Genomic DNA, 288,358 nt, shown 5'->3' with positions numbered 1-288,358 from the left:
GTGGCTTCCTGTGCAGCCCTCCCTTTCTCCCAGAGCTTACAGATCCAGCAAGGCTTGGAGATGCCCTTTATCTTTCCTCTGTCTTGTTTCGTGCAAATCATTTCTCTTCTTTTGTACTCCCTGCCACGGATACATTTTTCTTTACTGAGTCCCAATGTCAAATAGAGTCCTTTCTGATAGCACAACTTAACACTCTAGTATATTTTGACTTAGTCTTTCTCTCTTTATTTTTTTTTATGATAGTAAAGGTCTTGTGTACCCCTAGAAAACTATTAGTTTTCTTTTGCTGCATAACATATTACCACAACTTTAGCAGCTTCCTCTGCTCTGAGTCTCATGAGGCCCAAATTAAGGTGTTGGCAGGACAGGGCTCTTAACTGGAGGCCCTGGGGAAGAATCGCTTTCACGCTCATTCAGGTTCTTGGCAGAACACTGCTCCTTGCAAATGTACGATGTAGGACCGAGGCCCCCATCTTCTTTCTGGCTGTCAACTGGGGTCCCTCTCAGCTCCTGGGGGCTGCTCTCAGGTCCTTCCATATCTCTTAGTATCAGAGGGGCTCCCTTGCATCCAATGCCTCTTTACATCTCTCTGACTTTGGCTTCTCTTACTAGCAGGAGAAAACTCTGCCTTTATGTGGCTCATGTGATTAGGTTAGTCCCATCCTCATAATCCCCTATCTTAAGGTCAACTGATTAGGAGCCTGAATTCCATCTGCAAAATTACTTCTGCTATGTACATAATGTGACATGATAATGAAAGTAACACCTGGGAGCAGAAGTCACAGGAGCCATCTAGAAGTCAGCCTGCCCCGGCTCCCAACAAAAACTTCCAAGCTGATGTTTTCTTCTTATGAGTGAGAATGAGACCTAAAGGGCTCAACACTGAAGGAGAAAAACTAGTACCTAAGAGAAGAGATTGCTGATTGATGAAGCTCACTTCCAGATCGTGCTTTCATCTGAACAGGTGAGAATGACTGATAGAAGCTGACAGGACTTTCAGACAACACAGTGAAGTCATGCCGTGAAGACCAAGAGTAGCTGGACAAAGTGGGGGAGAGGGTGGAGAATAAGAGTAGGAAAAAATTGTGTGTCTGTAAATATTTCGTTCTTTAAACAATACTGAGAAAAGAGCAATTGTCAAACATTTGAGATGTATGTTTTCAACTGATTTCAACTCATTACTCTAAGGAGCAAGGCCAGATGTTTAAAGGGATCACTACATTATGTGGACTCGGATGAATCATACCATTTGTCATGGTAACATGAATGAGGGGATCCACAGTGAGTGTTAATATGCTCAAAATAATACTCTCTTTTTTTCCATATATACTTTACATATACTTGAATGTTTAAAAGCAATGGAGAAAATTAAACAAAGACTAGATGATTGTTTATTTCTCTCTTTCAAAGTAACAATTATAAAATTATAAAAGAAAGAAAAATAAGAGGCAGTGTGATATATAGAATATTCACTGGAATCTGGAAAACATGATTTATAGTCCTTCTTTTTTCATTAACTGGCAACATGACCTTGGACAAATATTATACTTTCCCTAAAACATTAGCCTCCGATATTTAAAATAAGGATATGTGACTTATCAATGTCTTAGAGCACTTTCACCTTCAAGTCATAGTCAAAGAGTGTACCCTTGGTGTAATGAAACACTGCAGACACATTCACTAGTTTTCACTATTTGGAAGCACTTTCTAAAAGCTCCAGGGATTCTTTTGTATCGCCCAATCTCATTTAACGGATGGTAAACAATCCACTTGATTCGATCCCCTCTCAGTGTTTACAAACTCACTTTCCTGACTGAAGAAGGTTCATTGCTTTTGTCTGAGCGCAATCATTCCTCAGCTTTTCATTCTAATAGACCCACACATAGGCAGCTAATTGAACTATTTTATTGCCTTAATTTCTGTCACAGGACTGCTGTTTAAATGACTACACTAATTGATTAAGCACTCTGCACGCACACAGTGTTTTCATATCTTAAATTTTTATATACCCAATCTACTGCACTCTATAGTTGAGGCCAAAGCTGGGAGGAAGAAGATTCTAATTTCATGACTTTCTTTTAGAGCAGTGAATACTGACAATTTTCCAGATTTTACTGATTCTTTCTGCAGAATTCAAATATATTTCCATCACCTGTTGTTTTATTAAGTAGAAAATTCATCAAAATCCTCCGTTCTATTGGCCATTGTCTTACTAGTCCTTACTCAAAAAGAAAAAAGAATCTAGACACAGGAATAATGGATTGGAAGAATTAACATAGTTAAAATGTCTATACATCCTAATCAGATCCAATGCAATTCCTATCAAAGTCCCAATGACATTTTTCATGGAAGTAGAATAAAGAATCCTAAAATATATATGGAACAACAGAAGACTCCACATAGCTAAAGCAACCCTGAGAGAAAAGAACAAAGCTGGAGGCGTCACAATCTCTGACTTCAAAATATACTACAAAGCTATAATAATCAAAACAGCATGGTACTGGCACAAAAACAGACACACAGATCAATGGAACAGAATCAACAGCCCAGAAATAAACCCACGCATCTACAGACAGCTAATTTTCAACAAACAAGCCAAGAACATACAATGCAGAAAGTCTCTTCAATAAATGGTGTTGGGAAAACTGGACAGCCACATGCAAAAAAATGAAAGTAGACCATTATCTTACACCATACACAAAAATCAACTCAAAATGGATTAAAGACTTGAATGACAGATCTGAAACCATAAAACTCCTAGAAGAAAACATAGGCAGTACACTCTTTGACATCGGTCTCAGCAGCATCTTTTTGAATACCATGTCTACTCAGGCAAGGGAAACAAAAGAAAAAATAAACAAATGGGACTACATCAAACTAAAAAGCTTCTGCACAGCAAAGGAAGCCATCAACAAAATGAAAAGACAATCTAACAATTAGGAGAAGATATTTGCAAATCATATATCTGCAAATCATATATCCAAAATATATCAAGAACTCATACAACTCAACAACGAAAGACCTAATTAAAAAATGGGCAGAGGATCTGAACATTTTCCCAGAGATACACAGATGGCCAACAGGCACATGAAAAGATGTTCAATCTCACTAATCATCAGGGAAATGCAAATCAAAATGACAATGAGGTATCACCTCACACCCATCAGAATGGCTATAAGTAACAAGACAAGAAGTAACAAATGTTGGAGAGGACGTGGAGAAAAGGAACCCTCATACACTGCTGGTAGGAATGTAAACTGGTGCAGCCACTATGGAAAAGAGTATGGAGATTTGTCAAAAATTAATAGAACTACCATAAGATCCAGCTATTCCACTTCTGGGTATTTATCCAAAGAACGTGAAAGCCTGAATGTGTAAAGATATTTGTACTTCTGTGTTCACTGCAGCATTATTCACAATGACCAAGACTTGGAAACAACCTAAGTGCCCATCGATGGGTGAATGGATAAAGAAGATGTGGTATATATATATACAATGGAATACTACTCAGCTATAAACAAGATGAAATTGTGCCATTTGCTACAACATGGCTGGACCTTGAGGGCAGTATGCTAAGCAAAATAAGTCAGAGGGAGAAAGCCAAATACTGTATAATTTCACTCATGGAAGATAAAAAACAACAATAAGACCAAACAAACACGTAGATACAGAGATTAGATCGGTGGTTACCAGAGGGGAAGGGGGAGGGAGGAGGGCAAAAGAGGTGACAGGGCACATGTGTACAGTGACAGATGGCAACTAGACTTGGGTGGTGAACATGATGTAGTCTACACAGAAACTGAAATAAAATGATATACACTCAAAATTTATATAATGTTTTAAATCAATGTTACCTCAGTAAAATAAAGAAAAGAATCTAGGCACAGGACACCACGAAGGCAGAGCAAGTTCTTAGAATGTGCATGGCATAGAAGAGGAAAAATATGGCTTTACTGGGTTACAATGGCTTTTCACCATATTTCCCATATAAGTCGAACTTCATTTTCATTAATTTTTTGGATGAGTATTGGTAGAGGTACAGTGGCAGAAAATATTTGGCTTGTGGTTAAAAAATTCACAAAATGCCATGTTAAAATACGTTTTCCTCTTTTCAGTACCGGTACTTAGAAGGCTGATACTTTTTTTTTCTATGTATATTCCTAGAAAACACATCCCTAGACCCTTTGTATGAGTTTGTGTGTATCTAAAATTATATATATGTACATACAAGTATATATATGTACATACATGAACTATCCATATCTGATTGTATATATATGCACACAACATACAGATCTTAATATATAAATATACAACCTTCTGAACTAAATCATAAATTGATGTGACAAACTCTTAACTCACCACAACAGGATCAGAAGAAAATGAAAATACTTAGCAGTTAAGAGTCCCTGGTAACACTAAGTGAGCCTTTCATCTAGAAATATTCATTGAGCTTCTATAAAGTGAGGCAGCAATAGATGAAGGAATAGAAAAATAAAAGTTCTTTCTGTTTTAGTTCAAATTGTCTCTCCATGAGATTATCATACTCTTAAAAGAGTTGCTGAAAACAATTAAACAATTACAATTACAATTTGGGTAGGCTTCTACAAAATTTTGCTAACGCTGGTCCATTTGTTACATGAGGAAAAATAATCCCTCTCTGATTATGCCACTTTAGTCTTGTTTCTTTGGGGTATTATCCATTCTAGTCTATTCAAAGCAGTCTTCACTGAAAATCTCCTTCCATATTGACCACATGTTGCTAGAGGTCACAGGAAAATCTTCCTCTCCATCTGTTTCCTTTTTCTTACTTTCTCCATCATTGTGGTTTGACAGACCTGGTTCATCTTATCCTTCTCAATTTTTCTTGTCCCTTGAAGCAAATTTATCAACAGTGCCTACCAATTCTACCTCTATAAGATTTTTCCAATTCATAGTTTCACTATCAGATGCACTATCCTACTTTTTGCCTTTATCATTTCTAGCAATGACTAGGAAAAACATCTCCAGTCTCTCCTACAATATTGTACATAAATGTAACTATTGTATAGCTGAGAACTCCATTATGAAACACTAACTCCCTTTCAGCTTCTTTTACTGTTGTTACTCCTCTTTTTTGTTGTTCTTGTTGTTTCTTAACATCTTTATTGAAATATAATTGATATACAAAAAACTGCACATATTTAATGTATACAGTTTGACGAGTTTGCACGTGGATACCTGTATATGCATACAGTCACAAAACCGGCACCAGTGACTAAGCTCTCTGCTCTCAAGGAGATTACGATTTCCTTTGAAAAATAAGTCCTGCTCACTTGAACACCAACACGTTAAAACTGGAAGAATTCCAGAAAGACTCAGCCATCTCTCGGTTGAAATTAGCAATCTTGGCCCCCATGCAAGAACTCACTGAGGTCCCCAGGATATAATGACAGCTTATTTCTGCCTCCCTGAGCAGGATACACAAACAAGGGGAAGAGATCTCTTGTCTTCAATGCTGGAATCAGAGGATCCGAAACTCAGAATATTGGTGACTCGTCCGCCCATTTGTCTGGTTCCTGAAATAGCTAATTTTGACCAATGGCTTCTCGGCAAATCTGTCTTCTCATGGTGACTGTCCTATGCATTTCCAGCTGGGACAGTGGCCCTCCATCACTGTCAGTCTCCAACCCAGTTTAAGATAGTTGTATCTAGGGTTACCATATACTGGACGATTCAAGTCTGGACATGTTTTGAGCATAAAGAGTTTATACTTAGACATTGCTCTGGAACAAAGGGCAAAACTTGAGCCTGTCCTGGACAAACACTTAGCCAGCTTATCTATTACCCTTTCTGATCTACTCAAGACCTCTGTTTGTCACAGACAGAAAATGATAAAGTAAAGTTTTGTCTAGGTTAGTTGTGGTGTGGGGGAAATATTGTCTTGATAAAGAGGCTATGGCAGCAAGCGAAGGCTGGAGTCATTAAGAAAGGTGTCTCAGGGAAGAAATGAGCTCTCAGAAGGAATGCAGAGTAAGCAATGTTCTCTGTTCCTCTAATTAATGCAATGTACTGCTGTTGTCTGATTAATCTTTTCACTCAAGGCATGCTTTGTCTGGGCCATATCCCTTGTCTGTTAATCACGCCAAGCTGTGTCCTTCACAAAACAGGCTCAAAGGCCCCGGCTTGCTCGCCAAAGTCAGACTTTTACCTGACTCTTAATAAAGGATTCCTACATTCTAGAGATAAACACTGAAATGTCTATGGAAGAAATAATGTGAGTGTGGAGTTAGCTACAAGATTGGCCATGAGTGGATATGTTTCAAAGCTGAGTAACACGAAGTTAACTAGGCTATTATACTATGTTCTTAACTTTGGTATTTGTTTAAAATTTTTCACAATAAAATTTTTAAAATGTAAAAACATGCTTTTTACTAGCCTCTGTATCTCCTATACCCAAATTCAATCATGTCTTCATGTCTTGAGTCAGCCTATTTGAACCTGTCTTGCTTGATGATTTTCATGTCCACTTGCAAGCTCTTTATAAAACAATGTGTTATCCAATCATTTCACAATTGCACACTGATTATCTATCCTGGGTTAGTCACTGTTGTAAGTATTGTGTCTAGAATAACTAATTCAACATGATCCTGCCCTCAAACAGCTAATAGTTGAGCACGTGCCCACAGGCATGCAGGTGTGTATACTAGTAGACATCTAAGTGTGACCAGGCATCAGTGTGCTTTGCTGGTAGCTAACAACAAGAGTATGTGGTCCATTGTAACTGGGGGTGGAGCTGGGCATCAGAACTCAGTGGAGAGGAGGTAACATTTGAGTAAGTGGACATCTGGTTAAATCACTCTCGGTAGATAGAGATTCAGGAGGAGCAATCCAAGAGATGAAATAGCCTTGTACATTAAATATCAACTACAATCAAATAAAAGTGTTACGTGACCAGAGAAATGTAGTTTATTTCATACTTTATGTATTGACAATGATCACTGTACCTAATAAAAAGAGCACTAAGAAAACCAAAGAATTATCCTGGACACAATGGAATCATATGACATTTGCAATATCTCAAAACAAAGCTAATTCTAAAGTTCTTTTTCTGCTTAAATTTTTCATTATACAAATTTTGTTAAAGTCCTGCTCCTCCTTTCTTAATATGCAAGGCCTACTTGCCCTAATTTTGGGGAAGAGATATTTTGTATTGCAATAACACTGCCTACTTCTCTGTGAAAATCCCGAGTGAATATTAACTACAAACAGTGATGGAAAGTTTTATTCCCAGATGCTCCATTATTTTCTAACTGTACCCAAATCATGGTGCACCATAATATACAAAGTACACTGAACAGATGCCAGCACCCTGCTGCAGCTGTTGGAAGCTGCCAGAGTCAAGAATGAATCTCAGTGTTTCATGCTGGTAATCGATATGCTATGAAATCTCTGATGGTTCAATTCCTTTAAAGAAAAACAAAATCACCTCTAGGATTTAATTGGCTGTGATTTGATTATATTTACACAGCATGGGAAGGAGGAGATATATATTTCCTCTAGATTATTAAAAAATAAAGTCTACGGGGCCGGCCCCATGGCTGAGTGGTTAGGTTCATGTGCTCCGCTTCAGCAGCCTGGGGTTAGTGGGTTCAGATCCTGGGCGTGGACCTACACACCTACACACTGCTCATCAAGCCATGCTGTGGCAGCATCCCACATAGAAGAACAAGAATGACTTACAACTACGATACAACTATGTACTGGGGCTTTGGGGAGAAAGAAAAAAAAGAGGACGATTGGCAACAGTGGGCCAGCCCCATGGCCGAGTGGTTAAGTTCACACGCTCCACTTCAGTGGCCCAGGGCTTCGCTGGTTCAGATCCTGGGCGCAGACCTAGTACCACTCATTAAGCCATGCTGAGGTGGTGTCCCACATAGCAGAACCAGAAGGACCTACAACTAGAATATACAACTATGTACTGGGGGCCTTCAAGGAGAAGAAGAAGAAAAAAAAGAAGATTGGCAACAGATGTTAACTCAGGGCCAATCTTCCCTACCAAAAAGCATTAAAAAAATTTTTTTTAAATAACATCTAATTTTCCAAACACTTTGGAAGCATTTCTTCTCATAACACAATGGTGCTTTCCTTTAAATAACACCATCTTCTGGGAGTCTACTTTTAATTTATTGAAAACTTCTTTATTATTTCTAATAAAAGACAACACAGAAGTATAAAACACATTAAAACAAATGTCTGTGTACATGTCACCAAGAATTAACAATATCACAGTCACTTTTGTTTTGGACTCTTAAAAAGAGCATAAAACAGGCATAGTGGTTAAGTTCACGCACTCCACTTTGGCAGCCCAGGGTTTTCAGGTTCAGATCCCAGGAGCGGACCTATACATGGCTCATCAAGCCATGCTGTGGTGGCGTCCCACATACAAAATAGAGGAAGACTGGTACTAATGTTAGCTCAGGGACAATCTTCCTCACCAAAAAAGAAAAAAGCATAAAACATTTCACGTAAAGATGAAGTCATCCATGACAACATCCCATGTCCTACTACTTTATCTCTGTCTCTTTCTCCAGTTGGTACTACCATGAAGAACTGAATGCATAACCAGTCTCTTCTTTTAAGTAAAGTTCTCTTAAACAACTATCTCTATATACAATACAATCTTACAAGCATCTTCAATGTTCATAAATGGTAGAGAACGTATATTCTCCTACAACTTGCATTTTATCTCTTTACATTATGTTTTTGATATCTTTTCACATATATAGTGAATTCCTTTTAAATGTTATATTATATCACATACTATAGATATATCCCAAATTTACCATTTATCTATTAATAGATACTGAGTTTTTCCTGTTTTTCTCCCTACAAAAAAGTGAAAAATTAAACAGAGGATTTCCTTATACAAATCTCTTTGAGTTCTCTTAAATATTCCAATTTTTGTCAAATAAAATGTAATGATACATGTATTTGATTTTTATATGTGTGTGTATACAAACTATTTTTGTCATTCATTTACTTTTGACTTTTTTTCACCAGTTTAGTTATTTTGAGGCTACATTATCTGGTACACACAAAATTAGCATTGTGGCATTTTCTCATGCAGTTTTAGAAAATAATTTTACATACATAACCATTCCATCAGTACACTTTTTCATTTCCCATGTTATGATGTCATTAATTTTTTCCCTCTCTTTTAAATAAAAAATTAGTTAAATACGGGCCGGCTCCGTGGCCCAGGGTTCGGATCCTAGGCACGGACATGGCACTGCTCGTCAGGCCATGTTGAGGCGGCGTCCCACATCCCACAACTAGAAGGACATGCAACTAAGATGTACAACCGTGTACGTGGGGGGGGGGGGGGGGTTGGGGAGATAAAGCATAAAAAAAAAAAAAGATTGGCAACAGTTGTTAGCCCAGGTGCCAATCTTTAAAAAAAAAAAAATTAGTTAAATAAATTAACCAACGAAGTTTACTAAATTATTTGATTGCTGTTCAAAATTAACACATATCAAAAGTGAGTTAGAACAAAGTTTCTCTACTGGGAAGAAGTAAGATGTTTAAAGGGTTCCAATGTTATAAATTTGTCCCTCTGCTTCTACCCTAATACATTGTGCAAAAGCTTCATTTAATCTGTTCTTAAATTTTATTTATTTTTTATATATGACTCTCCATTGTCATATTCATAGACAACTGCCATGTCTTCTAACAATAAAAGTAATAATCATCAACATAAAAATTATACCAATACTCACCATTACACTAAGAGACAGTACCATTTCTTGAATACTTAACAGCAGGAAAGGGTTTTGTGTAAATTTTCTTACTTTAGTGTCACCACATTATGATCAGAGGACTCATTTCCTCATTTTACAGAAGAGGGAAATGAGATCCAAGAGCTTATACAGGTGACTCATCCAGGAAGTGATTTGAGTCACAACAGCCAAAGAATCTACAACTCTGGACCTGAGTCATTGCTTCCTCGCCACTGTGTACCCACAGTGTCTGTGTCTTGGACACAGCAAGTATACAAAGATTTTTAAGCCAATGAATAACATGGTTTACAAGGACAACAAAATTCTAATTACTAGGGTGCTTTTCTTGTCCCATGTGGGTAAGAGCTTAGGAACAAATGACTGGGAACCAATGAAAAACATATTAAAAGTTGCAACATTATAACAAAAATGAGAAGATTCTTTATGAACTCATTTTCTATGAGAATTTTGCAAATTTCCAAGGGCCAAGTATATTTATCTTGTATCTTGACTTTGGTGCTTAATGGGAATAAAATTATTTCCATGAGCACTTAGGTAATTTTGTAAATCGAGTGTGTGGTTAATGGAGAGTGAATTCCCTAAATTAGTGTTTTCATGACTTGCCTGATGCTAAGAAGCACTTGGGGAACTTGTGAAAAGTACTGATTCTTAGGTATCAACCATGGGAACACTACAGCAAGTATAAAGGGAATTAGTCCCCAGGCTTGCTTAGTATATCAGTCAGCTAATTGGTGTTAGCTCAGGACAAGCAGAGAGAGAAACACACAAAAAACTGTTGTCAGATTAGTCTAAGGTCCCTGAGTTAGCTTTCACCAAAAACACAAAGAGAAGATAGAAACAGACATTTGCCCATCCATGAGTTGCATTTGCAATTTAGCAAACTTCCAAGGACCAAATATATTAATTTTGTAACTTGACTTTAGTGCTTCATAGGAGAAAAAAAATCTCCCCTGGTGTATAGGCCATTTTGTACAATTTCATATGTCCATCCACATCCTGGCTTGAAGTGTGCCAGCCAAAAAATGTATGTGATACCTTTCTAAGCTGGAGGATGATAAAAAGTTTCAACTGCCAAAGACGCACCTTTAAGACAACCTGCTTTTGTACAGACAAGCAAAGTCAACTTCTTTATTCGACAAACCTAATGCCATTTGATTAGAGAAAAATTGTCAAAGTAGAAGATGTTTAACGTGTGCCAGACTGATGCCCTTCTTGCAGTCTCCGCATCTGATCCCTTGCCCCAACCAGGTACAGTTTATCAATAGATTTCTCAGTTTGAAGGTCCAAAGCCACCTTTATGAAATCTACCCCACCCAGTAAACTGCTCATGCACTATTTTGTCCTTTCCAAATACTGGAAAACTTGTGCGGAAACCCTAGAACAGTTTCACCTTAAGCTATTTATTCAGGACACAGTAGCGTATCCATTTTAGATGAATTGATTCAATTGCTGATGCATGGATTCAGCAACATTTGCTGGGCTCACACACGCCAGGTAATTATAAGAGTGTGTGTGTGTTTGAGAGGGCGGACTTTTGGTTTTCTTTAGATTAGCACAACTTTCTCATACACCTGTCTTTCGCCTTGTAGGAGAAGGGAACTGAACTTTGTACGGGATAGTTAGCATCACAGCTCGCCTGCCTCCTCAGTGCCGCCTCTTCCTGATCTGTTGTGTAGTTGCCCCCTCTGCTCTGCATGAAGGTCAATAACAACAAGAACAATAATAACAAACAAACAAAAAACCAAACAAATAAACAGACCACCAAAAAAGAAAATCTTCCCTGAGATTTTGTGTATAAAGCCTGACAAGCTGACCCCCAGCAGGAACAGGCAGAAAATTGAGTAGCCAGAGAAGCACTAAGCAGAAATTTTGTTGAAAGAGGTCTTGGTTCTGAAAGATGCCAAGGCATCAGCAGCAAACATAAATTCTCCCATGGGAAAGTACCCTCAACGCAAGCCTCATAGAAATTCCACAGAGACAGATCCAAATGAAAACAAATTACAATAAAAAAATCATAACACATATGATTTTCCCTCACCATGTGTGATACACATTAGAATCAAAGAGTAGGCTATAATCTCTAAAGATAGCAGACATTAAAATTGTCAATGTAGAATATAAAATAAATATATATTACATATTTTTTTTCAAAAAGAAAAGAGAGCCAGCCCTGCGGGCCTAGCAGCTCAGTTTGGTGTGGAAGCACACCACTCATCTAGTAGCCATGCTGTGGTGGCAGCTCACACAGAAGAACCAGAAGAACTTACAGCTATACACAACTATGTACACGGGTTTTGAGGGGGAGAAAGAGAAACCAAAAAAAAGGGAGGAAGATTGGCACAGATGTTAGCTTAGGGAAAATCTTCCCCTGCAAAAAGAAAGAAAGAAAGAAAGAAAGAAAGAAAGAAAGAAAAAGAAAGAAAGAAAGAAATTAACAACGTGACTAAGGATTAAGATAACATAAAAATGGCCAGGCAGAGTTCTGAAAGACTACTAAGCAGAAATTTTTAAATGGAGAGAAAAAATTAAAATTTTAAAAATCAATGGAAGAATTATTGTAGGCAGATTAAGATAGCTGAAGTGAATTATAATATATATGTGTAGAAATAATGCAGAATGGACAACAGAGAGGTAAAGAAGTAGAAAAATTAAATAGAAGTTTTAGATTTAACTGATTAAATGACAAGGTCTAAAATATATTTAAATGGAATACAAGGAGATTTTTTTTAAATGCAGAAGAGGCAATATTAAAAGAAAATTGTTGAGAACTTTCAAGGTTTGATAAAGACATAAACATTCAGAATCAAAAACATCAGCCAATCTCAAGCAGGATAATTAACAACAAAATTGCATCACATGGCTAGTCAAACTGATAATATCAAAGGCAATGAGACAGAAGTTTTAAGCATAAAAAGAATATATTAGGAAAAAAATTATTAAAGATTTTTGAGCTAAGAACTCAAACCAGGCAGTTAAAGAAATAGAATAAACTCAAAGAAATTACTCAAAAAAGTACAAGGATGGTAATTATAAAGATAGCACAAACTAATGAAACAGAAAACAGAGAAATAAAAGAGTAGAACAGAGCTAAATACTGAATCTTTTAAAGGAAAGGTAAGATTGATAGCCATCTGGAAAGCTGACCCAGCAAAAAAGAAAAAAATGAAGCACACATAATTGATGCTAGAAACGAACTGGGGAAGATAATGTTATGCCAAAAATTTCAAAATTTAAATTATACACATTCCTTTAAAAACATTAAGGCAAACTCAAAAAGAAATTGAAATCCTGAATAATATGATATACATTAAGCAAAAATAGTATAATCACGTTTCTGCAATTGTGTGTGTGTTCTATTTCACCGAAAAGGCATATCACAGTGTGACCAGAGATTGCCAGACTTCTTTGCAAACTTTCCTGTAAAGAACCAGATAAATATTTTAGGCTCTGTGGGCCAAAGAATCTCTTTCACAACTCCACTCTGCTGTTGTATCACAAATGCCCTCATAGACTGCTGCCCATGAGTGCCCGTGGCTGTCTTTCGATAAAACTTTATTTACAAAACAGGCAGTGGGCCAGATTCAGCCCAGAGGCTATAGTTTGCCAACCCCCAGTATAGGGGGAGGGGCATATAATGAGAATAATAGTCTCACAGTTCTGATAATGCTTTTCTGCTAATAGGAGAAAATGACTGCATTACAATGAATTAATATTTTATCCCCCCATGGTACTTTCTGGAACACAACACATTCAACCAAAAAAAATATCAGACCAGGACAATTTTTATTTTTTGAAAGTAGTTATGTGCTCCAAACTTGAGTAAGGCCAGCTCTGATTTTTATCGTCTCTTGTCCCCATGTTATACTTCGCAGACTCCATTAAAGAATGCACAATGAGCTCATGGATCAAACTGGCTTGAATTATAAGCTACCTGGGGAATGTCATGTCCCTTTAACACAAAGGTTTTGTAAACCTAGGAGGCATTCCTAAGAGGCAGCAGCTCTGATTAGACTCTGGCATTGACGAGCCCTGCTGGAAATGCGGCAGCAGCTTGTTACGCAGGAGTGGACCTCGCCTTCCAGCGCCTGTAACAATCCTCCTCGGATCTCTGAGCCCTCTTTTTCCATTGGCTGCTTACTGCAATGAGAAATAAAAGGTAGACGCCTTCTTGTCACAAAGAAGCTGTTTGCAAGGCCTGAACTCAGAGTTCAGGGCATAAAGATTAAAAAAGCATCCCCAACCTCCCCAAATCAGCCTTGAAGAGATTAATTTAGCAGAACCCTTGAGCCCCTCTGGAGAAGAAACATTTAAGGTCATGTTGCTCTCCTGGATACCTTTACGAACAGCAGGGGTATCAGGCACGTGAGGAAAAGCACGACTCACTGCTCAACAAATGTGAAACATAACACCACCACAAGGCGAAACAGGGCTCGTATTGATTGAGAAAAATAATTTCTGAAACCACAGTGATTTCATTTATGTTTAGGGCTGCATTTGGGGCATGGATTTTCCTGAAAAAAAAAAAAGAGAGTGATGCCATCTTTTATATAACTCTTAGGCTTGCCTCTACTCAGGTTAGTTTTCCCAATTGCTCCTTAACAAATAAAATATATTTATGTAAAGAAAACACAGGGAAAACAATGACAAAATCTGGACTGCTTTCTGGATGCATAAATTTATGAAATGTGCACTATAATTCCTTAATAATTGTGGATAATATTTTAGTAACCTCTGCTATGAGCTTTGCACAAAGTTAATACTCACTAAATAATTGTTGGATCCATGAACAACTTTCCTGCTGACACTCATATATGACTGTGCCTCTGTCACTGAGGATATGTCTTAACCCATACTGCATCTTCAGAAATGCCACAGATAGCTGGTGGATACATACAGACATTATAGACAGATAGATACGTAAATAAGTAGATACGTGATAGATTGATAGATACATACATACATAGATGATTGATAGATATATAGGAATGAAGTAAATGAGCATTTATTTACTGAACACTGCTAAATCTCAAAGCCTCCATGTATAATCTATTTTTCAGTTGTCCAGATGAAGAAATTGAAGCTCACAGAAGTTAAACTAGGATCACACAGCTAGACAGGAGGCGAGTCATGTCCCTAAGCCTTCACTCTGCTTGACTCATAGGCCTGTTTCCTACAAGAGTGGGGTTACAAGTTATCAGAGTCTTATAGGTATACTTAGTGGAGGTAGTTTAGGAGTGCGGATTCCTTCTATATTAAAATTGCTACCACAATACACACACACACACACGCACACACATGTATGATACATAGCAGGAGGGGCATATAATGAGAACAATGACACATACATAATTGTGAGTATCATATATATTACGTGTGTGTGTTTGTATGTACATATATATATATAGGAAAAAAGTAAATACATATATATATATATATATATATATACTTTTTTTTTTGCAAAGAATTCCTTCATTCCACATAAAGTCGATATCAGATACCCTCAAAATTCAAGAGTAATCAGGAATAGAAAAGGTCTTTACCTGGACTAGCACAGAAAGAACCTTCTTCCAAAATTTTAATAGGCTGCAGAATGGCATTTTAGATTTTTAAAAAATAAATATACATTTATTTTGAATTTATATTTTCAGGACAGGCTCAAAAGAAGCCCTAATGTGCACATATTGTGCAGGCAAGGGATACAGAGTGACTGGTTTGGAGTTCCGGGTACCCGGGCACTTGCCCCACTTCATCCCTGACGAATTTAAATCAGGTGCTTCCCAGGTTGGGGGAGCCTCATGACCTTGCCCAAACATCCCTCTCTTTGTGCCCATCCTCGTCTGGCTGGGACAGGCCTCTTCAACTTGCCATTACACCTCAAAGCCCAGCCCACAGGCATGTGGTGGAGGTGACTTTTTCTGATGTTTTCTCAAGCAATTACCTTTCTGTGCCAAGATAGGAATGTTCTTTGGCTACTTTCCCAGACTTTTCAAGGAGTTACTTCTGTGTATGCATATGGTGGTTAACAAGTATGGTAAGAATAAATACAACATGCTCTTTCATGAGTTTGCACAGTCTACGTACATTGTTCTGATCAACCAGCTTTAGCTGCTACTTTAAAAGGTAACCTAATTTGTTCTTTCAATTGGCCTTTCATTTAGGGAGATGTGGTTTTGAGCATTTGCAATTAGCCCTAAATTTCATGTCAGTTCCTTGTATAAGAGAAAGCAATTTCTTGGCCAAAGGGCAACTCTCCTAAGACATTCTAAGCCTTATTATGGTTAGTGTTCTTATTATTTGTCTCTCAGTCCCATAGAAATGCAAACTCTTCATGAAGGTACAGAGGTCATCCCTTAGGGTCAAATGTCTGGGTCACATTAAACTGATGTTTTCCAACATTACTGGAGATCTGAGGAGCTATGAAGGAAACTAACCACATGGCACTTACTATTATTGTTTAAGAAACAAACCTATTTTTTTCTCTTCATGATAAAAACTTGTATGTTCAAAAGCACACAGACATATATATCTTCTGACAAGCTCTTTGCCTCCATGCTTTAGTATGTTTTGATGTTAAAAGCTCTAATATCCATTAAGAATGCATCGTCAGAGCGCTGTGAATCCACTCCTTAAACTTCTTCTTCAGATATAACAACTACGGTTTTCTCTTGCTGCTGCTCATAACACCCCCACCCAGTAAGAGAGGCATGTGGCAGGAAGAGCTGGAGCTGGAAAGAGAGGAGAAACTTAAAATGGGATGACACCATGAACAGCCCTGCAACATATTTGTTGGAATGATGGGAAAATACATTCGACCTATAAAGTGTTTCCTCTAATCTAAAAGGAAAGGTACTCTATGTCCTCCATCTTCCTTATCTAGACCTCCTCTTCCACCTTCCAACAGGGCATATTCCCTAGTAGCAGCAGGTAGCTCGAGTACGTAACTTTGCACACATGCATAGCAGGTCTCCTTAAGTTCTGTACCACGTGTTTTTGTACAGATGCTAAAAGGAATATAACAGAGCTATGGAAATGCAGTGAGAGAAAAGTCTGAACTTCAGGGTCCGAACAGCAGTGGAGACTGATAATTCTCAGAGATGATTATATTGACCTGAAATAACAAAGGGACACATATAATGATCATGATGGGTCTCGGATAAACATAGATCCCAGAAAAGGGTTTGACAACACAGAGGAGTAGACTGATAAAAGAGGATGGTACTGTCGCTTCTCTCCCACCTTTTTCTTCCACTGATATTTACCAAAGGCCTGCTCTGCGCTGGACACAGGGTTAAGAACTGAAATGCAGCAGTGACCAAACCAGCCCTCATACAGCTTAGTGTATGGCACATCATAAGTAGAATAGTCCCCACCTCAAACCTCACTGAGACCTTCCTAAATTCCTTAATAAAAGTAAATTCTCAAATGTGAACACAAGAATCACACTGTTTTTGCTGTCCGTAAGCCGTGTGCAGACATGCACATGTACGCTCATTAGAAACTGTGTTTTACTGTGCTCACCCAATACCTATTCTACAGTCCAAAGGATAGGATAACTCTTGAGATCACTAAGGAGAAATTCTACACCAGGAGGATCCAGCTGACAGCTGCTGCTGAGATGCAGATGGCAAGAAGGCGACCTAAAGGAGGTGCCCACCAGGCTTCCCTCCTCTTTGAAGAAGCAAACGTGAAGTCAGCCTCTCACGATCCAAGAGGATATTTGTCTCCCCATGTCTGTCATTGTGCTCACTGAGTAACCTAACCTTCCTTTTTCTGTATTTACAGAAACTCGCCTTGCTACTGGATAAGTGCCTTTTCTAAGTTTCTACTATCAAATAACACAAGCTTTTGGTACAGAAGAGACAGTCAATAAATAAGAATTGTGGATGAATTAAATATTTAGATATATGTATACCTCGTTTGAATTAAGATTGTGACCAAATCAAAACAATTTAAAGGCCCAATTGTAACAGCTTATGAAGCCTGTTGGAAAAGGGCCAGCGATTTAGATTCTCAGGCATTGTGTCCAGTCAGTTGTGCGCTGGTGATAAGAGGTAACCAGGGATGGTGTTCTCAGCCGTCTACCTGTAGTCATGCATTCAATGAAGAGCCAGGCCACAGATCTTCCAGTCAACACTCTGATCAATCCCAGCAATATCTTTCTCTTCTGGCTCTGAAGCTTAGTGAAGACAGCATTCATCAAATGATGGCTTTACTTTCACAGCATCATAGAATTTTAGCTCTGAAAGTGATGTTGTGGATCATCTTCTCAAGCTAATTATTTTATAGATGAAAAGAATGAGGACCCAGAAGATAAACGAAATCCTCAGTTTTTATATTCCTTTAGTGGTGAAGCAAAAAGTAAAGCAAGCGTGTATGTCTTCAGGTGCCTGATTCTTTTTCTGCTAAATTTTGGATCATCTTCAGCTTTTATTTGTTTTCATTTGAATTCAATTCATGGGCTTTTAAATTTTTTTCTTAGTCTAGGCTTATGAACATATTATATTCCCACCTAGGTTTGAAGCAAGTTGACAGTAAACTTTATGCATTACAGATCTGTGAAATAAATACACTATTTGCAAAGTCAACATTAAGGTTGCTACGGTAACTAAAATAAGCCAAAAATGTGATTTGGCCTCAACTAAATAAGACAACTAAGTGATTTGGTCATTCTTTTCCATTTAACTAGTGTTGTTGACACACAACATACATGCTTAAGAGCTAAAAATATTTAAAAACATGGGCTTAGCTAATCTTTGCTACATCTGCCCTCTTCCTCATCAAGTTTCTGAAAATGATGAAGTACTTCTTTTGTCCTCTAAATGGAGGAACATTCCACAAAAATAGTGGATGGGATGATGCTCCAAAACACCCTCAAATCCTGCCCATTTCCAACCTAACTCCATAGCATTCGACAGTATCTATTAAGAATTGCACCTCTCCGTAGCAAAACTAACTGCATTGCAATACTCTCGCATGCCACTGGGAAAAAATAGGGCCCTTGCATGCATGGAGTGAGTTCTGCCCACTTTAAGTAGACATTCACATAATGCATACCTTTTTTAAGGAATTTTTTTTTTTTTTTAAGATTGGCCATCTGAGCTAACATCAATTGCCAATTTTTTTTTTTATTTCTTCTTCTTCTCCCCAAAGCCCCCAGTACATAGTTATATATTCTAGTTATAGGTCCTTCTGGTTGTGCTATGTGGGATGCGGCCTCAGCACGGCTGGATGAGCAGTGCTAGGTCCGTAGCCAGGATGTGAACCGGCAAAATTCCGAAGCGGAGCATAGTTAACCACTAGGCCACGGAGCTGGCTCCTGCATACATTTTTAAATGGTGCCATTTTTCTAGCTCTTGCAGGTATTACTGTTGAAGAATATTAAGTTCTGTGCACAGGGAATACCATGAAAGTTCCCAGGAAGAGGGTACTTTTTTTAAAGCAAAAACATATTTCTGCAAAAATTATAATTTCCTGTCTTTAGAAAAAACTTCATCTTCCTTTTTAAAAAATAATGCCATAAGAACGGGACATTCCATAGGGCCAGCATTACGTTCCTGTATGAGTATGTCGCCCTCTGCTAGGCTGTTAGAAAACAGAGAGAAACTATTTCTCTAGAAGTCTATTCAGTTTTTCCATACAGGCCTTGTTCTCTGTCTTCGCATCTGCTCAGATCACCCCCTTTAAGGGAAAAGCAAAACCCAAAAGACTGACGCCACACTGCTTCTTCAAGCTGTGATGCAAGTTTTCTGCATTTTCGTTCTGTGCCTATTGCTTCTCTATCCACACCTTCCCTCTTCAGGCGCCTGCAATGTAATTTCTCTCTCTCATCTCCTGACACCGTGTTCCTGGAGTTAGGAGTTGCCTCCTTTGCTGAAATCCAGTTGCCTGTTATTGCCCATCACTGCAGACCCCTCGTCCACATTGAACTCCGCTGGCATCCACTCCCACTCTCTCCTGGCACCGACCCATTGGTCATATCACACCACTGCTGACCCCGCATCATGCCCCCATCCCCTCGCTGTCTTTCACTTTCGGCAACCTACTCCTTAATGCTGAGCTTATCCAAGGTTCCAGTTTGGTATTCTCTCTAGTTCCCTATATTCATCCTTTTCAGAAATAAATCCCCTCTCTTCTTCCATCGCAACCTCCTGATATCAAATCCCATCTAAATATCTGCAGACCTCATCCCTCATCTGTGCTCTGTTCTTATATTCTTGGTGCCAACAGCCTGCTCGATTATTTCTTTATCATCTTGAGCTCATTGATTATCTTTATCACATTGAACCATGCTTTCCCCCAAGATGTGTTTCTTCTTTCCAACTTTCTTGCAGGTCACACCACAATTCTGCTACATTGCTAGAAAACAGAATGCATGCCTATCTTTGACGGTTCTGTTTCCTTTAACTTCTGTTAGCACAAAGTTGCTGCATGCCTATTAATATAAGGCAATACGCAAGATTCTTTTGGAATACTCTTTTGGTGTGTTCCTTCCTCTGTTGATCTAAACAGCCGATCCTTTTCACCTTAGTCTATATGTTGTTGCTCCACCTCAACCACTCACAGAAAGCTTTAAACAGCACTTGCTTCATTTCTTCTTATGTGAAGCCCCATGCCCCTGCCTGTCTTTCAAGTCCTTTAATAATTTCCCCATAATCCTCTTGATGTACCCTCCATTCTAATTACAGCTTTCTCCCAATTATAACACAAATCCTTCATTTTTATTGTGTGTGTGGTGTGGGGGGGGGGTGTTGCTTCATTGATATCTTCTTTCTTATAAAGTTGGTCTTTGATGTAAAGGGATTTCCTGCCTAACATGCTTGTCCTCATAACACCTGCCCTTAAAAATCTCTCTCCCTCCAGAAGTTATGTAAATATTCCAAAGCCCCCTTTTAAGTTCTACCATCATAGGGGAGTCTTCGTGGATTATGAGTGACCTCCTCTGCTCCTATTGCATTCCTATGGCTCTCCCCATCACACTGCTTGCCTCCCCGATATCCACCCTCTCCTTCTTCTTTATTATCAGAACATATGTTGAGGATGACAGAGTACCCAATGAAAATATTCATTATCCCAGATTCCCTTGCCCCTAGGGGTAGCCATGGGAAAAAGAAGGTAGACTCGCTGCTGCATGCTTTTGCTCCTGAGTCTTTCCATTTCTTCCCACCAACACCTTAGACCTAAGCTTGGAGCTGCAGGAGCCATCATGCAAGAATTCCAAATTCAGAGAAGTAAAATTCCCAGGGTCCAAGTCCTCAAGTCATTGATCTGCAAAGCAGTCCTGGGCTACCAATATACAGAGTTCTTGTTATGTGAGAAAAAAAATTAAATAAAGCCTACTCCTTTACATCATTACGGCTTCATTCTGCTGTCACTCACAGCTGGTATACTACACATTCTGGTGCTGCAAAACGATTGTGCATTGTTACCAATTTCACGCATTTTTTATATTGTATCCCCAATTGTATTATAAGGACGTATCAAAAGTAAGAAGAAACTAAATAAACCTAATTTTTCTAGACTCAAGTGGCTATTTTCTTTAGACTCATTTTCATCCATCAACTCTAGAGCTTGTTTTTCTAAATGTGTTAGCTCTCCAACATCTAAGAGTTCAGAAGCTAATGAATGACTTCTATGAATAATGAGAGTCATTAAATTAAGCATCTCCCTTAGGCTAACTATAGAAATGGCAAACTTTGGCCACATTATGTGGAAAAATTGCCGATTTAACCATTATATATCACTATCAAACACTGAAGCTTAAATATTCTGGACATTTTTGGCAATACAGTTAAGCTTACTCATTTCAATCCATCTTGCATTATGTTCTTTTCCTGGAGGACATGGTTCTGTGCCCTCTCTCACTCTACCTTTAGACAAGGAACCATGCTCACTGGGTGTCAAATTAGAGCAAGTATCATATTAGGTGCAGGCTCCAACCTAATTGTTTGTGGATGAGATTGTTGTTTCCTAGACAGGCTGTGACATAACCCCTTTCTTCTCAATGCAGCTTCCTAAGGAGAGTGTCACAGCAAATGAGATAGCAACAGAGAGTTTTAGGAAGCTCGCCATCGGCAAACTCAGGATAGAACAGAAGGAGGGCCTCAGGGCTCTTTGCTCTTATCATGTACAATGGTTTCCTCTCAACAGTCAGGAATTGCTGAGTGTAACAGACGAATACTTGGGGAGGGATGAAAGACATCCCTATAGGGCCTCAAACCTCTGAAATGTAATCCTTTTGTCATCTTTCCAAGGAGAGCTCTTTGATGGTGAGTGTCATCAGTCCTCTTTAAATGGAACCTTTAATCCATCTAGCTCAGCCCGTGGAATCTGCCTGTTTACTGATCCCTGTGTGATAAGGGCCATCAAAAAAAGAGTACTGTTCATGCAGGACCTTATGAGGAAGCATGGCTTGGCCACACACCTGTCACCAGGAGTCTCTGCTAGGATGGTACCTGCTGAGCAGTGGGCTCCTGGCTCAACGGGGGCAGCAGCCCATGTCAGGCCTCAGTCAATGGCTTCATAACCATCCAGGCAACTTTTTAGGCTCAACAGGAGAAAGCCAATAAATGAGAGAATAAGGTCATGCATTCACCTACTGGACTCTGAAAACAAGAGAAACTCACACACACACACAAACACACACACAACAATGAGAAACGTTCTGGTCTCTGCCTCTGAATACCATCAGCCTAGTTTTAAATGACACAGTTAGAATTATCATTAGCCACAGAGCCTGTACAATGTAAATAACGTCAATTGCATTGTATATATTTACCTTTTTCAAATAAGGTTAAACTTGATTAAAACTGCCCAGGATAATAATGTAAAAAATGAAGAAAGATATCTGTGTTCAAATCATCAGGTTCTATTTGCAGAAAGAGGGGTGAAAACTTAAAACCCAAGTTATGACTCACAATTATAAATGAAAAATAAAAATAACAAAAATGTAGAGTTCCTAATTAATATTGGATTAATTAACTAGGTAGTAATTAAGTAGCTATTACTCATCCTGACAAATAATTTAGTAGCCCCACAATTCCCCAGCGCTCCAATGGGCTGTAACAAATCGCATGGTGCACAGGTGGCTGTGCATGGCAGAGACAAATCCCCAACACAAGCAGCGAGATTCCTTTCGTCCCCTCATGGAGAGTTCCCACCTGGGGACATCAGAGCCACAGTTTGCTTTGTTCTTAAAGTGTAAGGCACTGAAACTCTGATTAACAGAGGTCCTTTCATGTTTTCATAATGCATCCCATTTGGTCTTTGGTCCTGTCTAAACCTGCCTGAGACTCAGTTTTTCAGCTTTCACAAGGGACTTCTAGAGTGCTTAGGGGGCTAATGTCCAATAGCCATTTTCATAGCAGATATTCAAATATTAAATGACAAACTTCCTCCACTATGCACACACCATGTATGAACTCTAGGTCATTTAAAAAAATTGAGTATATTTACAAGACATAAATAAATGTGGGGTCTATACATTTAAGCAGGAGATTAAAGTCGATCTTTTTCTCAGACTACGTTAGCTACATCAGTCCTTATTTAATTCAAATTTGGTTTCCAGTGATTCTACTGTTCTCTAAGTATTTTTTGATGGCTGCCATACTTTGGGTGGTCAACTTTCTTGTCAAACAGACATCCTTTGTAAATGTTAATGATAGCCATACCTCAATATTGAGGGAAGACAGGAAAGCATGGAAGCTTGATACAAGACCTCCTAGTCTAGCATTTGGATTGTTGAGTTCTCTACAGAAAACAAATTAAAAAGAAAACCCCAAACTTCAGAAGACAAAACACCAGACTTCACAAGTATTTCAAGCAGTTGAGAAGCCTGTCTCTTTGAGGATGTATACCACTTGGAGAAGGAGGGAGGAGGATGAAGGAGACGGGGAGGGGGAAAGGGATATTATTCACAGCCCGTCTTCCTCCTTAACTGCCTTAGAGCTAATTCATTTAAGAAATACAAAATTTCACAACATATTGCACAAAGTTCTCTCTAGATTCCTTTTTCTATTTCCAGCTTAATAGCATGAGCATCATTTTTAAACCTTCACATAAATCTTGAAAGACTTGATGTGGTTTCCCATAATTGCCAAAGTTTCATCAATTTTGTCTTAATCTTCTAAATAATTCTTTAAGATATTTTACTTTTCCCTAATCCATTATTTTGCCTTAAACATAAATTATTTTTTAAAACTTTGTTTTAAAACTAGCCACTTATGTACCTCTAATTCATTTTTTTCTGCATGAAATAGAATTTTAATATATTAGAAATCCCATTATTTCTTTCAAAAGTTTACTTTTATAAAATGATATTTAACCTGGGAAATTCTGGGAGGAGCAAAGACTTCTGGGAACAATTACTACAAGGGCTTTTAAAAGTCTCAAGTTCTAAGACATGATCCTTAATCTGAGATGTATTTGAATTTTGCCCCAAATTTTAGTAACAGAATCTCTACATGCCCATAAAACTTCCCATCAAAGACACTGCATTTCCTGGCCTCCCTTGCAAATGGATGTGGCTGTGTGGTTAAGTTCTGGCCAAGGAGCAGCAGCAGTGTTACTTCTGGATAGCAGCCCTTGAGGGTTAGAAGGAATGGGCTCCCTCCCTCTTTCTCCTGCCATTCTGCTTTCTGGAATGTGTATGTGAAAGTTAGAGCTCCAGCAGCCATCTTAGTGCATGAGGCATGATGGAGTGGTGGGCAGAAGGAAGCCTGTGTCTTTGATGACTCTGTTAGGCAACCATATCATCCTCATACGGCCTCCACCAGCCTTTATGTGAGTTAAGAGGAATTTTTATTTTTTCAAGCTGCTACTACTTGTGTCTAACTATTACATAATGCTAAATGATACAGAAGCGTGGGGACTCAAACATGGGTCCACCCAGGAGGTTTCTCAGAAAAATCAAGCCCTGTTCTCATGACCCCTTCAGGCATGGATCACTCCTCCTGGTGTTCATAGCTTGAAGAACGCAGGACTCCATGCCTTTTCTGTGCTGGGCATAGGAATCTTCTGTGGGATTCTCTAAGGTTCTATGCATTCTGCTATTTCCCTTGGGATTTGTCAATGAAGCAGGGTTCCTATCTTTAAGATTTCCTGAAAAGGGGTGTGGTAAGGTTGCCAGGTAAATTATAGGACTCTCAGTTAAATTTGAATTTCAGATAAACACTGGGAAAGAAACTGTTGATTTGTCACATGGGCTTCCAGCTTCCATCAGCTGCCAAAACATGGTGGTTGCTGGAATAAAAATGAAGCAGGAAGCAGGAAAACTATAAAATAAGACCAATAACCCCACAAACAAGGCATTTGGGGGCTATTGAGTGTAAAGGCAAACAGTCCTTTGCAGCCCAACCTACCTTGAGGACGACCTCTGTATTGGAGGCTTAAAGAGAACTAAAGGTTCCCAGTGCTGATGTTGGATCGTTGACCACATAAATTAAAGTCTGTAGATTCTATTGCAGAGAAAGGGATGGGCAATATATTTTGTAAGTAATTTTTTCCTGTAAAAATGGATGAGCATGCTTTAAAAATACACAAAGTTTGGGGCCAGCCAGTGGCACAGTGGTTAAGTTTGTGTGCTCCACTTCGTCGGCCTGGGGTTCGCGGGTTTGGATCCTGGGGGCAGACTTAATGCTGTGATGGCATCCCCCATACAAAACAGAGGAAGACTGGCACAGATATTAGCTCATCGACAATCTTCCACAGGCAAAAAGAGGAAGATTGGCAACAGAGGTTAACTCAGTGCCAATCTTCGTCACAAAAAAATAGAGAAAATACACACGATTTAAAAGGCTTCTGTTTTCGATAAAGTTTACACATATAGAAAGCCTCAGTCATTCTCCTATGATGCTGAATAAACTAGGATGGCCAAAGATGTTTGTCTTTTTTCTTTTTTTAAATTGCAGCATAAATTGTCTTCTAAAGATCAAATGTTTTAATATGCTTTCCCAGGTACCTAATTTAATTACAAGAAAAACATGGTATTTACATGTTTCCATTTGTACATTGCAGGGATATTTTCATCTTAAAAACTTGAAGTAACTTTATTTGGAAAAGAATCTAGCCATTTACCTCAGTGAAATGGAACAAAAATGGTTTTGAGCAGTGGCTCAGAAAGAGGAGGGATGCTCAAGCTCCTTCTAAATCGCCTCGTATTAATCAAGAATTCACATGTCATGACGTGGTTGCCTTCTATCAGTTTGCTCTCCCCAAGAACAGCAGCTGGTGAATGTTTGTAGAGCTGGTGCGAAGTTTCTTATGTTACCCACACATTTAAACAGCAACAGATCTGACTTGCAGATTCCTCTCCATTTGACTCCAAAGTCACAGACAGTATCATTTTGTTCTCACTCAAATAGCCCCTGGCACAGCAGTCCTTATATGTACTTCTTATTTTAGGAAATTAAATTCCCATAATTTCATCAGATGAAAATGATTTCCTCCCTACTGCATTCTTAGTCGAGTAAAACCTCACCATAGATGCTTTTGTTGTTCCGGTTGTTGGGGGTAAAACCAAAGTATCAGAAATTGTAAAAACATGCAATGCACAATTGTCAGAAATACAAGGATGTACAGTCAGGAATAGGAATAAGAACTTTCCCCTAAAGTTTCATTGGTATCTAATGGATGCTTTTAAAGTTGATGGCCTCTTGACTGTGATTGTTATAATCCAATTAATACAATTCTTCATTACTCACCCAAAACCAAAGACAGATTTGAAAACAAAACAAAGAGGGAACATCCATAAAAGACACTTCTGATGACCTACAAAGGTTTGTGCCAAAACTAACATCACTCACATGCTGAATTCTCTACTTGAAACATATTCTGGCAGAATCTCCCGTGCTAGTGCTCATAAAAATGAATAGCAACACTTTTCAAGATTCTTAAATCTCAGAAATGCCTTTTATTGAGTGTGACCATGCTGCCTTATTAGATAGAGGCTGGTTTATATTACAGACACTCGGGGCCTTTGGTGTTGAAGTTCCTTCGCTGAACCAAATTCTTCTAGTCTGTCCATGGGAAGAAGTTATTCCTTATCATTTTACCAAATCCTTTAGTTCACCTCAGTGTTATATAGTAGATTACCTGTGTGCTGTTGCCTTTGATGACTTCTGACAGTGGTAAAAAGTTATATTCTCAAATGATTGCTTATGTGCAAGGTACCTCTCAAAAGGATGGTGAAAGAAAGGAATTGTTTTCGCCAAATCTGCTCTGTTCCTGGGTTCAGTTATTCAACGAGTATTTCTCTGAGAGAAAAATATACTTGAAGTTTTCTCCAAATAATCATCTCAAAAATTATCTGAATCAATTCTGTTCATGAGTTAGGATAGTAAGAATTTCAGGTAACAAGAATTTGGGTATTTAAATACAACTTATGTACTCTGTTTAGCTCATATATATTTGTTATACTCATTGTGATGTCCTCCAATTCTTCCATTAAACTTTGCATACGTATCGACCAGGGCAGACATCAGAATGTAATGCACAGTGTGAAGCAGATAATGTCACAGCTCATTCTTTTTCAACAAACTGTTTAACTCTGGTTATTTATACTGAGTCTACTCAGCATTCTTTTATTCAGTTATATACAAGTAAAGATGGCTTAGGAAGGAAAGATTTAAGTTTTGTTATGTAGAAGCTCTAGTTAACCCCACAAAACAATGCAAATTGAGTCCTAAGGATTGAACTCAGAGTTCAGAAGATGAAGGAAAGTATGATGGGAAGGAACGAGGAACGGGGGTAGGAGGCTCTGCAGGGTGGGCTTCAGAGGAGGGGCCCTCAGAGATTTGGTGAAGCCAAAATGCACACCGGTGTCAGAGCTTGGACTGGGCTGGGTAGATGAGCTGAGGACCATGGTTAGCCGGATCATGGTTAGCTAAGCCCAGATGGTGCAACTGACTGACTCACAGCAAACGGTCTCAGTTTCACGCCCAGGCTGTTTACTTGCTGGTTCTGACCAGTTTTCAGAGAAGCTGTTGTCCTACACATACCGTCCCTTCTTCAGGGTCCTGACTCTTGCTATCTTGCAATTACTCCATCACCCCCTTTCCTCAGCTCAATGTTCCATAGATTCTCATTTCCACTAATCCCAGGATGTATCAAAGAACATAAATTATAAAGAAGGGACACTGAATGGAAAGGAAGCAAAGAGGAGAGAGAAAAAAGCACAGGAAAAGACAGAGAAGGAAGGGTAGGAGGAGGAAGGAAGGTTTTTCAAGTATTCGAGAAGTATTGCATGTGCTCATATTTCCCATGGACAGACTAGAAGAATTTGGTTCAGCAAAGGAACTTCAACACCAAAGGCCCCGAGTGTCTGTAATATAAACCAGCCTCTATCTAATAAGGCAGCATGGTCACACTCAATAACTCACACTCATATTGTGGGGCAGGGGAGAGAGAATGGACTCAAAATTTAAAAGCAGGGGCTGGCCTGGTGGCATAGTAGTTAAGTTTGCATGCTCCGCTTCAGTGGCCCTGGGTTTGCGGGTTCAGATCCTGGGAGCAGACCTACACACAGCTCATCAAGCCACGCTGTGGTGGCATACCATATACAAAGTAGAGGAAGACTGGCACAGATGTTAGCTCAGTGACAATTTTCCTCAAGCAAAAAGAGCAAGATTGGCAACATATATTAGCTTAGGGCTAATCTTCCTCACCAAAACAAAATTTAAAAATAATAAAAAAATTTAAAAGCAAAGAAATACGATGGAAAGTGCTCACCATTCAGGGTCTGGAAATCCCACATTCACTTCCCTAGCACATCAAAATTCCCACCTTTTCAAAAAAGTACATGTGCATGCACAAGACTCACACCCCCAGGTGATAGAACTTTTCAGAAATTTCTTTAGGAACCCCCAAGCTATAAAACTTTCCAGAAATTCCTTTGGGATCCATAGAAGAGACAAGTTCTAGATCTTAAAAGTAAACATATTTCATTTGCAAGCAGATTTAAACAAGGCAGAGGAGGTGATGCTGTGAGCACCCACCCATTTTGCCTCCTGAACTTTACTGCTGCAAAACTAGATTGCCAGATGCTAGTACCTGAATTTCCTTGCCTGGGGGCTCGCTCTTGAAGTCAGAGCCCACTTTATCTGTCTGAACCTGCTGAGGAACTGACAATCCAGAAGCAGCTCTCAGTGAGTGGCAGAGTGGAGTCTGGTATAAATGCTCCAGCTCCCTTTGCCCTCAGGTTGTGCTACCGCACAAAGGACATGATCTGCTCACTGCGAGACAGAAGCCAATTGTCAAGAGGCAAGATGGTGACGGAGAAAGGGCATTTTATCACAGCTTGTTAGCAAGGGTGAAGATGGCTGACTAATGTCTGAAAGAGCCATCTTAAGGGGGCACAGAATCTTGAAGCAGTTATATAGGCCAGTGGGTTATAGGAGAGGGGGTTAGGAATGTTGACCCTCTGGTGTTACAGACTGGGAGTCACTACACCAGATCTTTCAGTTGTCATCAATGATGGCTATCAGCATAGACTCTCTGTCCAGGGGTCATCACAGTCCTAAGGAACTCAATAGAATGATGTTATCATCTTATCACAGCTAGGAGGTACATGCACAAGCAGAGGTCATAAAATCTACAGAGCAGGTGGATCTCCTGGAGAGTGCATATCCAGCTGGGTTGGTTATCAGGGGTCATTTAAAGTTACTATATGGTTTCTTTTCTACAATATGGCTTCCCTTATGTCAACCTTGTGTTGAGCCAGTATCCGCAGGATAACTCTGTGGTATATTCCACTCTCCCTTCCAGAATTCCCAGTGGAGTTTAAGCTCCATTCACCCAAAGGGGTAACCTGCATAATAACAAATACCCTATTGGCTGCCCTCCTTCCGTTGTCTCAGCTCCCACTCCCCTACCACTGCTCCCCTGGACCGCCCTCCTGAACTACTTGCACAGGAATCCTTGTCTCAGGCGTTGCTTCTGGGGGATCACAAACTCAAAGAGGAAGTCACTCTAAAGAAGATAATGTATGCATTTGAAAAGAAGGGGATTTCTTTCAGAAAACAAAAGGTATATGACAATGCAGATCTGGGAATCTGAGAATAAAGATTTCTTTGTTAGCTAAGATTTTTTAGTAGAATATATGACTTAAAGTTCTGATGATTATGGAGGGAATGATTTTCTCATTATCAAAATGTGTGTGTGTGTGTGTGTTTCCCCAACAAGATCCACAATGATACACAGATAGAAGCCTGTATTAGTAAATAAGAATTAAAAGTGACACAGCCAGGAAAGAGTAGAAAGCTCTGTAGAGAGCACAGAAGTCAGATCCTTGGAGACAGAGAGGCAACTTTACTTTTTCTTCTCATTACTTTGGAAACCGGAAAAAAGGAGGGAGGAAATAAAAAGGACAATGGCTGGTTTTCTAGGAGGTGACAGAGAATAAAGGCTTTTGTTTCTTTAGGGACTGAATTAAGCCCATGAAGACTGAAAAATGTATTTGGTGGAAGGGTGCAAGTGCTGCAAATCGGAAATAGAAGATGGAGAAAAATACTGTCAGAGATGAAATGCACCAGACAATGAAAATGTTTACATTCAGGCCGTTGCAAAGGGAAGAGCACCCAGCTGTGAGGATCAGAGTGTCTCCTCAAGGCTCTTCTAGGGAGGGGTAAACAAGTTCCAGAGGGGCTGATGAACAGCTAGGGTTGGTTTGCAAGCACAAGTCTCAATCAATTAGCTGAACTGGAAATATTTCTCTATAGTTAGTTAGTTCCCAGGGACAAATTGTTCTCATCTCAGCTAATCACTCATGAGATAAAGAATGGAAAGTTGGAGGGTCTGTGTCTGCACTTGTCAACAGGTTCAGGCCATAGTGGAAAGGTCAGTGTGTATCCTTGTCACAGGCAAACAAGGGAGTCATCCACAGTCTTACGGGTGTCATGAGAAAGCCTGGACAGTAAATCTCATGCACGTTATATGAGGAAGGCTGGTTCTTTGAGGTAAGCCATGTTCTAGGACACAAACCAAGAGTTGAACTCTGAGGGTATCTAGTTCAAAGGATTCCAAGAGATCAGTTGATGAAAAGTTTTCAATAAAGCAGCACCACTGCATAATTCTTGAAAGCCAAGATGCCAAAGCTCTTGGCGATGCTGTCCACAGTCTTCGTTAAGGGCATGCACGACCTGAGCATTGTACGAGACTATCTTGGTGGCCAGAGAATGGCTTGTCCAGGAAAAATCCAAGCCCATGCATGGTCTGCTGCAGGGATGAATCCTTCAAAGTTTCTATCAAGTTTCTGGCTTTAGCTCACAGAACTTCTCCAGATCCTGGGAGAAAAGGTCACCTACAATGCAATATCGAGTCCCAATAAAGACCTTGACAGTCAAGTTTTAGTTCTCAGTGACTCAAAGTCAGGCAGAGGGGAGGAAAAAAATGGAAATGTTAGCTTAGCGGGCTGTAGCCAGATACTGAAGGAAACTGGAAGGATTGAAGATTTGGTTATGGTTGACATTTGTGTGAGGTAACAGGACAGGTTTAAAGGAAGGGGTATACCTCAACTGCTGTGTTTCTGACTCCAGAAATCTGGTAAAAAGATTTTAGTTTACTGAGAAAGGGAATAGAGGAAGGGGTAGCGGGTGGCAGATGAGATTACTACTTCACATGGAGAGAACAAACAGAAGTAACATGAACTAGACCATTTGAGGCTTTTTCCCAGGAGATCTGCCTGACACACAGGTTCCATCAGCATACAGGTGGGAGGTAGCTGAAGTCACTCATGGGAGTAGACGAGATTATTTGCAGAGAGTATCTGGTGTGAGAACAGGGGCCTCAGAGGAGCCAAACACTGAAGGTGCCAATTTAGGAAACAGACTAAGAAAGGAGAATAGAAGTGGGTAGTGAGGACCAGAAGGAGGTGCGATAAGATCAAGACTACCAAGGATACGACATAAGGAGCCACTCGGAATATTCTCAGGTTGCAGATAGAAGTGGCTTTGCAATGGGTCGAGGAGTAAATGATTACAGGCTAGTAATCATTGAGCCAAAACACTATGGTAAACACCTCACGTAGATCAAATCATTTAACTAAGAGATACCATCATCCCTATTTTAGTAAACAAAGAAGCTGGAGTAGAGCTGTTCTCGACAAACTACACGCCCAATAGGCACCAAACCCATAGGTCTGTGCGACACTGAAAACCATGTGTTTAAGCACCACCACACACTGTCGTTTGTAAGAAACGAAAAATAGAGGTAGTAGACGCTTAAATTGCTTTCTAGAAGCTTGGCAGAGAGGGGAATGATAATAATAGCTAGAACTTATTGGATGTGTGCATGGGTAGACACAGTTCTACCTGCTTACAACTGTCCACTAATTTAATCTTCACAACCACCCAATGAGATAGATGCCATCATCTTCAGGAAGAGTGAGCTGAGTCAGAAGAGAACCTACAAGGTAGAGGATGTATGTTTGACTTTTGTTAAATTGGTAGTGACTTAGGGATGTCATTAGAGAAAAGAGCAGAGAATGGATTAGAAGCATAGGGAGAGCTGGCAAATTTGATACAATGGCTGTACATGATAAGAAGCAACAATTCAAATCAAGAAATTCAAGAATGCAAGCCTGGGAGAAAACATCTGAGGAAGGATTAAAGGGGAAAAGTACAGAATTCTTAATGTTCTAGGAGATTACTATAGATTATCTTTACTGACAACCTCCACATGGAGAAGGGAAAGAAGAAGCCCAAGGAAGCACAAGTGGACTTGACTGGAATGAAGAACAAGAAAATAAATGAAACAATGCAACCTGAAGACTGGTCGGAAGGAAGTTAGTCTGATTCCCTAATTCCTTGGGATCCTACAACCCCAGGGAGAGGTTCACACTATCCTGAGTTAGGGAGATTCTTTGGGATTACCCAGATGGGCCCAGTGTAATCACAAGGGTCCTTTTAGAGGAAGGCAGGAAGGTCAGAGTCAGAGGAGGAGATGAGAGGAAGGAAGCAGAGGCCAGAATAATGCGGAGCCATAAGCCAAGGAATGCAAGTAGCCTTTAGAAGCTGGAAAAGACAAGAAAACAGATTCAGCTCTGGAGCCTCCAGAAGTAAGAGCCCTTCTGACACATTGATTTTAGCCAGAATATTCTGGGGATGCAGAGGATGGGAAAGTCTGCCTTCAACGTCAGTATAACCCTGCAAACCACTCTCCCTCTTCCTCACGTCGTTGGCAGAGGTCTGATTCTTTTGCCCCAGGTGAGCTGGGCTGAGATTTGTCTTGCTAGCATTTTTAGTTTATACATTTGAAGAACTAATGTTTTTCAGAGTAGTCATTTTATGGATATGTAAAAATTTGTTCCCAAGCAACGTCAGTCCTCGAACTCATGGTGACGAAATACTGTTAATTTCTTTTGATAGATATTTAACTGGCTCCAAAAAATAACTGCTGATTAACAGACCAATGTTATAGTTCACGTCGACATGTGGGAAAAGGTAGCTGGGTGGGCCATGGATTCCTTCCTTGACTTAGTCCTTTTGACAGTATTTTTGGTCACTCAGACGATGATATGGATGTTCCCAAGGACACAAGGACATAATTTGGAAAGAAAAGTCGATGAGTTAGAAAAGAGAATCTGGATCTCGACAGTTTGGAATAAGCTGTTAAGACCAACATGATTTATTTTTAACGTGAGGGCACAAATATTATATCAATATTAACAGAAACTCAAAAAGAATAATAAAAAGGATAAAGAAGTCTACCCCAAATCTTGCAACCCAGTAATATTTTAAATATTTTTGACTTGATTTTCATAAATGTTATTTTACTCATAGATAGATATTATTTTAACATAATGGTGAAATATATGAAGTCTTGAATTTATAATTTTAAAAAAATTCATAAATATTAGATATGGGAAGGTAGTATGTAAAATTACTTTAAAAAGTTGCATAGCTAGAAGTTAAATATAAATCAAGAGTGTAATTATTGTCTCAAAAGCCAATGTAGTTCTGACTTCATTAAGAGAACTAAGAAAAATAAATGAATAAATAATAGCTCCAATCCACTTCATCTCTTTAGAGAACCCTGAGGGTGTTTGTTCTCAGTACTGAGCAGTCTGACATGGGTTTGTTCTTAGTACTGAGCAATCTGACATAAGCAATCAGTCTGGTGAGATGTTTCAAAGGGTGAACCTAACGATGAGAGCATGGAACCCTCCATTGGGAAAGAGAGCTGGGAAAATGGAGCAAAGAGCTAGAGTGGAGACACAATATTTGAGATAACAACCCTCAAATATCAGAAGTTGTTTCATTTAGAAAACTTTAAAAACCATTCAGTGTTGCTGGGAAGGACTGCCCAAGAAACAAGGCAGAGGCGCTTCAGAGAGATCTTTTGTTTCAGAGCAAGTAGGAATTTTAAATCTCTTCAAAGATGGTTGTCTCAGAAGGTGGCGAGTTCCTCATTCTTTAAAAAGTCTTTGCAGGGTTTTTGGTGAGAGTATCTATGAACTGAGTAGACGGTTGCATTGGAAAACCTAACCCCTTTTCCAATATCACATTCTATAATCTTTAGCCCCATGAGACCCAAATTTCCAAAAGTTGAATTTTTGTGTTGTTCTCCTTCCCCCTTCCCTCTACCCTCCCACTTTACTCTGTGAAACATGAGTATCATGGCTTAATGGAGCAAGAGAACCCGTGACTTTCCTCCTTCAGAAATTCCATAACTTGTTGCTATACCTCTTTGAAAGTATAGAAACTGGAGTATGTAACTCTACTTTTACAATGCAAACATCTCTCTCTCTTCCACAGCACATGGACATTTAATCAAGTGATGAAAAAGAGATGTATTAAAGGACAGTAGAATTTTGTTTCAAATTTTGGCAAAACACAAGAGTATTTCCCAACTAAATGAAGGGGAAAGCATTTGGCAAATCCAATATTTTCTGACTTTTATTTAAGACTTACTTTTCTATTCGACTTGGCTCTGCTGTAACCTATTGAAGCCAAGAACAATTAGAACACAAAGAGAGTTTTGAAAATATTTGAACTTAATTCACAAAGTTACAGGAAAGCGAACGTTATAGACTTAGAAGCCAAACTATGAGTAAGACCTAAAATATATACCATAAAATGATTCCCTTGAAATCTCCTGCTATAATGATGGCCATAAAAATTCCAAATTTCATGAAGCCAAATGCAATACTAGACACCTGACAAGAGGCACCCTGTTAAACACACCATGATTTTTATTTCTGTAATGTAGAGGTAGGAAATGTCAGCATTGAATATTTAGAACATTCAAAAATTAGTTTACTTCAAAAAACATTTAAATGGATATTTACCCAATCTGACAAATTTTTCTCTTTTTCCTTCATGCATTAATTGAAGATGTTCCCACCCGATAATGGCATAGGATAGCACAGAGCCAAATGGGCATTACTCAAGATACTCGGGTGGACATCCAAGAAACGGGAGAGGGGGAGATTAGAATCTAGGTAAATGGGGAGTAGTATCGTTGGCCTTTAAAAGAGCTGTTCCTTATGTCCTGAGGATCATATGACAGCAACCCAAGACATTAAACCACTACAGAGTGTGTCTCTAAGGTAAAGATGGAGACGGTTTTTGGCAAACACACTGACTTTTTTTTTTTTTATTGAGTTGATAGGTTACAATCTTGTGTGATTTCAGTTGTACATTAATGTTTGTCATTCGTGTTGTAGGTGCACCACTTCACCCTTTGTGTCCACCCCCCACCCCACCTTTCCCCTGGTAGCCACTCTGTTCTCTTTGTCCACATTTTTAAACTCCTCATATGAGTGGAGTCATACAGAGATTATCCTTCTCTATCTGGCTTATTTCACTTAACATAATTCCCTCAAGGTCCATCCATGTTGTTGCAAATGGGATGATTTTGTTGTTTTGCAGCTGAGTAGTGTTCCATTGTATATATATACCACATCTTCTTTATCCATTCATCTGTTGATGGGCACTTACGTTGCTTCCATGTCTTGGCTATTGTAAATAATGCTGCAATGAACATTGGGGTGCATAGGACTTTTGGAATTGCTGACTTCAAGCTCTTTGGATAGATACCCAGTAGTGGAATGGCTGGATCGTATGGTAGTTCTATTTTTAATTTTTTGAGGGATCTCCATACTGCTTTCCATAGTGGCTGCACCAGTTTGCATTCCCACCAACAGTGTACAAGGGTTCCATTCTCTCCACAACCTCTCCAACATTTGTTACTATTAGATTTAGATATTTTTCTCATTCTAATGGGTGTAAGGTGATATCTCAGTGTAGTTTTGATTTGCATTTCCCTGATGATCAGCGACGATGAGCATCTTTTCATGTGCCTATTAGCCATCTGTATATCTTCTTTGGAGAAATGTCTGTTCATGTCTCCAGCCCATTTTTTGATCGGGTTGTTTGATTTTTTTGTTGTTGAGTTGTGAGAGTTCATTATATATTATGGATATTAAGCCTTTGTCAGATATATGACTTGCAAATATTTTTTCCCAGTTAGTGGGTTGTTTTTTTGTTTCAATCCTGTTTTCATTTGCCTTGAAGAAGCCCTTTAGTCTGATGACGTCCCATTTGTTTATTCTGTCGATTGTTTCCCTTCTCTGAGAAGACATGGTGTCCACAAAGGTCTTTTTAATACTGATGTCAAAGAGAAACACTGACTTTATCCACCAAATTCATCCACATCCTTCTAAGCAGGCACTGTGAAGACTTTACTTATTTAATAATGCTGCCCTTCCCTCAATCATTTTTGGATTCTCTCCTCTGTTACAGTGTCCTTGTATCTGAACTACATTTTTTAGAATATTATTGGTGGTGCATCTTTCATCTTTTATGGTAGTTTTGACTTTAAGATGCAGCCAACAATCATTCTGGGCAAAGAAAGGCTGGTAGATATGGTCAACTAAGGTGATAGTTAATTCAGTTTTCAATATAAAAAAATCATGAAATGTTTTCCTGAAATAACACTGAGAGCAACCACAAGATAGTTTCTGAAATTACAATTTGAATAAGTTCATAAACTCAGCCCAAACACCCCTGCAAATACCTATCAAAATCAGGAAACTGTTTCCTAACCACCAGTCTGAGAACTAATGCTGCTGAACAAGAAATTTTTACAAATCCATAAATGCTTCATGCTGAAAACCTAATTTTCTAAAATGGATTAATTTACTGAATGACTAGATTAGGATTTATTTGCTACTGTATTTGGCAGATACAGGCAGTCCTGTATCTCTTCTAAAGGCTTCAGAAGGGACAGAAATACATGATAGGCATAAGTTTTTAATCTTAAAAAGATAATTTTCAATTAAGATCTCAATCTGTTAAATTAATGAACTATCAATGGGATGAATGATGAATTTCAATCATTTTACTAGAGCTCTGACTCACTACAAGGATTGAATTATCTTTGTTCTCCATACAATTTCTCTGTAGCTCTCAGCACTTTTTTCCCCATAGCTCCCCATTCTGTGCTTTCCCTCTCCTACCTGCTACTTTGCCATCTCAACTTTATAAAAAACAAGCTTTTCTTTCCCACTTGCTTGAGGAGAGGGCTGTATCAGTCCCCTTCAAATGCTAAACACCTCATTACTCCCGTCACATGTTTGGCTTGCACTGAAACCTGTCTGGTCTTTCTGTGCATCTCCCACTTGTCAGCTATGGACCATTAACACATCACTCCAACAGTTACTTAGGGGCCTCCAGCTTCCCTGGGTCAGACACCTCCCAGGTGCTCCGCCTAGCAGTGAAAGTTGTCAGAGGAAGACATAAGAAAGAATCATTTTACGCCTTTTCCAGTTATCATCCAGTCAGCTCCACACTTAAGCAAGTGAGTGGATTAACCCTTGCCATCCTCATATTTTAGGAAGATTTAGTAAATGCCTCTTTGTGGAATTACACAATGAGTCTCAAAATTCTACTGAGGAAATCTTTATGATATATGGAAACTCCTCTGAGGGACCAGTTTTAAAACAATTGATCTAAAAATAGTATGTCTTGCTTTTCTTTCTATTTTCAGAATCTAACACAATCCGGGAACTCTGCTATAATCAAATGTGCTCTCTCTACTGAAAATTTTAATTAATTAAAGAAAGAAAGAAGGATGGATGGATGGATAGATCAATCAATGAAGACCTGGGTGGCTGTAGTTCTCTTCATTTGTTGTTGAGACTTGACATGAAGAACTGAGATTCTGCATTTTATTTGCAAGTTACTTTTTAAACTCACTTAATTTTATTAAAAATATATTTTTTTCCAAAAAAATTGCCTAGCTTGAGTTTAACTAGTTCAGTGAAGTTGTCAAAAATTGATTATCTCTAAGGCTAGTGGTCACCTCAACCTCCTACTGCAAACATGTTTTGAAATCTTAAGTGAACAAGAAAAGTTTTCTGAAGCAAATGTCTATCAATAATCAATAAATTCTAGACTTCAGGTTACAAGTCAATGATCTTTGGAACTACCAAAAAAAACTTGTAATGTTATAGAGAAGATGCCTGCTCTGTTATCCAGACTTTCAACTTGTGATGATGAAATTCAGAATGAAGGTATATGTATCTTTAGTTTTTAACAACACTGTGTAACTATGTATTGACCTTCACCATGATGGTCTGACAAAATGTAGTTACCATCTCAAAGCACAAGTGTATGCATATTCCCTTTTCTTTTCAGGGTTTTCTAATAACTGCTGCTTAAAGCCCATAGCTACTGCTTTGGCTACAAATTTAAACCAAAGATGGATTTAAATTTGCTTTTAACTTTTTTTTCTGAGGTTTGCTGAGGAAGATTTGTCCTGAGCTAACACATCTGTTCCCAATCTTCCTCTCTTTTGTATGTGAGCCACCATCACAGCGTGGCTGCCGATGAGTGGTTGTAGGTCTGTGCCCAGGAACCTAACCCATTCTGCCGAAGTAGAAAGTGCCGAACTTAACCACTAGGCCACCAGGGCCGACCCAATTTCTTTTAATTCTAAGATAAATTTTAAAAAGTAAAAAAGAGAACAATGTGGGGCTTATAATGTTCTAGGATCACTCCTACCCTAATAATCACTAGTTCCGGCCAGTAAATATCTTTAAAGCAGGGCTCACATGTGATCAAGTTTTGAATCTTCCACAGTGCCCAGCACTCTCCTATACCTATAGTAGGAGCTCAAAAGTTCTTCATTCATTAGTACAGAAGTGAATCTTGTTCCTACCTCTGTTTTCAGATAGGACCATAAATAATTCATCCTGCCATCAGCTTCTGGATCAGCCTTACATTAACCTGCATTTGGCAAATACTATATAGAGAGTGTGATTTGAGTTACAATTCACAGTCTCTGACTTCATAGGTCTTTGAGATTAAAGATAAGGGCATTCTTTAAAAAAATGGATAACGTAATAAAGTGGTAGATGATAAATACCAATAAGCTGTGCAGATTATAGCATTGTAGAGCTAAAGAATTCAGAGCTATGGGCATAATGTCGGAAACAAAGGCTTGATTGGTAGTAGGACAAACCATCCCAAGGAGGGCCAAAGTAGAGAGGTGGGACACAATGCAGTCTATTTCCACTCATAGCAGAAGTGAATAACCAGGAAGCCACACAACATCAGGGATGTCAGCTGGTGGTTTAATTGATGACACCTGCAAGCTGACAGCGCCTGGCTTCAAAACAGCACGCAGTAGATTTCCTGGCATAACTGGGTCATTTTGGGGGTCAGAGTTCAGGACTAGGATAAGGCAAGTCCTTACTCCCTCAGAAATGAAGATGCTACTGGGACATAGCCATGGACACTAAGCGGTGACTTGGTGGCCAGTGGCAAGCACAGCCCAGTTCTGGATCAGAAGTGTGAACTCAAAGTGGGAGATCTGGGTTCCACTCCCACTCTCACCACATCCCTGTCTACCTCTCCATCATCTCCTACTCTAATCCACATGTGTATTTAGTTAGCTGTAGAGCAGGCATTTTAGTCCTAGAAGCTGTTACTTCATAGGGTTTTTCCTGACAACTTGAGAGTCCCTTCCACCTATATGCTCACAAAACATAATATAGGTTCTAAATATTAAATGCAATGTCCTTTGTGAGCTCTTCCCATACTGCCCTCAACGCTCCAACACTCTGTCCCTGGTGCCTTCTTAAATCCTCATTGGTAAGGCTTGGTGGTGTCACCCCAGCTCCATCAATGTCCTGAAGAACTGGAAGTCTGCATGTCCTGCTCAAGCATGTATTCAACTATCCACTGGATTTATCTAAGCTCTTGTCTTATGTATTTGCACCTACCCACCAGATTTATCCAAAGAAATGTCCTGCTATGCCCCAAACTGAGGATATCCCCAAATTAAAATCATCAACTTCCCCTGTGTGATATCCTTCTCTCCCTCTCTTCCTAGCCACTCAAATCAAAACCTTGGCTATCTCGCTTCCCTCTCCTGAAACCTCACCTCCAGTTGGTAAACAGGCCCATATACTTTCTTTAACATGTGCCTTCATCATCCATTGGTTCCAATCCTACTGTTATGCTAGCTCTTGTATGGAAAATCTCCTTCCTGGATGGTGGCAGCAGAGTCCTACACATCATATCTCCCCTCACACCCTACATTTTTCCACACTGCCAATAGAGGGGTTTTCTAAATCACAACCCTGACACGGAACTCCCCAACTTCATCTCTTGCATAGCTCCCCAGGGTCTACTTAATAGCATACAAAACACGGCATTCAGAGCCCTCTATTGTCTGTCCCTACCAGGTTCTACAGCGTCCTCTCTTGCAATGGACACTTACTCATTGATGCTGGTGACAAACTGATGACTTCCATTTGCCCAAAGTCACAATTGTGTCCTGTCTCCATGCCATTGTTCTTATTGTTATCTGTACCAAAACTACCTGTTTCCTTGCTGCCTGGAATACCCTTACCCAGTTCAAACATAACCTGTTAAGACACAGTTCAAATTTCCTAAGCATCTCCTCAAGCGCCACATAGAAGTGACCTCTCCATTCTTTGCAACTTCTGGAGGTCAGAGGCCACGCCTAGCACATGCAGTGTCAGGCCCGCGTAGACACTCAAGAGATGTTTGAACACATAGTGTAAACGAAATTTTGCATAACCGTGAGTCAAATGATAAGGTGTACATTGCTCTTCCATAGTCAAATCCTTCTAAGACCTAAGTGAATATGTTGGACTTTAAACGTAAAGCCAATCAAACAGAACTACCAGAAATACATAAACAAGTGTTCCTAAGAAAGTTGCAATATTATCTGACATAATTCCTATACCAGATAGATCATTAACTGCACAGTGTTAATCCTGGGAGCTTTACATAAAGAAGAACTATTTCTAATTTTACTAAGAATAACTGTTCCACAGCCATGTGATATTTTTAAGTAAATATTTTAGTTATTGTAAACAAGAACAAAATTACAAACCCAATTAAAATTGTATTACCTTTCAATAACTTTACAGAAAACTTTTGAATTAAAGATTCATTCTGTTCAGTTAAATTTAAAAGCCTAGATATTTATACAAGAAAATGATCCTACATAATATCTATTCAAATTCCCTCCTCCAGATTATTTTTCCAAAAATAAAAAACGCGTGTGCCAAAGAAATTAAAGAGAATTTCTGGTGGGCACAATTTCAACAACAGAATTGGGATTTAAATCTGATTTGAAACCTAGTTTAATACTTCTTGTCTACTTGTCTATGTTATAAACAAAACCAACTACTATTAAAACAACAAAATTGCGGTATTCCTTGCTTCCAAGCACAAGCACACATTCATTCAAAAAATAGTTAATGTGTGCCTCATATGTTAGACAAAATTCAGGGATGAAGGAGGTGAGATATAGAGAAAGTGCACTGGAGTTGGAGTGGAGAACATGAGTTATAGGACTCGCACAGCCACTTCCCAATTATTTGATTTAACCCGTCTGCACGATATTTCCTCCATGTTCAAATTATAATTGTAATGCACTGTGGTTGTTTGAAGAATCAAATGAAGTGATACAGCATATTAAATAAAATGTAAACTATGTATACAAATGCAAGGTATTATATACATGCTAGGAAAAACTAAGAGTTACCTGGCATCTTGATCTGTCATAATCTCTTACTGGAATCTCAAACATCTTCAGATATTAGCCAAGACTCTCACATGAGAGTTTTCGGGTTGCTCAAAATTGGCAAAGTCAGATCCAATTGACAAATATATTATACTGATTTTTGTTTTAAATATCTGAAGGAAGGAATTCTAGCTGTCTTTACGTCTTCAAGACCAATTCATGGCACCTGTTTAAACAAGAACAGGAGAAAAAGTTGCTAAAGCTAATAGTTTAGGTAAGGATCTTCACTGCCTGGGGATGTTATGAATTATTAATTGGTGCACTGTGGGAAGCCAGAAAACAGGAAATTGCCATTCTATAATGCTATGCTATATAAATCAGCCCAAACCCATGGATTTTGACAATTGTACTGAGATCTAAATGTGGATCTATTTCTAATCAGCTTTTTATTTTTTCTTAAACTCAAGTGTCTATGTTTGTTTTAAACAGTTCCTGAGGGACCAGCCCCGTGGCTGAGTGGTTAAGTTCACGCGCTCTGCTTTGGCAGCCCTGGGTTTCACCGGTTCGGATCCTGGACATGGACATGGCACCATGCTGAGGTGGCATCCCACATAGCACAACCAGGAGGACCTACAACTAGAATATACAACTGTGTACTGGGGGACTTTGGGGAAAAGAAGAAGAAGGAAAAAAAAGATTGGCAATAGATGCTAGCTCAGGTACCAATCTTAAAAAAACATAAAGAATAAAAAGTTTCTGAGTTCTTATAATTAGCAATGACTATATGAATATTTTGGAAAACAATCCAGCCCACATTGTGGGTAAAACACACCCAAAGGCATACAATGTCTTCACAATTAAGTAGAAAACAATAAAGTGATAACGTCCTCTTAGAGTAACAAAAGAAGTCATAAAGTGCATTTATGGTATGCTACATCTCTATACATAATGCACTGATATGCCTTGTAAAAGCAGCATGAGAGTATTCCACTACGAGACTTGCTTTCTCTCCTAGTTTGGCTGTAGCTATTCTTCACTTCAGAGGACAACTCTTCATATTTGATCATTGTCAATTGTCCACAAACTAGACAACACAGAAAGCTGAAACATCAACTTCTAGTTCTATTCTTTTTTTAAAAAAGTGAGGGGCTGGCCCCATGGCCTAGTGGTTAAGTTCGGTGCACTGTGTTTCAGCAGCCCAGGTTTGGTTCCCAGGCATAGACCTATATCATTCGTTGGCAGCCATGCTGTGGTGGTGACCCACATACAAAATAGAAGAGGATTGGCACAGATGTTAGCTCAAGGTGAATCTTCCTCAAGCAAAAAGAGGAAGATTGACAACAGATGCTAGCTCAGGGTCAATCTTCCTCAGCTAAAAAATTTTTAAAAAATAAAAAAGTAAAGTGAAAGAAAATAGTCTTATGATACATATAAACTGCATAATATTTATACATTCCAAAATAACTAAATAAAATAAATATAGCTTGTGTCAATCCAACAGCTATTTTTACAACCTAAGCTGATAATAATTAGATAATAATATAATGATAATAATTAGACTCAGGCCTCCATCTTAGCAGTTACCCAAAACAAATTTTGGACTCTCTTGCACTTTCCCAACTTGAACCTGGGGGAATTGGTGAATGTCAGAAATGATAAAATAAACGATGAGCTATAGAAGGTTGAATTAAGTCTGGAACAAACTGAATCTTGAAAGCATAGTAAGTAATCAAGTAAGAAAATTAGCTTTGAAAAGCTTCGGGACCATGAAAAGAACTATGCAATGTAAAATTATCTCAAGACAATACTACTTATATTGAAGAGGGTTTCTGAAACTTGAAACGATTAACATTTGGGATAATTTTTTGCTACAAGGAACTGTCTAGCAACATCCATGGCCTAGACCAGATACCATCAGCATGCCCCCTGGGGGTAAGTTTAGAACCAGTGATAGACAAGTATGCCAGTGGTGGTTAAAATATCTCTCAAGTCAAACAAAATATTAAGAAGTTTATCCATTACAGTTTACTCATACATGTATGCACTTATTTTCACTTTTTGTTGAGCAGTTGCTGGAAAAGATAGTGATCAATAGCACTTTAATGAACAATAACTGAATCCACAGACCTCCCATAAGCCCTTTAGCCTTATATCCGTAGTGACATGTGGGGTGGAAAGGAAAGGATGATGTGAGGAAACTGGAGGGAAACATGCCCAGGACACGGTTCTGAGGGAATGAGAGGGAAAACAGAGAGGAAAGTTGAAATGAATCCTACTGGGGTTGCAGAAGCACTCTGGGTACAGGGAGAAGAAGGGAGTCTGTGGTTGTCACATACCAACATTAATTTCCTTAGTTAGGAGAATGGCAGCCATCATCAAGTTCCTCGTTAACGTAGCAACGAAGAGAACTCTAGGTCAGCCTGGGTAGAGTGAGTGTGTGATTGCAGAGAATGCTGGATTCCCCTTGACAGTGACAGCCTGGTTGCTTGAATGCTCTGAGGGCCAAAGGGCAGGAGAAATCAGAACACAGCAAGGTGAGAACTGGCATGCTTGTCTTGGGACTTTCCTGAGATGCTGAAGCTGTGGATCATGAAGTCATGAGACAGTTCTGAATACGGCGCCATATGGCTCCAGGAGAACCCAGGTGGAGTGTGGATCATTTATTCACTCAAGTTAAAACAAGAAAGACTGATGGAATTTAAAGGATTCGTTGCATCTATCTTGCAGGGCGTACCACTGTAAAATCTAGAAAAGACAAGTACAGACTAAAAAGTAAGAGAAAAAAATCTAAGAAAGGCACTGCCTAAAAAAGAATTAATTCATGAAAGAACGAATGAATGCATTGTTGGATTCAGTGGGAGATAAGCATCAAAAAAATAATGACAAAATAGCCTATAATCTATCAAATAAAATAGCAATCTGAGTCCATGTTGAGATAAATAAATAAATAGCAAAAGAAAGCTCTTCCTTACAGTATAATGTCAACTGAGGAAAGTAGAAGAAATGATGGAAATAGGACATCACTATTTGGCAACCATCATCGTAATAATTGATTCATTCAAGAAATATCAATGGATAATAAAACTAGTGGGTGCAAATTTAATGAGGAACAGAAGAATATTTACATTGTCTCAAAATACCTCAGCACAAAATACTTACTGATTACAATGGAAAAACCTCAAAGCCTCCTCCTTAATCACAAGGTTAAAAATCACAAGTAATGAGACAAACCCAGCTCCAGAAGATACAAGGGGAAGAACAGAGCATCGTGTTGGTGGTATTCCTGCTAAACATGCATAACCCAAATCTACTCATGAGGAAACACAAGACAAATTCTCACCGAGGCCCAGTAGACAAAGTAACTGGCATTTAACTTTCAAAAATATCAAGGTCACAAAAGTTAAAGAAAGGCTGAGGGACTATTTCAGATTCAAAGAGACTACGGAAATATGAAGACTAAATGCGATGCATGCTTCTATACTGAATCTTTTTGCTATAAGAACATTATTAGGACAACTGGCAAAACTTGAATGGGGTCTGTGGTTGTCATGTGCCAACATTAATTTCCTGATTTTTATGGCTGTACTGTGATTATATAGGGGAATGCCCTTCTTTGTAGGAAATACACACATAAGTTATCATGTCAACAGCTGGCTTCAAATGGTTTAGAAAAAATAAAAGTTCTTGGAATTTTTTTACAACTATGCATAAGTTTAAGATGATTTTGAAATAAAAAATAGAAAGCACTATACACAGATTAAATTTCTTTCAAACCAATGGGAACTTTAAAGGTCTCCAAAAAATTAGTTTTGAATAATTAGAAATATTTTGCTAACACATTGGTGAGAATACACATTCTCAGTCACTAGGAATAACATGGGAAATAAGTAAAGCTTTACTTCTGCAGAATAAAAATACTTGGTATTCAAAGACCCTGGATTTCCTAAGGAATATGAATGAAGAAATATTATTTTAGAGTAAAAATACCTTTGATTTTTTTTAATTGAATGTTTTTTAAAAGCCAAGGATAGCTATATTGCAGGTACCATTATCTTCTTTAAAAATATTTTTCACAGCTAGGCTGTTCTATCTGATTAAGCTGATGTTTTAAATTGATGTGTGTATGTATGGAACACATATTATTCCAGTCCAAATAGTTTTACATTAATGATTGTTGCACACCTTGACCACAAAATCCCGAGGCACATTAATTTTGAGTGCCTAGTGAGGTAGAGTTCAAACAGTCCAGATGGCTATCTGTAGTAACACCTGGAGGGGTTTTTAATTGAGCAGCAAAAGTTATATTAGAGTGACTGGTCTATCCATAGCTTCTATCCATTGGTATGCTAGAATCCACCAAGTCTCCCACACTAAGGGGCTTAGTGACAAGCCTTGGTACAAGGAGGACATTAATCCAGCTCAGTGGTGCTCAACTGGGGGTGATTTTGTCCTCCAGGGGACATTAGGAAATATCTGGAGACATTTTGTTTATCACACTGGGGTGTGAGCGTTACTGGCATCTAGTGGGTGAGGCCAGGGATGCTGTTAAACATCCTACAGTACACAGGACAATGCCCCCATCACAGAGAATTACCCAGCTCTGAACATCCATAGTGCAGAAGCTAAGAACCATTGACTGAGGTTCTCATGCAAACCACTCCCTTTGAGAGAAGGGACTTAGTATGGTTTGGTCCCACTGGGATACCCACAAAGAGACTGGATCAGAAGTAGATTCCAAGAGACTCAAAGGGGAATAGGGAATGATTTTAACAAATCAGAATACTGCAGAGGTATTCTAAAAGGATATTAGTTTTGATAATCCTTTCAAAAATCATGTTTTTATAATTATTGAAAATTAATTTTCTACAGTGCACACAGTAATTGACAACATGATCTTTTGGACACTGAATGCAAATGATGCCGTAGCCTCATAGTCTTCAGTCTACAGAGTGATGCAGATCTCAAAGGAAGATAGAAAGAAGTTTCTCAGGTTGTGACCATATCATGCACTTCATGAACCAGAGGTCATGTGCTACTGAGCAAGAATTACTCTGGATACAAAGGCACAGAGAGAGATTTGAAAAGAAGACACAGTGAAATTAGGCAGAAAACACTGATGGGCATTTTCTGAAGAGCTGTGGAAGTGTAAGCTGTGACAACAAATCTTGAGGACAGGAGACTTGGCTGCACTCCTGTCTACACATCAGCTAAGATTTCTGGGCAAACAATAATTTCTTGGATATTGTTATTATTGCAAGATGGTTCCCTTTTGACAGTTTTTAAGAAAAGCACACGTGCTGCATATTCTTTTCTCTTTTTAAAGATTTTATTTTTCCTTTTTCTCCCCAAAGCCCCCCAGTACACAGTTGTGTATTTTTAGTTGTGGGTCCTTCTAGTTGTGGCATGTGGGATGCCGCCTCAGCATGGCCTGATGAGCGGTGCCATGTCTGCACCCAGGATTCAAACCGGCAAAACCCTGGGCCACCAAAGCGGAGCGCGCGCACTTAACCACTCGGCTATGGGGCCGGCCCCCTGCATATTCTGATGTAGGGGTAGGACAATCAGTAAAATGAATTCATTATTTATTTGTCAATAAATAGGATTTTAATAGTTTATTAATTTTCCCATTTTCAGGCAACCCCAGCTCTATTTACTTGATCCAAAATAATGAATTATGCTGCCTTTGATTTCTATCTTAAATTTGTGTGAAATAAGTTTTTAACACATAGAGTACTTTTAAAATTCATTTATTTCTTATAATACTATCATTCCTACATTAAACATCATAACCTATGTATCAAAGTTCAAAGTCTCTAACTTGGACATACTGTTCTCCTGAAACAAATTCAATCTCAGATATTTCAGCGGAATCATTAATTGTATTTCAGATCATGGAGAACCACAAGGGTTACAGCCAAACTCAAAGACTCAATGCAGGTTTAAGGCAGGAAATTTTGGACCAGAGATTCAAGACCTGGTTGAGAAGGGTTGAGAGGAAAAGAAGTGGTGGAGAAGAAGAATCTTCCAGGAAAACTGACTTTAAGTAGACTGCACATCTGAAATTCAGCTTATGAATAAGAAGTTGCAAGACACTTAGAAAAGTCAGATGGCCCAGGGAAGGTGGGCAGTTCTAGCCCAACCAGGACTATGCCTTGTCATGTGTTACCTGTGTTTGTTTATTAAGGTGTCCACTCATTCGTCCATTTACCATTCATTTAACAGTTATTTATTGAAGCACCTGTGGGAGAGTTCTTGCAGAAAAGAATAGCTGGCTCTTAGTCTCTGACTCACCTTTTTCCTACTTTGCAAAATACCAATAGCAGCTACTATTCATTGAATGCTTACAAGTGCCAGAGAGCATGCTAGTAACCACAGGATGTGGATATTACTACTTCTTATTCACATACATAGAAACAAGGCTGGGAAAGGAACGTGCCCAAAGGCACAGAGCTATCGGAGAATGTAGCCAGGCTTGGAAATGTGACTCCTGTGATTTCTTCCCACTGAAATACCTTTGAGAAAAAGAAAGACAAAATCTCTCTAACTACCACTGAAAGCCATCTGACCACCCCTGTTCTCAGGACAGGCGAGAACCTCTACTCGCAATAAAGATGATGGAGCTGAGTAAGAAAAAACAGTAAGGAGTTACCCAAAGCCAAATCGAGGTATGTGGTTACCATGGATAATCTAATAATTTGGGATATTTATAACATACATCCCCTAAATATCTATATCTGTGCACTATTTATTAAATGGAGGAGGAGGATAAATATTCTTGATACAAATAACTATAGACATATTATTCTGTGTTTGATGTAAGAAATGTATTTCAGGCATGCAACATAACATCTTAACTTCTTTGGTAGAGTCATATTAGGTGAAGTTACCCACTCACCCTCATTAAGGATAGAGTTTAGCCTCTGCGGATAGAATTACAAAGTCTGTTTCTAGTTTATCACACTGTCCCATGTATTATTAATTTGCAGAATTTCAGATGATTGAAACAGAATATTTCAGTTGACTGTCAACTGCCTCAGAGTTTGAAGGTCAGCCAGAAGTCTCTGTTTAATAGGAGTCTTTTTTTAATAGAAGGAGTGTTTCTTTTTTGGTGTCTCCACTTGGAAGACACTGTATCTACTTGATGGAAGTAACCAGTTACACTTTTCCAGTCACTTAAGAGGCTATGTGTAAAAACAGGAATTAACTGACTAATTTAATCCAATGGTGGTGTTTTGCTTAGAGGCTGGTATCCTGGAGAGTTACCTGGCTGGTCTTCAGCTTAATTCAATTCTGGGAATTCTTGTACATGAGCCATAAATCAAAGGACCTTGCTGAGCCACTGCATTATCTGTAGTTCCTGGAGTCAACTCCAGTTATTCAGCCAGGTCAAAATGCTGGGAGGAAGCAGGCTGTGTAGTGCCCTGTGCCGATCGAAGCCCCTCGCCCTTCCCCAGTCCTTCTGCATCCACGGGGATTGTGACACAGAAACACAAGGCAGAACTCACGATGCAAAAAAGTGAGTTATAGAGAGAGAGGTCAAACTTTAGAAACCCTCTCAGGATAGCGGGGATATGACAAGTATATAAAATCTCTCCAAAAAGAAGGAAGGTGAAGAAAAGACAGGGCTGAGGTGGGAATTGTGGAATTTCTTGAGTTGGAATTTAGAATGGTGTGGAGATTGTAAGGCTCATTTCATGCAGAAAACGATCATGAGACCCACACCTCCACCTATCCCCCAAAAACATGTGTGTTCTAAAGATGACAGACCCCACTTCCATTAAAAAACAAAAAAACTTTCAGTCAGAACTAGTCAAAAAAAATTAAGTGCATCAAAAGAACAAAGTCAGACTCGTTCAAACTCCCCCACCATATTAAGTACCAAAAACACCTGAGCCAAGGTAATAAGCTCTTGAGGAAAAAAGCTCATGATCCAAGAATTTTCTGCCTATCTAACTTGTCATTCAGGGAATGGGAACAACCAAAAGATGATCTCAGGACACACAAGGGATCAGGGAGTATATCATCCATGGAAAGTATGTTACACTAACCATAGTGGTAAAAAACCTGACATCAAGAACATAAAAGTTGAAGATGAAAGCAGTTGTGGCAAGTAGAAAAACTTGTAACAAAACCCACAAATGTTACTTATAGAGTTATAAAACTTACTAAAAGTGTACAAATAGTTCTTGAAAATCAATGTAAAATATAATTTAATAAGAATTCAGATGCAAAATTTTACAGAATGAAAACGATAACTAGAATTGGGAAGAGTGAAAAAATATAAGGACATTGAAAAATAAAATTTTGTTAATTATGATGATGACTGAAGACAACTGGATTAAAGTGTATTCTTTAAACTATAAAGGCAATCTTCAGTAGAAAGATCACAAGAACTATACATCTTCTAGAATTCTATACAAAGATGAAGAACAACAAAAAAATACAGTACATATGGGGGAATGCGGACATAAACACAGACAGACACACAACAAGGAACCATAATAATGAAAAAAAATACGTGCAAAAAGATGATAGAATTAAGATTGCACATATAGGCTACCAGAATAGGCTTTAAAGTTCCTAACTCCGTACTATTTAAAAGTCACAGATAAGAAAGGTGACTCTAAAATAAATATATAGATATTGAGAATTTCTTATCTTACCTAACAGGCAAATAAAGGTAAATCTAATAATTACAATACAATGATAATAATAGAATAAATAGTTACTATGAAAAAATCTCAAGAATGTGATGAACACATTAAAAAAGAACTATAAATTGTAACAAAAAAATTGGGAAAAGTAAATATTTGAAAATACCCTTGAAATTTTTCACAAAAAGGTAACACAGGACATGTACCATCATACATTAAGGGTACTATAAAGATGCAATCATTATAATAATGTATTTACACCAACTCATATGAATAGTTTAAATTTAGTATCAATAGATAAAAAATATTGTTGTGGAGGATCCAAATTTAAGCATTCCATTCAAGATAATGAGCTAAGGAAGACTATATTATTCATTGATATTTCTTGAAAAATACATTTTTTAGCTCATGGATAGAACAAATTCATTTTGAGATAGTTGAGAAATTAAATATAAAAGATTTTGGAGAACTAGATGAAAATGAGTGGATATTTACCCGACGTGCAATACACAATGATTTTTTTTTTTGAGGAAGACTGGCCCTGAGCTAACATCCATGCCCATCTTCCTCTACTTTATACATGGGACGCCTACCACAGCATGGCTTTTTGCCAAGTGGTGCATGTCCGCACCCGGGATCCAAACCGGCAAACCCTGAGCCCCTGAGAAGTGGAACATGCGAACTTAACTGCTGTGCCACCGGGCCAGCCCCACAATGATCTTTATAAACAGAAAAGAAACAAAATAATTTAAAATTTTGACTATATATAAATTTAATTTTTTTGCATTTTAACAAACACATGGAAAAAGGAGAATTACTCATTAAATATATGGAAAAACAATTGCAATACGTGTAGTGGAAAGGATGAAGGGATGTTGTTATGAAATGAATGCTTGTGACCCCCCCAAATCCAATGTGATGATATTAGGAGGTGGGGCCTTTGGGGTAATTAGCTTTAGATAAGGTCATGAGAGTGAAGCACCAATGAGGGGATTAGCGTCCTTTCAAGAAGGACACCAGTGCTCTCTCTCTCTCTCTACCATGTGATGACACAGGGAGAAGGTGGCCACCTGAAAGCCAGGAAGAGAGCCCTCTCCAAGAACCTGACCATGCTGGCAGCTTGATCTAGGACTTCCAGCTTCCAGAACTGTGGGAAATAAATTTCTGGTTTTTACACCATCCAGTCTGTGGTGTTTTGCTATAGCAGTCCAAGCTGACTAAGACAGATGTTAAAACATCTTTAATAAGCAAAGAATATTCAAAAATCACTATGGAAATGTTATAAAACTTTGTAGTCCCCAAAAGGTATCAATATCTATTTAAAATATTTTAATCTCAATATTACTAATCAAAATAATGAGCTATTTCTCATCCACCAAATTCAATAAGTACTAATAAAATGGGAAATAAGCAGTGTGTGTGAGGGATCATGGAAATAAAGCCATGCATATTCTATTGTTAGGACTTTAATGAGGCTTTTGTTGGTATAATGTTCCTGAGTTGAAACTGGCAGTAGACATTAAACATTACTCCATGGGGGGAAAAGGGGGATTAATAACCCAGAGCTACCAGAGTCAAGAGAGAAAGAGAATTGTGCAATCAATGGTGCCAGGACAACTGGTTAGCAATTTGGGTAAAATAAAAAGATTTAGAGTTTTATATCTTATCAAACACTAATTTCAATCCTGATTGATTTAGAGAATTTAAACTATGAAACTTCAAGAAGAAAACACAGCTGAGTGTTTTATCTTCTCAAGGTGAATAATTTCTAAACTTTCAAGTAGTGGAGGAAAAGACTCATTTCCTATTATAATGATATATATAATAATTATAAACATCATTATAAATATATATAATTATATATTATATAAATTTAATTATAAGTTTTTTAGAAATTTATAAAGGTTATCTTAATCCTTCAAGAATTAGCTTCTTTAGCAACATTACTAGCCATGTTTCTTACAAACTTAAATCCCATTCTTAAACTTTTGGATCAGTAGTCTTCTCCTATGTCGATATCCATGTATTTTCACTCAAACTAGGATGTAAACTCCTCCTAAGTAGGAACTGCTGTAGTCACTTTGTCTACTCCACAGGACACAGCTTTGTAACTAACAGATGAGTTTTATTTGGGTTTAGAAAAAACCCTATATATTTATTTTTAATTTATGTTCAACATCTTGCTAACAGTCCATCTCAGAGTGACTCCATTCCTATGCTTTCCTGGAATCTCCTTGGCCTTAATAAGTAGAACCTCCTTTCTACACTTATTTAGGGATTTTTTTTTAAAGCCTAAACTGTACTGCTTTTTCTAGAGCTTCACTAAAAATTTTTCACTTTCCCTATCCTACACTTCCTCCCAAGTCCTGCATGCCTTCCTATCACTGATCCTCTTCTCTTTACCATGCTCCTCTTTACCAGAAATACTTCATCATTGGACCTTTTCAACTCTCCTGAGATCAGTTTCACAGGTAGCTTAGTCTACCCACATATACTATTATAAACATTATAGGAGACAATGCCTATTGCAATATAAAGCATAAATAAAGACAAGCTAACTTATAATAAATTATCTCTTCAAATATGTAAATAAATGCTTGGGCACAGTGACAACAGAATGCAGAATGAGGCTGTTATATGCTTGCTTCTATTCATGAAGAACAACCTTAGATATAAGAGAAGACATTGATCAACTGAATAATACTTTTTTTAAAAAAATTTATATTTTGAAAACAGATAAGCATATCTGTGCACAGTCTTAGATCTATCATAAATACATAAATATCACATACAGCCTGATCCATGAGTATCTACCAATACCTTAGATAGCAAGGGACATTGTCAAAAGTGATGTGATTTTTTTCAAGCTGTGAACAATTCTTAGTGATTTTCTGAACAAAACAAAGTAAAATTATTTCTTCAAGCTATCTGTTGGTTGCATTCCTTGAATACTCAGTACATATTAAAACCAGAAAAAGAACACCTTGGATTGCTATGTGTAATGAAGTTAGTGTTTAACTTTGGAGAATAATATACAAATTTCTCCTGTGGGTCATTCCAAAGTTGCATGTGACATAGGGTGCTTTTCTACCAAGCAGAACCTTCCCATGCATTATGGTGCCCGTAGAATCCTCCCTACAATTGTGACAACAAAAACATGCTCCCTCCCAATTTCAAAAATACCCCATAGGAAGGAGTGACAGCCCATTTGAAAAACCATTGATTCTCCTTCCACTCTTTACAGGTGTCTCTCTTAGCATCAACTTTGAATACTATTTCAGAATTTTGCTATCTGCTCTGGTCTTTCTTTCTCATTTATTGGTACCATTTTGAAACACAACTTGTTCACATTCTTAGCTTCCCCCTCCTCATATAAGTCATTCATCTACACCTGTGTTTACCTTTGTATGGATTATTATTTACAAATGAACTCCATTTTTTGTAACACATGTAGCTACATTTCTTAAGCAAGAAATACAGCTGATACTTTTATTAGCCAAGTTAATATCAGTTTAGTTTGAAGGATTTTGGTGGAAAGAATTAAAGGAAATTCAATTGATGAAAACTTAAGAAATGCAAAATGTTAAGCTCACATATTTTGTTTATTTAACATAAAATGACAGCAATAAAGATATCTTAAAAAAAAACTTAAGTGCCATAATACATTATTCAATACTTTTAGATATCAGAATTGCCAGAATATTCAGTCATTATACAGAAACGTTGAACTTAAAGCATTAGTTATTTGTGTTCTACTTGCATAACGCACTTAGCTACTCCTATGAATGAACTTGTTTTTATTCATCCAAGAAATAGGTTGCTGTTGCAGTACTTGCTTGGGGTGATAGTATTGCCAGGATGGAAATTCTGTAATAAAATTCTGATGCTATCAGGGGTGTATTGGATAACTCTAACCCTGGGGTTCAAATGCTCCTAGATAGCTCTAGCCACGTATTATTGCTGTGGCCACGTATAATATTTCAGGGTGGAAAGAATTCATCTACATTCCCACTGGTGTGGTGTTGACAAGACTTCTCAACTTCTCCCACCCTATGAATGAGTCCTAATAGGAGGCTTGGAATGAAGATAAATTCCTCAAGAGTTTAAACTTTATTAGAAATACTTATCTATATGATGACAGATGCCACCCATTCCCCCATACCCCAAATTTTGGCTATACCATGAGCCTTATGGAGAATAATTTGATCTTAGTTTAACTTTGTTTCAGTAAATATTTATTGAGCGCTATCCATTTGCGCAAGGCATTGCGCAAAGGCTCTGGAAATACAAAAATGGACATACAATGATCATGCACATTGCTATGCACAAGAAGCCACTCTGGCCATTACTCATCAGAGTATTTCCACTCCTCTGGCAGAAAGAAATGAGAGCCCCTTCAAATGGAAGCTGGTACTACCTCTGCTGAGTTGCATAAGAAAGAACAGAAGGAATGACTTCTCTCTACTCATGGTCACAGCCACTTTTGATTGGCCCCTTCTGGCAGGTATATCATGATACATCTGAAAAAAAAGAGGCACTGACAATGAATGCAAAATAAAAGTTTTTCAGGTGCCACAAACGAGGCAGCCTGATTAAGAGATTAAAGGGAAAAAAGGAGGTAAAGAAGCGCCTTCTCTCTGTATTTCTAGAGTCACATGTTTTATCACCCAGTAAAAAAGTTAAATACATCAGCTGAAAGTCTTAGGACACGTGGGTCAAGCATGTGGCTGTTCATATACTATCTGGAGCCTAGCAACACTGCCTTTAGCTAAACCCAGGGGCAGTGGTTACAGGTTTGGAAAGAATGAGCTTGAGCCAGTGTCAACAATCTAATCCAATTTGTGCCAGTGAGGAGCATTGGGGTCTCAAATATCACTTAATCTAACCTTCTTGTCAATATTACTTTTCCCACAATGAAGGGCACATGACTTGGGATCACCTCTTCTTTCACAAGCAGCTCCCCTTGTATGCAGCCATGCATCTGAGGTGGCCAAAGAGAAAAGGGTTGAGGAAATGGTAAGTGACCAGGAAAAGAGCAAATATATATACATATATCTCTATATATCTATATCTATATCTCCTGGGCACAGACAGGGAGGGTGACCCAGCTAACTGAGAGCCGTAAACAAAGTCAGAACCATAAGGAGGCCATGAAGCAGAGACCTGAAATGGGATCTCCAGCCCAATGAGAAAGAAGAGGGATGAGCTTCGGGTCAGAGACATCCGACATCCGGGGAAGAAGAGGGGATTCAAAGTGGCACAGAGGAGAGAAGAGTAGGGATAAGCAGATGGCTCTTGGAGAAGAAGGGGTAAAAGCAGTACATCCAACTTTGCTTTGGAAACAAAAATGACTGGTTATATTTATGTCTCTCTAGGTCATAGGAGGGAAGTTTCTAGAAGTGGAAGTGTTATTTGTTGGCTTTCTGAATAAAGCTAATAAAATCTACAGGTATTGGACTCCCAACTTGGATATAAGAGGGGATTCTTTGTCACACTCTAAGAACTGACGCTGAGATACTGTGGGTAGGAGACGATCTGGCAATTTTTCTGAAGCAATTGCCTTAGAAATGTAAATTACTAATAAAGCTATTTTTATTTGTCCCCATGTCTCTGCAATCTATCTCCAGATGAAATATTTCTCTCATGGTCTTTGTTGTACTGAGTTTTGTTGCTCCATATGCCTTGATTATATCATAGGAGAAATTATGTAGCAGCGGAAATAAAAATGCAACTACAAATGGCAAACTCTCCCAGTCTTTGTCACTCAGAATTCATCACTCCATCCTCCTTGTCCACTGGGGACTGCCAACACCTTTATCTCACACATGAGTGTCAGGCCACTGCTCTTACCTCAGCTCCCCATGTCTTGACCGATACCGATACCAACTGCTGAGTCATCTTTCCTTTTTCCTTACCAAAGACGTCCCATGGAATCTCACTATTAAATTACTGTGTTCCAGTCTTTAGGACATAGTCTCTTTTGTTCATAAGTCTAGTTTAGCGGAAACTTATACTCACACCCAGCTAAAGCTGGCATCCTACTCTTACCTACTAACTTTCCATGACACCTTCTGATAGGAAGATAGGAAATGTAGAAAAAAGAAACTCAGAACAAAGTGAAATTCCTTATTCCCTGGAAGCTCTTTCTGTTGCTATCTAGTGGTCTCATATTGTCTCTGGTTTTTCCTCCAGTTTTTATCTTCAGGTTTCTTGTATTTTCTTTTTTTAAATGCTTAACCCTCTGCCAAGGGTTGTGATCTTCGTGTAACAATCAGATTGGCTTATTCTGACTTCCTCGGGTATTTCTTTGATTCGTGGACCGCTTTAACACTCACATAACCCCAAAGATTTCTTCTTGAAGTGAATAAAAGAGCCATTAGGCAACAACTAACTTGAAAAGCATTTCCCAGACATTTTTTCCTCTATTGAGCAAACAATGGAATAATAGCAAGTTTAAAAGGCAAGTAAATGCTCCCAAAATAAATGCTTGCTTTGCCAGAAAATACTTGTAAAGGTATTTCAATAACTGCAATAAAACAAATACTTGCATTCTGGGCAGACAACACATCAGAAATATTTTTGCATTCCTTTCTGAGCACCTGTGGTTGCTCACGCTTCATTTCTGACCCACCCAAGAACTCAGCAGATACTGGCTGAAATTATTTGTTCCCCAACTCCTCCCTACCACATACAGTAAATTTAGTAAAAATATTTCCTCTGCCAAAAAAAGGCGTAGTTAATACACACCCATTTCAAATTGTTTGCAGTTCCTTGCAACTTAATACTCACAGTGACAATCTGATGGAAAAGGATTGAAAAAAGTAGAAAGTTGGCACCACTGAAAAGCATTAGAGCAGGTCTTGATTTGACTGCAACTGCCTCGGGAAAAATATTCCACCTAAATTCTTATCAGGAATGGGTGCTCTGTTGACCAGTCACAAGCACCAAAGCATCATTTTGATGCCTGCAGTTCCAGCGAATTCATCCTTGTATTTGACAAGAAATTCTATCAATGTCTATTCATAGATAACTTTCTTAATTGACATGAAAAAGGATGATTTTTTTGCCCAAACTTTAATGAAATTTAACAAAACAATAAGTGTCATTCCTATAGCATCTCTTTTAATATGTATTATACTGCAAAAATACATCTCTGGAAATACTTAAATTTTAGCCCTAGCTGGTATTCTTTTCTCTTGAAATTTATATTTAAAATCCAATATATTTAATAATGTAAATGTTGAAAATTCTACTTGAATAGAAATCTCAATGATAATCTATAATTACTTCCATAGTTTCCTAATGGAAATTTCTAGAAATTAAATAAAAATTCTATAAATGCTTCAGTAGTTCTCAACCAGAGGCAGTTTTGTTTCTCTACCCTTTGGTTCCCCAGAAAGGGACTTTACAATGTTTGGAGATATTTTTGGATGTCAAGATTTGGAGATGCCACTGGTATCTAGCGCATAGAGTCCAGGGATGCTGCTGAACATCCTACAATGCACAGGAAAGTCCCCGCAACAAACTATGCAGCCCAAATGATAATAGTGCAAAGACTGAGAGACCATGGTTTACTTTGTGCGCATATCTTCTCTTGATAAAGCAAGTTTGAAACCCAAGAAAATACCTTATGGAATATATTTTTTAAATTAAATATTACTTATTCTGAGATTTTTTTACATAAATATGAATAAACTAGATATGGGATAGGAAATAGTCTTCTGGAAAGTAAGATTCTTTGTATTCTTTTGCAAAATGTGGCTTCCCGTTTTCCCAAAGAAACACTTAGGAAGTTCATATTCCAAAGCCATCTCAGTTTGATGAGTTTTCCAGAAAAAAGATTGAAGAGTTAAGTGAAATTTAATCAGAAACATTCAACTTTTGTTCAATTTCTTTTAAAATGCCACATGGATTTCAAAATTAAAGGTGAAATCTACATCACATATAAGTAGCTATTCTATATTCTTGATATTAAGGGTATGTATCAAATATTAAAAGAGGAATTGATGTTTCTCATCTCTAAAACTTTGATAGAACTATTTCATTATAGACTCTAATCCTGGTTGCTTATTGAGCTAGCATCAAGTAAAGATATCACCTTATTCAAAATAAGAGAGTTAGAATTGGAGACCACCTTAATCAAATCATCATTAGTAATGAGACTAATCAAAGTAGTGTGCCCTGTGACAGAACACGACGAGAAGAACAGAATGTCACTTCCGTGCTGCTCCCGGCAAAGATGTGCTGTCTAAATATAATCGTGAGGAAATATCGGATAAACTCAAATTGAGGGGCATTCTATGAAATAATTGGCTTGTAAATTTCAATTGTACCAAGATCAGGAAAGTCAAAGAAACATGATGAACCAGACTAAAGGAGACCAAAGAGACAGGACAACCCATGGCAGTGCATGATAACCACCTCCTCTGGCTATAAAGGACATCATTAGGACAACTGGTTACACTTGAATGGGGTCTGTTCATTAGAAGGCAGTAATATATCACTGTTAACTTTCTGGTTCTGATGTCTGTACGTGTCTATATACACACATGCACACTAAACTAAACTAGCCAGAGTCGGGTCTGAGGCATCAGATCGGTAACTTACCTTCAAGTGTTTCGGGCAAAAAAGAAAGTTCTTTGTACTCTACTCACAACTTTTCTATAAGTTGGTGATTGTTTCAAAACAATATATGTGTAATATTTTATCTCAAAATTACATAAATTTACAAATTATTGTTTCAAAATTTTGTATATATATCTTTAAGTTGGTACCAACTCAACCCCACTGAAGCCACATTACTACAGAAAACTATGTTTAAATTATCCACACCAGAAAGTTTAGAAACTGATATGAAATGTGTTCATTTAAAATTACTCTCATAAGAATATCTTACCCACCATTGAACATGGCAGGTACTTTATAATAGCCAGTAGGTAAAAACAACCCAACTGCCCATCAACTGATGCATGGAATAACGAAATGGGACATATCCACACAATCAGTATTTTTCAGCCATAAAAAGGAATGGACTTCTGATACATGCCATAACATGGATGAACCTTGAAAACATTATGCTAAGTGAAAGAAGCAAGACACGAAAAGGCCACATATATGATTCCATTCATAAGAAATATCCAAAATAGGAAAATCAATACAAACAGAAAGTAGATTAGTGGTTGCTTAGAGCCAGGAGGGAGCTGGGGGCTCTGCAGGTCACAGCTAAAGGATACGAGATTTCTTTTTGAGGTGACGAAAATATTCCAAGAATGACTGTGGTAAAGATTGCACATACCTGTGAATATATTAAAAACCATTGAATTGTACACTTGAAGTGAGTGAGTTTTATGGTGTATGAAATATATCTCAATAAAGCTATTTTTAAATAGAGTCAGGTACTATTTTTCTTCCCTCTTATTCCTAAAAATTTCATCAAGTACATAATGTACTCTATTTATTCATTTGTTCATTTATTCAGCAAATATCTTGCCACTGAATGTCGATGAACTCAAACTTGAGTAAGAACAGACACAGCAAATTGGCTATCAGAGATTCCTTCCTATATCATTATCCATGTGTTTAAAAGTTATGCACACCAAGGTTCACTGATGTGAGCGAGCAAATGAAAAGGGAATTACGTATATGGATTATGCTCACAATCTCTGACATTCACATTCGCATTTAGATCTCTATTTATTGAAGAGGGACAGCTTTGTGTGTTCAACTAAACAACATGTGCCTTTAAATTGTGGTTTAACAATATTTATACATTCTCAGGGTACGAAAGTTTGGAAATCTACTAAGTAGCACTTTGCCTTTATTTTATGCTACGTGTACACAAAAATATTCAGTTGTAGTGGTTATGATATCAAATTGTCACATTCTGCCAAAAACTGTTGTCTATGTCATTCTTTCTTTCACTCTCCCCTTCTTTGTTTCTCTTCCCCCATTTTTTCAGATACTCTAATGAGGATATCAGAAGTATGTTTCTTTGGAATTTGTTTCTTCTTCTCTTATTTTAAGAATGTAGTCTCCAGAAAAATTTGTTTTAGCTTCCTCAAAGGCTACTATGACCAAGTTAGTGTCATTTTTCTCTGAAAGTCTAGGATTTAAACTAGTGGTTCTCTACATCTAGTGTTCAGAGCAGCAGCAACAGCCTCGCCCTGAGGCTTCATAGAAATGCAAATCATTGAGCCCCACCCCAGATCAACTGAATCAGAAACTCTTGGAAGTGGAGTTGAGCAATCTGTGTTTTCATAAGCCCACCAGGTCATCTGATGAACTCTAAGGTTTGAGAAGCAATGTCTTGGATCATTAGTTCTCAAAGTCAAGTGTGTGTAGAAATCACCTGGGAACTTGTTTAAAATGCAGGCTACATCCTGATTCAATAGGTTGTGGTTGGGCTCCAGAAATCTGAGGTTTTAGAAGAGCTCCAGGTGCTTCTAACTTAGGTCATTGCGGGCATGGTGAGCATCTTCATGGTCACTCTCTGATGTATCAGCATTTATGAGAAATGTCACAATGTCACAGCATGGGTTAGGAAATGGGATTCACTGGGGAATGGGGAAAATTCAAAAGCCAAGGGCAGTGAGAGAAGAGAAGCCATTGCTTCCATCCACTCATCATCCTACAGAGAGGTACACATGAGTTAGCATGGCCGGACACAGTGTGGGTCTAAGCTACACATGCTGTCACCTGATCGCTCTCCTTTGTAGGACAAGCATAAGAACAACCGTATCAATGAAGTGACACACAGACTTCTTGGCTGCTTGGTAGTCAGAACTGGGCACCAGCCATTCACAGCTGCTGGGAGCGTGGACACTTTGGAACCCGCTAGGTTCTTACAGCCCCTCCTGGCATGAAGAGCTGAGTTTCTGGCAACTCAGGGAAGGAGCCTCTGGATCCCAAATTGCTCATTGTGCAATCCAGAGAGGGCAGTTACAGCCACGTTGAAAGTTCAGCTCATTGCACCCCAAGTGTCTACAGACTGTACTTGGAGAAGTGTCTTCCTAAACTATTATGCAATCTCTGATCTTTTGCATTTCTTTATTCTGTGGTTTTTTTCCACCTCCTATCCTGGAGGAAAATAAAAAATGTAAGGGTCTTATTTGTGAGATTCTATTTCCTTTCTAACCCTGAACATAGGCTCCCTCCTGCCACATGCTATACATGGTTCTATAAGGGTCTGAATTGAGGCACCACATATACGCTTATTATTCTGAATGTTTTCATTTCTGGGTGAATGAAAGTCTTTTTGTGGTTCCATGAGGAAGTGGTTGAGGAGGATGAGGTACACTTCCCTCTTGTATGTTACCAATGAGGGTGAATGGGTCCTTTGAATAACCTCTGCACAGAAATTGCCTAGTACATGATAGGTGTGGATGTTGAGTGTCTATCTTTATAACCCAAAGGATATTGAGCAAATTGAAAAATTAAAATAGAGCTACTATTGCTAGAGGAATTTTTCTTTCAATATATTTCTTTTTTTGTTGGCTGGGAGAGATTCACTGTAACCTCTGTTGCCAATCTTCCTCTCTTTTTTTTTTCCTTCCCCAATGCCCCAATACATAGCTGTATATTCTAGTTGTAAGTCCTTCTAGTTCTTCTATGAGCCACTGCCACAGCATGGCTACTGACAGACGAGTGGTGTGGTTCTGTGCCTGGGAACTGAATTGAACCTTGGACCGCCTAAGCAGAGCACACTGAAATTTAACCAGTAGGCCATCAGGGCTGGCTCGCTAGAGGACATTTAAAGATATTTTGCAAGAAGTCTTGATGCAATGCAAATAGGAGCTCCAACATTAACTCACACCCAAACAGCAAGCTTCCTTGGCACAGATTGTCTCCATCTCTACAGTAAGTGGAACCTGGAGTCTTATACTGAACTCCCTGTGTAACTTATAGAATCCACTACATATATAGAAAATATATATGTAAATGTTTGAATATTCACTTAACAGCTGTAGAGTTTTACCACAGAACGCAGGTTTTGTTATCATCAGAATATTTTTCCATCATATTTGTAAATCTAGATTTTAAAACAATTCTCTTTAAATTGTCACATAGAGAATTACTTGAAAAAGAAATGAACCTCCCTAACAATTGGAGGCAAGATTCTAATACTCAAAAGAACAAGCCAAGAACAATTATATGCCAACAAATCAGACAACCAAGAAGAAATGGATAAATTCCTAGAAATATACAACCTACTAAGACTAAATCATCTAGAAATAGAAATATTATTCAGCCTTTAAAAAGAAGGAAATCCTGTCATTTGCAACAACATGGATGGACCTTGAGGGCATTATGCTAAGTGAAATAAGACAGACAGGGAAAGACAAATACTACATAGTACCACTTATATGTGAAATCTAAAAAAAAGTTGACCTCAAAGCAACAGATTGTAGAAAAGGGGTTGGCAGGGGCTGGAGGGTGAGGAAATTAGAGAGAATGGTAAAAGGGTACACTCTTTCAGTTATACCATGAATAAGGCCTGAGGATCTAATGTATAACATGGTGACTACGATTGATAACACTGCATTGATAACTGAAATTTGCTAACAGTAGAACTTAAATGGTCTCACCAAAAAAAAAAAAAAGGTAAATATGTGAAGTAATGGATGTGTTAATTAACTCTATGGGGGAATTCTTCCACAATGTAGATGTCTATCAAATGATCTCGCTGGACCCTTTAAATATCTTACAATTTTATTTGTCAATTGTACCTCAAAAAAGCTGAAAAAAAAAAGACGAGCAAATCAAGTGAGAAGCACCCCTTAAAGACACGGTCTTCGCAAGGCTCATGTGGGTATGCTATACATTAAATTCAGAGAGTCTGTATTGTCAAAAGAAATTGCAGAAGAGGGCTAGGAGAGTAAGTGAAATGCACAAACAGCCTAGACACGTGAACAACTTGGGTGATGGATCCTGACTGATGTTACTGCTACAGAGACTTCCACAAAAATGGCAAGAAACCCACCACAGAGGCTTAGGTGCTCAGGGTGGGCACCGAGATGAGGACAGAAGGGGCCTGGGTGAAGCCTTGGGTTGACACAGTTGTAAAAAGGCAACAGAGGGTGGAGCAGAAAACCATCAGATGCCTGATTTTCGGGCTGGTTTGCTGAGGGTGTACATTAACCATCCTTGCACAGACAGAGTGACTTATATATGAGGAAGGAGTGAAAAGAGAGTCAGTAAAATGAAGGGCTCCCCAGTTCTTGGGACCTCAGGATTCTAAGAGCTCATTCCATCTACTTTGGTTGGGTGGGCAAAGTCCTATTTACATTCGAATCCCAACAGAGGAGACTAAAAATGGCAAGCATTCTTTTGCACTTCAAGTGGAAATTCAAGTTAGCAACAATATTCCAACTTCTGGTCTTTCCAAGGGACAGACTCCAAGGTTTCAGGCATAGGATTAAGTTCCTAAATCCTGCGAGGTGCTATAGAGTGAACAATTTGCCAAGGCATTTCCTCTTCTAGCTGACTCAAGAAAAGCCCTGATGCTTTTCAAAAAAGCGCTGGTGTGATTCTGTCAGACCCACAGATGATCAAGGATCAGACATACTTTAGCTGGTTCTTTATCTAGAAACTAAAAATGTAGATACATTCAGGATGATTCAACAAAACTTTTAGCTTATTGGTTTTGTAAAACTAATAAAAATAGTAATAAACGAACTCCAGAAAGCTAAGGCATTATTATTTGGATACATTTTTTAAAAAATGTACTAAACATAAGAATCAGATGTTCAACAGCAGAAGTTCAAACTATATCTATTTTTTTAAATAAAGGACCAAGATCATTTGCTAGTAAATATTACCACGAACAAGCATGTTTGTTGTCACACTATGGAAAATATATTTTTTAAACATTAAATCACAAAGCCTAAGATTAAACTTGCAACAAGAGGGCAAAATCGAGAGGACCAGTGCGTAGTCTGGTCTTCTTTTATTGTAGGACAGTGCCCCCTGCAGGAAGAACTAATGTTCTTCATGTCAGAGTAAAGGTTTTCAGCAATCTTTAACTTTCTTGCTTAGATTTGGTTACTTGGTAAAGTAACACACAGATGAGAAATCTGTTAGGCTACTCCATAGTGAAATCGCAGTGTTAGTAGCACTAATTCAGACAACATACAATGTGCAAAAATAAATCGTTCAATTCTTCTTAAGAATAAAATATCAAACATTAAAACAAAATATTAAATTATTAAAGAAAAATTAAAATACTATAAAAATTTCCACAAAGGGAAGCTGTTTGCCAACCAAGTTTAATAAATAGACACAAATAACCTTTAAAAAAATAAAAAATACAAGCTAAAGTTCACCAGCGTATGCCATTTCTCTTCATTGTGCAATGAGGAAATGAATCCCACAGTCAGAGAACTAATTAAAATATATCACAGCTGGGGCCAGCCCCGTGGCCGAATGGTTAATCCGCTCCCTCTGCTTCAGCAGCCCAGGGTTTCACCAGTTCGAATCCTAGGCGCGGACATGGCACCACTTGTCAAGCCATGCTGAGGTGGCATCCCACATACCACACCTAGAAGGACCCACAACTAAAAATACACAACTATGTACCAGGGGGCTTTGGGAGAAAAAGGAAAAATAAAATCTAAAAAAAATTAAAATATATCAGTGTATTTTTGCATCTATGTTCTTGCTTTAAAATAACACTTTATCTAATCATATGTTTATCAGTGAACTATCATACATTCCATTTATTGTAAACAAAGTAATTCCACAAATCTATTCTTGGTAAGTGTAGTTAAATTCTGAAAAAGCGGGTTTGAGAAAACAGATTGAGGATAAAATAATCACCAGAAACACTTCTTCTGAAAAAAATTATTTTTAGAGACTGTCTGTGCCACAGATTGGGTCCTCTGGAAGCAGACACTGAGATGGGCGCTGGAGGAGGGCATTTGCTATGAATCAATACATGTGGAAAGGAGGAGGAGGAAACAGGACTTGGTGGAGGGGAAGAGCTGAACAGCAATGCAGCCCTGACAAAGCCCGGGCCAACCTCTCAGGAGCTCGAGAGCAAAATGCCTGTTAGAGTTGTCCTGGGTTGGATTAGAATCACTGGGCCATCTAGCTCTACCTTAAGCATTCTTTGGAAGTGGGCCACCCTGGGAAAGATACGCCCCCGGACAAAGGAACTCCCTGCAGCTGAAGCAACTCTGAAGGAACTGCGTCCTGACAACCCTCCCCTAGCTGGGCTGCAAGACCTTCCTGGAAGGGTGTCTGGCTAGCATGTCATGAGGCCACCACAGTGCACCTCTGTTATCCATCCCTATCCAAGGATGGATAACATCCCTATCCGTATCTCTTCTAGGATCCTGGCTTCTCCTCCTGGGGCAAATTTAGTACAGAGAGGTTAACAGGACAAACTGCAGCCACAGCGCTGCATCTCACTCTAGATAGCCCCACCCTCGCTACCATTTCAGCTGACTTGTTGGCTTCCCTGATGGAGGGTACAAGTCCTCATTTCTGAGGGATCTGAGCCCAGACACGATGCTCTTCTAAATGCATACTTGTTGCACCTGTTCGCTCTGCTGAAAGTATGGCACTTGGTTGACACGACTCTTCCTCTCTGCCCTCATTATGTAACTGCATCCCTATCTCTTCTGATGATGAAGGTCAAAATGGTGATTCGTCTTTTTCTTGCCAGTTGGATACAGAGCCTCAAATTTCCAGGCAGCCACTGTAGTTTATAGTTCCATGGGATTCTTTCTTGTTCCCTGGCAAATGTGTACTGCCTTTGGGGACCAGCACCTCTAATCCTGCCAAGCTGAGAGCTGCAGGGACAGGAAGCATCAAGTCCCGCGATGGGTTAGTAGGAGTGATGCTGAGAGGCAACCTTCCTACGTTTACCTCCTGGTTTCAGGACCTATGTAATCTTCTCATTGGAGACTGGTACCCCATTCAGTCTGACTGAATGTGCATCCTACACACTGAAGGATAGCATGCCATCTTCACAGGTGGCCCAACTGCTGCCTAATTTGTCAGCCATTAATTTATCTTGTCCTTTGACATCTGTGTATTGTCCAGTTTCTATCTGATATCTGGTCAGTGCTTACCTTCTTATTCCTGAGCTCGCCTATTCTCAGATTCCTGCCCTGACACTGTTTTCCATTTTTGCTCATAGAATCAGGGCCACTGCAGGAAGTTGTGCAATTCTGCACTGCCCAACACCAGGGGGCGCACTTTATAAAGTATTACTCTCAGAACAGTTCCCTTTCGAGCGGCAGTTTTTTTCAGGACACAGCCAAAAGGCGTCCCTATTGAATAAGAAGAACATCTCCAAGTCTATAACAATAGATCAGAGATGCCTTTTTATATTGAAAGACTGGCGTTTGGAGGGAAGGAAATGAATGTTAGTAATTTTTATTGGAACAAACAGTTATCTGATATTTGACTACTGGAAATGCTACACAATTTTTGTATTATATTTGCATATAACTGAAGAAACCACATTACCTTTAATTATCATTATCTCCATTGCCATCATAAAAAGTCAATATGCCACTAGCGTGAAAAAAACAGTTTTTAAGAAGGTCCATTCTGTGGGAGTGATGAGCACATTTTTTTAAACAGAAAAGGCAGGAAACTGCCTCTCTTTAAGTTTCATAGTTTCTATTTCCTACGCTTTTTCTCTCTGATGGTTTGTAAGGGTCATAAAACCTTTTGAGAAACTTGAAATATTGAGGAGCTTTCCCTGAGAAAAATGTAATTATGGACATGGACAGATAGCTTTCAGTTGTTCATGACCCCCGTAGAGCCCATCCATAGATTTGGGGAGATTCCATGGATTTTAGAATTTGGTAGTGAGAGTGAAATAGGACATACCCTGGATTTGGATTCAAAAGACTTGGTGACGATCCTGGTTCTACCATTATATTAATGGCATTGCCTCATGCGAGGCAACCTCTGAGTGGCATTCTGTCAGCTGCAGTGTGAATGTAATAATATCGTATAATTATATCCTACATAGTGTTTATTGGCATCACATGCGAAGACAAAGGGGGAAACCTCTGCCCAAAGCTCGTAGGTGCTTACCTTTTTTTTTATTGTGGTTATAATAGTTTATAACATTATGAAATTTCAGTTGTACATTCTTATTTGTCAGACACCATATAAATGTGCCCCTTCACCACTTGTGCCTAGCCCTCTCCTTCCTTCCCCCTGGTAACCACTAAACCGTTTGTCTGTGTGTTAATCTTCCACAAATGAGAGAAATCATATGGTGTTTGCCTTTCTCTGTCTGACTTGTTTCACTTAACATAATACCCTCAGGGTTCATCCATGTGGTTGCGACTGGGATGAATTTGTCTTTTTTTATGGCTGAGTAGTATTCCATTGTATATATATTCCACATCTTCTTTATCCAATCATCAATTGATGGGCACTTGGCTTGCTTCCGTATATTGGTTATTGTGAATAATGCTGCAATGAACACAGGGGTGCATAAGTCTCTTTGTATTGTTGATTTCAAGTTCTTTGGATAGATACCCAGTAGTGGGATAGCTGGGTCATATAGTATTTCTATTTTTAATTTTTTGAGAAATCTCCATACTGTTTTCCATAGTGGCTGCACCAGTTTGCATTTCTACCAGCAGTGTATGAGGGTTCCCTTTTCTCCACATCCTCTCCAACATTTGTTATTTTTTGTCTTTGTGATTACAGCCATTCTAATGGGTGTGAGGTAATATCTAAGTATAGTTTTGATTTGCAGCTCCCTGATGATTAGCGATGTTGGGCATCTTTTCAAGTGCCTATTAGCCATCTGTATATCTTCTTTGGAAAAAGGTCTGTTAATATCCTCTGCCCACTTTTTAATTGGGTTGTTTTTTTTTTTTTGTAGTACACTTGTATGAGTTCTTTATGTATTATGGAGATTAACCCCTTGTTGGATATATGATTTGCAAATATTTTCTCCCAGTTGGTGGGTTGTTTTTTCATTTTGATCCTGGTTTCCTTCACCTTCTGGTGCTTACCTTTTTTAACAGATTAATAATAATGCTGTTCACCTTGTACTTATCACAATGATTTTCTACAAATAGCCGTCCTTCTCCAATCTCTTCTATGCTTATTGACCAGACCAATCAATTCTAAAACAGTTATACCTTTCTCATAAAATAAGTGAAGTGTTTGCCTTTAAGATTTTTTCCCCATTAAATTTGGTTATAAAATCCTAATAATATCCACATTGAATTTAGGCACCTATGTCTAAAGGTATGCAGTATGAACTATAAAAAGGCAAAAGTTGCAGATGATAACCCAAGAAGATCTCCACAATTAAAGAGTATCTGGTAGGATGGAGACACCGATGTCTGATGAAATGATGAAGTTTCCTCTGGTATCCACAACTTAGCTATGTTAATTCAATGAACCTATTAACTAATATATATTCTTTAAACTTCTATTAGACTCAAGGTATCATATGGATAACCTATGAGGGTACATTGAAGTTTGAGACACAGACCAGCCCTCAAATATTTTACAATAAGCTTCTTTCCAGAGATGCCCTATGCACACTAAGTCACGATTAGCAATGTGTGGGATGGGGATCAATGAGTTGTGCTAGGGGAGGACTGAGCAGTCAGACTGTTCCCCTACACACACACTTTGGCATGCCCTGAGGAAGCTTCAACTCGTTGTCGGGAGAAAGATTGGAGCCAGAAGCAGGAAAGAAGATGAGTTGGAAAGAGCTGGATGGCATAGAGAATGGGATGAAGGATGGAGAAAGAATGACAGACAGGTGGGTCAAAGGGAGGGTCTCCTGGGCAATTGTCTATTTTACTGATTTATAATTACTAATATGACCCTAAACTTACGGCAGAAATAAAAAGCTATGATTTTGATAGTGAGAAAGGTTGTATTGTTCTGCAGGGGACTGAGGAAAATCAGCCCCATGTGTCTTCAATCACGCCATCACTAATTTACAGCAGTATAACTCTGAACCCTTTCTGGACCATCTTTCTCCAATCTCTATCAAAATAAGATGTCTTTGCATGCCTAGGCCATTGGACTGATGGAAAGGAGATTAATGAAATACTCTTTGGAGGAGTTTAGAGATCTTTGCAAAAATATATGCAGTGTGAAAAAGAAAGAGACAGAGGGATGTTTCACATTAACGTCCAAAATCTGAGAGTACTTTGGACACTGGACTCAGGAGAAAGCACTTCAGGAGTCATTGACTCTTCACCACTAACTGTTTGCCAAAACTTGCTCTACTGAGCAAGTTAATCTGTACCCAGTCTCAAAGCTGCATTTGATTTGCTTTGACATACGACTTTAGAATCAAGGCTCAGCATCCCTAAAGGATCATGTCCTAAAGTTATTCCTCTGATGCACATATAAGAGTTCTATCATAATAAGAAAAGTGACCTATGCTGTACAAAAGAGTTCCAAGTTCCAGATGACTATTACTGTAAGTTATGCAACACTGACAACCACCGCTTTCAGTGAGAGTCACAAATGAAGATCAGGGACACCAGACTATCCTTTCATGAAAATTCTCTAGGGCACCAGAACTCTGAGAGAGTATGGCGGAGACAGTGTCTGATTATGGCAAATAAGAAGGTGGGTTACAGAGTTTGGGATTTTGTTTTAATCTTAAGCAAAAAGCCTTGACAAAATAAAAGAGGTTAAGAACAACTTAGAAAGGAACATTTCGTCTATTGTCTATGCCACAGTCAATTTCACATATTTAATTACCTCACGTCTTTATAATGTGAGTCTATTTGTCACATCACCAATTGAGCATCTACATTTACTACATTTGAAAGGACGTTTTCAAAAAATCCTTGTATTTATTCATCTCTTAATACAGTTTCTAATCGATGGTTCACATATATGTGCAGTCCCTAAAGATGGGGGCAATTGTGGTTCATTCCTTTTCGGCTACAAACAGATGGTTGTCACTAGCTCATAGCTTTGATATCTCTAGAATGGTTTTTGAAAAGCACAAATGTGTTACCTACTGGGAAGACATGCAGGAATGATTTCAATATCCATAACAAGTGTGTTGGTAAAAGGGAGTGAAAAACTGAACACAAATTTCCTTTTCCCTTGCTGTAAACAACGAGTAAGCCCAGAATATTTTCTATAAAAACAGACATTTTATTTAAAAGGCAGTATCATGAATACCATGTTCTCACCCATAAAATATTGCTTCCAATCACGGTTTTGGGGAAGAAAACATTACTTAATAATTTGCATTCAACTTAGTCCTATGCCCTAAAGTTTAAATACATCATCATTTAGAAAATGGCATCTCAAAGGCATGAGGACAGTAGTGGGGTTTTTTAAATATCCATAAATCCTTTTGTGAAAATAGAGAGAGCAACTGAAAATAAAATGGACACTGTACTGGTTTCCCATTGCTGCTGTACCAACTGACCACAAATTTAGTGGTTTAAAACAACATGAGTTTATTATCTTACAGTTCTGGGGATCAGAAGTCCAAAAAGATCTTATGGTCCTAAAAGCAAAGAGGGCTACATTCCTTTATGGAAGCTTTTGGGAAAGTTTTTTTCCCCAGTTTCTTTAAAGTCTGATAATTCTGTTAGAATATATCTTGATTATCATTTTGGGTTGATTTCCTAGTTATTGAGTGTGCTGTTCAGTGTGGAGATTCAAATCATCTTTTATTGCAAGAAAATATTCTTGAATTACAATTATTAGTATTGCTCCATTTTATTGGCATGTGTTTTATTCCTTTAAGATTATATTAAGGGTATGCAATGGCTCGACAATGGTTTCATCTCTTGAAGATGAAATACATAGCAATGGAATGGAGTTAATACTAAAAATCATTAAAATAATACATGAAAAGAAAAATGGATTAATAAATAATAATAGTAATAATAATGTTAATAATAATAACATCTAACAAGTAGCTAAATAAGGTTAAAATCCAAGAAGATCCTTCTTATCTGAGATGATTTGGTGGCCCTCATGTGTTAGGCACAAGGAAGCCCTGAGGGTCAGATGCCTTACGGTGGCGGCCTAAAGAGGAAACTCTTGGCAGTGACCTCCATCTCACGTGTGCTGATTTCATTTTCATCTTAAGCACATATAAGTCATTATTCTAGGGCATGCTCGACATATTTTATCATCACTATTGACACAAGGACATAATCACGGCAGCAGCTTCCCAACTTGAGAACACCCAGCCCAGGACATCTTGTACATGAAGACGTCCAGCTTGAGCTGAGCCACAGAAAACTAATGAGAACGACTGGAGTGGTTTTGATGCATGTCCTATTGCAGTTTTCTCTCTCCAGATGAGCCCACAGGCTATGTCAGATGTTCAATGCTGTACAAGACCTTCTACCTCACTCTTCAGCTCGCTAAGCCAGATGGCAGGGAGATGCTGTCTCTCTATCCCTCTTTCTCATCCACTGGTCAAGTTTAAGCCTCTTGTACCTGGGTACCCAAGGAACTGAGGGCAGGAAAGTGGCCAGGTGTTGACGATCCTCTATCACTCTCTCTCAACTAAGAAGACAGGATGCTTTGGCAAACACCTAGCAGGACAAGAGGTTGCTACAAGTTTGGGAGCATGAGAAAACTGTTATGAATAAGTGGCCCCCCCAAATCACTTTGTGTTCTCCCTGGATACTGGACTTCCACACCTCCTATAAATGCCCCAAGAGGGCCCGGTCACATTGGAAAACTCGGCTAAGCCAGAGTAAGTTTTTAATACATCTTGGGTCTGACAGTTATCTCTCCCCGAAAGACCAAGGGGAGACTCTCTCCCCTTGGTAAGAGCTTCTTCATTTAAGACGATGTAAAAGTATCCGAGAATACAGAGCAGGCCGATGGCAATCCTTTCTTGTGCTGGCTCACTCGTCTTCACTCCAGCTTTCTCCTGCACACATGCTTGGAGAGAGTGTGAGCTCTTGCTGGAGGTCAGCCCTGCTCCTTCTGTCTCTCATTCTTATATCTAAACAGTGTGCTAGAAAGTCTACCACGAGTGCAGTCTTTGCAAATCTCTTCTATCATAAAAGTGATTGGCAATATCATTCTAATTGGAATCCAAATAAAATCAATTACCATTCTCCCCTCCCAACTTTTCACTGTTGAAGACACCGCACACCCTTCATAATAATCCTCAATATATTTGCAATACATGAGATATTGAACTTGTCACCGCACCCGTATGATATCTCTGTTAAAGTGTAGCCATGGATATTTTCATGTGCTTCCTTTGCAGGCTGAGAAAATCAACTTTACCCAATCACACTGGTGTTTACCCGTATGAATCCCTTTGCTCTGGGGGCATGTGCATACTTTGAGATGGTGGATCGATTTCACTCCCCCTCCCCTCCCACCATGAATCTTCCCGGGCTGCCTATGCAATGCTGCCCTGACTCTCAGCCTTTACTACTACTGCTCTTCTCACTCTCTCTGCTTGGCCTCTGCGCATCAGCAGCTCCCTGAGTGATTCCATTTCTCCATATCCTTCTCCCTCAGTAGTCTCCTTGGTGAATGCTGACAGACAGGGCTAAGAGTAAGAGAACCACACAAGTGCTCAGATACCCTTCCTGCCCAGGCCTCGGAGCCTTGGGGAATCAGCTCTACAGCCAAGATGAACAAGGCATGATGCAGAAAGGAGTTTTTCCTCATGCTCTTGCCCAACTTACGGAGGGGTTTCCAGTTCTGAGCTGTAAAAGGATCACTGGGGATGCTGAGCTGAAGGAAGGATATTTTTCTTCTTCTTCTTCTCTCCAGCCTCCTAGTACACAGCTGTATATTCTAGTTGTATCTCCTTCTGGCTGTGCTATGTGGGACACTGCCTCAGCATGGCCTGAGCGGTGCCATGTCAGTGCCCAGGATCCGAACCGGTGAAACCCTAAGGCCGCCGGAGCGGAGCACGGGAACTTAACCACTCGGCCACCGGGCCGACCCTGAAGGAAAGATATTAAAGAATAAAAAAGTCTGCTGGATCCTCATAGACTGATAAGTAACCTAGAAAAAGTAAAGAACTAACTTGTTCCATCCTCTGGTTTTGATCTCTGTAAATGTGCAAAGTTGAAATAGAGAGCTTTTCTTTTGAAGAACAAAGTTGTTCGCCCCAAATTTCAAAATGTTTCCAGAAGAGCTAAGTGTTACAGGTACGTGGGTATGGTGGCAACTGGCCCCACTTTCTATAACTAAACAATCAGCTATCGCCTGATTCCTGTGGGCCAAGCATAGAAGCCAGAGAAAATGTCTACGTTGGCAATATGGAGCGAGTGAAAAGGACGATTTCTGTGCTGCCTTGTTCTTTGGTCAATGTGCAGAACATCTTTACTTCATAGCACCAAAAAAAGCACAATTATAAATGGTAGCTTGACTTCCAAATACAGGTATGTTTAAATCAAACAAATGCAGTTGAATTACTTACTACTTCCATGTGTTTAAATAGATTTTTGCAAACTTACCAGGAACATAACTTCCATCTATAATTTGTATCCAAAGGAACAACAAAATTACAAATTAATTTCTAAGTAGACTACTGGGATCCAGCCTCCTTGTAAGCTAGTTTTTATTAACTTTCTTTGATATATACTTCCCAAATATTTGCAGTATTTCTCCTGTATTCCCCCAGCCCTCCCAAACCCCACAATTCATCAGCTGTTGTGGTGAATGGCCTTTAGGAGATATTTGGTAATTTGGGCTATTTGTCTCCATAACATTACCAAGAACAGCATCCAAATAATGGCAAGTAATTGACTAACACGCATGCAGAGCAGTCTTCCTGGCAGAAAGAGAGCTTTTCAAGGGCTGTTAAAGCACTTGAATGTCTATAGCCCTCTGAATGTTGAACGAAACCAACACATCATGTTTAGAATAATGATGTTCAAAGTCCCTTTAAAGAGGCAGATGAGAGGACCAAAATCTGATTGATTGATCGACTGATCTTGCTGACTGTTATCAAACCTAAACTAAATCCACCCCCAGCTGGGTTCCAATTGAATCAAGTTTCTGAAGCTTCAAAGCTAAGGATGAAACCCTGGACTTCCAGTACTCACTAAAGTCAATTGTACCTGAGAGCCTTTGGGACCAACCAGCTGGCCATCCCCTGGTGACACCTCAACATCAAAACATTGTCCAAATGAGCCCAACTCAGGCCTGCTGTTCTGTGTGCTTGAACTGTTGCTAGGTATATACCTATCTTAATAAAGCTAGGTCATGAGCTAGAAGACACCCAGCAAGAGAAAGGATATTATAATAATATCTAGGTTAGTCATCCAAATCTCCTGGGACCTAGAAATCACCAAATGCCTCTGCATTAGCTTGCTCGGGCTGCCATAACAAAGCACCATAGACTGGGGGGCTTAAAGAATAGAGATGTATCTCTCACAGTTCTAGAAGCTTGAAGTCTGAGATCAAGGTGTGGGCAGAGTTGGTTTCTCCCGAAGCCTCTCTCTGAGGCCTGTAGATTGATGTGGGGCCGGCGAGCCAAAGAGCCGAAAGAAAGATTTCTTGGACTCTCAAGCTCTGGCAGTAGTGTTCTTTTATTTAGAGAATAGTGTGGAATAGCATGGGGACAGGACCCATGGGCAGTAAAGAGTTGCTGCCACTGCTGCATGGGGACAGGACCCATGGGCAGTCAGAGCTGCTGCTGCAATGTGTTGAGGGTTAGGGCTAAATTTATAAGGCATGGGTACGTGACTTACTTTTACTGGAAAAAGAAAAGATGATGTAAAAAGTCATTAAATGGTTTCAGTGCAGATGGGGTCTGGTTATTGTGTGGTCGTATAACTTTAGATATGAATCTGGTCATATAGATCAGCATGTAGGTGAGGATGCCCTGGGCTTCTCTCCCTGGGGCAGCCTTAATCCACACCATAAAATCCATTGGGTCATATAGATCGGCCTGTAGGCCAGGTCACCTTGGGCTTCTCTACCTGGGGCAGGCTTGATCCACATCATAGATGGCTGTCTCCTCCCTGTGTCCTCAGAAGGTTTTCCCTCTGTGTGTGTCTGTGTCCTCCTCTCTTCTTATCAGGACACAGTCAGATTGATTAGAGTCTACCCCAATGACTCCATTTTACCTTAATTACCTCTTTAAAGACCCCATCTCCAAAGATGGTCACATTCTGAGGTACCAGGGGTTGGGGTTTCAGCATATGAATTTTGAGAGGGGACACAGTTCAGGCTATAACAACTTCCCAGAAAAAAAAATATATATTTCAAGAAATTATAATCATTATTTGTGATAGTATAGTCATCTTATTTTCCATAAGGAAGTTAACAAGGCTCACCCCTGTATTATAGTCAGAGTACAGAATATTCCTAATGTGCATTCACGTATTTCACTGAATGTGATACTGGCTCAATACAAAGTTGACATAAGAAAAGCCATGTTGTAGAAAAGAAATCATATTGTAACTTTGAATGACCTGATTAACTAACCCAGCTGGATATGCACACTTAAGGAGATATACGTGTTCTGTAGAGTTTATAGCCCCTTTCAGCTGCAATAAGTTGATAACTTTGTTCTTTTGAGTTCCTTAGGAACATGATGGCCCCCAGGCAGAGAGTCTATGCTGAAAGCCATCATCAATGACAACTGAAAGATGTGGCTATAGGGCATTGCTCCAGTCTCTGATGCACATCTAGTAAAACAAAAGATTATCAGTAACTAAGACCAGATGTCTGCGCCAATCTGGAGATCAGATGGATGCTCCAACCCAGAGACCAGATGCCTTGCCCACCAGGACACCAGCCCCCTATATAACTGGCCTGTAGTCTTTGTTCTGGAAGATGCTTCTTTGGGACATTAGTCAGCCATCTTCTCCCTTGCAAGCAAGCTGTAATAAAACCCCTTCATTCCTACAACCTTGCCTCTTGACTATTGGCATGTCTTGTGGTGAGCAGATGACCCCTCCTTGGGTGGTAACAAATGGAACATTGAAATCTACGCCAGATTTCTTCTTATCCTCCAATTCAATGCAGATTTAAGAAAAATAATCAAACTTCCCTTACATATATTCCAACGTGCCAAAATTTCAACAACATGAAATTCTGTCCCAAATAAGGTGTATTTGAACAAATGAAATCTAGGTAAGTGCTGTCTTTCAAGATATTTTACTATGAAACTTCCTGCCACAAACCCTGTTCTTGACAAATCAATTTACCACCCATGCTATAAGTGTCAGCTCGCTTGAAGAATGAAAGGAAGAAAGAGGAGAGAAAGAGAGAAAATGAGAAAGGAGAAAGTGTCAGTTTTTACATAGTACATTGACAAAGAACACTACTATTTAAAGATTCATAGAAAAATTAGAAAAAAGAGGAAGATAAATATTAATGTTGTCAAAGTTTGTTATAATAGAATGCAAATTTTATCAATACATATTATCAAATATTCTTGTGAGGGAATTTATAAGCATAATGACAATGAAGAAGAGACATACCTATAAAATAATTCCATAGTAGAGGCTCAATGGGAAACATTGAGTTTGGCTCTTTAGTTTCTTTATAATATATTAGAGGTGTCTATAATCTAGCATAACATCCTAATTGGACAAATAATCACCAAGCACCTGTTATTTCCAAAGCAGTGAGGCTAGATTTTGTAGTGACAAAGGGGGTTAAGAAATGGACTATATTTTCAAGGAACTCCCAGTGTCGAAGGGAGATAAATAATAAATAATGATATTGATGTAGTTTAGGAGAAAATGCATGAAATATATTCCTGTTTCTATAACTCAACTCCTATGGGGACTATTTTCTCTTCTTTCCTTCCTCCTGCCCCAACTGTCATCTACTTTCCACCCACTGCCTCTGCTTTGATGTCACCTCATCCCTTGCCACAAACCCTAAAACTCACCACCAGTAGCCACTTCCTGTGCCCCCCATAGGGGGTCCCTATGACCAATTGGGTCCCCTTCTTGCCAGCACAGAGCAGAGGCAGGCTCCTAAGTGGGAAGTCCAGCCCTCCTCCCCACCAAGAATGAAGCTTCCCTCCCCCCATGTTAGTGTGAGGCAATCTCTAAACAGTTCTCTTCCAGACCTTCAGACTGAAAGCAGGGTAAACGCCCCTCTGTGTTTGACTTCCCTTCCCATCAGTCTCTGTGTTGCCCTTTCCCTTTGCAGGTAACTCCAAAGGAGGATCAAGATTTGCTACCGCCCCATTCAAACAGCTACAGTATTTCCTTTTTTGCCTCCTGTACCTACCTAAAGTGTTTTAGGGGACCAGAATCTTCATTTAAGTCAAAAGTCTAGAAACTACAGCCTGAGGAGGAACAAATCCAGCCCATGTCCTGTTTTTTTATGGCCCAAGAGATAAGAATGATTTTTAATGGTCTTAAGAGATAAGAATGACTTCTTTTTTCCTGAGGAAGATTCACCCTGAGCTAACATCAGCTGCCAATGTTCCTCTTTTTTTCACTTGAGGAAGATTAGCCCTCAGCTAACATCTGTGCCAATCTTCCTCTACTTTGCATGTGGGTCACCACCACAGCAAGACCGACAAGTGGTGTAGGTCCATGCCTGGGATCTGAACTCACGAACCTGGGCATACTGAACTCAACCACCATGCCACAGGGCCGGCCCAAGAATGATTTTTAATGGTCTTAAAAAAGGTTTTAAAAAATCTTTATTAATGGTTGAAAAAAAATCAAAAGAAGATTTTGTGCACATGAAAATTACTTAAATTCAAATTTCAGTACTCTAAATAACATTGTATTGGAACAGAGCCGCACTCATTTAAGTCTTGTCTGTGGATACTTTTGCACCACAATGGCTGAGCTGAGTAGTTGCAAAGCCTAAAATATTTACTATCTGAAGCATTACACAAAAAGTTTGCTGATACCTGCCTAAAGTCTTCCCCTCTACTCTCTTGATTCTAGGACTTAGGTAAGACTGACCTTCAGGCTGCCTAGCTTTCCTTTTGATATGTAAAGCTGGCTATAAATCCCCTTTCTCCCTGATAAAGCCTGACTTTCAAAATTGGCTGATTCACTTCAGGTTCTCAAAAAAGAGTGGGCTTTGGGAGAGAGGTGAACAATGACCTCATTATTTCTTCCCCTCTTTTCTGCTTTAGAAATCCTTATCGGCATTTTAGATAACGGATGATTCTACTTCACTGGGGGGGAGGTTATGCTCAAGGGCAAGCAAGAGCACAGGAATATTTTTCAAAAAATATCACCCTCAGCACAAATACAAATTACATCAATGAGGGTAGGGAGTGACACCATCATAAATAGATGAAGGGATGTGAGGAATAAGAGAGATGGGCATAGCTGAGGATTTGAATGAGACTTCTGGGGATGAGGAGGATGCTGGAGAGTAGAGATAGGAGGGAAGGTGACAAAGAAAATAATGGGAGCAAGAGCCTCAAAACCTGGGCTCTCAGGCAGTTCCTCTTTGAGCCTGGTACTTGGAGACAATGAGACACCGGAAATGAGGGAAACACAGCGACCCCTCATAAATTAAATGATTGCAGTCCACACGTATTCTGAAGTAGACTAACCAATGTTGCAATGAATCAAGATACATTTCGTCAATGTGTGACTAAAGGGGATATAATGCATCTTGCAACCAAGATGCTCAGATTTAATTTCCTGGAGGCAGAACGTGAGTGAAACCAAGAAAACAAAGTCAAATTAATTATATCCTGTCTTATGAAAACAAAGAAAAAGATAAAGACGGACAATGAATACAGAGCTCAGGAAAAGGGGGATCAGGGCATTTTACACAGCCTATTCCTATTTCATTTTCCCCACGTGGTTTATATTTTGCTCTTTCCAAGTTAAATGCTTTGTGATTCCTTGTACCTGTAACAGTCTTGTTTATTTTGCTGGCCCCCTCTAATACCTGCTTAATAATATTAAGTATTCAACAAATGTCATTGAAATTCTGAAATATGCAATTCCTAATAAGAAATATGAAAAGAATTAAAAATAAGTCCATAAAAGTCACAATTGTCATGTGACCAAATAAAATAGGAAACCATAGTGAGTATAATTTACCTTAATTTATGGAACAGATGTGTTCCCAAGCTATTGAGCTAAAATAATATGTTAACTGATGTAACATGCCTTGGCAGAATTCCTTTATAGAAATAAATGCAGACTCTTGTAGAATATATTTGAGCACCATAACAAAAAAACACACCAGGATTTAAGTTTAAGAAAATATCACTTTTTTCCTATTAAATATTTAAACATAAGATTTTGATCTTTCTAATTGAACATGGATAATAGTTAAATCAAGTCAGAGAATGTAAAAACTGTATTATGGGGAATGGTATTGTATAGTCAAGAGCACTGTGTTGACAGTAAGGATGGGATTCTAATCACTTGATCTGTCTTGGGTTCAGTTGATGGGGTTCAGGACACACACATCTTGGCATATTGAATATTTCTAGCTGATGGAATTTGAGAAACGGCACGTGCAGGAAGGACTTGCTGATCTTCCCCTGAAGGAGGTCAGAAAACCCTCATGTGTGAGGTGCCCTCCCTACACCAGGAGGAAAGGAACATCTTTACCTCCAAAAATGAAGGCTCACAGAGGAATCTGAATGAAGGGGCCTTGCTAAGTTTCCCCCAGTTTGCTCCACATAGCTCACCTTTGTCCTATCATATCTGTCCATGGCTTCCCAATCTCCATCAAACCCAGCATAAAAACACTCAAATTTAACCATTTCTTCAGGTCTTCGTTTCCTTATGAAGGTTCCTGTGTCACGTAAAACTTATACTAAATAATCCTGTGTACTCTTCTCCTGTTAATCTGCCTTTTGTTACAGGAGTCCCAGCCGAGAACTTAGAAGGGTAGAGGCAAAAGATAGGTTTTCTTTCCTATATCGTACTTGGTCTGCTGAGTAGGGAGTTTGAAGAGGATGATAACTAAAATATCTTCTAGTTTTAGAGTCTATGAAATTATTGTATCTGATTCTTAAAGATTTAATCCAATTTGTTGAGTGGTCACTATGTGCAAAACATCAAGTCATGTGGGCTGGGTTCCAAGAGGAAAGGGTAGAAAGAATTGAAAGAGAAGTCCTAGCCTCAGGAAGCTTCAATGTTCATCACTGGGCAACAACCCAGGTGATGAGAAAATGCTGTTAAATTCTCTAAACAGTGTCCCTAGGTCTTGATCTAATTTAAGTGAATTATGCACTTAAAATGCTTTCTTCAGCTTTTGTCTAGATGATTCTGTCCTTTCTAGTTTACAATATCTCTAGCAATCTGTTTTAATGAAGTCACACAAAGCCATGTAGAAAGCATCACTAAGAAATTTATTCCCAATATTTTTATTTCCATACATTTTATGTTTAAACAATCATATGTCTTGTATTAGTACAGCTCTCTAGTAATCTCCACCAAAACCACCCTCTAGCATTTGCAATGTCTGTCTCCCAATCTTCTTCACGCTGTTTGTGTCACAAAGCTTTTAAATCAAATACTAAGTGAGGCTACACTGTGCTATTCTAACTTGGTCTTATTGATTTGCAGACAATGTATTTCATTCTATTTAACATGTGCCTTCTTTGGGCATTGCATCTTTCTTGGTGGTCACTGGGAAAAATCTCAAAATCACACATTCTTAAGGCTAGCTTGACAGTGTAGAGAAGGATGACAATTCCTCTACCCTCTAGGTCCTTCTGGCTGGTCTAAGAATTAAATTGACATAGACAGAATAATGGGGGAAAATCGAACAAAGTTTAATAACATGTATACATGGGAGAAACCCAGAAAAATTAAGTAACTCACTTGAATGGCCAAGGTTTTTATCTTAAATACCATCTTCAGCTAAAGACAAAGGAGGATGTTGGGGGTGAGGGGGCTCATTTACGGGACATTACCCGAAAAGGACAGTAAACAAGAGTAAGTTTATTATGCAGATTTAAGGCCTTACCTTCTGCATTGATCAGAGCTTCTAGAGATAAGATCATCCTCCCTTCTTCCTGGTACAGAGAGGGAGACATCTTTACAGATGGAGATTTCCCTTACAGATGTAAATGTCTCTTACAAAGGTAACTTCTACTTGGTTTCCAGAGCTTCTCCATGTCTTCAGTTTTTAAAAACAACTAGCCCAAATAATCCTCATGCCAAAGAGAAACATCTTGAGGTGGCAAATTCTGCTCCCCTACAACAAGTAACTCCAATCATAGACAACCCACTTTTCTCTGAATCCCACTTGCATAAGATCTAGCAATGTTCTTCAGCAGGCAGGTTAAGTGATGACGGAATTATTAACTTTATACTTGAAACCGCTTTCAGAAATTAATGACATCCCATTGAACTTTGCCTCTGCTCCTTTTCTGCCATGCACCACAGAAACGACAGTTCTAATTTACTGCACATTGCAAAATTAAATGATTTTGGATCCAGAAATATCACAGTACACGGAGAATATAGAACATGTGTCCTAAATCCCAGTATTTTCTCTTTAAAGATCTCCTTGTCTCATTTATCAAATTATCAATTGAAAAAAAGTTCAAGTAAATACAAATATGGCTAAAATAATACAAATGCATCACATATGTACTCTCATCTCTATGCAATATGTCATGCATTATATTTAGCTTATATTATTTATTTATCTATTTTTTCCTTAGTCCTAACAATAGGAGCAGTTTCTATATTCCAAATGAGAGCAGGGGAAAATCTCCAATGGGAGGAAGTTTCAAGCACTGGTGGAGCTGTTCGTTGTATTCCAAACCTATAGACTGGTGGTTGTAGAGTCGTGGAGATGTTCAATGCATCTTCATAGTTTCCATATTTGTTCCTCATGCACTTTGGATGTTCCTAAGATAGTTCTTAAATTGTATTTGAAACAGAGTAGTTATCAGACTTCAGTGTAGCATTACTGTAAGCAGCGAGTTATACTTCAATTAACAAAACATACTGCATTCTTATAATTAGAATGCCATTATTATTCTGTATAGCTTAACCTTGGCTACTATAAAACATATCATTAGACATTCTAATCTTACCCTACTATCTATCATCATGTGTGCACCATTTTGTATTCAGAAGCTTATATTAGTTAACCACCTCCAACAAGTTATTTTTCCTCTTGGAAAGCGAGAGAAGTGCAAGAGAAAGAGAAGGACTCTATTTTACATGTCTACCATCTGCCTAACCCTGTTAGGTATTTTCCACGCATTATCTCTCACTAGCTCACATTTATGGTTTACCACTCAAGACCTACAGGAAAAAAAACCCACATAAATTCTGCATAATTAAATGTGATTCCTGAGTGGCACACACTTTATCTTCTGAAATTGGCAGCTCAGCTTTGTTCGAGCCATGGACTCCAGTTGTGATTTGTAGGATTCACGCCTTCTGGCTGATCGCCAAGCTTGGAGATCAGCCAAGTGACAAATCTGAAAACCAAGAGTGGGTGTTTGCCAGTGACTTCCTGGAAGGCAAACATCCCAGCTCTGAGCTTAATTCCAACACCACAGGCTTAGGTAAAAGTTCTCCCAAGACTAGAGTGGAGCAGAGAGTCACAGCATTGGATGAAAACTCAAGAAATCATTTCCAGGAAGTCCAAGTTCTAAGGTAGCCCAGGACGCCTGGCAATGCTTTACACTGTGTTTGAGACAAAGACTGTCTTTATTTTTAACATGAAGTGCGTAAACTCCCAGCCAGCAGAATTAGTGTGAAGTTACAGGAACCCAGTCCTCCCAGGATTTCTCATTTTCCTTCCCTGTCTCTGAGCACGTACCAGCAATATGCATGACATGCTTTTCTTACCCACCCTTTTCCGAAAATCCTTTGAGAATAAGAATGGTTGAGGAAGAATATCCTCATCCAGATGAGATTTCTGTTTTATTTTTCCTTTAAGCTTTTTGGTTGAAGACACGACATCTACCCATTGATTTATGGTTCGCCAGCAACCCAGAGCTTTACACCGCATGGAACGGATTCTCTCTGCATATGTATTATTAATTAACTAAGGTTTGCGATAGGACAAACTATCATCAAGTCATATACTGCTTACCTTTGGAATGGGGATATGATGCAGAATGAAGGGAGGAATAGGAGCTGATCAAAGAAAAGCAAGGAGAAGCAATGTCTTAATTCTTCTTTCCCCTTCTCCTCAGTCTCTCGTAAAATACACAAAGTGGTGGAGAGGAGACAAGCCATGTGTGTTCAAATTATCATGGTTGTTTCTCCCTGAGTCTTCTAATAACCCACTCTTTTTCCAGGAGAAAAGACTTTTATAATTTGGGACTATTTCAGCTGTAGGTCAAGAAGTCTTAACTCCCAAAGGGCTTTTATAATGAGGGAAATTATTATTTTGTCTAACAGGAAATGAAACTGCAGCAGCTCAAAGACATCCCTTGTCCTTCATGGCACAAGAGAAGCTACTGCAGCTCTATACGCCACTGAAGACTGGCTCATATCCAGGGGAAGGGGACTATTGCTTTCTAGAAGCTCTTTTTCCCAGAAATAGCTGTTTTATCTCTTATTGAGTTTTTCTTCCAAAAACCTTCACATGTCACCAGGATGGTGGGTGAACCTGGAACATGATTGCCCTTCCAACATTCCCACCAAGTCACTGAATGCTTCCTCCCTTTATTATGAGTGTAACCTTGGGGCCACATCATTCACTTTGGGCATTTGGCTCTTGAAGGTGTCTCAATCCGTCCTTCCCATCCTCTCCCCCCTCCACCCTGCAGTCCACTAGACATGTATCTGTGTGTTGTAATGTTGATACTGTTTGAGGCTTCCTGCCCAGTCCCTGGTGTTATCGGGCTCCCAAATAAATCAGTTCATACAAGTGAAATCAAGGTGGGTGGAGAGGGCAAAGCTTTACTGAGCTTCACCAGAAAGTTCCATGGTATTCTCATTTTGAGTCTCATCAGAACTCCTGCTATACAATATTTTCTAGATATTCTGCATATCATAGGAACTCATTCAATGTGGCTTACCTTGTATTTTTCTAAAACAGAACTCTTCCCCAAATAACCATTTTGTGAATTTCAAAAGAGGTACAAATAGTCAGTGATTCTTTAGGAAACAGCTCAGAAAGTTGGGATAAAACAAGCCAAATGAATGCTAATTTGAGTGCAGTGCCTTTTTATTCCAGGACAAATTTCATCATTTTTAAAGAGTTCTAATCTCCATTATCTGTTAAACCTATGAAAGCCTTAAACATTATTGTCTTGCTATCAAATGGCATATTACAGGAAAAGAAATTACCCTAGTTTTACTACTCAAGGAATTAGAATTACTATTTGAGAAGTACCTAATTTCTTATGAATAAAGTTCTAAAAGAAAAATGTATATATATTGCTATTTAAGGCAAGAACTCTGTACTTTTACGATATCTCTAAATTTGCACTGAACTCTGCAGCTGACCACATTCCTTCACATGTATCTTCACATATATTAGCTATCTGTGCTCTTACAGAAGCAACCCAATGGAAGACATTTGGTTGAAGGTCCTACATGAAAATGAACTTGCTGAGGATGAAGAGTTAAAATGTTCAACCAAGAACCCAAACCCAAGACTTCTAATTCAAAATCTTATGCCCTTCATACAGCATTTTAAATTTTTTACAAAGAATTTCTCTTGTGGAAAATATGTAAGACCAAATTATCTCTGTCACTGTAAAGACTTTTATAATTTTCAGGTTCATAAAATGTTTATTTGAATTAACTACAAAACACGATAGCTAGTTCACTTATATGCTAATGCTAAAAGTACAATGATTTGATGTAATGATTTTGTATTTGATTGTATTTGCAATCTACTTTACAAACAGCTGTCAATTTTTGTCCTTGCTATCCTCCGAGTTTTCAGAAGTCTAGGCTGATATTGTCACGTCTGCCTAACTAAAGATACATGTATAATGCAAGAGAGAGAAAGTCGAGGTGGGTAAGTTGTCAGGGTAGTGTTGAGCGTCATCAAAGCATAAAACACGGAAGTCATGGAGCATTGCTACTTTGGTATTTCAGGATCTGCAACATTTTCTATATTGCCTCAGTGGGACTGGAAGATGGATCATGTTTTTACATGGCTTGAGTAAGAAAGCAGGTTGGATTCAGTGGTTACTTTGAAGTCCTGTCTCAATGGTATGGCCAGGGTCTAAAGGTAAAGGATTGAAATGAAGGAGCTTCTTTTAAATTTCATTCTAGCATCATGCTTGATACTAGAGATTATGATCATCATAATGTAATAAGATTTATGACCAATGACTCAAAACTCCCTGTACACCAATGCTGAAAATGACTTAGGTACTTCTCTTGTATAATTCCCTCATACAAGCCATCTGTTACTTCTGGGTGCTCTTTCTGAAGTATCATGCAGAATGTATCTTAATGTTGTATTTAAGCACATTGACCTGCCCCGCTTGACATTTTCTGGCTCTCTCTTAGCTTCTAACCTGCTCATCATTCTAGGTGACTGGAGTGTAGCTGTTGTGCCAGTTGTCACTGATGAGTGGGAATCCCCACGTTGGACTTTGGGACACTGCACTAAGAATCTTGAACTCAAGAAAGATGGCAAAGGACTCCATTAAAATATAGGTATCATTCATGCATCAGATCATGACTTTGACATGAGCCCTGGTCTTCTTTGATCATAAAGAATATTTAGAAATGAAGCAGTGGTACCTGTATAAACAATAGGAATTTAGGCTGCAGGCTACCCTCCATGAGGCCATTTCCTAAACGAAGTTAGTTCCGTACCCTGGCCCAGTTTGTTCCTATTTCTCCTCCTTTCCCCTGAATTCCAGACACCAAGATCCATGATTGCCTTTCAGCCAAATCCATGTGAATAGTGTCAGCTTCTAGTAGTTGTGGTCACTGGGGCACAGAACCACTTCTCTCAGTCTTGGTCCTTCTTCACCCACCAGCTCTCATCAAATGCCACGTTATGTCCATTCTGTACCCAGAGTGCTCAAACCTTTCTTTACTCTTCATTTCTACCTTCATCATCCTACTTCAGGTGCTTGTAGCAATCCCCAGCCCAGAACCATCTTCCAACATGTCATCTACATGTCCTTTCATTTCCACCTTCACAGAATTCTTGACACCTCAACATAATTAATGTTTTTCAGTTCACCTCTCCCTGTTCCCACCTTCCTCATCCAAGTCATATGTCTCTCCACTGCTCACAAGCACAGTCCAAATGCTTCAACCTGATTTTCTGTGGGTCTCATTTCACCCCACATCCTGCAGACCAATGAGCTCTCCCTCCATGGTGAACAACCGTGATTTTGTGATACAGCATGTCTACAATGATCTCACAGAGAAATGCCAGTTCACCCCCAACTAACAGAAAATAAAACTGCAGTGTGAATCTTGGTAATTACTTGGGTGTTACTTTCTTTTTTGTTATCTGCATTTATGAAAAGTGTTTTTATCAGTGAATACGTATTTTTTTGATAACAAGAAAGTTTGGAAACTGCTGAGGTACGGGCCCACTTACAACTGAGCCTTCCTGTTGACTTCTGCTCTAATTTCTGCTTTCCAATTCAGTTCCTTATTGGGAATAGGGCGTAAACCCCAATTCCAGGCTGGTTGGTTTGGACAGTGACCCATGGGGACTATTCCTGCTCACATTTCTCTCCATCTCCCAGATGGACTCAATTTCTACCTTCTCTTGCCTGAACCTTATGGATTTCCCTAATCTTCAATGGCAACTCCTACCACTGAAGCTACCAAAAAGCCCTGGTTACCTACAGCCACAAAGTCTAGGTCTATACTCTGTCCTGTCCTAGAATTAACTAGAAACGGGTATGATGACAGGGACTTCTCTGGCCTACTACCCTTCTGTTCTTCCTCACTTCTATACAAATCCTACTGTCAACTAAATTAGTTAAATTGCAACTGAACTATACATTACTATCATATATATACATATCTGTTTATACATAAATAGGTATGGATATGTATGTGTATATATGTATATATACCTACATATATAACTATGTATGTATATGTGTGTATATATATACATACATATATATGTATACATGTATACATATACATACATACACACACACACACACACACATATATATATTTCCCACTTGCTTGCTGGGGAAATAATTTTTCAAAGTTGTCTACTTTATTGATTGCCCTTAGAGGAGGATTAGATAAGCAGACGTAGCTTGAAATCAGAGGAAAAAAAATGTGATCAGTGAACTGGTAAAATTTAGAACTACTGCTCTTTGCAGTCAACTATCAATATTTCAAATGCTCACATTTTTGCAATATCTTTGTTAAATGAAGGGCTTTATTCTCCAACCAACATCTATAAAAGTTTGCCAATTTTATTTTTGAAACAAATGTTATGAAAGACCCAAACACAAGAAACTGACTCACAAGGACATGTGTCCCATCAAATAGACAAGAAAATCTTTTTAAGGAAAAAAAAGATGATGCTATGCATGAATGTTTTTTATGAGTTTTTGGAAACACTTAGAAAAAAAATTGGAAACCAATGTTGGGGTGCTGACCAACCGCACCAGTGTCAGACATTCCACAGAATTCCCATGTGGGTGTACACATGCATGATGCAAGAAGGAGATTCAGCATGTTCATCTGATGACTGTGCTCAGTGTGACACAAATCATGGTTTATGAGCTTTCATGGAATGACAACAAGATGCACGCGAAAATGCATGGAGCACATTTGTCACAGAGAAATTACACAAAAGGGGGAAAAGCCATCTGACGGGAAAAAAAGTTGAAAACATATGGCAAAGCAGTATTCTCAAACACAGAATAGAACTATAAATAAATCAGAATGCAGTGGCGAGGTAACAGAACAGATATAAGGCCCCACAGAAGATAGCACTTCCTTGTAAAGAATTCATTATCCTGAAGGAAATTAAATAGAGGTACTTTATTTTAGACAGAAGAATATTTCATAGGAAAATGTCAGTGCCAAAACAAAGATATTAAAAAGGAAACAATGTGAATTAGTGTGCCTACTGTCAGCCATACTTTTCTCTGCGAAGAATTTTTTATTATTTGTATTAAGTACTAAGCTTGTCAAGAACAACAAGATGGGGTGCCAGAATAAATTACTTGGACACAAAAGTCCAGAACAGAGCCTGAGAGGTAGCAAGGTCGCATACAGGTATGAATTCCATGTAAAGATTTGGGGGAGATGTCCATCTGTGAAGACTGGGTTTCGTTTTTATTTTTTTGACCAGGGTCCCCAAACTGCTCTCCGAGTATGACTGAACGGTTAAGTGTATCAAAGGCAGGCATTACAGTCTTCTGCACGGGCTTTAGGCGTGACAGGCACAGGGTGGCGCACTGGCTGTGCTCCTCCCCGTAAAGTGAAGCTGGTTGTGTCCACCCTGAGGGCTGCTGAGAGGGTGCAGTGAATTGCTGGGTGGAAAGCAGCAGGAACGCCTCCTGCTGAGAGGGAGAGCTGCCCTGTCAATATTTGCCTTTCATTTTATCTATCATTGTTCCCTTCTAGAGAAAAATGTATTCAAACAAAAATTCCTAAAGTTTCCTACTGTAGGGAGCATCTTAATGAGCTGTAGAACAAAAACCTCATACCCAGGTGAGCACAGGTCACTAGAAGGCGTCACTTGGAAAAGACAAGAAGAAGGAGAAGGAGTATGGGGAGAAGAAGGAGGAGGAGGAGGAAAATAAGAAGGAGGAGGAGGAGGAAGAGGGGGAGGGGGAAGGGGGAGGAGGAGAAGAGGAGATGGAAAGAAGAGGAAGAAGAAATAAAAATACAATAAAGTAATAATCATAAGCAGCTGAAGTATACATGTGCATACAGTGAAACTGCAGTGAAATAAATTTAAGTAACTAGACATTATTAAACCCTGTTGTTTTTAAGCTACTTTATGTTTTGGTTTCTCTCTCTCTCTTTTTTTTTTTTGGGGGGTGATGAAGATTGGCCCTGAGCTAACATCTGTTGCCAATCTTCCTCTTTTCGCTTGAGGAAGATTGTCCCTGAGCTGACACCTGTGCCAATCTTCCTCTATTTTGTATGTGGGACACCACCACAGCATGATTTGATGAGTGGTGTGTATGTCCACACCTGGGATCTGAACCCATGAACCCCAAGCCCCTGAAGTGGAGAGCACAAACTTAACCACTATGTCACCAGGCCGGCCCTGCTACTTTATGTTTATAAAGCATCTTCAAATGATCTCTTGTGAAATTACAACATGAGATAGCATATTTTACAAGTGAGGGAGCTTTACACTTAAGGGACATGCCCAGGTCACACATCCGATGGAAGGCAAAACTGAGACATCAACTTCAGTCTCAGGAAAGCCAGTCTAGTGTGTTTCCACTAAATCATGCCACTCAGGAACTGCTCAAACCAGAACCCTCCACGGCACTTTAAAATACATGCTTTTTTAAAGAACCATATACCCCCATCCAGTGAAATTCTATCAATGCACACCTAAAGAAAATTACCAGCTCTCTCATTATAGTTTGGGTGAAAGTCCCTAACTCATTTACATGCTCTTGCAAACTCATAAAAATGGGAAAGTTTTTTTTTAGAAATAAGTAATTCAATATTGAAGCAAAAATTATAGATGTTGATGTTTGTGCTTATTGTTCATGAAAGAAAGTCACCTCTTTTCCTTCAAAAGATAGCCCAAGGCTGAACAAGTAGTCAAGTCTTTAAAGTCTGTCTGCAGTTGAAAGGAGATTTCAGTAACTATTTCCTGGCCGAGATGTAGTAGGCACATTACAAGGTATTAGGATACACAGAGGAACAGGATAAAATCCAAAATCTGTATGTAGACAAGCAGTGATATACATAAATATATTGATGTAAATAAGTAGTGATGAACCAGTTGATACATTTTATAATGGAGGATCAAGAAGACAGGAAGGAGGGAGCATCTATGTCTGCCTCAACTAGTAAGGACACAATTTGAGATGCCAACGCAAAGGAAGGGCGACTTTAGCTGGTCTAAAGCACCAGTGGGGGAAATTCTAGGCAAATAAGACAGGGGAGAACGGAGGGCATGCTCAGAGAAGCAAACAGTTTGTGCAAAGGCAGAGAGGTACAAGAAAACTCGCAATCCTTGAAAATGGAGAAGGTAAATTGATTAGGTGCTTGACACATAGGAGGGTGGCAGGTGAAGAGAGATGCTGATAGAGAGTCAAGGAAGGACATAAAAAAAGGGGCTCTTCTTATAAGTGCCCACCAATGGCTATCCTTTTATTATTATATTATTATTACTATCTTTTAATTATTTATTTTAGTTAATTTTTAATTTCTACTTATTTATTTTTATCTTTTAATTTGAAGATCAAAGATCAACATTTACAGAGAGAGAGAGAAAGGAAGAAGGAGGGATGGGGAAAGGCAGAGGGAAAGAGGGAAGGAGAGAGAAAGAATGACAGAGATCTTCTAACAAGATCACCAGATGCTGAATACAAGGTTACTGGGGTTTACAGACAGAGTAACATGGGGCACCTCACCATCACTGATAAAGACTCCACCAAGAGGTGAAGGAGAGACAGGTGTTCCTGATCTCTCTTTGGAAATACAGGTGACTAAACACAATCTGGTCTTACGGCCATGCCAGTGAGATCATTCCACAGGGTACAAGTATCACTGAGAAAGACCCCAGAGAAGCACCAGGCAAAGACGGGTGCCAAGGGAGACACTGATGGAAAAGGAAGTACTTATTGGAATCTGGACACATGGAATCTGATGGAGGGTAAGCTGGGGTGGGGGGCAGGGGTTTCTAGACAAGGAAAATTAGCTGAGCAAAAGCCCTGAGGACAAACTGCTCCTAAGGTGCCCATGACCTACACCAGAAGTGATGAGATGTGGAGTTGATCAATTTTAAGAGAGTGGAGATGTAGCGGAAGGATGCCCTTAGATGCTACGACCTTGCAGTGATGTGACAGTAAGAATCAGAGTCAAACAGGGCTGGGGGAGCAAAGTGGCAGGAAATGCGAATTTGAATAACTTGAGCAAATATCGATTACATCATTATCAAAGTCTTACCACTGCATGAGATCTTGGAGATACAGAGATGGATGCAACCTGAGCCTGTCTTTAAGGAACTTACAGTATAACAGAGATTCATACCAGAAAGCAACCACATTCCATGCATGGAGTGACATCACAGAGCTTAGAATGAGGAAGCCTGGCAGAAGACATCATTTGCGAAGTGGGTGCTGTAGGGTGAGGAGTTAACAAAATGGAAAGAGGAGTGGGAAACAGGCAGTTAAAACCAAGGGAACCACATGTGCAAATAAGGAATTCATGAAAGACCGAGGCCATGGAGGAAGAGTAAATAACTGACTGAAACTCAGGGCACAGGGACAGAAGCACCGGATGCTGCTGCTGAAAATGTGGCCAGAGGCCAAGGCTCATCAGACTCAACTAGAACTGGTAGACAGCAAGTGATGAAAGCAAAGTTCTCAACCAGGAGGCATCATGGTGAATAAAAGTATGGGTGTTCGGATTATACAGCTCTTTGATTCTGACTGTCCAATTACGAGCTGCATAACCTTGGGAGAGTTACTTAACTTCAGCAAACTTCAGGTTCCTGACATCAAAAAAGAGATAAAATGTCCACCAACTCTCACCTAAGCTGTTGGGCAGAGTAAAGGATATCACGATGTCTAGTGTTTAGTGGAATACCTGGCTCAAAGTGAGTGCTTAGTCAATCATTCCTAAAACTATTAAAACTCTACACATTTGGACAAAAAGAGGGAAATATGGGTTCCTGTGTATTCTAGAGCATGAGTTCAAGTTAGAGGCACCTGGCAAGGTGCAGCATCCAAGTAGGTGACCAACCTGTGCCGGCACACAGGAAGGGGCGGGCTCGTAGTTTAAAAGCAACACAAAGGCCAGACGTGCAGTCTGGAAGGCCAGGGCAGGAAGCACATTTCTGGATCCAGGATACAAGGGCTTACAGCCAGTGGCTACAAAGAAACTATGCAGTCGGCCAAGATAGAGAGTACAGAGTGTTTGTCATTTTAAAACAACCAGAGGATTAAATTACATTTAAATACAATAAATTAAGGTTCTAATCTCTAAAAATCATCCATCACGTTACACCAAAATGTGATTATTCTACTTGGTTTTTTTGTTTTTGTTTTTATTAAGACAATTTTTTAGAGCAGTTTTGGGTTCAGAGTAAAACTGAGAGGAAGGTACAGAGATTTCCCATAGACACTCCACTCCCACACATGCACAGCCTCCCCAGTTACCAACCAGAGCGGTACATTTGTTACAATCAATGAATCTACAGTGACACATCTTTATCACCCAGAGTCCATAGTTTACACTAGGGTTCCCTCTTGGTGCTGTACATTCTAGGGGCTCCGGCAAATGTAGAATCACGCGAATCAATCATTATGGTATCATGCAGACTAGCCTCACTGCCCTAAAAATCCTCTGTGCTCCACCTATTCATCCCTCTCTCCCCACAACCCCTGGCAACCACTGATCTTTTTACTATCTCCATAGTTTTGCCTCTTCCAGAATATCATAGAGTTGAAATCATACAGTGTGTACCCTTTTCAGATTAGCTTCTTTCAGCTGGTAATATGCATTTCAGTTTCCCCCATGTATTTCCATGGCTTGATAGTTTGTTACTTTTTAGCACTGAATAATATTCTATAGTCTGGATGTACCATGGTTTATTTATCCATTCACCTACTGAAGGACATCTTGGTTGGCTTCCAGTTTTGGCAATTACGAATGAAGCTGCTACAAACATCTATGAGCAGGTTTTTGTGTAGACATAAATCTTCAACGCCTTTGCACAAATACCAAGCAGCATGATTGCTGGATCGTATGGTGAGAGTATGTTTAATTCTGTAAGAAACCACCAAACTCTCTTCCAAAGTGGCTGATCCATTTTGCATTCCCACCAGTAATGAATGAGAGTTCCCTTTGCTCTACCTTCTCACCAGCATTTGGCACTGTTAGTGTTTTGGATTCCCACCACGCTAACAGTCGTGTAGTGGCATCTCATTGTCGTTTTAATTTGCATGTCCCTGATGACACATGATGTGGAGCATCTTTTCAAATGTTTGTTTACCCTCTATACTCTACTAGTTTTAACGAATGGAGATCCTTGCAGTGTAACAGAGGTTCTGGATGGATATGAAAGGTAAGACACTGTGTTTACAGTCACAAAATTTTGCTTTCCTTACAACTTTGAGGTTAATGGGATTTGAAAGCAGGTGGACCTTCTGCCCAGAGAAGGGCAATAAAATCAGATACCACACCAGAGAGGAGCTGCCACCTGCATGGAGTGAGGGCAGCACCCTGATTTAAAGAGGCTATGATGGTTACTTGACAGTTTGGACAAGGACAAACCAATATAGCCCCAGAGTCACTAAACCCTGCAACAAATTTTATTAAGCTTTATCTGAAATCTTGAACTTAGCAGAGCATACAGGTCTATGAAATACAAAAGAATATTCACGATTATTGTGAGAATCCAGTTTTCTAGGAGAAGGAAGCCACATCTCTACTAGAATCTTACAAAAAGGCTGAAGAAACAAATGAATTCTCAGGTCTTGCACTCACCATAGACTCCATATCAAGCCATTTAAAAAACTGATTCTAACAAGTTCCCCACTGAAGAAAGGTATGCACCATCACTATCGCTAGAGCGGCAGGCAGCTCTCAAAGTGACAGTTCTCAAAATTAACTGAATATACTGATTTCCTCATCATTTTGAAACCTGGAATTGATTGTATCATGGCTATTATAGTATAGATTTTATTGAAAAAAAGTTTTATTCTTGGGAAATGTAATTCAATTGCTTGTGCAAAAGCCAAAATGTATGACTTTTTTTTAATCATCTCAGAAATGTCTGTTTGGAAAATTAGAACTGGACAATGGCAGAACCACCTGAATCTAAAATGCAACATTTTTTTGTGATTAAAAAATATGAAGGACTGAAATACAGAAATAATGGAATAAAGATTATTCAGATGAAATTTATTTTGAAAAACAGAAATATAATCACCTTTATTCAAGTCATATGAAATAGCTACTGCTATTGGTAAATTGTAAAGTGAGTTATTTGCAAGATTTTCTTTACAGGGGGTGGTGGAGACCAGTGGATATCACTCCCCTTCTTCAAGCAGAAAGGCGAAGAAAAGATCTCTGAAGAAATGCGAGGTGGGTTAGTCAATTCTGGACCTTGCCCAGGGCTAATTTCAGGGAGATTTTTCTCTAAAATCTGGTTTTTGAACAGAAATGTAGTTCCAAGTCTCTATTAATTAAAAACAACAATGTTGATGGTTTGGGAGTCAGAGAGCTAGCTGTGTAATGGGGCTCCCAGGAGTCTGAGGTTGCCAAGTGGTTCTTGCATCATATGCTGGCTGGAGATCCAAAAGGAAGCATTTCATTCATCTTGTAAACCGAAAAAACAACAGAGCGAAATACCTCAGTGATGTATGGCTGATACCAAGATTAAAGGGGTTGATTTATCCTTGGAGAAAAATCCCCAAAGTGGTCTGCAAACATTATGAATGGTAAAGGCGTAGAAGCTGGTGTGTTTATACAATGTCCCCAGTCCCCTGATAACCGCATAACTTTATCAATGTGTGCATCATGCTGGTATAGAGATGACACCGCTTTTGATGAGTAAGCAAGGCTGGCGTCTGGGGGCCATCTGGCGCTTTATGGATAGGCACAACTGAACCCAGCCAGGTGGTACAGACTCTTTTGGACCCACACAGGGAAACCAGTAACTGCTTGATATCACAAAAGGCACCTTCCTGTTCAGGAGTCCAACTCTCTATACATACTGCTCTTTTTCTTTACCATGAACGTGACACAGTGACTCAGAAATGGATCCCTTCATAAAAGAAAAACAGAAAGTCTAATGGACTCAGGAAGGCTGAGAGTTCCTATATTTTGGAGTTGACAACTGAACAGCCTCTTTGAAAAGGGCCGTCACTGATGAGGCATTCTAAGTAGGTGACAGTGGCAGTAGCGATTCACTTTCATTTTTTATGCATGCTGTGACTGTCACCCAGATATTGAGCCAGAATTTTCTAGGACTTCTTAAAATCTTTGCAATAGGTCATCCTTGGTTGAGCTCATGATCACGTTATTCCAGAAAGTGCATCCATGAAGCTTTGGCCATTTCCATGTTGAAAGACATTCCACACTGATCTGATTGACTCAAAATGAACTTCGATGAGTATGACTGTTTCAGCATCTGCAGTAGAGTCATTAAAACATATTGATTGGGGCCGGCCCCGTAGCTGAGTGGTTAAGTTCGCACGCTCTGCTTCAGTGGCCCAGGGTTTCACCGGTTCGGATCCTGGGTGTGGACATGGCACCGCTCGTCAGGCCATGCTGAGGTGGTGTCCCACATAGCACAATCGGAGGCACTCACAACTAGAATACAACTGGGGGGCTTTGGGGAGAAGAAGAAAAGGGAAAAAAAAGAGGTCTTTTCATCACAGAAAAATTAGGAAATTCTCTCAGCTTAAGAATCTCATGCAGCATCCTGCTTACTTGCATGGTGTCCAACAGGACTCTAAAGCACTCCCTGAAAGCCCAGAGCGGACACTACACTCAGCTCCTTTGTAGCAGGAAAAGAGCCTCCCAAAGTTCCTCATCAACTGGAAGACAACATAATTTATCACCCAAACCGCAACACCTGAGAGTGAAAGGGGACGGGCTAATCAGATGGGCTACGGAGGAACTGTCCAAGGTAAACACGTGGTTACTCCAATTATCGGAAAGAAGTTTGTTGGTCCAATTCAGTCATTTTTGCCCCGACTACACATTAGTATCATCTTGGGAGAATACACACACACACAAAAGCACATACATAAGCCTATATGCACATACACACATTTACATGGATAAATACAGATGCTTATCTATATATGTATACTTAGATGCCTAACCCCTACTCCAGACCAATTAAATAAAATTTCTGAAAGTGGAGTGAATCTCGGGCATCAAAATTTTTTAAAGCTCCCCCAAGTGATATAAATGTGCATCTGGGTTGAGAAGCACTGAACTGCATAATCTCCAAAGCCTTTTCCAGCTCTCAAATTCTGGGATCATAATTCCTGAGAATAAATTTACAGTACTTGCTATTGTCAGTTATATAAGTGCACACTACTCTCATTTCTAGAACACAAAATCTTTAATGCCAGTAAGATAATAACCAACATTTATGAAGAGTTTACAGTTTACCAAACACTTTCTCAACATCATGGGGATTTTTTCCTCACATTAACCCCATAAGAAAGTCGGGTTGGTTATTATTATTATTGACTTTCCATAGGTGAGGAAATTGAGGCTTAAAAGGTTAAATATATTGTTACAAGTCATATACACAATGAGCACATGGAACAGTCAAGCCCATGTCTTGACTGTAAACTGTAGCAGACAGCAGCAGGTGCATGGGATTCCTACTACATAGGTTTGAACTCCACGTTGATCCTTATTAGCTTGATGAGCTCAGATGAGTTGCTTAACCTCTCTATATATTATCTCCAAAATCAGAACAATACTGATACTTGCTTTGTAGTGTTGTTAAGTATTGCATGAGATTTTACATGGCAGGCCTTAGCACTATACCCAATAAATATTAACATTATTATTATTAATTATTATTACTACTATTACTCTTCTTCTCCTCTTCCCGCTCCCTTTATTACCATAACTACTCCTACGACTAGAATTAATAATAATAATCCCTGTTATAGGCAGAGTAAATGGTCCTTCAAATAGACAAGCTTAATTACAATAAAACCTTTTGAGCTAATCTTTACCCTCTTCCCACACAATCTCCCAAAAAAACAAAGTGAAACATGAATAACCTTCAAATAACACCCCATATGCAACCAGACACCCCAGAAAGGTACTACCATTGAACTCTGGTCCTCCTTGGTCTATACAGTAAACAATCAGACTCTGGGAAGATGCTCAGCTGGATTTAGAAACATGGGTGACTAGCAGCCTTGGGGATGTGCTGCTTGGATCTGCCTTCCAGAAAGAAGTTGTTGGTCAGCTGCAAGGAGTGCAGTTGGCAGGCTGCCTCCAACTGCAGCACCTGAGGATCCGCTGCCGTGTTCAAATTGAGGCCACACTCTTCTTGGGGAAGCTGCCAGCCAGTGGTGGAATATGGTCATCAGCACTACGGTCTGGCCGTTTCTGCCCAATGTACTGCTACTCTATGGGGCAATCTTTGCACTGGAGCTCCCCGTGGACCAGCAATGCAATCTGTGGCTCTTCCCACCTAGTCCTCCTCCGCTCCCCCACCCTTTCACAGATATCAGGTTACACGGTGCTGTGAGGACTTCCCGGCCGGCCGAAAAATAACAGCCCAAAGCACCCTCATACATTTCAAACAACCTTGCCAAGGGCAGTGGGGTTGTACCTACTCAACTGGGAAACAATGAAAAAGATAAATTCTGAGGAAGTGTTTTGTTCCAAAATTCTATTATTTTATGAGTTTCTAAGAGTTTATTGATTTAGAAAGTTCTGTGGAGTTATAAAATTGGCTGACGTCTATCTTTCTAATGGAGTGCCTACAACATGCAGCTTAAGGAAAAAAAGTGATTATGGATCATGTTCTATTCATATCATCTTTGTTTTGCAAATTAAATTTGTTATGCCACATTAGCTCAAAGATATGAATATTTTAATAATGCCAGATCTATAAGTTGCAAGAAAAATGAATTAGAATTTTAAAATGTATTCAGTTTCAAGGAATTGGATTTCTTGAGGGTATATTTTTCATCTAAAGAGAGAAAAGGTATTCTAAATTAAGGTTTTTCTATTTTAACCATTTAATTTCATTCTCATTTTAGTAATTCATATTTTCCAACATATTTAAAACATTAAAAATAATCAAAAGCTTCATGCTAAATGGTAAACTATTTTAAAATATTAGTTTGATCTAGTAATCTGTTTTTAATATTAATATTATTATGGTGACAAATAGTATTCTATGCTCTTTGCATATATTAACTCATTTGGCTTCAGAAACATTTATAATTTTAAGTATAATCATTATCTTCTTGTATATATTAACAAACATCTTATAGATTATTTTGATCTGGTAAATTAAATGTTTTTAATGTTAATAGTGCTATGGTTTAGGATAATAACAATATGATAAACAGTTCTTACGATGTGACAAACAGTATTCTATGCTCCTTACATATATTAATCATTTAGTCTCATACACATTCTATAATTTAGGTGTAGTCATTATCCATAATGTATAGACTAAGGAATTTAGGAACAGAGAGGTTCAGTAACCTTCCCAAAATCACAAATCTATAAGTGGTATAGCCTGGATTTGAACTAGATGGTCTGCATGAACCAGGAAAAACAAATGCTGACTTATCTCAAGCCAAGTCAATTAAACTTCTAGTCTGTGAGTATGTGTATGTATGTAAATGTATCAATGCACATGCAAACTGAGTAATTTTAAATCGGACTGATTGGACTTAAACAAATGTATCTGAAGTTTAAAACCCAAATACATACATACGGTCCTTATCAAAGTACTCACCCTGACTATTCAAGGCACATTTGGTATGATGTGGTAGCCTGGACTCTTGTTCAAATGAGTCTCATATCGCTGACGAGCTCCTGGAAGCAATATAATAAATTAGCTACACAAAAAAATCAGTCTCAGCACCCAGACTTACCTGGTTTTAAACGAGACCTAGAATTTTCCAGTTGTGCATCAACCATTTTGTCAGACCTCTTGTAGTCGATTATCAGCAAGCATTCTTTGAGCACCTACTGCATGCCATTCCCTCTGCTAAATCCTGGGGCTTTTAAAAGGTAATTAGACTCTACTACTCTACTGAACTAGCAGGCATTCACTGTCTTGACTGTAGCCTAGAGAAAAAGAATCCAATTTACATCAAATGTTTATCATTTGCCTCTCTATGGGTTAGTCAATATAATATCCTAAACCTTTGAAGACAATTCCAAAAGAGCTCTCTCCTTTTCCCGACTATGATCTCGTTCCGATTAACACGCTTTCTAAATTCTTCACCCATACCCTGGAGTTCCATTAGCCAGTATTCAGCTTAGAGTCCTGTTGTTTTTACAGAAGACCTGACCCCAGGGACTGGGGAGGGTAGGATCCCATATTACCCTGTGCCACCCTCCATTAAAGGCTTAAGCTCCTGTCTTACAACAGCTTGCATCATCTTTCTCCCTCAGTAGGTGGCAGCCTACCTGTCTCATTCATTATGGCATCCACAGGGCCTGTGAAAATGCTAGCACACAGAGCACTCACCATCAATAGTGCTGGGTGAATACATTCAGAGAAATACAGTCATAGATAATGGAGGCAATTCATAAGCTCTTAACATGACGATGTTGAATAAAATACTTCCAATACCTGAAAGTATGAGTTCTCATAGGTGTGTTTAAAAACAATCTATCATATTACTTTATAGACATCCTTGCTCTTCATGCATTAAATACTTCTACCATTGAGGCCCATGGCATGTCATAATTTATACATTTATTAACACACAAATTCAAGCAGCTTGGTTGTTAAAACTGGTGGGAAGATGTCATTTAGGTGGTGACAAACCCTAGTAAATAATCAAACATCAATATCTAATATAATCTTTGTCCTCTTATCATTCACAAGTGGGCATCATTACGTGCTAAAATGATATTCCTGAGTCTGGGTTATTGATAAGATGTCTGGAAGCAAGATATGCAAAAAGGAGTCCAACGTACATTTAAAAATATTAGGTCATTGACTATATAATCAATTAAGTTATTGGCAGTTACCTGGTTAGGTCCTCTCACCCTGATGGCTTTTTATATAATGCTTTGTATTAAAATTTAGGACAGAAATCTCTAAAAGCAAATTACACATCGTATTTACTTATGTGTATGTGATATATATCATGCACATTAATTTTACATGGGTAGTCAACGTTTTGTTTCTCTAAATTTGTATTTGTTTGTATTCTCTAGATTTTCTATGACGAATATGTGTTTCTTTGGAAATAAGAAAAATATTTTATTTCTTAAAAAACTAAATTCTAACAGAAGAATTTACACTTTTTTGTGAAATAATTATTCCCCTTTAAGTGTGTGCACACATCTACACACATAGTTTTAAAACCTATTTTCACGTCCTAGAGGTTATGCTAGCAGTAGCTCTAATTATGAGAGCTGATGAACAGATAATTATCCTAGTTAACATAGAAATTATCTTATGCTTATTTTTTAAATTTAGTTTTCTTCACTAAAAAAATGAGCTCATAAAGTGGACTTAGTAAAGTAATGGCTATTTACATTTTAAATAAAAATAAACATTAAAAACAGTCTAAACAATCAACAAATGGTGCTGGGAAAACTGGACAGCCACATGCAAAAGATTGAAAATTGACCAGTCTTTTTCACCACACACCAAAATAAACTCAAAATGGATCAAAGACCTAAAGATTAGGCCTGAGACAATAAGTCTTTTGGAAGAGAATATAGGCAGTACACTCTTTGACATCAGTTTCAAAAGAATCTTTTCGGACACTGTAACTCCTCAGTTGAGGGAAACAATAGAAAGAATAAACAAATGGGACTTCATCAGACTAAAGAGCTTCTTCAAGGCAAGGGAAAACAGGATTGAAACAAAAAAACAGCTCACTAATTGGAAAAAAATATTTACAAGCCACTTATCCGACAAAGGGTTAATCTCCATAATATACAAAGAACTCACACTGCTTAACAACAAAAAAACAAACAACCCGATCAAAAAATGGGCAGAGGACATGAACAGACATTTCTCAAAAGAAGATATGAATATGGCCAATAGACACATGAAAAGATGTTCATCATCGCTAATCATCAGGGAAATGCAAATCAAAACTACACTAAGATATCACCTTACACCCGTTAGATTGGCAAAAACATCCAAAACCAAGAGTGACAAATGTTGGAGAGGTTGTGGAGAAAAAGGAACCCTCATACACTGTTGGTGGGAATGCAAACTGGTACAGCCACTATGGAAAACAGTATGGAGATTTCTCAAAAAGTTAAAAATGGAAATACCCTATGACCCAGCCATCCCATTACTGGGTATCTATCCTAAGAACCTGATATCAGAAATCTCAAGAGTCCGTTGCACCCCTATGTTCATCGCAGCATTATTTACAATAGCCAAGACGTGGAACCAGCCTACATGCCCAGAAACTGATGATTGGATAAAGAATATGTGGTATATATACACAATGGAATACTACTCAGCCATAAAAAAAGACAAAATTGGCCCATTCACAACAACGTGGATGGACCTCGAGGGTATTATGTTAAGCGAAATAAGCCAGTCAGAGAAAGACGAACTCTATATGACTCCACTCATAGGTGGAAATTAGTATACTGATAAGGAGATCTGATCGGTGGTTACCAGGGAAAAGGGGGGGTGGGGGGAGGGCACAGAGGGGGAAGTGGTGTACCCACAACATGACTAACAAAAATGTACAACTGAAATCTCACAAGGTTGTAATCTATCATAACATTAATAAAAAAATAAAAATAAAAAAATTAAAAAAAAACAGTCTAAACAAGCAACTATACTCTATACCCATTTGACTTTTATTCAGGACAGAATCTAATTCATCTATCTCTGAAATCAATAAGAATTCCACAGAGTAAAGGTAAAGAAGGAAAGAGAGAGCCAAAAATGACCATCATTAATCTAAGTTATCCTCTCTTAGATGTTTATATATTTAATTTTATATCGAGATTTCGGTCATGACTCAAGTAAGCAACACAAAGCCGTCCTTTCAGTGCAGCACGTGTAGATTCAAGTAGATGATAAAAATTTGATTTGAAAACTTTCCGCTTCTCTCTAGAGGTGATCTGGGAAAAGTAAAATGCAGATAGTGGAGGGTTATCTGGTTTCTAACTGGACTAAGGCCACATGACAGCGAGACCTCCTAGGTTCTCTCAACCCTGGGAATTGGGGCTTCCGGCTGGCAGCATCCTCTGTGATTTGCGATGTCCAGTTCCCATGAGCCAGCAGGGGGCACGCTGGAAATAGTTATAGACAAAAAACATCTCGAAGACGGAGGAAACCTATTTGCGCAGGCAGGTCGGATCCATCTGGCATCAATTTTTGTGGGATTATGCACATCATCTCAGAGGACAGATGACCACTCTTCTGAAAGCCACTCATTAACAAAGGGCAAATATTTCTGAGAATCTGCTGTGCTTAACTGCTATCCTTTTAATTGGGTTCCTTGAATAAAATCAAGGATCAGAAGTTTTCTCAACTGCAAGAGCAGTCAACAAATAACCATGGGGAAATGGATAATGATCACAGTCTCTCAACAGAGTACATACTATAACCAGCCTTTGTTGATTGTTTCCCATAATGCATTTAAGAGTACAGCTCTGAGTGCTGATGAACCTGGGATTCCTTCCTTTGCTCCCTTATTGGCCAGGTCATCAGGGGAAAGTGTCTTAATGTGTGTGAAGCCACTTTCTTTACCTCCTTCAGAGCGTTTATTGTGGAGACTGCGATGAGGAAACAGAACATGACCAGCAAAGACTCTGGCACAGTATGGGCTCAGTAACTGTGACCTGATTATTATTAATTATTGTTCTATAAAAAACATAAGCACAGGACATTTAATCAAGTACAAGAAGTGCAGCAGAAAACTCAGGAGTATTTGTCCAGCCCATGAGCTTCCAGGCCTTGGCACCCACCCCTAGTCATTCATCATTGGTTGGACCAGGAATGGATCCTGATACACATCTGGCCAATCACATCTTTTCCCGACCAGAAATATGGCTTAGGGGGAAAGAGATGCTACATTCTTTGTGCTGTTTGGCTGAACTGAGGGGCTCCCACACTTGGTCACATGCACCTTGAGAATCAGAGAAAGCAGATCTCCTGAGAGGAAAGGGAAATAAGAGATGCTAGATAAGAATCCACAAGACCCAGGAAATCCAAAGCAGAAGCACGGTTTCTGAAGGCTTTCCACCTCCTAGGCCAATCCTCCAGGCTTCCATCCCTACCTGGGTTCTACATTCTAACAATTTTTTTATCCACATACAATGATTTTTGCCTTTTCTCTCAGCAACCAAGGGAGTCTTAACTAAGGCAATGAATCTTAGGAACATACTTTTTTTAAAAAAAGAGTTAATTATTTTTTCATTTTATAAGTAGAATCCAATAATCAAGACATATGATTTCTGCTATGACATTCCAGGCACAGTAGAAAATTTCTTCTCTCCCCTTTTCCTCCAAGATAATATCTGGGTATATGGGAGAATATTTATTTTTTTCTTTCCATTCTTTTCTTTTCTTTGAGGAAGATTAGCTCTGAACTAACATCCACTGCCAATCCTTTTTTTTTTTTTTTTGCTGAGGAAGATTGGCCTTGAGCTAATATCTGTGCCCATCTCTCTCTCTATTTTATATGTGGGACACCTGCCACAGCATGGCTTGATAACTGGTACGTAGGTCTGCACCTGGGATCTGAACCGGTGAACCCTGGGCCACCGACGGGGAGCACATGAACTTAATCGCTGAGCCACGAGGCCGGTCCCAGGGAGAATACTTCTAAGCAGGGCTGGTTTGGTGGGCCCTAGGCTCAGAAGGACCCAACACTTAGTTTAATACTCTGCTGCTGACATCTTGAAATTCGTAATAATTTTATCTTTGAACTTGTGTTTTATAAGTGAAGTTCAAAGGGACACTAACGTATACACAAGAATGAGCAGAGGGGACATATGCAATGTGCATATCTGCTTTTCCTTGCCACCCCTTTCATGTACAGGGTCTGCAATGCCCCATGAGCACAGTATTAGGGTAGACCCGCAATGTGTGTAAGATCAGCTAATCTGAAAGCAAGCACAAGGTAAGTTACATCTAGGACTGAGTCAGCAGGGGCACTGCTAGCTTCAAGAGGACATGTTATCTTGGCCCAACCAGAACTTTCTTCAAATGCAGAAGGAAGGAACGGGTGTAGTAACAAACACAAACAACCAATATAGAACCCTATTACACCCTTTCTTCCTCATGTCACTTCCCTGTATTATCCAACTACTTAAGCTGAAAGTGATGACACGAAGAAAAGCAAAAGATAGAGTAACTCATAGTCCCTTTTCCTTTCAGTCCTTCTGTGTTCATCAGGTAGAGAGTGTTGGTGAAATGTGTGCATATGGAGGAGTGAAATGAATACAGTGGGTTAGTTCTGCACAGCATCCTCACTGTTCTGGTAAAAACAAAACATATATACATGTATGAGCTACAAGTTATGAATTGTGTGATTTGGGGGATTCTAGATCCTAATTAAATGGTCTGATATTTCTCTCCGAAAAGGGCATTATGCAATGTCAACATGAATGGTAAAATTCATGCCAATAATTTAAAATTTTAATTTTTCTTTACTTTGAAAGGCATGAAATAGCAGATAACAAACTCTATGACAAGTTGAGAGAGACAGACCATGGAAGTAAAGAAAAAGCTTTTAGTGGCACTTTCTCCCCCCTGCTTTTTGAACAAGGGTCCTTGCATTTTCCTTTTGCATTCGACCCTGCAGACTGGGTATCCAGCACTGTTCCTGGGACATTGTGGCACAGGTGGAGGTGGGACTTCTGATCAAGTAGCAAACAGGCCCTGTGCTGGTCTCTGTTGGCCTGGCTCGGTTCCTGGACTGGCATTCACTGAGATGTCATCTGGCATTGTGGACTGCCAGGTTTGTTCCTGATGCTAGAGTCCACGGTCCTGGTCTTTTGCCTCGGTTCTCAAATTCTACCAAGACTGCAGGTTCTGTATCCCAATCTCAGGGCGGCCCTGAATCCCACAGTCTCTCTATGACTGCTTGTCAGGCTGTGCAGAATCTTCTAGATCCCCTGATAACCAGCCTGAGGCTTATTTTAGCTCAGCTTCTCTATCTAGGCACCTCCCTCTCCCAAACCTGCATTATGTCTCTACTACCACATTGGCCAAACTGAAAACTTCTCCAGGAATTGTGGTTCTCAACACATTAGAGTCAGCTGGGAGTTTGTTTGTTTGTTTCCTAATATTGATGGCTGAGCTCCATCCCAGATTAATCAAAAGCAGCAGAATTAAGAACCACCGCACTAGGGTATCCGAGCTTCCCAAGGCTATATCTGGGAGAGTGGGCGTGCCCTTATCTCTGCAGGTGTCTACAAGCCCCCTCCCCTCAACCATGAGAAGTGGAAGAATTAGCATGCTGGTTTTCTCTCTGTGTTCCTCCTTCCTCCTCCCGATCCTCAACTGTGCTAGTGGGACGGATGGGTTTTTCTCCTTCGCTTAGGTAGGGACTTTCCCTAAATTACATCCTGAGTTCCCTTCATCCATAGGTAGCCAATCCAAATTAGTAGTCCTCATGCCATCACACCAGCTGATGTGGAGTCCATAGGCCTAGGGGCTGCATCAAAGCTTTGGGCATGAATGGTGTCACCTAGTCTGAACATGTAGAGAGAGAAGGGAAGAGACCCCAAGTCTAAGTCTTGAGAATTCCAATGTTTGATGGCTGGGTAGAGGATAAGCCTCTACAACTCCTGGGAAGGTACAGCTGGACAGGACCATTTCTCGCTTCACTTATCAACGTCTGTATGAAAAAGACTGCTGTAAACATCCTGTGAATGTACATCGACTTTTGACCCTGGCCCTGGGGAGGCAGCATAGGAAAGTGGTCAGGAAATGAATCCTGGCTCTGTGAATGACCAGCTGTGTCATCTCGAGAAAGTTACTTAGCCTCTTTGTGCCTCGTTTAGCCATCCTTAAAACATGAGCGCTGCTGGAGGTACCAACCTCACAGGGTTCTTAGGAATATTAAATGCATTGATATTTCTAAGGTGCTTAGAAGAGGCTAATAGTAAACACCATGCAGATGCATATTAAATAAATAAAAATTTGACTTCATTTCTTCCCTCTAACAATGTGAAATATAAATCAAATAAAAAGCACATACAGAGTTTTTATGCTGCATAAGGTATCACAATGATTTGACATTCTAGCATAGAAAGTAAAAAAAAAAAATGAGGCAAGAACCAAATGTCAGGAAAAATGTGTAAATGAAGGAAACGACCCATGATTTCAACAATTACATGTCAACATCTAACAAAAATAAAGCTTGGGTAGATGTTAAGTATGAGAAAAAATGGGGTCATTGAACTGAAGTGCTTGTCTCTGTTGTTACAAAGGTATCTCTCTTTTAACTTTAAGCAAAATGTTATGTTAGTTTCTTTTCTAACAGAAGGAAAATGACCTTTAACGTCTGCCTATGTTCATAGAATGGTGAGATTAAGTTTAGTTACATTTTAAATGTTATCTTATGAATGCTTCTATACCCTGCAGAATCGGAATTTTTTCTATGATAAAACTAGAAAAACGTGGTCATCTTTGGTGTCAACCTAATTTTCTAAAATTTGGAGTATGTGTACATGAAGATATAGAAAAATTAAATTTCAGAATTACAAAGAGCCCTCTGGAGACTGTTAAACTTACGGTACATTTAGGGTGTGATCCATCTTTATAGTTGCCTTTTAAGTGAGATGTGAATATGCAGCCACTCAAAGGACTATATTGTGACAAGTTTACTTTCTCAAGACAGCACTTCAAAAGCATGCTAAGAGTGGGGTCATGCTCCCCCAAGGTGAGGAGAGAGAGAATAAAATACAGTACTGGAAAGAAAGCTTAGTACTTAAAATGACAACATCAATAGGGATGATTGGCTTCCATGTGGGAACTTAGAATGCAAAACTAATAGTAGGCAGGTGCATCTGGAGATAGGCTTCCGCAAGCAACAGATGCTGTTGGAATGACTTTGAACTTGCCATCTCTTTCACTCACAGAGAATGAATCCTATGTTTTCATTATTGTAAATATATCTGCCTATAGGGACCTAGGACAGTTCATCAGAACTTGGGAATTTTTTTCCCCAGGAAAAATCAAATCAGTACATACATTTCAAAAAATATTGCCCCTTAGTACAATCACATTCTAATAGCCCCTACATTGCTGCTAGTTTTCTGAGAATTCAAGCCATAATAGGAGATCCTGAAACTACAGATGTCTTTTACATGTCAGCCTGGATCCTTTCAAAATTTCACTTTGACTTCCATTTCAGACTTCTGACCCATTTTTCCTGTTCATTTTGTAGTTTTCCAAATAGGGAACACACCTATATAATTTGGGATATTATGTCATTTGTGTCTTAGAAATTTAGTGAACATGTTGCAAAGAATAATTTTGAAAGTTTGTATTAATGGTGTATTTATTTATGGTTTTAAAACAAAATATGAGACACGTTAGTGGACACTCACTAAATGGTGACTATACTCTTTTCCAAAATGCTTTGACGTGAGAGATGATGGAAAGACTCTACAAAATGTTTTTGGTAGAAGGGCATTGTCATTATTGTCACTGCTGTCAAAAACAAACATTTACTAGCATCTATTCTTCTGACCCTACGCATAAGATAAGATTCTTGCTATGACTCTGGGTACCACAGCTTCCTACAGGGAAATTTACCACAGAGAAACCTCTCACCCCTTTACACTGACTTGGTGAGCAAGAGTCTTGTACCATCTCTAACATCCCAAATAGCCCATAGAATGCAAAAAAAACCAGACAAAACTATTGTGAATTTCATGCTGAACGTTTATGCCAAACAATATTTACTGTTCATCTAAACATATCTAATATTACAACTAACTTTTCAATGCACCAAACATCACAGTTGTGTTCTTATTTGTTTGGGGGAATGCTCACCAGATGAATAAGTATTATGCAGTTTTATATATCTAAAGGACTAAAGGAAATTTTCATGTTTTATATAGAGATTGGAACTGCATTTTTGCTTGTTTAATTCAACAAATATTTATCGGATACTGTAGGAGAAATGTTGACTTAGACTGCCAGATCTCTTCCTGGGGAGGCTTCCCAACTAACTCCATCTGGACTTGGCAATGCTTCCATTCATTTTTGTCCATGCCTGCATAACATACACTCATCCCACCATGGGCTCACATCATTGTATCACAATGTGCTGTTCACACTGACGCTTCCAGGGACATGCATGCGATAAAAACAGAACCAGCAGGAGTCTTTTTCTAAGTTTGGGAGGTAGGCAATGAAAGAACTTTTCTACTGATATGCTAAGAGGATGTGGGGCTGCCAGCAGCCTCCAGGGATGTCCTGCCTGAAGAATGAAACTAAGAAGAGAAAATTAGGAAATGGCACAATGGTAGCCTGACAGCACCCATCCTGTGCCTGATCTAGCCATATCTGCCCTACCTCTAAATTTCTCGATTACTTGAACTATCAATTTATTTTTGCTTAAGCCAGTTAGATATTTGAAATAAGCACACTAAAGATTCCCATCTCTTACAGATATTTACTATGCTTGAGCTACCTTCTAGATGCTGGTGAAAACCAAGTACAAGACAGCCCCTGCCCCAAATGAATTCTAAACACAGAAAGTGGAGGCAACCGCATCTCAACGGAAATAAAAGGTCATAAATGCTATCACAATGCCTCATGCATGGTAACCAAGAGGAGGGTGTGCTTAATATTGACAGAAGGTGGTTAAACGTGATCCAAAAGGATATACCGAAGGAGCTGAGTCTGACTTAGGCCTTGAAGAATAAGTAGGGCTTAATAGAAGAGAAAAATGTGAAAGTACATTCTAGCAAGAAAAAACAATGATCTAAAAATGGACAGTTTAACTTAAGATTTTTTTTTAATTTTCCGATGCCTAGTCCAGTCTTTGTCATATATTAGACACTAAATAAGGTTTATTTAAAGAGTGAGCAAAGGCATGAAGACAAATGATTAGATGATTTATTTGGCGTTAAGACCTTGGTCAATGACGCTGATCCCCTTCTATGACATTGCTCCTAACGGAAATTGCCTTCTCTTTACAATAACCTACTTTATGACATAGCTTCCAGGAAAAGGAGTAATCAAAAAGAGTTCCTGCTGTAATTGACAAATGGAGAAAGGGCAGCTTTAATTAATTGCTAGAATTACTTTCCTTTCCAGATGTGACCAAGTTCCCTAAATGCTATAAATAAATACATACATCACATTTATTAAGGACTTTCATCATTTCTTTTTAGTAAAGTTACAAATATCTAAACAGGAACACCAATTATAAATTCTGACGAAAGTGAAGGAATAACAAGGTTCTGAGACTCATGGTGGCCAAATAGCACACCGCTCAGCAGTTAGTAACAGGTTACCATTTCATGAATTCACTTTGAACCAGTGTAGGGAAGGAAGGCTGTGTACAGGCTGGGATTAGGGAGACCTGGGCTGATAATCTCTGCCTCTGTGTGGCTGTGGGAAAATTGTTTTAACTCTAAATTCTCATCTATTGTATCACCCTACCTCTCATCATTGTTGTAAAAGCTTTATGAGACAATGTGTATAAAGGACTGGCATGTAATGGACAGCCAACAAGCAGTAATTATTAATAATAAGATTCCAGTAAATAGGAGTGGATGCAAAAACAAAATAGACCAAAATCCTTACTTTGTGTCCTTGAACTGAGGTGATTAGATAATTGGATGTTTTAGCAATTAGGGTGTTTCTTTTGACAACAGTATCAGTAATGATTAAATCCTGTACTGCAAATTAAAAGAGATTATTTTGGTGAATTTGATGATGCATAAGGCACAAAGCTGACATTCTGTTTATCACTCAACAATATCACTTATTTGACACCGATATTATTTCTGCAATAATCCCCTCCACTGTAAGAAAATTATTTGAAGGATAACAAGGACTATTTCCATCCATCTGTACAATTGTGGACCATGAGCAGCCAGCTCAAGGGCAAAGTTGTTTTACAACAAGGTATACAGGGTGGAGAACACAGATTTTCTTTTATTGGGCTTTTAAAAATATTTAGGACTCCATAATGCATTTGGTACCCCACTCCCACCACCACCCCACAACATCACCACCTGGCTACCAAAGATCTGAACCCCTTTTCTATAAAATATATTTTTTAAGTATGAACATTTTGAAAGCTTATCTGTTCTATCTTACACTTATATAGAATATCAATTGCAAGCACTGTAATTAATTAATTCTAATACAAGAAAAGAAACACTCAAGAAAATCTTTAACATCTCTATTTTTCAGCTCAATGTATAATATTATATTTGGAAACTTTCACATGTTAAAATAAAGCTTATAAATAAATGTTACATTTAAAAGATGTTTCTCTTTAATAGGCATAACTTGATATTTAGTTTCTATGTCATGTTAAGAAGACCTATAGATTATTATGCATTCTCTGATATATCCAATCATAAATAAATACATTTCTTTTTTTTTTTTAAAGATTGGCACCTGAGCTAACAACCATTGACAATCTTTTTTTTTTTTTCCCTGCCTTTTTCTCCCCAAATCCCCCCAGCACATAGTTGTGTATTTTTAGCTGTGGGTCCTCCTAGTTGTGGCATGTGGGACACTGCCTCAACTGAGTGGTGCCATGTCCACGCCCAGGATCCGAACCGGCAAAACCCTGGGCCGTTGAAGCGGAGCGTGTGAACTTAACCACTCAGCCACGGGGCCAGCCCCTATAAATACATTTCTTAAGGATGTCTATTTTGAATTGTTTTCAGACATTATCAGTCTTTTGAGCTATATATATATATGTATATATAACAAATATATATATTACATATATAATTCATATTTTTTAAAGAAATATTCTTCCATTTAGAAAGGATTCACCCAATGTTCCTTACATAGTGGATTCTCTTAGCATATTTCTAATACAGTCATGAGCTGCGTATGATGTTTTGATCAATGATGGACTGCATACACGATGGTGGTCCCGTAAGATCAGTACCATACAGCCTAGGTGTGCGGTAGGCTATACCATCCAGGTTTGTGTAAGTACACTCTACGATGTTCACATAATGACAAAATCACCTAATGAGCATTTCTCAGAACGTGTCCCTGTCGTTAAGCGATGCATGACTACAGAGAGAAATCAGTCAGGTGCAATGGAAAAAGCACTCATATTAGTGAGAACTGTTTTGCTTGCAAGATTTAGAAACTCAGTTCTAACTAGTTTAAGCAAAACAAACAGAAAAGGGTGAATGCAGTGGGGGAGTGAGTCAGGGATGGGTACAGCTACATGCACAGGCTCCAGAAATGCCACCACATGTAGGCCTGCTTCTCCCTCTCTCTCTCTCAGTCCTTACTCCCTCTAAGCTGCCTTCATTTGGGGGCTGGCTCCCTCCCTCTCCACGTAGTGGCGTTCACTGATGACTGCTTGTGCTTTGTCCTTAGAGACTGTGATCCGTGGGAAGGGATGCAGCCTCTTTCTCTACAGGTTCAGATGGATGTTCTGCTCCATCATTGCAACAGAATTCTCAGAATTCTACGGTGGTCTCAAAACAAGGGGATGCTTCAAGGAGGCACAGAGGGCAGGCCAACATGAGTCATTACCTCCATGGCGCTGTGGAAAGGGCGCTGTGCTGTGCTCCAACAGCGAGGCCACATTCCCCTGAAATTTAAAGTGCCTGCGTCTTGTCTTTACAGTTCATCAGGATCAGCAGGCAAGACTCTGGGAGGAGGTGATGGAGATGAGGAGCCAGCAAGCAGGAGGGAGGACGAGGGTGTGGCAGGGGCAATGATGGCATGCTCCAGAGAGGCATTAACACGTGCTAAGAGGCCAAGATTGGGAAGTAAAACCACACTACTTAAAGAGTAGACTGGAGGGGCTGGCCCCGTGGCCGAGTGGTTAAGTTCGCGCGCTCCGCTGCAGGCGGCCCAGTGTTTCGTTAGTTCGAATCCTGGGCGCGGACATGGCACTGCTCATCAGACCACGCTGAGGCAGCGTCCCACATGCCACAACTAGAAGAACCCACAACGAAGAATACACAACTATGTACCGGGGGGGCTTTGGGGAGAAAAAGGAAAAAATAAAATCTTTAAAAAAAAAAAGAGTAGACTGGAAGAGAGATTAGACTCAGAGATTCTGAGATAAGGCCCTGTCCTTGGGGCAGAGGTGTGACAAGTGTCCCTTTTCCTGTACCTTTCTCCTTCTTGATGGGATACATTACAAAACCTTGAGGGAAGAAGCTGGGGACAGGGAAAAGGGCAGCCAGGCTTGGGGACTCTGTTTTTGTGCCAGGTGCTCTTGTAGGTGCCTCCTAGAGCCAAGAGCTTCCCACCCTCTAGCTCAGTGTGCACACCCAGAGCACCTGCGTGTGGCTTTGTACTAGCACAGTATCACCCCTCTGTAACTATACATCAGATGTCTCCCTGCCCACTAGCTTCTACAACTCCGATGAGGAGGAACTGAATCCTTGTCAACTTTATATGCCCTGTTACCAGCACAGTGTTTGTTATACAATAGATGCTTAATAAATGTTTGATAAACGGCTCAATAAACCAGTTCAGAACCAAATTACTAAGCAAAATAGAGAAGCAAAAACAAGCAAATTAATTACTGAAAATTTTTCTTTTTCTTTTTTTTTTCTGCTTTATCTCCCCAAAACCCCCCTTGTACATAGTTGCATATCTTAGTTGCAGGTCCTTCTAGTTGTGGCAAACGAAAATTTTTCTTAAAGGATAATTAAATTACTACATACTCACATCACAAGAATAATTTACCCAAATCCAACACCCCAAACAAATAGTTATTAATCATATACTATGCACCAAGTGTTATGCTTGGCACTGAGATTACAAAGACAAATGTGAATGAATCTGATATTCTTCCTCACCTTTGGGAGCTGAACTTTTTAATTAGTTGCATGTAAATACGATACGAGGTAGAAGGGAGAAAGGAGGAAAGAGATTGAAGTGTGAAGAATTAAATTAAGGAGGCTTTTCAACACTTTCCCATGAGACTTAAATTTGGTGGTATCTCACTTATCGGCAGGTGTGGTAACAATGGATGATCTTACCTTTCCTTTAAGCAAATGATCCCATGGTCTTGGTGTTTATCCAGGCAGCCCGGTGACAAATTTGTCATCCGTCTTCTGAATCAAGCTGCTGGCAGTGCCCAAATACAGGAAACAGTCACTCTGCCACCACCATACCAGATTCTGGCTCATGGACCTTGTCTCTCCTTAAACTTTCAATGCTGCAATACCACTTTAAACCAGACGGCCCCACGATGAGTTAGACCAAAGCTCCACCAACTTTAGTACACATGGCAATCCCTGGGGATTCTGTTAAAATGGAGATTCTGGGGGCCGGCCCGGGTGTAGTGGTTAAGTTTGCATGCTCCAGTTTGGCAGCCCAGGGTTTGCAGGTTCAGATCCCAGGCACAGACCTAGCACAGCTTGTCAAGCCATGCTGTGGCGGTGTCCTACATAAAATAGAGGAAGATTGGCACAGCTCTTAGCTCAGGGCCAATTTCACTCACAAGAAAAAAAAAAAATGGAGATTCTGCTTCAGGAGATCTGATATGAGGCCTGGGATTGTTCTTTCCTAATAAGCTTCCTGGAGGATGCTGTCACAGGGAGCTCACACACTCCCACAGAGTTAGAGGACAGTGGAAGGATGAAAGAATGAAGAGCTTGTCCCTCTCTATTTCCTTGATGTGCACTTCACCTTCCCTTCACTAAATCCTAATGGCAGAAAAGAATTCACAGAGTAATGGAGTTGTGCTGGGCTCAAGCATTCAGTTGTCTTCCAGATCAGCTGTCTCAGAAAGCTATTTATAAGAATGACAAACAACATCTCTTCCTTAGTCATCACATCCAAAGCTCCCACTTGCAGAGTGCTGCCAGCCAGAACCTAGGTGCCTGGCACTCTAAATAGGGAGAAAGAAAAGGCCCAAGGTGAGGGTCATCTGAAGAGCTCCCCCTTCCTCTCTGCTTTGCTTAAGGTAGAGACACTTGCATTTTTCAAATTCTCTTCTGTAGATTCAGTGAGAGTAAATCTGTCCTTAAACAAGGGAACTTGGAGAACCTTCAACCAGGAAATCTGAGAGTTCTCCAGGCTTGCTTTTAGGATTACACAGGGAAGACATTGTTTAAGGGAGAGAAAAAATTGTCTGAGTCCGTTGAATCTGCATGGGGATGTCGGCTGGCTTGGCCACCATTTAGAGCTGCTTCTCAGGTCTGTCCAGAGCCGTGGTGACCAGACGAAACTGTGCCTGTGTGTTCAGGGCCCGCTTTGCAACATGCGCTTTTACAATTCAGTGGCAACTCGGATTTTACCATCCCATGTTGCAGCTGAGTCACCTGGAAAGCTGAGAGATTATGCGACATGCTCAAAGTCACACAGCCTAAGGTTCACTGAGATGAACGGGCCCAAAGCCACAGTCCCGCCATTCCAACAGTACTTATGGAAAAAATCACAGGTGGGTCTTGACAAGCTGCCGGACCACCCAGCCCAGCCCAGCCTTTGGATCCCGCCCTTAGCTACACCTGAACCGCCCCGAGGGTGGGGAAAGAGGAACCACTTCCGGAAACAGACTTGAAAAGGGCTAAGCACTTCCGGTGCGCAACAAATGAAAGTCGTTCAGGGTCAGCGGACTCGCAGGTGAGGACTGGCCCGCAGGCGGCGCTAAAAGGCGCACAGGGACGAAAACGCATCTCTAGGTATCGGAAAACAGCATGACTGGAGTCAAGAAAGTTCTGTCCCTTACCCGCACTCGGGACACCCGGGTCATGCGGCCGAGTGCGCGCCGCCATATTGAGTTCAGCGGTTTAAATAGAGCAGTCGGGGCCGAGAGTACGCCCGCGTTGGCTTGGTGATGTCACACACCCGCGCTGGTAGGCCGGCCCACAACCCCTGCCGCGGGACCTTCCTGGGCGGGCGCCCGGCGAATGGGCGTGGTCTGGCCCTGATAGGTGGGGCCGTGTTGAGTGACAGCCCGGTCCCGCCTTCCGGTTAAGTGGGCGAGGGGGAGGGCGTTCAACACGGAAGTGCCTCAGGCCTGCTTTGGTAGGGCAGAGCGCCGGGCGGGCGGAGCGCCGGGCGGGCGGGCGGTGGGTTTCGGCCCCCCGAGGCCGCCCTCGGGGCGGGACCTCCCGGGGCTGGTGGGGCAGTGACTCGTACCCTGCCGCCGCCAGGCCGCGGGCGGGCACCGGGCCTGCGCGGGCTGGGCCCGCTACTTGGGCACTAAGCGCCCGACCTCGCCCCTCCCTCCGATCTGCAGAAATTAAACCAAAACCGGGGCTCGGCTGCAGGGGCTCAGCTTCCTCCCGCGCAGGGCCCGGCTTCGTGCATCAAACAATGGCTTTAGGTTCCTAGAGTCGAAGCTGGGGTCTATGCTTAATCTGAAGGTCTCGGAATCGGGGTCCCGGAGACTCGGGGAAGCCCTGAGGGCGTCCAAGTGAGCAGCGTTGAGGGGCCAGGAATTCATCCACGTGGTGAAATCCTGCCCACTGAGGCTTGGGCAAACGTTATATATTTGTTGCAAACATCAAGTGGTGCGGATAACGTTTCCTTAAGCCTTCAATTGCCCTTGCCAGTCATGACCTCAGTTTGTGTTGAGAAACTTGGCTATATAATATATTGCATTGTTGGGTAATTGCTTATTGCATTATTGAATAATTGTGGGCATCAGTTTTTTAAAAAATTCTGGATGCTCGCAATGGAAATGTGGGGTGGAGGCGAGCACTTCTGTTTGAAATGTACTGATGCACTTGCAAGGAGCAAAGGTGTCCTTCATTTGGAATTTGCTACAGTCTGTAATGATTTCACCTTTCCACAATAGTAGCCCACCCCCCAAAGGTTTCAAAAGGACAAGAAAAAAGACCAAATGCCTTGCCGAATAGAATTTATCCATCTTTTCTTTTGTCCAGTAATTAAATAATACATTGCATAATCTATATATATATATGGAATGTCACTTTTTTTAGTTAATAAAACTATATTGAGTCAAGGTGAGAGAGGGAAAAAAGTTTCCTTGAAAGGTTTGGGTGTTTAATTAGACTTTAATTGAAAATACTGTGCTTAGAACAGAGAATTATCTATTAGAAGACAGGCTTGGAATGATGATAAGACTACACAGCATGTGGAATACATTATACCAACTTACAGCATTTTTGGGTTTTTGTATGGCCAGTTTTGCAGCTAGAATGAAGCACATCAACTTGTCGTTTGCAGCGTGTGGATTTCTGGGCATTTACCACTTGGGGGCAGCATCTGCACTATGCAGGCATGGCAAAAAGCTCCTGAAGGATGTCAAGGCCTTTGCCGGCGCCTCTGCGGGATCCTTGGTTGCTTCTGTCCTGCTAACAGCACCAGAAAAAATAGAGGTAATTAAGTAGTAACTAGGCTGTGTTCCTCATCGAGAAATTAAGATCAAACAGCAAAGATGAATGTTAGCTCTACTAAGTTAACTGCAGAGAAATAGTCCTTTGCCTGGGAAACAGAAAAGGTGAATGCTTTTCTTTTAAAATTTAATCATTAGGGATCTGTGCTCTGGCTTTGGAAAAGAAGATTATTTTTGGTGACAGGAGACAAAGAAATAAAATGCCTTATTTTACTCTTGAGAGTTTATTTAGTCTTATGATTCCAGCTCTGTTTCTCTCAAGCGAAGGATATTTCTTCCTTATCTGATCATGACAAGAACACAAGGCCTCTTTTCAAGGCCTTGAACATGTGGCCAATGACTCTTTGCTCGCTCCTATTTACAAATAGGTGTATACATTAAAATGTGGGCCCATAATTTCTATCAAGTAGAATGATATTAGAATTTGTTTTTCATTCTCATAGCAAGAAACCCTGAATTCCAGTTTATCCAGATATAATAAAAATAAGCCTTCATTAAGTATTTTATTTAATGCAATTTATGTTTTAAAAATCTGTTTTCTGCTTCTAGACAGTGATCATGCATTTGCTGACTGTGAGAGCTGGCTCCTGTAGGTGGAAAATATATTTGTTAATTACTTACATACTCTAGTACTCTAGTGTCTTTGAACAATAATCAAATAATGATTAACGCATTCATTCCCAAGAGTGAATTTGTCACATTTAAAATTTCAAAACTGCAAAATTTTAACCATCCAAAATCTCGTTCTCAAATCTGCTTATGGAAGAGAAACTGGGTTTGAGCCCAGTTATTCAAAAATCCACTCCTCTTTTCTTCCAGTCTGTGTGGTTGCTTCATAAGGAACTAGAAAAGTGATTAAAAACTTTAGAGCTTGTACAGCGTGAGAACTGGAAATCAGGGAAACTATAAAACAGTGTGAAAACTCCCCCCAAACTAGCAGAATCCTGTGTTTGAGTTGCAAGCTAGCTCCTTCTCAGAAGTTTGTTTCCTTTCAGAAGCAGGAGCTACTAAGGGGCCGTTGACTCCTGTTTGGTGCAGTCTTTCCCTTAGGTGGGAGCAAATCCTGAACTTTGGAGTTGAGTAGACTTGGTTTCGAATCCTCAGCAGACGTAGAAATGTATTAAGTGTGATTTAGAATTAATGTGATTTGGAAATACTATAATACAGCCACTTAACTGAAAACTGTGGTGTTCAGACATTGAATGGTTTACTTGAATTTACACTTGAAATCACCATATTTTCAAGTCAGATTACCCATTCTTATTTATTTTTTCAATAAACTGGAGAGGGTAAGTCTATTGGGTGCTCACATTGGAAGATGGAAAATGATTCTCTGTATTTACCTAGGACATCCACATTTCTCCTTTTTTGAAATAAATTTTCAGCCATTTGACTTGAGGTTATTTCTTTGTAGCATTTGAAATATACCACTCGTAGGATCATTTTGAGTCTTTCTAGCAAACTATTTTCTACCTACTTGAATCCCCGTTAGCTCAGTTCTCGCTCATGGTGTAAGTTTCTCGAACTTTGTGGTGTTGTGACAAATATGGGAGTAATTAATCTAGTTCTGAGCTTATGCATGTATAATTAAGAGGAGCACCTGACGCCGGGTGTATTTTAGGTGGTGGGTGAATTTAGACATTGACATGTTCCGAGCTCAGTGCTGCGGGCCTTTCCTCAGCCCTCACAATTAGCAGGGCATGGCTACACAGAGTTGGGAGCTCAAAGATGAGTAAGGCCATTCCTTAATAAGTTTCCAGTCTGGTCAGAGGTGTGTGTGTGTGTGTAACTAAAATTAATACAAGAAAAGAAGCTCAGTGGGCAGTCTAGCTTAGGAGAAAGAGCACATATTTGGGGGGCGACCCCCTTCTGTCACCTAGAAGCCTACAGTGGCTTCCTTCCTGCCTCCACTCCTGTGGCCTACAAACCACCCACCCGACAGCACTTAGACTGAGTTTACCCAAGCAAATGTCTGATGCTCACCCCCGCACTTCCCCCTCCCACACCCCGGGGGCTCCTTGCTGATTTAGGATGGGGTCGGGATTTCTCAGCCTGCCTCATGGGCTGTGTGACTGAGCGCTCTCATGGCTTGCTGATGATGCCTTTCCAGTCTGTGCTCCTCTCTGGGTAGTCCTCGCTGTTGTCTTTGCCTGTCATCATCTTCCACCTCCATCTCCTGTCCAACTCCTGTTCATATTGTAGGTCTCAGCCCAGATGTCATGTTGGAGCAAATCCTTTGTGACCCCTGAAGTTGGAGGTTGACTCAGTATTATTTCTCGTTGCTTCTGCAATAAATGACCATAAACTTAGTGGCTTCACACAACGCACATTTATTCTCTTACAATTCTGGGGTACTGAGAAGTTCTCAGTGACTAAAATCAAAGTGTCAGCACGTCCATGCTCCCTCTGGAGGCTCTCGGGGAGAATCAGTTTCCTTGCCTTTTCCAGATTCTAGAGGCTGCCTGCATTCCCTGGCTCATGGCACCTTCCTCCATCTTTAAAGGCCTAACTATAGCATTCTAAGGAGGAAGAACTAGTCCTCTACCCTCTAGGTCCTTGGGCTGATCTAAAAATTAAATTCACATGAGACAGAATAACAGGAGAAAATCAAACAAAGTTTAATAGCATGAATACATGGGAGAGACCCAGGAAAACTGAGTAACTCACCAAAATGGTGGAACCCACCACCTTAAACATCTTCAGCAAAGACAAAAGGAGGGTGTTGGGGGTATTGGTTTGGGACTTCAAAGGGGAGGAAGGCAATTTACATGGAGACGGAAAAGCAAATGTCTGGCAAACAAATGTGGATCATGCCTTGCGAAGACAATGAGAGTGGAGAGGACTTTGATTAAAAAGCCCTTGCTAGGTTCCTCCCTGTCTACCACACCTAGTTTATGTTATACTATAGTTATCTATGGTGTTAGCTCCTTCCTGGAACAGGTCTTCTATCTTAAATTCTTTTAGGCAGTTAAGGGACAGGTCAAAGTTTCTTTTAGAGTCTTTTGTCCTTAAAAATAATCAAGCCAAAGGGATACATTTTGGGGTGGCCTATTCTGACCCCCACAGCATCTTCACATTCTCTCTGACTCCACGCTCCCGCCTCCCTTTTTCACTTATAGGTACCCCCGTGATCACATGGGGCCCTGGATAATCCAGGATCATCTCCCCTTCTCAAAATCCTTGACTTGATCATACCTGCAAAGTCCCTTTTGTCATGTAGGGAACGTATTCATGGGTTCTAGGCACTGGAATGTTGGTGTGTTTGGGGGAAGGTGGGGCTTGATTCTGCCTCTCACATGGATGCTCTCCTAGCTCTCTGTGATCTACTCATTGAGGCACTCCTAAGCCCCATGAGGGCAGGAGCTCTTCGTATCTCATTCTTGGCCAAGTCCTAGTGCCCAGCCCAGGGCCTGGTGCTGGGAGGTTGCTGAATGAATTCATTAATAAATGAAAGACAGACCTGGGTTCAAATCCTGCCTCTGACACTGATTTTTGATGAGATATTGGGAAAGACTCTTAATCTCTCCAAGCCTCAGTTTTCTTACCTGTCAAGTGGGTGATCACACCCTTCTTGCGGCGTTATGTGAAGATGAGCTGACAGGGGCCTCATCAGTGGATCCCAGCCCTGGCTGTCCATTAGACCTGCCTGGGGGACTTTTACGAAATACTTGTGCCCAAGACTGATCTCCAGAGACTGATGCAGTGCTTGCAAACAGTGGTCATTATGACTCCTTTCTCTAACGTTGGTGTCGTCATTACTAATCAGCACTGTTGCAGAGCTGCGATTGAAATGTTTCTGAGGGCACAGCATTGGGGTGGGAGAAGAGGTTAATTGAAGAAATCTGTAGAAGAATATGCTAAATTAGAATTAGAACGGAGCCTTCAAGGATTTTCCAAATGTGGGCAATGCCATTTGAAGGGATTTTAAAAGCAAAAATGAGAGTGGAATTGGAAGAACACATAGCTTGCCTGGGGACCAGGAGTGGTGGCTGAGGACCAGGCCAGGTGGGGATTCCTGCACCTGTGGAGTGTGGCATCCAAAGTCTGGCCTTGGGTTTTTAGAGTCCAGGTGGCTTGTGTGATCAGCACAGAGTTCTGGAACCAGAATGAAATTTTTTTGACAAAACATAGGGTCACCTATTCATTTTCTGTTTCAGGAATGTAATGAATTCACCTACAAGTTTGCTGAAGAAGTCCGAAGACAGTCTTTCGGGGCAGTAACACCCGGCTATGATTTCATGGCCCGATTGAGGTACGTATATTGTACATTCCCCCAAAGCACGTGAAGACAGCATGCTGAGGAGACTCTATATAAACTGTGGCAAACTCAGCTCAGCGTTCTCTCTTCTAAAATATTTACAAGGTGTTCAATAATTAAAGGTGAATAATACGGGTCACTTTTTCTTCTTTAGAGGTGGAATGGAGTCGATTCTCCCCCACAACGCTCACGAGCTGGCCCACAACCGACTGCACGTATCCATCACCAACACCAAGACCAGAGAAAATTACTTAGTCTCAAGTTTTTCCTCCAGGGAAGACCTCATTAAGGTAACACGGCCGCATTTCACTTTTGAAGGAGTCAGCTCATGCTGATTTAAATACTTCTCACAAGCAACGAGCATCACCACGTTCCTTTGATCTGGTGTTTCGTATCAAGCACTTATCAAGATGATAAGTGCTCAGTAAACTGTTTGCTGAATGGATCAACCAGCATCCCTCCAAGGCCACCCCAAGCCACGCAGCTCCAGAGGCCTCCCGTGCTTGCTCAGTGTTTTTCTTGTGATGTTCGTGCTGATCTGTGAAGCAGGTCACTGATGCGGTTTAGTGGCAGTAACACTTCCTTAAACTTATGGAGCTAACACTTTGCGGTTCATGTAAGACTTTGTACACATGCCATCTTATTCAGTCCTTCCACAATCCTGCTGGAAATCAGGTAGGACAGGTGTGACCACTGCCCTTTTATTGTTTTTTTAACAGAAGAGACAGATAGAAAGATTTCCTGTGGCATGCCCAAGTGGTACTGATTGCCAGTGGGAACCGACTCTGGAACCCAGCTCTCTTAACTTTTCAATCTCATGTTCCATTTCATTTCTTCCATTTTGTTTTGAGGCCTTTCTATCCAAACACATTTGAAAGTTGGTTGGTTGAGAATTCATTATCCCTGGGAAATACTTGAGCAGAATCACTCGCATATAACAATGCGCTTTCTAAGGTAATACATGACAGATTTGTAAATTGGGAAGGCTGTGCTTTTCTTAGAAAAGCCAGACAATTTTTTCTTTCTTTTTCCTTGTGTAGAAATCATTGCGAGCTTCACGTAATGTGGAGAATGCATGTTTGGATACAGCAGACGGTGGTGGGTTGAAAATGAGTGGTAAAAGTTCCACCTGAATGAGATGATAAATGCATTGATTTTTACTAGTGAATCTTACTGTTCAAATTTCACATTTGAATGATATAATTTGAAATACCTAATGAAATGTTGAACTGACAAGTAAAATTACTTTGTGACTTAAGAGATTAGAATATTTTTACTCAGTGTACTGATTACGCCAGTCTCTCACTTATAAATTAATAGTGTGTGTTAGAAAAAGGCATTTTTCTATAATCTTATGTAGACTTGCAAAATATGAAGGGAGAAGGTGGTCAGTCCATGCCTGAATTGTTACAAATTGTCAATTCCCAATATAGATACATAAGGCTCGCGATGGGATGGAATACCCCTTCTGGTTTGTATGGGAACAAGACTACCTTTCATCGTGTCCTTAAACAAGAGGGGAATTCTCCCCACAGCAGTACCTTCTCATTGAGTCTGCCCTTAGCTACTCCATCTGCAGCGTTGGAGCCCCTGGTGTTTCCTCGCTCCCCTCCTGTTCAGCATACTCTGTATTTTACTGCTTTAATTTATTTAGTTTTTGTTGTCTGCTCTCCTTCACTAGAACGTAAGCACCAAGGGGGCAGAGATTACTCTGTTTTGTCCACTGCTTTAGTGCCAGCACCTGGCACAATGCCAACCCCATCAATATTCGTTCAATCAATGAATACAAAGAATAATTAAATGAAGTCAGGTGGCATCTATTAAAACAAAAGAACAAAGAATCTGGATCCCACACACTCGATAACCTGGACAAAATAATTTAGCTGGTTAGTGGCCCAGCTGGGACTACAGTCCGGGTCTCTAACATTATGCTTGATTACACCGCAGGCTGGATAACATTACCCTCCTCTCAGTTCCTTTTATGTGGAAATGTGGTCAGCTGAAAACGGCCCCCAAATTGTCCACACCCAAATCCCCAGCACCTATGGCTATGCTCCCTTACATGGTAAAAGGAATTTTAGAGATCAGATTTAGGTAAGGGTCTTGGAAAGATGATCCTGGATCATCTGAGTGGACCGACGCTAAGCATGGGAGTCCTTAAAAGTGAAGACCTTTCCCGGATTCCATGCACCGTTGCTGGTTCTGAGATGTAGAGCTCTCCTGTGAGGAGAGCATGGAGGCTTCTAGGAGCCAAGGACTGCTCCCCTCTGACAGCTAGCAAGGCAGAGGGCACACAGTCCTACAGCTGGATGGAACTGAATCCTGCCAATGTCTGAATGAGCAGGAAATGGATTCTCCTCCAGCACCTCCCAAAAGGAAGGCAGCCCTGCCAGCACCCCCGTTTGCCCTGGTGAGACCCGTGCCAGATGCTGACCTCTAGACCACATGGTCATCAATCTATGTTGTTTTAAGCCTCTAAGTTTGTGGTAATTTGTTGTAGCAGCAATAGCAAACTGTTGCAGTAGTAAACATGATTTTTTTCAATTTGCTTTGTTTTTGATAATAACTATTCAGAGATTGGTGTAATTACTTGAGCTCACTGAACAGAAGAGAAATAGTTGACACAAATGTGTAATACCTCGTAAGGAGAATAATTGCATCTTTCCTAGGTTATACAGAAAGCATTTTAAATGTTTAGTAGAATTCTCTAACCTTTTACAGAACGAAAAAAGGAAAGATAGATAGTTGGTTGATAGCAGATGGTGGCTGTTAAAATGTCTGAAATATCTGCCTGGAATACTCATGAAACATTTAGTTCAAAGGAGTAAAACTGGGTGAGAACTAGACCAGGGAAAAGGAAAAGGCGTGGAGGGAAAACGAAAGAAATCCCCCTTCTGGGTAGTGACGTTATCAAGCTTATGTGTTCTGATGAAAGAAGAGGCCAGTGGGAGAACATTGTCTGGGGTGGTATCGTGTGCGGTGGTCGTTCTGACCATCTGGTCGGTGGGGAGGGAGAGAAGAAAGCTGCCTGCCCGTCCTTCCACTTCCCTCCGGTAGAGACGGGGGGTTCCCCAAGCCGAGTAGAAGTGGGCCTGCAATGTGGAACTCGAGTCTCTGGGAGCTTTACATACCTGGCTCTGATCACACAGCCCTGGGTTTACTTTCAACTATCTGGAAATTCTCTAGATGAGAGAAAGAGAAACCAGAGGTAGAGTATGCCAAATAGCAATTGGTAGCCAGTAAGGAATGTGGGAGAGGACTAAATATTGGTGATTTTTATCAACTCATTTATTCTTTTGCATAATAGTTAGATTTTTAAAAAATGCCAGGGTCTTCATTATCCGTTGGCTGACTGCTACCTTGTGTTACAGGTAGGGTGTCTAGGTGCCTGAAAATCCAGCTAGAAACCTGTAGCTTACGTGTGTGTGTGTACTTTAAGTCCTTTTGAAATGCTCTCTTGGATTATTACTTGTTTTGTGTACATCTCCCAGTGTTCATCTCTAGGTCAGTCATTTCCTGACAGTGTCCTCACGGACTACAGTCTTGTGTTGCTTAATGACAAGGATATGTTCTGAGAGCTGCATTGTTAGGAGATTTTGTCATTGTGTGAACATCATAGAGAGTACTTACACAAACCTAGATGGTATAGCCTACTACACACCTAGGCTGTATGGTACTAATGTTATGGGCCCACTGCCATTTATGTAGTCTATTGTTGACTGAATCGTTGTTATGCAGTACGTGGCTGTAATTATGTTTGAGCCCAGTTTTCTCAACCGTGAGCATGTAAAAGTGTGTTTTAAACAGTAAAGCCCTAAATGCATGTTGAATACAGCCAATATGTAATAAATAATGAATGATTAAGATAATAAGCCACACACATTGTTGGTCATCACCCCATTTGAGTCTGTCATGAAACTGTGTGTTCAATCACAACTTCCTTTTCTGCAGACTGAGTAGGATTCACCCTTTCCTACAAATTTTCTTCTTTAAATCCTTTTTCCCCATCTTTGTTCATGAACAATGTGCTAACCTACATCTATAACATCTCAGGAAATGGAATACTACCAAGTTTTGCCACCTGAAGTCATTGGTTTTACACCTCTTCACCACTGGCCTTCTTTTTTAAAAATTTGCATTAGTGTGATGATTCATACTTAAATTGTTTTTAGTGAATGAAAAAATTGTCCTTTCATTTGATAGGTACAATGATAGTTGATTATTTTCTGAGAACCTCTGTTGACCAATGGTGTGGTCCAAAGATTCATTTTATTTGGGATTAGATTTCCATAGTATTCTGAATCTTGTGTCCATGGTGATTTAACTCAGTGCTATGGGCTGAATATTTGTGTGCCCGCAAGATTCAAATGTTGAAATCCTAATCCCCGATGTGATGGTATTAGGAAGTAGAACCTTTAGAAGGTGATTAGGTCACGAGGGCAGAGCCCTCATGAATGAGATTAGTGTCCTTATACAAGAGACACCAGGGAGCTCCCTTACTCCTTCTTCCACGTGAAGACACAGTGAGAAGCGAGTTCTCACCGGGCACTGAATCTACCAGTGCCTTAATCTTGGAATTCTGAGCCTCCAGAACTGTGAGACGTAAATGTCTATTGTTTATAGGCCACCCAGTTTATAGTATTTTGTTATAACCCAAAGGAATAAGACAGGAAATTGGTACTGAGAAGTGGGGCTGCTTCTGTCACAAATACCCGGAAGAGTGGAAGAGGCTTTGGAACTGGGTAGTGGGCTGAGGCTGGAAGTTTTGAGATGCATACTAGAGAAAGCCTGCATTGCCGTGAACAGACCTTTAAAGATGATTCTGGTGAGTCCTCAGAAAGAAAAGAGGAGAGCTGGAGAAACAGCCTCCATCTTCCTGGAGATTGCTAAGTGGTTGTGAGCAGAATGTGGGTAGAAATATGGATGGTAAAGGCCATTCTGATAAGGTCTCAAACGAAAATGAGGAAATGTTATTGGACAACGGAGGAAAGGCCATCCTTGTTATAAAGTGGCAAAGAACTGGCTGAATTGTCTTCAAGCCCTAGTCTTCTGTGGAAGGTAGAACTTGTGAGCAATGAACCTGGATATTTGATGAGGCAATTTCTAAGCAAAGTGTTGAAGGAACGACCTGGTTTCTCTTGACTGCTTACAGTAAAATGCAAGAGGAGAGAAATGACTTCAACATGGGATTGTTCATCAAAAGTGAAGCAGAACTGAAGATGTGGAACATTCTCAGCCTATCCTTGTTGAAAAGAATGAGAGAGCTTCTTCAGAACAGAACAGAAAGGCCGGGTGGAGCGGGGGATGGGACATGGACACAAAACAACCATCTGATGAGGAGATTAATCAGTCTTCAGAACAGAAGCAGGACCATTGTCCAAGATAGTGGAAGAAAGACCTGTAGACACCCCCACTAGGGCAATGCTGGCAGAGCCACGGGGGCGAGGCTACCACTGAGACCCCAGATTGTAGAGCAATCGGCATGAGGTGGTACCAACTCTGGGAAGCTTCTGGCATGAGACCCAGTCACAGAGCTGTGCAGAGCTGGGGCCACTGTAGAGAACTGCCGTGGAGCGGGAACCAGCCACAGAGCTGCTGTAGGGGCAGGGCTGCCCTGCAAAGCTGCAGGGGCAGGACCCCTGCCCCAGGGGCCTGGAGGGCAAAGCCTCAAGCCTAGGAGGATTGTTCTCCAACCTTAGGGTCTGATGGAATTTGCCCCATTGGGTTGCAGAGGACCTGTTGCCCTTTTTTCTTTCCTATTTCTCTCTTTTGGAATGGGAATGTCCATCCTATGCCCGTCCCGCCGTTGTAGTGGGAAGCACATAACATGATTGATTTCACAGGTTCACACCTGGAGAGCACTTTATCTCAGGATGAATGGCACCTTGAGGCTCACCCCTATCTGACCGTGGTGATATTTACATGAGACTTTGGACTTTAAATTTTTGAGTTGATGCTGGAACAAGTTAAGACTTTTTTGGCTATTGGGATGGAATGAATGTATTTTGCATGCAACAAGGACATGGATCTTGGGGAGCAGAGGTTGAATGCTATGGTCTGAATGTTTGTGTCACCCCAAAATTCATGTTAAAATCCTAACCCCCATTGCGGTGGTATTAGGAGGTGTGGCCTTTGGGAGGTGCTTGGGTCATGAGGGTGCAGCCTTCAGGAATGAGATCAGTGCCCTTATAGGAGACCGCGGGGAGCTCCCTGGCCCTTCCGCCATGTGAGGACACAGTGAGAAGACCACTGTCTATGAACCAGGAATCAGACTATTACCAGACACCAAATATGCAGGCACCTTGATCTTCAACTTCCCAGTCTCCAGAACTGTGAGAAATAAATGACTATTGTTTTTTAAGTCACCCAGTTTATGGTATTTTGTTATAGCAGCCTGAGTGGACTAAGAACCTCAGTTTTTTCCATTCTTTATATACCATTATAAGACAGACGTGATCTTCAGGTATTTGTCCAGAATTTATCTGTGCCAACCACTCCCCTCCTCCCCAATAGTGACTGTGCCGAGATAGGGAAACATATGTGATGTCGGCTGCCACCAGCTATGAGATGACCTACAGAGGGGAGAGCCCTTTATATAGTTAAACCAGAGCCCCAGGAGACTCCCTCCTCCAAACAGCTCACCTTTATTTCCCATCAACAGAGATTCATTTTGGATGCCACACCCTTTTTGGGGGTAAGGGGGCACACGTAAAAATGTCCCCACGGAGGATCAAATCCACTGATCATTTATGCCTGCAGGCCAGTTGCTTTGAACAGATCAATGCCAACGTGAGATAGTTTCTGCGAAGGCAGATGGTACTTTGGGGATGGAAAAGCCCAGGCCTTGTGCTGACGAACTGTGGGATCCTTGGCAAGTCTCAACTTGTCAGTACCTTAGTTTCTTCATCCGTAAGATAGAATCCACACTGTCCCAACTACCCCACAAACTGCTACGAAGATCAAGTGAAATAATATGTGCAAAAGGGCTTCGTCAACTCTTGGGTACTTACCAAGGACACCTGCTAACCTTCAGGGGTCCTTGCTCTCCTGAGTCTCATCGCTGCCAACTCTTCATGTTTATCATGGGTGCTTCACGATTCGTTTACTTCTGGGCCTCTCTACACATTATCCCCTGAATGTCCAAATGTATACATTTTGCAAATCAACTCATTCATTTCAAGTGCCAGATTTTATTCTGGGCTATGTTTCTTCAGAACGAAACATGCAATCAGGAAATCCAAGCACATTTTAATAGTAGCCTTCAGGAAAGCATAATTAGGGAGGTAAATCCTTTGTTTAAAAGAAAGTCATGTCACCTCCACAGCTGACCAGAACTGATTTTGAAATTAACTATGCTGCAGAGTGGTGGTGTTCCACCACTTGTCTGAATTAGTACAAATCATTGAATTCTTTGTGTTTAAGACTGATGCACATATATGATCTGAAATGGTCTTTTGTCATACATGAATGCTCTTTGATATGTGTACCAAGGAAAGCTTTCCTGCAGAACCTTGTCCCTCTTGGGAAGAGCCACCCTGTCTCCATTGCTATGATGTCCTAAATTTCCTTGCACTTAGCGAGAATACTCTTACAGCAAGATCTCACATTTAGCCATGGGAAGGTGAAATAAGGACTGAATTTAAGATTGGTCATTATCTTGGGAAGACTTGGGAAGATAAATTTGAATCTGTCTTTGAATTTCAACTACACCAGCAGGTTCTGAATAAACAGCCAGATTCTCATTAAACTCCACAGTAAACTCTAGGCATAAATGAAACTTGTTGAGAATTTATTCTCTAAGGAAGCCCGGCCACATAATTTTGTAAACACCCCTTTTCTATAAAATGTAAAATGCAAAGAGCAGTCAGAACGTGTATTGAATATGCACTTGGCAATGTTTTATACGGTTGCTGCAGGAAGTCACTGACTTTTCTTTTGATCATTGTATATTTAGTAAGAATGAAACAAAAACCAAATCAATGGTTTAAGCTACATGTAAGGCTTAAGGTGCTGGGCCCAGTGATGGAGTCTGAATGGGAGGTCCCTGATTTCTGTCTCAGTGCTCCAAACCATGGTGCTCGTGACACTTGGGATCCGATACTTCTTTGTGGTGGTGGCTGTCCTGCACATTGTGGGATGTTTAGAAGCACCCCTGGCCTCTACTCAATAGATGCCAGTAGGACCACCCCCACACAGAGTGTGAAACAAAACTGTCTCCAGATATTGCTAAATGTCCCCAGGGGGCTAAGACCCCCTGGTTGAGAACCACTGCTCTAGATGTATTGAGATTTATTGGTGAGAGAAGTTTTACTGGGAAAACAATGAGGTCAGACACAGTAAAAGCACATGGTTAGGCATAATATTTTATTAAGTGGCCTTAGAATGTCAGCCTTTGTCTCCTTCCTTAGAAGATCCTATTTGCTTGTAATAAAATGGCAATACGCTGAGTCCAAGTAAGAAAAGCCGCTTAGTTCTTAACTATCAAAAGCAAATTTTCCCACTAAATGTAGTTTGATATACAGATCACCAGCCCATATAAAGGGAGAGAGGCTATGACAGAACAAATACATTGATTTGGAGGAGTGACAGGTATTTTCCAGTTCATTGCACTCTTCATATCATTTAGGAGGATTCTTACTGTTATTATCTGTAGCAAAGTAATTGGATAGCATTTTTCATCCAAACACCTCAAAAGAGTTCTAAACATTAACTTGTGAACTTCACATTATACTTTGACACAGGGGGAAAAAAAGCCACATAATTCTGCTGTAAGGGTAGTGATTTTTTCCCCCCCGCAGGGCACATATGTCTGTGCAGCATAGTGAAATAAATCGTTGTATTTATAGAGCCTCTTTGGTTCTTTAAAGACCTCTAAGTACTGTAATTTCCTGATATGTGCACTATCCACAAATTGTTCCAGTTATTGCTACGGTGCAATGTCGCAGTTTGCCGAATAACTTCATTAAATAGCTGCATTGTGCTTGCAAAACATACCTAGAGTCTGTAATTGTGTTTTTTAAAGGAGTAGCCAATTGATGATAGGGCCAAATTTAGTTCCAGTGCACTCAGACACCATAACTGTAAACAGCCTTTGTCTGAAAAAAACCCAACTGCTGACGTCACCGCTCCCCGAGGGCTGGGAAGGTTGGGCCTGAATGTGCTTGGTTCCCCCCTGTCTGCCCACCGATTTAAGTGATCTTCCACGGATCACCCGAGATCAGGTGATGCTCACTCCTGCTTTGCCTGTTGTGGAACGGGCATGGTTAACGTAACGGCATACTCTTCTGTCATGCTGCGCATTGACCTCTGAGATTTTGAGATGAATGCCTTGCTAGTGGCATGTCTGTTTGACTTTTCTTCTGAAGACTCTTGTGCAAGGGTGTCATTGTGCCTTGGTTTAATGCCGCACTGTCGACATCTTGCAATTCTTAATACCTGTGTTTTCATTTCATTCTGGGCCCACAAATTATGTACCTGGTTCTGGTACTTAGCACCAGCCTGGCACAACAGGCACATGTAACACCTGTCACTTCCTTGCTTCTTTCCTGCTGGAGTCCCCCTGTTGTGCCCTTACACCAATGAATTTGCCACTACCCAAATCTGACGCCCCAGATGCTTCTGGGCCACCCGTCAGGAGCCCGTTACTGTGGGAGCTGTTACAGTCAGGACCTCTCCCATGCACCCAACATGCCACCCACAACATGGAGGAGTCCTTGTTTCTCCCACTGTTGAGAGTGGGGGGAAGCACAGGAGGTCCTCACTCCTACCTCGGGGAAGGGAGAGCCGCCAGCAGGGATGTGTTGGGTATCAGCTCCGTGAAGGAGATGCAGACCCCTCCCTGCAGCGGGCTTTTTGGCCGTGAGGAGCCAGGAGACGTGGTAGAGGAGGAAGCACCGCGTGAGAAAGCTGTGCCAAGTCCCAGGGACATGGCGCAGAAATAAATGGGTTCCAGCTGTGTCCAGTGGCAACCTGAGAGGATTTTTCCTGTAGAAATCATGTTATGCTGGTGACTGGCTCTATCATTTAGTCACAATTCATAACAAATTGGCCTTTGAGAGCTGACCTCAGAAATCATATCTATGAAATAGCTTCTTTGGGGAAGATGCCCTCTTAGTTTTAAATAATTCTAAATGGATGATTTACAAATCAGTTTTTGGGCCACAGTCCATTTCTGAATAATATATGCCAAAAAAAGGAAATCTCATGCAATCTTTGACAACAACCAACCATGGAGTCTTTGCTTCTCGGTTGAAAGAGTATAGCTTAAACATTCAGTATCTAATGCTGTCTCTTTCCAAATAAAGACTAGGGATTTGGAAACTCCACTGCAGAACAAAACATGGGCATGTCAGAAAAGCTCCCGGACCCCGACTTCTTCTGTTGGAAGAAATGGTCATATTTTAAACAGCAATCTTTTTTGACTTTTTAAATGGAAGATGAAGTATAATTGGTGTCTCTCCCTGCCACTGTCTCGTTGTATATCCAGACCATGTCGCTAGCACATAAAATGTGTTGCTCCCTTGGTGACATCCTGGTGACATAAATTCGAACATCCCTGAGCTGCAGGCTAATCTCCTCTGTAATAACCAGAGGAGTTTGTTCCTCGGGAAAATACGAGCACAACTTTAAAACCATTTTTGCAGTGTATGATAGAACATTGTAAATAATTTATTTGCACCCTGTACATACTCCAGAATGTAGACTTACCTGGGCTTTAATTTCATAACACCTTGGTTGTCTATGATTGAAATGCCGATTTCACTCAGGTGAAGTCCACTGAGTCAGAGAACATTGCGTTGTACACATCTCTCTAGGGTCTTTTCAGATATTGAAATGTTATCTTCTGTTTAAGTGTGTCCCATAGTGCACTTGAAATATATGGAACTTACTTAATTTTTCAGAGTAGATTTTTTAATTTTTTTAAAAAATTTAAAATTTTACAGTAAATACTGTATCAAATCTGTCGTGCGAGCGTTAATGCCCATGCTCCTGACTGTGTCTTTCTCTTATCTGTCTAGGTTCTCTTAGCCAGCAGCTTCGTGCCTATTTACGCGGGACTGAATCCAGTGGAATACAGAGGGCAGGTAATGTGGCTCTCACTGAAGAATTACCAGGAGTTCCCGGTTCAATATGTTTCCTTTGAAAGAGCCGATTTTATAATTATTCTGGTGGCTCCTAATCAGTTTATGTAATTTTCTTTTCATATGTAGTTTTGTTTCTGCTCAACAGAAAAAAAATCAAGTATGGGGCCGTGGTACCTTATTGGCAAGGTCTTGCAGTTGACAATGATTGACTGGGAGGCTCCTTTTTTCATCCCGTCTAAACCCTTTACTTTTTTAAAAAAAAGAGTAAAAGACTTTTTTTTTCCTGATAAAGTCCTATTCACAGCCCCTCCATAAACAGCTAGAAACGGAACCGCACTGTCAGAGTGGGAGAAGGAAAGGATCAGGGTGCCTCACACCTACCCTCCCAAACAGAGCCCGAGACTTCATCCCATCCTATGTCAGACACCCTGCTGCGCCACAAGCCCCCTCCCAGGTCCTCCTCTCACCAGGATGTTTGTCAAGGAGGAGGGGAAACAGCCTTCATTCCAGGAGAGCTTCCCTCACTTGGGGCTGGCCCTCCAGGCCGGAAGCCAGCTTTTTCCCCCCCGAGACGTTTAGAGGCGAGCGTCCACCTGCAGTCTGCTCTCAGTGCTGCCCAAGGACATTTCAGCCAGCTCCCGTCTGCCTTCTCACCATGTTTGTACGAAATGTTCACCACCTACTCTAGCCACTCCCCCACACCTGCACGCACTTTAATACATACCAGAGATGTGCATTTTATAATCAGATACAGTATCTAACACATGCCTGCTTTCTATGATCAAATACAATCTCTATTTAACACATACCAGAGATGTGCATTTTATAATCAAATATACTATCTAACACATGCCCGAGATATGCTTTGTATGATCAAATACAATCTCTATTTAATACATATCAGAGATGTGCATGTTATAATCAAATACAGTCTCTGTTTAGCACATACCCAAGATCAGACACATATTCATGGATGAATAAATGCCATTTGTTGTTTATATATATAATATGTATTTATTCATAAATGAGTACATGAGAAGGGTTTCATATCTGTCATTCATGCATTCATTCACTTTGAGGGTCCAGCACTGTGCCTGTGCTCAAAGACTCGATGGTCTCACAAGCAAGGAATTGGTTTTTGCATCCCTCACCTAATATGATGGGGGACCTGTCTGGGTTCTGATCTTGTCAGTCCTTGCGATTTTCTTTCTTTGAGCTTTCCTGGTCTTTCCAGTCTTCTGTGTTTCCCGTGTGATTCTGGGCCCAAACTGGTCTGCCCCAGGATGATGTCTAAAAGGACAGTTGAGGAGGGTGAGGTAAAGAGAGGGTAAGCAACTGGCGCGGCCGTGTAGACGACGGAGATGGAAAGTCTGCGAGTGACTGTTATGTCCAGTCTGAACTCTGTCTGTTAGCCATATGTATACAATATATTGTTCACAGTGATGTGCTCACGTACAGTAGGCTAAAACCCTCTTTGTGACCAGATAGAAAGAAAATATACATTGGTTTTTTTTTAAGAGCAACATAAAATAATTTAAACATCAGCCCCTGGAAAGCAGGGTTTTTTCTTATTTTTGATACTGTCTCTCAGAGCTAACAGATCTTTAGTTCCCAAGGATCATGATCTATGTTGTCATTTAAAAATTTATTTGAGAGGCATTGCATTTTACATAATTATTGTAAAGTAAGTAGCATTTTCCCTCTTACTGTATGAGTGAAAGTCAACATTTATTTTTACACATTAATTTTGAATAAAGATACCATCAAATCAACCTTATGTTATGAACTTTAATTTTATAATGATCTGAAATGTAGTGATTTTACTTCAAATTATTGCTTTATAATATACCATAATGACAGAAATGGCTAAATGGTAAAAAAAAAAAGCTAATTTCATGAGATTATATGTTATCGTGAAAAGGGAGTTCAGAAGTCGAGTTGTCAGAATTGCTGATGTAATCCATAATTAAGAGGTAGTGACCGAGAAGGTGGAATGTAGGTGGAATCTGAAGTGATAGTAAGAGGTGGGATGTGGGGAAAGGGAGGCTGGAGTCAAGATTAGAACAGAGCTGAGTCCCAGGAGCCCCGTATGCTCTAAGACTATGCCAAACATTTCCCTTGTTTAAATACTAATAACTATATTATGAAAGAGGTGCAGGTGGTCGAAGCTCCTAGTTTTCTTCCAACATATACTTTCCTTTCCTTCCTTAGTAACAGAACCCCAATTTTTAGCTGGATCTAGTGCTGTATAGTTAAAAGGCCACATTTCCCTGCTTCCCTTGTAGCTAGGTGTGGCCAGCCATTTAAGTGCTGGCCAATGAAATATACACCGAATTACTGTGGGATTTACAGGAAGGGAGGTTATATGCCTTTCTTTCCTTCTTGCTGCCCAGAACTTAGAGGTGATGACTTGAGCCCCAGCAGCCATTGTGGCTCATGAGATCACAAATCACACCCTGATGATGGCCAAATTATGAGCTAGAAAGATGTGGGCCCTGAATGATTTGGTGGGGGCTTGGGGGGGGGTGGCTTACCAATCCACTGTCCATATTCCTTTTTGCAGAAAAAGAAGTAAAACTTCTGTTGTTATTGTTTTCTATCAGAATCCTCTCCTATCTGTTGTAGGGATTGTTACCTGTATTTTGCAGATGAGGAAATTGAGATGCGGAGATGTTCATCTATTTCACTGAGGTCACCTAGCTAGTAAGGGGGCGACTTTCCCAGGATGCTCTCTAATGTTTGTATCTCTGCTGTACCTCTTGCCCTGCCTTGCCTTGTTCATTCCTTTCAAAAGTATCTCCCTCATTTTATTTCCATCTGTCCCCACCCCTACTTCTTGGGTGTGTGGCCTGCAAACTAGGAATGGTTAATGGGTCAGATGTCCTCAGTTGAATTTCCCATTATATGATTGAATACTTGGACATGAGCATAGAAGGACAGCCACAATCAACAGCAGGGAATACAGTGCCCAGAGCTGTGAGAAAGATGGAGGCCATCACCCTGAGTCCCTTGACCTTGGGCAGGTTGACAAGGTCTTGCTGATTACTCGTATCTGTGCATAGTAGACGCATCAGACTTAGTTGTTGGATGGAACCTAATGTCTCCTGAAAGCAGTCGATTTTCCTGGTTGTTGAAGGAAGGCGAAGAAGGGCAGCCCCATGCACACAGTGATTGACAGGGCGCTCCGAGACCTAGCTTCAGTTATGCAGCCACAAAACCACCATTTGCCTGTGTCGTTCTCTGCTTATTACTGACTCTCTATCAGCCTGATCCCCTCCCACACTTTAATAGGCTTTCTAGGCCAAGTTATTTTCTAGACTCTTTCCGTTTTCAGGGAAATGTGAACTTTGTTTTAAATGCACTGCTTACTGTGGGTGTGAGCTTTTCATACAATTTAAATTACACAAACTTGCCGTCATGCTGAAAACACCTCTCCTAGGTTTTAGTGTTTTCGCGGAGCTCCGGTTTTGTTTTGTTCGTTGGCTTTGGGTGTTTTTCTGCAGCGCTGGAGGTCACGCGGCAGGAGGTACAGAGGGAGCTGGCATTCCTTGCATGTGCCCTGGGGTGCCGTGGGAGGCTGAGGAGTGCCTGGTGGCCGTGTGGCCCGGCTGAGACAGGGTGAGTCCAGCTCCACCCTGCCACCCTTACTCAGTACACAGATCTCCTTGTGTCCGCCTAGGTATCGAACAGCCTGGATCGTACTCACATTTATTTGTGAACCTAATATTTTTATTTTTAAAATATCTTTTATTATTAATCACTTAAATGTTTCATACTTTCATAAGGCTTAAGGTTAACTTAAACCACAGCAAATAACAGTATGATTCCTTCCTAAGCTGTCTCCCAGTTATTTAAAGTGTTGTGACATCTTTGAAAACTGCTTCATTTTCCTAAAATTTTTTAAAAGTTTTTGTAGCTTTCCTGGCTTCATCTTATAAGGCCATGTTTAGCACCCTGCTAATATTAAATCTTCATTAACAGTTGAATAAATGAACAGAAATAAATGGAAGTTCAGTCTTATATTTTTGTCTAATGAATTTTCTTTCAGTGCATATGGCCTCCTTCCAGTGATCAAATAAGCTAAGCATACTGTCAGGCCACATTTTCACAGGTGCTTGTCATCAGTTTGGAACAAGAATGAGGAATTTTAAGAGGAATTCCTAACTAATAAGTTGTTGGGGGTTTTTTTGTTTTTTTTTTTAAGATTTTATTTTTTCCTTTTTCTCCCCAAAGCCCCCCAGTACATAGTTGTATATTCTTCGTTGTGAGTCCTTCTAGTTGTGGCATGTGGGACGCTGCCTCAGCGTGGTTTGATGAGCAGTGCCATGTCCGCGCCCAGGATTCGAACCAACGAAACACTGGGCCGCCTGCAGCGGAGCGCGCGAACTTAACCACTCGGCCACGGGGCCAGCCCCTGTTGGGGTTTTTTTTAACTGATAGAAGCAGTATTGACTACAATATCAGAATAACAGAATGAGATAATCTCTAGAACTGATATATGAAGATCACAAGAAAAGCTGTAGGTTTTTTTTTTTTTTGGTCTGAGTTAGAATTCAAGTAATATTTTGACTCTGTATTATATAGAGAAAGTTTATCATTATATTACTCTAGTCCATCGAGCCTTTTGCGTGGGTGATGGATTATTAATCCTGTCATTATTGACTTATCTGTGTGAAACAAAATTGTGGAATACTCTTCATTACCATGTATTTATATAAAATTATTTCTGTGGTCCTTAGGCTTCTGTTTCTTCATGAATTAGACATTTCACATGGATGTGTAGCCCAGTCTCCATCATAGCAAACAGTGACAGCTGGCCTGGCTGCCAGCTGGATTGAACTTGATGGAAATCTGGTTATCAATTTACAGTTACTCTGAAATAGAAAATCATTATTTTTCAGCAGCTTTTTAAACTTTTTTTTGCCTTGTCTTTTTCAGTTTTGAAAAAATAGGTTAGTCTTCCAGGTAATATTTACTACATAGCGTTTATAGAATGTCATCTCTAAATATTTCTTTAGAGGTTTCTCAAAATTGGATACCTAGAGTCACTGTTTTTGAGTAATCTTCAGAAATCCAAAAATTAAGAAAGACAGCAATGTACCAAGAATCATTAGTGGAAGTCAGTATGGCAGGGTTTCTCAACTTCTTTTTCAAAATTTTATTTTAACCTGTCTCCCTTTGATGAAAAAATCTCATATGTCTCTCCTCCCCTCCTGTGTTTCCTCACCCCAAATGGGAGATTCTGACCTATGTCCTGGGGCTAGGTATCTCCTTTTCTCTCTTTCTCTCTCCTCTATTTTGAGAATCACTAACAAAGAACGTTCTGTTGGACATGACTATTTGTTCTCTATAGCATGAAAGCAAAGAAGATATCTTTGCAACTACAAAATTATTTTTCAAAGCACATTTACTTCCCCTGGCCCACTTGTCCCTGACCCTGAAGAAAACAATTCTGATTTGCCCTACCTCCATCACGCATTGCAGTATTTTACAGTGTATGAGAAACAACACTGAACTGAAGTAAATAGACCAGCTCCACTCCTCTTGCCTGCATACTCCACAGCAGGGGTTGGCAAATATTTTCTGTAAAGTATCAGATAGTAAATACTTTTAGCATTGTGGGAAATACAGTCTCTGTCAACAGACACACTACTCAACTGTGCTGTTGCGGTGGGAAAGCAGCCACAGGCAATAAATACGTAAATGAAAGGGTATGGCTGTGTGCCAATAGAACTTTATTCATAGAAGCAGATGGTGAGCCATAGTTTGGCAACCCCTGACCTAGAGCAAGTAAGCCTGCAAGCCTCAATGGCCTTTTCTGTAAAATGAGGAAACAATATACTAGCAATATTCCTATAAAGGTCAATTAAATGACACATAAGAAGTTGTTTTATAAACCATTACGCCCTGTGCCATGGTATTTATAATAATTGTAGATATCAACATCTCATTCATTCTCCCAACAAAGCATTTTTTATTCACTTGTTTTTTGAGCACAGTACACCTGAAGGAAATTTAGCCCTATATTGGGGTTCTGTCACAAACATGCCAGTGTCTGACACATATCCAGGCACACACTGGATGCTGTGGAAGTTCTTGCCTAATGAATAACTAGGCTCTTTCAGTAGAGAATACCTCATCAGGTTGTTTTTCAAGTTTCCCCTTAAATTATATGACAGGAGTTGTTTGAATTTATAAACCTCAGTGGATGTTCTTCACATGTCCCATAACACGTCAGCTTGTAGGGCAAAATTTGACCAGTACGGACAGATGAATAGCCTGGCCTGTTTGGGAGTAAAGGTGCCGCTGTCCCGTTAGAAGTGATTCCATTACTTCTGGCTTTCAGCGCTGTAACCCTTAGAGAAGAGTCCCAGTAGGCCCCCACCCCACCATGGGGCATGCGATTTGATTTTCTGTTGAACACTTGTTTATTCATAGCTCTTTGGCCGCAGGCAGTTGACTTTAATGTGGAGCATGCTTGGAATATGGTCAGAGGTTGGAAGAAAGGGTATTAGGACAAGTGACAGTACTGTAGGGCCAGCAGCAAGTTTGTTTTTGCAACACATACTGCTCAGGAATTTGTTCTGTGTTTGGCCTTCCCATTCCTTTGAGGATTATGGTGCCATGTGCAGAAAACTAACAAACTCCAGGCAGAACCGTCCTGGGAAGAACCAGCAGAGTTGTTTCTCTTGAGGAAGATTTTGGAATCATAGAAGCTCATGGCAGTAGCTGCCAGCTTAGGGAATGTTACCCACGAGGTCGAATGTGGGCAGGACTTGCAGGAACATGTGGCAAACAGCCAGAGAATTCATGGACAGTCTTTAAGATACAGAATTTTACACTTTCAGTAGCACACAAGATGTAAAATGTTTTCATTTTAATTTGGAGGTTGAAGAATGTTTGCTGCTGCTGTTGTTTCCAGAAATTTTGCTAGAATCAGCATCCCTGAATGCATGTGTGGTTGTTTGGGAGCGATGCAGCTCATGAGAGCATAAATCAGGAATAAGATGCACTCACTGCGTTTAGAATATCTGAGCAGGTGGGGTTATGGTTACAGAGGTGCTAGTAACATTGCAAATTTAATCAACTCATTTGATAAGCTGTATGTTTTCCGTAGTCATTTATCCAATCAGAATAAACTAACAAGAGCGAACAAAATTTGGAAAAAGGATTTTCAATTCTCTGAAACAGCAGTCATTAACCCCATGGTAAATGAGAACACTTTGCAATTTAATGAGCCAGATTGCCCTTCTTTTCCTTAAGTTGAATAAGTCAGATGGGCTCTTACTTAAAGTTATATGACACATGGTACATATTCTTAGTTTCCCTTGATGAAACCTAAATGAATTTTTACGTCATTGGTGAGATAGTCTGTTGAGAATATGAAAGATAATTTCGGAAGGTGTCTTTTCTTCTCTAGATATTAACCGGTTACAGAAATTGTTATCCATACCCAAAGCAATTGGAAAAAAAAGCCCTGGGACGATAAGGCACAGAACCAGGTATTTTAGGGCCTTCTTACTGCAAACCTCCCCTTTTAAACTGTGTTTATATAGCCATATATAAGCATATATACTCATATACATATACACAAACACATGACTATGTATGTGTCCATATAGTACACATAATATGATTATATAATAATGTGTGTTTGTTCTTTCAAAAATAATGACAATATGCAAATTATCCAGCTTGGTTCTATTTTAATCCAATCTAGTTATGTTTTCTCCTCCACCAAAATGTAATTCCCTCAAAAGAAATTTTCACTTTTTATTTATTTACTTTTGTTCCCTTTGAGGGAGTTGGTGTCTGGCCAAGGGTATTGTAAACAATGTTGTCTGATCCTTTGGTCACCAGCTTTAGAAATAAAAACAAGTAAGAGAGATTAAAAAAAAAAAGACCCCTTAGAAAAAAATGAATGAATTGTCTTAACTAAGTTAAGGACATTTTATCCTAACCCGTTTCTCCCTCCTCACTCCACTTTTGTGCTCCACAGCTCAGTTTTGTTTTTTCTACATTACATTTTAAACAAATGTTCAGGTGAAACTCAGTGTACAGACTTCTCCACTAAAGATTCCTGTCTGTGGGGTGCTCAGCCATTGCCAGACTTTTTCTCTTTTGTCTATGCTTATCAACTGAAGGATATTTCCAATGACAGATACATCATGTGTGTTTGTTTATTGTTAGAGCTCATTATGTTAATATGTCAGTTCAAGGAGGGATTGAGACTCTTTTGCCTTGAAATAGCATAAGGAATATTGTGTTTGTGCTTCTTCAGTCCTTCCTCAGCATACAGGTCAGCAGAAGCTTCTAGAAGCTTCTCCAATCTGCTCTCTCCATCCCTCTCCTTTGGGCATGGATCTCAGGAGCCACTTTGGAAATAGAAAGATTTCTGGTTGGTCAATTTATTTTTAAGTTTGCTGCATAAAATGCCAATTTCTGGTTCTTATAACAAAAATGGAATGTCCTGTGGTGGTGGATGCTTTGTTCAGTGTCAACAGTAAACTTGGCTTTCCACTTTGATTAGATAACAAATCCCAACGTAATTACACATCTTTGTACAAGTGCACTGTCATCAGTAAAAATTTAGGTACATCTTATGTAAAATAATCTAGTTAAAGCTTTCATTATTTTATTTATTTATTTATTTTTTCCAAGGAAGCTTAGCTCTAAGCTAACATCTGCCAATCCTCCTCTTTTTGCTGAGGAAGCCTGGCCCTGAGCTAACATCTGTGCCCGTCTTCCTCTACTTTATATGTGGGACGCCTACCACAGCATGGCGTGCCAAGTGGTGCCATGTCCACATCCGGGATCTGAACCAGCGAACCCTGGGCCACCCAGAAGTGGAACATGCGCACTTAACTGCTGCGCCACCGGGCTGGCCCCAAGTTAAAGCTTTTAAACAATTGAAGAGTTTCTTGATTCTGTCAAGCTCTTATATGGGTACATGATATGTGTACAAAAATTGATTTGCTTCCAAAACAAATCCCCAATCAAATTAGTCCTCATAAATAGTAATTTAAGAGCATATCCAAGGCCTGGATTGTGTTAGAAGGAAAGAGTGCTGTTGAGAAATCCATGCTCATTCTCTTCACGTGGGAAGTATGTCGTTGACACGTGCTGACAAGGGGTGTTTCTTTCCACAGAAGTGGGTGGATGGAGGCCTCACCAATAGCCTTCCCATCCTGCCTGTAGGCCGGACAGTGACCATCTCACCCTTCAGTGGACGATTGGACATCTCCCCGCAGGACAAAGGGCAGCTGGATCTGTATGTTACTATCGCCAATCAGGATATAATGGTGAGTAATTACGTTCACTGATATTTGAAGTGTCTTAATCTTCTAAAATTTTCTACATGCTTCCAAAACTTTGGAAGCTCATCGATAATTTTATGTACAGGTTGAATCTTCTCAGTGTATGTGTTTTAGTACTTTACAACATATGTCATCATGCATATGGATCTGGGCACCTATAGACTGGGAGTGTGCAATCCTTCTACTATTGATTAACTGTCTATTTGTGAAATGTTTTCTGTTTCTTCATTTCTTTTTCAGGTTAATAAACTGGCAGGATTTCAGTACAATTTTAAATTAGATCATTTATTTGTTTAAAAAGATGGCAATAATTAAGTATGCAGAAATATTGGAGAAAACCTTAGGGACTCAACTGAATAATTTACGTAAAAATATTGGTTCCCTTAATCCAATCTAATAGTTCTCAACAGGAAATTATATTATATGCAGGAGACATTTAGCAATGTCTGGAGACATTTTCGGTTGTCACATCTAGAAGGTGCTACCAGCATCTAGTGGGTGGAGACCATGGATGCTGCTCAGCATCCTACAATGCATGAGACAGCCTCACCGCAAAGTACCTGGCCTAAAATGTTGAAAGTACCAAGGCTGATAAACCCTCATATAGTCTATGGGTGGGGTTAACTTTTTCAGTTTAATTTTTCCTTCTGATTTTTTTATAGCTAATTGTATCTGTGATAAGAAAACTTAGGTTACAGAAATAACATACATTACCTGTACTGTAATATCCTATAGCTTCATTTTGTCTTTCTATCCTAGTTGTCTGTGGCAAATTTGGTGAGGCTTAACCAAGCCCTTTTCCCACCAAGCAAGAGGAAAATGGAATCATTGTATCAACGTGGCTTTGATGATACCATTCAGTTTTTACTTAAAGAAAATTGGTTTGAATAGAATGCTTAAAAGTTTATAAGGCAAAACACATTTCAGACAGTTTTTGGTGGAAGTTTCTAATTAAATCCTTCTTTTAAAAAAAGTATCAGAACTCTGTCAATTTTATTTTTAGTTTTTAATATTTGTAATTGGTTTTAATACTTAGATTATTACTTGGTGCAAGGGAATAAGAGGCATTTTATTAGAATTTGGCAGCATCTTCAAGAAGGATACACTCAGGTGATGAGGAGTCCTTTTCAGAGAACGATCATGTCCTTTGAAAAGCCTGTTTAAACTTTAGCAGGGTAGGCTCTTTGGGTAAACCATAGAATGTTGAAAATGGAGGGCTGCCATGTGTGCATCCTCTCTACAGAGGGTGTGGCAGCACCCTTTTGCCATAAAGCATGGGTGTTTCAGGTGTCCCGTAGTTCTAGAATAGAAGGAACCATGTTCTCAGGCTGATCTGGGCTGAGCACCACTGTCCAGGGTGCTGATGAGAGAGGAAGGATCGGAGAAATAGTCAGCATCACTAAAGGCCTTTGAGAAGGGTGTAGGAACAGAGGTCTGCTTTGCACAGGCGCACACAGTTGCTCCTCGTAAGGAGGTAGAGGGTGGCCAGAAGAGGGTAGACCAGAAGCCCAGGAGATTTTGAAACTAGATATATTTTCCTCATTCTTCAGTAGAAGTTTACCCCTCCCCAGCTTCCTCCCTCCAAACCTCGACCCTCAACTGAAGTGATGATCAGGCTATTTTGATGCTTCCCTGTTCTAAAACCCAGCCTGTCATTCATATTCTCTCTCTCTACGTGTCAGTTTCTCTGTCTCTCTGTTCCTACAAGGCCATACTTCACCAGATGTTCAGCTGTTAGTCTATATACTGGATATATCTGCTCTAGGAACTTAAATAGATAAAATACTGCTAAACACAAAGAACCAAGTCAACCAAGTAGCCTGGTAAATAAGAATCGAATCCAGAATAATCATTCACTTATCATTTTTAAATCATGTTATACCGATCCCAGTTTTTAAGTAGTTGTTCTTTTGCTTTGAGGACTTGTATGTGGGTTTATACTAATTCACATACACTGTGTTAAATCTGTTTTTATGGGGCTTTGCCAAGCATGAACTCTTAATTACTAAGAAGCAGTTAGAAACAAACCAGTTTAATTGCATGTCTTTGTTATACATTTCTCTTTTTACCATTTGAAACCATTCTTTAAATCAATTTTGTGGTTCTTAAAAGCCCCAAGTACACAATTTTTAGCATATAAACACCAACTATTGCCTCGTTTCTTATGAGTTGTGCAGACTTATTGTAGTGATGCTCCTGGGGTATGTGTTTTTTCCTGCTCTAGTAAGCATGTAGTTAAATCTTAATATGTTGTTTTAATAAGTGATGTGAAGTGGATGAATTCTCAATTCATTCTTAGGTCTGTTTATTCACTAGATTTTTCTCCTTACTTTTTATCATTTCATGTGAATATTCTATTCATATGATAGTTCAATAAATTCTTTACTGATGCTTCTTCCAAGCAAAAACAAATCTTAATATATTAGACTTTATGAAAGTATTTTCTATCGACCACATATGTCTTTGACCATGTTGGTGGATGGCACTTTCCTTGTAAAACATTGTAAGGTCACTGACAGATGGGTCTGCAGTGCAGCATCTTTCTACCATGAGAAAATACTGCAATGTAATGAAGCCCATAATTTGAATGCATTTGGCATTTGTTCTCCAGGGGTGCTCTACTCAATTCTTATATGAGGCAAGTCAGAGAACATGCTCTGTGGTGGGTAAAGTGCATCCTCACACACCTAGACTAATGGAAGAGAGGCATGAACAATAGGCTCCGCCATATTGCTGGGATCAGCATTTCGAAGAACTGATATATGGAAAACCTGAAGAGACTTTCTGGCCCAAATACTGATACGTTTACAGGGTAATTACTGTGATTGGCGGCTTGATAAGTTCCCAGTTCCCTGTTGGGGCAATTTCCTGATCTCTTTGAATCTGTCATTTAAAATTTCATTAGTCTTTTTTTTCTTCTTTTCAGTAACGCTCTTTACTTTGTAACTATGGTGACCCACTGCTTCCGTTGACAATTAGAGAAAACAGATTTGGTTCTGAAGTTAAATAATGCTCAAAGGAGCAAGCAGTATATTAAAAAAAAATACCTCTGTTTCATTCTGGATTCACAATATCGGACGTATCGCGTGCGTACCAGAAGCTTGTAAGGAAACAGTCGTACGGCCCTGGGCGTTGAATATGATTTTAAGCAGACATAAGCACTTAAAATGGACAGATTTCAGGTATTCTGATTTTAATTTTTTCTGGTTTTTAAAGCAGATAGATATGATTACTTCTCTTTTTATATTTATAAATATTAGTCATGAAGGTTTTTGGATCCAGTCCGCTAGTTTTACAGTTGAGGAACCGATAATTAGGGAAGCTCAGGGTTTTGAGGTTTTTCTTGTCTAAGCAATGTCTACACTATAGCAAAATAAAATTGAAAGTTGAATTATATAACTTAAAACAGGAGGAAAAGCAATTATTGCAGATCAAGAAAAGTGGACAAATTTTTAAACAATAATACTAATAGTAGTTATTAGTATTACTATCTGCAGACTGACAATTTAGTTGGGCCGAATTCCCCACGTAATTGCTCAGCTCTGCACTTAATTTTGCCTCTGGTGCCACAACTCAAAGCTTCGCTTACTCAAGTTTAATACATATATTTATGTATTCTTCACATATGTCCCCTCAGGATAATTTTTCCTGTTCTTGACTGACTTAAAGAGGGACAAAAATATGGTTCAATTTTTTCCATGTTATAGAAAGCATTTCTAAATATGCAGTCCTGTACAACCCATAATAGCATGTCCAACTTAATCTTGAAATAAGGTGAAGTTACTTTGTTGAAAACATGAATACAGACACACATACTTAAACATACATATGTATGCATGTACACATATAGCTAGGTACAACAGGTCATGGCATGTACATTTTAGCTGTGCAGAGATGAAGCATTCACTTAATGCTCACTTTCATTGTGTTTACAAGTGTTCTTTAAACCATATAGATTCAAATTCACTTTTGTGGGCAGACCAAGTAAAGTGCAAATCGGTATGTATTACCAGCTTCTGGAAAACTGTACAGTTCCAGCCAGTCCAAGAGCATCAGCCCTCTCCTGGTGGGTTCAACAGCTTTGCCATGTGACCTTACAGCTATGGGCAAGCTCAAGGCCCTCCAGATGGGTCACTGGTTCATAGGCTATGATCTGTAGGCCAAGAAGCTTCATGGATTGAGAACTGTGCCCAATCCTGTGCTAGAAGGTTCAGGCCAAATGACATACTCTCCCTTATTTGGCCTTGAGAATGGATTTGAGCCATACAAAGATTCAATAGGACACACATGTAGGTTCCTGCCCTAGTGGAGCTCACCTGAGCAACTAAGCAAACCAAGATGTGGATAATTCAGGCCACACAAGAAGTGTGAAAGAGCCAGAAGGCCAGAGATGCAGGGGACTGCCTCTCCTTTAGTCACAAAGCAAGAAGAGACCATTGAGACGTACTGGTATCCATTGCTAGCCAAGCTCAGAGCTCCACCTTCACCCCCAAAGCCATCACTCACCTGGACCAGAGCGGCCCACAGGCTCACGATGATGCCTGTTCAAATCCAAAAGTTGCTTCGTGAAAGGACAAAATTTGCCAGAGGAGTGATCCATCACTGGACTTACTGACATCAGGGACACTTTGACATAGGGCACATTTCACAGCCCCCCCAAAACTTAGCTCCTGGCAAGGACATGGGACTGGGAAATGAAGCTGTACTGACCAGCCCGAAGCATAAATACCTGACAGTGATTTCACATTCAAGGGAGTTACCAGCATCAATTCCCCTGAAAGAGGGAAGGATCCTTTTCACTTTGCCACTTCACATTGCTCCTTCCACTGGCTGAACAGAATCCTGGTAGTGAATGATGTTATTGTCCATATCAAGGTATCTTAGTCTGTTCAGGCTGCTATCACAAAATACCATAGACTGGGTGGCTTATAAACTACAGAAATTTATTTCTCACAGTTCTGGATGCTGGCAAGTCCAAGATCAAGGTGCTTGCAGATTCAGAGTCTGCTGCGAACCAATTTCCTGGTTCATAGACATCTGCCTTTTCATTGTATACTCACATGGTGGGAGGGGTGAGGGAGCTCTCTGGGGTGACTTCTATAACACACTAATCACATTCGTGAGGGCTCCACCCTCATGGTCTAATCACCTCCCAAAGGCCCCACCTCCTGATACCATCATATTGGGTTAGAATTTCAACATATGAATTTGTGGGGGACACAAACATTCAGTCTGTAGCACAAAGGGAGATAGAGTTGCTGCTATAGAATGAAGGGAGGGAGGAATGGGCATGAAACATAAGTGATTCCCTTGGTTTCGCCTCTATCACTAGTGGACTAGTTAATGGAAAACTACCGTGACCTTATAATTCCCTTGGTTATCCCCTCTACTGCCATCACTAGTGGACTAGTTAGTGGAAGACTTCTTGACCTTATCTGGCAGGAGCAAGGGTACAGATCACTCAGGACTGAAGATGTGGGTTATTCCACTGGAGAATGGGCTCTGATCTCTTGAAGTGTGACTGAAAGCAAAGGGAGTGTGGAAGGGAGAATGAAGGAAGAAGGTCAGTATTAACTCAGGAGCAGTGAGAGCCACAGGCCGGGTATCCTGTCACCACAGGACAGGAGCAGTGCCCAGGGACGGCCAACCTGATGCCAACAGTGAAGACTTTGCACTGTTTTGAAATGCGGTCTTCAGCTGCTGCCAGCTGTGGGAGCCCACCACATATCCTGAGTGCGTTCTCTCTGTGGCTTGAAGACAGTCAGACCAGTGTCTGTTCCTTGCTACTGGAGGATCCCTCATTGATTTAGTTAAAATACGTAAATACCTGCCTGATACCTAGGGAAAAGTAGACAAGGCCTTACAAATTATTTTTCTATTTCTCATGTTTAAAAATCCTCATGAAAGAAAGCCCTATTGCGCATGTTTTAGAGTAACGCTCTCTTTCTTCCTAAAGCCTGAAAAGGTTGGTAAGCACAAAAGGGTTTCAATTAGGTTGTCAGTTACGGAGATGGAGATCCACCGTTTGTCTCCAAATGGGGAGCTTGGTGCTTCCCTGGAGAATCATCATTTCAGTATGGATTTTTTTTTTTTTTGGTGAGGAAGATTGGCCCTGAGCTAACATCTGTGCCAATCTTCCTCTATTTTGTATGTGGGATGCCACCACAGCATGGCTTGATGAGTGGTGTGTAGGTCCACGCCCGGTATCCAGACCCACAAACCCTGGGCCACTGAAGTGGAGCACACGAACTCACTACACCACCGACCAGCCCCAAGTATGATATGTTTAACACTCCGAAACTGAAGGAAGGAGCTGAAGATCATATGAGTTGCTCTATTATCATTCCTCATATTTCATAATATTGTTGTCAGCTCAGTAGCTCACAAATCCTCTCTTAGCACACTGAGAACTAAATACATAAATGAATTTAAACTGGTTTCCTGGTTTTACAATCTGAAAAGTTTTCTCCTAACAAAGTTAGGTTATTTGGTTAGGTTATTTGATTATAACCAGCTATATATTGTGATGTTTGGTATGCCATTTTCTTCTGTGACTTCCAAATTTTCTTGACTGTGACCTACTTTATATGGTGACCCAATACATAAATGTATATATTTTACATATATATGAATAAAAAGAATTTTTCATAAAACAATACTCATGTGTAATGCTTTTGACATTTTCATTCCATTTTATTAACAAATATTGTAATGAAATATTTAAATGATTTCACAGCTGCTAATGAGTCATGATCTACAGTTTGAAAACACTGTTCAAACCAATTTTAGAACATTACAGGCACTGAACTTCTCAATCTGTATTTAAAATGCCTTTATCTTTTTTTAAAAAACAGCTTTCAAATATGGCTTTGTAGAATAATGAGTAGTGTATTTGAAATAATTTTCTTTTTATTTGTCCTGTCAGCGTAATTCTTAGGTATAGTTTATCTAATTTTATGGCTATAGAGTATCTCACAGAAATAATTTCGACCCCAAAACCCAATTGTTTTCTATTAATATAGTATTTTGCTACCTGCTGTAAGAGAGCTATAAATAAAAATTCCTTAGTTTATGTGCATTTTATCTATGTAAATACACTAAAATGATGATAGTAATTCCATATTAGAAATCATTAATCAATTAATTATATAAACCAGAACATATTTTTATTTTTCAGCTACATTATAGGTTTTCAAATAGCAAAGTGAATATAGCTTTAAATATGTAAATACATCATGTCTTATGTAGGCCATGGGCCCCTTTCAACAGATTATGTAATCACTTGGCTAGATTCTCTCTTGAGTAATTTAGTATTCTAGGCTAATTATATGAAAAAGTACAAGTGATTTCATTGTTATTTGTTATTATTTTATATACCAACAATGTACAATATATTTGTTTGTTGTGTTTTGCAATGCCTGCACTCTCCTTGTCAGTAAAATGTAATCAATTTACTATTAAAAATGAATGCATATAGAGTCAGAATCAACTCCATATGCAGTACTATAAAATACTTTGCTTAAAAATCTTTCTATAATTCAGGTTTTATACTGATCTCTCACATTTGCTTAGAGGCAATAATTCATTGGTGGGCATCCATATATCATTTTAAGTGTCATTTAAGTAGTGGCTATTACCAGGAAGATCAAAATGGCACCAATGTAGTTTTAATGTACATTTCAAAATACCAGTGATTTACAAAATGTTTACATGCATTAGAAGGACTGGAGAGAAGATGTTTCATCTGTTGCTTTCTGGTCTATCCCATCAATTTTTATTGAGAATTTAGTGTGTGTCAGAATCTGTGCTACATGCTTGAGATGTAGAAATGAATAAATAGGGTTGGTCCCTGACTTCATGGAATATTTGTTTCACTGGGTGAGTAGATAGTAACAAGTAAATGAGTAAATAAGCAAGGTTTTAAAAATGCAGACTGTATTAAATTACAAAAGTAAATAGAATATTGTGCTGTAGAGTAATGGGAGTGGCCTCAGATAAAGTGTCTCAAGATCATCGTCACGGTTACTCCCACTGGCACCTTCCTCTGAGTTCAAAATGTAGTTCCATTTCCTCAAGATGTTGTATTTCCATTTGCTGGGAAATTATTGTATTTTTGTCATTGTAATGCCAATCTTCAGCGTCTTTGATGTGACTAACGCCTGCCTAACCATATATAGCTGCCCTTTTGAAGACATTGTTAGAGATACCAGTTCTTGGTAGTTTTGTTTCTTCTGTTGGTGGTGATGCTGTTGTGATGGTTGTGATCCTTTTTCGATGCTTTTCCTCTTGGATTAGCTTAAGAAGCTTTGGCACAGATAATGCAATAGAATCGTGAATAATGAAAAATATTCTTTTTTTGTTGTGACGGTGGTTTGGAATGTTCGGAGTGCTTTATCAGAGAGAGAGGCATCCATATCCATATAGTTCTTTCTTTTTGAAAATATTCTTCTATTTAATTGTACAATATTTTTAAATACTAGAAAAAGAAAAATACAGAAAATATTAGAAGGGACAACCTCATATTCCATAATTTGTTGGCAATTAGCTTTTTTTCTTCAGACATTTAAAAAATAACAAAAATATTAGATTTTAAAGCTAAAGCTCCTCTCCACTTATTCTCTCCCTTTTCCTTTTCCCAAAGGTAATAATTATACTGAAATTGGCCTGTAATAAACAAATACATATCTGCACATATACACACACATACATATATAACAAAATAGAGTGTGTTTGCGTGCCTTTCAAAATTTATGTAATGTCATCATTCAGCGGGTATCTTTTTGTAATTCATTTTTCTCACTCGACCTTATATTTTCAATTGATCCTTGCTGATACATGGAGGTCAGGCTCACTCATTTCAGTTGTTATATCAATGTATCAAAATTTCTTTATCCATATTTCTGTTGGATGGACATTTAAGTCATTTCAAGTTTTCCACCCTGACAAATAATGTTGGTTGATATGCCCATCTCAAACATGTTTCCTTGTGCCATTTGTGGGCCAAACTCTAGGGTGTCTATGCACAGGTGGAATGCGGGGTCATCACAAGTTACACGTATCTTCAACTTGAGTAGCTACTGCAAACACCTCTCCAAGCCAGAGGCACCTGTTTCACACATGCAGCCCTGAGCCAGAATTCCTGTCACCCCTCGTGTTTACCTAGGCCTGGTTTCCTCTGATTTATTAATTTTTTCTAATCTTACTTTTGTTTTACTTTACATTTGCCTGATTACTAGAAAGGTGGACATTTTTAAACAATAACAACTTTTTTTTAATAGTCATAAATATTGGATGTTCAGTAAAAAAAGTTTTCCTGAATCACTTGTAAGTCAGTTCCCAAACCTGATGTCCCACTGACCCCGAAGTACTTTTGTGTGTATTTCTGATAAATGAGAAAGTTCTCCTATGTAAACACAATATTATAATCAAAATCCAGGAATTAACATTGATACATTGGTTGAATCCGCAGACCCCATTCGAATTTCATCAGTTGTCCCAAGAGTGTCTCTTGTGACAAGAATACAGGTGAGAATCACATGCTGCGCTCAGTCTTCATGTCTCTTCTGTCTCCTTCAGTCAGGACCATTTCTTCAGCCTTTATTCAGCTTCATGGCACTGGGAGTTTGGAAGATTATGGGTCTGTTTTTGGATTAGTTTCCTAGGGCTGCTGTAACAAGTACTGCAAACTGAGTGGCTTAAAACAGCAGAAAATTATTCTTCCACAGCTCAGTAGGCCAGAAGTCCAAAAATCAAGATGTTGGAAGGGTTGGTTCCTTCTGGAGGCTCTGAAGAAAAATCTGTTCTGTGTCTCTCTCCCAACTTCTGGTGGTTGCCCATAATCCTTGGTTTTTCTTGGCTTGTGGCAGCATCACTTCCATATCTGCCTCTGTCTTCACAAGGGCTTCTTCCTTGTGTGTGTTTGTACACTTTTATATTCTTATAAGGACACCAGTCATTGGGTTTAGGGCCCACTCCAAATCCAGGATGATCTCATCTTGAGATCCTTAGCAAATTATATTTGCAGAGACCTATTTCCAAATAAAGTCACATTTTGAGATTCTGGGTGGATGTGAATTTTAGGGGGATACTATTTAACCTAGTACAGTTATTTTATAGGATTCCCCTCAATTTGGGTTGATCTGATGTTTCCTCTTGATTGGCAGGGAGATCACAGGTGTGGTGCTGCCTTCTTCTCATTGCATCTTATCAGATGGCACACGATTTAGCCTTAGTTAAGGTGGTGTCTGCCAGGTGTCCCTGTAAAGTTACTCTATTCCCCTTGATAATCAAGCAGCTTCTGGGGAAGTATTTTCAAAATTATATAACTATCTTGTTCCTCATCAAGCTTTCAATTGTTTTTTTATGTCTGTATGGACTCATGGTTTCTTGTTTTACTCAATGAACTATAACCTGCTATTATCATTTATTTTGATGATAGTTGTCCTCAACTTGATCAATGGGAGCCTGTTTGGGCTGACTCCTGTGTACTTTTAACAGATCTTCATCATTCTCTGAGCAATTCCTTGCTTTCTGGAACACCTTGCTCCAGGCTCATCTTGTACCTTCTCTGCCCCAGCTCTGGAATCAGCCATTTCTCCAAGGATTGTAGTTCTTTTTACTAGAAAATGGTATTTATATTTATGGTATGTATAAACCAAATTTATTAGCCAAACAACAGTGTTATTGGTGTGATCCTGCTCCCAGATCCTCTCAGTAGATGGAGCTGGTGAATTTGTATGCGTGTGTATGTGTGCACGCATGTGCTAACATTTACATTTATATTTATTTATGTGTCTATCTATGTGTCTATCCATCCATTCATCATCTATGAAAAACCAAGAGTTCACAAAGACACATCCAATTCCAGGGTTCATCCCTTTCTGCCTGTCTTCAGTTATGGTTAATATATTTATTTTCGATCAATCCCTTAATGTAACTGATCTGTCACTTCCACTGCTGCTCTCACCCCTGGAGGACGACATGTTCGCTCAGCTCTGGTCTGACTCCCCATTCCAAGTTGCCATCCTTGATGAGTATTCTTTGAAGAAAGTTTATTGACCATTTAATGTTTCCTCTTACATGCATTAGCTTTTGTATCTTTTGCTGATTTCTATATTGAGCTGTCTTGTTCTTCTTAACTTGTAGGAGTTTTTTATATTTTCTCCGTCTTGCTTTTGCATTACACCTTTTATTAGGTTTATTCTTGTGCTTATTTTGAATTAAATTCATTTCCTAAAATACATTTTATAGTTTTGGCTAGTGCGTAGAAATGCTGATAGTAGTTGCATAATGATCACACTTACTCAACTCCATCTTTAGTTGTAATTAATAGATTCTTTTGGGTAGTCCACCTAGACGCTCATATCGAGTATGAGTTGTAAGAGCGGCCTTTGTTCCTTTTTAATAATTAGACCACCTAACTCTTCTCTTTCTATGTCCTCTATCTCAGCGTTATACTGAACTAGCAATCAAGTCATTCTTGTCTTTTCCTGTTTTGAAGGAAGCAGTTCCAAAGCTTTGTCAGTAAATTTACTGTTTACTTTAACTTAAATATTCTAATCAACTTAATGAAGTTAACCTTTTTGAGTCTATTTAGGGGATTTTGTTTGACTTATCATTGATGAATGATATACTTTGTATTTTCTACATATAGTGATGGCTTTCTTATTCTGCTAATGCAATAGATTACACATTGATAGAATGTACATATCTACTCTTTCCTTGCTTGCCTACTTGGTTGTGATATCTGTCTGTCTGTCCATCATTCAGTAATTGTATTCTGATAACTCAACAATAAAATCCTAAATTAAGTCACTATGCAAATTGCCTAAAGGAAAAACATTGTTGTCAGATGCATTATAGTAATTTGATAACTTTCAATATGCATGCTAGATTAATAAAATAGCAACACTCAATTAAGAATAAAAGAAGTTTCAATTAAAAATATTCAAAAAATTATTCACAAATGACAACCCTCATGCCTAGTAATTAAGCGTGAAAGATATTCCCATTAAATCAAGAATAAGACAAGTATGTCTGACATCTATGCCCTTATACAAATAGTTCTGGAAGCTCTAGAAAATACAGGAACAAAGGTAGATAAAAGCTTAAAAAATGGAAAAATAGCAAAACGATTATCATTTGTAAGTTGTGTCTAGCACCATGAACATGACCTAACACACGGTTGGTCCTTGATAGTCGAGGAATAAGTGAATGACTCAGGACTTAAAAATGCAAGATAATCAACTGAAAAAATATTATAAGAAGTTAAAGAATTCATTAAAATGTCTATAGTAATATACGAAAATTAATAGTACTTTCATACCAGCAGAATTTAGAAAGTGGAACAGTACATTCACAATAGCAAAAAATATGTATTACATCTAAAAGATGTGCAAGAGACATATGAAAACTCTACACATTTACCTGCATGTGCGATAATGACATACAATGTTCCCGATTGGGAAGACTAAATGCTGTGTGGCATCTAGTCTCCTCATATTAAACCACAAATTTTACAAATTTCAGTCACACTCTCGGCATTTTTGTTTTCCAAATGTGACAAATAGATGTTAAAGTTCAACTGGCAGAATAAATGCTCAATGACAGCCAAGAAAGGTTAAGTAATTTCTTAACCTTAACTTTCTTAATTTCTTTGGTGAATTTTCTCTTAATGTCTTTTATCTATTTTTCGAAGGAGCCTTTAGAGATGTTTCTTATTTAAGGGAAGCTGAATAAAGAGATCATTTTTAGGATAGTTAATTACAGAAGTTTTTGTTGCATGTGAAGAAAACCCAATCCAAATTATCTTAAGGCAAAGCAGGATAAAAGAAAGGGGAAGGAATGACTGGTACATTCGGCTGTGCATCCAGGGTGTATCGGGCACACCTGAACACAGCTGCTCAAATGAAGCATCAGATATCATCTATCACCAGAACAGCTTCTCTCCAGATGGTGGTTAAGGTGGCTGCTCTCTGAGCAGAACTCATATTTTACCACATAAGCGGCCACGGGGCATAGGGAGGAGTTTTTATTATTTTTTTAATAGGCCTAACAGAAAAGTCCAAGAGAAAATTCTGATTGGGCTTGACTGAGTCATGTGCCATCTCTGACCTCCTGTGGGCTTGGGGAGTGTGTATTCTGACGGTTCATGCTCGAAGCCCATGTTCACCTCTTTGGCCTGAGGCCCAAACAATATGCAAAGAGATAAATACGGAAATATTTTTATTACTGGCTTTCTCTAAAGAATAAAATTGATGTTTGCAGAGTAATGCTATTAAAAGAATCTCTTCCTCTAGGGAAGCCAAAGTTGTATAGTTTCATCGTGTGAGTTGTCTACTGTTGAATTCAGCAGAGAAAGCCAGTAAAATAAGGATGGAAAAGCCATTGGATGTGACGCCACGGTGACCGTCAGTGAAAGCCGATTTTGTGGAGCAATGGGCTTGGGAAACAAAGAACACTGAGTTGAAGAGTGACATTAAATGAAACTATGCAGACAAGATTCTAGTCTTTAGTTTGCTTTTTAAAGATTGGCACCTGAGCTAACAACTGTTGCCAATCTTTTTTTTGTTCTGCTTTTTCTCCCCAAATCCCCCCAGTATATAGTTGTATATTTTAGTTGTGGGTCCTTCTAGTTGTGGCATGTGGGATGCCAGCTCAGCATGGCCTAATGAATGGTGCCATGTCCACGCCCAGGATCTGAATCGGTGAAACCCTGGGCCACTGAAGCAGAGTGCGCGAACTCAACCACTCGGCCATGGGGCCGGCCCAAGTCTTTAGTTTTCACATGATGGCTTGCAAAAAAATTGAGAAGTCCTTGAATGATGACAGTTTAGGTCCTTGATTTCTAATTGTGGTCAGTGAATCAATACTGGGGCATTGCTGGGGAACTTATTGGAAATGCAGAATCTCAGGCTTCATTCCCAACCTAACGAACAGAGAATCTGCATTTAACTATGTTCCCAAGTGATCCATTAAGTTTTGAGAAGTGCTGTTTAGATGGCGCTTTCCATAGTGATGGGAACAAGAAATTGTTCTAGGAGGGTAGTAAATGGCAGATTCTACAGACAAGATTGCCATATTTTACAGACAGATTTTTCCAAGATGTCTGATATTAAAGGGATGGAAAGGGGACAGTAAACTTGAAAATGAGATGTATGGATAGACATGATTGTTAGTTGGGGACTTGGAAGAAATGAGATGCGAGAGTCTGAGAGAGAAACACAGAAATACCACAATTGCAAGGTAGTTTGTTTCTGATGCGAAATTGCATGAAACATTCTGTCCATAGAACTGTAGTGTTGGTGAGCAAGTTTCTAAACTCACCAGAGAAAATGGCATTACCTTTGACAGTAGTGGAAAATGAATATCCAAATTCCATTACCATTTGAGGAAAAAAAAGCCTATTAATAAGTGAGAGGATGTTCTACAGTAACTTATTTTAATGATTAGTGGTGGCAATATTTGTCTTTCTACCTCCAATGTTGGAATCACTTTAGGAGTTCACTTAATAATTTAAAGTTTAAGACTTTATAAAATAGTTTATATGTTATATTTCTATTATACCCAGATTTTGCAAAAATCTTAGTTTTCAAGTTCTATTAAATTAATTTTAATGTTTAAAAAGAGCCAATAGCAAATGTTTGCTGGTCAGTTCACGCCTCTACTATCTGCTAAACTCACTCCTCTCCTACCCCACACTTTTGTTCCTTCTCTCTTCTGCTTAGACATCACGTTTCCTCAGTTCCTCTCAGAATCAGCCTATTTACCTCGCCTTCTGCACCATGGAGGAAATAAAATGCATCCGAAGGGAATTCCATCTCCTTCTCAGAATCAGTTTATTAATCTTCCTTGACTCACTCCCATCTTCCCTTCCTTCCTTCTTGCTAAAATGGAGAGAATGTCTCTCCCCACTCCTAGACCAAAATGTGCGCATTGACTTTCTAGCCTGTCACGTCATATTTTCAGGGAGCTCTTTCCATCATTTATCTGCTCTCTCCTACATCGTCAGCCTCTCCCTTTCTCATACTTTCCATCACCAACAGACTTCATTATCTCCCGTATTAAAAATTAAAAGTTCCCCCATGCCCCACTTCCCCCTTGAGACACCGCCGTCTCTCTCCACTCACCTTCAGAGCCAAATTTCCAGGGTTGTACCACTGCCACCTCCATCACCCACGTCCTGTAAACCCTCTTCCATCCTGGTCTGGCTTCTGCCCCCACCCCACCATCCAGACTGCTCCTGCTAAGCTCCCAGGGGGTGGAAGTAGACAAACACAGGGGCGTTTCTCGTGGCTTATCTTCCTTGATGTCTAGGCAGAATTTGACAGGTTACCCAAACATTCACGCTCTCTGGCAGTTTTCCACCTGGGTCCCTGTCGGTTTTTCTTAGCGTCCTGTGTCAGCTTCTTCCTTCACCACAACCTCCCAAGGTCCTCAGATCATCTTGCAAGCCCTCAGGCTTTCCTGCTCATTCTTCTCAGCTGGTTAATGGGTCTTCAAATGCAGCCCATCAGCTGATGAGTCCTAGGATCCAGCCCTGATCCAGACTTCCCACTGTATGGTCCCCAGACCCATTTATCCGACTGCCTACTGAATGCCTCAACTTGGTGGTCTCTGAGGTACCTACACACTTGACATATCTTTAACCAAACTCTCAGTCTCATCCCGACTCTCACTCTGAAACCCTCAATTATGGTCTTCTTTCTCTGGTGGTCCCCATCTCCGATCCAGATGTAGGATTATGTGTATACAGCTTTCAGTTTTTCTTACTATCCTTTAGCTTTTAATTCTTTCATCTTATTCTTTTAACTGCTAAATTATATCACATACTTTCCTTTCAATGCTGAACATCTCTATTACGGATTAATTCTAGAGCCAGCCCTGATGGCCTAGTGGTTAAAGTTTGGTGCTCTCTGCTTTGGTGGCCTGGGTTCAGTTCCCATTCGCAGAACCACACCACTAGTGTGTCAGTAGCTGTGCTGTGGCGGTGGCTCACATAGCAGAACTAGAAGGACTTACAACTAGGATATACAACTGTGTACTGGGGCTTTGGGGCAGAAAAACAAAGAGGATGATTGGCAACAGATGTTAGCTCAGGGCAAATCTTTCCCAGAAAAAAAAAATTAATTCTATAAATAGCCAACAAATCCCTCCTTGGAGTGATCTTCTTTGCTTCCTATTACTTGAAATATTTTAAGTCACATTGTTCTCAATTAGGATCATATCCTCTGTATTTACAGGATCTTGTTTACCACATTCCAGAGGGCATTGTATCCTTAGTTTCATCTCTCCTTTACCAGCAGGTATTTCTAGAGTTTAATTTCAATCTTAACCATTTCTACTAGCTATAAACAACGTGAGATATTGATGCATCTGCCCTTTTTAATGTTGATAGAGTCCCTAATATCCAAGAAGTTTATGTGCATGAGGAGTACCACTATTTTACTTTGATATCCAATTTATATTTATATAGCATTCTTCTAATATTTGTATTTTATTTGTATAACCAGTAAAGGTAAAGCTTATTAACTTGACAAATTGGATTTCCATAGACATTTAAACATTGATTGCACACCAAATGAAATTTTTCTAATCGTTGAATTCAAATCACAGTCTGATATATCTGATTTTCTGAACTGTTTTAAGCACTATATGAAGCAAATACAATAAGCACACAATTTGTTGAAAATTGGATTGCTTCACTTAAGCTAATCAGGTCAAAAGTGCTAATAACTTAAATTTAATGGTGTTTCTTTATTATCTATATTCTTATTCCCTCTCATGCATTTTTAGGGTTGTCTTTCTTGCATTTCATCAGTTTTACCAATTGTGCACATGTCCAGTGTTTCAATAATCTCACACACCCTAAAGATAAAGAAAGAACATTCCAGACTTCCCACAGTTGAAGGATCTGGTTTATTAACCAGTGTATTCCTGGTCTAGGTCATGAGATCTTTTTGCACCTTCCAAGTTGATTTTACCAGAGTTGATTCCTTAACAGAAGAAGTCCAGCTCTTATAGTTAACTTTTGTCCTTTCCATAAGAAATTGTCCAAATCACTGCTTACGACAGTTTGTCAGTTTTATTTTTTCGTAAGCCTACCTTTAATTCCCAAATCTCACTTAATCTGAGCATCTCAACTTCTTACTACATTCATTATAAGCTTATTCTTGCGCAACTTTGCCTTCATTTTACAGACCAGGCTGGGCCTTCTCTGCCAGTGCTTGTTCTGAAGGGGCCCTGCTCAAGTCCAGTTACATCTGAAAGTTTAGGTCAATGCGGCTCGTGGAAGTTACTACTCTTGTTGCTCATCCACCAGTTAGTCCTGGGTATTGGTTTCTATTACCATTATTATTATGAGATTGTCATTCTCGGTGTCTGGTCCCTTCAGCTCTTACATGCTGATGCTTGTCCCTCACGCCTACACACTGACCACGTGTCCTGCACCCTTCAAGTTGAAGGATTGTCAGTTCTGTCCCCATGAGTTTGTCTACATTTTTGGATGGTGGTAAAAAAACAAAATGATGAAGTTGCTTTTGATAGCCATCTGCCTTGCTCGAGAAATAGTATCTGAACACCCTCACAGACTATCACCAGCTGTGACTTCAGAACCAGATTGGTCCCTTGGAAATAAAAACAGGTGTTTTACATACCATAAATATAGTTAGACAGATGGAATGCTTAGAATAAAGAAAAATACTCCTTACCTACTTATTTTAGTTCCCATTATCTTGTTCTTCCTGAATAATCTACAACTATCTGTAGAAGGTTATTTATGGGAGAACAGGCATGAGAAAGAAACAAATTTCTATTTACAGTATAATGAAATGTAGAAAATCGATGAATATAGAAAGACGCAAAGCAGAGCTAATGGGAAGTACTGAATTATGATACGCAGTTATTAACATTTATATTACTCTTTGTTTTGTACTTGCTGATGTTTTTTGATTGTGACAGCATTTGTTCAAATGATGTCTTTGTACTTTTGATGAATACTCTCATTTAAAGCTCTGCCTACATTCTGCAGATTTTTGTGATGAGGAGCCTTATTCTTTCACCTTTCCTGATGCCAGATAATCTGCAACAATATTCACAGAAATATTATATTCCTGAAATTTTGTGAAGGAAAAAGTCACTTATTTTTACAATCACTTTCTACATGCAAAGCATTACCAGTATGTTATTATTTGGGCTGAAGTATTTTCCCTTCAGGGTTACTTTGAAGATGGAAAAGTTTCTGAGCCTGACAGCATGTGACATGTTAGTTTCAGGTGGGTTTACTTCCTCCACACAAGTCAGGATACGTATTAAAAAAACAAAACAGAAAAACTCTGAGGCTGTCAAACCACAAATTTTCCACGAACAGCAGTCAGATGCCCAGCTGCCTTCTACTACACGGATTCTGAATGTTTTTAGAAACTTTGCATCTGGCAGTAAATCTTACTTGAATATTGTGTGTCTGTTTTAATTCAAAATGGTATATGAACATGGGGGAAAAGCATATACACATTAAAAAACAAAAGAAAAACATCGTCAAATTACCCCCATATCCATACATTAGGAATAGTAATTATTATCTGTTTGGTATATATTTGTTTCTTTGTGTGTAGATATACAGACACAAAAGTACATCTTTTTTTTTAGTACAAAAATAGATTTGGTTCATGCTTTCTATAGAGTATATATTCTTCTGCAACTTTCTTTTGTTTTTGCCCCATCCAGTAGCATGTCACGGGAATCATTCTCTCGCCTTAACTTATGCTTTTAAGTTGCCCTTGTCTGAGTAGACCAAAACTCGCATGATCATTTCCTACTTGTGGTCACTTTTTACATTCTCTTTGATCTCTGTGCATCTATCTTTGCACACTGCAAATATTTCCATAGGACAAACCCCTACAGCTAGAATTGCTGGCTCAAGGAGAACACACAATTAAAATTCTGAAAGGTTCTAGGCAAATTGCCCTTCAAAATGAGTTGTACCAAGATACACTCTCTCAATAGTTCCTGAGAACATTTTTCTCTCCACTTGCACTAACGACGGATAGTATCAATCTTTTCAAATTTTGGTGATCAGGTCGACAAAAATAAACGAACAGGAAGTGTACCTTGTTTTAATTTAGAGAACATATTAATCTTCAACTGGGTTGGTTTTATCATGGTAAGGATCAATTTTGCCCATATTCAGAAACTCATGCCTTAAGCTATATTTACTATTTGAATTCCTTATTAGTATGTTTCTTTGCTTCTTGGTAGTGGTGGGGGTGGGAGTGAGGGTGGGGCAGGGGCTGGGTTGTGTCTTATTATTCTCTATCCTATTTCCATTGAGAAGAAAACGTCTGCTCCATGGTTAAAAAGCGGTGGGTGCTTGCATCTACCTCTTTCTTATTCCTTCATTCACATCTATCCAAATAAACTCTATCTAATAACACACAGATAAACTTTATAAATATGTGTTTAAATTTTAATCAACATTATAAATAATCAGCCTAACAATGAGATATTTGTTTAGGGTGCTTCTAAAATTAACTACTCACTGAGAAACTTATGAAGAGACTTGGAAGGCCATATTATATCCAAGAAGATAATAAATCAAGTTTCTCTGCTAATTTAAATATTCTTCAAAGTGTAGGTAGGATCTGAGGAGGAAGAAATACAACCAAGAGATGTTCATAGAACATTCCATCAGTCATTTATTCATTCGCTATCCATTGATTAAGTGCCAGCACAGCAGTGCAACCCCAAGTACAACATAGAAACAAATGGAATACTTCTTGGATGCAAAGTTTAAGACCTTATAGGAAAACAGTTAGAGGGACCAAGGTGACAAGTAAATCAGATAATTACAATTTTTCATTAAAATAAAACAAGAGAACACCTTACTACCTTCAGAGCATCTTAATGATATTAACTTAGAAATAAGGGGAATTCCACAATTGATTACCATTTGCCATCTCTCACTCACGAGATCTCTTTCAGGATTTTCCTTCCCTGTAGCTTTAAGTTAATGCTTAGAAGTTAGTGTCCTTTATGGTGAATGATGCTCATTTTGAGGGACACAATTTTTTCTGTTTTTCCTTGAACCAGAAGTCCCTTGTCTTTCTGAGTTTATGACTTGCAGTTATTAAGCATTGTCTGCTAGCTCCCACCACTGTCCCAGAAGAACAGAGTTCTTTGGATGCTTAAAATGGACAAACATCCAAATGCAAACTCTTTAACCTACTCAGCTTGCAACCCCAATTAGCAGTATAGTCTTAGCTCTGCCAATGATAATTTTGTGCTGACCACACACATTCTCAGTCCCTCTTATTTGGATCTGAGCATTCCCCTCCTAACAGATGTAGGAAGAGAGTTCTAAGACCTGGATTTACTTTCCCTCAGCATCTGACACCTCTCTGAAGGTTTAGTCTAAAAGCCCACTTCTGTTCAGGCTTCTCTGTTATCCCTTACACCCCTCCTTATGATTTTTAAGTGCCTGGTTTGGTTGCCCTTTAATTAGGTTAATGCCTAATTAACCATGGTAACAGTGACACCCAACTGCATTGAAATTCTCCTCATTGCTAAAAAGGCATACATACATTAATCCATATATACCAGAATGGTAAACAAACAAACAAGGAAATCTTAAAATTAAGGATAAATTACTGTATGTGTATTATGCACTGTGCCACGTGTGGTTGAGTGAGAAGAGGGGTACCCAAATGGTGATACACACCTCCAGTACTCAAGGAGATGATGTCTACATTAAAAAGAGTCCCAGAATACAAGTTGTTAGGTAGAAGCATCATGGGAGATAAAAAAAGGCTTGGGAAAAGCAAGCAGGGAGAGCTTTCCTACAGGGGGCTCAAGGAATGTTTTGTGGCGCAGCCTGGCTGGTGAAGAAGTAGGAAGATCTCTCTGGGCAGATGAAAGAGGGTGTACAAGACACTTGGAACCAGGAGGCATGCTAATGTGTAATTCGTTTATTTGAGGCATCCTCTAAATGCAGAATGGCGGAGAGTGGGAGCTAAGAGTAGGGCATATCCTGGAAACAAACTTGTCTTGGCCTGCCTAATGGGTGGGTAATGACTCCTTGGGCAGTCGAAAGACACTGATGACTTCTGAGTGTCAAAGGAGGAAGGCATCATCATTGTATTTCAGGAAGATAAACCTGACATCACTGAGTGGGAACGAGGAAAGACTTAAGTAACCAGTTTTAGAGATGATTACAATTCTGTGACTGGATTAGAGGAGTCTGAATTAAAGTATAATGGACAAAAGAGAAATCATTGAATTTCCTTTACCAATAGAGCTACTTGGGTCATTCAAATCAATCCACCCTGACTGAAAATAATTTTTTTTTTAATCTGGATAAAATAATCTTTTAAAGACTGCTTAAAAGCATCAAAGATGCTGCAAAGACTCTATGGAATTGCTAGACCAGTAGTTTTGGGGAAAAGTCTAAACCCAGAGAAATCAGGAGAATATTGGGCTTTTCAAGCTGCTCTGGCTCAGAGACAATTGGCTAATTACTATGAATTTGGGTTTGGATTTGGATGGATCCCTTGCCCTGCAAAGGGGACAGGCATCTGGGGGCAGGGCTTCCCAAGGTCTGGAGTCTCACAGGAGATGCTCTCATCTTTAAGGTGGAGCCTCACATAAATGCAAACCAGAACTAAACCAGCCGAATCCCACCCCAACGTCAGCATTGCAGAGAAGGCCGTCTTAGCCCTGAGCAGAGGAGAAAAGGAAGAAAATGATTAACAACAAGAAAAAGTCCATCCTTGAGAAAGTGTGGTCTAGACGGGATGGCTTGGCTTTTGTACATATTAAATGTGGAACTGTAGACATCCTGTTGAAAATAGCCCAGTTGGGAGCTTTGGGAGAAAGGTTGGATTTGAGGATTACTCTTTGGGATGTGTTGCCATGGAGGTGATGGAAGGATGGGAGTGGGTGAGATTTCAAAAGGCGTGGTGGGAGGTGCTCAGGAGGAGAGGAAGAGACCCAAAGATGCGATAATGGGTGCAAAGATGGTAGATAAAGAGCAGAGTGTAGCAGATTCTCCCATGAGCCAGCCCCAAGCCAAAGATTCATGTGCAAAGGATGCATTAAGAAGGTGTCCTCATGAGAAACCATTAAGGGGCGGAGGAAAATGGAAGGAAAGGAATCAGGTAACTCTGGTATCTTCTGGAGGGGGCAGTCGAGGGAGCCTACAGCAGCCGGGGTACAGGCATAACGCCCAGGTTCAAGGGATCCAAGGAAATCAGCAATGTCAGCTACATAATAAGAGAAGCAGCAGGAAAATCGCTTAGGCTCCTGTGATCCCAACGTGGAGGAAATAGCGGCAGCCAGTTCCTCAGGGAGGTCAAGTACAGGAGAATGATGTGAGGAGCAGAAATTCATAAGTTACCCCAGAGAGAGCGGCTTCAGGAAAGCCCTGGGAGAAGGAAGCGGGTTTTAGAGGAGGAAAAAGGTAAAGGTAAGAATTAAATAGATATGGCAAGGGGAAACTCTCGGTTGAGCTGTTTAGCAGTGAACTATGGTGGCAGAAAAGTTCCATCTTGAGGGCATATTTGGGGAAGAATCGTTCCCCACAAAGTGCACCTGAGGATGTTGGTAGTCAAAGAAGACTGACAGTAGCTTACATTTGTAGAAAGCTCCCTACCGGCACATCCTGCCTAGGAATAATTCTTATTAAATGGCATTCCGTAAGAGCTGCTCATCAGGTTTTGTCTGTTCCAGGAACTAGAGTATTGACGACAACAGGCAAATAAATGAAGCATGCTCTGTCTAGGGAATTCTGTCTGAAAAATTCTGGGAAGGCTCTTTGACTCAGAACATTATGGAATCTGCAAAAGAATTAAGGAAATCACTTTGCACACGCTTTGGATTTGCAACTGTGTAATCTATACATTTAACTTAAGCGTAAAATACATAAATAATCTAAGATTGTTATATAAATTATATTCTTTCTTTCTATCCTTCCTTTCTTCCCTCCCTCCTTCCCCCCCTCCCTCCCTTCTTCCTTTCTTCCCTCCCTTCCTCCCCATTCCTCCTTCCTTTCAGTACAACAGGACAAGTTACCCTTTAGTCCTCCAACAACAACAGAAGGCACATCTCGTCTCTGACCCCACAATGAGATGGAAGGGAGATGGCCCAATATACACGGGCCGGAGTGTGCCTACTGGCCACTGCAGCCCCAGGCGTTTCTCACTTTGTGGCTCTTCTACAAACTCAGTTGGCGAAGTCTTCAGAGGTAATAAGCAACCCCCCAAACAAGATACCTGAGGGTCTCAGAACATAGTATCATCAGCCCTTCATAGCCCTCTATTTCAACAGGACTCTTAGCCCCCATATCCTCATGCACGTTTAAGCTCTGACACCTGAGAAGGCTGAATTCCTGCCCCAAACCCTGTGCTTCAGCCTGGGGTGGGGTTCCTCTTAGTCAGCTGTTGGGAATCCCCAACAACAGCTGCCTGCTTTCTATGACTTTGCTAGTTGTCTGGTGTTTCCAAATCTGCCAGCTCCTAATCCACCCTTTCTTGAATAAACACATTCGATTTCAGATATTGTTGGGATTTCTGCTCCTGGCCTTTGAATCCTGCCCGCGTCTATCTTCGGACTGAGCTGAGAACTCACATCCTCACATCCTTATGCACCTGCTTTAGTGATAGTAGAGCCCTCATTTTGCTTCTATTCTCGACTCTCCAGCTTTCTTGGGTAGCCTCTCCTGCAGCTGCCCTAATTATTTCATTTCTTCTTGATGTCTCTGAGCTTGTCCAGCATTAATTTCCTCCTGCAAGTTTGAACACATCATTTCCTTCCCCAGGACCTCCCACTGAGAAGTAAGCAAAGCCGAACAACCAGTTTACCTATGCGCATTGCTTTCTCCTTTTCAATAGACAAGATGTCTTGACATTTGCAGAGTTTTTCCCCGTTTATAAATTACAAAGTAATCAAAATATCTGATTTGTTTCTTACTTATTTCTTCACAGCCTTGCATACAATAGCTATTAGTTGAATTTCTAACCCAATTAGGAGAGAGGAGACTGGGCAGAAGTGAAAAATTTACATTACTTGTAAAATTCACTAATCCGAGGTCAATAAAATTCCATTTACTACAAAGCTTAAGAAGAACTCACATAGATTTAAACATATCATTAATGAAATCATTTCTTTTATCCACTCAATAAAGCATGAGCAGATTTATTCTGATTATGTTTGTATTCATTTATTCAAGAAGTATTTATTAAAACTGCTAGACTCTGGGTATGCTAAGCAAGATGCACAAGATCTCTGTTTTCATGGAGCTTACGTTTTCTGGGAGGTGAGGGTAGGAAGATTTCAGATGATAAGAAATATGAGAAAAGGAAAACAAATCTCCCTAACTGCAGAGTTATAAGAAACAACTTTCTCTCTCTAACACAGTGGTTCTCAATTGGGGCAGTGTTGCTCCCTAGGGGACATTGACAATGTTTGGAGTCATTTTTGGTGTGACATGTGGAGGCAGCTACTAGTGCATCTGGTAGGTAGAAGCCAGGGGTGCTGTTCAACATCCTGCAGTGCACAGGACAGCTCCCGCCACAAAGAAGTGTCTAGACACATATGTTGGCAGTGCTGAGGTCAACAAACCCTGCTCTAATGATAGAATTATTATATGTGTATAATATCCTTTTATACTTATTTGCTTTCACTGATAGACATACATGAAAGATGTCATCATTGCTTTAGAATTCCAATAGTGGTTTTTTTTTCTGGGGAGGAAGATTGCCCCTGAGCTGACATCTGTTGCCAATCTTCCTCTTTTTTGCTTAAGGCAGATTGTCGCTGAGCTAACATCTATGCCAATCTTCCTCTATTTTTTATGTGGGATGCTGCCCCAGCATGGCTTGATAGGCGGCGTGTAGGTCTGCACCTAGGATCTGAACCCGTGAACTCCAGGCTGCAAAGCAGAGCATGCGAACTTAACGACTATGCCACCAGGCTGGCCCCCAATAGTGTTTTTAAAACTAAAAATTGCATTTTTTTCCTCAAAAGAGAAGGAGTATACCTTTAAGAATTTTTTTTCTTACCATATGCAATAATGTGGTGTCCTTTCACAAAATGTTTTCTTGAGGAAGGAATGTGACTTTCAAAATCTCACAGTACTGACCACCATCATCATTTAACTGAAAGTTGACCAATACCAAGACACTCTTTTTTCAGAAATGCCCTTAGTAATCTGCATATGTGACCTCTGAAAGCAGGAGAAAGTCTTGGAAGGTTTTGGGCTCCCTGTGGTGTTGGAATCTTTACTCCAGCATAACTGGAATCTCCTATCAGTTGCAGTCTCATTTGTGTGGTCAAATGAGCAAATTATCAGAGCAGATGGACCAAGAGAAATGTTGCTTTCTTGAGGGGACTGCCGAACATAAATTCCAGATTCATTACTCTCTGCAAATTAGAATCAAATATACTAAATCTCAAGGATATAGACTGCAACTGAATTGTATTAAGTTTTATTAAATTGCCAGTGAAATTGTGAATTTTACCTAGCACTCTAGACGATGTTTTTATCATTCAGAGGATATTCTTCCAGGCTGCCCTAACTTTATTTACTTCTCTCTTCTCCTTCCCGTTTCCCTGGCTCCCTCAATCACCGCCACCTGCCCTGCTGTACATTTACATCATCTCTGTCTTCGTAAACTGCCTCTCTCTCTTTTTTTAATGGACAAGAGTCTGCAACTAGTGCTATGTCTCAAAAAAGCAACTAATTACAGTGCTGTATATTCATAACATTTTACGTTTCCCTCTACCCTTTTTATATCTTTAATTACATTCAAGCGTTTCAGGAATCCATTATGTATCGTAATCAAACTTCATCTTGCCTCGTGAGTCTATTCCTCTTTTAAATCTAGATTTCTAAAATGACTGTGCTATTTTTGTCTGTTTAACTCCATCCTCTCTAGTTTTCCTGGACAAAGAGAGATGTTTCAGGGGTTTGTCTGTGAATTCTTACGAACAGTCTGGTGACATGAATTGCCCCTTAAGCATGTCTATTCTCTAACAGAAAATAAGAGAGAAGGCAGTCCCACGAGCCCGGACTTTACAGACAGACAAAACCAAATTCTAATCCTCTCTCAGCTTCTTATAAATCACTTAATCTCCTGAACCAAAATGTATTCATCTATCAAGTGAATACAGGACTTTTTTTGAAGTTGTTATGAGGATTACATGCATGGGAAATGATGGCAGCTCAACAAATGTTTGTTACCTTTCCTGTAAAAATAATATATGCAGCCTCCTCTTCAAAGCAGGAATACCACCAGGGCAGACATGGTTTCCTTTTTCCCTAATCCTAAATATATATATCAGTGCCTTGATGATTTCTCAATGGAAAATGACATCTGGACATCTGGGGACCAAAACACCAATCAACATTTCCTCTGTTGCAGAAACTAATCAGCTCTACAGATCTCACTCTTGAGGTCACCTTGACATAGGAAGCATCAGAGAATAACTGAACTGAAAAATTGGTTTAAAATTCCATTAAGTATAAGATGATTTGTAATGGAAGAGGTTTTTCTGAGCTTGCAAAACTCTGAAGCCTTCATTTGTTTTAAAAAGATATATGCGTCAACAGGAGGTACATGGGATTGTCACAGAGAGATAGCATACTTACGTGCTTACAAAAACAGGGGAACGAACATCTTCAGATGTTACTTCAGGAGGGAAATGGAGCTACCCGGAAACTAGTTTATATAAATAGAAGGAATGTTTCAAGGAGTAAAAGTGATGGTCAGCTTTACTTCGGTGGAATGTTTCTTACAAAAGCCAGAGAAACTAAAAGCACACTGTTTCCCCTAAAAAAAATTCTTAAATTTCACAGGTGGAGATTCCACATTATCTGTGAATTTCCTTTCATTATGTTTAGGTGGATATTAGTGATAAGTAGTGTGGAAAAGGTCCCTGTATAATCTCCTTGATCTTTGCTGTCATTCTGTAGCCCTATATAGTTGCACCAATCTTTGTTATATCTGACACCAGGTGCTAAAACAGAGGTACAGAAAAAGCCGGGACTTGTATTTGCTGAAGAGAACGCTGTTTTGAGGTCAGCAGCATTGCCATCAATAAAGACTTTTCCTATAATGGAATGGAATGAATCAATAGATTTGTTGTGGTCATTTGTCAAAATTTCAGATCCAAATAATGATATTCCATAATATAATCAAGACAGCAAGCTGGTAGGAAATACACTTGGAGATTTATAATGTTTTAAAATTATATAAGTAGTTTTGACAGGAACTAATGTTTTAAACAACAAGACTGGTTGTGTACACACACACACACAGAAAGGGGAGCTTTACAAAGCCCCACATAAAATAATGAAATTATTGATTAAATGAGAAAATTCAATGATGCCTAAAGGAAGTCATTATCAAGGAGTCTTTCTCCTAACTTCAGACGTGTGCTTCATTTCATTGCTGCTAACTAAAAGAAAATAATAAAATAAACAGCAAAATAAGTAAGCTCTTATCCTTCTATTGCAATCTAGCCATGGCATGGACGTGAGCCAGCAATGACAATAAACAATGAGTAGAACTCAAACCATTTCCAATTAAGCTCTAAAACCTTGAGCTTGCAAAACTGGAACGTTACCTTTAAAAAAATGAATTATCTGAGCTCAGCATGGTGAGTTTGAAAGAAGTTCCAATAAAGCTTTGTGGTGCACCCCCTCCCAGTGAACCATTTTTTGACTTGATCATTAATCACTGTGTTGCTGTGTGGACAGAGTTTATCAACTCTTGACAAACAAGAAGTCTTTTGGCTTGTAGGCAAACATTTGGATTTTAATTTGCATCTACTAAATGCAAATTAAAAAACGATACAAACATTATGAATTTACAGATAATCTTACAGTTCTGAAGTTTAGAAGTGGGTAATGGGTTTCTCGGGGCTAAAAATCAAGATGTCAGCAAAGCTACAGTCCTTTCTGGAGGCTCTAGGGAAGAACATCTTTTCTTGCCTTCTCCATCTTCTAGAGGTTGACCACATTCTTTGGCCTGTGGCCCCTTCCATCTTCAAAGCCAGCAATGACTCATGAGTCCCCTGATGTCACCTCACTCTAACCTGACACTACCTCCCACTTCCACTTTTAAGGACCTTTACAATTACATTGGTCCACCTGGATAACCCAGTATAATCCTCTAATTTCAAGGTCTGCTAATTAGCAGCCTTAATTCCACCTGCAACTTTAATTCTCCTTTGCCATCTAAGGTAACATACTCACAGGTTCTGGGAATTAGGACATGGAAATCTTTGTGGGAAGGGGCATTATTTTGCCTCCAGTAGCAATTATCTGATTCTTTTTATTTCACAAATTTAAAACTGAAGTACATAGAGTTTATATAACTGATGTTTAAGGGATAAAATTTAGAATTTAATACTGAAACCATGTGATACTGACTGTTATAAAACTTCTCTTGTCTTCTGTATATGTCTATATAATTTGGACATATATTTCCAATATGATAATGGTTGTTAAATGAAATCTTCTGTGTGCCTTTTGCACAAACATTCTAAACTTTAAAACATTGAAATCTCATGCATTTATTTTAAAGCCCTAAGAATATAAATATTAACGCTTACCAATTTGCCAAGTGAAATACATAATGCAACAAAACAAGGCATGTCATGGTGCAACCATCTCTAAGGTTGAATTACATCAGATAGTAAAATGGAAATCAAGATTTGATCAGGTACTTGAAAGCACTTTGAATAAAAATAAAGTACCAATGTCTTAACCAAGGAACATTGTATGTCAGTGTGTTTTACTATTTAGTTCTCTCTTTTTTTTAAATTTGGACTGGACTCTTATCTACTTCCTTTCAAAATTAGTATATATTGAATGATGACCACATTTAGTGTTTTGGTTGATATTTTACTTGTTTTAATCACCCTAGGAAAGGTTAGTGAAAAGTATCTCTCTACTTTTCATTTTTCTCTATTTTTAATCATCTGAAATTGATTTTAAAGAATTCTATGTAGTTTTATCTTTTTCAAAATCCATATAAAAAATGAATGTTCACAGTCTTTACCCAATTCATCTGCACAAAAATAAGTTTAAAATAACAACAACTCTAAGATGGAACAAAGTTTGACTTGCTCAAACATTTGATACTAAAATATGTCAAGGACGAAATGTGAAAGCACTCATCAATTAAGGTAAAATGTCAATGGAGGTATTATAGTCATGAATATTTATGAAGTGAATGACATAGCATCCAGATATATTTGAGATGTACTAATAAAATGTATTTTGAAATGCAAAGATATGAAATTGTTTGGGGAAGGTTTGACATACTTTTCCAGTCTTTGACAAAATAAGTCAATGGAAATAAATAAATGTAAATGTAGAGAATATGCACAATGTGATCAATAATGTTGGTTAATAGACAAACTGTGAGTCCTAGAAGCAGAGACTGCCCTTTCTGTTTTTGAAAGCATACCAAAAAGATCATATGTTAGGTGATAAACAATATTATACTAAACTTTTAAAAAAGAAATAATGCCAAAAATATTCTTGGACCTGAACACACACACACTTTAATAACAATACAGTAATAACAATACTCTCCTCATCACAACAGCAGCAGCAAACCCTGGGAAATTAGACAGCCCACCTCACTCAAAAAAGAGGAGTTTAAATTCCCACAGATTACTTCTCGGCCTTTTGGCTAAGATCAAGTGTAAATTCCCACAGAGAGGACACCCATAGCCCATCAAAATTTTCCCCCTCTACTTACTCCCTAGCATACTACCTTCAGGCATGCTCCTCAAAACACTTACCTGAAGTATCTGTTGTTGTTTTTTCAGTTGACTTTATTTTTTAGAGCAGTTTTGGGTTCACAGTAAAGTTGAGCAGAAAATACAGACTTCCCACATACCCTCTGCCCCCACACATGCACGACCTACCCTGCGATCGACATCTCGCACAAGAGTGGCAAGAGTGGCACATTTGTTACAACCCACAAACCTATATTGACACATTGTTACTACCCAAAGTCCAGGCTTTACATTAGGGTTCACTCTTGGTGGTATACATTCTGTGGGTTTTGACAACTGCATAAAATGGCATGTACCCACCATTATAGTATCAAACAGAGTAGATTCACTGCCGTAAGAACCCTCTGTGCTCTGCCCATTCATCTCTCCTTCCCCCTAAACCTTGGCAACCACTGATCTTTTTACTATCTCCATAGTTTTATCTTTTCCAGAATGTCATAGAGTTGGAATCATACAATATGTAGCCTTTTCAGTTTGACTTCTTTCATTTAGTGATATGCATTTCAGGTTCCTCCATGTCTTTTCATGGCTTGATAGCTCATTTCATTTTTGTGCTGAATAATATTTCATTGTCTGGATGTACAACACTTTATTTTTCCATTCACCTACTGAAGGATATCTTGGTTGCTTCCAAGTTTTGGCAATTATGAATAAAGCTGCTATAAACATCCATATGCAGGTTTTTGTGTGGACATGTCTTCAACTTTCTTGGGTAGACACCAAGAAGCATGATTGTTGGATCATATGATAAAAATAAGTTTAGTTTTGTGAGAAACTGCCAAACTGTCTTCCAAATTGACTGTACCATTTTTCGTTCCCACAAGCAATGAATGAGAGTTCCTGTTGCTCCACATCCTTGCCAGCATTTGGTATTGTCAGTGTTTTGGATTTTCACCATTCTAATAGCTGTATAGTGGTATCTCATTGTTGTTTTAATTTGCAATTCCCTAATGACATATGATGTAGAGCATCTTTTCATACTCTTTTTGCCATTTGTATATCTTCTTCATTGAGGTGTCTGTTCAGATACTTTGCCCGTTTTTTAATTGACTCGTTTGTTTTCTTGTTGTTGAGTTTTAAGAGTTCTTTATATATTTTGGATAACAGTTCTTTATCAGATATATCTTTTGCAAATATTTCCTCCAGCCTCTGGCATGTCTTCTCATTCTCTTGCAGAAGTTTTTAATTTTAATAAAGTCCAGCTTATCAATTATTTCTTTCATGGATTGGTGGTGTATCTAAAATATAATCACCAAATCCCAGGCCATCTACATTTTATCCTATGTTGTCATCTAGGAAGTTTATAGTTTTGCATTTTGCACTTAGGTCTATGATGCATTTGAGTTAATTTTGTAAAGGATGTAAGGTCTGTGTCTAGATTCATTTGTTTACGTGTGGATGTTCCAGCACCATTTGTTGAAAAGACTGTCTTTTTTCCATTGTATTTCCTTTGTCATTCTTTTACCAATACCATGCTGTCTTTTTTTTTGTTGAATTAATTTTTTTCTTTTTTTTTATTAAGGTAACATTGGTTTATAACATTATATAAATTTTGGGTGTACATCATTATATTTCGATTTCTGTGTAGACTGCATCATGTTCACCACCCAGAGACTAGTTACCATCCGTCACAGTACACATGTGCCCTGTCACTCCTTTCTGCCTCCTCCCTCACTCCTTCCCTTCTAGTAACCACCAGTCTAATCTCTGTGTCTCTGTGGTTGGTGATGGGGTGGTTGTTTTTGTCTTCCACTTCTGAGTGAAATCATATGGTATTTGACTTTCTCCATTCGACTTATTTTGCTTAGCATAATACCCTCAAAGTCCATCCATGTTGTCACAAATGGCACAGTTTCATTTTTTTTTATGGCTGAGTAGTATTCTGTTGTATATATGTACCACATTTTCTTTATCCATTTATCCATTGATGGGCACTTAGGTTGTTTCCAAGTTTTGGCTATTGTGAATAATGCTGCAATGAACCTACGGGTGCAAATATCCTTTTGCATTCATGTTTTCGTGTTCTTTAGATAAATACCCAGAAGTGGAATAGCTGGATCACATTACCATGCTATCTTGATGAAGAAGTATCTTTTTATTCATGTGCTTACTTATATATTGGCTTTTTCTCCAGTCTTACCTGTCTTGTTCAACAATGCATCAATAAATACTCTTAGATTGGATAAGTTGGGTTAAAGAGGAAAACAAAATATCAGTTACATTCATTCGTTCATGTCATTTGGAAGCACAATGTGACTGGAACATGATGGACAAGCAGGAGAGTGGCAGTTGGTGGCGCTGGTGATCAGGAATGGCTAAGTATTGAAACATGGGATTTGGTCAAAGGAATACTTAGAAGCAAGTTCACACTCATAGAACTTTTCCACATTAAGCAAACAGACAGAAAACCAAAAATATATTCACTAATATTTTAACTTAAAGGAAAATAAAAGTGAACAGAACTGAAAAACACAGTGAACTAAGTATAGATAAAAGTGAGAACTAATGAGTTAGGAAATGTGTGACTCTACAAAAAAACACAATAATTGGCAAATTAACAGAAACACGACAGTTGAAGATGTAACCTATTTTTCTGCTCTTGACAGATTAAAAGGCAAAAATAAACAAGGAAAATGTGAATAATTAAATAATAAGATTGAATTAGTCACTGCATATGAAGCTGTGTGGCTCCAGGTCTGCTTATTAAATAACTGATTTTTCACAGTTTAATTCGTCTAATGCCAAATTATTGAAAACCAGTTCTTCTAAGGCAATTTATTACTTTTGAATATACTCAATTTGCCAGTCATTTTTAAGGAAAATTCATCTTAAATATAGTAAATGTATTTGCATTAATGTTTCCTATTAATTCTTTCTCAACCAGGGTTGTTTATCTGAACCACAGAATATAAAGAATGATTTCAGTGACCGTTTTCTTAGAACTAGTAGTAATGTAGATTCACAGAGGAAAAGTCATTACCCTTGGGCCTAATTCTCTCAGAGTCTGGGTTGGAAAGGGATTTGTGGACTCACTTTCCATGGGTTTAGTCTTCTTCAATATTGTTGAAGAACAGATGTTTAACCCTACAGTATTCAAAAGAACTCACATGAAAACAACAGAATTTTTTTCATCTATGAAAATTTGGTATTATAATATCAAGTATTATTTATCATATCAACTGTTGAATTTTTCCAAAGGGTTATTTACTTAAAACACTTTCGGTCCTGTAATCCACCAGTTGTACTTCCAGAAAATGTAGACATTGTCAGATAAATACACAAAATGCATATTGAAGGATTTAAAGGTAATCTGCTTATAATAATCAAGATTGAAGCAAGCTAATGTATAACAAGGGATGCTTACGAAACAGCCATTGACACTGATGGTTGCTTACTGAGGTGGCAACTGCTCATAATCACTGTTTGTGATGGCTGCTTTGTCTTTATCACCATGTCCATGTCCACATATTTTCTACTGTGCTTAACCTGTCAACCAAAAAGTGGGGAAAAGGCCTTTTCCACCTGTGTTCCTCGCATCCTTGTGATGTATGTCTTCCTCAGTCTATCACTTATGTGTACCTAAGGCCTTTGGTAAACTCCAAAACTATTTCTTTATTTTATACCATAGTTTCTCCTTTCCTGAATCCTATCATGTACAGTTTTAGAAACAAGTAGGTAAAGGACATTATAAGAAAAGTAATACTAAGAAAGTTTTATTCAAGAAAATATTAAAGATCCGTTATAATGTGAAAGTCTTTTTGCATTTCATCTAATGCCAAAGAATGCAAAACTCCAAAAAGAAAATAAAAAACTATGACTAAAATGTAAAAAGACTTTCACATTATAATGTCAGCAATTCTTTTCAGTTATTCCCAACTGACTCTTCAAGATGAAACTGGGATATTTTCAGAGATTATTAAATGTTTAGAATTCTTTAGATAAAACAATCTGATTTTGATTCTTATATCAACTCAGCTTTTCTTTTTGTTGAAATAAAATATATAAATATCTCATTTATTGAGAGGAAAATTTTATGGGACACAAACAGACCCTTGATATTTACAAGGATCACTGTGAAGAAAATAATCGATGTAATAAAAAACAAGTTTTTGTTCAGTTTATAAGGAGTAATCAATACTTGCTATTATGCTGTCAATCCAATCCTACTCATTGGGGAAACTAATGATTTAGGATGTTTTGTCAAAATATCCCTATAGTATTGACCCATAGCACAGTTTTCATATAAGAGGATACAGTGAAGGGGTGGTCATCACCATGGCAGCGTGAGATCATCCCTTTGTCTCTCCTTCCAGTCTACAGTGAGTAAAACATCTGTAGCTCCGCAAAGGCTGCATTGCCTAACACATCAGGGTACCAGAGAGATCACACATTGGTACATATAAAGGTGAGTGGATTGGAGCACAAAGAGGAGGCAAACCAGGGGAACAGTGGAGGTGGTGTCCATAATTCTGGTGCCCCAGCCATGATGGGGAAGGAAAGCACCCTCAGCCCTAGAGAACCCAGCAGCAGCAATGAAGGCACCCACATGCCTCTGGCCTCCTAAACGCAGTGGCACCTGAGGCCACAAGGAAATAGGCAGTAGTGGAGGCAGTGCCCTACAGACTCAGGCCCCACCCCCCCAACTCCCTCTCCTCCACTCTGTGGGGTAGGTGTGATGATCTCTGCTTTCCACAGAGAATACTGGAGGAGGAAGCTTTGCAGAGTGCATAAGAAATGTGCTTCTTCTTACAAAGTCAAGTGACAGGCTGAGAATTTGAATTCCAGGCTCCATAACTCCATTTCCAATTTCATCGCTTTCTCTACTATCAAACAGAATAAGCAAACAGAGCAGATGATGGAGACTATACTGTGAGGCCAGAAGAAACACATGGAGGCAGACAGTGTCTGCACATACATGCGTGGGAAATGTCCTTGCAGAGACCTGTCACGTGTCACATGGGTTTTCTTCTTCCCTTTTCCTACATGTACAGTCTAATTTGTCTGCTATAAACACATTAGTTATTTAAACATATATTTTAATTTCATAGAAAAGAAAAACAATGATTATAAATAAACTCAGAATATTTGTCTTTGAGTGAATTAGTAAAATAGACGAAACTCTGTAAAGTATAATGAAAAAGCAGGAAAAAAGGCAGAAAAGGAAATCAACAAAATTAGACGTGGCAGACACAGAGAAGAGATTAAACCCTTATAAGGCAATGCTATGTACAAATCCCTGTAGAAAAATTGGAAAATTTTAAAGAAGTGGAGACTGTCCTTGGAAAATTTAAATTACCAAAATTAAATCAAGAATTCTAGAGGAAGTTGGAAATCTGTATAAATCAATAAAAGAAAAAGAGGGAAGGAAAGCAAAAAAAAAAAAAGTAAATGATAGTCAAGACTCTGAGGTCACGTGGATTTACTGATGAGTTTATTCAAGCTCAAACCATAAAATAAAACCAGTCCCACACATATGCACACACACACACAAAACGGAAATCCAGTGTATTATCAGATGCTTGTATAACTTAGATGGGAAAATCTGATGGATATGGGGGAAAAAAGCACAGTACACACCAATGCATTCAACTCTTAAAAACTTCATTTTAGGGGACCAGCCCCATGGCTGAGGGGTTAAAATTCCACGTGCTCCACTTCAGTGGCCCAGGTTCGCAGGCCTGGATCCCAGGCACGGACCTACACCATTCATCAGCCATGTTGTGGAGGCATCCCACATACAAAGTAGGGGAAGGTTGGCAGAGATGTTAGCTCAGGGCTAATCTTCCTCAAGGAAAAAAAAGAGGAAGATTGGCAACAAATGTTAGCTCAGGGCTAATCTTCCTCACCAAAAGAAAAAAACCTTCCTTTTAAATCCTTTTCAGAAAACTAAAATGTAGAACAGCTACAAATTGAGCTGATCTGGTTGGAAAGGGAGAGAGGGAGAAAAGTGGGAGAGAGATAGCAAGCGGAACATCACCTGCTGTTCTGAGGTGCTTGGCTAACCCCAAGCCCTTGTTAAATCCATCTGATTGTGTATTCCACATCTGCACTTGTGCAGCTGTACATAGCTGGAGAAGAACTCACAGCCCAGCAGAATGGTCTCTTTAAACACAGGATTATTAACTTCCGTGGGGCTTTCCCAAGTTCATTCACTTGCCTATACACCCAGAACACTCAGTCATCAAAATTGGTTCCTTACTAGAATCATCTGGGTAGTTTTAAAGAATACTCATGCTAAGATCTCACCACCAAAACCTTCCGATGGGATTAGTCTTGAATGTGACCTAGGCATCCAGATTTTTCAAATCTTCCTGGTTAATTCCAGTGTGTGAATTTGAGACCAACTGGCTTAGAAATCACCTAGAGATCTTGGAAAATTGCAGATTCTGGTTCGTTCAGTACTGGAGAGGTTGGTAATAAGTAAGTAACTCCTGGGTCATGCTGCTGCTGGTCTGCTGACCACACCCTGAATGGCGGGGATCTAGAACATCATACCCTCTCCTCCCCCCTCCAGTGTGATATAGTCCAATACCTTCTCCCCATCCTTGCTCTTAGTTCATGACCTTCTTCCCATTTCACTGGGAAAATCCAAACCATCAGTAGAGAGGTTCCACCAGCTCTGCTTTCCAATCTATCCACCTACCCACCTTAATGCCCACACATTCCACCCTTCCCTCTTGTGACCTCAGTCCGTCCATGCTCCCATCCAATGAAAACACCCCCAATTGTACACCAGAGAGGACTTCTCTATCACTGCCACAATTCTCCCTCTCTCTCGGTCATTATCAGATCGTCACGCTCGACTAGACCACTCCATTCAGCAGCAGGCTATGACTTTCCCATCATAACCAAAAAGAATAAAAAATTTAAAAAGGAGAAAATAAAACACCTCTCTTCTTACCCCTGTTTCCTCCTTCAGGAACTGCCCCATAGCTCTCTCCTGACATTAAAACATCTCAGAAAAAAATGATTTATTTTGACATCTTCCAATTTCTCCCTTCCATTTTTCTTTGAACAAGGCTTTCTACACACCTCTCCCAGTGAAAATGGTCCGTTTCAAGGTCACCAATAACCTCCATGCCGCTGTATGCAATGCCAAACTCAGCCCTCAGCCGACTGGACCCACCAGCATCATTTGACATAATCATCACTTTCCCCGCCTTGGGAAGCTTTCCTCACATGGACAACTCACTCTCTCCTGTTCTTTTCCTCCCTACTTCACTGACTGTTTCTTCCCAGGCTCCGTTGCCTGTTATCTTCACCTACACAACCTTTAAGCATTGTAGTGGTGCAGTCTTAGTCTTCAGATGTTTCTATTTTCTTATCTACGTGTCCTCCCTCCAGGATGTCATCTAGCCTAATGGCTTGAAACCCCACCTCTGTGTTGATAACAACATTTCTATCTCCAGTTTGTCTCTCTCCCTTGAACTCTGCATTCCAGCATTCAACTCTCCCTTAGTAGTTCTACGTGGATGACTCATACTCATCTCAATCTTTTTTTTCCTTTACTGAGATATAATTGACATATAACATTGTGTAAGTTGAAGGTGTACAATGTGTTGATTTGATACACTTGTATGTTGCATTATGATTACCACAGCAGCTTTAGTTAACACCTCCATCACCTTACATAATTACCATTTCTTTTTAGTGGTGAGAACATTTAAGCTTTTCTCTCTGAGCAACTTTCAAGTATACAATATGGTATTATTAATTACAGTCACCATGCTGTACATTAGATTCCCAGAACTCATTCATCTTATAACTGGAAGTATGTACCTTTTGACCAACATCTCCCCATTTGCCCAACCCCTTAGCCCCTAGTAACCACCTTTCTATTCTCTGTTTCTGTGAGTTTGGCTTCTTTAGATTCCACATATAAGTGAGATCATACAGTGTTTGTCTTTCTCTATCTGACTTATTTCACTTAGCATAATGCCCTCAAGGGCCATCCATGTTGTCACAAATGGCCGATTCAGCCACAAGAAAGAAGGAAATACTCATCTCAGTTTTAACATTTCAAAATCTGAAGTCCTCATCACTCCTCCTCCAATGCCATAACCAAAAAAAAGGAAAAAGAGAAGATGCTTGCCTCCCTTGCAGTCCTCTCCAACTTAATGTTGTCTCTACTCAGATGAAGCCTCAGGAATTGTCTTTGAGCCCTTTCTTTCCTTCATAGCCTTTCATCCGTTGTTTCCTGAAGTCCTATAGTATCCATCTTCCAAGTACAAGCAGAATCTGACCACTTCTTCCAATCCTCTACTACCCGTTCTAGGCCACCATCATTGCTCTCCTGGGGTATAGCAGTCACATTCTAACTGGATTCCTGATTTCAGACTTTCCCTCCTAGAGACTACTACTAACACAATAGGCAGAGACACACATAGGACAGGTACTGCCAGCCTCTGCTCTAACCTTTCAATAGTTCATCATTTCCCTGCCAGTAAACACCTATGTCCTTACAAAAGTCTGCAAGGCCTTACATGACCCCCTTCCATGACTTATTACTCTTCCCCTCTTGCTCATTCCACTCATTCCAAGGGGCCACATAAGCACCTTGCTGACCCTTGAACACTTCAGTCACCTTTCAAAGGCATGGACAAGCCTGCTTCTCCTCAGAATGCTCTTCCTCATATAGCCATGTGGCTTGCTTCTTCACCACCTTCTAGGTTGTCTGAAATGTGACCTTCTCCATGGCCCAGTAAAGTAGGCAGTGGTATATTTCACCAAGTATTTCTCAATATTTTTAATTTATATTAAGAAAACTGAGGGGGCCGGCTCCGTGGCCGAGTGGTTAAGTTCGTGCACTCCACTGCGGTGGCCCAGGGTTTGGATCCTGGGCACGGACATGGCACTGCTCGTCAGGCCACGTTGAGGCGGCATCCCACATCCCACAACTAGAAGGACCTGCAACTAAGATATACAACTGTGTACAGGGAGGGTTTGGGGAGATAAAGCAGAAAAAAAAAAAAAAAAGATTGGCAGCAGTTGTTAGCCCAGGTGCCAATCCTTAAAAAAAAAAAAAAAGGAAGATTGGCAAGAGTTGTTAGCCCAGGTGCCAATCTTTAAAAAAAAAAGAAAACTGAAAGCGTTATTGACAATATCAAGTACATTTTCTAAAAAATGGGAAGACATCCATTTGCAAGATATTAAGACAAAATCTTTTACAATGGTGCTTCTCAAACTTAAATGTGCATATGAAACACCTGGGGATCTTGTTAAACTGCAAATTCAGATTCAGTAGCTCTGGAGAGAGGACCAAGGATTTGCATTTCTAAGAGGCTCTCGGTGTGTCCATGATGCAGCTGGTCTGTGGGTTACAACTGGAAGACAGGGTCCTTAGAGGATTCTTTTAGCCTTTAGAAATATAGAGAAATGCTAAAACATGAAAAGAAGAAAAAATCTTGTGTTCTCCCTACTCCTAATTTATCACTAGTAAACTGTTAGTATATTTATGTTCTCTCCCTCTTTAGAGATTACATTTATCTTCCCTACATTGATTCAGTAAAAAAAAAAATTATTAAGTGTATACTATGCAATAAACAAGCAGTGTATTGGATGCTGAGTAGATAAAAATAAGTGGAGACTCAGCCACTGTGGTCAGTGAATTTACATGGAGGTGAGTGAAAGAGAGGGCAGAGAGAAGGTGCCAGTTCAGTGTCGATTGCTAAGATGTGGACAAGCACAAAGCTCCCTGTGAACATGTGAGCTTTGTCTAGGGAATACTAAATACTCAACATTCCCTTCCACACATTAAAAATCAGGACAAGTTCAACAGTAGCTCACCATCAACTCTAAAGACTCTGCACACAATTTCACTGTAACATTCACAAGCGATTTCTGTCGCTGATATTTCTTCTGCATAATGTGTAATTATGTGGCGAAGACAGATAAAGTGTGAAACATCAATGATATCTCAAGAAAAGAATTTCAGGAAGTTCGTCTGAGTGAACACAAGCATATCTTGTGGTATTTTGTTTGATTTCCATTATAGAAACAATTTTATTCTGCCAATAGACACAATTACTTCAACTATGACAACCACCTCATTAAAATGGCATTGTATTTTAGCATAAAATTGGATGTTTTGAGAACTGATAAAGGAGCTAAGTAATTTCTGTGTTTATAAAAACAGTCTTTGAACAATGGTTTGTTTGCGTCACTGTAGGTTTGTTTTTCTCATTTTGTGCAGATGGTAGTGCCTGAGGAAAATTTTACGTGTAGAAGAGGAACAATGACCCCTCTCTCCTTACACTACGTGTAGGCTGGTCATTCATCCACTGACTTATTCACTATATGGTCACTGACTGCACTTCTGCTAAGTGTCTGCTACAGTGCTAGGCTGACCTTGGGAATATAAAGATGATTAAGACACAGTCTGTACCTTTGAGGATCTCAGTTCAGAAAGGAAAACATGTGAACAAAGTATTAATTCCTCAGAGGAAGTGAGAGAGAATGGAATGACAGTATTGTGGACAGGGGAGGGAGGGCTGGATCAACCAGACTCATCTGAAGGGAGTCTTGGTTTTAATAGGTCTTGAAGAATTAAAAACTTTTAAAAGAGTAAGTTTTTCATTCTCTTGGGGTGAGTAAGGAATATAATGTTAAAAGGTGCAGAGTATGGAAAAGCTTGGGGGCAGTTTCAACATGACTAAGATGGAGACAATGAGAGGGGCTGGAACAAATGAAACCTGAGAAAGAGTAAGGCCAGATTTTGACACACTTTGTTCCCCAATAGAGAACTTTAGCTAGAACAAAGGGACACAGCTTTGCCCAATGGCACCAAAATTTAGAAGGTACAAAATTTTAAATATTATGCAAATTAAACTATTACATTTACATGGAACAATGCATGTATTCCTTTAACAGTATGGAAAAAAATCTGAGTTTGGTGCCTACTTCACAGAAAAAATCAGTAAGAGAAAAACACTATTAGATGGTGCCCAAAAGTGATTACACCCATCTGTGAGCCATTTCATAAACTGGGAATTGTTTGAGTGCTTGTGGCAGAAAAGCCAGGAGTTGGAAATTGAGAGTGTTTCTGGACAGCAGGAATGTCTCAACCTTTTTATTTTGTAAAAATATTTAATTCAAACAGGTATTAAAGTTATATATATTTTTAATAAAATCATCTTGCTTGCACTATAATGAAAAACAGCAGTCCTTTGCACCGCTTTTCCCCATGCTTGGAACTCCACAGGTGTGCATTTTAAACTACTTTGGTTGTTTCTTCAGATATTTACTTCCTATTTTTAAAATAGCAGGCATATGCTATTTTTGAATCTGTTGGTTTTAGAGATTGTCCATCTATTATTTATTGATTTGTCTCTTGCTACTTCTACTCAAACACTTTTCTTCTCTTACTCCCCACCCTCGTATAATGATCACAAATTTTGGCTAAATCAGTATACTTTGTTTATATTATTAAGGCTGTATACCTATTATTCACAGTCAAACCACGTAATGCATAATGATTACATTCTCATTCTCTTTGGTTTTCCCTGGAGTTAGTAATTGCCTCTTATTTGCTTGCATAATTTTTATTTACTTATTACTGAGTTATCGTCAACCTCTCCCACAGAAGCATACATGTGTTCTCAAACGTGTTCAGACACATCTGTGTCATCTTGAACTGCTTGCCTCCAGACATGCTATGCAGCTCCCATACTGAGATTTCTCTTCATCATCACTCTGGGAATTTCTTTGACTTCTGTGAATATCTGCAAATATTTGCATTTTATGCTCACCCTTGATTGATAATTTTGCTTGGTATAGGATTCTAGGTGGAGAATAATTTTCCCATGGGTTTTTGAAGGCATTGTTCCATTGGCTTCTAGTCTCAAGAATTCCTGTTGCAAAGTTCCAACATGATTATTGATTACTTTATGTCAAGGTAGAGTTCCTTGACCTTGAAAACTGTGAAGTAGGCTAAATTCTTCATTAATTGCGCAGCCTTTTCCCCATCTGTCCACCAACTGCTCACAGCCAGAATTCCTCTCTCTAGCAATTGACCAGCACAAGGGAAAAGAACTTCAGATGCTGTAAAGGGTGGTCCTCCAGTAAAAGATCATGGTCTCTACTGAGTTATTCTATTGTGAAGTCCACTAATGGGAAAGAAAATCTGCCAGCTGGCATTTTAGTGTGTCACTCTTAAAATGGATTGCACAGTCCATGATGACCAGATAGCATAAATTTTAACATGATATATATACCAAATCAAACAAAAAGAAGATAAATAAGAAACTCAGAGGAAATGGAAAATTATCCTTAAAGAAACATATCTCTTCTGTTTCTTCTTTTGTCCTCTAAAGTTGGATGCTTTGTGCATTAATTTTGAGCCTTTCTTCTTTACAAATATGACAGAGCTAATTGAACATTATGTATAAAATATTAAAATACGATGTATTTATTTTTAAGGACAAAGGTGAGAAGTATCCACTAAAATAAAATCAACATAGAGACAAGACACATTAGATTATCAAATAAGACTCTCTCTGAAAGCTTATGCAGTATCCAGCTTTATTAACACAGGCAAAGGAATGTCTGGGATCATCAGCACTTCTCAAATCCTTCCTTGTTTCTCTGGTCCCGGTTTAACATATGAGGTCTCTAAGCGATGCTTGTAGGAACATCTTTTATACTGCACAGATAGTTGCATAGCTCATGTAACATTTGCCAGGGAGCCATGTCTCTAAATCCACAAATGATACTTGCCAGGCCAGTTACATTCTGCTAAAAGTGGATCATAAGATGTGGACTCTCCCACTAGGATATGCTGTTACAGTGTTTGCCAAGGGGTCTGACATTGACATGCTCACAGGGGCAATTGCCCTGGTCACCTGTCTTTCTTTTTCTCAGTGTCCCCAGTAAAAGGAGAGAATGGATTCTCAATTGCCTCTAACCTTTTTTTGCCAAGAATGTTAAGATTTTGACATTAGGTTTTTTTCCAAACTTTTTATTTTATTTATTTAAAAATTTTTTCAAACATTAAAAAATACTGAGAATGAGCTGAGATTCGAATGTTTAGATAACTTTAGGAAGTTAGATGAGCCAATGTCAATATTTTAAGGCGTGCACAAGAAAGCAATGATAGAAGTTTGCTGTGGACTTCTTAGCAAGGAATAGATGTTTGTCTAATACAAAAGTGATTTAAAAAACGGGAGCTAGTTCTGGACACATCTTATTTCTTTGTTCATCACACTGTGGAAAGGTCTGGAAATAATCCATATTTTCTTCAAAATTCTTCATCTACACATTGTTGGTGGGATAATTTCTGATTCTGCGTAAGCCTTTTCACTTTAACAGTTACTGTAATTTTTTTTACACTATATTTAGAAAATTTATTCCCCAAACAGTACGTATATGTCTCAGGTTGTTATACCAATGGAGAGTTCTTACTTGGCTAACCTACATGAAACCCACTACAACAGTTTCATGCACTAGGAAATAGTATTCTCGCAAACGGTAGGTCTTCCTGCAGTCAAATTGAATATGAGGCCAATGAATCAGCAGACATTGGACCCAGGAAAAGTTGTATAAATCAATGGTACTCGCTAAATAATACATGAGTCTGAGTACGCAGTATGTTTCACATTGAGGTCTGGGAAGAGGGAGACTTTGGATTAGACAGAGTAGAGATTAATGAGACTGTGTATATTTCCTGCTCTGTGGGTAAATAACTCAATATTTGCCAGGGAAGTCATTGATGGAAAACAGTAAACCCTGCATTTAAGTGTTAGATATTTTGAGACCATACTCAATAGAAATTAATTAAGTCCTACAATATCTGTGATTAAATAAGTCTTTAGGGGAAACTAGAAAACTCACTAAAAAGGAAATGAAAGGAAAAGGAAGCAAATTCTAAGCAGCAGTGGCAGAAACAACGATAGATTAAGTTATAAACACAGCTCGTTCGAGGCATGGCAAGAACAGCCCTGCATCCTTTATATTTCTCACATTCTTGTGTAATTCAGTCAGTATTCGTCTTCTTCCTGTAAAGACTGATACTTGAGTCCTCAAATAGGAGAGAGAGTTAGTCAAGAGAAAGTCCAAGGCTGGTGGAATGCGGGTCTTGGAAGGGAGTGAAGGGAGAAGGATTAAGTGGAGAGAGTGATGGAGGAGTGGGAAAAGGATGGTGAGCACGGGAGAAGGTGTTCCCATCCTTTTCGAGATGCCAGCCGTATGGGAGAAAGAGACACATTTTTACAAGGCTATTGCAGTGTAGTGTGATGAATGTCTGAATTCAAGTATATGTGAGTTCACACAAGTCAATTACAGGTACAAGTCAAGCTTTTTGGAGACTGTTACATCTATGATGAACCAGGAATTCGAAAAGGACTAGATAAAGTGTGTCAGAGAGAAAATAAAGAGTTTCCATCTTGGGGAAGATGATGTTTAATTAAGATTTGAAATAGGAATTTGCATTAGACATGTGACAATCTGGAGGCAATAGGAAGGAGTGGGCGAAGACCAAACAGAGACATCCAGACAAGGGAAAGAACGTGTTCAAAGGTCTTACCCCTGAGGATAAAGACCAACTTTAACTGAATACAACCCTTGGGTTCTCCGTGAACTAGACGCTGCCAGACTCCCAGCATGGTCTCTCATCACCCACTCACCTTCCCACCTGGGCACTCTAAGCCATTCTTGACTCTATTCCAGATCAAATAGTAGGACCTTAGCAGCTGGTTGGGTTTGGGCCGTATGGGAGAGAAATCAGTGGCATTCTCACATGGCGCTGGAAGGTTGTAAATTGCTACAACCATTTTGAAGGGCAATTTGCTGCTAAGTGCTTTATAACTGTTTTTTTTTTAAGGTATTATCTCTATCCCACAGACAATGAATAGCAGCTTAGAGAGGTAAGGCGGTCAACTTAAAGTCACAAGTCACGTCAGAGCTTCGTTTTGAGCTCACATTTCCAGGCTCCCAAGCCCTTGTTCTTTCTGTTGTACCTCCCTCCCTCTAAAGCCAAGATGTAAATATAAATTACACAATGTTCTGGTGCTCGAGTTTTGCTTATATAAAAATGGGACCTTCTTAGAATGCAAGGACTAGACACTAGAACTGACACCTATTTTAGAGATAGCTATTTTATATAAAAATCGTATAAAATATTATTGTTTGTATTCCTCTAAGAAATGACGATGTTATGGGGAAATGAATATAGCCCTGGCCTTCTGATTCCTTCATAATAATGCTTTATGTTATTAAAATGTGTGCTATGGACTGAATGTGTCCCCTGCAAATTCATATGTTGAAATCCTAACTCTCCATCTGATGGTATTAGGAAGTGGGGCCTTTGGGAGGTGATTAGGTCCTAAGGGTGGAGCCCTCATGAATGGGGTTAGTGCTTTTATAAGAGACCCCAGAGAGACGACACAGTGAGAAGACTGTGAAGCAGGAAGTGAGATCTCTCTAGGCACTAAATCTGTTGACACCGTAATCTTGGACTTCCCAGCTTCTAGAAATGTGAGAAATTTCTATTGTTTCTAAGCACTCAGTCTATGATATTTTGTTATAGCAGCCTGAGTGAACTAAGACAATGGGTTTGTGGTTTTGATGGATTAGGATACAAACAACCTGTGAAGAAGTTTAGACTAATACTGAGCTTAGTGCATGCTCCAAATGGATTTATTTTCTATCCATTTCTAAATCCATATTGGAAAAGAAAAGCACAAATTCCAGAAAATGAAGCTAAATCAGTTAGTTTCCCCAATATTGAGGCTGTACTAAATGTCTTTTTATTTTTATAGGACTTATTTCTTAATCTATGTAAATTAATGAGTCCCAACTAAAAGATAGCCAGCTGTAGTGGTCTAGTGGTTAAGATACAGCACTCTCACTGCTGAGGCCTGGCTTCATGTCCCTGTCAGGGAACCACACCACCCGTCTGTCAGTTGTCATACTGTAGTGACTTTGTGTTGCTGTGATGCTGAAAGCTATGTCACAGGTATTTCAAATACCAGCCCTATCAGCCATGGTGGACAAGTTCCAGCAGAGTTTCCAGACTAAGACAGACTAGGAAGAAGGACCTGGCCAACTACTTCTGAAAACATGGGCCATGAAAACCCTGTGAATAGCAGTTATAGCAGAGCATTGTCTGGTCAAGCACTGGAAGGTGAGACGAGGAACCCTGCCAGAAAGACCAGGCAGGGTTCCGCTCTGCTGTCCACAGGGTCCCTAGAAGTTGGAATCCACTCAGGGGCAGCAACAACAACAATTTAAAAATACACAAGAAATGATACAAAGAAAGGAGGAAACCAATGTAAAAGCAGTTGGAAAACACAGGAAGAGAATGAATATAACTAAAAGTTGGCAGTTTATGTAGTGAGAATCTGGTTAAACAGCAAAACTGAAATGCCAAATTAAAAATAATTAGCAAACTTGCGCTTTAACCAGGGCAATGAATTAACCACACAACACTGCATACAACTCAGATTAAATATGTTGTGCTGGTGGAGTGGGAAGAAGCATCAGAAATAAGACAAAGTACCAAAATTTGTAATAACACTAGCTCCAAACCATAGAAGGTCAACTCCAAGGCTTTTTGTTTCGGCAGACAGAGGAAAGACCAGTGGAAAGGCACATTATTAGATTCAAGTTTCATGCCACAATCTTTGAAATTCTGTCTTAAACACAGGATATTATGATTCAAAATATTCATTTCTCTTATTGAATAAACGTAGTGGTCTACTTTAAGAAATTGGGAAATTATTTTCCTAAGGAATCAATAATGAAGCCAAATGAAGACAATATTGGATTTACATACAATAAAACCCAATAAAACAATTACAGAATATCATCTTCATGTGTAGTTATCTTTAACCTTACAGATGGCACAATCGACATGACTATTGCAACAGAACCATAACTGCGTGTGATAAATGAAAAGTAAAGATCCACATTAGCTGCCGTGTTCACATTCCAGCCTGCTAGTGAATCCACCTTGAAGATGTTCATCTTCAGCCTAATGATATATTTATGTGGATTCAAAATTCCTATGAGCATTAATGGAAACTGTGATCCTTTAATGAATGCAAAAGCAGCGTGTTAGGATGAGCTATTAGATGATATATTTAATTTATTCCTAAAATATATAATACTGCTTGCTGTGACTATTCCAACTGGAGTAATTGGTTGCAATTAAAATAATGAGATATTCCAAATAATGATAGATGCAATACAAACGCAGAGTGATAGGTAATTTGTAATTCCTATATCATTTTTATGCTGATATGTTTCTTCCTAATTATAATAATCTTTTGAGCTAATAAGAATACATTTTGTCATATGGATTATATTCTAGAAGAATTATTTTTCAGTGTAGCTCATTTGAAAACTATTTGACCGGACCTAAAAAATAGTGTAAATGTGTAATCTGGAAAAAGAAGTTGGAAAACTGTTTGGTGGTAACAAAGCTGAATAAATGCTTATTCTATGACCCACCATTTCTACTCCTGGGTAAATATCCAACATATGTATGTATGTGTGTTCACTAAAAGACATGTGCAAGAATGGTTATAGTGCCACTCGGTAGTATTCCTAAGCTAAGGACTTTTGAGGATAAAATTAAGGCCTTTGCTATTTGACCTGCTTGAATTTGGGGGCAGCAGTGATGATTCAGAAATTGGTTATGAGCACTGTATGGCAGAATTATTACCTAGTTATTACTTGCTATTTAAAACAAGTTAGTTCATATCCTAGATAATTTCACAGTTAATATTAGCCAGCTAATATTTATTGAATGCTGGGTGCGAAAAGAAATTCATTTATTGCCTGTATGAATATTTCTCTAAGTCCTTGACGTGTATTAACTCCTTTAATCTTGAAGACAACCTTCTGGAATATTATGCCCTTTTTATGGACCAAGAACATCAGGTGTAAAAATATCACTTGTTCAAAGTCAAATAAGTAGTAAGTAATTAGTGGTATGAAGAAAATAATCAGGGAAATGCTATGGAGACTGGGTGGCAGATTACGTCATATTGTTGGGTCAGGGCTGGCTTGTTTGGAGTGGATATATAAACTGAAACCTAAAAGTTAAGAAGGATTCACACTTGTGAACATACTGAGGAAGATTATGCCATGTAAAGGAAGCACCCAGTGTAGGCTGGGATTAGCTTAGCGTGTTTGAGGAACTGAAGAATCAGCCAGTGTAGCTGAAACATCATGTTTGAGGGCTAGTGATGGGGGATGAGCTTGGAGAGGTAAGTAAAGGAGAGTCATGTAAGGTCTTTTAGGCTAAGCTAGGAGTTTCGCTTCCATTTTAAGTGTGATGGGAAGCACTGGGGAGTTTTGAGCAAGAGTGGTAATTTATAACCAGAACTGTGAAGTTGGTGGTTAAATAGTTCCTGGATTTTGTAAGACTAAGAAGGTGGCTGAGAGACCACGCAGAAGCTCTAGCAACAGCAAAGATGAAAGATGCTGGGGCAGCCTGGAGTAAGGTGGCAGTAGTAGAAATGAAGAAAATCAGACAGGTTTGGAATATAATTTAAAAGTAGAGTTGACAGGCTTATTAATATAGTCTGTTAATGGATGTGGGAAGAGAAAAGAGAGGAATCAAGTGTGTAGATCTGGGTTCGCATACTGTTTCCTGAGATGGAGAAACTTGGGAACAGAGTTTGAGTTTGGGTGGGATCTAGAATCGATGGCTTTATTTTTGATGGGTTAATTTTGAGTTGCCTTGTTGGCATCCAAGTGTAGATATCAATTAGGTAATTGGATTTAGGATTTTAGGGAAGAGGTCAGAGCTGCAGACAAGAATTTGGGGGTCAGCATGGTATAAATGCTATATATGACCATGGGAATAAATAACATTGCCTGTGGAGACAGAACAGCTGGAGGAAAACAGGGGGCCGAGGATAGAGTCCTGGGAGAGTCTGCCATTTAGAAGTTGAACAAGAGATGGCAAAGAAAATGAGAAAAATTGTGTAAGTGTGTGCTATCATCAGAGATAAGAAAATGTGTTTACAATGGAAATGGTTTAATGAAAAAAAGGATTAAAACTTAAGAATCACAGCTAAAGAATTTAAAATGCACTTTAAAAAATTCCCCACCATAAGGCTTCTAGAGGAAAATGTAGGTAGTACACTCTTTGACATCAGTATTAAAAGGATCTTTTTAGACACTATGTCTTCTCAGACAAGGGAAACAATAGAAAGAATAAACAAATGGGACCTCATCAAACGAAACAGCTTCTTCAAGGCAAGGAAAAACAGGATTGAAACAAAAAAAACAACCCACTAATTGGGAAAAAATATTAGCAAGTCATATATCCAACAAAGGGTTAATCTCCATAATATATAAAGAACTCACAAAGCTCAACAACAAAAAAACAAACAACCTGATCAAAAAATGGGTAGGAGACATGAACAGACATTTCTAAAAAGAAGATATATGGATGGCCAATAAGAACATGAAAAGATGCTCATCATCGCTGATCATCAGGGAAATGCAAATCAAAACTACACTAAGATATCACCTTACACCCATTAGAATGGCAAAAATAACCAAAACAAAAAGTAACAAGCGTTGGAGAGATTGTGGAGAAAAAGGAGCCCTCATACACTGCTGGTGGGTGTGCAAACTGGTGCAGCCACGATGGAAAACAGTATGGAGATTTCTCAAAAAATTAAAAATAGAAATACCATATGACCCAGCCATCCCACTACTGGGTATCTATCCAAAGAACTTGAAGTGAGCAATCCCAAAAGTCCCATGCACCCCTATGTTCACTGCAGCATTATTCACAATAGCCAAGACAGGGAAGCAACCTAAGTGCCCATCAACTGATGAGTGGATAAAGAAGATATGGTATATATGTACAATGGAATATTACTTAGCGATAAAAAAAAGAATAAAATCGTCTCATTCACAACAGGATGGATGGACCTAGAGGGAATTATGTTAAGTGAAATAAGCCCGATAGAGAAGGACAATCTCTGTATGACTCCACTCATATGAGGAATTTAAACATGTGGACAAAGAGAACAGATTAGTGGCTACCAGGGGAAAGGGGGGATGAGGGTGGGCACAAAGGGTGAAGGGGTGCACCTACAACACGACTGACAAACAGTAATGCACAACTGAAATTTCACAAGATTGTAAACTATCATAAACTCAATAAAAATTTTTTAAAAATTCCCCAGATTTAACTTAATAGCAATCAAAATTACAACATTAAAATATTTGCAACCCTTTATCTTATATTCTTGTTTATGTGTGTGTCAAAGAAAGGAATCTCAGCTATTTTAAATTTTTAAAAGAAATCTTTATCATGCAGTGTGAGGAGTTTAATTTTACCGATAGTTGGTCCAAAGAGAGATCTAAGTTAAGAAATGTCTCTCTTACTCGAGCTGATAGAAGTAGATCAAGGGCAAGGTCTTTAAAGTGTCACTACTGCATCTCTACACCTTTCAAGTTAATCTTTCTTTGGTTCAAACCCAAAGTGGCTACCTGATAAATGATGGTACCTGATTACCTGATTCATAGATGTTTTGATAATTTAGGTTTCCCAGGTGACCATCTCAAATGAATGCCAGATGGTAGCTCAGCCAGCTGTGAGACATCCCAGAGAGGTCAGAACAGCGCCTACCTGGTGATTATGCATTTGCTGAAGCGTAATCAAGATCATCTAAGTTTCCTACTAAAACACTACTTTGGAATAAGAAAGTTCTGTTTATTAGCGTTAGTTGTGTAAAAGCAGAGCTCTTTGCACGTGCAGTCAAGCCACAGATTTAACGATTTTTATTTTCCTCATATGTGTCCAAAGTGCACATTTCTGTTCTCCCTGACCAACAGAGCAAAAGTCATTTCTGGGGAAGACATAATGAGACACCACGTCATCCGTCTGCAGAGTGCTCACCTCTGGAGAAATGCTCTCTTCCTTCTGAAGACACCAGATTTCCTGCTCTACATTGAGCCACGGCTGGCTAGGTTATGTTGTGACACTTTCATGCCTCAAGGTTAAATAAAGGCAACTTGCTGGGGAGGCCTTGGCCATGCTGGGCCCGTGGACTTGTTGAAAAGAAGCATCTTAGTCCCTAATCTTGATTCTTAGATGTGCGCATTATCCTGCCCTCTATAACCAAAAGCAAGGGCAGAATCTCACGTCTGATCCCCAGAGTCTCCAGTGTCACATCGATCAGAAAACACCGACACTCTCATTGTGTCACACTTGGGCCAGTCCTTCCTTTTCCTCAGCAGGTTTTGAATCCTGTATGCTTTCCACAAAATGTGGAGTTTCAGCATTGTCATATACTTTTAATTTTACACAAAAGCAAGTTGGGATAATATTTCATTGTATTTTCAAAATCCTGAAAGGCAAAGAAGAAAGTAAAAGGAAACTTTAATGTCTTTAGCAGAGAGAGTCATCTGTTAACATCTCTCAAGATTCTGAATGTTTTTCCTTTCCTCCCCCTCCTCCTTTCTCTTTCTTCCTCACTCTGTTTCTCTGTCTCTCTCCCTGTTCAGTGTGGTGGGGATGTACATAAAGGGGTGTAAATGGGGGTATACATAGGCCTCCTAGCCATAGATATATAGATAGACAGATCTTTCAAAATTTAATTAATTCTATATAGATAGTGTTGTAGCCTATATTTGCCAATTAATATTCTATTTTTGAACCTTTACCCATGAACTTAAATGCATTGCAAACTTGATCCTTGACAGTTGCGTTTACTCCATTTCCTACAGGTGCTATGATTTATTTAACTTCTTCTACATTGGGTACTTCGATCCTTTTCATTAATTGGTGTCCAAATCAGATGGGTTATGTAGCGTGACTTCAAATACATGTTTTGAACAGATATGCATGATCATTTTTAAAGCAGTATTTAGTCTGAAAAAAAAGTCTTGAAGAGCTCTCATCATCTTAACCCAATATAGATGGTGACAATCAGGATGAGAGTTGTCTATGATTGAGAGAAAGATCTGTTGCATGAAAAAATGGTGAGGCTTGGTTAGAAGTTGGGGAGATGAGAAATTCAGGTTCTGTGACCTGGCGAGTTTGTCGTCTGCAGTCTATTTCTGAGTTATCTATGAGTTGTTCAGCAATACTGTTTTTTGCAACTCATTAAGTGAGTTCGTCGTTTAATTATCAACCTCCACCAACCCAAATGATTCAGAATATAGTTTTTGCACTTGTTTATGTTTTTACTATGTGTCATTTTTCTTCATAGATGAAGTGTGTCATTTATCCATGTGATGCTGTGTTATGTAGATGTCTCCCCTTTGGCTGTATTGTCTGGAAAAGAAATACGGTCCATTGTGGGATGCCCAAAGATGGGTTTGGCAGTTAGGCTGCCTTAGGTCTCAGAGTCATGTGTTCAACATGACCAAGAAAAGGACTTCTGGACACCCCAGGAAACTTGAGATGCTCAGAGAGATGAGGCATAAACAGCCTCAGCAAAAGACAATCCTGTTCATTCGTTTGATGTCTGTATCTGCTGACAACCATAAGATTGTGATGCAACTTCTTGATGAAGACAAAGCACAAAATAAAAACATAAAGAATAAATCAGGATACAGTCCATCAGAAAACCCTGAGGAATGTGGAGCTCCTAAAAACTCAAAATGGGTAGTCTGCAAAGCGCATGAGTTTAGGTTGACATTTGTTAAGAGAGAAGCTAAAGAGAGATTCATTGGTCTAATATTTTCTTTCACCGGTAAGAGAAAGCATACTCATTTATTTGTAAGGACAAATCTGTTCCACCTCCTGCCACCCCTCAAACTAAAAGTCAAGGAATGTTTTATTGTGTGGGCTTTTATAAGTGACGGTAGATGATATGTGCAATAATTCATTTGCAAAATTACAAAAACTATACTCAAATAGGCATCTCTCTAAGATACTCTCTAGAAAAGACAGGATATAATATCAGATTGTCTCTCAATTAACACATTCTTGAAGGCCCAGGAAGTGTGTGTCTGTAATACCCCAATAAACGCTGTCGACTCCGGAAAGATTTCACACAACTTGTGCTCAAGCATCAACAATCTCTCATGAGGCACTTTGCCTTTTTTTTAAGAGTCTCCAGACATTTCTGTCCAAGCAGGAACAATGTTTCCTTCGCAACAACAGGCCTCGATCTTGCTGCTTTTCAGAGCCTTCTCTCCCTGGTATTTGGGGGTGCAGTCTGCCAGGGAGGAAGGAAAATGACAGCACAGCTTTTGAGTGTCTCTTTCCGTTTTTAATATCCCCTACTAAGAGGCTCCATCTGAGGAGTTGGCTGGGTGACTCATTCTTGACAACTCCTGTGACTGCAGGAGGGGTTGCCTTCCTCCTCAGAGCCTGCCCTTCCTTCTACAACCGATATTCCCTGTCACGGATAGGGGATTAATGATATTTACCCAAAAACGTCCCCTCTCTCTGAATGCAGAACATAATCAGGACATTCTCATCATCATCATCTGAAAAACTTTCTGGTCGCATCAGCAGCACAGCAGTACTTCCTTGTCCTCTTTTGATACATTGAAAAAAATCAAAATGGAAATGATTGATACCTCACGCTCCATTTCGGCATGGCCACTGGAGCCTACACAGCATTGACTTCCAGAACAAGGATAGTAATATCCTTATGCAAAGCACATCTTACTCTCCACAATAGACCAAACTATAAATGTCAGCAAACTGCCTTCTGGGAAGAACCGATTAAAAAAAAAAGGCAAAATTGCTACAAATCTCTGCCCCCAAACTAGGCAATAGGCAATCATTTTACAGTAGTTGAATGCACAAAATAGAACAATATAAAATGTGGAGCTGGGAATCACGAATGAGAAATAAGAACTGGGACTTGAGCCCCTCCAGGAAGTGAAATGATACTGCTATGTAATGACTCTGAGAAAATAAAAAGTGGAGGGGAAGGACACAATTTAAAATTTGTGATAATAGTAAGCCATTCTTTGGAAGTGGAATAGGAAAGATAACCTTTGCAATATGGAAAGAAAGGGCAGTGGCAAGCCAGTGTTGCAATATGATCTGTTCATCTATGACAAGGCAGAGTAAACTGATTGCGTTCAGGCAAAGAAAAGAAAGAAGAAAAATATCACCCTGTTTTGCCATGTCAAAAAAATTTCTGGATATGAAGTTTCTTTTTTTTTTCCTTGCTGAGGAAGATTAGCCCTGAGCTAACATCTGTTGCCAATCTTCCTCCACTTTATATGTGGGTCGCTGCCACAGCATGGCTGATGAGTGGTGTAGGTCCACGCCCAGGATCTGGACCAGTGAACCCAGGTCGTGAAAGCGGAGCACACCAAATTTGATCACTATACCATGGAGCCAGCCCCTGGATTTGAATTTTCAATTGCATCCATCTTTTAAACAGTGTGATCTTTAAAAATTTAAATAAAGAAGCAATTTTAGCAAAGCATGATATGAAACATTCCCAGGATAAGTTTCTCTTTGAATAGCCCCCATGCTTTATCCTATTCAGTAGTGATGTTTCAGATTTAAGGCCTTTCATGGGGGGTGAGGGGTGATGATGGTTCCACTTGGAGGTGTGAGCCCTGATGCTGGCTATAGCTTAGGACTGGGTTTTATAAGGTGTTCAGTTACTTGTATTTTATTGTATACTTCTTTTGGAGGAGTACTTCTCCAAATAATCTACTCACATCCTTTATCCCATCCAAGAGCAAGTTTTCATCGGTATCACCTCAATGGATTATGAATCCAGTGGCTTCTTGCCAGGTCCACCTATTGCACTCTTGTCTGAGTGACTGTGCCTGGCCCCTTGGGTCCTGCTGCTTCCCTCACAATGGCCCCACCTCCAGTCCACCTTCCACTCAGCAGCCAGAATGATCCTATAAGATTATAAATCGGGTCATTTTATGGGTCTGTTATTAACCCTCCAGTGGCTTTCCATTCCTGATTTGAATGAAACCCAACTTCTCCCCATGGCACTGCGCTAACCGAACCAGCGTCTCTCTACCTCTCTGAGCACAACTCCTACAACATTCTCTCCTCTCGTTCATTATGCTGTGGACACTCTGGACCTTTCTGGAGCCTCCCAAACTCTTTACCTCAGCACTGTGGCCGTTCCTGGTCCTCCTGCCAGAAATACACACTCCCTACATTTCTTTTTCATGGTTGGTTCCTTCTAATCATTCAATTCTCGGTTCAAATGTCACAGCTGTGAACTGAAGTAGCCATGGCTGCCCACAATGACCCCCTAGTCCATTGCTCTCTTTCACTTTCTTCACAGCAGCTGACCTTCTTCATTACCCTCCTTCATTGTCCCTAATTTCAACCATCATTCTCTCATTGTTTTTGTGTTTGTGTAGTATCTGTGCCACATCCATTCAAATGTCAGCCCCAGGTGAAAAGGAGTCTGGTGGATCTTCCTCGCTATTCTCTTTCCAGCAACTAAAACTGCTTAGCAGCCAACAGGCATTCTTTAAGTATTTATTGAGTTAATATATGAATCCATTCCTTGGTGCCTTCAAGAAGCAGGCAAGTAGGAAGGCAGCAAAGCAGAGTTAGAGGAGCCCATGTTGCTATGGTGCAGTTTTACCCTTGTTGACACTGCCCTCTCTGTGAGGTCAGAGGCTATTGTGAGGTGGCTGCTATGGCCAGCAGCCTACTCCCCCACATCCTTCATCCTGGCCCCTGCCAATCTGCCAGCAGTTTCTATTGGCCATCCTAAGCTAATACCAACATTTACTCACTCACTCAGAACCTGTAAGTGGTCATTTATCTGAATACTCTTTACCCAATTCCCTGTTAAGAGATTACTGACACCATGTTGATGAGATGCCAACAGGAAAAGTGGTTCTCGGCATGATGCCCTCCAAGTGGATGCACCAAATGCTGTACTGCCGAAGTGTGGCTCTGAAGGAATAGTCCTGGCAGAGCTGAGAGGACCTCCTGCTTCCTTTCCAGTGTTGCCAAGAGGATGGTGTCCCTGGCTGTAGTACGTATCCCTCCTGGTCTGTGGTGGTGAGTGTGTGTGCGCGAATGTGTGTGAATGTGGGTATAAGTGTGTGAATGAATGTGTGTGAGAGAGTGTGTGAGAGAGTGTGAGCATGTGTGTATTTGCTGCTGATGGAGGAGAGCCTGAGAGCATGAGGTCAGGGGCAGGCAGGTTAAGTGGACTTTCATCCCCGCTCACCAATTCGAATATTTGCCTGCTTCAATGAGAGCCAACAGAACTCTTCATTACTGATTGGAGAGGCCTCTCAAGTGAGCAAGTGGCTTCCCCGAAGGAAATGTGTACTTTTCATCTCAACCGTAATGATACAATATCGACAACAGCAATAATAGCAGACATCCGCTGTGTGCTTGTGTTTGCCAAGCACTCTTCTAGAAAGGGTACGTGTGTTCATTTACTTAATTCTCATAGCACCCGATAGCAGAGGTGTTTTTCTTCTTATTAGTGTTTTGTAGATGGGACAGCTGGAGAACAGAAAAGTTAATTTCCACGGTTGCACTTTCACTTCTGGGATACATATGTAAGTGCACCTTGCGGGACTGATTTTACAGAAGACATTTTGGGATATAGCTTCTGTCTTTCCACAGTTATAGAAAAGGAGAAAGGGCGCTCAATATGGAGTCAAAAGACATAAATGGCGCTTGACATAGTTGACATAAAGACAACTCTGCCCTTTATTAGGTAAGTCTCTCAGCCTCTCTGACTCTAGATCTTCTCGTTGTAAAACAGGATCGGCACCGGGCACACATAATGTTGGGGGATTTATTTTTTTTAATTTTTAAAAAATTTTTTATTATTACTTTTTAATTGCAGTACCGTTGGATTATAACAATATATAGCTTTCAGATGTACATTGTAATATATTTCGAATTCTGTGTAGATTACATCATGTTCACCATCCAAAAACTAATTATAGTCCATCCCCTCACATGTGAGCCTAATCACCCCTTTTGCCCTCCCCCACTCTTCCCCTATGGTAACCACCAATCCAATCTCCATTGCTATGTGTTTGTTCATCGTTGTTGTTATCTTCTACTTACGAGTGAGATCATATGGTATTTGACTTTCTCCCTCTGACTTATTTCACTCAGCATAATACCTTCAAGGACCATCCATGTTGTCACAAATGGCAGGATTTCATCATTTCTTATGGCTGAGTAGTATTCCATTGTGTAAATATACCACATCTTCTTTATCCATTCGTCCCTTGATGGGCATCTAGGTTACTTCCAAGTCTTGGCTATTGTGTATAATGCTGCAATGAACATAGGGGTGCATGTATCTTTATGTCTTTGCGTTTTCAAGTTCTTTGGATAAATACCCAGCAGTGGGATAGCTGGATCATATGGTAGATCTATTCTTAATTTTCTGAGGATACTCCATACTGCTTTCCATAGTGGCTGCACCAGTTTGCACTCCCACCAGCAGTGTACAAGGGTTCCCTTCTCGCCACATCCTCTCCAACACTTGTTTCCTGTCTTGTTAATTATAGCCATTCTGACCGGAGTGAGGTGATACCTCATTGTTGTTTTGATTTGCATTTCCCTGATAGCTAATGATGTTGAGCATCTTTTCATATGCCTGTTGGCCATCCATATATCTTCTTTGGAGAAATCTCTGTTCAGATCTTTAGCCCATTTTTTAATTGGGTCGTTGGTTTTCTTGTTGTTGAGATGTATGAGTTCTGTGTATATTTTGGATGTTAACCCCTTATCAGATATATGGTTTGCAAATATCTTCTCCCAATTGTTAGGTTGTCTTTTCCTTTTGTTGATGGTTTCCTTTGCTGTGCAGAAGCTTTTTAGTTTGATGTAGTCCCGTTTGTTCATTTTTTCTTTTGTTTCCCTGGCCTGGTCAGACATGGTACTTGAAAATATGCTGCTAAGACTGATGTCAAAGAGCATACTGCCTATGTTTTCTTCTAGAAGTTTCATGGTTTCGGGTCTTACATTCAACTCTTTAATCCATTTTGAGTTGATTTTTGTGCATGGTGTAAGGGAATGGTCTACTTTCATTCTTTTGCATGTGGCTGTCCAGTTTTCCCAACACCATTTATTGAAGAGACTCTCCTTTCTCCATCATATGCTCTTGGCTCCCTTGTCGAATATTAGCTGTCCATAAGTGTCTGGGTTCATTTCTGGGCTCTCGATTCTCTTCCATTGATCTGTGTGTCTGTTTTTGTGCCAGTTCCATGCTGTTTTCATTACTGTGGCTTTGTAGTATATTTTGAAATCAGGGAGTGTGGTACCTCCAGCTTTGTTCTTTTTTCTCAGGAATCGTTTGGCTATTTGGAGTCTTTTGATGTTCCATATAAATTTTAGGATTCTTTGTTCTATTTCTGTGAAAAATGTTGTTGGAACTTTGATAGGGATTGCATTGAATCTACAGATTGCTTTAGGAAGTATAGACGTTTTAACTATGTTAATTCTTCCAATCCAAGAGCACGGAATATCTTTCCATTTCTTTGTGTCTTCTTTGATTCCTTTCAACAATGTTTTATAGTTTTCGGTGTACAGATCTTTCGCTTCTTTGGTCAAGTTTATTCCTAGGTATTTTATTCTTTTTGTTGCAATTGTAAATGGGATTGTATTCTTAATTTCTCTTTCTGCTACTTCATTGTTAGTGTATAGAAACACAACCGATTTTTGTATGTTGATTTTGTATCCCACGACTTGACTGTATTCATTTATTGTTTCTAAAAGTTTTTTAGTGGATTCTTTAGGGTTTTCTACATATAAAATCATGTCATCTGCAAAGGGTGGCAGTTTCACTTCTTCTTTTCCACTGTGGATCCCTTTTATTTCTTTTTCTTGCCTGATTGCTCTGGCTAGGACTTCCAATACTATGTTAAATAAGAGTGGTGACAGTGGGCGTCCTTGTCTGGTTCCTGTTCTTAGAGGGATAGCTTTCAGTTTTTCTCCATCGAGAATGATATTTGCTGTGGGTTTGTCATATATGGCCTTTATTATGTGGAGGCATTTTCCTTCTATACCCATTTTATTTAGAGTTTTTATCATAAATGGGTGCTGTATCTTGTCAAATGCTTTCTCTGCATCTATTGAGATGATCATGTGATTTTCATTCTTCATTTTGTTAATGTGGTGTATCACGTTGATAGATTTGCAGATGTTGAACCATCCCTGCATCCCTGGAATGAAACCCACTTGATCATGGTGTATGATCTTTTTAATGTATTGTTGTATTTGATTTGCTAGTATTTTGTTGAGGATTTTTGCATCAATGTTCATCAGTGATATTGGCCTGTAATTTTCTTTTTTTGTGTTGACCTTGTCTGGTTTTGGTATCAGGATAATGTTGGCTTCATAGAATGAGTTAGGAAGCCTCCCCTCCTCTTCAATTTTTCAGAAGAGTTTGAGAAGGATAGGTATTAAGTCTTCTTTGAATGTTTGGTAGAATTCACCAGGGAAGCCATCTGGTCCTGGACTTTTATTTTTTGTGAGGTTTTTGATTACTGTTTTGATCTTCTCACTGGTGATTGGTCTATTCAAATTCTCTAATTCTTCTTGGTCCAGTTTTGAAAGGTTGTATGTTTCTAAGAACATTTCTATCCATTTTTATCCATTTCTTCTAGATTATCCAATTTGTTGGCATAAAGCTTTTCATAGTATTCTCATATTATCTTTTGTATTTCTGAGGTGTCCATCGTAATCTCTCCTCTTTCATTTCTGATTTTATTTATTTGAGCCTTCTCTCTTTTTTTGTTGGTGAGTCTAGCTAAGGGTTTGTCAGTTTTGTTTATCTTTTCAAAGAACCAGCTCTTGGTTTTATTAATTTTTTCTATTGTTTTTTAGTCTCTATTTCATTTATTTCTGCTCTGATTTTTATTATTTCCTTCTTTCTGCTGATTTTGGGTTTTGTTTATTCTTCTTTTTCCATTAACTTTAGATGTGCTTTTAGATTGCTTATTTGGGATTTTTCTTCTTTGTTGAGGTAGCCCTGAATTGCTATGAACTTCCCTCTTAGAACCACTTTTGCTGTACCCCACAGATTTTGGCATATTGTATTTTCATTTTCATTTGTCTCCATGAATTTTTTGATTTCTCCTTTGATTTCTTCATTGACCCAGTCATTGTTCAGTAGCATTTTGTTTAATCTCCACATTTTTGTGGCTTTTCTGGTTTTCTTCCTGTAGTTGATTTCTAGTTTCATACCTTTGTGGTCAGAAATGATGCACGGTATTATTTCAATCTTCTTAAATTTATTGAGACTCGTTTTGTGGCCTAATACGTGATCAATCCTAGAGAATGTTCCATGTGCATTTGAAAAGAATGTGTATTCTGTGGTTTTTGGATGGAATGTTCTATATATATCTACTAAGTCCATCTAGTCTAATGTGTCATTTAAGGCCAGTGTTTCCTTATTGATCTTCTGTTTGGATGATCTATCCATTGGGGTAAGTGGAGTGTTAAAGTCCCCTACTATTATTGTGTTACTGTCTATTTCTCCTTTTATGTCTGTTAATAATTGCTTTATATATTTAGGTGCTGCTTTGTTGGGTGCATAGATATTTACAAGTGTTATATTTTCTTGTTGGATTGTTCCCTTTATCATTGTGTAGTGCCCGTCTTCATCTCTTGTTACAGTTTTTGTTTTAAAGTCTATTTTGTCTAAGTATTGCTACCTGTTGGGGGATTTAAAGGAGTAAATCTATGTGAAAAGACATTTTAATCTGTAAGCACTATCTTAACATGAGATATTTAAAGCCCTTCATCAATAGACAGTTGTCTGGACTCTTTCAGGTGTTTCCCTATAGCTCACTGGTGTGAGTTTGTGCATGAATATGACAATTGAAGATCATCTCAACTTCAGGTCATTGTAGTGACTTTCATGGAGAAGGCACCTACTGGTACTATTTTATGATGATAAAAATTGTGCTACTTTTTATGACAGGCTGTTCCAGAATTCTCTGATCCCCATCTCTAAAGATACATTCATGCCACCGTGTGTAATGGAAACTTTATTTCCACTGCAGTCCCTTTAGATCATGATAATATATGCTGTAAACTTCCCCTGCATTTATTATCTCACACTTGGAAAATATCCATTTTAGCTGCTGGAGCAAAACTTGTCTTAGAGTCATTTCAAGCACATCCACTCCATCCTAAGCCTCCTTGTCTTCCTGGCCTCTTTTCAGTCAGTCTGACCCATTGCTCTACCTTCAGAGATTTTAATTTTCATTGATGAGACACATCCTTTACAGAATCATCTTTTATCCTAAATACTCCTTTGGTTTCATGTAATGGTTCTTCCTTCTCTTAGCTCTGTAACTGGGGACCTCCTTGAAGACGTTGGCCTGGGAAGTTCACTTTTCCATCTGTGCATGCACCTTATTTTGAAGATTTAATTAATATTTATGACTTTTACCATGATCAGGGATGGTCGTAGGCGAGATGATACAGGTGAAATGTTACAGTATCTCCAACAGCTTTTCTCACCTCTCAGTGCTACCCAATAACCTGTTTCTTCAATGCTCTCATCAAGTTCCAAGTGCCTCAGGGATCCCCCCTGTGCAACATTTAAGATTTTTGTGATATGGGGTTGAATACAGTGTTTTGCTAGATTCACTGTCAGGTAGTAAAAACAAAATAAAATAAACTAATTTAAAAGAGGTTTTATAACTTTTACATTTTAACCAAGCACATTCTTGCCTAAATTTAAAGTGGATAAATTTCAAACAAGAAGAGAAAGAGAGAGGGAGAGATTGCTAAGCAGAGAGTGTTCTTGGCCCTCAAGTCACCTCACAGAGATAGATATTAAATCGTCTAGAGTTTGTCTTGATGTTCTATGTACAGAGAAGAAGGTTCTTGTCCAGCAGCTTATTCAAGGGATCAAGGAGCATAGACCTGATACCAGAGGCTTCATCCAATCTAGTATTTCTTTGAAGGGACTTTCCTGTTTTATTTTTGAATAACTTCCGAAGACTGTAATAAGAGACTTCTTCATTTTCCTCCCTCCTTCGCACTCCATGAACCATCCATCCATGCATCCATCCCACCATTCAATATATTCACTCACTCCCGTTCATTTTTCCAACAAATATCCATCAAGTGCCTTTTTATGTCAGATGGTGTGCTGTTTCACAGGCAGACCCAGTACTTGCCCTCTCAGCATTTATTCTTTAGCAGGAAAGACATTAAATTCAGAAGTCTCAATAAGCCTGGAGGACTCACATAAAACCCAAATAACACTGTACAACTTCCAGCCCCTGTTCACCTCCCCTCTGCACACAAAACAAAGTTTTCAATGGAAACCTATTGCTCTTCTGTCCAGTGCTGCTCTCTCTTGCTGAGAAATATCTCAGGTAAAGCTAAATCCTGGGCAGAGAGATGGAAACTCCAGTAACTCGCACATCGTCGGCCACAAGGAGAGCCTCTCAAAGCAGTGGCCTTGCCGGAGAGACTTCAAACGCAACCATTGAAGGGAATGCAACATCAATACGTGAAACCATTTGACAAGCTGCAGTCCACTCACCCTCGCCCCAATTCTGCAAGGGTCTAGACTGCTATCCCATTTTGTAGGATGCCCTTGGGGGCTCAAGGCTCATGTTGGTAGCAGCCTTCAATTTACAACTCTGTATTTAGCAGACTTGGGTTTCCCACAGCCATCCTGGACTTCATGCCAAATATATCAGGTTGAAGGTTTTTATGCCTTAGTTACAAACCTTCCCCGGTCCCCATGGCCCAGGCACCCCCTTTCTTGAAAATCACCACCATCAGGAACCACCCCTTCTTTTGTCTTCACCTGTCCCTTCTCTTCAACTGACTTTAGAATTCCTAGTCTACTTTCAGTTTAAATCCTTGAATATCAAGAGTTGCTTCTCCATTTTAAATGCAATGAATCCGTAATAAAAGCCGATTTCATTAATTTTCTCACTGTATTCCTCCGGGAAGAGGCAGGTAGTAAATATTGCATTAGGATGGGTATATTATGTGTCCTTCTCTGCTCCAGGGTATGAGGCTTTGATTTGGCTTATGATGAGCCAGGGACTATACAAATAGATAAATAGTTAACAGAAATTAATTCTCTCGTTTGTAGGATACTATTTTATTGTTTTATTGGATTTAAAAAATTGTCCAGTTAACCACAGTAGTACTAAACTTTCTCCAGTGGATGCTTGCTGTGTAATAAGGGAATTAATGTTCAAAATTATAGAGAACTTTTAAATTTTGTGACTGCAATGTGCTGACTGTTTATTGATTTTAAATGGCACATTTTTAAGTGAATTATCATATATGCAGTATAAATGAATTTAATCCTTTAGATGACATACAAATATTGGTTTTAGCTTCCTGGTGGAGCATAACTTTAAAAATCATATATATATATTAAATATATAACAGCGTACACCTGAAATTTACACAATGTTCTTAGCCAGCATGACCTCAATAAAATAGTTTTAAAAAATAAATAAATTCTTCTACATAAAAAAATACAACGTTTTATGTACATACGTACATATATACGTATGTATACATGCGTATATACATGTATATATATATGTATGCACACACACACATCTACACATTTGAACCATTAAATCATATACTATGTGCAGAATGCTGTGTTACATATATTTAAATATGGTTTTATTACAAACTAGTAAATATTCAATATAGGTCTATTTAATACGTTGATTCTGAAAACATACATCACAATGAATTAATAGAAATAAGGCCAGATTCCTTACTCCCAGGCACAAGACAGATATTTTAATAATAAGCACACAAAACATAAGTCAATAGAGGGAGTTACGACAGTGCTTTGACAGGCTCATCAGATAGTATATGATTAAGTACTATGAATTATCTTTGGCGTGGGATTTTTAACGTGTCTTGAGCAGAGAAACCAAATAGGAAATAGTATATTCTATTTTCTTCCCTAGATTACAAAAATCAAAAGTTTTATTCATATGTACTTTTCTGTGTTGCTAATGTTTCCATGGCTAAAAACATATATATTTTTTCATTGAACACTATACTTGAAATATGATTAGGCAAAAAGTTGTCTACTAGTTTTAAGGTCATCAATAATAAAAACATGGCTAAATACTGAGACAAGTATCTGTAACTCTTGTTTATTTTAAGCCTGCTGCCACTAATAAGCCACCATATGTTAGGAAATGCATTTGTAGAACTCAGCCATGATATCGTAATATTAGAACATATTATTAAACAGTATGAGGGAGGATGATGGATTATTTAAGGAAAGCCAAATTAAAATCTTTCTTGGCTGATGCGTATGAGGAGCAGATGAAATGCTCTTAAGTTTTTTAAAAAAAGGAATTTAGAAAAAAATAAATAATGTTTTTAGAGTTCACTTGAAACTATGGCCAAGGCAAGCTTTGGGTTTGCATTTCTGTTCTTCCGTTCAGCAAGTTATTTCTCCCTGTAGAATGTAGAAAGCAATGCTATCCCTAAACTGCTTTGGGAGAATTTCATCAATTTATTCTAATTTGAGATAATATTTTAAGAAGTCTTGACACATAGTAGGCACTCAATCACTTTCAGTCCTTTTTCCTTGATGGAAACGCAGCATCAACATTTGATGTATGTGTATGACCCACAGTCTCATTGTATGACCCCAGTGGCATTGAGAGGACACAATATGGTTTTGCATTTACTGTCCCTTTGACCCTCCACTCCAGTCTGCAAACTGGGACTCTGGGAAGTTAAGAGGCTTTTCCTGCATCAGCAGAGCTTAAACCTGCCCAGAGCTTCTGGCCCTGTGGTTTAACATTCACATCTCAGACTTCTGGAAAGGCAAGAACTTGGGAGTTTGGCGAGCCTAAGATGTTCCTGAACGAAGTGATGAAGTCCAGTGTGGCTCATTATCATAAAGATGGGGTATGTCTGTTGCACCCAGAATACGTCCCCCTCAACCTTATGCCAGAATTTTGGAATTTGGAACCAGGTAGTCAGTGACGTTAACACTTTAAGGTGGCAAATAATCACCCCTGTGCTTGTTAATGACAAGATTGCCTGGAGGCAGGTCTCAGGAGTCTGCCCTTTAAATAAGATCCCCAGTGGTTCTGATGCATGTGGCCTGAGGACACCATATTGAAAACCACCGAATCAGGTAGCGAGTGATACAGAGTGTCTCCCAACACCCAGAGGTACCACCGCTTCCTAACTGACGTTTCCCTCAACTCGCCTTCAACTAAGTCTCCATTCTCCAGGAAACAAAATCGTTGTTAAAATAAGAGCTAAATATTGGTTAAGGACAAATGCTCTACACCTATTTATTTAGAGGTAGAGATTGTACAGAAATTTACAATCTAGTATGCAACGATACTTCCATTAATTTTATTTTTCTAGCCATAAATAACATTATGCTGGGTTTGCTTCTCGAACCATCTTATATAAAATTGCCCACACTTTCCCTTACCCACTTCCAACCTGTAATATGTAACTCTATTTTTTTCTTCATACCATTTAACCCTGTTTAAAGCAATAACCTTGTGAACTGTATTTTTGCTTAATAATTCTCTGCCCCTCACCTCAGTAGAACGTAAGTTCTGTACTATTCCTAGACTCTAGAGCATTCTCCGAAACATCAGAAGAGTTCAATGAATATTGAAAATTTTGTGGAAGGAGAGAGAGAAGGAAGGAGGGAGGGAAGTGTTTTATTCATTCATAAAATAACAGGTCTCTCTTATTTAGATTTCCTCTAGTGGCTGATAGCTTAAATCACCTTATCTTCTGCAGTCTGACTTTGCTACTGTGTCAGAACCTTCATTTCTATGTTTTTTGTTTCACAAAGAGAAATGCATTTATTACATTTCCATAGTTTTTTTTTTTAATCTGAGGGCCTTTTTTATTTCATGCATCTGTGATTTATTTTGAGTTAGTATATTTGTATGCTGTGGATAAGTGTTGGGGTTCCTGATATGTACAAACAAAATATATCCCTTAAAAATACTGTAGGAAATGACTCTAATTTGCTCATAAGTTTTCTGAGCTGCAGTCTCCTGTGCCATGTGAGTACCTAATTCCCATGTAAAGACGTGTATATGCGATAAATAAATAAACTTCACATACATTAGCCCATTCTTTCAAGGTGCAGTTCAAATGCTGCCTTCCTCAACAATGCTGCCGTCTTCATAAACTCTCACATGACCCTCTTCTTCTCCATTGGAAGAATCCTTTCCTAGCTCTGCACTCAGCCTCAAAACCTGGGAATGTTGCTGGATTTCTTATGCCTGACATCCAGGTCACTCTCAAACCCTGTCACTTGACCAAGCTCAGCCACTGCTCACCCCCACAACCTCTGTCTCCCGCCTGGACCTACTGAAATAGTCGATTCTGTTATTGGCGGTAGTTATGTTCTATAAAGTCGCAGTGAACACTGAATTAGTCAATACGGAACCCTTGCTTCTAGGGAAATACAGGGTTAGGCTCCTGTGAGCCTCTGGTCACCACATTTTCATCAACCGATCAGTATATAATCTAGTTTTAAGTGTGTTTCTGTTTAAAGACACCTTACTGAATATATCTTGTTGATTCTTTCACGTTGAGCTCACAGCCAACAGCACTGCAACACATGCCTGCAAGACACTTATCTAACTCATGTATTTTCTGCCTAAGACACACCCCAGCCTTCTTGTGCTTAGGAACCCCACACAGCACTTCAGCGCTATGCTTGGGGGTCATTTTCAACATCGACATCACCAACAAAAGGCACAGAAATATGAAAAACGTGATACTAAATAGACCACGAAAAGGTTACTTGATTACACCTGAGAGCTGTAACAAGAAGGCAGGGTGTTTCCTTGTTCAACCCCAGCTGATAACATGTTGAATTTGTCACAGCTCTGCACGTGTCAGTGAATGATGCCGAAAGTACTGTGAGTATGGATTTGAGGGTTACAAATAGATTGTAGTGAGCAAATGAATTTGCAACGGAATCCACGAATAGTGAGGAGGGACTGCAGCCTGCTCACTGGTCTCTCCTTTCTAGACTGGCCCAGCCAGCACACAGCAGTCAGAGTGATTTGTAAGCAATATACATTAATAATTATTATACTTTAATAATATACTTTAATAATAATAATTAGTAAACTTTTCTGCTTAACACCACCCAGCAGATTCCCATTGCTGTCAGAAAGGTGCAATTTGAGCACCTTTCCATGGCCTGCAAGGACCCAAAAGATTTTCTTTTCACTGCTTCTCCTTTGCTCCTAACATTCTGATTTTCTGTTTCTCAGTCTCCCTCAAACAGTCTTTCCACTCGCTTCCCTCACTCTTTCTTCTCATGTTGGCATGGCAGCCACCTTTCATCACAAGGCCTCAGCTTAAATGCCATTTGATCGAAGAATTCCCTGTTACTCTATCTAAGGTCATGGCTCCCTGAGTTCCTCCACCTGGTTGCATTCTGCATTTCTGTTTATGTGAAACCATTTCATTCATTTGTTAGTGTGTTAGTTATCTACGCCTACACGAATCTAAGATCCCTGATAACAGAATCTTTGTCATCCCTGCTGTATTTATAGTGCAGAGAGCGATGTTTCTGGCCCACGGTAGTTCTCAATACACAAGTGTTGCATGAACAACTTGCAAAGTATCCTGTGTACTCTTTTATGGTACTAATTTGTGTTCATCTCCATTTTCCCCATAATAATGTAAGCTCCTGGTCAGCAGAAATGACTTAAGTTCTGGTTTTACAGGAAGATGTTTATACTAAATCTCCTTTCCCTACTGTGTAATGGGGGTTAGCGGGATATGAGTAGCAACAATGCCATACATTTGAATAGCTTTTGTATGTTAGAAGCTAAAAATACATTTATGAATAAGTGGCTCCAGTTCTGGTGCATGTGTATTTCAGTTATGTTTTGCTTCCTAACAAATGACTCCAATACTTACTGTCTAAAATCAACAGCAATCATTTGTTTTCTTTTACAAATTTGCAGTTTGGGCCAGTCTCAGTGGGCACAGCTTGTTTCTGTTTTATGTGGTGACAGCTGGCTTGCTGGGAGGATGGCTGGGGGCCGAATCACCTGAAGGGTGACTCCTTCACATGTCGGGGAATGATGCTGGCCACTGCCTGGGACCTCAGCTGGGCGGTTGGCAGTGCACTAGCATGTTCCCTCTCTGTGTGGCTCCCTGGCTCCCCCAAAGCACGGTGGCTGGTCCCAAGGGGAGAATGCACAAGCACTAGAAAGAAGCTCTATTACTTTTGAGTACCTAGGCTTTGGAGACACACAGCATCCTTCTGCCCTAGTCACATCATAGACCCACCCAGATCCCAGGAGAGGGAACATTTCCCCTCACTATTCATGGGAGGATCTGCCTCAATATAACAAGACAGTGCAATTCCATCAGGACAAAATGGTATTAAATTGATACTTTTACTCCTTCATTTTTTTCTCTATAGCACTTGTGGTTCTTGTTTGTGTGTGTTGCTCATGGAGGCAGCAGGGAAACCGAGAAAAAAAGTAACAGAATCTCACCTCCCTTGGACAAATGGGTTTTTGTTTTTTTAAATTTAAAAAAAATTTTTTTTGCATTGATGTAATTAGGAGTTCTATTGACTTAATGTACTTGTAAGTCCAGTTTCTTCCCCAGGTTTGGGAAGTTCTCAGCTGTTATTTCTTTGAACAGGCTCTCTGCTACTTGCTCCCTCACTTCTCCTTCTTGAATACCTATAATCCTTGTGTTGCATTTCCTAATTGAGTTGGATATTTCTCGAAGAACTTCTTCATTTTTTTTTTAAGGTCTTAGTTCTCTCTCCTCGACCTGAAGCATTTCTATATTTCTGTCATCTAAATCACTAATTCTGTCCTCCATATGTCAGATCTGTTTTTTAAGGATTCTAGATTGTTTTTTTAATCTCATTCATTGTGTTCTTCATCACCAGAATTTCTGTTTGGTTTTTTTTTTTCAGAGTTTCAATCTCTCTGGTGAACTATTCCTTCTGCTCATTAATTTTATTTCTGAGCTCATTGAACTGTCTTTCTGAGTTTTCTTGTAACTCGTTGAGTTTATGACAAATATTTTGAATTCTCTGTCATTTAGATTGTAAATTTCTGTGATTTCAGGATTAGTTTCTGGATACTTGTCATTTTCCTTCTACTCTGAAGTGTTCCTGTACTTCTTCATGGTGTTTGATGAACTTATCCTTGGCCAAGGCATTTGTAATAGTATTAGGTCCCAGATTCCATCTGCCACCTCTTGGGGTAGGGGTGTGGGGGGACTGAAGCTGTGTTTTCTGAACCTGCCATGTCTGCTGGAAGTTGTGCCAGGAGGGCTTCTCTGCATTCTCCCCTGGCCATAGCTGCTTAGAGGGTCACATACACACACAGGCACTCTGTTGCAGGACCACTACCTTGGCCAGGACCAGCTGAGCTCGTGCTCTAGGTGGGAGGGGAGGGGCACTTTCTCTTGTGCATGCAGGCCTACTCTGCACTCATGAGCAGTTCTCCTGGGCTGCTGCACTTGGTGGGGTTGCCCACACAGTAGCTGAGCCATGCCACTCAATGTGGAGTGTTCCCATGGGTGAGTGGTGCCACCACGGCATGGTGGGCACTCCCATGGGCCAGGCAGCAACTTGAAAAGTGAAAGCATTGGGATACAGGCCTGACTGCCATCCCACACCCCACCCCCCCTTCCATCTCCTCTTACAATCATGTGCTGACTGCTGTATGAGGACCCATGACCTAGATCACTGCTGCCAGGGAGGGGGAGGGATATGCTCACCTTCTTCCACTGCTTCTGGGGGGTCCAGTACCCCCACCTTCAGATGTATGGCTACATGGATCACTCAGGTGTCCTATTGTACTTTGTAGGGAATCCTCTGTTGGTTAATGTACGTTTACTTGTAACTTAGTGGGGAGACACAAACGGAACAACTCACTCAGCCGTGATGCTGACGTCACTCCAACCAATGGGTTTTTAGAGCAAAGAGTAAGGATAAAATGCAATGGATTACAGAGTTTAATCTAAAAAGGGAACACACCCCCAATAAATAATAAATTTGCCCCAAGTTGGTTTTCTAGAAGAGTATACCAGAACATTGGTTATTGTAAGCAGTTCTCACTGACTGTTTTGATATTCAAATCTGTAATCACAAGCCAGACTTTTACCAATTCCAAGAACTCCCTTTGCCCTTTTGCTGTCTCCCCAAATGGAGGAAAATGGCAGAGAATGCTTTCTCTTGCTCCCCTCTTAATAAAAGACCTCATCTATTTACTTTTAGTGAACAATTTTCTGTGGAGCTGATAATGCTCGCCTGTTGTTGTTTATCTCTTTCTCTTTCTGTATTGAAAATTGCTTCAGGCATCCGTTCAGTGAACATGACTGAACTGCTCTGTGTCTGGAACTATACCAGGATTTGGAGATACTGGGATATTTGTCACAATCTCTACCCTCAGGTGGTTCCTGGTGCAGTAGGGGAGAGAAACAACTAACTTCAGTTCTTATGATCTGTCTCAAAAGGAAGGTACAATTTTGCAAAACTCAAAGGGAATTTAAGTGCTCGAGTGATATGAGTTCCTTCACAGGGTCTGAAAATGTGCTAAGAAACCTAAAAGGCTTATTCAAAATTAAAACAGCCCAGTCAACATTGAGCTCTTCAGATAGACACCATTCCTTCCTGAAGCAGAATCATTACAGTTCATATGTGGATATGAAAATAGACACGCCATGCATACAAATGCTAATATGGAATAATCAAAAGTCAACAAATATACATTGATATACATCTGTATATTTAATATATAATATATCTCTATATATTATTTCAGAATAACCTGAAAGAATTGGCAGAATTAGTCAATATCTATTTCCATAATATTTTCTTCTCAGGTGAGAATGTATGACATCTGCAGACAAATGTTTCCATGACGATTCAGGTAGGTGCATATTTGGCTAAAAGTGCAGCAGTCTTTTTTACTGTTATGCTTTGATAAACCATCACCAAACTTCTAAATGAGCAGCCATCTTACTCACTAATTGAATATTTTAACTTTTTTCCTCTGTAGAGCTGGTGTGTCATTATATTTTCCATTTTGTGCTTTGCTTTTCATGCATTTAAAGTGCTGGAGCAGCTGTTTATTTGGAAAGGCTCCATTATGGCCATAATAATCTCCAACTAATTGCACATCAAATATTTATTTCTTGCACATTAAATTAATGAAGCAGTTTCAACAAGAGAAAAATTGGATCAGGTTGGCAAACGGTGCCTATAAATTCATGAAAGATTCCCAGTTCTTTTTTGGCAGGACTCCTTTAATACAGATTAACAATTTTTAAATGTAAAAATTTTCCATTATCTAGTTGTGACTTTATAAAGAGGCAAGCTTTTTTTATTAAAGTGCTTTGCTCAATTTTCCCTTGATATATCATATTATAGCTCCCAGAAATGAAAAAATAAGTCACACTATTGATTTTCAAATAAACTGTGTGGTGTCTTCTTTGCCTTGAATTTAACATGATTTTTCTCCTAATTCTACTTTTGATACTGAAAATGTTTTCAGTGAGTGGACTTTATTTTTTATTTTTTTTATTTGAGTTCATAATAGCTTACATCATTGTGAAATTTCAGTTGTACATTATTTCTTGTCTGTCACCACATAATTGCTCCCCTTCACCTTCTGTGCCCACCCTGCAAACCCTTTCCCCTGGTAACCACTGAAATGTTTCCTTTGTCCGTGTGTTTGTTTATATTCCACATATGAGTGAAATCATCTGGTGTTTGTCTTTCTCAGTCTGGCTTATTTCACTTAGCATAATTCCCTCCAGGTCTATCCATGTTCTTGCAAATGGGATGATTTTATCTTTTTTATGGCTGAGTAGTATTAGTATGGCTGAGATGTATATATATACATCTTCTTTATCCAATCTTCAGTTGTTGGGCACTTGGTTTGTTTCCATGTCTTGGCTATTGTGAATAGTGCTGCAACGAACATAGGTCTACATGTGTTACTTTGGATTCTTGATTTCAAGTTGTTTGAGTAGATCCCCAGTAGAGGGATAGCTGGGTCATATGGTACTTATATTTTTAGTTTTTTGAGGACTCTCCATACTGTTTTCTATAGTGGCTGCACCAGTTTCCATTCCCACCAGCAGTGTATGAGGGTTCGCTTTTCTCCACACTCTCTCCAACATTTGTTACTTTTACTCTTAGTGATTATAGCCAATTTAACAGGTGTAAGGTGGTGTCTTAGTGTAGTTTTGATTTGCATTTCCCTGATTAGTGATGTTGAACGTCTTTTCATGTGTTTATTGGCCCTCTGTATATATTCTTTGGAAAAATGTCTGTTCATATTCTCTGCCCATTTTTTGATCAGGCTGTTTGTTTTTTTGTTGTTCAGTTGTGTGAGCTCTTTATATATTATGAAGATTAACCCCTTATCGGATATATGATTTGCGAATATTTTCTCTCAATTGGTGAATTGTCTTTTTGTTGTGATCCTTTCTTTTGCCTTGCAGAAGCTCTTTAGTCTGATGAACTCCAACTTGTTTATGTTTTCTTTTGTTTCCCTTGTCTGAGAAGACACAGTGTTCGAAAAGATCCTTTCAAGTTTGATGCCAAAGAGTGTACTGTCAATATTATCTTCCAGGAATTTTATGGTTTCAGGACTTATCTTCAAGTCTTTGATCCATTTTGAATTTATTTTTGTGTATGGCATAAGATAGTGGTGTACTTTCATTCTTTTGCATGTGGCTGTCCAGTTTTCCCAACACCATTTATTGAAGGGACTGTCTTTTTTCCATTGTATGTTCTTGGCACCTTTGTTGAAGATTAGCTGTCCGTAGATATGTGGTTTTATTTCTAGACTTTCAGTACTGTTCCATTGATCTGTGGGTCTGTTTTTGTACCAGTACCATGCTGTTTTGATCACTATGGCTTTGTAGTACATTTTGAAGTCAGGGATTTTGATGCCTCCAGCTTTGTTCTTTTTTCTCAGTATCACTTTAGCAATTTCAGGGTCATTTGTTGCCCCATATGAATTTTAGGATTCATTGTTTTATTTCCATGAAGAATGTTATTGGGATTCTGATTGGGATTGCATTGAATCTGCAGACTGCTTTGGGTAGTATGGACATTTTAACTATGTTTATTCTTCCAATCCATGCACATAGAATCTCTTTCCCTCTATGTCATTATCTGTTTCTTTCAGTAATGTCTTATAGTTTTTATTGTATAAGTTCTTCACCTCCTTAGTTAAATTTATTCCTAGGTACTTTATTCCCTTTGTTGCAGTTGTAAATGGAATTGTATTCTTGAGTTCTCTTTCTGTAAGTTCGTTATTAGAGTACAGAAATGCAACTAATTTTTGTAAGTTGATTTTGTACCCCACAACTTTACTGTAGCTGTTAATTATTTCTAATAGTTTTCCAATGGATTCTTTAGTGTTTTCTATATATAAGATCATGTCATCTGCAAACAATGAGAGTTTCACTTCTTCACTCCCTATTTGGATTCATTTTATTTCTTTCTCTTGCCTAATGGTTCTGGCCAAGACCTCCAGTATTGTGTTGAATAGGAGTGGTGATGATGGGCATCCTAGTCTTGTTCCTGTTCTCAGAGGGATGGCGTTCAGTTTTTCCCCATTGAGTACGATGTTGGCTGTGGGTTTGTCATATATGGCCTTTTTTATGTTGAGGTAATTTCCTTCTATCCCCATTTTGTTAAGAGTTTTTATCATAAATGGCTGTTGGATCTTGTCAAATGCTTGCTCTGCATCTATTGAGATGATCATGTGGTTTTTATTCCTCATTTTGTTGATGTGGTGCATCACGTTGATTTGCAGACCATCCTTGTGTCCCTGGCATAAATCCCACTTGATCATGGTGTATGATCTTTTTGATGTATTGCTGTATTCAGGTTGCCAATATTTTCTTGAGGATTTTTGCATCTATGTTCATCAGCAATATTGGCCTGTAGTTTTCCCTTTTTGTGCTGTCCTTGTTAGGCTTTGGTTTCAGGGTGATATTGGCCTCATAGAATGTGTTAGGAAGTGTTCCATCTTCCTTAATTTTTTGGAATAGGGTGAGAAGGATAGGTATTAAATCCTCTCTGAAAGTTTGGTAGAATTCCTCAGGGAAGCCATCTGGTCCTGGGCTTTTATTCTTTGGGATGCTTTTGACTACTGTTTCAATCTCTTTCCTTGTGATTGGTCTATTCAGATTCTCTACTTCTTCTTGATTCAGCTTTGGGAGGTTGTAAGAATCTAAGAATTTATCCATTTCCTCTAGATTGTCCATTTATTGGCATGTAGTTTTTCATAGTATTCTCTTATAATCCATTGTATTTCTGTGGTATCCATTGTTATTTCTCCTCTTTCATTTCTAATTTTATTTATCTGAGCTTTCTCTCTCTTTTTTTTTTTTTTTTTGTAAGTCTGTCTAGGGGTTTGTCACTTTAATTTACCTTCTCAAGGAGCCAGCTCTTTGTCTCATTGATCCTTTCTACTGCCTTTTTTGTTTCAATAACATTTATTTCTGCTGTGATTTTTATTTCTCTCCTTCTGCTGACTTTGGGCTTTGTTTGTTCTTCTTTTCCTAATTCAATTAGGTGTAGTTTGAGATTGCTTATTTGGGATTTTTCTTGTTTGTTAAGGTGAGCCTGTGTTGCAATGAATTTCCCTCTCAATACAGCTTTTGCTGTATCCCATATGAGTTGATATGGTACGTTATCAATTTCACCTGTCTCCAGATTTTTTTTATTTCTCCTTTAATTTCTTCAATGATCCATTGCTTGTTCAATAGCATGTTTTTTAGTCTCCACATCTTTGTCCCTTTCTCAGTTTTTATCTTGTAATTAATTTCTAGCTTTATAGCATTGTGATTGGAAAAGATACTTGTTATTATTTCAAGCTTCTTAAATTTATTGAGGCTTGCCTTGTTTCCCAACATATGGTCTATCCTTGAGAATGCTCCAGGCACACTTGAGAAGAATGTGTAGTCTGCTGTTTTTGGATGGAGTGTTCTATATATGTCTATTAAGTCTAACTGGTTTAGCTTTTCATTTAATTCCACTGTTTCCATGTCAATTTTCTGTCTGGATGATCTATCCATTGATGTGAGTGGAGTGTTGAGGTCCCCTACTATTATTGTGTTATTATTACTATCTTATCTTGAAGTCTACTTTGTCTGATATAAGTATTGCAACACGTGCTTTCTTTTGTTTGCCATTAGCTTGGAGTATCATCTTCCATCCTTTCACTCTGAGCCTGTGTTTGTCATTGGAGCTGAGATATGTTTCCTGGAGGCAGCATATTGTTGGATCTTGTTCTTTAATCCATCTCGCCACTCCATGTGTTTTTATTGGAGAATTCAATCCATTTATGTTTAGGGTGATTATCGATATATGAGGGCTTAATGCTGCCATTCTATCACTCATTTTCTGGTTCTCCTGCATTTCCTTTGTTGCTTGTCCTGTGTATTTTGGTCTACCAGTCAAGTTATGTAGTTTTTTATGTTGTGTTTCTTTGTTTTCTCCTTGTTTATTTGTGTTTCTGTTCTGCTTTTTTGTTTACTGTTTACTATGAGGTTTGTATTCAAAATCTCCTGGATAAGATAGTCCCTTTTCTGATGACCTCTTCTTTCCTTAGGCTAAACCGATTCAGTCCCTTTCCTCTTCCCCCCCCCAAGTTGTTTTTCTCACATCTTATTCCATCTTGTGTTATAGGCTTCTGGTTAAAAATGCCAAGATTATCTTTGTTTTTGGTGTTTTCCTTCCCTTTGTCTTTAATGCTATACTTGAGTATTTGCTATCCTGCTCTGATTCTGTCTACCTATTTATCTCCCTACTCCATGCTTTGTAACCTCTTTCTCCATTTTTTTTTTTCAGGTATGAGGGCCTTCTTGAGAATCCTTCTTGAGAATTTCTTGTGGGGGGGGGATCTCTTGGCTGCAAACTCCCTTAGCTTATGTTTGTTTGGGAAAGATTTTATTTCTCCATCATATCTGAAGGATATTTTCACTGGATAGAGTATTCTTGGCTGAAAGTTTTTGTCCTTCAAAGATTTGAATATGTCATTCCAATCTCTCCTAGCCTGCAAGGTTTCTACAGAGAAATCCACTGAAAGCCTGACAGGGGTTCCTTTGTAGGTTATTTTCTTCTGTCTTGCTGCCCTTAGTATTCTTTCTTTGTCATTCACTTTTGCCAGTTTCACTACTATATGCCTTGCAGTTGGTCTTTTTACATTGACATATTTAGGAGATCTGATAGCCTTTTCCACATGGATTTCTATCTCCTTCCCTAGATTTGGGAAGTTATCTGCTATTATTTCTTTGAACAAGCTTTCTGCTCCATTCTCCTTCTCTTCTCCTTCTTGGATACCTATAAATTCTTATGTTGCATTTCCTAATTGAGTTGGCTATTTCTTGGAGACTTTCTTCATTTCTTTTTAGTCTTAGTTCTCTCTCCTCCTCTATCTGGAGCATTTCAACATGTCTGTCTTCGATTATGCTGATACGCTCCTCTATGATGTCCGCTCGAGCATTCAGGGAATCCATACTTTGTTTTATTTCTTCCATTATGTCTTTCATGTCTAATATTTCTGATTGATTCTTCTTTATATTTTCAATCTCTTTTGTAAAGTAGCTCCTGAACTCATTACATTGTTTCACTACATTCTCTTTTAACTCATTGAGTTTTTTGACGATAGCTAGTTTGAATTCTTTGTCATTTATATCACATATTTCTGTGTCCTCAGGACTGATTTCTGGGTACTTGTCATTTTCTCTCTGGTCTGGAGATCTAATATAATGCGTGATATTGCTATAGGGAGTGGCTCTGTTTTTTCACATCCTGGTGTTATTTTGTCACGGTTATTGTCTATCACCACTGGGTGGGGGTCAAGGGCCACATATTCTGAGCCCTCTGCCTTCAGCTGAGATCCCTGGCGCTGGAGCCACACTGGGCTGGTGGGGGAAGGGGTGCTTTCTCCTGCATACTCTCAGGGTTTTCTAGCTCTGCTCTCACTATGTGCTCTCCTGCGATTTTGGCTTGATAAGGTCACTCCCCATGAAAGCTTTCACCCCAGAAGAGGGCTTCCCTTTAGGCTGCAAAGGCGCTAGGGGATCCTTGATGTTCCCATCAATGAACGTTCCATCCTCTGTTCCTTCCCTCTCAGAGGCCACCTGTGGTCCCAGATCACAGTCTTTAGGGGAGGGAGTGAAGTTTTCTCTTACCCCTTTCCACCACTTCCAAGGGGGGCTCCAGCCTCTGCACCCTCTGTCATATGGTTGTATGGGTGTCTCCAACATTTTTGTGTTGTGTTAGGATGTCCTCTCTTGGAGTATGAATGTCCTTTTCGTTGTATGTTGGAGGGGAGAGATTACTGGAAGAACTTCCTCCACCATCATGCTGATGCCACTCCTCAAAGTACCTGGACTTTATTTTTTTAATTTTTTCTTCAGCTTTACTGAGGTATAGCTGATATACAAAGAACTGCACTTTTTTAATGTATATAATTTGATGAGTTTAGACTTATGCAAACACCCGTGATATCATTCACACAATCAAGGTAATAGACATATCCAACACCTCCCAGAGTTTCCTTTTGTCCCTTTGTTGGTTTTTGTGGTTAAAAAAAACTTAACATGAGATTTACCTCCTTAACAACTTTGAAGTGCACAATCCCATATGGTTAATTATGGGTACTATGTTTTACAGCAGATCTCTAGAACTTATTCATCTAGCATAACTGAAACTTTATACCCACTGAACAACAACTCCCCATTTCTCCCTCCCTCCATCCCTGGCAACCACTATTGTATTCTTGCTTCTATGAGTTTGACTTTCTTTTTTACCTCATTTAAGTGGAATCTTGCAGTATTTGTCCTTCTGTAACTGACTTATTTCACTTGAACAGACATTTCTCCAAAGAAGACATACAAATGGCTAAGAAGTACATGAAAAGATGCTCAACATCAATAATTATCGTGGAAATGTGAATCCAAACTGCAGTGAGCTATCACCTCACTCTTGTTAAGATGGCAATTATCAAAAACAAAACAAAATAATAGACAAGCATTAGTGAGGATGTGGAGAAATTGGAACCCTTCCATGCTGTTGGTGGGAATGTAAATGGTGGAGAACTATGGACAACAGTATAGAGGTTTCTCAAAAAGTTAAACATAGAACTGCCATATGATCCAGCAATCCCACTCCTGGTTAATATCTAAAAGAATTGAAATCAGAACCTTGATGAGATATCTGTACTCCATGTTCATTGCAGCATTATTTACAACAACCAAGATAAGGAAACAAATCAAGTGTCCATCACAGATGAATGGATAAAGAAAAAGTATAGACATACAAGTAAAGAAAAGTAAAGAAAAAGTGTAGACATACAATGGAATATTATTTACCCTTAAAAAGGAAGGAATCCTAGCCTTAATAGGAAGGAAACATGGATGGACCTGGAGGACATTATGCTAATTGAATGAGTGGACTTAAACCTTTGCTGATTAAAAGTGGCAACTGGCTAACAATTTATTCTGAAAATCAGTTTGTACTTTCAACTGACATCTTTTTTCTTTTGATACATTCTCTGAAAGATTTCTGATACTATTTTCTTTTAGATCCATCACTGGTGTATAGAAAATGACTAATTGTTTTGGGAAAGAGTTTCTCTGAACAGTTGGTCTGTCGATGCTAAGGATAATGCCTACGGATTTCTTTCATCAGAATAAATTATCTTACAATTTTATGATAGGATAATTGTGCACAATTGCCACCAAATATTGAGTGTTTACAATGCTTAGTAGAGAACACAGCTCCAACAAAGGTTTTCCAGATAAAGTATTTCTTATCCAGTTACTGACTGTTAAATTGTGTGAGCATTAGTTGTCTCTTTTTCCATAACCTTTTGAGTAGAGTTTTTGGCTTCATTTACCTGTGAATGAAACATGGTTACCATATATTTACAGAAGGGCCCTTTTAAAGCCAGTTATGAAGTTCTCACCATGTTGGTTCCTTAACACAACAACCAGTCCACATATATATATGTATGGTTTATTATAAGGAATTGGCTCATGTGATTATGGAAGCTGAGAAGTCCCACAGTCTGCCATCTGGAAGCTGGAGAACCATGAAAGCTGGTGTGGAACTGGAGAGCTGATGGTATATGTGCTAGTCCAAGGGCAGGAAAAGACTGATGGTCAGCTAATGCAATCAGGCTAAGACAGAGAATTCTCTCTTCCTCCCCCTTTTTGTTCTGTTCATGCCGTCAATGGATTGGATGATGCCCACCCACTTTGGGGAGGGCCATCTGCTTTACCTAGTTTACCAATTCACATGCTAATCTCATTTGGAAACACACTCACAGACACACCCAGAAATAATGTTTAACTAGCTAACTGGGTGCTCCATGGCCCAGTCAAACTGACATGTAAAATTAACCATTACATGTATCTTTAGGGTTTATATCACATTCTCTCCAGCAAGAACTCTGATGCTTTCCCTCCAAATTTTTATCAGCATCTCTGGCTTCTACCTACTAGATGCCAGTAGCCACCCTCCAACCCCCTCCTCACTTCTCAATCATGACAGCCAAAAATGCCTGCAGACATTGCCAAGGATCTGCTAGGGGCACAGTCTCCCCCTACTTGAGCACCGTTGGCCTAGCTCAACCCCATTCCATAGGAATGTCTCCCTTTAGAGTCTTCCAATATTTCTTACCACTGAGTTCCTTGAAGTGAATTAAGTGCTCTTCAGTCAATCTTTAATTATCAAAATGAAAAACACACCAATAACTGTGGATTATTCCATAGGAATAATGACAGAGTTAAACTTCTTTCTGTTCCTCTCACATAATTTCCAGGTCTTTGTAAAGGAAATCAGATGTTATTGTCTAGATTAGTGGTTCCCAAATTTGTACGCACATTAGAATCTTCCGATGATTTTTAAAAACTCCTAAGACCAGGTGACACCCCGGAAAATAAAAGCAGACTCTCTGAGGGTGACACATAGGTATCACTAACTTTTGGCATTCCCCAGGTAATTCCAATGTGCAGGTGCATTTGGAAACTGCCAGTCTAGATTTTTGCTAAATTGGGGGACTAATGTATTATAGTTAATTAGCATCACATTTGTTGTAATCCTGAATGTACTTCTTACAAAATTCCCATATCATCTTGGGTACATAATGTCATCTAACTCTGTTTTTTTTCTCTATGTATTTGGGCTATAATATACAACTCCTATGATGACTTCTGTGAATCCCAAGATACAGTGAGTAGCATCTAAAAGGTATATAATCAACAGTAGTTACTACAATAATTATTTTTCCCACTTAATCCTCTTCAAAAATTACATTGAGTCCATTCTTTCAATTACAATCACATTTTCAACAATTGTCTAGAAAGCTGAACCAATAATTCAATCAGTGGCTCATCATTAGGAACAATTTTCTATTCATTATTCTAATCTCTATCTTGGTAAATTGGAATATATTTTGAAGCAATTTTTTTTTTTTTCAGAAAAGCTATGTGTATGATATATACTGTGCATATACCATTGTGTGCCTGAGAATATCCTTCTGTTGCCTTCACACTTGGGGAAAATCTTGTTGGGTGGAATTCTTAGGTCACCAGTACTAACTAGCCCCTCAGCATGCATGGCTTTCACTTGCTCTTTCACCATTTGGTGTTCCAGAGAAGCTTGAGACCAGCCCAGTCTACCTTCTTTTCTGTGTTACCTGCTTTGTTTTCCAGGGTAGTTATAGATGTTATTTCACTTTTATTTAAATTATGATGGCACAGCATGTCTCAGTTTGGTTCTATTTTTATTAACTTTGCCTGAAACCCCAGTGAACCCATTCAAACTGGAATCATGTTGTTTTCTCACTTTAGTAAAGTTTTCTTTTGTCACAAACCTTGGCTATTATTTCTGCCCCACTTGCTTTCAAATCATCTTCAAAAACACTAATTATAAGTTGATTCTTTTCTTTGTCATTTATAATTTTAATCTCTTTCCATTTAAATCTATTTTTCTACATTCTGGGAAAATGTCCCATGTTTTTACATGCCAGAAAATTGATTATTTTTTCGTGTCAGCTCCATTCCTTAATAACTTCAATGCAAATTTAAATTTAGTCATTGAGCTTGGGGTTTCTGGTTTTTTCTTCTTTTTAAAGTCATATCTGTGTTCATCTTATCCTGTGTCTTCTTATACTCCATGAATGCCTTTATATTTGCAATACTGAAAGAATAAAATGAACCCCCAAATTATCATTTCAAAATAATCCCAATTCCTCAAAAAGCTGATTGTGTACCAGGAAGATCTAGAACATTATCCAAAATGATAAAATTATAAAATGATAAAAATTTCTCTTTAGGAAAAAAATCACTTACCTTTTAAATGTTTCTCTTTTCAAAGTTAAGGTACAGGTAAACCTAGAGATTTCTGTATCTTACATGTACTTCTCTGAAATGTATTTCCTTGCTATGAACCACTTACACTTCTATAGATAACTCACACAAAATTAGAAAAACATTTTGAAGGACTATATTTGTCTCTGCCTTGAAATAGGTTTGTATCTCACACCCGATTAACCCATGCTGTGAGGAAGAGAAAGCAGAAGGTTGAGTTGGAGACGGGATCATACCTAAGCAAAACCTGCCAAAGGCTCAACACCTCTCAGTGTCCGAATCTTCCCTGTAGAAGGTGAGTGTTCAATCCATAATTGTACATTGGGTCAGTACACCCAGTGTAACCCTTCAGGTATTGAGCTCCTTCTTCCAAGCAGCCTACGAGCCTCGAGGGATGGAGTGATTAGGAATAAGGCTTGCCTGAGGAAGGATGGTGGTAGATGGAGGCTTGTGGGTGAAGAATATGGAAGATTTTGCATATGACTGTGAGAGATGGTAATGTGATTATCTAAATGGAATTTAAAGAACACACAAGTCCTATAGCAAAAGGGATGAATCATGGGGGACAGAGACTAGGTCATAGAAATAATACTTTTTCAGGAAAATAGATAACTTCCATTTTGTGATTGCTGGATACTTTGCACCCATTGTTTTGCTTAATTGTCCTAACACTTTTATGCAGGGGATAGGAAGGGAGTAAGTGTTCAGAGTCCGGGTTTGGGAAGACAGACCTGACTATAACCATCCAAGCAGTATTCCTGACAAGTCACTTAACCAACCTGTACCTCCATTTCTTCATTTGCAGATGGGGGCAACATGAGTGCCTACAACACGTGGTTGTCATACAGGTGGAAAGAATTCATGCATTTTAAGCATTTAACACACGGCCCAGCAGTCAGAAAAGACTGTGAGTTTTGTTAAATAAAATCATTCCGATTGCATCAATTTGGAAATTTCAGTTGGGGGAATGTGGTTAAGGAATGTGTGCAGTTTTATAAATCAAGGTCATAGAAGAACCATAAGTGTTCTGGATCTTGAGGTAGGAGATGGGAACAGACAAAGAATAAAATTTGCTTGGGGAGAAAAGAAATAGCTGGATTTAGAGAAGAGCCATCTGAAGCCTGGCTGGTATTCCTTCCAAAAAGTATAGTTTCTCCTCCACTCTCCCTCTCTTTAACCTTGGCTCAAAAATCCCAGAAAAGCTTGACTTTTGCTTTAATCATGGAGGACAGAATAAGGGAGTGAATGATGTGTTGCCTAAATAGGTCCACATTCCACAGCCCTTCACAGTCCTCACAAGGTGGTTTAAATTTGGAAACCATAAGGTTTCATGAGACCACCTGTTTCCCACCTTCAGCAGGAAATATAGTTTAATCTTGCTTTCTTTAAGAAAATTAGCATGCTTATGTTTGTCACACTTAAAGTGGCATATGGGGCTGCAGATGCTAATGAGCCATCATGATTTCACCTGGTCACTAGATGAGCGAGAACAAAATCACCTCCTGACAACAGGCTAGAAAGCAGACAGTGTAAATTGGCACTTTCTTTTCCAGTCCCCCTGCCCTAGCGTATTTGAAAGGCTCAGACCCACATCTTATTTCTTTTGTGGTTTTTATATGATTTTGAACCAAAATAGGCAGCTAATGCAAACGTAATACACTGTGAAGACACTTGGCCACAGAGACAGAGGTGAGCTAAGCAGAGATCCAGCATCATTTCTCAGATCTATACAGATGCAGGCCTCATGTTTGTTTTTTTCCCTCCAGAGGTACCACTCCCTTGCTGGAGGATTTTCCTTTGAAGGAAAGCTGTGAGGATGAAGGGGTGAGAGACAGGTCATTGTATCCCCGTGGGCAGTTCATGCATCTAAAGATTTGCTGCTTATTGGGGTGAGAGGGCTTTGGAATCATGTCAAAACAAAGTATATCTCCTGTTGGTTTGAAACAATTATGTTTCCAAGCTCCTCTGTGCAGTCAAATAACAAAGCCAAGTGCCACTGCTTTTCGGCTCTACCAACACTGTTCTGATTCTAGACCATCTGGGGGATGGCACTTACCTGGTGCTTGTCGGGGAAGGCTCGACAAAGTGGCCATGCCTGAGTGGGAGACCCCTGACAAAAAGCACTTCTGAGTATAGCAGACCTTTTCAATGCAGACATTCTGCTTGGCTTTTCATGCATGTCCACTGGTGAATCTTCGCAGTTACCCTGTGAGGTGGACATTAACACATCCATTTTACAAAGGAGAACACCGGGCCTGAGTGATTGAGTCGATCGCCACAGCGATAAGAGGTGGGACCAAGAATAAAACCAAGTCTGTCTGATGTGAAAACTTACACTCTTATATTTCAACACATAGCTGGCCTCAGTAGGCAGGAAAGGAAAGGAGTGAGAGAGCCGGAGCATGGGGTCCAGCTCTGGTTTTCTCTGCTCTGTTAGGTGCATGATGTGCTGTCCTGGAGGTGTGCCTTGCTGCATGGTGGCACATGCTACTGGGCTAAACGGAGTAGGAATCAACTTCTCACCTCATCTCAGGACCATAAGCTAAGGGAATGGACATGCTTTGTTTCTCCTAGAAATGGGCATTGCCATGGATTTCAAATCAAGATGGAGACATTTTAGGCAGTGTCTTTCTTTATGTTAGATGAATAAGCAATATAATGGTTAATGTTTTTGTTCTTTTATGGTGAATTCCTTTGACTGTGTAAAGTGCTTCAAAGGCAGGGACTTGGGGGCAATAACGTTTATTTGAAGGACAAGGCAGATAACTGGATTAGGAATTGTACCTGTCATTCTTCAAAGGGTACCATTGGTTAAGCCAAGATTGACTAGCATTTTTTCAGTTCCAAATTCAAATGAGTCTGGACTGACCGGCACTATTAGGGCATGGTCAGTGAATGGCCGTCCTGTTGAGCTGATGGTTTTGGTGCTAACTCCTGTATCTGTGCCTTTGGTTACACATGAATCTTTCTCCCTTGCAACATCACACATCTTCACAAACCATTCCAGCATTGTCCCCCTCTAAGTCATTTCACCTGAGTAATATTGTGTGGAATGGTGGTAATTTTTGTCACTCTGTCAAAGTGATAAAAACAGCATAGGTGCATTTTCCCTCTGAAGGGCAAGGTTTGTGCATGATAATATTATTTTTCTCATTTTCCCTTTTGAGTATCATGAGTTACAGATTTGTGTGTTATTCAGCTGTACTAACAGCTAGAAGAGGCTCTCAACGTGCATGGTAGGCATGGATTTCCCTAAGAAATGCCCTTGGTTTTTTTTTTTTTTAAAGCATTTCATCCTTGTCATTCTCTTGTGACCGCACTTATCCAACTAATGTATTGGTATGTTCATAAATAGGATGTGATAGCAGAATGGTGAAAGAACATTTGCTGGTTTTGAGCCTCATAAATGGAGAAATGAACCTACTTAATCCTTTTCCAGTCTTCCTCTGGTCTTTCCTTCTATGGTGCAGTTGTTTTATTTATTAACTGAATGTGTGATGTTGTATTTTCTATGAAAAATTAAATACTATGGTATATTTATAGAATAGTATATTTCTAAGTATTTTATCTCAACAGTAGAGTCCTCAGTTAAGTTTTTAACATAGGGCTGTAATACTCAGCTCAAGAGCAACTGTACAAGAAACAATAAGAGAATAAAAAAATGCATCTGAGTAAGAGCATTGCACAAAACGTGCAATGACCTGAACTGTTGCCTGGCACCGGAGCGCGCACGTTCCGCAGACAGACACTTCACGTGCTGCGGCTGGGAAACCGGACCCTTCCTGTCACTGGGAGAGGAGGTCAAATAAAGAAATTGCTCTCAGACACAGCAGAACAGATTACAAAACGAAATATCTATATCTGCAGCGGCCTTTTGAATCCGGGATCAAAAGGAGGGCTTGTCTGTTCTTTCCCAAGTTTTACTTGCCTACATTATCAGGGGTAGCTGCAAGCTAGATAGCACCCGCCTGCTATCAGCAGCAGTGAGAACTGGAAAAAACACCCAATAGACTTCCTTCCCAATAAAAGAAGATTTTATCATTGTAGGAAACCGCACTTTAATTCTGCTCGTGTAGACAATTATTTTTGAAGGGGTAAATAGTTTTGAATAATTGATGTCATTTGAATTTTTCCTCCAACTTCTTTTGTTTAATTATCAAAAGCCACCCTGGGTAAAGGTAAAATAAATCAGTACATAGATGAATATTAAAAAAATATTAAAGGAGAGGGTGAAGTTCCAACAGAATTGAAAGAAGAAACATTGGACGTGAATATTCTTGTTTCAGAAAAGGACCGACTCAGTTTCACAGAGTCATGGGGGCACCTTCCATTATTTGGCAGGAGTTAACCTCCTCGCGTCTCCCTGACTTAGCGTGCAACAGCCCTGATCCCCTGCTGCTTGGAGGTCCTGCTTGGTCTCTGTTCCAAGGACATGATTTCCTTCTTTGGGAGTTTGGCTTATCATTCTTCAGTTTTCACCTTTTGTGTTTTCTCTCTCAGTCCATGTTAAAAGCAAAAAAGAGATCTCAAAGTGTGAGTTTAAAATTTCATCTAGAGGGGCTGGCCCCGTGGCCGAGTGGTTAAGTTTGCACGCTCTTCTTCGGGGACCCAGGGCTTTGTTGGTTTGGATCCTGCACGCGGACATGGCACCACTCATCAGGCCACGCTGAGGCGGTGTCCCACATGCCACAACTAGGACTCACAACTAAAATATACAACTATGAACTGGGGGAATTTGGGGAGAAAAAGCAGAAAAAAAAAAAAAAGATTGGCAATGGTTGTTAGCTCAGGTGCCAATCTTAAAAAAAAAAAAATTTTACTAAAAGAAAAAAATTTCGTCTAGAATAGGAGGTGCTATGGACTGAATTGTGCACCCCCAAAATTCATAGTTTGGAGCTCTAACCCCCAGTGTGATGGTATTTGAAGATGGGGCCATTGGGGCGTGATAAGGTTTAGATGAGGTCATGAGGATGAGCCTTCATGATGGGATTAATGTCCTTATAAGAAGAGGAACAGATGCCAGAGCTTCCTCTCTCCACCACACAAGGACACAGCAAGAAGGCAGCAGTCTGCAAGCCAGGAAGAGGGCCCTCACCAGAACTCAGCTGCCATGGACTGAATATTTCTGTCCCTCCAAAATTCCTATGTTAAATCCTGATTCCCAGTGTGATTGTATTTGAAGGTGTGGCCTGTGGGAGGTGATTAGGGCATGAGGGTGGGGCCCTCTTGACTGCATTTAGTGCCCTTATGAAAGAGACCTCCCAGAGCTCCCTCTTCCCTTCTGCCATGTGAGGACACAGCAACAAGACTGCCATCTGTGAACCAGGAACCAGACTCTCACCATACACTGAATCTGCTGACACGTTGTTCTTGGACTTCCCAGCCTCTAGAATCATGAGAAATAAATTGCTGTAGTTTATAAGCCACCCAGTCTATGCTATATTGTTGTAGCAGCCTGAATTGTCTAAGACTTCAGCCGTGCTGGCACCCTGATCTCGGACTTCCAGCCTCCAGAACTGTGAGAAAACAAGTTTCTATTGTTGAGTCTAGGATATTTGGTGAAGACAGAAAGCAACAAGAGACACGATCCCTCCACCAAATAAGCCAGATAACTGCATCTGAGTGAGCCAGTGTAGGCTGGATCAGAGGACTTGATATCAATATGTATAAATGCATGTTTGTGCCTATAATAACATGTAAATTTAATTGAAATATTTGATGGTCCATATTTTGCTGAATACATTACCAGAATCAGATTTCTAATCTAGAATCATTCCTTGACCTTTTAACCTGTATATGCCAGAGTTCTAATATCTTCAAATTGAGGATAATGCATAATAAGGATAACATTTCCTAATACATATTATCACCTTAGAAGCTTCTGGAACAAGGCAGGCTGTAGATATATCAATGATTTAGATGGAAAATAGATGGATAGGTCGCCAAAAATATAGCGCTAGTCCCTTATTAGCAAGTGAGTCAATCTTATGAGGAAAATGAAAAGCTTTTGAAGGACAAAGCTAAACCTTTCCATTAATTACATCCAAAATATAAGAACTAGATGAAAAAATAAAGTCACTGAAAACCTAGAAGTATAAAAAACAGCTACTTTTATGTCATCAATGGGACTCATCTTTTCTGTATGAGACAATATCACCTATTTAAATCTTCAGCTATTTTTGTGGTTGCTTCATCTGTGCAGGTACTATATTTAAGGCAGACGTGTGATGGAGGAAATAACGCCTACTCCAGTGGATTAATTTAGGAGATTCACTTGAAAAATAGCCTTACCTTCCTCTAAATTAAGAAATATTTACTCTCGCTCTGCAGATGTCGAATGAGAAAAGGAATGATAGGGCTCTTGGTTTCAAGAGAAATGTCTCTTTGTAGTGTTATAAATTGTGCCCTGCAAATTAAAATTCTACAAGCAAAAGTTTCCTTTCATTGTGGGAAAATAGACATTGCTAATATAATGCTTTTCTTCCCCATTTTTAGGGTTTCTGCATAAACTTAAAAGGAGTTAAAAATAGCCAAATATGACTCAGTTAACAACAACAAAAAAGTAGAAAACAGCATAAATCAGTCAACTGATTAAGAAAAATCTACCTACTAAAGTTGCTGTAAAGAATAAAAATCCTTGTTTTTGCAGAACTATGCTACCCTATTTCAGTCTGTTTATATCACATAGTGGCCCCAAATATAATTTTTAGATAAGCGTAAGTTCTAAGTGGACATTTTCCTTTGTGTTATTATATCCCTCCGGATGGATGACAATGACTTCACAAACTTTAGAGTTTCATTAAACTGCAAATGTTTAATTCAAGAACCGTGCACTAAAAAAAAGTCAGCTCACACACAAATGCACAACATCAACATATTTTTCATTCAGATCTATATGTCTGGGGATGCAAGCATTAACAAAGTCCAGTCCTTACCTCAGTGGAAGAGGGAGAGCAAAGGATGGAGGTACGGTTGGGGTGAGTGTTATGAGTTTTAAAATAGAAATCTCTGCCCAAAGAAGGGAGTTTTCGTTTCTACCAGAATTGTTGGGACAGGACAAGATAATGTGCAAGTGTCCCTCTGCCCTCAAGTAGCTTATATAAATCAGGACATGCAAACAACTAACTCTACTAGGCGGAATGAAATGCACCATGGAAGTTTGAAAAAACCCCACAAAACCATTATTGTGCTAAATAAGAAGAGATTCATTGCACAAGGGTGGGCCATGAAGATGGGGTGCAAGGCAGCAGGCGATGTGAGGAGAGTGGCCTTCGAACCCAGCCTGGAAAGAAGAGATAGTCAAGTGGCAAGGAACGGTCTGAAATCACATTAACAGTTAAGCCAATTGTTATGCTATGTGCTTTTATTCTAATTTGTAAGACTTGTCTCTTTTACATTAGTTATTTCAGTCATCTCAATTGGTTAAAGTTTAGCCTGATGGAAGCATTATGATGGGAAAGGGAGGGCAATGAGGCAGAGGGGATTCGGCGGGGAATGTGCACTGGAGGCAGGAAGCTCAGGCATGGCATCTCAGATCAGGACAGGGATAGTGCAGGACTTGTCTTCCAGCACCCTGGACTCTGAGGAGCGCTCCAGGAATGTGGCTGGAAAAAGAGCAAACTAATGGAGACAGGGTGAATGCCAGAGGCAAGGCAGCTACTTCCTCATTTCGCTTGGATTTTACCCAAGCCCGCCTTTCTGCTAAGCTCTGTGTTCCCAAATCTGGTCACTGCTCTCCTTCTCCATTGATATTCGTTTTGTGGGATGGGCAGGACAGAGAGATAAGGGAGATGCAGAGCCCTCTGAAGTTAGGGGACTCGGGGCTAACAAGTGGGATATGCTCGGAGCATCAAACCAAGAGCACTTATGTGCATGAGATAGAAGCTGCGCTTGGGGGACCTGGGGACACGCATCGTTGCAAATGTGATCTGGTAAAAGCAGGACTCAGACTCAAAACGTCCTTTTGAAAACATTTCTTTCAAAACCCCAGGTGCAGAGTGCATTTTCCCATATAGGATACACTAAATAAGACATAGCAAGCAGAGCCGTGAGCTCAGTACGCAGTGTGATATTTCCCAAAGCCTTTCTTTACCCAGATATTTTCAACTCAATGTTATTAAAAGAATAAAAAAAGAAACAAAAAACTTTCTGTCCTTATTGCTTAAACTTCCCTGATATGCTTGAGCATTGTATAGGTGGAAAAGAAAATGCTTTCAGGATGAAAATTAAAAATGAATGACTTTTAGATTTGAAGCATACAAGCCAAAAGAAAAAAATAGGTTTTACATTTTCTCCCTCAAATATATTTATAGTCTGAAGCTTTTTCTCTGAAAGTAGACAGGGTTTTAAAATAAATCTTACCATATACTTTTGAAATGTACTTGCACATGGGATTTTCATCGTATGAAGAAATAGAGGATGGAAGTGAAATAATAGAAAACAAAATGGATGCTCACAATTGGAATGTGCTGAGGCAATTAGAAGAGGGTGGAAAATCACACTGGTTAATTATTTAAGAGTGGAGAAGAAATATCCATTTCCTGTAGAGAGATGGCATTGCATACTAGCTACAAAGGCAAGTGAATAAACAGGTTCCAGGAAAACTTATTGACTGCTTGCTTCAGTTTACGAATTAAAGAGAAATTGAATGCATTTTAATGAATGTAACTGTGCACACGCAGAGAGAGAGCGTATTATTTGTAGCTTGCACACACCACTAGAGATAGGCAATTTCATAGGAGTAAAATCTATAATTTGGAATTGGTTCAACAATTACCGTGACTAGCACACTGCTGATTCTTGATGAATGGGGTTTATGTCAAGTGGTAATTTAGAATTTAAAAATTAGGAGTCCGTGTTTACCTTGATGAATGTTTATTGATACTGACAAGTGATAGGCACAATATAAAGCACACAAAAAAAGAATCCATCACTCTGCTCTCCAGCTCTTCGCACTGAAAGGTAAATATCCGCCTCACTCCATGTCCCCAAGTAGCCAGAACTGGCAGAAAGCAAAAGCATAAAATGCAGGAGAAAAGTGTATTCTATCTTTTTTTTAAGTTTCTCTCTTACATTACTGCTCACACCAATCTTAGAAGCCTCAGGTCCTCCTAAAGCCCACGTAGGGTTTTAACTTTTCCCTAATGGCTGCTTCTCCAGGCTCTGGACATACGCTTCACCCATTTACCCATCGCTATTTCCTTTTACCTCAGTCTCACCTCCCCAAAACCTACCCACGAAGCGGAAGCACTATTTCAAGGCAATCAGATAACCTGATTTGGTACTAAGTCCTAAGCCCTTGGTTCTCAGCCCTGGCTGCGCACCAGAATAATCCGGCAGCTTTCAGAAATTCTAGTGTCTCTCCAGACCAATTAAATCAGAATCTGGCAAGAATCTTCTTTAAATTCCCCTGCTGGTTTCACTGTGCCGCAAACAATTCTGGTCTAAGAGCTGGCCATTGGCTCATTCTATCAGCATTTCAGGGGTATTTACGCGTATACTAGGGCATTCAAAAAGAAAAAATAATGTCTTACCACAGCAGTTCCTTAGAAGAAAACTCTCTTGAAATGTATTAAGAGGTATTGAGTGAGTCCAGAAAAGCAGGGTTCTGCAGTCCAACAAATTTGTGAATTGACACATATTATGTCACCCTCTCAAAGATGGAACTGAGTATGACAAATGCTCTAGGAAGTCATGCTTTAAAATCATACAAACAAAACAACTACAGAAAAAATAAAGCCCTTTTAAATTTGTTTAATCCAAGACTCCCAAATTTATTTGCTCATTAAACAATTATTTTTCAAAGCATCAAAATTAGCATCCTGTGAAAACGAGACTCTGTGACTGATCCGTTGGGAAAAGGCTGTTTAATGCCACTGGATTCCTCTTCAATGGTAGAACTTAGACCCCAACACAAGCTCGTGAGGCAGAAATCTAGGAGTGAATTCAAGGCCTTTCTTCAGGCATTCCTCGCTTCCTTGATAGAAAGTCCTGGATCCTTCCCTCTGTAAGGTCAGCTAGGAACTCAGGGACAGGTCTTTCTTGACCCAGGAAATACCCTTCCCCTATTCTTTCACTGAGATTCATTTTACTTTACTTCTATGACAAATTTAGATATCAAACTTCAGAGCTGGAAGGACCCTAGGACATTATGTAGAATAAAGTTCTAAAATTCCTGCTGAGGGACTGTGTCTGGCCACTGAACATCAACAGTCCTCAGCTCCATCATCTTTAAAATGGGGAAGATGGAAATACTGCCCTTGCAGCATATTTGTGACATGCAGATGAAATATATTTTCAAAGACCTTGTGAAATGGCTGGTCCATGGAACACACTCAGCTAGTGACACAGTCACTATTACCATATCCAAGAGGCAAGAATACAGTGGGGCAACACTGTGTAGAGACTTTACAGAAAGGGCTGAAAGGGAAGAAATGCACAGAACTTAGATCTTCCCACATAAGAGCTGCAACCGATGTGTGACATCATCCTTAGCAGGCTTCACATTGTAAGTGATAGATAGAGAAGGAGAAAGGGAAGAAGCAGGGTGGACTATCTGCTGAGAGGTTTGACAGACTCTCTTGTCCATTTGCTTTGAGGAGTCCTAGGGGCACAGAAACTGAGAAGTGTCCTTGGAATATACAGAACAGTGAGGAAGGAAGGGGAACTGAAATTTTTTTAAGACAATTTTTTAGAGCAGTTTTAGGTCTACAACAAAATTGAGGAGAAGGTGTAGAGCTTTCCCATATACTCCTCACCCCTACACATGCACCGCCTCCCCATTAGCAACATCACTCACCAGAACAGTATATTTGTTACCAACGTTGAACCTACATGGACACATCATCATCACTCAAAGTCCATAGTTTACATTAGGCTTCCCTCTTGGAGTTATGCATTCTATGGGTTTAGACAAACGTATAATGACATATGTCCACCGTTACAGTATCATACAGAGTATCTTTGCCACCCCCAAAATCCTCTCTGCTCCACCTATTCATCCCCGACCCCATCCCTGGCAACTATTGATCTTTTTACTGTCTCCATAGTTTTGCCTTTGTTGAATGTCTTATGGTTGGAATCATACAGTATGTAGCCTTCTCAGATTGGCCTCTTTCACTTAGTAATAAGCATTTAGGGTTCCTCCATGAATACTGATTCTTAAAAGTAATGGATGGGTCAAAAGGAAGGTGTGATGAAAATAATTTAGACTGGAATGAACTGGTGGAGGATTTCAAAATTAAATGTCATTTATTATGAAGATTAGTTGACAATTTTGAAGGAGGAAAATGAGTTGGTCACAGCAAGAAAAGAGTTTATTGATGCTAAAATTTTTAACTATTACCTTGGAAAATGTGCACCATAATATATGGCCTCAAAAGTTTACATCAGCTCCTTCTAATTTGCATCTGTCATACTGGAGAGTTTCCTGAATGTCAGAAAGCGTGGTGTAGGTAGAGGAAAATCAGCTGTTAATCCACGTTCCACACCTGATTAAAAGCCCCTTCTGTAAATACCAGATTAAGCTGCACTCATTAATTGAGAATTCATAAAGATTTAGACATCACCTAGCAAAATGTTATCTTTGCAAAGCAAAGCTCTCCTTCATATATTGTGGAAGTTCTTAAAGTAGTAAACATGTATATACTTTCAAATTGTGATATAATTTAGACTATTCTTTCCACTTAGGTGAAGTAGTGAGGTTTATGGATTTTTCTATTTCAATGTACAATTTACAGTTCTCACATTTTCAAAATAGACTCTATATTTTATTCACTACATCTTAATTACTCATATAAATTTTGAAGCAATCATTTGTATATATGATTGTAATGGGTAAAAATATTCCGTATACCTAATTCTTAAAGGTAGAGATGTTTGTCTTTTTTTCTTATAACGGAAAGGGCCTAATTTTAAGGGCTCGTGAATCTATATAAAATCAGAACCATTACCTGGCCTGTCTGTTGCTATGGCTACATACTCATGTGATCTGTAGATCTGACATAATTCAGGTATCTGCAGAGCAATATCATTGCAAAGACATTAGAGAAAATTTAAGCAGTTCAGGGAACCAGGAAAAATAATTTACAAAAAATATTTTAAAAGAAAAAGGACACTCAAGGAAAGAATAAAATTTCTTACTTTATTTTGTAATGTATTTTCTACTTTTATTATTAAATATTCACATATCCTTTTATATATTTCTTTCTCTCCTAGGAATCTGTTTTTTCCATTTAATACTTAAAGAGCACACACAAACTGAACAGAAAAAAGGTAAAGATTTTTAGCTATGGAATATTGCATAAAAATAACGTAAGACGTTTCCAGAGATTAAAACAGTTAATTGGTTTTGTTTTCACATCATAAATTGCAAGAGCTATGTTTTGTGTAAAGAGATTTTCTGGCACCAAACCTCTATTAAATTTTATTGAGTGACCTTTGATGAAATAATAGAGCTATGTTGCTTTGTAAACATTAACTTTCTGAGTTAACAGTTGGGTTTGTAATCCAAAGGTACAAATGAAATTTAAAATAAAACAATGATTAGGCATTACTATTTTAAATAAGGCAAGTCTGTTAGTATTCATGCCTGGCTAGCTGTTTGAGAGATTGGTAGTAGACTGATAGACATACAAACCATGTACAGATATTAATTGCATAATTAATTAATTTCACTCGACATGATTTTCACCTGAATCTATTATCTCCAAAATGTGTGTTCACCTTCTAGTATCACAGGAAATCATGCTTCTTAATTGCCATATTAAAGTGACTGGTAAATAGTGATTTTTTTGTAGGAATGTTATATTGGACAAGCCTGTTGAAATAATTAAAAGAATGTAGGATTGCCAATGAAATATTACAGCAGAAAGCAAACAGACCTGGAGAGAAAAGAAATATATGATGGTGAAGATGGAGAACACTGAACAAAGATAAGAGCGATTGGAAATAAAAGATGAAATACTGTGAACTTATTCAGATAGAAGCCCCGGATGTGAGTCATCACGCCATAGTCAACTTGAAGAAAGCTGGTGTGGGAAATAGGAGTTTTGCCTGTGAGCTCTCAACACTTGCTCAGCTTTCTCCTTTCTTTCTCTTCTGCATGAAGACCACAAAAGTAAGCTTTCTTTAAACCTGGCCTTGACCCAGAGTCTCTCGATGGGGCTGAAGCCAACTGCTTCCTGGAAAATGATGAAGCCCCCCAGTCCTTGGGACAGACACGCTTTGCAGCACCAAAGGCACCAAAAGGTTGAATTTTTCGAATACAGAAAAGAGCAGATGCTTCAAAAATTCTCTCCTCTGGGCTTATTCTGAAGGTACAGCTGCTGCTATGCATCCCTTCCCCATCCCTGTAGTTTCTTGCATTGGGCCAATTGTAGAAGACCAGAGACTCAGTTCATCAGCCTGAGTCAGAGAAATCCCAGGAAGCCTCTGTCTGTCTCTCTGACTTGTCTTGGGGTCTAAAGTCTCTCCCTTTCCCCTTCTTTGCATCAAATATAAGGGAGAGTGCTATGTGTAATAGACAGATCATCAGATATCCTTTGCCTGTCTTCATGTTGGCTCAACTCATCTAGCACTGCTTTCCATATTTGATCATCACAACAAGAGTGGAATGACTCAGCTCTTACCTGAGTTTATATATACATAAAAATAGAGCAAGTCACTGGAATGAAGTAACTTTGACTGAGACAGAAAATAGGGACATCATTTCATGGAGAATGCTGGCTAATGCAGCCCAGAACATGTTCACCTTTAGGACTGTTTTGCATTCAAACTAAGGTAAAGTCCTCTGGATAGATCCCATCACAGACAATGACACATCTGCAGGGCGAGTCCTCCCTTCACATTTATTATCTCACTGTACCTTCAGAACACATGGGTCGATTTAGAAGACATCAGCCATATTTGGGGTCATCCGCTCCTTTTTGCTTTGGACTCCAAATGATTTTCTCAACCTTCCACGTCATTTATAGAAGCACACATTTTTTTTCTGAATAAACATTTTTTTGCATCATCCTAAACATCAACCTAGACCCCATGGGACAATCTACTCTTAATAAGAATATTTGAAGAAAATGCCTTAGGTTCTAAAGGAGGCATTTTTAAAAACATTTTAAGTAGCATCAACCTCACTGGAATAAGTATGTGGCCTTACAAGCTGACTACTTTGAAGGGAAATGTTCATTTGGATAGAGTTTTGGTATCATTTTTTAAAACAATTAAAAAATCATAACCACTAGAGAAAGACCATCTCTGTATAACTCCACTCATATGCGGAAGTTAAATATGTAGACAAAGAGAACAGATTAGTGGTTACCAGGGGAAAGGGGGGGGGGGGGTGGGGAGTGGCCACAAAGGGTGAAGTGGTGCACCTACAACATGACTCACAAATAATGTACAACTGAACCTTCACAAGGGTGTAAACTATCATAATCTCAATAAAAAGTTTAAAAAAATCATAACCACCATAAATCAATGATACAGGTATCTCATTATATTGCACACCTTGCATATTTGCCCATCTAAGATGTATCTAGCATTATTTAAATGTCACAATCTAACATTTTGGTCTCCTGGCTTAGTCTCACTTTCCTTGCCAATATGTGACACTTTACAACTAATATCAATTCCAGAAGGCATCCTGTTTTCCCCATTGCCTAAATTATTAATATGTCCAGGGAAGAAAGCTAGCATCGACCCTTTCAGCAGCTCTGCTATGCCTTAAGTCAATACAAATACGTATTATTGAGCCTCAGGTCCATTTCCCACAAGGTATCCTGTTTTGGAAGAAGCTAATTTGTTTCTATCTGTAGGGGAACAGATAGTGCAGTGACCAAAACAATTGTCTGGAAGATAAGGGGTAGAGTTTGAAGTCCTAATACTGCCACCAAGACCACCATCAAAGCTTTCCTTATCTCAGTCTCCTCGACTGTACAAGCAAAGGACTGGGATTGGGACCTTCAAGATCCCTTCCATTTCAGGATCCAGGGCCAAAGTGCCCCTCTTAATGTGGAGATGCAGGGGGCCCTGTAACTAGAAATCTAAACAAGAATTTTCCACCCCAGGTTGACATGGCCCTGGAGCAGTCTCCTTTTAATCCATTCCGGTGGCTACATTGTATGAGCTGCTAGGAGAAGGTCCATTGTAATCATAAGGCCAGAGCTCCCATTCTCTCCTCAGGTTCACTGTTAAACCCTCCCTGGCTAATTTTGAAGCAGGTAAAGAGAAGAAACTCAGTACTGAGAAAGTCCCTACTCAATTCAGGTAGGAGAGAACCAATCAAAAGGACAAACAATGTCCTGGGTGTGTCCTCTGAGCTCTGTGGTACGAAACCCCATGTAAGGTAAGCGTTGGTGTTCTCCTTGCACCTGATGAGACAAACCAGGCTTTCGGAAGTTAAAGAACTTGATTAGGGGCCTTGCTTCTTCTTTGTGTGTGGTTCACGAATTGTGTCCCTCCAGAGGCTGCACCGAAGAGTGGCTTGGAAGGGTTTTAGAGACCCCAAAACCTCCGTCAACTCCCTCAACGTCACACAAACAAATACACACTCTTGGCCATCAAAAATGAGGTGCTTCTTGCACAAACTCAGTTTCTAAACAACCTCCACGTCCTCACTTCTGTCACGTTGACATTCCTAAGCTCCTTCATATAGAAATCCTGGTGTCTCCACTACCTAAATCAGATGACACAGAGTTCTCCTTTAAAAACAACAAAAGAGCAAATTCCTGAGCAGCTTCTCAGACTGAAACACAGTGGGGTGGGGCCCAGAGTCTGCACTTTTAACTGGGAAGCCAGGTAGCTCTTTGAACAGGTCCATCTCCAAAGCCAGTGAGTCCTACTGTGCATGCTGTAAACATCCCCAGTTGATTCGTGTGTACATAAAGTTTGAGAAGGCCGCAGAAATAGAAGAACGAGGCCTAACCATAATCGGTCATTTGAACTCCCATCTTCCTCAACACAGGGGAGAAGGAAATGCATGTTCCTACAGCATCTACCCTATGCCGTTGATTTATTAGGCACACTTTATAAACAAGGCTAGTTATTTCTTTTTAAGGTTCGCCAAAGTATATTAGGTTGAGCAGTTTGCTCAAATTAAGATTGCATAATTTGTTTAAATTAACAGACTTCAAAGGGACAGAGCAAGGATTTTAACTCCAAGTGACTCTCACTGCATTCCCCCTGACTGTTCCACAATGAGCCAGACAAAAGGAGGCTTCAGTCAAGGGGAACTGGTTTTTATACATGAAAACCCTGCAGTGGACTCACTAACCTGACCCCCTGTGCAGGAAAAGAGTTAACTCAGCAGGCCTGGTTGTTCAAACCTTGCACATTCCCAAGAAATGCCCATTTTGGTGGCTGGCCCTTGGCTGGCTCCTGTGAATTAAGCTCTTGGGGAGTTCCAACTGATAAGAGAGCTTTTCATGCTTGGGATCTTGATACTTACAAGATCGTCTAGATAGTGTAAGTGGTGTGATTTATGGTGAACATCTGATCTCCCTCTAGGGTTCTGGGCTTTAGAAATTGTGTTCCCATGTGCTTATGTGACTGACCCGAGGCATTTTTATCAAGGGTCTGTCACATAGGCACATGGGAACACAATTTCTAAAGCCCAGACCCCTAGAGGGGCTTGTGGAAGCTTGTGCCTAGTTTCCTCTGGACTTGGCCCCATGCATCTTTTCCTCTACTGATTTTGCTTTGCACAAACCGTAACCATGAGTATAACTACTTCTGAGTCTTGTGAGTTCTTCTAGTGAATCTCTGAAGCAAGAGGTGGTCTTGGGGACCCTCAACACATCCTTCTTCCCTCTAAGAGGCTGCTTTCTTACCTCAAAGCCTAGTAGGAAAGAGCTTTTCCACCTCATCAGGTCGTATAAGATCTTTCAGTATCACCATGGTTAGCTACTCCAGTATCCCACGGAGTCAATGTCTCTTCAATACCTTCAAGTGTGTCTCGGCCCTTGGCCAAGTGATTGACTCCAGCCCCACAGGTGTGTTGCAGCCTGCACAGACTGCAACCTGGCCATCACCGCCTTCATTCCAGACACTATTCTCTAGGAATGAAGCCTAAGATCCTATCCTAGCTATATTTGTAGTCACTTTGTATCTTTAACTTACTAAATAATAAGATACTCGAGAGGTTTTTTTGTTTTTTGTTTTGTTTTTTCTTATGCTGTGCTACAGATCCACAATCTAATTTCTTTTAAAATTCTCCTTGGGTCACCTGAGCAAAGGTGTGGACACCATCAACACTTATCTTGGAAGAGTAGATTCATAGTTCATCTGTCAATATTTTTTGGATTTTGACGAGTGGATGAGAGAGAAAAGATTGGAAATGTCCAAACAGAGCTTTTATCAGACAACTAAGGGTAAACATGAAACACTCCACAGAGAACTAGAAATAAAAAAATGTTTACAGAGTAACGTAGTTCCTGTTTCTGATCCTAACTCCAACTGACACTGAGCTAAAATGTATTTTGGTCGGCGACGTTTGCGAGCGTCTAGCCCCGGGTGCCTTTGTTTTGCCTCTAAACAAAGGCATAACCTTCTTTGCTGAGGTGAACTTGACTTGGCACTGCTTCTATATTTGTTCAAGCTCAGTGCCTTCCAGACCTGCTTCCTCTCCTCTCTGCAGCTCTGGGACAACCTTTGCCTAGCATCACCGCTGGGTCTCTGGTGTTCTCTCTCTGGGGCCCCTGTGGTTGAAAGGCACTTCTCATTGGACTGCAAAGTTTCCTTCCTGGCTTTCAGGCCATCTTGTACTTGTTTTGAATATGTCTTTGACTCTTTTCTAGTGGACCTTATGACTTGGTAGTGATTCCAGCTGGTAGGAAGCTATTTCAATCCTGATTCAATTCACTAGGATATTTGTGATCCCTCTAAGTCTCAGATCATGTGAAAGCTCTTGATCATGCCTCATGTCCTTTCATTTGAAAAATTGCTAATTATGTCAGGACTAGAGACCCTGATATCAAGACTTCCCCTACTGGTGTGTTGGTCCATTCAAAGACACCCTTTAGGCTAATTGTTTAGAGAGCTATTCGTTTGCTTAATGTAGCTCATCTCTTCTCATCTTTTCCCTGACAATTTGCAATAGAAGAGCAGGGGCAGATTTCAGGGAAGCAGATTTTAAGCTCCAACTTCAAGCACGGGGATCTAACACAAGTAAAACTAGGCCAAAAATGGTCCATTAGGATTCCACTAAAAAGATACAGAGATGTGTTCATCTCTTGTGCATCAGTAGATTTTCAAACTGGGAGAAGAGAGTAGCATTTAAGTGTTATAGGAGAAAGAAGGAATGGTTTGGGGAGAAGGTTGGTGAAACAGAGGGTCCAGAATATGGAATGGGGCAGAACTGAGGAAATAAAAGTGTTCCTAAAGACCATGAATTGGATTCTTTTTAATATTCTCGGAGAGACATAAAGAATGGAATTCCTTTTTAGTGAGTTTTTGTGTTTGGATTGTCCTTCTTTAAATAAGGCACCACTGTCACACATACCAAGCGAGCCACTTACTCAATAGACTTGTTATATTGCAACACACACGTGCCTGGAAACAGCCACCGTGGAAATCGTCGTTGGAGCACGAACACAGGATTTACATTGGGAATCACAGGATCTTGGTTAGCTTGGCTAGTTGTTTCAGTCCTCTGGTCTCTTCATTCTCTTGTGAGAAAATTAAGAGTGTGCAGAACAGATCTAAAATTGTTTCTGCCACCATTCTATGTTCTTATCAGACTGTTTATTTCCTCGGTGAGAGATAACATTGTACATACATGTAAAATATACCAGAAGTTTAGAGGAATGTACCAAAAGTTTCTTGGAATCCACTTGTTTAGTCACCATAGGGAAGGATAAAAAGTGTGCATAAAAACATCAATGGAGTGGATGCAGTGTGTTGGGAATGAAGTTTCTGGGAGTTAATTCTAACAGAGATTATGTTTGTACCTCTCAACCTGTTATCCTCCAAATGTGCAATCCTGCTTCAGGATCTATGTGGCACGGTGCTGGACTCACATGAAGACAGCAAGGGGAAAAATCATGGTGCAATATTCTCTACTAGATGTGATTTCCATGGTGGAACAAAAGTGAGTAACAAAGCTGTGTGTGCAGAAGTCCAGGATTTCTGCAAATCATAGATATGGGAACCAGGAGCGAATAAAAGGAACCAGGAATTTAGTTACCCAGGGTTCATGGCAAGCCAAAAGTGATCAAGTAAAATGGTCAAGAAACTGGAAGAAAATGTTAGGTTATAGAAGTTGATTTAGACAAAAGCTGGGAGAATAGAGAGAAGTGACGTGCAAAGGAATGCCATGGCGTGGACTGGAGGTGTGTTCAATCGAGGGTGCTGAGTAAAGAAAACCTTCCACCAGGTGGAGTCCTGAGGAAACACCTCTGTTACAAAATACTGATCCCAGCATGTGCCTCTTCGGTTAAAAATTAGGAGAGAGCCTCAGAGAATATTATTCAGCCTCAAGAAGGAAGGAAATTCTGACTCCTGCTACAGCATGGATGAACCTTGAGGATGTTATGCTCAGTGAAATAAGCCAGTCGCCAAAGAAAAATATTGATGGTATTGCTGGGAATTTGGCTTCCTCACTTTTGTGATGATCCACTCAGCAAACAGTAGATGATTTAACCGAAGATTTTTATGTTCATAGAGTAAATTCTATGGTGCATATACTTAGTAAATCAAATAATTCTGATTAAAAGAAAAATGTGTTGGAGCCTAGAATATAGTTTCAAGACGGTAAAACTTTCCTTTACTGTCTATATTACCCACCCATATCACATTATGCCATATGTGCATATAGATTATGTAAAGTCAGGATGGATTTAGGGCATGAATTGAGTGGAGATTAAATAAATAATTCCCTGAGTACATTCTACAAGTGAGAGAACTCCTGTGTATTATAGTATTGAGAATTTCTATGAAAAAGTAACAAACATGAACTCTCTCGCTCAGTAATATTGTTCTTGATTCATCTATTTTTTATGAAGGTCATTTTGTCCAATTATTCAAACTGAAGTTTCATACTATTCTAAAAACTCCCCTGTAGATTACTTTGGAAAACTGCTGATTATTGTAAATGTGGATTCAGACTCAAGGTCTACTGAAGCTCTGTTGAAACCTAGGTGAAACCCCCAGGTTTGTCAGGGACACTATCAAGTATCTACATTAGCAAATTAGAATTAACAAATTTTCACTGAAAATGAGCAGTGAAAGGATATTTTGCTCCTAACTGGAAAACTATTTGCTTGTCTAAAGGGAAATATTCCATTATCTCTCCTTAGCCACCAGTGTATTCTTTGAAGACAGGTCCTCAGAAAATTACTTTATACTCATCTTCCTTCTCATTTCTCACCCATCTCCAGTCTCCCACAGTAATATTATATATAGTGAAGAGCATTACATAATGTCCAGTTAGAGTTATTATGGATTTTACATTTTTAAATTTTTCTAATGAAAACAATGGTGTGTTAAAATAATGCTGGGAAGTGATTTCAACATCTTTCCTCTTTTTATTTGAGGAAGATTAGCCCTGAGCTAACATCTGCTGCCAATCCTCCTTTTTTTTGCTGAGGAAGACTGGCCCTGAGCTAACATCTGTGCCCATCTTCCTCTACTTTATATGTGGGACGCCTACCACAGCATGGCTTGCCAAGCAGTGCCATGTCCGCACTAGGGATCTGAACTGGTGAACCCTGGGCTGCCGAAGCAGAACGTGTGCACTTAACCGCTGTGCCACCAGGCCGGCCCCCTCAACATCTTGCAGCCCAATTATTTTTAATATACCATACAAAAATTTTATTTTAGGCATTGAATCAAACTAATTGTGATTTTGCATTGGGGTGATCAGTCTGTTAATGAATATGTAAGTTACAAACTGGATTTTCTCCCGCATTTCTGAAAAAGACATCCACCCAGAGTTCTACTGATATTAAATCATATTAATTGAACAACTGTTTCATTAGCTCAACTGCCATAAAATGGTGGCTCACATTTTCAAATATATATTTACTATGTGGATTATCATCTCTGACACTCTAATATTGAGAGGCAGTGGAGGAGAGTGTCTGAGAAGATGCACAGATGTACCTGGAATGAACAGTCTTCTCACAACCTGTGAGGCCGAGGTACTGGTGGTAGGATGGGCAATGTAGGCAAAGAGGTCAGATGACTTCTTTGAGTTCAAAGATCCACTGGTGATAAATACAAAGTTTCTAAAGTACCTGGGTTTTCAACCACCAGAACAGTTTCCAGTTTGATGAAGTGTTTCCAGATGAATAAGGCAGCAATTGAGAGGAGATAACTTAACCTACACTGCAGCCAAAACTGCGTCTTTACAATCAATGTACGTAGGTGGACTTCATTGTCCTGTGAAAACCACAGTAGGAAGAAAGTTCACAAGAACCAAGGGCACATTCCCTTTGTACCCCAATAAATAATGCAGGTAAATGGTCAACTGGAATGGGTGATGGGCAGAAATTTGGGGAAAAGGAAAGGAGCAATGGAAATATTAAATGAGATAGTTTTGTGTGCCCAATTCTGCCTATTTCCATTAAATGGAATACTCTGTTACCATACAAACCCAAGGCACTCTTAGGATGGAATCGATGACCTGGAAAAGTAAACAGGGCAGATTATTTCGTTCAAAAATTAAACCTATTCCATTCCCTATCTAATCCATCAGGAACTGAGAAACAGATTAACTTTTATTGAGTCTGCCTTTTTTTTCTTTTAATTGGAAATCCACATTTTACTATATTTTTATAGCAGAAATAATGTATGACATGTAAGTGGAAGTAGATAAGCAAGGGCTAGTCAATGTGGCCCTTTCTCCTTTACCTTCTACTCCACCAAGGGTAGTTAGTCAGCTGTGACGTTAATCTATTGTCTCAACATCACCAGGGAAGAAGGTTTTACTGATTCCTGTTCTTAAAGGATCCCAAATTCCAAAAAGTTGTCTGCATTATCATATTGTCTGGGGATTCAGGTCTCTCCTGCTGCACTGCTATAACAAGCCGGTGCTCCCTGGAGCTCAATTATTGGTTAAACCTCCCCTCCCCACCAACCAAAGCACCTGCTAAGGAAACACAAGGGTCAGTTTTCCAGACGACGTAAGAAACTGAAGGGGAGGAAAAACTATTCCTCTACCCTCTAGCTTCTTCTGTCTGGTCTAAGAATTAAACTGGCATGAGATAGAATAACAGGAGAAAATCGAACAAATTTAATAACATGCATACGTGGGAGAAACCCAGGAAAATGAACTAACTCACCAAAATAGCCGAAGCCACCATTTTAAGTACTATCTTCAGCTAAAGACAAAGGAGGATGTTGGGGGCAGTGGTTTGGGACTTAAGAGGGGAAGAAAGCAATTCACGTGGAGATGGAAAAGCAAATGTTTAGTAAACAATTCCTTTCCATGAGAGAAAAGGGAATAACAGGGAGAATAAGAAAATTGCTATTCTGATTTTGTATAAATGTGCACAGATCTTGCAGCATGCAGTTTTGTACAAAGCTATTAGAAAGCAAAGGCAACCACAGGTGCAGTTACCAGACCGCAGGCTTGACCTGCTGTTTCTAATGCCCGTGTTTTATAGGTGGACACGTGTTCCCGAAATTGGGTTTGCCTGGAGCTTTACCTATTTCCTGGTATGTTTTGCAGTCTCTGATTGCACATACATTTGTTAAGGCCTGACGAAGAAAAAAATTCTCTCACATAGCTAGAAAAAATTAAAATTCCTTCCCACCTTCTTGAAAAAGAGTTCCCCTGAGGAGAATTTTGTAAATTCCTAATAAAAATATATATCAAGCAAAGATCAAGGGGTGGTAAACCATTATGTGAAAATTTAATGGGCAAATTGAATAAAGTAGTATTGGATTATAACTGAAATTATTAAATAAATATCCATGAGTCCATGTGCAGTATGAATGAAATGCTTGATAAATAGATAAGAATACACAAATCTCCCATGCAGAAGAATTCCAAATAATTTGTCTTACTCTATCCTCAGGGAGGTGGAGAATAACTCCCCACTCCCTAAGTGTGACTTCCTTCCAGAGAGTACAGTATGGGTAAGAGTTTAAAAAAAAAAGTTGGGGCTGGCCTGGTGGCGGATATGGCACCACTTGGCAAGCCATGCTGTGGTAGGCATCCCACATATAAAATAGAGGAAGTTGGGCACGGATGTTAGCTCAGGGCCAGTCTTCCTCAGCAAAAAGAGGAGGATTGGTAGCAGATGTTAGCTCAGGGCTAATCTTCCTCAAAAAAAAAGAAAAGTCACTTTACAGTAGAGAAACCTGATAAACACCATCCCAGCCAGTGACCAAGGTCAACTTCAACACGAGTAAGTCATGTGTACACCCTTGACGTGGTATGGTGATGTGGCACACAGGTCTTCCTCTCCCGAACCCATAACCCCAGCCTCAACAAGAGAAAAACATCAGACAAATTCAAATTGACACACATTTTACAAAATAGCTGGCTAGCACTCCTCAGAGCGTCAAGGCCATCAAAAGCAAGGAAAGTCTGAAAAACTGTCACAGCCAAAAGGAGCCTAAGGAGACATGACAACTAAATCTAATGTAGTGTTTGGACAGGATCCTGGAACAGAAAAAGGACATTAGGGAAACACTAAGGAAATCTGAAAAGTGTATGGACTTTATTGATAGTGGTGCATTAATTGTGAGAAATGTGCCCTACTAATGCAAGTTGTTAATAATGTGGGAAATGGGATGTAGCATATGTGGGAACTGTCTGTATATCTTTGTAACTTTTCTGTAAATTTAAAAGTTTTCTGAAATAAGAAAGCTCATTTTTTAAAAAAAGGTTTAAAGGGAACTGGATATTCACATGGTGCCAAAATGCCACCCTGCAAAACTGCTGGTGTCCAGGTGTGGGGAATATAAACATATCATGGAGCGATCAGGCTCCCACCATCTTAACTGAGGGGTCAATCTCAGCATCTCCATGGGAGACACCCAAACACCATGGATCACTTAATATACTGAATCCACACAATACTTAGAAAAGGTTCATGACCGAAATGTTTACACTGAATCTATAAAGTCTTTAGAACTACTTCCAGGTGACAGGAAATATGGGAGACAGAGGGCAACTTAACATACCATGAGAAAACAATCAGACAAATCCAAAACACTCTAGCAAACAACTGATTTTTTTTTTTCACCAAGTCAGTATCACTAAAAAAAATGGTGAGAAAGGGGCCGGCCCAGGGGCACAGGGGTTAAGTGCGCATGTTCCACTTTGGTGGCCCGGGGTTCGCCAGTTTGGATCCCGGGTGTGGACATGGCACCGCTTGGCAAGTCAGCTGTGGTAGACGTCCCACATATAAAGTAGAGGAAGATGAGCATGGACGTTAGCTAAGGGCCAGTCTTCCTCAAAAAAAAAAAAAAAAATGGTGAGGTTGGGGGTACTGATGTAGACCTAAAGAGACAACCTTGAATAAATCCTGATTTGAACAGACCATCTATAAACCCTCTACTTGGAGGACAATTGGGAGAATTTAAATATGGCCTGTGTACCAGATGATATTCCGGAAACTATTTCACCATTAGATATGAAAATAGTAACGTGATTTTGGTCAAGATACCCTTAATTTTTTAAAGATATTTTTGGAATGAAATGTCATGATGTCTGTAATTCAAAAAATTAATTAAAACCTAGAACTCAATATGTAAAAAGTGCTAATATTGGTTAAATCTAGGTGATGCACACATGAGTGTATGAGTCAGCATTTGCTGTGTAACAAACCTCCCCAATGCTGAGTGACTTAAGAGACTAATAGTTTCTTCTCTCTCAGGTGTCTGTGGGTCATCTGGTGACCAGCTGGCCTAGACTGCACTTCCCTTTGCATGACTCTATATATTTCACACAGTCTTTGGATGAGCCGTGTAGCTGGGCCACTTTCTTCTTACAACTATGGCAGAAGCTGAAGCAGGCTCACCTCATCATACAAACATGTCACAAGCCTCTCCTATTGGCCAAGACAAGTGACATGACCAAGCCCAAGGTCAGTGGAATGGGGAAATAGACTTTGCCTCTGGTGGAAAAACCTACAAAATCATATGGCAAGGAGCATGGATACTGGGATGAGTGGCATTGTGAGCAATAACACATGGGGGATTATAATTTAATAATGGGGCTTTAATATACAATGCTCTAATTTTTTCTGTATGCTTGGAAATTTTCATGAATCCAAACCCCTCTCTTCCCTAAAAATAAGACCTCTTCTAATTGTTGTTACTACTCTGTGAACCTCTTCTAATTCTGCTTTACTGGTTAAATTGTGGTTTTTCAAGCCTCAGTCCAACGGACCCTCCCCTAGAAATCTCCAGACTACCTCTTCTGTGCCCCTCCATCATGCTCTCACAGTAGCCCTGTTTAATTCTTTATCATAGTTCTTCCCAAGCTGTATTATATTTGCTTATTTTCTTGTCTATTTCCTAACAGGACAGAGCTCCTTGAAGCCGAGAATTGGGTCTTCCATGTCTGTCTGTGGGCAGAGGCTGACGTGCTACACGTTTAGTACAAGTCTGTAGAAGGAGTGTACCTATCACATTGCTCACTTGTCTGCATGATGGAGAAGTATATTTCCTCTTTTTTTCCATCCCTCAATATTCTAGAAAAGCTGGTAAATGAATATTCTTTTATAATGATGAAATAATTTTACCTCCTACACTGTCATTTATAAATTTCTTCTCAAACCAATTTTGAGATTTATCATTTATACTTACCTGTTCTATTAGCATGATCTCAGAGAAGTAAAGTTAAGGTTGATCTTTTTTTAGATCTCTTGATCCAAATTATTATAATGGTGGGTGGCATCAGCATGAAGGTCCATTTCTCTATAGTAGGCATTTCTATCCCCACAAAAGGAGATAAATTCAAAGGGCGTTTCATTTCTGAGTAGCCTTTTGACTTACAAGTTCAGTCTTCAAAGGGTGCTGTGAGCGAGACTGCTGAGGACCAATGCTGCCTGAAGATGCCCGGCACCCCTTAGCGCTTACCCCAAACTGAGCAAGCCTTGTGTGGTGGAAACGCGACCAAGGTCAGATTTTAATTTAGCAGTGAACATTGGCACTGGCCAATGCCCACAATATTTTGAAGAAATCAAGTCATTTTGAACAAATTGGGGGCAATGTATCTGATGGAAATCAGACTGGATCAAAGTGGACACTAATTTACCATTACATCCCCTTGTTCCTGTTTTCTTTGGTTTTCAACAGAGATTGTTTCTCTTCCTCTTCCTCCTCCTCCTTATTCTTATTCTTGTTTTCTTTAGGGGGGAGCTCTACATGTTTGTATCACTGCTACAGAACATTTACATTCATTCTTTCGTACTTAGATAGGAGTTATAAAAGGAACTGGACAAGGATGTGAATTCAACAGTTACTATTAATGGATGTAGACACAAATAAAGGCATTTGAAGACAGAACACTGAAACCTCTCTAATTATATCTGGTCTATGCTTATAACAATATTCATTTTATATATATTCCAAGTTGAAAAGAGCGTTATAAATAAAAAGTATTACAATAGTCTCCCCAATCATTTTGTTATAAAACCAAAATGTTAATTGGGTTTATGTGTGGGTTTTTTGGCTTTCTTATCTTGGAATTGACCATCTCTGGTATTTTCTTTCAGTTCTATGCCTCTAACATTCTGAGCAATTAAAAAAAAATGATTGTGAGAGCAAACTAAAAGAAAAGGAATATTTTCTGAAGTAGAAAATTGTTTTGTCTATAAAAGAGCAATCGCTTACTTAATCCCTATATGTCAAGCCATGATCAGAGAAGTAAAAGGGCCCAGGAGAAGCATTTGTGGTATTCAAAAAATGAAGAATTTAGACATGACAAGGAATCAATAAACTTGTTGGTGCTGTGGAGAAAGAAGAGATGTTAAGATGTGAATACGAATAACATTGAGCATTCCTTCAACAAGAGTTCGCAAAATGTATTGGGCACGGGCAGTACTGTGCAAAAACCCGCGTGGGTAAGCAAAAAGGAAGGAAGATGTCATTGTTGAGAGGCAGAAACTTACAATCTAGATGACCCTCGCTTTTCTAGAATCTTTCCCATCCATGACCCTTTTGTAGCTGGATAGTGCCTGGAAGGATATAGGGAAATAATTTATAGCTTTGCTTAAATTATTAATTCAACGTACCCCAGGGAAGCTAATGTTCATGACAAAGTTTAAGAGCAAATTATTGGGAGGCTGGATCCAGACTCAATTTCAATATGGTGGTGTAGAAAGCGCTGGGGCTTTGTTGATTTGCCAGAATCTGTTTGAACCAAGTATCAGCCCCACTGCACGGCTAACCATTTGACCTTCAGCAAGTTACATCTCTGAAACCAAATCCTTCATCTAGAACGGAGATATTGTAACACATGGATTATTATGGGAATTAAATGAAACAATGAAGATTTATGGCTATGTCCACTTTCAAGACAGTCAAATACAATACAGCATAGAAAGTGCTTGCACAAATGTTGACAAACTATGGCCTGTGAACCAAATTAATCACACTTACCACCTGTTTTAACAAAATGTGGGCATATTTACAAATACCGTTTTATTGGGACACAGCCACATCCATTGGTTCATGTATTGTTTATAGCACTTTCACACCACAACAGAGTCAAGTAGTTACATCAACAGAAACTATATAACCCACAGAGGCATCATAAGGTATTTTATATTTTTGAGGGAAACACAGAAATACTTGATCTCTGTCAGATGCCAGCAAACTCCTTGCTGGCGGTTGTTCCGAGTTTCAACATTGAGTCATGCTACCTTCCTTTCAGTGGTGTCAGAGCTTTGCAAAGCTGAGCACTGGGCGCTTGCTGTGTGAAAAATCAACTTGGAACAAGACACGACGGTGGGCGAGTGCAATCTGATTCCAAGGGTTATGAAGTCATGCAGTGCCCAACAGGCATACACATCCTTTTAGTAAGTAGTCACGGTCATTAAAGAATGAAATATGGCCAGCCCCAGTGGCCTAGTGGTTGAGTGTGGCATGCTCTGCTTCAGTGGCCTGGGTTCAGTTCCCGCACATGGACCTACACCACTCGTCTGTCACTGGCCATGCTGTGGTGGCAGCTCACATACAAAAATAGGAAAGATTAGCAACAGATATTAGCTCAGGGCAAAACTTCCTCAGCACACACACACAAAAAAATGAAATAAAAATATGCTTTTTTCCTTTCCATTTCATATATATTATTTTTAAGAATGTTTACTAAAATGTTAGTGTATACATTCTTCTTAAGTTGTTTGGACCAAAACTGCTAGGTCTTTCTTTTGCCCTAGAGGCATCATAAAGAAATTGCCAAGACACTAAGGACTCCACAACCTGACCTGAGGAGGACTGGGAACCCCTGGCCCAGTGGAATGTCACAAGGTCAGAGAACTAACCTTGACTGCTCTCTCTTGCCCTCTGTGTTCAACTTAAATCTTGCATGGTTTTCCATTGCCCAAGAAAATTGTTGCCTTGAAGAACCCATGAACATAGGTTTAAAAATATTGCCTTTTTGGAAAAATTACCTTGACCTTGAGAAACTACTGCAGTGAGTGCATGCCCTGCCACCCTGGGAGTGAGTGAGGATGCCCCTTTGGGGATTGCGTCTCCCTACATCACCAGCTTCGTCCTTTGGGAATTCCCTCACCCAACCTTAGCCAAGGGTCAGGCAGATGTCGAATCTGACCTAATTTTATTTGTCCTGTCTATGTTGCCTTTCAACTCTTCCCATCAGCTGCCAGCAGCCGTCATTTTATTTAGCCACTGGGAAAAGCTGGAGATTTGGAGCATTTTTCTTTCCTCTTTGAAGCCCACATCTGCTAGTTTGAAGCTTGGAGCTGCTTGGTCACAATGTAATCTTCAGCAGATAAAATGCAGGGTTAGCTTACCAAGTAAGTGTATTAGGGACAACATATAGTTATCTGCTTTGTTCCAAGCTAATGGAGTTTACACTGTTTTCCTCCTCTGTTGGTTATCACTTTAACCTCTTCATTTCTAATTTTCTGCTCTGTTATTATTAGGCTGGTCTAGAGACCCTTTACAGGCTATACTTGACGAATACTCATATACTAATTATTGTTACTTTCCTCTGGCAAGATACTAAAGGTTATTTTCATTCGGAATGTATTTTGTGGTTTAGCGACTCTGGCCTATTTACAATTCCAGACTTCCCTATTTGAGAGATGAGAATAATACTAATAATTTAACTGACAAAAATTCCAGCACTGATATGGATTTCTCTATTTTTATATTCCTGCGCAGAGGGATGCTTTATCTTGAGTCTTGATGGTACTAAAAATAGAAGCTTACCCGAGGCTATGTATGTCTTAGAAAGTAAATACACATAGAAATTAGATGAGAAAGCAATGGCTCCATATTCTGAAGGTAATAGCAGACCCTTCATTAAATATGGAACCATTAGTAGGCTAGCGTTGTTAGCTGACTGATTTTCAAGTCTCTGGACTGTGATCAAAATGCACAGTCAGTTCATGCTGTCCATACGATGACTTTGACCACAGGACAGCTCCCAAGACAAAATTCTGGAAGTTGGCTAAGCGCCATCTTGAGGATAAATTGAGCAATTCCCTGAATTCTGGACGTGGTTCCATCTCTAATCTCCCAGGTCTCAGAACCAGACTTCTGACTCCTGAGTCCAGCTGACCCCTGGTGGTCTGGTTCTCATGGGTCGTTCCTTCACGTTCCCCTGGGCTTGTATCCATTTTTAGTAACCTTCTCAGGGTCCACCTCTTCTCCTAGGACATGGCCTTCCTCTCAGAGGCTCCCGATTACATTCCCCTGAGATAGAGGTAATTTTCCTGGATTATGACCTGGTCGTTCAGAAACTTCTCAGCGTGCTCTGTCAGGCGTCACCTGTGTCTCAGTGCCCTGAGCCCACAATCCACCCACTGGCTGAGTCACCTTTTATGCTCTGGGTTGGACGTCCTTGAAGCTTCCTGCTCAGCTTTATCCATTTCATGTTGCCCTATGACCCTGGTCTAGTCATTAAACAAATTTCTGGAGAAACCCTGAAGAGTCTAGTATTTTCTGGAAGCTCTCTGTACTTCTGCAGCTAATTGGCCCACCCAATTTTGATGTGAGATGTGTCCCAGCCTCCCAGCCAATGTTTGGACACCGTATATGCAGCTGGCCATTCCTTAACTCTGATGATTGTGCCATAAATTCCAGTGGGATCTACATTCTCACCTCTGCCTTTTAATCCATTGGGCTCTGGGTTATGGGGAAAGACTTTCTCGATCAGTATAAATGGACAGTCAGCAAAGTGATGATTTCAATGTCTACCTCACTGTTGAAAGAATTTCCCCATCTGGAAGGCGAATTTTCTGGAATATTTCATGCTGTGAACCTAATCAATAATCTGTATAATTTTGTGAAATTTAGTCGGGGCGCTCCCTATGCTGACCCTTTCTCACCTGCCAGAGCACTTAATTTACATCTTGCTTCAGGTCAAAGGGTAAAGCTGGGATCATTATCACCCCACTCCCCAGGCCTAACTCTAATTAAAATATTGAGCCTGCTTGAGCTTTCCTGTGCATTTTGCATTTAGACAGACACAGCTTGAGGCTTCTTTATAATAACAGAAATAATAGGTTTTAGTGAAAACGATAAGCTTTCCCCACTCACTTGTTATTTTGGATTTGTACTCTAACAAAATAGGAGTGTACACATTTGATTAAGTTAAACTGATAAGTGTATTGTGGTAATTGCCTCAAAATGAATGTATACAAGTAAAAAAAGGACGAATATCTCAAACTAAATGGGATGTTAAACATGGGCTCTTTGGTCTAGAATAAATCAGATATTTCTCTGCTGCCGACAACAAAGTTAAAACAAAGAGGCACACTCGCTCCTTCTCCCTTCTCCAGGAATGGAGAGGAGGTGGTCATGTATTATACGTTTATAAGACAGCAGGTACATATATGAGTGCTTTTGTTTTTATATATGAGTTAAATATGTAACTCACAATTAAATATTGTAAAGAACACATAGTCATCCAATAGATATTTGTTTAAATAAGCGATCCTCAAAGGGAAGGTGATCTTTCCCCCAGGGGACATTTGGCAACATCTGGAGATATTTTGGTTGTCACACCTTAGCAGGGAGGAGGCTACTGGCATCTAATGTGAAGAGACCAGGGATGCTGCTAAACCTCCCACAATGCATAGGACTGTCCCCTGAACCCAACAAAAAACAATTACCTAGCTTCAAATATTCATAGTGCAAATTCTGAGAAATCCTGGTCTAAAAGAAACTAAGGTGTCATCTGGTGTTTGGTTTTCACTATAAACCAGGCACAACACATAGACTATTTAAATTGCCTCATTTAATTCTCACAACTTTTTATGAGGTTGTGCCCATTTTTTCAGGTGAGAAAATGGAGAATGAGAAGTTCAGGAAGTTAATTACCTTAATTAGAAAGAGGGAGAGCCACAATTCAAAGCAAGATCTCTCTTGTTCCTATAGCATCATGTATAACCTCCACACAAGCTTTGCATTCCTTCTGCAGAAACTACCGAGTTTAAGATTAGCAAAAGAACTTTGGAAGAGGTGCTGCAATTCTCATCTTATAATTGAAGAAATTAATTGAGAAATTTAGTCATTGTCCAAGATCATGACTAGTAAATATTGGAGTCAGCATGCAAGACCATTCTTCTGACTCCACATCTAGGACCCTTAAACAAAATATCATTTCATGTCCACACTTGCTAGATAAGTCACTGTGGTAGGCAGAAGAATGCCCCCCAAAGATGTCTACATTCTGATTCGCAGTACTTATGAATATGATACATTATCTGGCAAAGGACAGTTAAGGTTGCACATGGATTTAAGGCTGATAATCAGATGACTTTGAGACAGGAAGGTTATCCTCAGTTATCTGGGTGTGCCAAATGGAATCACTTATCATGAAACTCCTTTCTCATATTGGGACACACTCATCATGCTGGTTGCCATGGTAGCAGAGTCTACCTCTTACTACAGAAAACAAAAGACCCTGTGTTCATTTTCTCAGCCTCTCAAATAGTTAGGCATGAATCTGTGACCAGACACCTCCCACGAGGATGTTGAGTTTGTCAATAGTGATCCAAAAAGTAGCGGATGTTGGAGAATTCCTGCTAGGCATGGATGTGGTGGCCACAACATCCAGTTTCCAGTGGCCAGCAGACCATGTGTCCATGCTTCTTGGATGGAGGTACAGCTGCATCATCAGCCCCCTGTGCAGAAGACAGTGGTGTCCTCATCAGACTCTGGTGTGATTTTGTCAGTGGCCACCTCTGCTAGACCTATCTCCCAAGGATTCCCGTTATTCTTACCCACATTCCAAACATGGTTCTCCAGTTTTCCTGATGGTTCTGTGAGGTGCTCAGTAGCTCTTCAGTATACTCTTTTACCATGCCATAAGCCCACATTAGTTCCTGCTCCTCAGGTATGAATGCTGAGCAATAGAAATGTTCAACATCAGGTACGTTAGCTCACCTGGGACACTAGTCTGTGGGTCAGAGCTGCCAAGACGTATGTGGAATCTGGGCAGCCATATGTGGACTGTAAGAATGGAGAAGCAGAGAACATCCAAAGAGAGAGAAAAATGAGGCAAAGTGAAGAGAAAAGGAAAGGGAAAACTTCACAGGCCCCTTAAAGCCAACCAGGGTCGTGAACAAAACCACCTGCTCCACTACTCCTGAGAGCTTACAGGTTCGAGGCTTCATCCTCCCCCGAGGCTGTGTTGTGATTCCTGTCCTCATATACCTATATATCAGGGATGCGTGTATATATATATATATATATGTATGCCATCTATCTATACTTATATAACATTCGTATATGTATATATAATACATACATATATGCACACCTATGATAAATAAATAGGTGTATATATAAAGATATGTGGCATACATATGTATCTTACAGATATATACTATACGTATGGTATATAGATGGTAAACATACATACTTTATACTTATCATATATATAACTATGATATATGTAACCTGTAATATGTATATGATATGATATGATATGTGTATTATGTACCATAGAGTAAAACTTTGGCCAAAGAATGCTTGGAGGAGTATCTCTTACTTGTCCACAAGTGTGCCTCGACTCAGACTACTACTATGTGCCTGAAGTTGTACTAGTTCCTGTGGGAGATGCAAATGATGACCATCTGTGATCCCTTTTCTCAAAGCTCCTTGACTCACACATGGCAGAAACTCAGTCAGTTAGAAGGAAAGCTGGTGAAGGTATGTAATGTCTGCTTACGGAGCCATGTAATTGATAAGTCAGACAGTCCAAGGTACGGAACAAGACATGTCCAGTACATGGAGTAGAAAAAACGCTGGGGAGTTCTGCGAGAGGGTAAGGCTCAAAGTTTCGTGGAATTCTCAGGAAGAGACAGACTTGGATGCCATTTGGACAAGTGGAGGAGGAGCCCAAATTTCCCTGAGGATCATGTAGTGTGAGCTATGGCATGCACACATGAATACAAATGGAAACGAGAAACATTCACCTTGCAACTAGAAATCAATGGGATACTTTTTAGCTCAGAGAGCCAAGGATTAAAAATATATAAGATTCTCTCAGAAGAAAAGGCCTTTCAAGAAAACTCGGTCCAGAGAATGTAGAAATTATGAAAGTCACTTAAATTAATAAATTATAGGAAGTGAGAAGTGAGTGTAGGGAGAATCTGGATTAAATATTAGGAATATTTAAACTCATTTTTGCTGTCTTAATTACGCTTTAATGGGTAACTATAATGATAAGCCATGGTTTTCTGGAAGGGAATTGAGGTCATTTACAGTTTTGTTTTCTTGCCACTGAATTGTCTACTGAGTGCTTTCTCAACCTTGGCATCACTGACATTCTGTCAATTGGATCATGCCTGGGGTGGGGCTGTCCTGTGCACTGTGTGTTGTTTAGCCACATCCCTGGCCTCTACCCACGGAAGCCTCCAGCTATCACAAGCAAAAATGCCTCCCTACATTGCCAAATGTCTCCTGGAGGGAAACTAGCCCCTAGCTGAGAAGCCTTGCTCTCATGTCTATCTAAGACAATTGCGTGCCAGTCCTTAAAAAAGATTTTCACAGTTTGCCCCAGTTAAGCTCTCTTGATGTCTGATTCCAGTGTCTAACCATGAACTTTGTTTTTACAAACCACTGATAGTTCATCAAACAAGTAAATTAATTCTGTTAAAATACAATAAATTCCCTTGGCTGGACCTTCAGTTGAGTAACTCTAATTAGTCTCAGCTATGGAGTTACAAAATCATTTCATTCAAATGATTTTCTCAATCTTCCGTGCCCACAGAGAACCGCTGATGGGACTGGCCAAGTATGGAAACTTACTTTTCTGTGCCAGTTCTGATATCAAGACGTGCCTGGAGGAAGAATGACTGCGGGTGATGATGCTTATGAGCTGAAGAGCCAGCCTACACAATGCAGACACAATGCAGAAAGTTGGTGGGTCTGCTTTGAGACAGGAGACAATACAAAGTGGGCACTGTCAATACCCAGGGGAATGCCAGGAAGGGTTAGCCATGGGTCCCCGACTGGAGCATAGAAATTTTGAGGATCAGATCTTCAAGGTCTCCTAATCAATGGTGTCTAAGCCTTTGTTCTCCTCTGTCATCCCTCCTTATTCCCAAGACTTGTAGTCTCTGCTCCCAGGCCTTTCCTGCCACTTATCCCGAAAGAACAGCCTGTTGCCCCCTCCATGCTCAAACTTAGTGTGACCCACATGAAGAGCAAGGGAGGTGCTATCCCTTACCCTCAATCTAATTTGCCAAAAAGAAATAGAGCTGGCATCACCCTGTACCAAATTGTGAAACCATAGTTTTAGATGCATCTTTCTTTCTGCTATGCTGTATCTATTTCCGGAAGACTTCCATGCATTTCAAAAGAGGAATATATCTAAAACATCAGCATGCCCATGCAAAAGAAATAACAATTACATCCATAATATTTTCTTGGGACAGTATTTCAAAAGGCAATTCTAGACATGAGACTTATTTTTGTAACCTATTTCCCAGCTTCTTCTTGAATTCAACATTTATAGGATAATCTAAAGTTTTAGGATTTGAAAAATAGCTGCAGTAATCTTTTCATTTTCCATAGGCTTTCTTATTTCAAACTGCATCAAAAATAAATATGTTTTGTGGCCCTGAACTTCAAGTAGGTTTTAAAAGTCAGTTAAGGATATACTTCAGTTATGTTTGGGATCAAATCTTGATAAACAGCCCAGTCTGTCTATCCCTCTGGGCTAACCCACTACTTTATGAAGTTGGACTGTGGCTACTGAATAAGAATAAGCACAAATGTCAAGGCTCGTGATCAGAAGCGTCCAATCATTGCTCTAAAATGTCATGTTGGGAAATGTAGCATATTGATGGCCTCAGGACAAGGTAAATACTGCTATAGTCCAAGGAATAAGCAAGGAAAGTAGATGTAAATTAATGGTAACACCCTGATCATAAAGCTGGAAAGGTGGTATGTCATTCAGCAAGCCAACAATTTCAGACATATACATTTTAATTCACTTTTATATGTGTATTGTGCCATGAATGTCTGTGTCTTATCACTTCCATGCCGCTGAGGATCAGCTCACTATGTTATGAAGAAGAAGAATTTATAAAAGTGATCTTTGTGAGATCTATGAGATCGCTCTCAAATCTGATTCTGGTCCTAACCAAATCCCCTTGTGATCCAGAAACGTACCCCCAGCTATCTTCTGCTGCTCACACTTGAGTGTCTTGCTATTATTGACATCTTAGTGTGTTGAATACTGAACTACTCTCTTTTCCCCAAACTGCCTCTGGGTCTGACTTCCCTATTCCGTTTAATGATGTCATTAATTTCCAACGTCTTGAACTAGGAACTTGAACTAAAGATCCTTCCTCTCGTTCTCTATATCTGACATGTAACCAAGTGCATTTATTTTTCTTTTTCAGTCTGTTTTTCAGCCTTCCTTCCATTAATCACGATCCTACCAATATCAGCCAAAACTAAGCCATGGTTATCTGTCATCATGCTACCACTAGAGGCTCCTAATGCGTTTCCCCCTTACCAATCATTTCCCCACTACAATTTCAAAGGAAATTCTCATTTTACTCTTTTCCTACTTAACACTACCAATAGATTCTCTGCCTTTAAAATAACTGTAGCATTTATTACCAAGACAGTAAAAGACTTTGATCATCTGGACTCAGCCTATTTTTCTGGTCTCTTTCTACCTAACTCAAAATCAATCTGTTATTATATTATTATGATTTAAAATCATCCCCGGGGCCAGCCCCATGGCCAAGTGGCTCAGTTCGCGTGCTCTGCTTTGGCGGCCCAGGGTTTCACGAGTTTGGATCATGGCACAGACATGGCAACACTCATTAGGCCATGCTGAGGCAGTGTCCCACATAGCACAACCAGAGGCACTCACAACTAGAATATACAACTATCTACTGGGGGGCTTTGGGGAGAATTTAAAAAAAGAAGAAAAAGAAGATTGGCAACAGATGTTAGCCCAGGTGCCAATCTTTAAAAAAAAAGAAATCATTCCCAGTTTTGACCAAAAAAAAATCTCAATTTCCATAAATTCTCTCCCTATAGTAGATCATGCTTCTGGATTATTTGCTCATTGAGAGCAGAGAACGGGTCCAACACTTTCATATCTGCTTCCCCTAAGCACCTATATAGTACTATGCACAGACAAAAAACCACATCGAGCACTTACTGAAGACTGAATTGGCTGTCTGTGGGATTATTGCAATGACTATAATGTAATCTGTAAAAGTTTTCTGAGGCATAAACCTTACCTGTATTTTTTATTTTTAAGTAAGTAATATGGAATTATCCCCTTGTCAAAATTACAGCTAGGAAAATCCTTAAAGAGATGGTATTTTTAAAAACTATAGGGTTAAATTTACAAGTTTAATTATAGAGTGATCATTCCACAAATTAGTGAGATTATTTCAAGTAGAGAATTACCACACTTTTAGGGCAGCTACTATGTGCAAAGTAATGCGCCCTGAGGGGAAGATATATAATAAATACATGAACCGATAAGTAAGAAAGATGGTACTTCTGTATTGTGAAATTTTATAAAAAGAAAAGGAACAGAGTGAAGAGCTACAGAGTAATTGGTGTGGCTGCTTTAGATACGATAGGAAAAAATGAGATGACACTCAGACACATCAATCCTGATGCTGAGCATGTATATCTGTATATTGAATGTCTATGAGGATTGGTGGAATTTATACTTTAGGTCAAAAAGGAATAAACAGTAAACTATCATAAGAAGGACAAAATATGTGAAACAATTGCATTCAGATATTGCACAGTGGTCGGGATAGAAATGTGATCTCTGAGAGAAGAAAACAAATAAGACAAGTCTGACAGTTGCCCTAATTTTGTGTCCAGAGGAACATTCCAGGCTGTAAAGCAGAGGAAGGCACTCTTGCTGAGTTGAGAAGATCAAGTTCAGAGAAGCTGAGGTGGCAAGAAGTTGCAGGGCAGAGTTCCAGAAAGCATGGGGCTCCACTGGAAAAGAGCTCTAAAACTCCTCCTGGAGATGGGTCTTATGGAAAATACTTCTATCAAATAAGAATCTTGGACACAAAATATAGGTACCAGTGCTGGTGAATGTAAGAAGCCAGGGGGTTTATTAAAAGAAATGATGTGACTGACAAAAATTCTAAGCTGCCTGACACACTTGGTGTTGACTGCTCCAGATATAAAGTCATGGGCAGGAACATCTGAGCGGTGAACCTTAGGTCATGGGTCTGGGACTGACGGGGCCAGGGAGAGCCAGAACATGACCTTGTTGCTTGCTAGCAAATAGCAGAGCTCTGCTTCCCCTTAAGCCTCGTAACTAACAGTCTCCCCAAACCCACAAAGGGCTTCCAGTGTCGAGTGGGCAAGTAATTACACGTGTCCATTACAATAGCCTGCTCTGGTGAACAAGCTGGGTACTTTCTTTTCTGTTTAAATCATATGTATTAATTAATTCATCATCAAAACATTACTTCATTTATAACATTCTTTTCTTCTTATTAAATTAAAAATGTGAAAAATACTGTATTAATGTTATATAAAATACATCTAAGGTTTTCAAATAGGGTCCTTTTGGTTGATAACCATGCAGTTAGAGGAGTTTCTAATAACTCATAAAATTCTCTTCTGCAAAATTTCACTGGCTTCTTGGCTTGTTTTTAAGTGAAAACCATATGTTCAGTTACCTTGAATGACTTGAAAGCTATTAAGTACAAGAGCAAATAAGACGAGAGCCTTATCATAGAGTTACCTTAAAGCTGCTCTTCTGCATTCTCAAATCTAGCACTCCAAATTCCACATCACACATCTGAAAAGAGAAAAAAATACTCCAGATCAGTTTCTCACTCCCCCTCCTTTTTTCGGTTATTGTCTTAATAACCTAAGGAGGCTTTTTAGACCTCATTTTCCCTAATCTCACCCACATTATACGTATTTTACTACCACAGATATGCTGTATATACATCTACTGTTTACATATTTATGTGCTGTGTGTATATCTGTTCTCTATAAATAATGCCTGGGATGCCTTCCTCCCCAAGAATCCTCATTTCCTCCCTTGGATGTGAGCTCTCCCACTGCGATATTTGCTCCAGATCAGCACTGTCCAATAGAACTTGCTGTGCTGAAGGAAACAGTGTACAATATATGATAAACAGTAGCCACATGTGGCTGAGGAATTGAATTTTAATTGTAGTTAATTTTAATTGATTTGAATTATGGTGGCCACCATATTGGATAGCATAGTTATAGATAACCAAAAAGAAAATGATTAAACACAAGTATACATAGCTGGATTTCCTGTAAAGTCCCGATGGGTAGCTAGTGAGGTTCTTGAAGAAGCACATACTAAAGCTGTGGTTCTCAACCAGGAGCTATTTTACTCCACCCCGCCGCCACTCAGGGGACAATCGGCAATGTCTAAAGATATTTTGGTTTGTCACAAGTGGGAGAGTGTGCTAAGGTGCTAATAGCATCCAGTGGGTGGGAGCCATGGACGCTGGTGAACAAATTATAATGCACAAGAGAGGAAGGGGCGGAGCAAAATGGCGGGGTGAGCTGACCCGGGATTCTCTCCCCTCCAAAATACAACAAAAGATTGGAAGAACTGAATTTCAGAGAATAAACATAATGCCAGCTCGTTAGAGACCTACAATACCAAGAAGGCTGAGATCATAACCCTGCTTACACCTTTGGAGGCGCTGGAACGGTAGGAGAGAACATCGCTCCCTCCCCTAGAGTCTGCGATCACTGCGGCGCAGGTCAGGAAGGAGCCGGGGAGGGGCTGCGCGATGGGGGGATCATCCAGGACTCCTGCCGCTGGTTCAGTGGAGACCCGCTGACGGGGGGAAAGCTTCCGTCTGTGGTGACCCCATAAATCAAGGGCCTTGGGAGACCAGAGAACAGAACTGATCTGAACCCAGACCGGCGCATGTGAGTAACAGCCCCTCCCCCCACGGCAAAGCCAGTGGGCGCAGCCATCTTGCCCCAAGGCGGAGAGCTCATAAGTCGCGGCTCTCGACCACATCTAGTGGTGACAGGCTGTAACTGCAACTGAATTCTACCACCATGCGAAAAAACCACTCCTCTACCATCCAGCAATTTATAAAAGCCCCAGACCAGAAGGAAAACAATAAAAACATAGAATTAAGTCCTGAGGACTTGGAATTAGGTAAACTAAGTGAAAATGAGTTCAGAGCAGCTATAATCAAAACACTCAATGAGGTAGAGAGAAAGATAGAGAAACAAGCCGAGTTCTGGAGTTACTTCACAAAAGAGATTGAAATCATAAAGAAAAATCAAACAGAATTACTTGAGATGAAAAACACAATGGACCAGATAAAACAGAATACGGATTCCCTGAATGCCCATGTAGACAACATAGAGGAGGAAATTAGCATAATCGAAGATAGACAAGCTGAATGGCGCCAGACAGAGGAAGAAAGAGAACTAAGAATTTAAAAAAATGAGGAAAATCTCCTAGAGATAATGGATTCAATGAGGAGTAAGAACATAAGGATCATAGGAATTCCCGAGAAGATGGAAAAGGAAAATGGAGCAGAAAGTGTGCTTAATGAAATTATTGAAGAGAACTTCCCAAATCTAGTGATCGACGGAGAAATGTGTGTAGAGGAGGGTTTTAGATCTCCTAGATTTGTCAATGTAAAAAGAGCTACCCCAAGGCACATAGTAGTAAAGTTGGCAAATAGGAATGATAAGGAAAGAATACTCATGGAAGTAAGGAAAAAAAAGAGAATAACCTATAAAGGAGCCCCTATCAGACTGTCAGCAGATTTCTCTACAGAAACCCTATAAGCTAGGAGAGAATGGAGTGACATATTCAAAGCTTTAAAGGATAAAAATCTTCAGCCAAGAATACTCTATCCAGCAAGAATTTCCTTCAGATATGAGGGAGAAATTAAATCTTTTCCAGACAAACAAAAGTTAAGGGAATTTGTAACTAAAAGCCCTCCACTACAAGAAATCCTCAAGAAGGCTCTCATACCTGAAAAAAGAAAAAAGGGAGAAAGGGGACACAATCCACAGACTAGGGAGACCAATGGATAGAACCAGAACAGGATAGCAAATATTCAATTATAGCATTAGGGTAAAGGTAAGGAAACTACCAAAACAAGGACGATCTTAGCACTCTAACTACCAATTAATAAGACGAGTTGGAATAAAAAATGAAAATAATTATTTAGGAGGGGAAGAGCAAAGGGTCTAAATCAGTATTGGTCGAGTAAGTAAGAGACCACCAGAGAATAGACTATATTATACACGAGATTCTAAGTACAAACTTCAAGGTAGACACTAAAATAAAGTACAGAACAGAGTCACAAATCATAGATAAGGAAAAATCTAAGAAACCCAGCATAAGAAATTGCAGTATTAAATGGGTAGTCTAAAGCAAACAGGAAAAGAAACGCAGGAAAACAAGATAATGAGCGACAGATTAACAGCACTAAGTCCACATGCATCAATAATCACTCTCAATGTGAACAGATTGAACTCTTCAATAAAAAGACACAGAGTGGCAAAATGGATTAAAGAACACTATCCAACAATTTGTTGCCTCCAGGAAACACACCTCAGCCCCAAGGACAAACACAGACTCAGGGTGAAGGGGTGGAGGACCATACTTCAAGCAAATAGCAAGGAAAAAAAGGCAGGTGTTGCAATTCTTATATCAGACAAAGTGGATTTCAAAATAAGACAGGTAAAGAGAGATACAGAGGGACAATATATAATGATCAAAGGGACACTTCATCAAGAAGAAATAACGCTTATAAATATCTATGCACCCAACACAGGAGCACCAAGATTCATAAAGCAACTATTAACAGACCTAAAGGAAGATGTTAAAAACAACACAATAATAGTAGGGGACCTCAACACCCCACTCACATCAATGGACAGATCATCCAGACAGAAAATCAACAAGGAAATAGTGGAGCTAAATGAAAAACTAAAACAATTGGACTTAATAGACATATATAAATCACTTCACCCTGAAAGAGCTGAATACACATTCTTCTCAAGTGCACATGGAACATTCTCTAGGATAGACCATATGTTGGGAAACAAGGCAAGCCTCTACAAATTTAAAAAAATTGAAATAATAACAGGCATCTTCTCAGATCATAGTGCTATAAGGCTAGAAATTAATTACAAGAAAAAAGTTGAGAAAGGCACAAAGATGTGGAGACTAAACAACACACTACAGAACAAGCAATGGATCATTGAAGAAATTAAAGAAGAAATAAAAAAATACCTGGAAACAAATGAAAATGATAGCATGCCATACCAACTCATATGGGATACAGCAAAAGCTGTATTAAGAGGAAAATTCATCGCAATACAGGCATATCTTAACAAACAAGAAAAATCCTAAATAAGCAACCTTAAAGCACACCTAACTGAACTAGAGAAAAAAGAACAAATGAAGCCCAAAGTCAGCAGAAGGAGAGAAATAATAAAAATCAGAGCAGAAATAAATACTATTGAAACGAAAAAGGCAGTAGAAAGGATCAATGAAACAAAGAGCTGGTTCTTTGAGAAGATAAATAAAATTGACAAACCCCTAGCCAGACTTACAAAGAAAAAAAGGGAGAAAGCTCAAATAAACAAAATCAGAAATGAAAGAGGAGAAATAACAATAGACTCTGCAGAAATACAATGGATTATAAGAGATTACTACGAAAAACTCTATGCTAACAGAATGGATAACCTAGAGGAAATGGATAAATTCTTGGACTCCTACAATCTACCAAAGCTCACTCAAGAAGACGCAGACAATTTGAACAGACCAATCACAAGGAAAGAGATTGAAACAGCAATCAAAAACATCCCAAAGAATAAAACCCCAGGACCAGATGGCTTTCCTGGGGAATTCTACCAAACTTTCAGAGAGGATTTAATACCTATCCTTTCCAAGCTATTCCAAAAAATTAGGGAAGATGGAACACTTCCTAACACATTCTATGAGGCCAACATCACATTGATACCAAAACCTCACAAGGACACCACAAAAAAAGAGAACTACAGGCCAATATCACTGATGAACATAGATGCAAAAATTCTAAACAAAATTTTGGCCACCAGAATTTAGCAATTCATCAAAAGGATCATACATCATGATCAGGTGGGATTCGTACCAGGGACACAGGGATGGTTCAACACCCGCAAATCAATCAACGTGATACACCACATCAACAAACTGAGGAATAAAAACCACATGATCATCTCAATAGATGCAGAGAAGGCATTTGACAAGATCCAACAGCCATTTATGATAAAAACTCTGAACAAAATGGGCATAGAAGGAAACTACCTCAACATAATAAAGGCCATATATGACAAACCCACAGCCAACATCATACTCAATGGGCAAAAACTGAATGCCATCCCCCTGAAAACAGGAACGAGACAAGGATGCCCTCTATCACCACTCTTATTTAACATAGTACTGGAGGTCCTGGCCAGAGCAATCAGGCAAGAAAAAGGAATAAAAGGAATCCAAATAGGGAGGGAAGAAGTGAAACTCTCACTGTTTGCAGACGACATGATCTTATATATAGAAAACCCCAAAGAATCCATTGGAAAACTGTTAGAAGTAATCATCAACTACAGCAAAGTTGCAGGGTATAAAATCAATTTGCATAAATCAGTAGCATTTCTATACTCCAGTAATGAACCAACAGAAAAAGAACTCAAGAATACAATACCATTCACAATCGCAACAAAAAGAATAAAATACCTTGGGGTAAATTTAACTAAGGAAGTGAAGGACCTATATAATGAAAATTACAAGGCCTTTCTGAGAGAATTGGATGACGACATAAGGAGATGGAAAGACATTCCATGTACATGGATTGGAAGAATAAACATAGTTAAAATGTCCGTTCTACCTAAAGCAATCTACAGATTCAACGCCATCCCAATCAGAATCCCAATGACATTCTTTACAGAATTAGAACAAAGAATCCTAAAATTCGTATGGGGCAACAAAAGACCCCGAATTGCTAAAGCAATCCTGAGAAAAAAGAACAAAACGGGAGGCATCACAATCCCTGACTTCAAAACATACTACAAAGCTACAGTAAGCAAAACAGCATGGTACTGGTACAAAAACAGGTGCACAGATCAATGGAACAGAATTGAAAGCCCAGAAATAAAACCACACATCTATGGACAGCTAATCTTCTACAAAGGAGCTGAGAGCATACAATGGAGAAAAGAAAGTCTTTTCAACAAATGGTGCTGGGAAAACTGGAAAGCCATATGTAAAAGAATGAAAATTGACCATTCTTTTTCACCATTCACCAAAATAAACTCAAACTGGATCAAAGACCTAAAAGGTGAGACCTGAAACCATAAGGCTTCTGGAAGAAAACGTAGGCAGTACACTCTTTGACGTCAGTATTAAAAGGATCTTTTCAGACACCATGCCTTCTCAGAGAAGGGAAACAATAGAAAGAATAAACAAATGGGACTTCATCAGACTAAAGAGCTTCTTCAAGGCAAATGAAAACAGGATTGAAACAATAAAACAACCCACTAACTGGGAAAAAATATTTGCAAGTCATATATCTGACAAAGGCTTAATATCCATAATATATAAAGAACTCTCACAACTCAACAACAAAACATCAAACAACCCAATCAAAAAATGGGCTGGAGACATGAACAGACATCTCTCCAAAGAAGATATATGGATGGCCAACAGGCACATGAAAAGATGCTCATCATCGCTGATCATCAGGGAAATGCAAATCAAAACTACACTAAGATATCACCTTACACCCATTAGAATGACAAAAATATCTAAAACTAATAGCAACAAATGTTGGAGAGGTTGCGGAGAAAAAGGAACCCTCATACACTGCTGGTGGGAATGCAAACTGGTACAGCCACTATGGAAAACAGTATGGAGATTCCTCAAAAAATTAAAAATAGAACTACCATACGATCCAGCCATCCCACTACTGGGTATTTATCCAAAGAGCTTGAAGTCAGAAATCCCAAAAGTCCTATGCACCCCAATGTTTATTGCAGCACTGTTTACAAAAGCCAAGACGTGGAAGCAACTTAAGTGTCCAGCAACAGACGAATGGATAAAGAAGATGTGGTACATATATACAATGGAATACTACTCAGCTGCAAAACAGAACAAAATCATTCCATTTGCAACAACATGGATGGACCTTGAGAGAATTATGTTAAGTGAAATAAGCCAGCGAGAGAAGGACAATCTGTGTATGACTCCACTCATATGAGGAATTTAAAATTATGGACTAAGAACAGTTTAGTGGATACCAGGGGAAAGGTGGGGTGGGGGGTGGGCACAAAGGGTGAAATGGTGCACCTACAGCATGTGCAACTGAAATTTCACAAGATTGTAACCTATCAATAACTCAATAAAAAAAAAAAACATTATAATGCACAAGGCACCCCCTCCCTAACTCCAACAAAGAATTATTCAGCCGCTCGTGTCATAGTGTCAAGGTGGAGAAACCCTGCTGTAAAGGGAGACGAGGTGAAACTGATGCTTGGGATTTCAGCCTCTCCAAACTTCTCTTGCATTTTGGAGAGCAGTTGGGCTGAGAGGCCCACTTCCTGTCACAATTTCTGACAAAGAGAAAGAAACCGCTGTGCTCAACCAAGGTAATATTAAATCTGCCTCTTGGGAGTTTTGGAGTGCTGTCTAGCAAGAATACAAAGAGCACTTCAGATGGAATGTTTACTTACCCTTTCCCTTAGAGTGTGAACAACAGATAATAAAATGACTATAAATAAAATCTGCTGATGCGTGCCCATCAGATTGAGGTGCACTAATCATTCTACTGACGCTGGGAGTAGTGCCAGGGTAGTCCATCAGCTTGGTTGAAGATTAAGAAGATCATAAATATTATTTTTACGCCAGTTTGGAGAATTGGCTCAGAAGATGAGACTTACTGGTAAGAAACCATCTGGGGCTACGCGAGTAAAATCTACGCTTTCTAGTTAGGTTTTGGGTGAGGCCAGCTGTGTAGGGAAATATGACAGGGCACTTTCACAAATATTTGTATTCCAGGCCAAGAGACACCCCGCAGAGGGAGGGCGAAGAGGTCTAGGATTTCTTGGAGAGTAAAGCAGAACCTGTACGTCACAATACAGAGGAATGCCTATTTCACTGATGAAATTACCAATGACCATTCTGCCACAATTCTATAATCCTTTTCCATCTCTCTTTTGTTTTTGTGGTATGCTTTGCCACTGTGAAAAAGATGCGTGGCATTCAATATTTCAGGAGAGGCAATAGAGAGAGGAAATACAACAGACAGAAGAAAGCGATTATAGAGAACTTTGGGTCTCTGATAGAGGAATCTTACATACACAGAGAATCAGCAGTTTTATATGGAGGGGCGCTTTCTCAAGCTACTAAGGAATCTCAGAAAGAAGATTTACACAGGGCCCAAATTAGCATCAAATTCTTTCTCGTCATTGAAATTTAGTGGCCTGGGAACAAGAATGACTACAAGTCTAATTTAAATCAGAAACAAAGATGGTTAAATGTGTCCAGAGGGAACATATTTTCACCTGTTAGCACGCGTCACCTGATTAGGTTTTCCTTTTCAACACCATGAGGATCATCAATATGAGTAGAGCAGTCAAATGCAATGTCCAAAATTCATTCAATTTCTTCAGGTGGCATTTAATCACTTTTAGCTGTAAACTCAGCTGCTGAGGAAACCTCCTAGAGCAAAACACCGCTCTTCTAATTTCGTCTGCAAGTGTGCTAAAAATGAAAATGGGGCCTCTTTTTCCCAAATCAGCCTCAAGACTTGAAGCGCCTTCACACTTCTGAAAGGTATTGGAGAATTGGGCCAGTTCCCTGGAGAAAGCAATTGCCTGTTGGCCCTGTAGTGGGAGAAATAACTGTACCCTAAGGAATCTAGAAATCACCAGGGGAAAACAGAACCCAGCGAAGCCCAGGGGAGGCAAAGTCTTTAAAGATCTTGAGGCGGATGAAAGAGATCAAAAGGGAAGTCTTTGCCTGAAGAGAATTGCTCATGCACTTTCCCCACTTTAACCTTTTTTTATTATAAGGATCCATCAAACTTTATGAGGAACAATAGGGGATTTTACAAAGGAAAAAAGGAAAAAGGCCCCAGCTGTAAATCTTTTTTTTTTTTATTGAAGCTTACAAGGAATGGTATGCTGTAATGGGCAAGATTAACCGCGGCAGGAACTGGGCATGGCTGGAGGTCCCGTAAATTAGCACAGCTCTCTGAAACTGATTTGGAAATAAGTGTCCAAATGTATAAAATCCTATATCCTTTGATTCAGTGTTCATATTGGTATGAATTCATCCTAAGCATATCCAAAACATAATAAAAACTGTTGGATAAGAATGTTCGTGTGGTGAAAATTGCCAGCATAAACAAATCATGGGACGTTAATTTGGTGGAGTATTATGAAGACAATGTAGCCACTTGACAATGTTGTGCCTCGGGTTATGGAAGGAAGGCAGCCTTTCCCATCTCTGCCACTTTAGCAACATCATGCCTGTGGAGCATGTTGGAAAAGTATGTGTCCTAGAACTCAAATTGTCTTGAGGTCTCTAGGTTTGGGAGTGGTGGGTGGAGGTTTACGATCTGTGCTTCTAGGCAAAAGCCTGAAACCAGTGAATTAGAAGAAAATCATACATCCTTGCTATCCAGGGAAAAGGAACAGATTCTCTTCTCCGATAGGATGCTTCTGCATAGTCTCCACTCTGTACCAGAGCACTAAGGAGGCATGCAAGCCGATTGTGAGTGTGAATAGACCTTGGACCTTCTCATGTCCAAAGCAGCACAGAAGACATCTCCCAGCACATAACCAGAGGAGATACACCACAGTTTTCACCTCGCTTAGAGCTAGACCATAAGAAAATGAAAACCTTCCTTGCCATCCACAGCCACCTGAGTTACCAACAGGCTGGCACGAATAGGGGCCAAGATGTCCTCTTTCATAAGAAGGCAAAAAAGCAGTGCGTTTCCTTTAGGGGGATGGTGTAATCCATAGGAATCAGGCTGAGCCCCACGGCCAGAGACAAGTTGAAATAATGGGAGATACAGGAAAAAAACTTCACAAGAGTTAGAAGATTTTTAAAGAAGTTATAATTAGCAAATGACATAAGCTGCCTGGCTCTAAAATAATGAGCTCCTAAATAAATAAACAAGTAGGCTCTGAGAAAGAGAACTGCTGAGAACTGAATAACCATGCTAAAGAAATTGTCCTAACAGGAAAAAAGGAAACAAAAATCAAAAGTGAGAAGGTAAGATACATGAAAGATAGCTCCTGAAGTTGAGTCCATTAGGCATCCTTCCAGACAGATAATATGCACATAAATATGTATGAGGAATTACCGTATGATTTAAATAAGGTAAATTGTGCTATGCATATCATTCTTCATCTTGCAACTTTGACTACTATGCTTGAAGAGTCAGTAATGTACCAGTATGAAAAGTTCTAGAAAACCAATTTATGAGCGTGGTTAATAGCGTTGACCCTGAGTCTTGACTACTTGGGTTCAAATTCTATCTCCTCCCACTTCCTATCTGTGAGACTTTGGGTAAATTTCATAACTTTTCTATGCCTCAGTTCATTTTGTGTAAAATGAGCACAAAATATCACTGGCTTTATAAGGTGAGTATGAGGATTGCACGGCTTAAACCATGTAGAAAGTGGAAGAGTAGTTACCCATGCAACAAATGCTATGTAACTGGTAACTGTCATTAACTTAGTCTGTTTAACAACAGCACCATATTTTATAGACATCACTGAACAATTGCCCTATTGATGAACATTTAGCATCTTTCCTTTATTCTCTCCTTGCAACAAGCTTCCTTGGACATAATATCTTTGTTCATTTGTTCAAATGCCTAACAACTTTTAATTTGCATATTTAGTGTCAAGTTCATTAACCTTGAGGAAATGTGAAATACTTCAAGCAGGCTTTAAGATGATGTACACAACTAGGGTAGCTGTCTGATTACATGTAAAGTAATGGTGACGATAATGACATTGATACATAATGGCGTGTATCAAGCTCTCTAGGGGCATTACTTAATTCAGTCTGAAATCCATTTCAGATGTGACCACCATGACTGTGCAGCTCTTTAGAAAACACACACCATAGTTGTGTTTAAAACAAAAAGGAAATTCCCTTCAGTCACAGTAATTTTTAAAATATTTGTATCTCGTGGAGTACTTATTTGTACATATTTGTGTGTATTAACTTATTTTCTAGATTAAAGTTTCTAAGATGGCATATATTATATTTCCTCTCCTATACTTTCTATAGCACCAAAGCAGTGACTTGCACCCAAAAGAAAGGCAAAATAATCATAACTATATTCACCATCATAGTGGGCTGGCAGGGTAACAACGATCACAAGAGAAAATACTTTGTAATACAGAGATCCTCGGCTGGTGGCCAGAAGGATGTTCACAGCCCCTAGATGTATTCACCTGCCCTGCACAGTGTTTTTAAAAACTGCATCAGCCGCAAGCATTTAAACACTGAAATAACAGTCAGAATGTGCTGCAGCTTCTTTTGGAAAGCTGTCTGAAGCTCTGGCAATACCTGGATGTCTCCTACCTGGCCCAACAGTTGGAGCTGACAGCAGATCCCCTCTTGAATGAGTGGCCACTCTGCTTCACCGAAACCTCCCTCAGCTCTGCTATTTCAAGTCATACCTGCAGGCATCTGAGAGTCTGTCTCTTGGCTTGGGATGTGTCTACCATTAGAATGAGGGCTTCATGCTCATTATTTCATTTAATCCATGACATCCTATAAATAGATGCCTTTTAAATAAACATTTTATAAATGAGAAGACTAAAGCTTAAGTAGATCCAATGAAACGCTTCAGGAGATCTGATGAAACGCACTCAAAGCTACCCCAATTGGCCCGGCCAGGATTTGAACTTAGGTCTATTTGCCCTTACAGCCGAAACTCTTAACCTCTATGCTGCTTTGCCTTCCCCCCAAAATACTCACTAACCCTGAGTGGGTTCAGCTGTGTTCATGCCTCTGTGTCCCTGAGCTTTCCATCCCTGGTCTTGCTCTGTCTGTGACTGTTCGTTCCCTGTACCTGGACATCTTTCTTAGTGGCTGTAGGTGTGGCTGTGCGTGTCTGCCAGTCTGTCATTGTTACAGCTGACTGGCCTCCATTCTGAGTCTGTTGTGTCCTCTTCTCCTTCCCCAATCTTCCTTCATCTACTTGTTCCATCACTATTTTCTTCCCTCACACTTTCTCTACTTTTCACTCCTTTGTCTTCCTATTCCATCCTTAGCTGTCCCAAATGGAAAAAGAAAAAATTTTTTTTGGAGTTTTTTCAGTTTCATTGAGAAATAATTGCCATACATCACTGTATAAGTTTAAGGTGTGCAGGGTGATGACTTGAGTTACATATATTGTGAAACGAGTACAATAGGTCCAGCTAACATCCATCATCATTTTATGTTTTTAAAATATTTTTTATTCATGTACCCTTTCTGTTTTCTTTACATCAGGCAGAACACATTTTGCCTGAATAAAAATGGCTAAGTTGAACGGTTTTATTTTTAAAATATCCGCCGCCTTTGATAGGGTACCTCCAATTCCACGTCACTCTCTGCTAACTTTATCTTCTGAGTTGTCTCTTCCTTAGTAAAAGCTTACGAATTGTGACACTTATGTGATAAAGTCAACTCCTAAACATTATTCCCTGTGAGTACAAAGATGCTACAATTAACCATCTTTTGGGAAAGAAGCTCCCAATAGGAATCAGTTATTTGAAAAGAAATGATCCTCGCCAGTTATCTGAGGGGGGCATGCCTGTATGCGCTTTGGTCTCACAGCGCTGCTTCACTGCCGTCGCCCTTGACCTCACAGTCCCGCTCATCACCGTGTAGTCGAGTCTGTAAGAGGCACTCCCTGACTTTCGGAGCTTCTGCAGCATTCCCCACCTTGGAGGTGACCCCCTCCCCCAGCTCCAGAAGCTGGCCTCCTATCTTTATTTCCTGCTCGGATTCAAAGGGTGAACGTTCTGGTATCTTTTTATTATTCGTGACTGATCTGATTACAACTTAATTACAACATATGCGTGCAGGTGTTATCTCATGAAGACCTTTTTAATTTAAGGTTATTATGTCCTATGGCAAAAGAGCAGTTCTGTCTAAACCTCCCCAAATAAAACTCCTTGTCAAGGGAACATCAGATACCTCAAAGCAGCTGGGGTTGGGGGCGGGTAGGAATGCTGAGGGCTAGAGAGATCCTTCTAGTTCTCTGGGTCTTTGCAGTGGTCCTGAAGGTGAACCTGCTTCGTTTCTTCCAAGAGGATTGGGTAGAGAGGACAAAAGTACTGAAGGAGTTTTTCTCTTCCTCCTTCCCACTTGGCCAACCCATTTTCTCCTGGGGTGGGGGTGGGGGGAAACAAGGTGGTTTTGCTGCAGCTGCTGAAGGACTGCAGGAAATTGCAGACTGAGAAGCCTATTTCCCCAGAAGGAGGGTGGGAGGGGGGCGAGAGGGGCCATAGGGCACATGTGTGTGGTGACAGATAATAATTAGTCTTTGGGCAGTGAACATGATGTAATCTATACAGAAATCGAAATATAATGATGTACACCTGAAATTTATAAAATGTTATAAACCAATGTTACTGCAATTAAAAAAAAATCGAAAAAAAGAAGAAAGAGAAAAAGCCCATTTTCTCAGTTCAGGGACCTCATCCATGACATGAATCTCACTCCTTTCTGTTGTTTCGGTCAAAAGTCTGTGAGTAGACAAAGCTCTGAGGACAGCATCCTTACTCCTCCTGCACTGCCCTTTCGTTCAACATAAAACATTCAACAAGTGCTGTGGGGTCCCACTACGTGCCGGGAGCCATTCTGGTTCTGTGGATAGAAGAGGGAAGAAAGCTGAGAAGGCTCCAGGCCTCCTGAGTCCCACGAGGCGCGGAGAGACAGAAAATAAACCAGGTGAATTTGTACATTGCAGTGTGTTAGACTGTGACGTGTGCTAAAAACTAATAGTAATAAAGCAGCAAGAGGGATAAGAATGAGGAGGGGCATGAAAAGATCCCACTCTGTCCTCTCTTTCATGACTATTCCGAACCAACACTTTTCCTCTCCTTCCTCCATACAAACGCATCCAGATGGATTAGTTGTTTCGGTCATATTTGTACTTTTGTTCTCATTCCTAAAGGGATAATGCATAAAATGCATCTAGCATGGTTCATTCCTTATTGTAGGTTCTCAATAGCTGTTACTGAGAACTCCGCATATCTTTCATGCCCCACACACTGGGCTAGTCCTTCTTCTGGATAGGGGCTTTCAGTCAGAGGGCCTGGATTCCTCTTTTCTTGGTAAAGGACAGGACCCCCATATGGCTCTAGAAAGGGGCTCACTAACTTTGACTTGTTAAAGCTTTCATTTAATAAACATGTGTTGGAAACCTGCTGTCACCCCGTCCCAGTGGAGAGTGATGCAAAACAGAACTGCATAAGCCCCTGTCCTTTCCTTCAGAAGCTTCACAGGACAAGAGACAGCAGTGTGCAAACAAGTGACTTAAGTCAGTTGTCGTCTGTGTCACCTCCAATGTTTACACCTCTGATTCACGAAAAGTGGCGTGCGTAGTCCCATCTCTCCATCCAGAACAGAAAGACGTGTAACATGAAATATTTTGTGTGGTCACCTAATGGCTCCATGAGAACCCTGGGCAGAATATTTTGTCTTTCAGAGGTGAGTCATTGAAAGATGTACTAGCATCAAGGAGCCGACATCAATTTCTGCCTCAAATGGGAATTTATTAGGATAATTAGGTTTCTCGCTAACAGAAAGAGCTAAAAAAAAAAGAAAAGAAAAGAAAGAAAAAGAAACTCAGAAGCTCTGGAACAAGGGCACCTACTCCAGAGACCTCTGTTGAAGGAGATTGCACACGGCCTCAGAGCGGCCAGGAATACAGCTCAGGCCCCAAAATTCCCAGTCTCGAATCTCAGTCCCAATTTCCATCTCCTGATGAGTTTAATGATGGTCCAATCTGAATTAGCTGTGTATCCTGGGATCAGTCTACAACCAACGGAGCAAGTGCTCCTGCAGCTGGGCATGGCCACTGGGGCCCACCTCTCTAGGAGGCCACTTCCAGGGAAGGAGCAGGAAGCCCTCCAATGGGAGGTTACAGCCAATTCACCCCCTGCTTTTATAACGTCACTGCACAGAGGAGAACATATATGAGAAGAGTAAACATGGGAACGAGGACAGACAAAAAGATTTGGAGACATTTACTCTGAAGGGTCACTCGGTAATTGTCACCAAGTATGTGCAGGGTCATCATGGAGAGAACTCAGGCCAACTCTTCTTGATCTTCACAGAGTAAGAATAAATGGATTTAAATGCCAACAAAGGAAGGTTAGGTTAGAGCTTAAAAGGAATGTCTTGACAGTAAAAGTTATTAAGCATTAACCAAGGATTCTTGGTCGTAAAAGGTAGTAAAAGAGATTCAATACTTCATTTTAAAAACCACTTAAGTCATCATTTCTTTTATATAAAATTGATTGTTATAAGGAGGCTTTGGGATGGAAAAAGAATTACCAGAAGAAACAAACAATTTTTACAATCATATTTGAGAGCTTGGGAATTAGGTAGTCTCACAGCAGCCGAAAAATGAAAAATAATTGATAAGTTTTAAGTCAGCTATTTTTTTAATGGATAGACTTGAACGATAATGAAGTTCACTAAAGGTTATCACTTTATCTTTTGGATTCTGTGTCGTGGAACTGCCCCTAGATAAGAATGTCATTTTAATAAAGTGCCCTGGGTAATTAAAATCATTTGGAGGAATTTCAAGTCAGATATGCCATATCCGAATACTGTGTATTTATCAGAAGACCTGGAATATTGTTTTAGCTGATTCCAAACACCAATGGCAACATATAGTGTCATCAGAGTTGTCATTGAAGTTTACTAGAAAGGTAGTTGTATTTTCTTCCAATAAACTACAGAAATTAAAGGATCCATGGCAGGTTTAGAGAAATGGAAATGTGGGAAATTCCTGATGAAAAACTGAAGGAAAAGTACAAATGAAGTACTGTCACATACCAGTTATGTGTTAGTGATGACAGAATATGTAAATACTTGAGTTTAAGCACCCAAATATTTCAGTGTATTGTCATCAAACTCCTTTCCATGACAGCACTGGGTATCCATATTTAAATCATTATCTCTCATAAGCCTTTACAGCCAGCAATTGTTAATTTTACTTTATTTATTAAAAGCTCAGTTTCAAGTCTCGAAGAGGGCATTGCGTGGAACACTGTGTGTTATTCTGTCCGGCATTTGTTTAGGTGAAAGCTGGAGTATGGTGAGGAGGAAGCATCGGAGGTGTCAAAATGAGTCCACGAGTTTCCAAATTGTGTTCTTTATATATAGATCTCTGTATGACAAGGCCTCCTTAAATACTCCCCCAACAGAGCACAAAAGCACATGTTCACCGTTTTTAGTGTTTTGTTGTTGTTGGTGGTGCTATTGTTGTGCTGTTGTTAGGCAAATGCAGTAGGTTCATTTGTGCTTTATCACTAGGACCAAGTAAAAGGGAAGTGTATGTACAACGGAGTAATCAGGGATTAGCAAAAAGTTACCAAATGAATAAAACACACACACACACACACACACACACACACACACCGGCGGTATTCATTCTCTCAAAAACTATCTATTCATTGACTGACTCCAGTGTACTAGGAGCTTTGCAAGTGACAGCTACAAGCAAAGAGGCAATTAAAATGTAAGGTAAATCTTTTTTTTTCAATGAGAGAAAGTTCAGTGTGATGTTAAAACCTAGACTTGTAGCACAGTGGCCCGATCTGTGTGTCACCTGCTTCTTGATAGCCCCCACTGCTGCACGGAGTGTGTTCCCTAATCACCTACACCCAGAAAATGGTTTTCCCCAATTTCCTTCTGGGGTCGTGTCAGATCCACCATAGTCTCCTGCTAGGCTCTGCATGAATTTGAGTCTGAGAGGCATTTTCCCTTATTCTCTCAACGCCCAAGTCATTTTTTTTGTCATTATTGTTGTTGTTGACTTGTTTTTTACTTTTAAATCTCATTTTACTTAAGACCCAAGGGAAATCCTCAACTTTGGCTGTGTAGCCCTTGCAGTTCAGCATTAGAACAATGAGCTGACTCATAGACCGTAAGGGCTGTTGTGAACATTCCCCGCAAGTCTGACGAGACCTAAATTCGCCCAGGGAGGCAGAATCATGGAGGATTTTGAGAGGTTTCTTGATAAGTAAGTAAGCAGTCGACTTTTAGAGACTGTGAGCCAAAGCAGTATCTTTGAAACCCACACAGAAAATTATTGATCTCCTTTGTTTGGTCCACAGAATCAGAACATGATACAATCAATATTTCAACCAGAAGCGTGCAACCTACTCTTTCACCAACAGATACCTGGAACCTGAAGTTAGATAACACAGCTGCTACTCGGTGGAGCAAATCAGTGGATAAATGTGTGTGTGTGTGTGTGTGTGTTAAGCGATAACACAGAGGCTTGAATCAAAACTCATAAAACTCAGTGCCCAAGGGGGAATAATTCTACATATTGTTTTGAATCACCAGTTTAATGGACAACAATCTGTGACTCAATTAATCAAATGCATTTGTCAGCTGAGTGTTAATTTGAAAGTTACCAGATGGCATTATTAGCACTTGGTAGATGTGATCACTGATTCAATGAATCCAAAGTGTCTTGCTTCTCCATCGTGGGCACTTTCCCAACAGAAGACTCTCTCCTCTGAGGCAGGGCATAGGATGTGCATCATTTCTTTCCTTTTTTTTTTTTTTTGGTGAGGAAGATTGGCCCTGAGCTAACATCTGTTGCCAATCTTCCTTTTTTTTTTCCTCCCTAAAGCCCCAGTATATAGTTGTATATCCTAGTTGGAAGTCACTCTAGTTCTTCCACATGGGATGCCAGCAAAGCATGGCCTACTGAGCGGTGCTAGATCCGTGCCCAGGATCCAGACCAGCAAACCCCGGGCTGCCAAAGCAGAGTGCGAACATAACCACTCGGCCACAGGGCCAGGCCCTGACATGCATCATTTATTTGGGAGATGATTCTTCCCATGGAGGACGTGCAGAGATGAGACAGGAAAGAGAGAGAAGCCAATAAAGGATGAGTTAACAAGTGGCTATCCCTCAAGAGACTGTAGAACACGCCTCAGAGTTAACCAGCTGAGGAGACAAGAAGATGGGATGTTTTACACCAACTCCAACTCTCACCAGATGAAGGTCGCTGGCAAAGCAATTGCCCAGTGCTTCCAGTCTGCCCCTTCCTGGAGTCAGAGAATAGCCAATGGGGTGGCCTTGAGGGAGGGTGTGTATATGGGTTGGATGACACCAGCATCTGCTGTGTTCCACATTGATGTTCCAAAGTACAATTGGAGCTCCATATCTGGATCAGCAGAAGGTCTAGCCTTGCCAATCTCCCCTCCCAGGAATCCATCTAAGACTTTGTCCAAAATTGTTAGGGGAGTTCTCACAATCAAATGGTGTCCTCCCCAGCCTGGACCTTCTTGGACCCAGGCCTCCTTCTTGTTGCTACATGGTATCAGGTATGACATTCTTTCTCCCAGGGTTAAGTATTTGGCTTAAACTGGCTTGAGTTTCTTCTGTTACATCTTTCAATGGTTATTATTCTTTCTAGACACTCAGAGAGCTGCCTCATTCCAGGGAAAGTCTGGGTCAGATGGCTGGGTGGGAGCAGGCCCCTTGTTGGCTGCTGACTGGCCCATGGACGTCCACTGGGCTGAATTCATCCAGCTTAGACTGTAATGTATAGTTTATGCTCAAGTCTATACAAAATCTCTAATAGCTTTAAAGCTCAAAGGGAAGAGATATGAATCCGAAGCTCTTTGTCATGGCACATCTATATACATAAATGGATGCCCATGGTGGGGGGGGGGGGGTCCACATAAGAACAATATTAAAAATCCCTGAGCCCTTTTGTCAAGTTAAAAAAAAAAAAAAGCATTCTGTTATACTTCCCGTTTCCTGGAGTAATTCTTCTGAGCAAAATGGCAGTACACAGTAATTGTCTAATATCTGCAGAACTAAAGTCACTATACAAGTGACACTTTCCTACCTTTAGAGTCCCCCAAAAAACTTTCGGCAGTGCTCGTGTGATAGCTCTCCAGCTTTGGAATGCATCTGTAAACCAAGTGCAGGCTCCGTGAGCCCTTCCGTCCCATGTGCACAAACTGACCAACCCGACCCTTCACAGCCCACAGACGGCTGCTCTTAAAGTCACACGAGAGGAAAATGACCTTCTTCACCTAGCTCTGCTGCCCGTGAAAATAACCTCTTGCTTGTTTGGACTTAGAGGCCATGCAGATGATGCCCCCTGCTCTTCAGACTCTAGGAATTTGTGAAGCTCCAATTCATCCCTCGGGATAAACTTTCTTGGGAGCACTTCTGACATCCTGTGACAAGTAGATTGCTATTTTAATATGACCAAATTTCCTTCTGAATGCTGATTGTGTCCTCACAGGAAATAACTGTCCCAGGCTATGTCTGGGGGCTCTGTCAAAAGGCAGAGTTTTCAGGCTTACTTCGGAGACAGCCCAAGCTAAATGCGGATTGGAGACTTCTCTCCAGCAGTCTGCTCTTTCTGTCACCTAGGTGACTGCGTGTGATCTGTGTGGGCACTTTAATAAAGGAACTTTCGCAAGTTCCAGAGAAGAATTTCAATTTTAGAAACGCAAATGGAACGTAGTAAAATTCAATAGTATGATTTCAAACTTGGGAAATGTACCAATATTGATGGAGTTGGATTACAGTCATTCCCAGATGATGCAATCGTCATTGGAAGCCATCCTCTGTGAGTTAATTTTAAAGCTTAAATGCACGCGGTAGTCATGATGTTTTGGTATTTAACTGTCTGTTACCTGGGTCTAAATGCCATGGTTACAGTCACATTGAAAAATACATGCTGAAATAATCAGCTTTCATTTATTTCATCTTATAGTCACACTTTAAGTGGTAAGTTAATTGAAAGCGTGTGCAGTTAACATATTTCACAATTTGGATATGTATGGTAAAATATAACTTTAAAATGCATTTTTGCTAAAGCAATGTTGAACATATAATTTGGAGAGTTTCAAAAACCTTGACATTTAAATCTAGGTGTTCACCGTGGCATCTGAATATGGCAGATCTGGACTGCTATTGATCTAAACAATTTTAGCATAATGGTAAAATAGGACTTAGTAGCTTACTTAACACATTTTAAGATGAAATCCAAATAAATGAAGAGATTATTTTCCATATTAATTATTTAAGTGTGAGAGGACAGGAAAAATATTTGTTTCCATAGGGCCAGGCACAACGTCTAGCATACAATGATTAATCAATACATGTTCATTAAGTAGATAAATGAGGCTTGTGTGCAGTCTTTAAACAATGAATTTGATGATCAAAGGCAATTATTTGAGAAAGTTATAGTAGCCTTTCCAATCAGGACTTAGAGTAACAGTATCCCTAACCTCAACTCCTCATTGCAGTCATGGGCCCGCCTGTATCATTCCATTATATATGCTGAGAATTAAGAAGCTACTGTGGAATTTCGTCATGAAGAACTCTTTGGTGGTATTTGAGGAGAGTTTCATGGCAGTGCTAAGAGGAGAGGCAAATTTCTGGTTACGGCAGAGTAAATGTTAAGTTGGGAACTTTGTCATTTTGGGTCTGATGGAATTCAATTTTTATACCAAGGCTGTTGAAAAATTTCCAGAAAAATGTGCAAAAGCAATATATTCGTGACAAAGCTTATATGTTTAAAAAACAAAAAAAGGCAGAATGAGCCTTTCATTAAGTAAATGTAAATGATTTCTTAGTTGGTTTTATAAGAAAAGTCATCACCTTAATAAATCACCAGGCTGCCCTTTGGTGTTCCTGAAAAACAGTTTAGCGATTCATACTCAATATGAGGCATCTGCCTGTGTTAGTTCATATGTGATTTATCTTTCCCAAGCCTGTTCTTGAATCCTAGTGTAAATAACCCCCACACTCTCCACCTCTTACAAGCCAACAGAAATAGCCCACCAATCTAAATACGCGGGACACCGTGGATGCCTCTCTCGGGCTTGTTTAGAACACTGCGAAACTCGAGCTGGGGCTACAGGATTGTAGGGGCACCTCTTCGAGTTAGGTACCGGGTCTGATGTAGAACGGACGCTGGCAACCGCTGCTCCCTGCCCACCGCCTGTCTTTGGACAGCCTGCAAGCTAAGAATGGGTTTTACATTTTTAAATCATTGGGGGAAAAATTGAAAGAAGAATAATATATCATGGCCTGTGAAAATTGTATGAAATTCAAATTGCAGTGTCTATACCTCCAGTTTCATTGAACACAGCCAGGCCTGCTCGTTTGTGTGTTGTCCGTGGCTGATTCCCTCTACAACAGCCGAGCTAGGTAGTTGCAACAGGGACCATAGGGGCCCCAAAGTCAAAAATACTTACTATCTGGCCCTCTGTGGTAGATATTTGCTGATGCCTGGTCTAGAACTCTTCAATGCTTGAAGGTTAGATGAAGTTTAAAAACTGTCAAGTGATCTCATTTTACTCTAATATTTTATGATCCAAATATTTGACAGTGCTCAATAGCAAATGATTTGGATAAAGGAAATCCCAAACCACTAAGAATTGACTAAGGAGGCAAAAATCAAGGAGTTAAAATAAGAGAGGAGAATTAAAAAAATGAAGCTAATGAATCTACAATTACATACAAAACTTGGTCCTGAGCTCCTGGCACACTAGCAAAAAAAGAGAAAACTGTCTCTCTCTCTGTCTCTGTCCCAGTCTGTCTTTCTGCCTCTCTCTCAGCTCTGAGAGGAATTACTTCTGTGGCATCCTATCACCACATCTTATTAACCTATAGGAGTAGAAAAAACTCTGTGCCTGCTGGTAAGCCTAATGAAACAGGCTTTACGAGGAAATTGTACACATACAAGTCCCAAAGCTTGGGTTCACGGTCAAAGAGGAGGTGGCACTAATTAAAGTAAAGCTCTTAGGACATAAACCTAAGATGTTTTCTGTCTTTTTTCTGTTTCTCCTTGGAAAAGCATTTGGGGGAAATTATCCACAAGTGATGTTTTAGCCCCCAAATGCTAATTTACTCTGGAAACTGTTGGTACCATGGTCAATATGCAGAGGTTCTCCATCCACGGCTTCTGTTATCTTCAGTGCAGGATTTCCAGGACACAAACTTATGAAATATTTTAAAAGGACAGGCCTTGAAAATGAGGAGTGAGGACAGGTAAACATCCATTCTCACCGGAAGCTGAGGCTCTCATTTTAAACTATATGATCAAAGGAAAATACCAAGCACCTGACCCCACCACTCTTCTTAGGAATCTTTTAAATTCAGAACTTCAGGAAATCCATGGGAGAATTAGGTTTTAACTCAATTCTTCTTTTCTTGAATACTTATTTTATTTTAAAACAAATGCTTTACATTGACAAAGGAGAGTTAATGGAATCTATATTTCAGCCTCTTTTTGTACAAAATAAACGGACACTTCTCTTCCCAAGGGAATGGTCACACACACCTTTTCCCTGAAATATACACTATGGTAACATCTTTCAGGATGCAAAAAGGCATGAGTAGACTGGGTGCACTATCCCTGTCCAAATGCCACATTTCCATTCCTCATCACAAGATGATGCAAATTGGAAAGAACATGACCTCGATTCTCGGAAATAAATAATTTACTATTACAAATGAACAGAGAGTTCTCATTGCTAATTAGTAGAGAGAAAGATATTGCACAAATGGATCCTCATTTAAAGTTCTCATGTCGCTTTGGAGAAGACTTGGCTATTTATGAGTCACACAAAACACAGAGATATTAAAATGTCCAGTAAATATACTACTTGAGTGGGTACCTGATGAGAGACAGGCTGACCATTTCATGACAGAGGACTGCAGACTGTGATTACCAAAACCCTGTTTGGAGATCACATTCTCCCTGTGAAGATGGAAAGGTACTCGTGCCATTCATCTTAAATGTGATACATCACATGAAACAGAGGGCATGCTGGGAAACGATCCTTGCCCATCTGATCTGAATTCGTGTGTTCTTTTTTGAAAGTCACCTGGAGAGCTTCTCCCATGCAGATGATTATATCCTCTCACAGTAGCCACCAAAGTATGTTGCAGCAGGGCTGTAAATGCTAGAGAAGAAATATGGACTAGTGGTCCCAAGGTAAACTAGAAAGCATCTAGCAGGCTCAACCAGAGACTGTGTTTGGTCCCCAGCCTTGAAGGTCAAGCTTATTCATGCTATGGCTCTACACGGAGAAAGCCACCTGATTCAGTCCAAGGACAGATATTCTGGTCTGTGCCACGTCCAATGTTTCCCTCTGGAGCAGCATCTTGGGGCTCTCACTAACTTTATGGTACAGGTGCCTCTCGGGAAAGCCGAGTCGTTTGTGTGAACACTGCAGTAACATTATATTTTAGCAAATTTATATAAAAAACCCCTTTTTCAAAATTTTGTGAGTCTACCAACTGATATTAAATATATATCATTCAAGATATTAGATAAATAAACTGTTACACATAATGTGATCTTAGTCCTATCACTAACAGCCAATCTATTTCAGTATTATGAACTATAATATGGAAACATTATGTCTCATAATTCAATATTAAATTATCAATAATATGGCCTGATAAACTATGAAGTGCACCATACTTTATAAGGATTTATTGCCAAATTGCTTTTCTATCTATTTGATAGTATCTTCTTATGAACAGCGTAATTTTAGTCTTCACAAGGGCTGGAATGAACTCACAATGTTACACATCTATCTTATTATTGGTAAGATGTTACAAATTTGATTTTTTTTAAGGAAAAAAGTCAGAGTCTCTTTAAAGAAAATTTATTAAACATTTAACTCAACACTTATTCATGACACAGACCCTTAGTGAAACAGGAATAGAAGTAAACATCTTTACCTAATAAACTGCTACAAACCTACAGTTCAGAGCAAGTGCAAGAGAAGAACCATTTCTAGTCTATTCTGCACTGAAGCCCATATCCTCTGTAATAATAAATAAATGCATGCATAAAGTAAAAGGATAGGCATTGGAAAGAAAAACAAATATCATGGTTTATGGCTGAAATGATTGCTACATGGGAAACCCCAAATAATCCACAGGCCACTTATCAAACAAATACAAGAATTTACCAAGTTAGCCTATCACAAGATCAATAGAAAAGTTCCATTGTGTTTGAACTTCTTAGAAACAACTTAGAAAAAAAGATTTTTTTAAGTTATGGTTTATCATAAATATATGCTATCTAGTAACAAATAAAGTTAAAATAAACATGCAAGAAGCATATAGAGAAACATATTAAGGAAACATTAAGTACATTCTATGGTCAATTAAAATTGTTGGCTCAAAAATGAACAAATTCAGGGCTGGCCCCGTGGCCGAGTGGTTAAGTTTGCGCGCTCCGCTACAGGTGGTCCAGTGTTTCGTTGGTTCGAATCCTGGGCGCAGACATGGCACTGCTCATTAAACCACGCTGAGGCAGCGTCCCACATGCCACAACTAGAACGATCCACAACAAAGAATATACAACTATGTACTGGGGGTCTTTGGGGAGAAAAAGGAAAAAAATAAAATCTTTAAAAAAAAATGAACAAATTCATCATTGGAACAGAATGAACAGATTGATCAGAAACACAAAAATATATGTATGGGAAGTTGATATAATACAGAAGTAGCATTAAAGATCCTCCACTAATGGATGGACTCATCAATTAATGTGATGCAATGATGGGTGATCAATAGAAAAAATACAGAACTTGAACCCAAACCTTAACTAAAATTCATTACTGATAGATTAAGGACATGAAAATGAAAGAGAAACCTCTAAGAAACTTTTATAAGAAAAGATACTATAATCTTTCCCTGGGTAGGGAAAATATGTTTTAAGGACACAAAAAGCAAAAACTATAAATAAAAGGATTCATAAATTCAACCACATTAAAATGAAGAATTTCTGTTCATTAACGGCACCCTAAAGAAAGTGCAGAGGAGAAGAAAGCCACAAACTGAAAGAGGGTATTTGCAGCTCAAATACACTAGGTAAGTAACCAAGATATATAAAGAACTCCCTAACAGTCACACACTGGTGACTCAGCAATTCCACTCCCAAGAGGAACATACCTCCTATAAATGTTTGCACATGCACACCAGGAGACATGAACAAGAATGTTTATATCAGCATTAGAGTAGGAAAAATATGGAAAAATCCAAATGGCCATCAACAGGACTAGGAAAAACAAATTATTACATATGAATACGATGGAATATTTGACAGCAATGAAAATAAATGAACTATCAGCACACTAACAAAAGAGAGGAACTGAAGACCACCAAGTGCAAAAGAAAATCATAGAAGAGCACGTACAATATGATATTTCCATAAAGTTCAAGAGCAAGAAAACCAATAGCTTGTTTAGTTTTACCTATATATCCTGATGAAACCACTAAGGTAAATTATGTAAATGATAAGCATAGAACGTAGTGTGCCTGCCGATTTCTAGAGATGGGTAGAAGAGGTAGACGGATGCTCTAGTGAAGGACTGGCCAGGGAGATGCAACATTACGTGAATAGTGGTAATGCAATCGTTGGCAGGTTGGGTAGTAGGATCACACACGTGTATTTTATCTTTATGTTTAACCCCCACGGTATTGAGTATCATACAAGTATAAAAATAAAAATCACTGAAATGCTAAAAAGATGGCAAGAAGACATCTTAATAAATGTACCACAGATGGCAAGACTAAGAATACCTCTTGATAAATGTGCCACAGGAAGCATTAGCCCATGACAACACAGCTAACTGGATTTCTAATACCCTGATTATGATGGTTTAGCTTCCCACCAGCCCCGCTGCTGGAAATCAGCCTCTCTCAAGGAGTCCCCCAGGTACCTTGGTGAAGTGCCCAGGTGCTGGCTCAGGTGTGCTCAAGAACAGGTCTTCAGGTTTCCTAGGTACCATCTCCTGCTGCTGCATCTACTGGCTCATGAACCTAAAGCCTCAAAAAAGTGCTAGGGTAGGGGCTGGCCCCGTGGCCGAGTGGCTAAGCTCGCGCAATCTGCTGTGGCAGCCCAGGGTCTCACTGGTTCGGATCCTGGGCCCGGACATGGCACTGCCTGTCAGGCCACATTGAGGCAGCGTCCCACATACCACAACTAAAACACACAACTATATACTGGGGGAGCTTGGGGAGAAAAAGCAGAAAAAAAAAAGGAAGATTGGCAACAGTTCAACAGTTGTCAGCTCAGGTGCCAATCTTTAAAAAAGAAAAGAACTGCTAGGGAGGAAGACAAGCTCCTTTGGATATGCCTCAGTTTTAACATTTTGAAATGGAGTCCTGCAGAATCTTGTAGAACTGTCCTCCTTGGGAATCTTTAAGAATGAGTTGACAGTTATCTAGCTCCCTGAAAGAGCTCTAGAAGTATAACCTGGAAAAATAAAGAAGAACTAATCAATATCTGAGGGTTCAGAACTGCCATTCTTTGTTGTACATGGTTTAAGATCCTCAAGTTAACTGTGCACATTCCTTTAACAAACTTTTTAGAGTGCCCACTATGGGCTGTCCGCTACACATTAGGTGAAGCACTGTGGAAATCAGAAAGATGAGCATTACTGTGTCTCTCTCAACCCTTACAAAAGTGGTAGGAGAGAGGTTTCTGTACATACAGGGTGTGATGTAGGGCCGAAAACAATACAAAACAGAGGCGTCAATAAGAATGCTGCAGAAACTCAAATGAAGACGGTGTTTATGAAAGATGCATGGGAGTAGTATCCCATGTGGCAGAGGAGACAGGAGCTACCCACGACAAGCAGCTAACAATACAACAGTTCAATAAAAAGAGCTCTGGGCAGTAACGCAAGAGACACTGCAGGATGTTTGTGATCTTCTCCGGAAGGGAGAGAACGCATTGTGAAATGGCGGACATCAAACTGAGCCCTCCTTACAGGAAATATTTATTTTTATTTTATCATTTGACAACATACAACTTTCAAATTTTTTTATCTTTTTAATGCACTTTTTATTTTAGAATGGTTTTAGATTTACAGAAAAACTGCAAAGATAGTACAGAGTTCCCATGCACCCAGCACTCAATTTCCCATTCTTAACATCTTATACTAGTCTAGTACATTCGTCACAATTGCTAAACCAATGTAGATAAATTATTAACCCAAGTCCATACTTTATTCAGATTTCCCTGGTCTTTACCTAATGCCCCATCCAGGATGCCCCATGAAATTTAGTTGTCACGTCTCTTTGGCTATGACAGTTTCTCGCTCTCTTCTTGTTTTTCACGCCTTGACAGTTTTGAGAAGCACCGGGCAGGTATTTTGGAGAACGTTTGACAATTTGGGTTTGTCTGGTGTTTTTCTCATGATTAGTCGAGGTGATAGGTTTTGGGGAGGAAGACCACTGAGGAAAAGTGCCATTTTCATCACATGCTATCAAAGGTACATTCTACTGACATTACTTATCACTGTCCATGGTGACCTTGAGCCCCTGGCTGAGGTTGTGTTTGTCAGGTTTCCCCACCGTAAAGTTACTCTTTTCTCCCCGTTTCCATGCTGTCTTTTTTGGGAGAAGGTCACACTTAAAGAGTGGGGCCTTAATTTTGGAGTGAGGACAAAATATCTACAGAACTTATTTGGAATTTTTCTGCCCAGAATTTGATTTTCACCCCCATTTACTTATTTATTCAATCTTTTAGTGCAATAATTTATTAGTTTATATCAATTATATATCTATCAATAATTTATTAATTATGTCAATATAGACTGGCCATATATAACTTTAATACTCGAACCTTTAATAGTAAGTCCTTCTTTACTCCATTCCCATCAAAAAATGCTTGCCACACGCCTTTTGGACCTGATCCTTCAAAACATCCCCAGATATTATATAGATCAATTGTTCTGCCTGTGGTGTTTACTAGGTTATTGGGTTACCTTTAGGTTTAGTAAGCTCATGTGTGCATATAGTGGAAACAATCTCTTTCTATACATGAAAGTGTGTTCCGTTAAGAGCGATACATTACTCATTCTTCTGAAATTTCCAAGTTTCAGGTTTACAAATTTCTAACTTAGTGAAAATGCTCTCTGGATGCTGCTGAACAATTTTGCATACTGAGTTTATGAACTTGACCCTGAGTTCCTCCAAAGAACTGGGTGTTGATGAATGAACAATATTAAGGCATTTGCATCAGTCCTGTGTTAATCTAAAATTATTAAATCTTAAAATTGCCCACAGCCTTTATGATTCCCCCTCTCGATGGGATGCGGTTAAAATGGAATATTTCTCTAGCACGGTTCTGGGAAGACAAAGGGCTTGTGTTTGTAACTATGATGTGGAGGAT

At 39.5% G+C, this 288,358-nt stretch overlaps 1 protein-coding gene and 1 long non-coding RNA gene across 31 annotated transcripts; one reads left to right on the top strand and one right to left on the bottom strand.

Moving 5' to 3' along the window:
• Positions 1 to 94,275: 94,275 nt before the first annotated feature.
• On the bottom strand, positions 94,276 to 115,047 carry LOC103563417 (uncharacterized). The gene is made up of 3 exons (XR_547876.2): positions 113,239 to 115,047; positions 98,855 to 98,934; positions 94,276 to 95,728 (listed from the first exon to the last, which is right to left on the bottom strand). It is a non-coding gene; the product is annotated as an uncharacterized lncRNA (long non-coding RNA).
• PNPLA4 (patatin like phospholipase domain containing 4) lies at positions 114,769 to 248,802 on the top strand. 30 transcript variants are annotated; one of them, XR_011536085.1, is made up of 12 exons: positions 115,319 to 115,622; positions 116,358 to 116,550; positions 120,725 to 120,819; positions 120,980 to 121,115; positions 131,844 to 131,909; positions 141,059 to 141,211; positions 222,454 to 222,588; positions 223,099 to 223,200; positions 234,510 to 234,566; positions 241,279 to 241,377; positions 247,118 to 247,327; positions 247,768 to 248,802. XR_011536085.1 is itself a non-coding variant. In XM_008538779.2 (8 exons), the coding sequence occupies exons 2-8, from the start codon at positions 116,371 to 116,373 to the stop codon at positions 164,799 to 164,801; spliced, it is 852 nt and encodes a 283-aa protein (XP_008537001.1). In that variant the 5' UTR covers positions 114,769 to 114,885; positions 116,358 to 116,370; the 3' UTR covers positions 164,802 to 165,418. The 30 variants fall into 30 exon arrangements, 13 of the variants coding, with proteins under 13 accessions (XP_008537001.1, XP_008537003.1, XP_070461547.1 ...); XR_011536096.1 differs by lacking the exons at positions 115,319 to 115,622; positions 223,099 to 223,200 and adding an exon at positions 115,121 to 115,231; XR_011536087.1 differs by lacking the exon at positions 223,099 to 223,200.
• The last annotated feature ends 39,556 nt before the right edge of the window (positions 248,803 to 288,358 follow it).

This window comes from Equus przewalskii, chromosome X (assembly GCF_037783145.1).
Source record: "Equus przewalskii isolate Varuska chromosome X, EquPr2, whole genome shotgun sequence".
NCBI classification, from domain to species: Eukaryota; Metazoa; Chordata; class Mammalia; order Perissodactyla; family Equidae; genus Equus; species Equus przewalskii.
The sequence above is the reverse complement of the archived record's forward strand: the minus strand, read 5'-3'. Positions and strand labels throughout refer to the sequence as shown.

Coding starts and splice junctions, on each gene's coding strand:
- PNPLA4 (XM_070605441.1), top strand. CDS start 115,558: ATGCTTAATCTGAAGGTCTCGGAATCGGGGTCCCGGAGACTCGGGGAA. Junction 115,623..116,357: donor GAAGCCCTGAGGGCGTCCAA/GTGAGCAGCGTT, acceptor TTGTATGGCCAG/TTTTGCAGCTAGAATGAAGC. Junction 121,116..131,843: donor CCAGGGAAGACCTCATTAAG/GTAACACGGCCG, acceptor TTATCTGTCTAG/GTTCTCTTAGCCAGCAGCTT.